Source organism: Podarcis raffonei, chromosome 5 (assembly GCF_027172205.1).
Source record: "Podarcis raffonei isolate rPodRaf1 chromosome 5, rPodRaf1.pri, whole genome shotgun sequence".
Classification (NCBI taxonomy): domain Eukaryota; kingdom Metazoa; phylum Chordata; class Lepidosauria; order Squamata; family Lacertidae; genus Podarcis; species Podarcis raffonei.
The window spans coordinates 79,891,755-80,168,209 of NC_070606.1; the positions used below are offsets into that span (position 1 = coordinate 79,891,755).

Genomic DNA, 276,455 nt, shown 5'->3' on the forward strand with positions numbered 1-276,455 from the left:
AAAAAAATGTATGCATATATGAACTAGACTGGATCTAGACACAAAAAAAGTTTCAGAAAAACGCATTGTAAACCTCATAAAGGGAAATCACATTGCCAAAAAATGGAACTCCACAACGCCATCTGGTGTCACAGTGTTATAACGTGTTTAAAACGCTTTTTCTTTACTAATGTAGCTGAGTCCCTAGATGTAAATGCCACCAACATATGGAAACTAAAGAACTATTCTGCTCTGAAGTGCAGATGCCAGGTTTATTGGATTTTCATGATTTGGTGAATTTTTGTGCAGATGAAAACAGTGATGCATCAAGACAGCAGGAAAAGCTGAGAAATCAACCTTGGGACCGAGGAACTGAGACCTCAGACAAAACTTAAGGATGTAAGATGTACTTGTAGTATCAGGCCAAGGGTCCATTGACTCCAGCACTCTGTTCTCACAGTAGCGGGAGGCGTGCTCTAGGGAGCATTTCCCACAGCAGCGGGGGGGGAGAGATCTAGTGGATCCCAGTTCAGCTACTGATTGATTGATTGATTGATTGATTGATTGTGTGACTGCGGAAATGGATAAAAGCCCCCCATCCAAACAATGACTATCATCAGTGCAGGTAAGAAATTCTTTTACATTTTTTTTTCACCTACAATACTGTTTTATTTATTTTATAATACAGTACATTGATTATTGCTTTCATTTTACGGATCAATGGTCTTGTAAGATAGTAAAATTCATGTTAAATTGCTGATTTAGGGGTTGTTTTTAAAAGTCTGGAACGGATTAATCCATTTTGCATTGCTTTCTATGGGAAAGCGTACCTTGGTTTAAGAACGCTTTGGTTTAAGAACAGATTAAGTTCGTAAACCAAGCTACCACTGTACATTGAATTACTTAACAGTCCGTGCCATGTTTAGAATTAGCTGAAGGAAAGGCTATGGCTGCAATGTTAATTTCAGTTCAGCAAATAAGCCTATCAAGAACAGCAGTTGTAGTCAAATCCAAAGTTTGTAACAGGGCAGTAGGTCCCAGAGGAGCCAGGTTGCCCCCAAAATTGGCGGGGACAGCGCATGTTGCGTGCTGGTGAGAGTATATGCACAACACGCAACATCACACACGTCTCCTGACAGTGCGCAGGCTGGCACAGCCTTCCACTAAGTTACACCGGTCCCAGCAGCATCGAGAGACGCTGTTCAGGTCGGTGCGACCTCGCACCAGGCCTTGCCAGTCCCCATGGTGTCTCCCATGGTGCCGCCTTCTGCAATGGGCCCCTCAACACAGGGGCCGGGATGTCTGGGCCCCCTTCAAATAAATACTGAGGGACTGAAGACACCTCCGCTTCCTAAAGTTGGCACACCTGGTAAGTACAAACATGGGAGACAAGTGACTGAATCCTGAGACAAGGCAATCATTGCCTCTCCAACCAATTCCCACTCCCCTTCTCCTTTTAAGCTTGCCCCCTGCTTGCTGTTCTGGACTACACTTTAATAATAATAATAATAATAATTTATTATTTATACCCCGCCCATCTGGCTGAGTTTCCCCAGCCACTCTGGGCGGCTCCCAATCGAGTGTTAAAAACAACACAGCATTAAATACTAAAAACTTCCCTAAACAGGGCTGCCTTCAGATGTCTTTTAAAAATAAGACAGCTGCTTATTTCCTTCACATCTGATGGGAGGGTGTTCCACAGGGCAGGCGCCACTACCGAGAAGGTCCTCTGCCTGGTTCCCTGTAACCTCACTTCTCGCAATGAGGGAACCGGCAGAAGGCCCTCGGAGCTGGACCTAAGTGTCCGGGCTGAAAGATGGGGGTGGAGATGCTCCGTCAGGTATACAGGACCGAGGCCGTTTAGGGCTTAAAAGGTCAGCACCAACACTTTGAATTGTGCTTGGAAACATACTGGGAGCCAATGCAGATCTCTCAGGACCGGTGTCCTCCTCACCGTAGTGGGAAGGCGTGGTGTGGACTAATGGTCTGTCAGGAGATACTACAGCTTCCTTGTCTCATGTTCAACAACACATTTAAAGGGATGGGTACCTTTGGTGCCCAAATAATGTACCCATGACTGGGCGGGGGGGGCGGGGAGGCAAACATTAATATGTTGCCACAGTTGGTACAGGCTACTCTATTTCTCATAAATAGAGATGGTCTGCATGTAGCAAATATGTCAATCGCAAATGCAGTTGTTACTGGACTTGGACTGCCTTTGATTTATTCCCCTAATTTGCAATTTAGTTTGCAATTCAACATTTGTAATTGGTATTTGGCTCACGCCCTTTGGAGCAAGCAAGGTCACTGCTAATTAATGTATTTTGTAGGCCAATGCATGGCAGGCTAATTGCTAGAAGCATCTCTTACAACAACAGGAAGCAGGGAGTGCAATTTTGTGCCCCAATGGAGAGGCACGCCACAGCGTGGGATGACCCCCAGATCTTCAGTGTTCTCCACACACATTTGCAAACACTTCCAGGAAATCGCAGCTGCTTCGGCTGATCAGTTACTGTATCAGGCTACACACTCAATTCTCAGTTTTGACATTTGATTCATGCCACCAGGGCTGCCCAAACAAGCCGAGACCTTTGGAAAGCAGCCAAAAGTCACAGACCAAATATATTTACACTGCGTCCCATTCAGGTCTATGAGACAGAGAAGGCCTAATGCTTTTCCCATGACAGGACCCGGTAATAAACACAGGGGAAACACAAACAATAGGCTGAACAAGGGACACATTTTATTAATAATAAGGGAAATGAGAAGTGCAGGAAGCTAATTTAAAACTCAACCTTGAATGAGCCAAACCCTGCCAGTTCTAAGGTATAGCCTCAAAGCCTGGGGTCCACTTTATGGTGAGTAGGGAGGCAGCCTTGCCCCATGCATTCCTGGAGCCCCACAACATGTGAGCCTCATGCCCTATATTCAGGTTAAAGGCCCCACAGCCCAGAGCAGCTGGCTTCAAAGGTGCCTAAGGGTGCAAACATTTCCCTTCATTAACCTTTCCCACACCTTTCGGCCAACAACGTGGCAAATAAACCTTGCAACCAAATTAACCTATTTAACTGCACCCACCCCTAAACCTCTATGCTCCCAGAATCAAATACAGAGTAGGCAAAGAAAGCTGCCCACCTCAGCCATTTTGAGGGCAGGCAAAAAATTCCTAGGTAAAGGTAATGGGAGCCCTGACCATTACATCTAGTCGTGACCGACTATGGGGTTGCGGCGCTCATCTCGCTTTATTGGCCAAGGGAGCCGGTGTGCAGCTTCCGGGTCATGTGGCCTGCATGATTAAGCCGCTTCTGGTGAACCAGAGCAGCTCACGGAAACGCCATTTACCTTCCCGCTGGAGCGGTACCTATTTATCTACTTGCACTTTGATGTGCTTTCGAACTGCTAGGTGGGCAGGAGCTGGGACCGAGCAATATTATTATTATTATTATTATTATTATTATTATTATTATTATTAACCTGCCCTTTATCCCAAGGTCCCAAGGCAGGTCACAACAATTTAGAACAACTTACAATCACGGAAGGAGCATGGGTTCTAAAAATATACATCTCAAGTGTCGAAAGCAAATGGCTTCCCCCCTCCCAAAGAATCCTGGGAACTGTACTCAGAGAGATACAATTCCCAGAAAGCTACAGCTCCCTTGATTCTTGGGGGAATCCCTGTGCTTTAAATTTATGGTGTGGATGTAGCCTTACATGATACAACTCCCAAACGAAAACTGCTTTCAGATCGCTCGGTGCAATAGCTATTATCCCATGGTGAGCTACAACTACTAGTAGCATGCAAAAAAGAAAAGTCCACAATTGCTGGTAGCCCTCATTGCATGGAACTATTTAAGCACCCTGTACGTGATGTCCGGGCATATAAATTTACACCTAGCCCAAAGCACAAGAGACAGGAGATCTAAAAGGATCAACAAGGGAAGCATCAACTGTTGAAATGCTCTTTGGAATGGAGCCAGGCTCTTCAACAGAATCTATAAATAGAGGCCACCTACAGCCCATCATCAGTTCCAAACATTCAAATGAGCCTCTTTAGCATAGTCTATAGATCACTCTAGCTTAATACTGAAATCCATTCTGTGGGGTGGTCACTCTTATTCCGTTGTCCTGCTCCCCAGATCTCCCCTCAATGTGCCTTGAGGAGACTTGTTCAAGGGGAGCTCCCCCTCCCTCTATTTCATTCACCTCGCAATTTCTTTGTGACAATGACAAATTGCCTGGGAAAACGCAGAGCAACAAAACGATTCTGATAGTAGATCATTTTTCAACATTAAGAGCAAGTTATTTAACATTTGCCTTATGTTAGAAAGTCTGGAAAGGAACCACAGAGAAGCCTTACAATGAGTCATCCATGCCCTCAGGACATGCCCTGAGTACCGTACTGGACTAACATGCTCATGAGTGCAGCATAGCACCATTTAATACATATTATGGGCCATCCTTGTGTTCATGTTATCTTATTTTGGCAACACTTCTCACCCTCCCCAGCAATAAAAGCACACCAGTGACAAATTAAATAACTAAAAAATTGCTGCCCTTTCATGAAGCCCAACATTGGTTGAATTATCCAGAAGCTGCCTCACTCTGCCTAATCGTAGAGGTGGCCCAATTTGGGATTTTCTAAGAGGAAAGACGGACTATAAATGAATATATAATGTGCAGGCCTGGCCCGAGACTTTTTGCTGTCTGAGACCATGGGCAAGTAGGGGTCACCTTTACAGGTGCAGAAGCTGACTGGGATGACAGTTGAATGCATCTTGGTGGCAGGGAATTGTCCCCCATCCTATCTGAGGGCAGCAGTTGTGGTGGATGACCCTTGCCCCAAAAAGCGTGGTCAAAATTGAAGGGTTCAGGAACTCAGACCAGACCAAGTTCCATAAAACCATACACAGACTTTACTAAAACAACGCTCTACAAGAGAGTAAAAACACCAAATGATTACACAAATTAAAATAGCTCAGAAGGGAAGAAAACAACAAACACTGACTTATCCAGTTAATTAACATAAACACTTACACTTAAACCTCAGTAGGCTGAGCAACGGGACAAGATGCTGTCAAAAGCCCAAATACTGTAGACACTTGACTTGCTGGCTGACAAGAGCTCCCACCAATCCAGGTTTTATGAGGACTAAGACCATGGGCGTTCACCTCTTCCACCTTGTGACACCGACCTTGAAGCCTTAACGGGAGACAGCTGTATGTAAGCTCATTATTTCTGAGGTTCTAGCCCATTCCCATAAACCAGTCTTAAAGGGGTGATATCACCCCAGCAGTCTAGCTTAAGGAGCAAGCAGCAAGCTAGGGAACACCTCATTGCCACCCCTCATCCTTCCAGCATCCACCACTCAAAATGGCCACCTCATTCTTCCTAATGTTAGGGCCAGCCCTGATTGTGGTCTGTCATTTGGGCTGCATACACAAGCTGACTATTTAGTACGGTGAACGATGAGTGCATTGTTATAATTCTAGATGGATTTTTAAAGAAATTACATTGTAAGTTACCTTAAATGCTTTGATGAACAGATCGATCCAACCTGCTTATACCAGGCTATGGGGTGTGTGTGGATTCCATCAGTGGTTGAACATGCAGGTGAGCAGGAATGTTCTTGGCGGTCTGCCAACAGATGCTAATCAGTGGAAGGCCCCCAAGTGGGATGTTCTGAGGCCAAGGATGAGATAGCCAAAGATCTGCTGGATCCCAAGCTGTTCTCATATCGTCACACAAAAGGATCAGGCTCAATCAGGCCCAGTTGTTTTCCCCACTACCATCCTAGCCCACCCTATTGTGGTGAGGCAAAGCAGGAATAGCCATAAACTCCTTGGAAGAGGATAATCTGTCAGTTCCCGTGCCGTTTCTTCACACAAGAAGAAGGAGGGAAAGATGGGCTGCTCACCTGTGCCAACTGGCCTCAAGATGTCAGAAAGATGCTTGCAGGGTTGTTTTTCCTGCTTAGAGAGGTCAAATCTTGAACATTAAAAAAAGAAGAAGTTTTGTTTACAATTGAGGGTGTTCAGCATCATGAATCACTTTTTGTCAGTTTTCAGGACGAAAGCAGGCAAGGCTCAGCTTTTGTTAAAATTGCCAGCCAAGTTCCTTTTGGGATTTGGTGGTGCAGAATCAGGATGCTGAATGAGAATTGCAACATAACTATGTCTTTGGTTATGGGCATTAGGCAGTCAACATGGCCTTGGAGGAGGCGGGTAGCAGGATTCATACACAGATGGAGGCTGGAAAGCTAGTGCCAGTGCAGACAGGGCAGGTGGGCAGAATAAAGGACTGTTAAAGCAAGGCCAGGCTTCTACAGACCTCAGAAGTGGAAGCACCATAAAGATCACAAGATGAGCCTGCTGGATCCTGGTATGCCCCGCGGAGGACCTTAAGGTCCACAAATAACAACACTTTGGAGGTCCCAAGCCTCAAGGCCATTAGATTGGTTTCATCTAGGGCCAGAGCCTTTTCAGCCCTGGCCCCGACGTGGTGGAACGCTCTGTCACAAGAGACTAGAGCCCTGTGGGACTTGACATATTTCCACAGGGCCTGCAAGACAGAGCTGTTCCGCATGGCCTTTGGTTTGGACTCGGTCTGACCCTTATGTTTCCCTTCCCCTATGGTCTTGATTTATCGGCTACTTTAAAATGAGACTGCATTTTAAATTGCATTTTAACTTGTATTTTAAATTGGGTCCCCCCATTATGATTTTACTGTGATTTTATTGGTGCTAGCTGCCCTGAGCCCAGCTCTGGCCAGGGAGGGCGGGGTATAAATAAAAATTATTATTATTATTATTATTATTATTATTATTATTATTATTATTAATATTCCAGCATTCTGTTCTCACCATGGCCAGCCTGACACTTGTGGGAAGCCTGCAATCTGGGCATGGGCACAGCAGCATTCTGCCCACTGCCTGTGATTCTCAACAACTGAGACATTCAGAGACATAACACTGTTGTTTTGCTATGAATAAGAAAACTTGTGTAGGCTTTTCTGAGAATGGAGCCGGCACAACAAGGACTGACTGTGAAAAAGTTGCTCAGCAGGCAGGTTAGTGGGCGGCAGAATAGGAAGGGCATGTGTTGTAGAAATAGCTATGGCCCCCACCTGATGCAAAGAAAATTGAAATGACTTTTTAAAAAAAGAAAAGCCACCAGTCTTCCATGCCATTTACTGGTAGGGCAGAAAGCAGGAGGACCATAATAGGTGAGGTTAGAACCAATGACAGGCAGAGACAACTCATCCTAGTTTGTCCTCATCTACCTCCCACAGAGCCTAGGACTTGCCGATCAGCAGGTCAGCGGTTCGAATCCCCGCGATGGGGTGAGCTCCCGTTGCTCGGTCCCTGCTCCTGCCCACCTAGCAGTTCAAAAGCACTTCAAAGTGCAAGTAGATAAATAGGTACCGCTCAGGCGGGAAGGTAAACGGCGTTTCCGTGCGCTGCTCTGGTTCACCAGAAGCGGCTTAGTCATGCTGGCCACATGACCCGGAAGCTGTATGCCGGCTCCCTCAGCCAATAAAACGAGATGAGCGCCACAACCCCAGAGTCGCCCACGACTGGACCTAATGGTCAGGGGTCCTTTTACCTTTACCTCCCTGCTGAATTCTTCACTCAGGTAACACTGAGATTAAGGAGGAGGAAGATGACACCCAGTTCCACCCCCTGGACGGGTTGTAAGGAAGATGACAGGAAAGTAGGTGCTGGCTGAGGCAGAGTGAAGTTGGTAGGGAAGTTCCCCATTTACCCAAAATGGACCAGCATCCAAGAGATTGCAGTATAAAGACAAGATCCTGCAAATCCAAGGGATATAAAATGTATAATGAGCAGTTGCAATGACATAAAACAAAATACTGACAGTGTGACCATTTACAAGGTGGTTTCGGTGATATACATTTTGGAAGTTCCAGGTGGGTGTGGAGACATATATAAATACATGGTAAGGGTTAACATACGTTTGAGAGTAGGGAGTTGCCTTTTGAACCTTGTTGTGGTTTTATTAGTGTGTGGTGTGTGTTTTCAAAATTTATCTGTGTTTCCCCTCCTGCGTTTAGCAGGGCATAAGTGAAAAGCAAAACATTTTCACATCAACAAAATATTTTCTCTCTTTTCCTCACACTTCAGTTTCAGTTTATGGGGTTTTAATTATAGCCTCCAGAGTCCATAAATAAAACAGAGGGAAATGAAACGCCTCCTTGCGTTTTGCTAATTGTTGCACAGCAGCCGTTGAGTGCAAAGGCAGCGCCATCTACTGGTTGTTATGCACCAGATACATTGCTCCAAAAAGTGATATTAGAAACACGCAGCCCCACCATGTGGCAGACAGTGGCCAATACGATTACTATACCAGTCATTCAAATGGGGATAAGGCTGCAATGTAGTGTCATGTTGATCTTGTCTTTCATGAAACACCATGCAAAATGGTTTGAGGTGTACAATTTCTTCTATAAATGCCTTATTTAGTCCATGAGTCAGAAATCATACTGTTCAAACTGATATCATAGAATGTGTAGGTAAAAGGTAAAGGTACCCCTGACCATTAGGTCCAATCACAGACGACTCTGGGGTTGTACACTCATCTCGCTCTATAGGCCGAGGGAGTCGGTCTTTGTCCACAGACAGCTTCCAGGTCATGTGGCCAGCATGACTAAGCCGCTTCTGGCGAACCAGAGCAGTGCACAGAAATGCCATTTACCGTCCCGCTGGAGTGGTACCTCTTTATCTACTTGCACTTTGACATGCTTTCGAACTGCTAAGTTGGCAGGAGCAGGCACCAAGCAACAGGCGCTCTCCCCGTCACGGGGATTCGAACCGCCAACCTTCTGATCGGCAAGCCCTAGGCTCTGTGGTTTAGACCACAGTGCCACCCGCGCCCCTAGAATGTGTAGGGATAGAAAAAGCAGATGGTGGTCACCATAGATTAATGGTAGACACCATGGAGGCAGTGATGGTTATGCTGGAAACTGCAGGAGGAGAGAATTTCTTGTACTTGCTTTTTACTTGAGGGTCTCCCACATTCATCTGGTTGACCGCTATGAGATGTTGGACTAGATGGGCCACTGTCTGGTCCAGCGGGCTGGTCAGGGGTGTCCAAACTTTTTTCAGAGAGGGCCAGATTTGATGAAGTGAAGATGTGTGAGGGCCAACCCAAGTTGTTGACCTTCTAGGATTGAAGTTGTTGAGCTTTTTTTTACAATTTTACCCCAGAAAATAAAATAAACTGCCACAGGGGCCGGATTAAACCGACGGATGGCCCTGATTAGGCCCCCAAAATGGACTTTGGACGTGCCTGTCTTATGTCCTTATGGTACCCTCCAAATGTTGTTGGACTTCAATGCCCATTTGCCTCAGCCAGCCATGGGCTATGGGTCATGGATGATGGGAGTTGTAGTCTAACAGCATCTGGAGGGCACCAAACTGGTTATCCTTGCCACAGTACAGGATCAGAAGGTCCAATTGTCTTAATTTAAGAAAGTTTGTTAAAGAAAGGGGCCATAATTCAGTGGTAAAATACATTACTGACCTGCAGAAAGTCCCAGGCTGAATTCCTGCTGTCTCTAGTTAATAGATCATACGCTTCAAGTGTCCTGATTTTCCTGGGATGGTCCCAGCATTACAGAAGCCCTTTCACCTTCCTCCTCCCTCAGCACAAGAGTGGGGAGGAAGAAACTATGATTCCCAGGAGCAGCCACAGTGGAAGCAGCCACCAACCCACCAGCACCTTGATGTGCAGTGGCTTCCAGGAACCAGAGTCCTAGGCGGGATTTGCTTCACTTCTCCTCCCCTGCCTTCGGCTTCCAGGGAAGGAATGTAATGGCTCGCATCAGGCACTGGCTCATGCAGCAGTGCAGCACCAAGAGATGTGCATCCTGATTTTCATCTGAAGAATGTTGGAGGGTGTGAAATAGCCATGCTACAGTCATGTCTTTATTGGAGCCAACTAAAATGTCTTGGATTTGATATCCCGCCTTTCACTCCCCTTCAGGAGTCTCAAAGCGGCTAACATTCTCCTTTCCCTTCCTCCCCCACAACAAACACTCTGTGAGGTGAGTGGGGCTGAGAGACTTCAAAGAAGTGTGACTGGCCCAAGGTCACCCAGCAGCTGCATGTGGAGGAGCGGAGACGCGAACCTGGTTCCCCAGATTACGAGACTACTGCTCTTAACCACTACACCACACTGGCTCTCACTGTCTTGGAACACTGAGCAAACGTTTGAGTCCTGCAGCACTCTTCTTCAGGCTGGCTGTTAAGTGAAATAGTCACAATGGAAGAATCTCAGCAAGCCTGCAATTTTCAACAATCTTAAGAAAGAGTGCAGGGCGTGTTTTGGAGTCTTAAACTGCAATTCAGTCCTGTGCCCAGAGAAAGTACATTGGAACTTACTACTGTTAATTAGGCTAGACTGTGCTAGGTGCATGTTATATACTAACCTTGGATCCTAGAACAATAGGCAAGTAGGATCCTAGAATGCAACAACAGATTGGCTTGCAGGAGAAGACCAATCAGGCTCCAGGAAGAAGTTAATCAGCCTATTAGGCTGGTAGGAGTGTAGAATGCAACTACCGATTGGCCTGCAGGAAAAGACCAATCAGGCTCCAGGAGGGAAGCAGAATCAGCCAATCAGACAGGACTCATTGTATAAATAATATATATAAAAGCCTGAGGTTTGGGGGGCAATTCAATCACTGTTTTACAAGCTGCAATAAAGAGCATGAAATCACTACAGGACTCCGACTTCAGATTGCATGTTACACAGAGAGCTATTGAAACAAAAGGAAAGAAAAACAAAGAGATGGAACAAGTGATTAGGCTGGCATGAAGAGCCTCTCTCCATGATTATTCCACTCCATGCACTGCAACACAGCAGGTGGGCAGCACTTCTCAAAAACACCAGATAGTCCTGTTGGGAGAAAAATAGTCTTCCTGGGCAATGAGCCTAAAGTTTAAGAGCAAGAGGTTTCTGCGGGGTGGAGTCATGACTACTGATTGGAAGTCTTGTCCTGTCCATGGCATTAGTGTGGGTGTGTTTAAGGATTTCCCAGTCTACACCATAGGAATATGGTAGAAGTTCAATCGAAACAAAGGGCACTGGGAATTAGCTCTCTTACCAATCTACCTAAAATTCATTATTCTGGTTAGCCTTTAATTCACAAAAACCAAATCTAGTTAAATGTATTCCAAATTATATTACCCTTCCCACCTAGTCATGCACACCTATGCCCCCAGAATCCTCTGTCATATTTTACAGATCAGGCTTCCACACTTTAAATAGCTCTGTTTCCTAGAATTATGTTTGAACAGAACTAAAGTGTCCAGAAACTTGTGGCCTTCCAGATATTGTTCGACTCGAGTTCCATCAACCTCAGCCAGGAAAGAAGAAGAAGAGGAGGAGGAGGAGGAGGAGTTTGGATTTGATATTCTGCTTTATCACTACCCTAAGGAGTCTCAAAGAGGCTAACATTCTCCTTTCCCTTCCTCCCCCACAACAAACACTCTGTGAGGTGAGTGAGGCTGAGAGACTTCAAAGAAGTGCGACTGGCCCAAGGTCACCCAGCAGCTGCATGTGGAGGAGCGGAGACGCAAACTCGGTTCCCCAGATTACGAATCTACCGCTCTTAACCACTACACCACAACGGCAAGGGCGTTGTAGCTGAGAAGCATCTGGAGGACCACAGGTTCCCCACCTGCACCAGAAGCAAATCTTAGGATACAGAATCAGAATCATAGAACAGCTGGAAGGGACCACAGGGGTCAACTAGTCCAACCTCGTGCAATTCAGGAATCTTTCATCCCATGTGGGGCTCAAACTCCCGATCCTGAGATTAAGAGCCCCATCCTCTACTGACTGGGTAAAGTTATACCTCAGTTGTGTAGAATAACTGGAAAAAAAATTATAATGATAGAGTGACGAGTTGTTCAGAGGTATAGAGCGCAAACACTTAACCCCATTTTTCCAACCATAACCAGGGCAAAGGAAGAATTTTTATATTGCCTTTGAATACACACATTGAAATGCTTATGTCCATGGACGAGAAAAATGAAGTTGGTATCAAGAGATGAACAAACAGCATTCTAACCCTAAACATCCAATTCAGTTTTAATACAAAAGTTTCTTAAAGGCTACAAAATTGCTTGGTTATTAGTTCTGCATTAAGCACTTTGCAGACAGAGAGTATATGTCATGTCTTCATTGTAACATACAATAGTTTGCACAGTATATTTAAACAAGAAATAGGCATTTCTTCCTCCAATTCCCGAAGTTCTTTTGCAAAGGCTTCTTTCCTGCAGAACAGAAACAGAAGTTAATAAATTATTGCGATGACATGAAAACACTTCTCTGCTACACGTGGGGGAGGACATACTTACCCTCTTTTAAGAGAAGACAAACCAAACCATTAATACACACCCTGCAAGCCATCCAAGCAAGAGTAGGGCAGGTACAACGTAAGTGGAATACGGGATTGTCTCTGGAGAAAGAAAATAAAGGTTTTATTCACATGGTGGTTGGAGACATAATGTATGAAGGTCTTTAAGAGGAATATTTTGATTCCAGAGACTGGGAACCCATCAAAGGTTTAGAAAAGGATACCTCTCCCAGCCAGCCAGCCCAGTCAGGCCTGCCACCAGCAGTCAGTCAGTTCAGGAACTATCCAAAGGTCCCAGAGTCACTGTGGCTCAACCCAACTGTGCCACCAATCACTGTTCTCTGCCTTAGCAGGCGGAAGTACCATGTTGGGAGCCAAGCATTCATCCCATCCACTGTGATGGTTAAGGCATCCGAACTGCAATGCCCTGCCATATAGATCCATGAAAGCTGTTGATTCCATTGACCTACAGTCCGTGGACTTTCGTTTGGGGTAAGTTAAGGCGCTGCCATTGCAAAAGGAAGCTAACCTTGGCTCACATTCAGAAGTGGTGTCATCACCTGCTCATTGCTAAAATGACTACCTTGGGGTCTGGCAGGGAGAAGTTTTTCAAGGAAACCATGGCAAGAGCAGGAGGGGCAGTGGAAGAATGCTGCACAACTTCATTGGGCGAGCATCAGTAGTCTGGCGCTGGCTCTGATCCATGTCCCCACAAACCCAAACACTTTATGATCCACTCAGTTTCCTAACATGGAGGAAGCACTTGCTTATATTTCTCCTACTGAAACCAAAGGATCTACTTACATATTGTTACAAATACTTATAACCTCTCCTTTGCTGTGTGGTCCCAGGGTGGGACATGCAAACACACACATACCAATATAACAAATTAAAACAGCACATAAACAGCATATATAGATATCTGGAATGGTGATGAATGTTGTTTTTGGTTTGCTGCTCATCTTAATCTTCTAAATGGTTGTTTTTAACCGTTTTCACCTATAATTTTACTTTTGTAAACCGCCTAGATGATTTTTTGTTGTTTTTTTTACAATCCAGCAGTGTATAAATTTTACAAAGTAAATATATGAACCTCAATTAAAGCCACACTTTTAAAACCACTTCGCAACTAACAATTAAAAACAATGAACTCGGGGACTATATAATCAGTTTTTGACGCCGTTTTTGTACTGAACATGTTGCTTGCTAATAGTGGGCAAAACGGAAGCTTAGTTTGGTTGAAAAAGAGCTGGGTGATATAAGCCATAGTCATTACTATGTATAGTGAAGAGATTTCAGTTTTTGCCCACTGAAAGGACTGCCAATTTATTTATTTTATATATATATATGAATGTAGGAACAAATACCCAACAATTATAGTTCTCCCCTGTTCCCCGCCCATAACAGCCCCAACTATGTCTAGCTGTATAAGCAATAATAAAATAAAACATCAATTCAATAGCTGCCGATTTAAAAAGTCTCATTCCACAGGTCTCCTTGTGTATTTATTAGTGTCTTACACATCTATCCCATCCACCCCTGTGAGTTCAAGGTGATGTACTTTTTTTCTTTTCTGCTTTATCCTCACGATAACCCTGTAGGTTAGGCTGAGAGACAGTGCTTTTCAGCACTGCAGCTGAAATTGATTTCCTCTGGCATGAGGTCACTGCAGACTTATTGGTACTGTGTTATTTGCCTGGAATTTTCACATATCCAGTCCAAATGGCGCTGCTGCCATGTCAGGTATCTCAGGTGGCTGCCCAACTCCTTTAGAAATCCTCCATCTCTGATTATTATTTTTTAATCAAACTTACACAGTTGAATGTCTGTGTGCCACAAAGCTGTTAAAGGTACAAGGGTCCCGTCAACCCTAAACCATGCAAAGAACTCAAGGTGAATGTTATTAGGTCTTGCCTCAGACTAAGCTTCATCTGGCAATACCACATTGTTTGAATCTAGAGAAAAAATAGAGTCACAGGTAGCAAGGAAAGCCCCAAATGAACTAGAAAATCCCTTTTCCATTATTTGGAGAAGGGAATTCCAGAGACAATCACAACTCTGGTTAAATACAACGAAAGAAGGGAACAGGCTAATATTGCAGAAAGCAATTGCTCTGAATGTTGCCTGAACATGTTGTTTCATAACTTTCATTCTACGAGGGCTTGATATTTATTTTAAAAAGAAAGAAAGAAAGAAAGAAAGAAAGAAAGAAAGAAAGAAAGAAAGAAAGAAAGAAAGAAAGAAAGAGCGAGCTCAGGGACTGGTGCAGCAGTACTCCCTCTTGTCAGTCTTGTGTTCTGTATTAAGCAAACAATTTCATCACAAGAATGCATGACACAGTATAATGGTACTATTTTGGACACTGTTGCAACACGGGCTAAACTTGGGTTACCTGTGCATCATTGGGAAGGATCCTGCTGCTTGAGGGTGCACAGAGCGGCCAGAAATGCAATGCACTTCGCAGACATTTTTGCAATATGCAAACCTTACATACACAGCTCATCACCGTAGCATTCATTTGCGCTCGCTTATATATATATATATCTCCTGCCAACCTAGCAGTTCGAAAGCACGTCAAAGTGCAAGTAGATAAATAGGTACCGCTCCGGCGGGAAGGTAAACGGTGTTTCCGTGTGCTGCTCTGGTTCGCCAGAAGTGGCTTAGTCATGCTGGCCACATGACCCAGAAGCTGTACGCCGGCTCCCTCGGCCAATAAAGCGAGATGAGCGCCGCAACCCCAGAGTCGGCCACGACTGGACCTAATGGTCAGGGGTCCCTTTACCTTTACATATATATATATATATATATATATATATATATATATATATATAACATAAAAAGAGTTATTAACTTAATATTCCTTAACAGGGTGGTGGAAAACTGCAGAATAATGATAATAAAAATAACAATAACAATAATTTATTATTTATACCCCGCCCATCTGGCCGGGCCTCCCCAGCCACACTGGGCGGCTTCCAACCAAATATTAAAATACAGTAATGCATCAGACATTAAAAGCTTCCCTAAACAGGGCTGCCTTCAGAAGAGTTCTAAGAGAGCAAAGCCGTAAAACATGCTCTTTAACCGAGATCCAATTTAGCTGAAAGAAGACAATGAAAGGGGAAGAGTCAGAGACATTGAAACACCCACCATATGTCATGAGGCAATGAGCAGATGGCTGGGAGAGATACTGTTTCAGGGGAATCATTAAAGGCATGAAGGCCTGCCAATGGCACACAAATAAATGGGGCAGACATCAGTGCAGGTTGCCAGAATAAATATCCCCAGAAGCCACTCCCTCTGGGGTAATACATAAAATGAGTTCATTGCTTTCTTCATTCCAGAGATGGCATTTGTGCATTCTCTCTCTCAGTTAACAAAACTTTAGTACGAAAACATAATAATTAAAACGGTCATAAAAACTACCAAGTTACAGTGCACGCCTATACATGCCCATTTGAAAGTAAACCCATTGAAACTGGTGGCACTTACTCCCAGGTAACAGGAGGTATGATTGCAACAAAACCTGAAGCTTTTAAGAATCATAGGTGCCGAAATCCCAAAGGGAGCAGAAAATAGTATTTATGTATGCAACTACAGCTGCGCGGATGTTATTGGCTCAGAGATGGAAGGAAGATAAAGTTCCTACCAGAGAAGAATGGCAGATAAATTTAATGGACTGTGCCAAAAGGGCTAAAATGACCGGAAGAGTCAGAAATCAGGAAAACCAAAATTTTAATAAGTAATGGGGAAAATTTATAACTTATCTTAAAGTTAAAATTGCTGGTACGATCAGAATATCACTTGTAGTTTAATAGTGAATTTTGGATACAATGTAGAGATAAAAGGTTTGGATTACAGTGGTACCTCGGGTTAAGTACTTAATTTGTTCTGGAGGTCCGTTCTTAACCTGAAACTGTTCTTAACCTGAAGCACCACTTTAGCTAATGGGGCCTCCCGCTGCCACCGTGCCACCGGAGCACGATTTCTGTTCTCATCCTGAACCAAAGTTCTTAACCCGAGGTAATATTTCTGGGTTAGTGGAGTCTGTAGCCTGAAGCGTATGTAACCTGAAGCGTATGTAACCTGAGGTACCACTGTATTATAAAAGATGCAGGAGGAAATGATTTACAATAGGACCCACAAAGGGGAAGAGGGAAGTCCAAGAGATTCCTTGGAATCTTGTTTTTCTGTTGCATGATGGAGATGTGACTGTAAAATGTTAATCTGAAAAGCCAAATACAGTGGTGCCTCGCAAGACGAACGCCTCGCAAAACGAAAAACTCGCAAGACGAAAGAGTTTTCCGTTTTTGAGTCGTTCCGCAAGACGAATTTCCCTATGGGCTTGCTTCGCAAGAAGAAAGCCCATAGGGAAATCTCCGGGGACCTCTTTTAAATGCTGGCGGTGGGGAGCAAAGCCTTTCGCCCCCCTCCGGCCTTCAGAAGAGGTCCAGGAAGGCCGGCGGGGGCCGAAAGGCTTTGCTCCCCACCGCCAGCATTTTAAAAGCGGTCCGGGATAGCAGGGAAGCACGCTGCGGTTTCCCGCTATCCCGGACCGCTTTTAAAATGCTGCCCATCGGGAACAAAGACTTTTGCCCACCGCCGGCCTTCAGAAGAGGTCCTGGACCTCTTCTGAAGGCCGGCGGGGGGCAAAAGTCTTTGCTCCCCCCCCGCCTGCCTTCCCGGGATAGCGGAGAAGCGCAGCGCGTTTCTCCGCTATCCCGACGGCTTTTGAAGGCAGGCAGGGGGGAGAGCAAAGACTTTGGCCCACCGCCGGCCTTCAGGAGAGGTCCTGGACCTCTTCTGAAGGCCGGCGGTGGGCTAAAGTCTTTGCTTTCCCCCCCCCCCGCCTGCCTTCCCGGGACAGTGGAGACTTCTCCGCTGTCCCGGGGTGATCTTAAAATGCTGGCGGGTGGCAGCGAAGGCTTCGCTGCCACCCGCCAGCATTTTAAGATCGCCCCGGGACAGCGGAGAAGTCTCCGCTGTCCTGGGGGCTTTTAAAATGCTGGCAGTCGGGAGGAAAGCCCTCCTGTCCCCGGAGCTTGCAGGGTGGGAGGTGGGGAGAAGGGCTTTTCTTCCCACCGCCAGCCTTCAGAACAGCCTTCTGAAGGCTGGTGGTGGGAAGAAAAGCCCTTGTCTCCCCCCCCCAGCCTTCAGAAGAGGTCAGGGGACAGACTGTCCCCGACCTGGTCTGAAGGCGGTTTCCCTAGGAACGCATTGATTGATTTTCAGTGCATTCCTATGGGTAACCGTGCTTCGCAAGACGAAAAACTCGCAAGAAGAAAAAACTTGCGGAACGAATTAATTTCGTCTTGCGAGGCACCACTGTAAATGATTTTTTTTAAGGAGGTATGATTGCAACAAGCAGGTCACGTATCCACAGCAGTAACCAGAGCAGGAATGACCACTGGGAGGAGCGCAGAGAAGAAATGCCATGGTACATCTGCAGCAGCACAACCGGACGCCTTCATTTGCCCCAGCTGCAACAAAACATGTCTCTCCCGCATCAGCCTCTAGAGCCACAGCAAGCGCTGTGGCTCTCCAATGGTTTGACTTCACCCCCAAAGGCACACTCCTCCATTGTCTCCCAAGACAAATGGATGCCAACCACAAAAATAAGCCTAGGTGTGGAGGGGATGGATGACTGCTTGTTGTAACAAAAATGATCCTGTCTTCTTGATGAACGTTTAGTGGCAGCAAGGACAGCAGTGGATGGCGTGGGAGGCTGCGTCACTCACTTCCATCCAACACAGTTGCTGCAGCATACCTGGATGGAGAGGGGGAGGGTTGGTGGTGGCAAGGTTGGCACATTTCAAATGCGGCAGCAGGAGCACTGCGTTTCCATTGCTGTGTTTGCGCTGCACCAACCTCACCGCCGCCACACCCCTCTCTATCCTGGTATGCTGCAGTGACAGCTGGATAGAGGCCAGGGGAACAGAAGAGCCCCAGCATGTCATCTGCTGCTGGGCAAGGGGCTCAAGTGAATGCTATAAAGACAAAGATACAACAGAGCATCATGTTTTAGTCTGCAACTTTCATCTAAGTTTATCTCCACTCGGGGAGGGGTACAAGAAACAGTACAGAAGGTGTCAGTAAATATTAAATGCCAAATTTCTGTCTTACTTGCTATTGAAACTAAAATTAAGAATAAGAATAAGAATAATTTATTATTTGTACCCCGCCCGTCTGGCTGGGTTTCCCCAGCCACTCTGGGCGGCTTCCAACTGAATATTAAAAACAATGCAGCACCAGACATTAAAAACCTCCCTAAACAGGGCCGCCTTCAGTTGTCTTTTAAAAGTAAAATAGTTGTTTATTGCTTTGACATCTGCTGGGAGGGCGTTCCACAGTGCAGGTGCCACTACCGAGAAGGCCCTCTGCCTGGTTCCCTGTAACCTCACTTCTCGCAGCAAGGGAACTGCCAGAGGGCCCTCGGTGCTGGACCTCAGTGTCCGGGCTGAATGATGGGGGTGGAGTTCCTCCTTCAGGTATACAGGACCAAAGCTGTTTAGGGCTTTAAAGGTCAGCACCAACACTTTGAATTGTGCTCGGAAATGTACTGGGAGCCCATGAAGATCTTTCAGGACTGGTGTTATATAGTCTCGGCAGCCACTCCCAGTCCCGTACCAGAAGGAGCTGGTAAACAGCTGCCCTGGACACAGAATTGGCCTGTGCCTTCATGGACAGCTGTGAGTCCAAAATGACTCCCAGGCTGCGCACCTGGTCCTTCAGGGGCACAGTTACACCATTCAGGATCAGGGAGTCCTCCACACCAGCCCGCCTCCTGGTCCCCAAGAACAGTACTTCTCTGTCTTGTCAGGATTCAACCTCAATTCGTTAGCTGCCATCCATTCTCCAACTGCCTCCAGACACTCACACAGGACCTTCACTGCCTTCACTGGTTCTGATTTAAAAGAGAGGTAGAGCTGGGTATCATCAGCATACTGATGAACACCCAGCCCAAACCCCTGATTATCTCTCCCAGCGGCTGCATGTAGATGTTAAAAAGCATGGGGGGAGGACGGAACCCTGAGGCACCCCACAAGTGAGAGCCCAGGGGTCTGAACACTCATCCCCCAACACCACTTTCTGGACATGGCCCAGGAGAAAGGAGCGGAACCACTCTGTACATAGTTTCAAGTTCTATTATTAATTGATAACCAAAAGCAATGTAAAACAGAATTTTGATGCTCAATTCTCCTGAAAGGTACATACTGTACTGTGCTTACATTGGCTACATTTTCAAACTTAATTTTTACAGCATGGTAGCTACGTTTAAATCACAGTACCATTTAAGATTAAAGCTAGTAACTTTAGCTTTCTGCTGAGAAAGAAAAAGCATTCAGCTTTTCACTCCTACTAAAGGATGCTTGCAGAATTACCAAACAATCAAAGTAATGCAGAAGAAAGAAAAAGCACCTTTTAAATAATCCAATGGAAAACAAGACTAGGTTGCTAATAAATGAGATTGCATTACCCTAAAAATAAAAGAGCCCAGCCACAAACTTAAAGAGGAAGGACTAAGCTCTTATCCATGACTTTTGCACACAGGTGATCAACAATTCTAAAATATTTTGGCTTTTCACCATACCTGATTTTTCCATTCCTCTCTTGTGTGTCTAAGCAGAACTGATTTAACGTTTGACTCTGCTGTTACATCTCTGAGGCTTCTGGAGCTTTAAATAGAGCAAAATCTGGAATGCATTGCACCTGCTTCTTTCACTAGCGTAAGCTGTACGTTATCTGCATTCAATGGTTGGAAAAGACAGGAATTTGGGCCCTTACACTTTACAGGTCATTCTGTCCATTATTAGCATAGAGCAGAGCTTTGAGAATTCTCAAGTGGTGTTTTTGCCAGTCAGTCAAGCAAATTGATACCTTTTTTTAATAATGACTCTAATAAAGCTAAGGCAGAGGTAGTCAAAACGGTGCCTTTCAGACGTTCTTGGATGACAACTCAGTCCCAGCCAGCATGGTCAAGCATGATGGGAGTTGTAGTTTGTTTGTTTTTCCCCAATATAATCTTTATTAGTTTTCCAAATTCCACACTTTAAATACATACTATATTACATTTTACATTTGTTATTTGCTCCTATGAGCTGACTTCCCTCCTTCCCTCTTCTGGCTTCTTTTTGTCACTTCTAAGTTTTTCGCAATGTCTTTTGTCCCATTGCATGGAAGTTGTAGTTCAACAACATCTAGCATTGACTATCCCTGAGCTACGGAACATGTCATGCTGCAATTCATCCCTGCACGGATATAACCACAAACTTGATGCTTTTTCTCACTGGGATTAGGCATTAAATGAAGCTTTGCTTAAAACTTTGCTCCAAAGTGGAGGACTTATATTTGACTCTTTCATCTTGTGTGTCATTTCACTTTTCTCACCAGGCCAAAACAGAATAAACTTTAGCTGGACCAAAAGGAGAATGGGGATTATGGAAACAAGGAATCACAAAACTCTGAATGCCGTAAGCTTCTGTTCCTATTTTAGGAGGTATTCTCTGTTCTGGTATAATTCTAATGACCACACCAGGTTCCCTTGAGATATTTTGGACTTCAGCTCCCATCATGCCCCAGCCAGCATGGCAATGGTCAGGGACGATGGGAGTTGTAATCCAAAATACCTGGATGGCATCAGGTTGGGAAAGGCTGACTTGAATTTATAAGATATAACCAAGTCTGATATGAATGCAATTTTCCACACATTAAATCACATAGGATTTAGATTATGGTGCAGAATTCAACATTCTTTGGTTTGAGCACTTATGTGGGCCAGCCCTACCCTTAGGCAAAGTGAGATGGCCGTTTCAGGCAGCTGAGTTTAGGTACCAGATTGTTAGTCATATAGTTTATTGTTACTGTATTGTATGTTCTACCACTTCCACTCTGAATAGCTCTGCATACCAATTGCTGGGGATCATAAATGGGGAGGATATTGCTGTATTGAGGTTCTGCTTTGCATGCTTCCCATGGGCATCTTGGTTGGTCACTGTGAGAAGAGGATGCTGGAATAGATGGACCACCAGCCTGACCCAGCAAGGCAATTCTTATGTTTTCCTTGCACATGAAGTGCTTATGGGATTTTCCACCTCAGATGCAAAAATAACTTGACTAGTCTTGGTTCCTATGTACCTAGGTTTGGGGGGGGCACTTCAGACAGAAAAACGAATAAAGCAGCAAATGAATAAATATGCATGTAGAGTTCTGCCTGGTCTTCGTTTAAAATTCACTGCATTCATTGCATTTTCTTTCCTGTCTCTCAGGCTTCCCAGCTTTACCTTCATTATGCCAGACAAAATCCACTCCCTCTCACACTTAAACCCTAATGAGCAATCTAATCCATGGTTTGACTTCCTTAGAACAGCTAAGCAGGATCCTGTATATAAATGAAGATTAGTGAGAGGGGCTGGCACATTTTGTTAGATGAAATACTATTTCTCATATATATATACATGTATTTTGACAGCACTTAAGCTCGGACAAGACATTGTGTGGTATCTGGAAAAATGGATCTGATACGCAATCCTATTTTATAGCTTTTGGGCACAAAGTGCAAAGAGAGACTTGCATGAGGACTGAAACACTTGGGGGAAATGGGGGGAAAGAGCTGTACATAAATCTCTATAAAAGACTCGTCTGATGACTGCTCGGGATATTTCAAAGTTTATACTGCAAATAATTCAAAAACTGTCCTGATAAAGACATCAGTGAAACGATCCATTTCTAGCAACAAATGAGAATTCTTGTGGCTGTAAATCTGTTTTAATTCTGAATTGTTGTCACTCTCCCTAGGACCTGCTGGTGAGCAATGGGTAATAAATTTATTAATTTAGGAGTAGGAGTAGTAAATAAGTAAAGGAGTATATAAGTAATATTTTGGCTGTTTCAGATGTGACAATCAGATAGAAGCAGGAACAGAAATCACAGCTGATTAAGACTTTCAGTCTCAAGCAAAATCATTTATACACATCTATCCCAGTGGAGAGATGCACAAATTGTATCCTTCCTCAACAGAGCTGGATTTAGGGCAGTACCACTGGTTCTACCGCCCTGGGCACCTAGCCTTGGGGGTGCCACAAGGTGTCATAACTATGATGTATTAAATTGAGGTGCGAGGCTTGGGGAGCCAAATTTTTGCCCCACTGAAATTTGAAAGACCAAGGTCTGCCCCTTGTTATTGTTGTTGTTGTTGTTGTTTTGTTTTGTTTTGTTTTTTCCTGCAAGAAAATTGTAATTCTGTTACAACTTATGACCTTAATAGTCAAAATTCTCTTTTGCCAAACACTTTCATGCTGTTAATGGTATTGACTTCTGTTTGACTGGTTCCCTCAGTAGACATCTATAAAGTTTTTAACTAGATAATATGCCTTGAGCTAAAAAATGTGGTTTTTTTCCAAGTAGTAAGCAGGCATATTATAAAATGTCCATCTCCTTGGCAAGCAAGGAATGTTGATATTCGGCATTAAGTACAGGGAAATACAAATTCTGTTCCTTACAAGGCAGAGAAGAATAGAGTATAGAAGAATAGAGTATAGGTGATTACTAGTCCCTTAAATTCTTTCTAAGAATTGGAAGTCAGTGCAATAAGGAAGTTCACAAGCCCAGAGGAGCAAAACTGAAAAAGCTCTAGACCTGGTAATGATGGGCAGAGCATTCCAAGCCCGGGTTGGAGGAGGCCTGGCTGAATTTTATTTCAACATGGGTGATAGGACAATATCCTTTAGCGCACCCATGGGTAGCATTGGAACATAGGCAGAACAGACCAGCCCAGATGGCACACATAGTTGTGCCCTTCAAAACCTTGCTGCTTCTTGTTATCACCAACAACCTAAAGCATCTGATGCATGAACCAACTTCCTCATGATGACAATCTACTTTAAACCCAAGGGCTACATTGCCTTGCGGAAAGTTTTCTGGGAACCACTAATCATAATCATAATCATTTATACTCTGCCCATCTGGCTGGACTTCCCCTAGTTTGTGTGGCCAGAGACACGCTTGGAGGGGAGAAACCCAGAAATATATAGATATACATATATATATATGGGACGCAGGTGACACTCTGGGTTAAACCACAGAGCCTAGGGCTTGCTGATCAGAAGGTCGGTGGTTTGAATCCCTGCGATGGGGTGAGATCCTGTTCCTTATCCCAGCTCCTGCCAACCTAACAGTTTGAAAGCACATCAAAGTGCAAGTAGATAAATAGGTACCACTCCAGCGGGAAGGTAAACAGCGTTTCCGTGCACTACTCTGGTTCTCCAGAAGCGGCTGGCCACATGACCCGGAAGCTGTACACCGGCTCCCTCGGCCAATAAATTGATATATATATATATATATATATATATATACACACACACACAGAGAGAGAGAGAGAGAGAGAGAGAGAGAGAGAGAGAGAGAGAGAGAGAGAGAGACCTTCACCCAGGCAGGCAAGAGGCACTACTACAGGTCAAGGACACATTTCAGTCAGGCAAAAGCAGTCAAAGAAGGTGTGGAGCAGGGCTGATGATCAGGGCGGCCTGGGATGAAGGTGTTCCTTAGGGAGGATCCTAAGGGCCAGATAGAGATGCCTGAAGGTCCACATTCCACCCCCAGGCCTGAAATTCTCAACCCCTGCTTTGACTAACGGTGGGAGTGGCCATGAAATGATTGCTTTCACCTCCACAGAAGGTGGCACAGAGGCAAATTAAATGATGGTCAAATGTGAATAAATTCAGGCAGTCTGTAAAACATATCACTGGCTGTTGTTCTGTCTTCTCACGCTAAACATATGCCAAGTGCTGCCTGGTGTATTGTGACATGCCAGGAGACAAAGATAAGCAGGTTAAATTTGACACTGGAGAACAGGATCCTGAGCCTTGTAGAAAGATATATAGTACTCTTCCCTTTATAACACAGAAATATTTATTTCAAAATTCACGGGTCAAAGGAACCTCTTTGGCCAGGGTGCTTGTGCCATGCCAACCCTATCTGTTGTGCTTCGGCTAATTATATACCACACACACCTGATCTAGTGGAAATAATTTCTACCGCGAACAATGTATTCCCAACAAGACGTGTTGACCTTTGCAGATTGGTTCCTTTCCAGTCCTCGTTGTTCTGAGCAAGGACATGGAGTCAACATTCCCAGCAGCAGTTTATTTAAGTATGTTCATTTAGTTAAAAGCTCGGCGGGGGGGGGGGGGATGCAGATCAGCAAAACCAGACCTGGAACGTGCAAAGTTTAAGGACATAATGCAAGCCATTTTTAGGAAAGTTATGAAAGTCAAGCAGAAACAACTTGCATAGCCTCCAATATTTATCTGATGAAAATAGGGACGTCCTATTCCATAATAATAAGAAAAAGAATTATACTATTTATACCCCACCCATCTGATTGGATTGCCATTCTGGGGGGCTTCCAACATACATAAAAACATAATTAAACATTAAACTTTTTTTTATATATTAAAAAAAACCTTCCCTATACAGGGCTGCCTTCAGATGGCTCAGGCTCTGATAACTCCATACCCTCCAACCTTCTCTGATGAAAATAGGGATGTTGTAAGGAAAAGTGGGACATTCTGGGATCAAATCAGAAGCTGGAACGGCTTCTGTAAATATGGGATGGTCTGGACTAAACAGAGGTACCATCTTCTTAGGACAATTGAGGGAGGCTGTGTGCAACGCCATGCGATGCCCTGATGTCACATGTGCGATGCTGCGAGGAGCCAGGGGGCGGAGCCAAACACCCCCAGAATATTGAGGGGGCTCAGCCCCCACAAAAAAATACCGTGGGGAGGCCAAAGCTGCCTTGTCCCCTAGGAGTTGGCATGCCTGGCAGTAAACACTTTTTCTGACGTCTATAAATAAAGAAGTAAAGGCCTGCTGTATATGAGCGTGCAATTTTTAGACAAGAAAAACAGTGCAGTCCTAAACTTAAAGCATAGATGTATTGTGCTGTTATGTACTGAGTTGAATAGGACGCAAAATGCAGCAGTCTGATTGGTCCTAGAACAATGCAGCAGTATGATTGGTCCGCAGCAGCCACCCAATCCAGCTACAAAGGGAAGTGAATCCACAACCTGATTGGCTTATAGGAGAATCCCGGAATTAGCCAATCACGTGCAGCCCATTGTATAAATAATGTATATAAAGCAGATACTTTGGGGGAACTTCCATTCCTCCTCACCCCTATGAGCTGAATAAAGAGCATGAAATCCACTCTCGACTCCGAGTATATTTCATGTGCCATGAATCATATCTTATCAGATACAATCAAAATGTAATAATAAAATACACTGGCCAAGTTTGGACATCAGGGTGAACCATTGTTTACTGCGCATGTGCTGATTAGAAGGATGGGGGATGAATTTGTTCTAGTTTGCATTTAAAGGCTGATCTACCCAATTTGTGCTTCCTGAAGCCATGTGTGAACCAAATCACAGCCATCCTTTAAAATTCACACTTCTTTGACGTTTGTGATGCTGTTTCCCAGGCAAATAATGTGTGCAAATATACATGCTAAATGCATAGATTTGAGGGAAAGGCTTGTTAAAAAGGGTATGCATTAGGCAAAAATGCATACAAAGGTTTTTATTTATGTTATGATATTATTGATTATCTATACCCAATGTATCAGTCGCCTGGGGGGGGGTTCACTGTTTGTGTTTTGGTTGTTGGTAAAAAATAAAAAATTCAAACATTAAAAAAACCCAAAGATTATTATTTATAAAATTTATATCTCACCCTTCCTCCCATAGGATCCCAGAATATGAGAAATAAGCACTAAAATGCAAACGATTTTTTTATGAGCACTTTAAAAAGAAACTGATGCAGAAATGCAGAGAGCTGAATTTAAGTTTGGAAAAAAAGAGAAACTGAAATTGGTAGAGCCTCCCATTGCTAGCCTATTGCAGCCACTTTGCTGCTCCCAAGTCATGTGGGGGAGAAAGAAACTATAATTTCCCACTTTACTTCCCAACCAGGGATCATGGTTTGTTTACTCTAAACCATAATTCTAAGCCAATCACATACCTTGACTTATCATGGTTTGTTTGAGTGAAACAAAGCATAATTCCTGGTTCAGATGTAATGCTGAGAAGCACAGGAAGAGGTCAGACCTTCACTTTATAGCACTGGGTTTTAGTGGGTTAAAAGGGTCATAGCTCAATGGATCATAGAATTGGAAGGGACCACAGGGGTCATGCCATCCACCCCCCTGCAATGTAGGAATATTTCACCCAATGTGAGGCTCAAACTCACAACCCTGAGATTAAAAGTCTCATGTTCTATCCTGACTGCCGGATGCTGGTGTCAACCCAGATGTGTCTAATACATATCTGTACCAGGTTGGCAAAGGTTGATGTAGACTTGCCCAGATGTCCAGAAAGGTACCATATTTGTCTTGGATAAGCTGCAAACTCAGAAATAGAAAATGTCTTCAGGTTCCCAGTGGTGGTCAGAGGGAGTAAACCTGCATTTCCTCTGCTGAAAGATTATTCTCTTTGCCACCAAGAATGATTGAGATACATTTTTAATAACATTTGCAATTTTCAATGTTCAGGAGATGTGGACATATATCTAAGAAACAGATACACAATTATTGATAAAACCTGGATTGAGTCTTTTAATGTGGCAGCTTGACAGTGCCCATAATAAAGGTGCCCCGGTATGTTTAAAAAAATGACAGGGATTAAATTTTGAGCCTGACAGGTGGAGTGATGCTTGACTTTTCCTGACATCTGTGGAATGAGACACTACAAAACCCCATTCACTTAAGCATAGCAATCTAGTCTGCCTTTTGCTAAATTGAAAAGCAATTCAGCAAAACTGTGCCAAAGACACCAAATTAATTGAGTTTTGGAGGTGTGCTTCCATTAAAACAATAATCAGCACTGCTACTTGCAGAAATAGCAAATTAAAAATTTACATATAATCCAGGTGTATTAAAAAGAGAAACCCAATGGACTGCTTAGCTTTTGACTTTAATTTCCTCCTACCCTATCCCTGCTTTTTGCTAAACAGATCTGTTTTTGGATTGACACTGGCAGAACTGATGTGCATAAATCTTCCTGACAGGCCATTTGTGAGCAGCCACATAATAAATTTCTTGGTAATAGGCTTGAGTTTACTGGAAGGCAAATGGCATCGTAAATTGATAGTGTGCTAGGCAAATATGGTCACTTGTGCTATCACAGCCACAGGCTAGCACACTGCAGCTTTGTGTGGCAAACAGCAAGCGATGTAAAGTGTGTGGTGATCTAGTTGTCTGCCCAGCACAGAGTCCTGGCAAAAGATTCTTGCAAATACAACTAGCGAAGATGTTCAATGTGTGGAAGCAAGGCTTAAGATTTGGGTTTCAAAGACACTGGACGGAGCTGGAATTCGCTGGTCTTGGTATGTGCAGATTTCATGCTGAGCTGTTCAGCAGCCACCCACCCTCTCCCTAACTCAAAACATCCCCACCCATCCCAAAATTAGAAGGCATCAGAGCGTCGTCATGTTTTGGAAGCCCTCATAAGTGAAAGGCGGGAAGCTGGGCAAGCACGCAGCTGTTTTTGGCATGCAGGCAAGGTAGTTGACGTCGCAGGAAGTGGGGTCCTGCTGGCTGCTGAAGAAAACACTGTCTGGAGAATCCATGGAAGGATCATCGTCAAAATAGTTGTAAGGCCTCAAAAAGAAGCCAATCACATTCCCAAGCGTTGGAGTGTTGGGAATGTCCTCAGCATGTGGAATATGCAGGAAGCCAGCGGTGATCCAGGCAACCAGGTCCTGCCAAAGGGAGACACAAAGGACCATGTTAAATGGCTATCTAAGGGAAAGGCCTGGTGAGAGAAAAGGATGGTGCAGGAGAAGCTTCAGATAAAATGAGCCACTGTTGATGCACTCCCATGATATCTGCTCATTCTGTATATTTTAAAATATATCCAAAGTCTCCAGTCGCTGTATGACTTCAGGGTGATGGATCTGTCAGTGTCCATAGGGATCACAACTCACCTCACTGATAATGCTCTCATTGTTTAGGAAGTCAGCAAAGGCCACTGAAGGTGACCATGGGTCCATCTGGTTATAGATACTGGTGCTAAATGGTTCCTCCTCTTTCCGTTTGGTGACAGCCAGCTTGTACCTGAAAATCAGAGCACTGCTGAGACTAGTGTGTGGAATCCCAACTACCCTAGGAAGGAGATCCAGCAGTAAGCTGCGCCCTCCAGGTGTTCTGCTCCAACTCCCATCAACCCCAGCCAACATGGTCAATGGCCAAAAACATCTAGAAGCCCACGGGTTCCCCACAGTTGCTGTAGTGCTTGACTTTGGTCATTCTCTCAAGATGGTGGATAGACTCCCAAATTTAGCTTCTCTAGAGCTGCCTGCCACTTTGGTGGTTTCTAGCTTGTTAGAATCCATATCCTCTTTTGACAAACAGAAACATCACCTCCAGTATGCTCTTCCCTGTCCTTCCTATTGAGTTGTATCCAGAGATAATAACCATGTCCCACCAGCTTTCTCCAAGCTGCCAGATTCCCATTATACCCACTTTATCTTATTATTATTATTATTATTATTATTATTATTATTATTATTAATTTGTACCCCCCCCCATCTGGCTGGGTTTCCCCAGCCACTCTAAGACCAAGCATCCCAGTTTGACTGTGAGGCTTCTAGCATAACCGTATCAAAACATATACACTGTGTGTCTCTCCACATATCTTTGGCACCTGTGTTTTGCCCTGCAGTGCTTTCAACTTCTATCATGTGCTCCTGTGCCTTCAATGTCTAGTTCTCCCCTGTACATTTTGGACAATCATTAACATTTTCACCCTAGGGAATGATTTGTCCCAAACTGGACCCTCCACAGCTTCTGTTGGCTTTCGGCCCATGATCAGAATTAATGTGGTTCTGCTACTTTATATCTATATATCTTTTTTATATATATATAAAAATTTATTGGTTTTTCAACATATAGTATAAGACAATACAAACAACAAACACTAACAAACAAACATATAAACATGTATAATTTCATAGATTTTTTCATATACCCAATTTCAGCGACTTCCCCATGCCTCCCTTTTCTGCATCCCTGTTTTAAACTTTTTTCAGCAACCCCTGGTCTAAATTACTTATAAATTCCTTTCTATAACCCTTTTCTTTTCCTCTTTTCCAATCATATCGCTGCAAATCTGCTATTCTTTACCCATGACATTTTAACACTCAATAATTTTACAAGAATTTTTAAGATAAAGTTTAAATTTCTTCCAATCTTCCTCCACCGTCTCTTTCCCTTGGTCACGGATTCTGCTCGTCATCTCTGCTAGTCCCATATATTCAATCACCTTCGTCTACCACTCTTCCAACGTGGGTAGTTCTTGTGTCTTCCAATACTTTGCTAGTAAAACTCTTGCTGCTGTTGTAGCATACATAAAGAACGTCCTATCTTTCTTTGACACCAATTGGCCTACTATGCCCAGGAGGAAAGCCTCTGGTTTTTTGTGAAAGGTACACTTAAGCACCTTCTTAATTTCATTATATATCGTTTCCCAGAAGGCCTTAATCCTTGGGCACGTCCACCAAAGGTGATAGAAAGTACCTTCAGTTTCTTTACATTTCCAGCATTTGTTGTTGGGCAAATGATAAATTTTTGCAAGCTTGACTGGGGTCATGTACCACCTATAAATCATTTTCATAATATTCTCTCTTAAGGCATTACATGCCGTAAATTTTATACCAGTGGTCCATAACTGTTCCCAGTCAGCAAACATAATGTCATGACCAATGTCCTGTGCCCATTTAATCATAGCTGATTTGACCATTTCATCCTGTGTATTCCATTTCAGCAGCAAATTGTACATTCTAGATAGATTCTTATATCTATATATCATCTAGCTATCATCTATCTATCGATATCTATATCTATCTACCATCTATATCTATCATCTATCTATCTATCTATCTATCTATCTATCTATCTATCTATCTAATCTATCTATCATCCCTCCCTCTCTCTCTCTCTCTCTCAGTATCAATCACGCACCAGCAGTCTGGTTCCTCTCCTTTGTACATTCCCCAGAGCATAACAAACCCCTTACCTTCCTCCTGACACCACATATTGAGACATCTGAGCTGTGCCTGTCTAGCTTGCCCTGTCTACATGGGACAGGTAGCATTTCTGAGAAAGCTACCTTGAAAGTCCTGGTTTTCAACTTCTTATGTAGTGGCCTAAATTTTGTTTCCAGGACCACATGACTACATATTCTGCTGAGCCCTGGCATTGGACATTTCCCCCCTGGCAAAGTTTCAGACATCATCAAAGCTTGTAACTGCAGGGACTCAGATGGAGCCGGAAGAGAGACAGAGTGATGGACACAAACCAAAGCACTCAAAATCTCAACACCCTTCGGGCTAAGGAGCCCCAATTTCATGGGGAAGGGCCATGGTATGTATAAAGCCCCTGTTTCAGTCCTCAGCATCTCCAGGTAGGGCTGGGAGAGAAGATGGTCTGACACCCAGAAGACATGCCAGTCAGTGTACAGTAGACAATACTGAGATAGGTGAAGCAAGGTCAGTATAAGGCAGCTACCTATGTCCCTGTATGTCTGATCTGGGTTTCCCATTTGGTTTCAGCATCTAAAAATTAGTCACTTACCTTCCCCAACTGATGGCTCGCTCCATTGGATCTGTTTCTGGCAGGTGGTCTCCAGAAAAGCTGACCATCTGGATCCGATAGCCTTGCTTATGGCCCCACTTGTTTGTGCTGTTGGCAGCAAAATATATGTGCCTTGGCATGTTGTCGTGAAGGCGGAAGGCGGCCTTGCTCTCAGTATCCAAGACTTTCCTTACTATCTTCATCCTGTGAATCTTATTCTCTGGACTCCAAGGGGCCTTGACTGTCTGAAAAGCCATGTCATTGGCTACCAGGGAATTTTTCACACCTAGCACAGAAAACAAATGAAGACAACTGTTGAGGCGTCATATTTTTCAGCTGCTTGGTCGTGTCCACACAAGCGCAGCTTTTGTTGACATAGAAAAGCAGCCACAAGTGCCAACTCCTAGGGCCCAAGGCACTTTGTGTCCCCCAAATATTTTTAATGATCCCCAATGTTCAGATGGCAAATGCAGAGCCGGGCGTGATGCAGCTTTAGTGACTGGTGGCTCCTTCTCCTCCCCCCGCATGGGGTGGGGCGGGGGAAGTAGCCAGTGGCACAGCAAGACAAGGAAGAGGAGGCTGATACTGGAGCCAAGTGTGGCATGGTGTGGCTTAGTGGTTGGCAGCTCCTGCTGCTGCTGCCACCACTGGGGTAGCTTCCCCCATCTTTCCTGGCCAAGGAAGGGAGAGGACAGGGGCTGCTGGCCACTGGGGCTGTGTTCAGTATTGTACATACTGACTGAGCTCTCCATTGCTCCTTCATTACCAACCCTACCTGGAGCTGCCTGGGCTTGAACCTGGGACCTTCTGCATGCAAAGCAGATTTTCTACCACTGAGCTACAGCCCTTCCCTTACTTCATGGCATCATGGTGGTATCATAGTTATGGGAGAGCTCATACACTCTGTGGCAATGGGAACTGCTTGGTTTATAAAACGAATCACAGCCAGGTCAACTGTGTGGGGGGGAAGTAGCCACTATGGTCCAGAAATATCTGCTGGCCAATTATAAATGCAGTTACCTGGGTGGTCGTTCTGGCTGGAAGCCACCCAAGTTGCATGCCAAATACCTTACACTTGGATCCTATCTGCTGGACCAAGGTCAGCAAGGACCATGCTATGGTCATAATCTCATCTATTTTCACACATCTAGAAGTGGGAGCTGATCACTGAAGAATTGATGCTTTTGAATTATGGTCTGGAGGAGACTCTTGAGAGTTCCATGGACTACAAGAAGATCAAACGTATCCATTCTTAAGGAAATCAGCCCTGAGTGCTCACTGGAAGGACAGATCGTGAAGCGGAGGCTCCAATACTTTGGCCCCCTCATGAGAAGAGAAGACTCCCTGGAAAAGACCCTGATGTTGGGAAAGATGGAGGGCACAAGGAGAAGGGGACGACAGAGGACGAGATGGTTGGACAGTGTTCTCGAAGCGACCAGCATGAGTTTGACCAAACTGCAGGAGGCAGTGGAAGACAGGAGTGCCTGGCGTGCTCTGGTCCATGGGGTCACGAAGAATCGGACACGACTAAACGACTAAACAACAACAACAGAAGTGGGAGTAGATCTCACAGGCTGCTGAGCTCACTCTTCCCTGTAGAAGAATGAGTCTTCAATGGTCTCAGCAAAATAAACAAATGCAAATAACTTGCAGAATCACCTTCAGCATGGCTGCAAATCAGGTTCCTTGACACCTGTGGAGACATGTAATGTGCTGATTCCAGATCTAGACAGCATTTGTCAGGCTCCAGACAGATGTGAAGAGATGATTAAATTTGGTGGCATTATGTTCCGCTGAGCTTTAACTCATTTTTATCTTGCTATTTTAAAACGTCTACTGTACTTTATTTGGCTTGAGTTTTCTTAGCTGTCTTGTGGCAAGCTATAAATATTTTAATAGAAACAAATCAAAGCTTAGATCCTAAGATAAAATAACCTCAGGAAGTTCACCAAAGGAAGGCTTCCCATCCCTTCCTCCACCTACACATAACTGTGGTGCCCCAAAAGAGCTTTGAGGGAGGGTTGGGACCCTCCTGAATAATTTCTGATAGGCTGAGAGGGAAGAGAGGGAGACTGCCAGAAGGTCAAACTACACATTACTCTAAATGCATAGTGTGCACACTGGTCCTTCCCCCCCCACCATTTAAATTACAGATATTAAGTCCATTGCGGCCATAGCACATGCAGAGGTGAGGTTAACCCCTTCCCTCCCCAGATGTGATTTGAATGAAAGTTAGTTTTTTGCACAGCTATGAGACTTAAGAAAGCAAGCAAGCAAGCAAGCAAGCATTCATTCGTGCCAAATCGTAGCTTCCCGTCTCCAAGCCTCATAACCATGTGAGGAGCCAGGCTTTATCAGGATCATGGCTAAAGCAGGAAGGCTTAATCTTTCCCTCACTAAGCACAATGGTCTCAATGAAAATCTGGGGAAGGAGGGTAATCCGTAATTGAATAAATAAAATCCACACAGACAGCAGCTTGCTGCACAATTAAAAGGAATGTCACATTAGGTTAACCTAGAGCCAGTTTTCAGATTTGGGATTCTTGATCCCTCAGTAGACCACTGTTCCCCATTCCACATTTTTCAACCCTTCAGAGAAGGGGTATCAGGCCCTGCAGGGGGGAAGGTGGGATGGGGAACGTTCTTGTTTTGGATGCAAGTTAAAGAGTGTTAGAGGAGACCTGACAAGTGAAGAGAATTGCATAGCAAGATGCAGCCTTCTAAACCACAGTCTGAAGGCGATTACTTGGTTTCCTAAAGGACACAAAGAGAATGAGCCCTGTTCATTTTAAGGTAATCCAATAAGAGAAGAAATTGTACTTACAGGAATATTTTTCCCCAGATTACTCCAATCCATAATTTATATTTCTGGTACATGCTTAATAAATATATCCCTGCCCCATTTCCCATGACATTAAGACAATGTTGTCGTGGCACACTGTTCAAACACATATTCATGTTTGCGCTGTCATCATACATCATCCATCAGCTCCAGCCTCTCCCACCTGGCCTTACACGGAAGGAGTGAGCCTGTTGCTGAAATCTCAAGAGAGATTGCATATTCTATAAACATACAAGTCACAAGAATAGCTACAGGCCAGAAGCTGGGCTTGGCTTCAGGACAGCCCAAAATCTATGTCTGTGGTAGCAAACTCCAAGTGTTGGAGATGAGCAGCAGCTCAGGTTTCCTGCAAACTGTTGTTCTTGTTAGTAAATCAGTCCACCGAGGCTGCATTTTGTGATTGGTATAATTCACATGACCTTCTGAGAGAGTGTGAGAACAGGAAGAAACAGTCTTATCTCTTCCTGCTGCATATGTTCTTTGTAACTGTACTTTCGCTTTTACAATGCATGTCTGTTCTCGAAGCTGAAGAGAACGCTAGCCATTATGCTTTCTCTGTATATAATCTGTGAATAAAACGTAGAATAGAACTGCAGAGTCTCTTGCTTATTGCTGTACAATGCCAGGAGATTAGTGTGCATAAATCATTATGATTTGTGTCACTGGGGCATCTGGAAAAGAAGGGAGTAGCTTTTCCAGAACCACGCTCACAGAAGGACGCCCGGAGAAATGGGGGGCTGCCAATACCCCAGGGCATTTTCCAACAGTTCCCTGAGCCTTGAATGCCTTTTTCCATTACTCTGGGCAGAGAGAGTGGCATGAAAAGGAAGTAACCTCTGGTAAGCTGTTCATGTAAACCGTAACAAGGAAAACATATTTTAAGAAGGGACAACAGTTTAAGGAGGATATTGACAACGGGAATGTGTTCAGAGCAGAGCAATGAAGATGATCAAGGGTCTGGAAACCAAGGCTTATGAGGAATGGTTGAGGGAGTTGGATATGTTTACCCTGGGAGAAAGAAGACATAGTGATGGGGGGCCACTAGGGGTGCATTGGAAGATGGCCGACAATACCATCTCTCCGACCCACATGGGGTAATTAAGAGGCTGTTATGGGAGTAGGCAGCCTCCCTTGTTGCCCCAAGGAAATGGGGAACACTGCCCTTGCCTGCTGTGCCCATAAATCACCCCCTAATTCGAAAGAAGGGGGTGAGGGCCCTAGGCAGAATGCCCCCGTGTGGACCTCGGCTCTCTTGGACGCTGTTTCTGATCGCGCACTAGCTGCAGCAATTTGGAATAATTAATTACAAAAGAAGCAAATGCACATATTTCAAGTGAAGAAGGGGAGTGAAGTCTGCTAATTTAAGCGACCTCTGCGAAAGAAGACAACGGGTTGGAGAAACAGGAATATTTTACTATGAAGATACACCAAAGGCTGGGTATGTTTGACAACAGGACTGAATGGGGGTGGGACCTTTATTACTTTCCTTCTATGTGATTTACAAGAACCCCTCCTCATTAGAATCGTTGGTTGAACTGACCCAAGCAGGATGATTAAGGTCTGTGTGGAGATAAACTTTAACCAAAAGTATGCTTTATGGAGATCGAGAAGCAATAAGAGCTTTTGGAATGGCGCAGCAATTAATTCGGAGTCGCCATCTTGCCAAAGGATTTATAGCCGGGAGGACAGAACGGACTAGTTTTCAGACTGCATTCCTGGTGAATCTCCTCAAAGGTTTTGAGAATGGAGGCAGATTGGTGAAGATTAATGACGCTAAGACTGTTTTGATGTATGGAAGTGATGTTATATGGAAAACGTCTGGATATGGCTACTGGATAAAAAAATAATATCCACGCAGGATTACAAACTGTTGTAACCAGCTTGTGGATACTATCAGAGGTCACAAAGAGAAAGGAAAAATATATGAAAATAACAACAAGAGATGTGGAAAAACAATAAGAAAGGACTGGATAGTACTGTGAACATCATAAGGTTAGATTTGTGGACATTAAAACAGCAGCAAGAAGCAAGAAGTTGATTGGATCCCCTTCGAAACTTGAAATATGGGTACCCCCAACAAAAACTTAAAATTTGGCTGTGTAATTTGGAATTTACCGTATTTTTCACTCTATAAGACGCACCAGACCATAAGACGAACCTAGTTCTTGGAGCAGGAAAATAAGAAAAAAATATTCTGAATCCCAGAAGCCAGAACAGTGAGAGGGATCACTGCGCAGCAAAAGCAGCAATCCCTCTCACTGTTCTGGCTTCTGGGATAGCTGTGCAGCCTGCATTCGCTCCATAAGACGCACACACATTTCCCATTACTTTTTAGGAGGGAAAAAGTGAGTCTTATAGAGCAAAAAATACAGTATGTACTTTGGTTTGATTTGATGTGATTGGTCGGTTAATAAAAAATTATTTAAAAAAAATAAAAAAAGAAAGAAGACATAGAGATGATAGCCTTCTCAAAAGTATCTGAAGGGCTGTCACATGGATAGTGCAGAAAGCCTGTTTTCTGGTGCTCCAGAGGATAGGACACAAACCAATGGATTCAAATTACAGGAAAAGAGATTCTGACTAAACATTGGGAAGAATTTTTTGAGAGTACTGTAGATGTTCAACAGTTCAATGCACTACCTTGAAAGCTGGTGAGCTATCCTTCCTTGAAGGTTTTAAACGGAAGTTGGAGGGCCACCTGTCAGGGATTAAATAGCTATGACTCCTGCAGTCCAGGGGATTGGACTAGAGGACCCTTGGAGTCACTTCCAAGTCTACCATTCTGTGATTCTTTCTGTATGGGCTACAAGCAGTCAGCAAGCAAGCCACAAACAGGCACAGAAAAGCCACAAAAGAGACATCCCCTTACCAGCACTAGAAATTACTTCAACCCATAAGTTACAAAAGAGGTGTACACTTACCACGAATGTCCATATCCACCTTGAAATTAATGTTGTGAGTGTGAATTGTTCCCAATGTCCACTCTTCAACTCTGTTTCCAAATTCCAAGGCATTGCCAAAGTAAAAAGCAGATTGAATGTATCCACTTGCATGGATCCTGATCCCGATAGCTCCATTTTGATGAAATATAAAATCCCAAATATAATCATAATTACCAACTGTAGATATGGACCTGAAGACAAGAGCAGAATCCACCAACCCTCCGTAAAACGGAGGCTCTGAGCGGTCATAATGGTGTCTCACAGGGACCTCAGCATTCTGCTCAAATATGCAGATAGAGCCTTTGCGAGTGACAGGCAACGAGGAATCAAGAAAATAGTGCCTGTCCAAATAGGTAGCCAGGTAAGGACAATCCACGCCCTGGGTGAGAGTGGAGCCAGTTAAACCAAGGCCAAAGCTTAGGTCCATGTATCTGGTCAGCATTGCCCCTGGAGTGTTGGAGCCATAGATGGCAGATGCATCTTGCAAGCTTAACTCATAGACTATCCTCTCACCCTTAAACCTAACATCAAAGATCTGTGGCCCCCTATTAGCATCTATGCCAAAGGCAAAACTCCAGGGCATGAAGAAAACTTGGTTATTCCAAATACGGTAGCGGGGACCACGAGGTTCATACTGCAAGGGGCCTAGTCTCTGGTGTGGAACCCTCTGCTTCAATGAGGAATATCCTCCGTCAGAAGGAGCCTTTTTCACCTTGGCTACTTTAACATGTCCCATAATGAACTGTCTCTCAATATCTTCCATGTCTTCAAAGTACTGTCCATTATAGAAGACTTTTAGCACTTTCCAATGAGAAATGTCTAGGCTGCTAAGATCTACCAGGATTTCAAATCCAACCGGATGCAGATAACTGCCAGGGACATTCTGAGAATGAACAACCCAGATTTTCCGGTCTCCTGATTTTTGTCCAGGTGGTAAGGCAGGGAAGTTTGTGAGATTGCTTCCATTGTAATATAGTACTTTCTGCATAAAGTTTGGAGCCTTGGGGTATTCTTTGTTCTTCAGGAAAGTAACGATTTCTTTGAACTCATTATTTAGGAGAAACCTTCTGTAGTAAGGCAACTTCCCTCCATACTTCTGCACTGTGACATCTTGGTGGTACATTGGATTTGGAAGCGGACCAACCACAAACTCTGTGACATTTGGGTCCTGCTGGTTTCCAAAATGGAGTATAGCCAGAGTTTGCCGTGCAGGCCTGCTCCCTTGGTGGTCCAGGAATTGGAGCACTTCAGCTTTGGGAGGAAGCTGAAGGCTGATAGAAAAAATGCAGTTGTCCGATGGCTTGGCTTGAGGAGGTTCTACCAATGGCACCCCCAGGTTGTACTGCAGGTAGATCTTCACTTGCATGATCTCTTCCGGAGTCAAATCAGCAAATACCTGGCTGTAGATTCTATGGCTTCTTTCCTCCCTTCCCATCTCTTGAAGATGGCTGTCACAAAGCATGGGCTTCCCTCCTCTGTTTTGGAAAGCCCAGACCAAGATGAATATGATGGCTGTGCACAGAGCTAAAAGAAGATAAGCCAATTTCATGTTCATGTTCAGCAACGCTGTAAGCAGGTTCCAGGGATTTCACAAAGCAAACTGTAGAATGCAGATTGAATCAGCAAACAGAGTATGTAGAATCCCAGGTGAGGGCAAAATCAAAGTTTTGGTGAGAGTCCTGTAGGCAACCACTGACCATATGATGCAGCTCAATTTTCCTGTAAAGAGGAAAGCAATGATGTATTCCGTCACACCTTGATAACCTGATTTGTCAAGTCTGAACACCTTTGTTCCTAAATGGGTTAGACGCAGCCTACAGAGCTACAACAAACCACTCTTAAGTAATCTTCTTTATGCAGTGGGTGCAAAAAAAAATGTTTGGAAGAGGAAGCTTTGCAGAAAGAAAGTGCCAGCAGAACTTCCTAGTGGCTGAGTCTTCCAACTGATGCAGCACTTAACTCCACTGAGGCCACACCCTCAGAATTACTGGCAGTGACTGGAGGTGGTTAGGAGGGAATGGAAGTGCCTGTCTATTAATGGAGCTTTGCCAATGAAAGAACACGTCTGCCACATACACCTCAGCTATGCCCGTGAATTGTTCCATGGATGTAGAGTGGTTCTTTCACCACCACCACGCACTGTTAGAGTTCCAAATTAGACATTCTGGAGGCTGGGAAGAATGGAGATAGCCTTGGATCCACTGGATTCAAGACCCATTCATTCACCAGAGAGGCCCACAATGGGGCTTTCTCTATATAACAGCTTGGAGCTGACATAAGTAATGACAGGTGGAGATTTGCCCTATGTGGAGATGCTCTACCACTGAGCTATGATCCATCCTAAACCAGTTCCAAGGGTTCTCTATAACCGTCCAAGTGGTATCATCGTGCTTAAAATGTCTGGTGTGGATCTCTCTTTGTTGTTTTGACTTACAAATCGGCTTCCATTTATTTACACTTGATTTTCATTTACAGTCCTATTCTTCTGTAGACTGGAGAAAACACTGAAGCTGAGCTGCGCACTGATCCTCTGCTTTCCATATATGCTGAATATCTGGGTCAGAGAGAATGTCATGTGTTGGGAGGGAAAGGCTGTTCATCGAAGATCATAGAGAGAGAGGCAGGAGACCGCAAGCAAGGAAGCATCAGGTGACACCAAACACTAGTCAGCAAGAGTCCTGCGTTTGTCAGTAAGCCTGCATAGCACTGGCTTTAAATTAATTAACCACTCAATTAGCCACACAATTTCCGAGAAAGGCACTGCAAGTTTGATGTTCTGGTAATTCGTGAATTGTTACTTGGCTGGTTTTGCTTGTGCCCTGCAGCTTAAAACAAGCTTTGCAAGGGACCGGTTGCCAGAATTCAGAGCTGAGAATTTAAAAGTAGCTGACTTATTTAATCCTGGCATATCACTGGGTGAGATTCGCCTAACGAGTCCCGTCAGTGGCAGGGTCGGCTCAAGACATTTTGCTGCCTGAGGTGAAGGACAAGATGGCACCCACCCCCAAGGCACATACAGAAGCCAGTTAGATTGGCAGTTGAATCTTACTCCAATACAGGGGAAATGAAAGTATCTTGTCATGTAGATCCCCCAGGGGGCAGAGGAAGATTGAGATGAGAAGAGCAAAGTGAAAGCAGCCTGGCATTGTCTTAACTTAGGCTGCATACACATGGTGCATTTAAAGCACATCTCTCCCAAAGAATCCTGAGAACTGTAGTTTATCCATCACAGCTACCATTTCCCAGCACCCACAACAAACCACAGCTCTCCAAATTCCTCAGGTGGAAGGAAATACTTTAAATGTGCTTTAAATGTACAGTGCATATAGGTAATGGTAAAGGTAAAAGGTAGAGGTAAAGGACCCCTGGATGATTTCAATGGAGACACCACTCTCATGCTTAAAGGTAAAATCAGTCATGACCGACTCTGGGGTTGCGGCGCTCATCTCGCTTTATTGGCCGAGGGAGCCGGTGTACAGCTTCTGGGTCATGTGGCCAGCAGGACTAAGCCGCTTCTGGCGAACCAGAGCAGCACACGGAAACACCGTTTACCTTTCCACTGGAGTGGTACCTATTTATCTATTTGCACTTTGACATGCTTTCAAACTGCTAGGTTGGCAGGAGCAGAGACCGAGCAACAGGAGCTCACCCCATCGTGGGGATACGAACTGCCAACCTTCTGATCGGCAAGTCCTAGGCTCTGTGGTTTAACCCACAGCGCCACCCACATCCCTAATCTCATGCTTAGATTACATTAAAGTCAAGAGCTTTCTTTGGATTGTGCCCTTAGCACGTTTGCAGCTTCTGAAAGGTCATGAAGAAATCTGCATAGTAGGCCTTTATGTAATTCAATGGCAATTCGGATCTCAAGTGGTTTTACCACCCTCTAGTGGGAAATAATCATCTTCATAAAAGGAAACTATTTTATGTGGAGAAGAGATTTATCCTTCTCTGTTGTCCTGGATCAGCAGGATTTCAGGGGGTCATAGCCAAAGAAGCAGTAGTATTTGAATTCTTTTTAAAACAGCAGCTACTCTAAAATTAAATGAGAAAGCCTAGTGGGGAGCAGAGTGGATGGATGGATTCCTCAAGACAGAACCTGAAGACACATAATTGTCAGGAACTGCTCAGTCTCGGTGCAATACCCAAATGTGGTGAACCATTGGATGGCAAGTCTGAGCTTCTCAGTGAAGTTCTTCAGACCATGGGCTGACTCCAAACTAGCCATTGGATTATCCTGGACAGGAAAGACTATTTCTTGCTAAGCTTTACTCAGATAACAAGATCTTCTGGTGTGCTCCAGTATTACTGGTTTACACCTTAGTCCCTTCTTTTGTTTAGTCCTTTGTTGTTGTCTTGGTCTTTGTCCCGGATGTCTAGCATGTCCTTAGTTCTACACTGAATATAACCCTTAGGCTTCAGCCCTGGCTACTGGCTGGTCCCATGGCTCCCAGGCCTCCCTGGATGGCTGCCCATGGCAACAAAGCAGCACTTACTGGAAAATGAGGGAGATCTTGGTCAAGTGGCCAGACGGAAGATTTTTGCAGAATGCCAAGTACACCATTTAGATTGAGTTTCTTTTTTTAAAAAAAGAAGATCTTTATTGCTTTTCATAACACAAAAGGAAAAACACAACAAAAATAAAACAAACCAAAAACACAATACAAAAAGATTTTTTTAAAAAAGATTTCAAAACACAACCTTTCTTTCTTTGACTTGTTTCCTCGACTTCCTCACACCTCCTTCCTTGTATTCCACTTCTATTAGATAAATTCAACAAATCCTTTCCATCTTTCTCTTAAATCTCAATTATGCATAACATAATTTTCATAACCTTGTTTTAACCTTAAAGCTAAAACTTATAAGTACTTAACTTCTGATAACATTTCTGCTAAATCCATGAAGTGTCAATCCTCCGTTTTTCTATCCCTCAAAAGAAATTTTTTGTTAGTTTCATATAAAGCTTAAGCTTAATATATACTTTAGTAAGAACTTTAAATTTCCAATCTTCTTCCCTCAGCTCCCCCCCTGGTTTCGGAAAACTGCCAGTCCTTTCCGTCAATTCCCTATAGTCCTTCAATCTGGAAATCTGATGTCCGAGGCTCTTAAGTCCCCTCCAGGCCCCTTCTGCAGGTTTTCTTCATGTTCCTTAATGCCAAGTAACAGATCCCAGGGAAATTCCATCCTAATATTACGGTCGTATCTTCTGAGCAATCCAGCCAAATTTCCATGGCTAAAGCTAGAGTCATATTTCAAAATGTCTCCAAGTCCAAGAGCCCCCAAACCTTCAGCTCCCTCCGAATGCCAACAGTCTGTAGGTCCCTGTGTAATAAAGTCTTTCCAACTTTCCATCTTCACTCCAGGCCAGGATCCGGTTTTCAGAATCCGAATTTCACCAAATTCAGTCATAGGCATCCTCCATTTGTAGTTCTCAGTTTGCTTCTGTGGGACTAAGGATCTCACTTGTGTTGTGTTTGATTCTAAAACAACAGCTGCTGCCAAAGTAGACTCCTGTACCAAACTAGCACTGGTGCTCATTTCTTGTCTGTAGTTAGGAATTTCCTGTTCCTGTTTGTCAAATTTTTTTGGAATCCTGTCATTCACCTCCTTATGAAGTTCTTCCAGCAAGTAGTTTATCTTAAACAGTGAGTTCACAATTTCTTCAGTGAACAACATTTTGAATGTTTCAAGGTCAGTCTCTGGTTTCTCAGGATCTTATCTTTCCAGCTGGCACTCACTCCTGCAATAGTATCAAAGATCTCCCACTAGAGGGACACAGTCTCCATTTGTATCCATTTAAGTTACTTTCCTCCATCTTAAAAGCAGAAGAGGACGGAAGAAACTTTGTATTTTAACTAACTGTCAAGTCCATTCTCTCAAAAATCTTTTAATGTAATTCTCCGAACGTCAAAGGCAGCCCGTTCCCAGGCTCAGAGCTGCGGTTTAATTTCCTAAAACTTATTAAATTCAAAGTTTCCCCCTACTTCTTCCAAAGAGGGGTTTGCGTTTTAAACAATGAATATTTAAACCTTTATCAAAAACTTTCAAGATTTTAGCTTGTAGGGTCTTTGTTTCGATCTATATACAAAAGCGGAAGGCGGACTTCCTATTTGAGCCTCCCCGCGTAGCTGCCAAATTGATTCTTTCCCTTTTTATGTCCTCCAATTAAAATTAAAGTTCCTTTTGACCCTTTTTCTTTTAAAGTCTTCCAATTTGTTCTACTCACAGGTAGTTGCTTTTGGGATCAAATTGTCCATAGGAAAAAGTCAGCGCTCTCCGGCAACGGCTGTGCGGCTTCACTCCGTGAAAGAAGCAGTCTGTTCGCAGCACCGCACCGCTCACCCTGTCTCGCTCCGGAGCCACGAAAAATTGGGTCTCCCCGCGAGTAGGGGAGGCGCAAATGGTGCCTGCCGAACCCCAAGTTCACAGGCTTCACCCGCCTGTGATTTTTGAGGGGTCCCCGCTTTCGCCGCAGCGCAGGACCCGATCTCACGGAGCTAGTTCCTCAGGAGGTCAGAGGAACTCCACCATTTGCCGATGGCGCCAACCCGGAAGTCCATTTAGATTGAGTTTCATAGAATCATAGAACTAGAAGGGTCCCCGAGGGTCATCTAGTGCAACCCCCTAATCTTGGAGGAAAGATGGGACCTTAATGTAACAAATTAAATAGGTAAATCATGTCTACAAATTGCCTATGGATGAGAAAAATTAGTTCATGTAAAAAAAGAGAGCAAGGTAGCGTTCAACGGTTGGTGTTCAACTAAGATTTCCTCAGAGAAGACCCCTTGAAATGAATGAACCTAACTTACATGGAGGCAATCTCCATCAATTATGTTTTAGCTCAGGATTTATTTCTGAGGAGCATGTACTTCTCTGATTAATATAAAGTAATCATAACAAAATGCTCTCGGAATGTACTATTGTGTTTTAAATTCACTCCTGAATCTATTCAATAGGACGCCTTTCAACCCTGCTGTGGATATTGCTCTGTTTCACTACCAAAAGTGAAGTGACCAGCCCCCGCCACTAGATGGACCTTGGTCTTAAAATAGGTTAAATAGAAATATATTGGGCTCAACCGGTGGCCCCAAAAGGCCCATATAATACTTTGACAACGATGTGCATTCATAATCCATTGAAATTAGAAGCAGACATGGATTTGCCTCCCCCAAGTCATGTTTTGAGGAGAGACTTCAGGAATGCCAGGCGCTTTTCCCAGGGTTCTGTTTTCATGGAATGAAGATCAGTGGAGACAGTGATGCCTACAGAATGTTTGGTTTTATTTACACATATATGGAACCTGAGCATAGGATGGATGGGAGCACAGCATTAACAGATTGTGCTTCTCCATCAGGCATCCAGGGAAACCCCCCTGATACAACTTGGGTTCAGCACATGTCTCTGTCTCCAGGTTCCAGAATCAGCCCAAACTTTCTCACACAACAATTCCCTCCTACACACACACACCACACACTTCGCCTACAATCTATAGCCTAGGATGATGCAACATCCTGCCAGGTGAGGGGGGGGAAACACCCACTCATGAATACTCCATGAAACATGAAAATGGGTCCATTTGCAGAATTGGGAAACAAAATAACATCAGAACCACTTAGAAAGCAGCTATTAGCTGGCAGCAAGTAAGCCACTACCAGCAATAGAAATTATGGCAATTCATAAAAGTTACAAAAGAGGTATGGGCTATAAGCAGTATGGGCTATAAGCAGTCAGCAAGCAAGCAAGCCATAAACAGGCACAGAAAAGCCACAAAAGAGACATCCACCTACCAGCAGAAGAAATTACAGCAATCCATAAGTTACAAAAGAGGTGTACACTTACCACCAATGTCCATGTCCACCTTGAAATTAATGTTGTGAGTGTGAATGTCTCCCAGTGCCCACTCTTCAACTCTGTTTCCAAATTCCAAGGCATCGCCAAAGTAAAAAGCAGATTGAATGTACCCACTTGCATGGATACTAACTTCAACAGCTCCATTTTGATGAAATTTAAAATCCCAAACATAATCATAATTAGCAACTGAAGATATGGACCTAAAGACCAGAACGGAATCCACCAACCCTCCATAAAATGGAGGCTCTGAGCGGTCATAATGTCTTCTCACAGGGACCTCAGCATTCTGCTCAAAGATGCAGATAGAGTTTTTGCGAGTGACAGGCAACGAGGAATCAAGAAAATAGTGCCTGTCCAAATAGGTAGCTAAGTAAGGACAATCCACACCTTGGGTGAGAGTGGAGCCACTTGAACCAATGCCAAAGCTTAGGTCCATGTATCTGGTCAGCATTGACGCTGGATTGTTGGAGCCATAGATGGAACCTCCCTCTTGCAAGCTTAACTCATAAACTATCCTTTCACCCTTAAACCTGACATCAAAGATCCGTGGCCCCCTATTAGCATCTATGCCAAAGGCAAAACTCCAGGACATGAAGAAAACTTGGTTATTCCAGATGCGGTAGCGGGGACCACGAGGTTCATACTGCAAGGGGCCTAGTCTCTGGTATGGAACCCTCTGCTTCAATGAGGAATATCCTCCGTCAGAAGGAGCCTTTTTGACCTTGGCTATTTTAACATGTCCAGTAATGAACTGCCTCTCAATATCGTCCATGTCTTCAAAGTACTGTCCATTATAGAAGACTTTTAACACCTTCCAGTGAGAAATGTTGAGGCTGCTAAGATCAACCTGGATGTCAAAGCCAAATGGATGCAGATAACTGCCAGGCACATTCTGGAAATGAGCAACCCAGATTCTCCGGTCTCCTGATTTTAATCCGGGTGGCAATCCATGGTAGTATGCGAAATTGCTTCCATTGTAATAAAGTACTTTCTGCATAAAGTTTGGAGCCTTGGGGTATTCCTTGTTCTTCAGGAAAGTACGGATTTCCTTGAACTCATTATTTAGGAGAAATCTTTTGGAGTAAGGCAACTTCCCTCCATACTTCTGCACTGTGACATCTTGGTGGTACATTGGATTTGGAAGAGGACCTACCACAAACTCTGTGACATTTGGGTCCTGCTGGTTTCCAAAATGGAGTATAGCCAGAGCTTGTCGTGCAGGCCTGCTCCCTTGGTGGTCCAGGAATTGCAGCACTTCAGCTTTGGGAGGAAGCTGAAGGGTGATAGAAAAAATGCAGCTGTCCGATGGCTTGGCTTGAGGAGGTTCTACCAATGGCACCCCCAGGTTGTACTGCAGGTAGATCTTCACTTGCATGATCTCTTCCAGAGTTAAATCAGCAAATACCTGGCTGTAGATTCCATGGCCTCCTTCCTCCAGTCCCATCTCCTGAAGATGGCTGTCACAAAGCATGGGCTTCCCTCCTCTGCTCTGGAAAGCCCAGACCAAGATGAATATGGTGGCTGTGCATAGGGCTAGGAGAAGGTAAGCCAATTTGAAGTTCATGTTCAGCAACACTGTAAGCAGGTTCCTGGAGTTGTTGTTTTTATAAATAAGTAAAAAAAAACCCTGAATTTCGAAGAAAGTCGGGGGAAAGACCAGCTCTGCCAGTGAGTTTCAAAACTGTGTGGTTTTCTTCATCTATGCAAACACCACCTAATGTGATGCATCTCCAAAGTCTTTCACAGAGCAAAGGAATGATGTACACATTCACACCTTAATTAGCTTATCTGTCAAGTCTGAACACCTTTCTCGTAATTGGATTAGACACAGCCTACACAAGCAGTTGAAACATAATCTGCCATTAAGCAATTGTCTTTGTTCAGAAGCAGCAAAAAAAAAAAATGTTTAGAGGAGGAAGATGTGGGGAATATATTTGAAAACAGGATCAAATGTGAGAGCCAACTGATCCGCATGTGCCTGATTCTTGAAGTTGACGCATCCCTGAATTCTACTGAATTTTCTACAGAAGGCTAATACTGAAGTCCAAATCTTCAGGACTGCTGACAAAGACTGGAGGTGGTTAGGATAAGGTTACCAGACGTCCCCGTTTCCCGGGGACAGTCCCTGGATTTACAAATCAGTCCCCTGACAAAATCCTATCATTCCAACTGAAGTTGAAAAGTGCCCCTGGATTCATTGGGGGGAAAAACTGGTAACCTTATGTTAGGAGGGAGTGGAGCTGCCTCTCCGATAATGAAGAGCTTTGCCAATAGAAGATGCTCATTAATGATCCATCCGCATAGAGCTCCAGTATCCAGTGTTAAGGTTGAAAGTTGACATTGTGCGAGCAAGGCAAGATGACGATGGCCTTGGATCTACTGGATTCAAGACCTCTCCATTCACCAGAGAGGCCCACAATTATGCATGCTCTCTACACCTGCCTTGTGCACTCTCAAAGCACTATTACACCACTTTAACAGTCATGGAGAATCCTGTAAATGTGCTGGGAATTGTAGCTCTGTGAGGTCAGCAGCCTTAACAAGCTACAGTTCCTATGATTCTCTATGACTGGTATTCTACATCTCAGTACTATTCCATAGGATCAAAACCACCGTTGATTCAATAGAAGAGTTATCCTGCTTATATATTCACTCAACCACTAAAGAGCATGGGAAGTGTACATTATAGCACCTGCCTCAACCTCCATATCATGCAAATGCGTTATGGCATTTCACGTTGTTGTATCGGCTTACAAATTAATTTCCATTGCACTTGGTTTTTCATCCCCAGTCCCATTCTTCTGTAGACTGGAGAAAACACTAAAGCTGACTCTCTGCTTTCCTTATATGCTGACTATTTGGATCAGAGAGAATGTCATGTGTTGGGAGAAAAAGGCTATGCCTAGTGGGGAATAGAAGATTGATAGATCGTAGAGAGAGAGGCAGGAGACTGCAAGCATCAGGTGACACAAAACCATAGTCATCAAGAGTCCCTCACTTGTGAGTAATCCTGCACAGCACTGGCCTTAAATTAATCAGCGACTGAATTTATCAGCATAATTTCTGAGAAAGGCAGAGCAAGTTTGATGTTTTGGTAATTCTTGAATAGTTACCTGGCTGGTTTTGCTTGTGCCCTGCAGCTTAAAACAAGCTTTGCAGGTTGCCAGAATTCAGAGCTGAGAATTGAAAAGTATCCAGCTTACTTAATCCTGACATATTACAGAGTGAGATTCACTTAACAAGCCCCATCAGAGTTATGGCCAGCTCAAGACATTTTGCTGCCTGAGGTGAAGGGCAAGATGGCAGCTTCCCCCAAGTTTGATTGGCAGTTGAATTTTACTCCAATATAGGGGAAAGGAACGTATCTTCCACTGCACTCAAGGGCATAGGGGGTATGTTGTTGTTTAGTCATTTAGTCGTGTCCGACTCTTTGTGACCCCATGGACCAGAGCACGCCAGGCACTCCTGTCTTCCACTGCCTCCCGCAGTTTGGACAGACTCACGTTTGTAGCTTCGAGAACACTGTCCAACCATCTCATCCTCTGTCGTCCCCTTCTCCTTGTGCCCTCCATCTTTTCCAGCATCAGGGTCTTTTCCAAGGGGTCTTCTCTTCTCATGAGGTGGCCAAAGTATTGGAGCCTCAGCTTCAGGATCTGTCCTTCCAGTGAGCATTCAGGCCTGATTTCCTTAAGAATGGATAGGGGGTATAGGTAAAGGTAAAGGGACCCCTGGCCATTAGGTACAGTCGTGACCGACTCTGGGGTTGCGGCGCTCATCTCACTTTATTGGCCGAGGGAGCCGACGTACAGCTTCCGGGTCATGTGACCGGCATGACTAAGCCACTTCTGGCGAACCAGAGCAGCGCACGGAAACGCTGTTTACTTTCTCGCCGGAGTGATACCTATTTATCTACTTACACTTGACATGCTTTCGAACTGCTAGGTTGGCAGGAGCAGGGACCGAGCAATGGGAGCTCACCCCATTGCGGTGATTCAAACCGCCGACCTTCTGATCGGCAGGTCCTAGGCTCTGTGGTTTAACCCACAGAGCCACCCACGTCCCTTATAGAGGGTATAGGGCAGACCAAATGTCACTCACAACTCTTTCCCTGCCTCTCAGCATCTACTGCCTGAAGCAGCTGTCTCACTCTGCCACATCATAGGGCCAGCCTTGGTCAGTGGAAGCCCTGTGTAAGGACTTGCATTTGCACAATAGGGCTTTCCTCTCCCATCTCCTACCACCATCCTGCAAAAGTGACAACGGGGAACCCCCAGAGCAGCACAATGGGGAAGGAGAAGAGGGGTTGTTCTGTCTGGCAACCTGAAAAGCTTGCACTGACTGAATATTCAAAATAGCATGACACTGATTTCCTCCTTCTGACTCTTAGTGTAGCATTACCTCCAGGGGGCAGAGGAAGACCGAGACAAGAAGAGCAAAGTATAAGTTGGCTTAACTTAGGCTGCATACACACTGTACATTTAAAGCACGTATCTCCCAAAGAATCCTGGGAACTGTAGTTTACCCACCATTACTTCAATTCCCAGCACCGGTATGCTTTAAATGTATGGTGCATATGCAACATTACAATTCCCATGCTTTTCAGTACATGAGAGAATTTGTAGATGCTTTAAGTGACAAGCACTATAGCACAGCTTAGAGGGCAATTCACAGAAAAGCTGCTTACATTCAGTTATTCCTATGGCGATCAGATCATCCTTAGTTCTCGTTTTAATGGAGACAGCGCTTTCATGCTCACATTTCATTGCATTCGATAGCTATCTTTGAACTGTGCCCTTGGTACATTCACAGCTTCTGGAAAGTCGTGTAGAAACGGCTTTGCATGGCGGGGAACATAAGATTGGGAGATCGTAGAGAGTGTGGCAGGAGATGGCAGGCATGCATCAGGTGACCCATAATGCAAGTCAGCAAGAAATCTGCATTTGTGAGTAAACCTGCACAACACTGGCCTTGACTGAATCACTTAATAAATCAATTAACTAATGCAAAGGTAACTGTTCGCTACACAATTAAAAGGAATTGTGGGTTCCCACTCCTCCAGCAGAAGCTTTTTGGAGGAGATGTCTGGCACTGCAGCAGAGAGGGTGAGATGGGAAACTTTGGATGCTAGAGAAAGGGGGCTAAAGGAGAAGGAGGAGTTTGGATTTGATATCCCGCTTTACCACTACCCGAAGGAGTCTCAAAGTGGCTAACATTCTCCTTTCCCTTCCTCCCCCACAACAAACACTCTGTGAGGTGAGTGAGGCTGAGAGACCCAGCAGTTGCATGTGGAGGAGAGGGAATCGAACCCGGTTCACCAGATTACGAGTCCACCGCTCTTAACCACTACACCACACTGACCTGACAACCAAGGAGAACTGCAAAGGTGGATTTTTCTCTTTTTTAGCCATTGCCACTTACAGCCTAACTACACATGGCACAAAATTCATAATACGCAGCATTATGTACAGGTTTGTTTTTTTTATAAAAATGAACTAATACCAAGTGGGAGGGCCCAGTTAGTATTAGGACTGCAGTCCACAGGTAAGGTATGTTTAATTCTGCTAAGCTGACATCCTATCCTGCATGAAATTACCCATGTAGGGTGGAAATCCTTGGCACCAATGGGATCTTCCCCACCCCACCCCCGGTGAATTTCTGAGCAGGGGTGATTTTCATGGGAACAAAACAGCATTGGGAGTGCTGCAGTACTGCCTAAAAATCAGGTTTGCTTGCCCCTGGAACCTGCTAAAGATGCAGCACACTTGGATTTAATTTTAATGTATGATGCTTTGATTCAGTGTTCCTCAAAGGGTGCCTCCAGACTGCCAGTATGAAAGATTCAAGCACATACTGGAACTTCAGGTTTGTGCAATTAAAGTGGATCAAAGGCAGCTGGTGCAACAAACCCACTGGTTTTTGGTTTTTTTTAGATGAGATTTTGTGGTTAGGAAAGGCATTGGATTGTGTGGGATGAATGAATGGGTAATGGGAAGTTGCACAAGGAACCCACAGGTAGGGTTGAATCCTGAAAAGACAGAAGTACTGTCCTTGGGGAACAGGGGGCAAGCTGGTGTGGGAGACTCCCTGGTCCTCAATGGGGTAACTATGCCTCTGAAGGACCAGGTGCACAGCCTGGGAGTCATTTTGGACTCACAGGTGTCCATGGAGGCGCAGGTCAATTCTGTGTCCAGGGCAGCTGTTTATCAGCTCCATCTGGTACGCAGGCTGAGACCCTACCTGCCCATGGACTGTCTTGCCAGAGTGGTGCATGCTCTGGTTATCTCCCACTTAGACTGCTGCAATGCACTGGTAGAAGAATGGGAGTGTGGAGGGAGCAGACTGCCCCTGGCACCACTATTCCAGTAGGGAGCCATTGCAGCGCCCCCCCCCCAGACACGCACCGTGGACCCCCCATGCAAGCCGGGTGCCATGACCCCACAGCAGGGCGTCACACCCCCAGAATGTGCGTCACGCCCTTGCGGGCGGCATACCACGCCCTGGGATGCACGTCACACCCCCCCTGTGGGCGCCAGCCACGCCCCTGCCTGCTCTCCACCCCCAGTAGTGGAGCATGCATCTTCGCCACTGCTGCAATGCACTCTACATGGAGCTGAAGGTGACCCAGAAACTACAACTAATCCAGAATGCTGCAGCTAAGACTGGTGACTGGGAGTGACCACTGAGACCACATAACACTGGTCCTGAAAGACCTACATTGACTCACAGTACGTTTCCGGGCACAATTCAAAGTGTTGGTGCTGACCTTTAAAGCCCTAAACGTCCTTGGTCCAGTACACCTGAAGGAACGTCTCCACCCCCATCATTCAGCCCGGACACTGAGGTCCAGTGCTGAGGGCCTTCTGGTGCTTCCCTCACTGCGAAAAGCGAAGTTACAGAGAACCAGGCAGAGGGCCTTCTCGGTAGTAGTGCCCACCTGTGGAATGCCCTCCCACCAGACGTCAAAGAAATAAACAACTATTTGACTTTTAGAAGACATCTGAAGGCAGCCCTATTTAGGGAAGTTTTTAATGTTTGATCTTTTACTGTGTTTTTAATATCCTGTTGGAAGCCGCCCAGAGTGGGTGGGGAAACCCAGCCAGATGGGTGGGGTATAAATAAATTATTATTATTATTATTATTATTATTATTATTATTATTATTATTAAGTCAGGATGGACTTTTGTTGCTGTATATATGCCCAGCAAACAAATGAAAATAATGCTCAATGAAGACCAGCTATAATCTAACCTCCAGCTAAACTTTATGCAGGCAAATTAGGATGAGTGTTCAATAAACAGGTCATCTGGAGCAGCCCAAAGTGGAGCCCAATGAGCTCACATGCACAAAAGACAATCAGCTATATTGTCCCTAGTATATATACATAATCTATACATTCCGCTCCCTTATGCTACTTGGTTACCTGGAAAAATATTAATGATGAGTTCCAGTATGGATGCCAAGAGAAATGTCAGGAACTTTTGTGGGATGTGGGGTTGCACAGCGAAAGCTGGCAGGTTTATGCAACATTAGGGTGCAAGCTGCAAGCTGGTCTTAGCCACAGGACAGCCCAAACTCTATGTCTGTGGTAGTGACTTTCAGGTGTTGGAGAGGAGGAACATCTCACATTTTCTGCAAACTGTCCATCACTGAGCCCTGAGCGATTGCTTATGTGTGTTTTCTGGTGCTTTTCATAGACAGAGTGGCATGGAAATAAAGAAACCTCTGGTAAGCCATTCATGAAAACTGTAACAAGGAGAACATGTAAGAGCTACAGACACAGAATCATGCCACTTCTAGCTCTCATAAAGCTAAAATAAAAGGCAGCCCTTTGTCAAATACTTAAAGGCGAATATAACAAAAAGCTCCATGAAATCTAACAAAATAATCACAGAAACAGGGGTCCCTGGGCAGAAACAGGGGTGCAAAATAACACCAGAACCTGAGTAAAAAGCAGCAATTAGCTGTTAGCAAGCGAGCACAGAAAATTCACAGAAGAGGCATCCACTTACCACCAATGTCCATATCCACCTTGAAATTAATGTTGTGAGTGTGAATAGCTCCCTGGGTCCACTCTTGCACCCTGTTACCAAATTCCAAGGCATCGCCAAAGTAAAAAGCAGATTGAATGTACCCACTGGCATGGACCCTGACACCGATAGCTCCATTTTGGTGAAAAATAAAATCAAAAACATAATCATAATTATTTACTGCAGTTACGGACCTAAAGACCAGAACGGAATCCACCAACCCTCCATAAAATACACCTTCTGAGTTGTCGTAATGTCGTCGCACAGGGACCTCAGCATTCTGCTCAAAGATGCAGATAGAGCCTTTGCGAGTGACAGGCAACGAGGAATCAAGAAAAAAGTTCCTGTCCAAATAGGTAGCCAGGTAAGGACAATCCACACCTTGGGTGAGAGTGTAGAGACACGTGCACCAATGCCAAAGCTAACATCCATGTATCTGGTTTGCATGGGTGCTGGATTGTTGGAGCCATAGATGGCAGATGCATCTTGCAAGCTTAACTCATAAACTATCCTCTCACCCTTAAACCTAACATCAAATATCTGTGGCCCCCTATTAGCATCTATGCCAAAGGCAAAACTCCAGGACATGAAGAAAACTTGGTTATTCCAGATGCGGTAGCGGGGACCACGAGGTTCATACTGCAAGGGGCCTAGTCTCTGGTGTGGAACCCTCTGCTTCAATGAGGAATATCCTCCGTCAGAAGGAGCCTTTTTGACCTTGGCTACTTTAACATGTCCCGTAATGAACTGTCTCTCAATATCTTCCATGTCCTCAAAGTACTGTCCATTATAGAAGACTTTTAGCACCTTCCAATGAGAAACATCTAGGCTACAAATATCCACATGGACTTCAAATCCTACTGGATGCAGATAACTACCAGGGACATTCTGGAAATGAGCAACCCAGATTTTCCGGTCTCCTGATTTTAGTCCAGGTGGTATTCCGTAGGAGTATCCGAAATTGCTTCCATTGTAATAAATCACTTTCTGCATAAAGCTTGGAGCCTTGGGGTATTCCCTATTCTTCAAGAAAGTATGGATCTCTCTCAGCTCATTCTCCAAAAAAAACCTTCTGTAGTAAGGCAACTTCCCTCCATACTTCTGCACTGTGACATCTTGGTGGTACATTGGATTTGGAAGAGGACCAACCACAAACTCTGTGACATTTGGATCCTGCTGGTTTCCAAAATGGAGCACAGCCAGAGCTTGCCGTGCAGGCCGGCTCCCTTGGTGGTCCAGGAATTGCAACACTTCGGCTTTGGGAGGAAGCTGAAGGGTGATAGAAAAAATGCAGTTGTCCGATGGCTTGGCTTGAGGAGGTTCTACCAATGGCACCCCCAGGTTGTACTGCAGGTAGATCTTCACTTGCATGATCTCTTCCGGAGTCAAATCAGCAAATACCTGGCTGTAGATTCCATGGCTTCGTTCCTCCTGTCCCATCTCCTGAAGATGGCTGTCACAAAGTATGGGCTTCCCTCCTCTGTTTTGGAAAGCCCAGACCAAGATGAATATGATGGCTGTGCATAGAGCTAGAAGAAGATAAGCCAATTTCAAGTTCATGTTCAGCAACGCTGTAAGCAGGTTCCAGGGATTTCACAAAGCAGCCTGTCGAATGTAGATTGAAATAGCAAACTGAAATAGCAGAATTCCACATGAGGGCAAAACCAAAGTTGAAAGAAACTCAGGGAAGGAACTTGTTATGCAAGGGAGTTTCAGAACTGAATGCTGATCTTGCTCTAAGCAAGCAAGCACCACCCATACCATGGATCTCAAAGGTCTTGTGTAGTAGAAAGCAAGACCTTAATACCTTGATAATCGCATTCATCAAGTCTGAATACTTTTCTCCTGATTTAATTAGTCACAGACAACAGAAAGAGTTAAAACATAAGCTGCTCTTACCCAATCATCTCCCTGCAGAGGCAGGAAAAAAATGTTTCACAGAGGAAGATGTGGGAAACCTCTTTGAAAATAGCATGTAGTGGAAGACCCAGTAAAACCTGCAAGTAAATAAACACTGCAATCCAAAATCCCAGAACCGGTGACAGTGACTGCAGGTCATTAAGGAGGAGTGAAGATGCATCTCCATAGATAAAGAGCTTTGCCAGTGAAGGAGGACATCTACCACAGAAACCTCTCCTAGGTCCTTGAATAGTTCTATGGGTGTAAAACTACCACTGGTGGTTCTTCCAACAGTGATAGCCAGTGCTAGGGTTGAAAATTAGAAATTTCGTGGGTGTGAGTAGTGGGGCAAGAAGGTGATGGCCTTGGAGCTACTGGGTTCAATATCTCACAACTGAGCATTCTCTAGGGCTGCCATATGTCCAGGTCTTCCCAGATACCGTATTTTTCGCCCTATAGGACGCACTTTTTCCCCTCCAAAAATGAAGGGGAAATGTGTGTGCGTCCTATGGGGCGAATGCAGGCTTTCGCTGAAGCCTGGAGAGTGAAAGGGGTCGGTGGGCACCGGCCCCTCTTGCTCTCCAGGCTTTGCGGACCTCTCTGCAAGCAGCGGGAGCGCTCCCGCTGCTTGCGGAGAGTTGCCTGCATGTCGAAGCCTGTGCGTGCTGAGCTCAGCGCGCCCAGGCTTCGCGGACCTCTCCGCAAGCAGCGGGAGTGCTCCCGCTGCTTGCGGAGAGTTGCCAGCATGCCGAAGCCTGCGCGCGCTGAGATCAGCACGCCCAGGCTTCGCGGGCCTCTCCGCAAGCAGCGGGAGCGCTCCCGCTGCTTGCAGAGAATTGCCAGCATGCCGAAGCCTGCGCGTGCTGAGATCAGCGCACCCAGGCTTCGCAGACCTCTCCGCAAGCAGCGGGAGCGCTCCCGCTGCTTGCAGAGAGTTGCCAGCATGCCGAAGCCTGCGCGCGCTGAGATCAGCGCGCCCAGGCTTCGCGGACCTCTCAGCAAGCAGCGGGAGCCAGCACTGGGCTCCCACGGCTTGCAGAGAGCTGCCTGTTTGGGGGCTGGGGTCGGGGGATGCTCGGGCCTCCCCCGCCCCAGCCCCGCGCCTGGGGGGGAAATAATTTTTTCCCCTTTATTTCCCCCCAAAAATCTAGGTGCGCCTTATGGGACGGTGCGTCCTATAGGGCGAAAAATACGGTATATCTTGGATTCGTCCATCGGAAACTACGTCTGGGCAGAATTCCCAATGTCAAAAAAATCCAGACATATTGATTTTTTGGCGAATTTCCTTAAAAGTAGCTCAAAAACAATTTTTTGTTGTTGAGATTCTGTGACTACTCAGGAGGGGTTGAAAAATCAAAAAAGTCCACAAAGCGAGACAGAAAGAGAGGTGGGATCCACACCATACATTTAAACCACTATTATAAACCACTTTAACTGTCATGGGTAATCCTGGGAAGATTAGTTTGTTAAGGGTTCTGGGAATTGTAGCTCTGTGAGGTCAGCATCCTCAATACAGTCCAGTTCCCAGGATTCTCTATGGCTGCTAGAGTGGTATAAGAGTGCTTTAAATATATGGTGAGGATACGACCCCCATACATCCTACCTTGGTTGTTGCAAGCCTGAAGGACTTAGTCGATAAATCTAGTACACAGCCCTTCACCCTCTTAGAATTGCACTCTCAGTTTTCATTTATTCCTCCTTTATCCATTGCATTTTCTTTTCACAGTACCATCATCCCACCCAGTGGAGCCATTTTGAGATCCTGGAGCAATTTATGAGGCAGCCGCAAGATCCATTGTCATGACATTATGCCATTATGCTTCCTTCTTGGCAGAGTGACCCACAGCAGCAATCCATTAGGGTTAAAGGTACATCTTTTTACCACTGTCTATAGGGACGCGGGTAGTGCTGTGGTCTAAACCACTGAGCTTCTTGGGCTTGCTGATTGGAAAGTCGGCAGTTCGAATCCCCACAACGAGGTGAGCTCCCATTGCTCTGTCCCAGCTTCTGTAAACCTAGCAGTTCGGAAGCACACCAGTGCAAGTTGATAAATAGGTACCACTGTGGCAGGAAGGTAAATGGTGTTTCCCTGCGCTCTGGCACTCGTCACGGTCCTCAGTGCACCAGTAGCGGTTTAGCCATGCTGGCCACATGACCTGGAAAAATGTCTGTGGACAAACGCCGGCTCCCTCGGCCTGAAAGCGAGATGAGCGCCGCAACCCCATAGTTGTCTTTGACTGGACTTAACCATCCAGGGGTCCTTTACCCTTTATCTCTGTCTGCAGAGAGAAAATGTTGATCCGCAAGTGTGATGTGAACCCAAACCACCTGCAAACGGACTTCAAAGGGGCCTGTTGTAACTGCCTATTAGCCCTCCCCACCTGTCAAAGTTGACACAGGGTGGGAATTAAGGATCCGGTCTACTGTCCTGATTCAGTTGCTCACCCCTGTTTTAGAGTGTAAGCCCCTCAGGGCTTGCCAGACATTTATATGAATAGTGATACATATCTATATAGCATCTGCATTTGAACTGTTCATTAGGTTTTAGTAATGCCATCTGTAAACACAGGAATGATTGGTGCTGTATTTTTAAACTGCTATTGCATGTCACCTACCCTGGGTGGATCCTTCTGATCACAGGAACCAAGTATGATTCTTTCAAAGGAAGGTTAGCTATCACTATTAGTTGAGACAGGAGTTTTATTAAAAGCATCAAGGCTGGTAGTACTTAATAAGAAATGAAACACATGACTTATTGGGCGAAGTGGCTCCAGTAAACAAGACTTGCAACTTCCGGGGTGAAGTGTATCGGAGAAAAAGGACTCCAAACTGTGACTTATTTCCCCACCCACACCTTTACAGCATATTCAGATTGAAAGATAATTTTGAAATTGCTACCAGCAGATGGCAATCAAGGACCTCATATTCGCTGCAAATGGTAAGTTGGGGAAAATGTCAGTGCTTTGCTGCTTAGGGTTCTCTTTATCAATCAGTATGTTGAACTAGACAGCTGAAATGCTGGGAGAAGGGGATTTAAAAAAAGGCACATTACGAAAATCACAGGAACACAGGAAGCTGATTTTATACTAAATCATTCCATTGGTCCATCTAGCTCCATATTATCTACACGGACTGGCAGCTGCTCTCCATGGTTTCAGGCAGGGTTCTATCCTAGCCTGGAGCCCGTGAAACACAGGAGCTAAGACCATAGAGAAGAAGAGGAGAATGTGTCAGCAAAAAAGGTGTCGATGCACATTTAGAAACAATGGCTGTGATATAAATAGTAATGCAATACATCTGAGCATGGTGGGAATGACTGAGCAGTTATCTTTAAACCAAATTTGAACTGGACAGCCCTTCAGATAAAGGAGCCCTTCGAAAAGAGGGTTTGCACTATACAGGAAGGCATATGGCCGCCATGATTGACAGAGAGACTGGCACTGTCTTTCATTTCTTTCTCGCAAGATGCTGTATTCCACTGAGTATTCCAAAGTTTACAGGACTGCAGTCAATACCATCTGCCTTGTTCTCATGTAGACGTTGGAGCAATTCAGGTGGGTTGTCAGCAAATGATTTTGGCAGTGTATGGCTATTCACTTTGGCAGCAAGAGGTGTAGGGCTACCCACCTCTGATCTCTCAACCACACATGCAGAGCAAATTTTTATATGTGATGCAGTGGTACCTCAGTTTTCAAACGCTTCCATTTTTGAACGTGCCTCAGAAGTTGAACAGCTTCTGCTGAGGTTTTTCAATTTTCTCTATTGAATTTGCAGACCGCCCTTTGCGCCTCGGTTTCCGAACGTTTTGGAACTCAAACAGTCTTCTGGATCGGATTGCGTTCAAAAACTGAGGTACCACTGTAACCATCTCTGGATCAGTGCTAGAGTGAATTTGACTTATAAAGCCTTAAACAGCTCAGGACCGCAATACTTCAAGGACCACCTCTTTCCATATGAACCTACCCAGACCCTGAGATCATCTTCTGAGGTCCTCCTTCATTTGCCTCCTCGAGAGAGAACATGAGAACATGCAGTGGCTCCCCATCTGTGGGATGCTCTCCCCAGGGAAATTCGCCTGGCACCTTCATTATACACCTTTAGATGCCAGGCAACAACGTTCCTTTTTAACCAGGCCTTTGGTTGATCTGTTTGACATCCTATGCCCTTTTAAAATGCGGCTCTTTTGGGGGGGTATTTGTTTGTGGTTTTTATTCTGATTATGTACGTTGTGGTCATTTCTGTGAACCGCCCTGAGACCTCCAGGTATAGGGTGGTATATGAACTCAATAAATCTTCAATAAATAATAATAATTTCAATGAGCAATATTATTAGGCGTTCCCCAAGTTGTTCAGAATGGCTTTTCCCCTTCTTAGCTGTTTTTAAACCCATAGCCCTCGAAGTTCAAATGCTACAAATGCCAAAGGATGTTTCCTTCCAGATGAATACTAATTGAATTAGTGATGCATGTGATTAAGCTGGCGGAGGGATTAATACTGAATACAGCATGTAAAATACAACTGAGAGGTAATGTCCATGTGATGTCAGATGCAACTTTTACATATATATATAACTGCTCTAAAATATTAATGCATTTCATTATTTAATGATTTATAAACCCGACCATTGTTGACATTTTCTATAGCACTTAACACATCTGCTTTGAAATTTCATGCTAAGAGAGTTTGTATCTTTTCAAGTCTTGGCCTAACAACACAATCCTAACCATGCCTACTCATAAGTAGGTCTTGTTGAGTTCAATGGGGCTTACTCCCAGAGGTCCTTTACCTTTACTCCCAGGTAAGTGCAGTCAGTATTGTGGCCTAAGATGCTGTTTGCATTTGAGTCGTCTGCCATCACAATAAATACTCAGAAGGAGAACAGGAAAGATACTGTCCTATAGGACTCAAATGGACTTAAAAATACTTAAACACATTACCAATCAAATACATGGTTTTAGGACAAGGATATTTTATTATTTGTCCCCACACCCAATCTAATGAAAGGATTTTCATATAGAAATTGTGCTCGGAAACGCACTGGGAGCTAATGCAGATCTTTCAGGACTGGTGTTATATGGTCTCAGCGACCACTCCCAGTCACCAGTCTAGCTGCCGCATTCTGGATTAGTTGTAGTTTCCACGTAGTCCCACGTAAAGCACACTGCAGTAGTCCAAGAGGGAGATAACCAGAGCAGGCAGCACTCTGGCGAGACAGTGCACAGGCAGGTTGGGTCTTAGCCGATGTACTCCTTGAGCCACAGCTGTTATTGGAGATATTGAGATATTGTGTGTGACATCAGTGGCAAAGGGTGTCTATTTACAGCACCAGCTGGTTTGCAAGTTGTGGCCATTCCTGGATCAGAATAGCCTGCTATCAGTTACCCAGGCCTTCAGGATCCCATGTTTGGATTGTTGCAATGTGCTTTTACATGGGGCTGCACTTGAAAACAATCTGAAAGCCACCCCTAGTGAAGATAGCGAGATGGGATCATGTATCACCTGTCCCACTGGACTTGATTCAAGGTGTTGGGTTGCTAAGCTGTATAGAGGCATGACCCACATATATCTGTAGGAGCAGCTTCTCTGATACCTGGCAACTTTATCCTTAAGATCTGCAGGGGAGGCAAAGTCTGATTTTGGTCCCCATCAGGATTCAGGTTAAGGGGATGCATAGAATGTTCATCTGCTTGGGTCAACTTTGGGATTTTATTTTTATTTATTTTATTTCAATATGTGTATAGCAAAGTTTCATAGAAATGCAGCAAGGCAGTACACAACATAGAAAATTACAGTAACGTTGATTAAAAACAACTATAAAGACATCAAAACCATAGGGAAAACAGTAGAAAAGCACCCATGAAAGCTGGATGGGAAGAAAGAGAAATATAGATTTCCAAGACCTGTCTGAATAATACAGTTTTCAACAGATGGCTGAAAGTAAGCAGGGGTGATTGCTGCCAAAGCTCTGCTAGCAGGGAGTTCCACAGGGCAGGTGGAACCCTTTGAAATTTGCACTTCTCTGAGTTTTGCAATACAGATCCCCCAACCAAGCAATATGAGCAAAAAAAATGCACATACTAGGGTAAAGTATGCATAAAAATACATATATTAGTGAAAATAACATACAAGAATCTGTTATGCTAGGCAAAATTGCTTTGCAGAAATTAAGCGAAATCTGCACTGAAGTGTAGATGGATTTTCAGGATTTTAAAAAATAATTCAGTAAGCCCACAACTTACTTGCATTTAACTTTTGTTCATTCAGCTTTATGTGGCTGGCAAAAAGAAAAAAAGAAAAAATTAAGAAGGGGTGGAAAGGGGGTGGGGTTCTGGGGAAATTACTTTGACACTCCCATCCACCATTGAATCTAATGTAGGGCTGCCATATGTCCAGATTTTTCCCGGATGTTACTGGGATTTCAAAAGCGGAATTGACATCCAGGGGGAATTTCCGAAAAGGGCCTTTTTATAACAATAACAACAACAACTACCATTATTATTATTATTATTATTATTATTATTATTATTATTATTTCTACCCTGCCCATCTGGCTGGGTTTCCCCAGCCACTCTGGGCAGCTTCCAACAAAAGATTAAAAATACATTAAAACATCAGACATTAAAAACTTCCCTAAACAGGGTTGCTTTCAGATGTCTTCTAGGAGTCAGATATTGTTTATTTCCTTGACATCAGGTGGGAGGGCATTCCACAGGGTGGGCGCCACTACCAAGAAGGCCCTCTGCCTGGTTTCCTGTAACCTCACTTCACACAGTGAGGGAACCGCCAGAAGGCCCTCGGCGCTGGACCTCAGGGTCCGGGCTGAATGATGGGGGTGGAGACGCTCCTTCAGGTACACTGGGCCGAGGCCATTTAGGGCTTTCAAGGTCAGCACCAACACTTTGAATTGTGCTTGGAAACGTACTGGGAGCCAATGTAGGTCTTTCAGGTGTTATATGGTCTCGGCAGCCGCTCCCAGGCACCAGTCTAGCTGCCGCATTCTGGATTAGTTGTAGTTTCTGGGTCACCTTCAAAGGTAGCCCCACATAGAGTGCATTGTCCAACAACTTTCAGGTTTTATCCTAAAAGAAGCTCAACAATTTCAGTGGTTTCCTTAAGAAAAAAAAGGTCAATGATTTTGGAGTGTTCCTACAAAAAGCTCAGGGTGTCCTGTTTTTACTTTTTGAAATATGGCAACCCTACCTAATGGATTTTGACTTTATGCAATTTTGGCTTTAGGAGCAGTCATCAGAACATAACCCTGCATAAGCTGCGAACTTACTATAGTCATATACTGATGTGGAAATGTGGAGACCCAAATTTAAGATTGGAAAAATGAGAAACTAAGAGAAACCACAATTAAGACCACACCTATCCCTAACTAGGATCCACCAAGGCTTAGTCTCCCACAACCTGCTTTCGGCGCCTGCAGCCAACAATGGAATGATAATAAAATGGGTTATGAGCATGTGCAGAGTTCCAGTATATACATGATTGGAAGTTAGGGCTTCCAAGTTCAGCTCTGACAATTTGACCAGGCAGGCTCGAGTCCTAGCAGAGCTCCATTTGAAAAATTAAGCACTTGGTTTAATAAGCACTATTATTAAACAAGCCACTGATAACAGGAAAATCATTCTGCCCATTAACAAGCAACAAAGTATAGAGAATGCTCATATAAGACATCTGCAAAGACACAGTTGTTGTTGTTGTTTTAAATCATGCTCATGCATTTATCCAAATTTAGCAAGACTAGATAATAGGAACAAATTTCTCGCACTGGACTTATCCCAATTTAAAAAGGCTTAAGGATATATTATATTCCCCCCTTCTCGTTGTATAAACCAATTCGAGTTATATAATGTACATAGATTCACTTACAACTGGATTCCAGATGGTAATAGGGTATTAAGCCAAAGCTATACAATTGCAATCGGGCAGAAAGGAGGTCAGGATTTTATTTTGGTTTGAATTATCCAGAACCTTGTAAGTGAAAAGCATGCAGAAAACAACTCCAGGACAGCTCTTAAAGGGAGAGCCGACTTTCCTGTGATTAGCCTTTTCCTCGTAAAAGCTTAGATAAGTGATACGCAATGAATACACATCAATAAAAGTAGGAAGCTATTTCTTTATTATACTTGTTCTATACAAGTCTCCTTTCCTGAATCCAACATGTACAGAATCAGGTAATACAGCTTTACAAGTTTGTGCGTAGGTAGGCTCATAGCTGTCAACTTACAGATTTGAAAATAAGGGACCAGCAGCCTCAAAAATAAGGGATCAGCAGCCAAAATAAGTAATCAACAATTACTTTGATAAAATAAATATTTTGTTGCGTGCAAATGGCTTTAGATACCTATTAGGTCCATAAATTACCATATAGCATATATTAAACACACAAAAAGCAACAATTTGTTGTTGACAAAGGACAGCTGGACATAGAAAGGGCCCCATTACCTTCAGTAGCTTATTTAAGGGACATCATCAATAAGGGACAGCAGCGGGACATGGCGCTGGGATAAGGGACTGTCCCGCCAAATAAGGGACGCTTGACAGCTATGGGTAGGCTATAAGCCTGAGCCCCTTTCTAATTGGTGGATCCAGCGCAGATTCAATTGCTGGAATAGCCAGGCTAGCTTCCTGGTGAGGTGATGGCCCTATAAGTATGTCATGTGACAAAGGTATTTTGAGAGCAGAAGCAGTAAAGTGTTGGAAAATGCTGAAAAGTGCAGATTCATTCTTCTAGCTGATTCACTCTGACTCATTCCTTATACAAATATTGTTTCAATTGCAGGAAGTCACATGGAGCCAGGAAGGATAAATATATGGGCTCAATGGGCTCCTTATTTATTTTTGTTTGTACAGATTGTGTGAAGAAGCCTGTTTGCCTCAGTAAAGTTTTATTTGTTTACTGTGAAGACTCTGCGTTTTGACTTCGCTGCACGAGAAAGTATGGGGCTTTAAGATAACAAAGGAAGTGGCTCTGTGCCAGATAGCAAATGGGTGGGTCCCCTCTGTCAGGAGTTCAGCCTACACTCGAGTAGGACCCTGGCAGAGACACATGCCCGACTGGCATGTTTTCTTCCCCCTGGTCGATCGTTCGGGAGCTTCAAAAGCTTTCTTCAGCCTGAACATCACAGCGACCGATGCCAACAGACACACTTAGGGATCCGCAGAGTGTTCGCAGTTTGCGTAACAGACCTCAGCAACTCAGCATTTTGGCTAATCGACTTTATTTACATATATACACATGGAGCACTGCAACATGGCTCCCTCTCTCTCTAGCATCAGACAGCAAAGAGAAAAAGAACAAAGGACAATAGTCCCATGGAACACAGTAACACAACTCACAAAGGCTAGAGTTGGGAGTTGCATGAGCGAGCTAGAAGCTGGGTAGCTGAGAGACAGAGCCATGCCTGATTGGTGCTGGAATCCACGGCTGTGGCTATGGAAGAAGCAAGACCCTCTTGGGGTCTTAATGCTGCATCGTAGGCTTAGGTTGTATATGTGTGTCAATAAACTATATACCATATTTCATAAAGACATCACAGTCTCGGCTGTCTCTCATTCCAAAGGAAACACGAAACCCTGGAATCCTGTGCCACTCAGAGATTGGGGTGGCATGCAACAATATATATTTCCTTTAGCTCTCCTTCTAATGCAAGCATGGGTGACATCCAGGATAGCTCTATGCATTCCAGGAGACTCGGCACTGCGCCATTTCGTAGCTAGCGGGCCATTTAATCAACATAAATTGCCTTGCGCTGGATACTTAAGTCTCAGGGACTATTCAGCACATCACCATATATCAAAACTGAATAGATAAAACACATAAAGTCAAAGTCATCTTGCTTTTTTCTTCCTTTCTCTGCATTTCTACAATCATCTTTTTCCCCTGCAGTTTTACCCAGAGCAACATCAGTCAATTTATTTCACCATTTTGTTTCCGTTTTGTTTTTGTTCTTAACCTCTCAATGAACATTTTCTACAGCTTGGAAGCTACCCATATCACTGAAAGCAAGCATTTTAGAGAATCACACACACACCCCTTTCTTGCTCACAAGGTCACGTGTTCTCCTTGCAAAAATTTGTACGCACTTTTGATTTTTGATGGGGGGGTTACATTTTTCCTGGACTGTTCTTCCAACAACTTATTAATTTCACATCTAGAGGTGTGAAGGCACAGCAGGAGGACAGCGCAACATTTCTTTGCCCTCCCCCGCCATAATATATTGGAAACAATTTGGAAAAACCAAGGGGGAAATCAACCTCCCTAATTTGTCGAATTTTTCATGGGTCTTCACATCTCTATTCATATTTTTTAGGATTCCTGTAAAGATTCTGTAGGAATAAAGAAGTCAACAGTTTGTTTGGCAATCAAACATAATGAATGTAAGGTAGAATTAAACCAATACAGTGGTACTTCAGGTTACATACGCTTCAGGTTACAGACTCCGCTAACCCAGAAATAGTACCTCGGGTTAAGAACTTTGCTTCAGGATGAGAACAGAAATCGTGCTTCAGCAGTGTGGCGGCAGCAGGAGGCCCCATTAGCTAAAGTGGTGCTTCAGGTTAAGAACAGTTTCAGGTTAAGAATGGACCTCCGGAACAAATTAAGTACTTAATCCGAGGTACTACTGTACTGCACTTCTTCCTCTGCCAGCCCAACAGAAGTCCCCAAATCCGTCTAGCTTGCTCCCTTCCATCTCTGTATGGACAACTGCTTTTTCATAGCTTTGTTCTTTCAAGTCCCACAGTGGTGGAGTATGGGCTTCCCAGGCAGTAGTAGGTCCCAGTTCCAATCTTCAACATCTCCAGATCAGGCCAGTCAACTCCCCCTGTCCGAAAACCTGGAGAACAGCTGTCTATCCAGTGCAAGGGTCAGCAGACTTTTTCAGCAGGGGGCCGGTCCACTGTCCCTCCGAGCTTGTGGGGGGCCGGACTATATTATTTGTGGGGGGGGGGGGGGATGAACGCATTCCTATGCCCCACAAATAACCCAGAGATGCATTTTAAATAAAGGGACACATTCTACTCATGTAAAAACACGCTGATTGCCGGACCGTCTGCGGGCCGGATTTAGAAGGCGGCTCGGCCGGATCTGGCCCCTGGGCCTTAGTTTGCCTATCCCTGATCCAGTGTATGCAATACTGTACTCCAGAAAAATGGTCTGACTTGCCATAAGGCATTCAGCTCTGCTACCTGTTTGGAGAAAATCCAAGTGCTCTCTGCTGCCGCTGCCTCCTTGAGCTTACTAGATGGTAGATAGGTGCTGATGTGCCTGGCTGTGCTATTCTTAAAAAAAAAAAAAAACCCAGTTGGGCCTAGCCCTGAGTCAGGAGTGACTTCCATACTCTCCTTTCCTCCAAGGGCCAACTGCCTCCAACCCCAATGTAGCATCCCTATGCAATGCAGTGCCAGGTACCACAGGTTCTTGAGGGGAAGGAGAGGTGTTGCAGCCTCCCAGCGGTGAGTTTCTCTATTCAGCACCAGGCCTCTCCATTTCCAGTTGGAAATGAAGTAGCACCAGTGTCATCCGCAGTGGCCCCAGGCCCTGGTTCTTATCCAACCATTCTGATACCAGGCCCAATGAGAAGGTCCTTTGTGTTCCTAACTAGGCTACTGACCTGAGGCTGACTTGACTTTTCAATCCATCTGGGGTAGAGAACTTGTTGTCATCTGATAGTTGTTGGAATAATACTCCCATCAGCGTGAGATAATGCAGCCAATGGTCAGAGGTGATGGGAGTTGTAGTCCAACAACATCTGGAAGTCCACCTTGCCTTACTGAAAAGTGAAAAATGGTCAAAACCTCCAAAAATTACAACCGCATACCACTCTGCGCCGTTCTCCAAACTCGGCGATGAGAAACTTAAAAACCCCTCTTTATAAAAACATATTTAGACATTCCTATCGCACGACCCCAATTCAATTTAAACTGTCAAATCTTTGTCTCAAAGCCACCTTTGTATATGTGCAAGACTGACTGATTTGCATGCAAAGGCTGTGTAGCTGAACAGATGGATTTGACAGCTAGAGCACATTATTTCACACCCAATGGCAGCATTGTTAAGTGGAAATCTTGTAAACCTGGCTACTGTTATCTTAGCCCCTTGTTTAGTAATATTGGCAGCTTGTCTAAGGCTCATTACGCACACGCGAGATTAGTTTTGCGAGGGAGACAGGAGGGTCTGGAGACAGAAGTGTCGAAACAGCACCTTTATTTGTTACGAAGGAGGGTTTATATCCAGGATATCAGCATTCTGAGGGAAATTTGTATCTTTCCTGAATTTTGCAGGCAGGAAACAAGGAACCCAAACAAGGGTTGCCCTCCAAACATTTCTGGTCACAGATAAAATTCTAAGGCCAATTCTCAAGGTGGGATTGGATATTCCATACTTGACACTTGCATTGCTAATGAAAATAGAATGGGTAAGAGACTGGTGCTAAAGCACATGGGAATCAGTAACTGGAAAGTGAACTCCTTTACATTACTGCTCTTCCATCTTCAGTTGAAGGGCGGTATATAAATTTAATAAATAATAATAATAACATTACTAGCTCTGATTGGTTCATTACTTACTCTGGAGAAAAGGGGATGTTGTGCGACAATTTGCAGAGCCAAAGATGGGATATCTAAGGGTAAGTGAGGGGTAGGTGAATTTGTCCATTTCAGTTCCTCATTTTTTCCCCACTCCAGTTTTCAACATTTCCACATCAGTTAGTGAGTTGTTGTTTTTATATAAAAAGTCCTCACGAAAATTCAGCAGCATTTCAGTGCTAATTCTCCTAATATACAGATCTTTGTATACTATTTGGCTTAATGTGCACATTTTTACAAACCAATTTCTCCTAAAATAATACATTTATGTAGGTTGTTTACAATAATATGTACACTTCACTCCAGTACATGCATTTTTTTAAACATTACTTGGCTGTTTCAGAAAGATTGAATAGGGTAGGTTCACCTTTAAATGTAAATGGAATCAATCCCCCCCCCATCCCTAACTAAGAGCAAGTTACTATCTACCTTCAGCAGCATCACACATTTCAATTGAAAGCACTGGCAATGATGGACCATGCCTGCAAAGCAACTGAGCAGTGGTGCCTGGATTTCCACTGACAAATAATCCAAGGCTATGAACCTTAGATTTCAGCTCCTCTTGGGAACAGCACAGCTCGACTGGCTGAAAACAAAACAGCACCCCAGCTTGCCATTTACAAAGCCTTTAGTGGATTTACACAACACACAAACCATCTTAGTTACACGTAATATTGAACTATTGGGTTCTGCTTTGCCTAGCATTTTTACAGCTGTCGTAACCTTTTACTTTCTGCAATAAACTGATGTGCTTCATAAACAGTGATGCCCCCAGAGCAAATCTTTGTCTCCTGGTGTTCTTGAGTGTTGGAAAATTAAGACAAGAGCTCTCAAGCTCCCGAGATCCTTCTCATTGAGAAGAATTTCCTGCAATCTGCAGATAGACGTGGAATAGCTCTACCGGATATGCATCCCTCCAGCGTCTTCCTTCCTGCAATCAGGGTAGCACACTGTGAAAGTATGATTTTAAAAAACCATAACTGTACAATCAGTCTAGAAATTCGCCCCGTTCATGCCTCTGCTTTCAACCTTTGAAGTCAACCAAGCCTGCGCAACCGGATTATCCTGAATAGCTAATCAATTGTTTGCGCTGCGCTACAATCCTGCGTCTGTTGTTCTTCTGGCCCTGGCTATTACGTGGGCTGAAAACTGTTGCTCACCTTGCATTTGCTTTATGGATGAAATTAGAATGCTTTCCTGATATTATATTATATCCTTCCCTCCCCCTCAAATCAAATCTCAAGACGAAAACCTATGGATGGGCCTATTTGCCTGCAATTTTCCGGCTTCTTTCCCAGGGACAGTTCTCTCAATTTTCAGAACAATTGCTCATAAAGCACTAGTACTGTGTACACTCATATCTATTTGTAGCACAGAAAATGTAGCTTTTCTCCATCTGGAATCTTTCAAGCTCATCCTCAACATGCTGCTTTCGATCTTGATTTACCCTAGATCCTGCCATCAGGATAGGTGCAGTTCTTTGATCCACGCTTGAAAGCCTTCCCTTTGATTTGAAAGCCTTCCTCCAAAGGAGAAAGTGGTGGCGGCAATCTTGGCATATGCCCACCCACAATGTTATTGGGCAGGTCAGCCCACACCCTATTGCCAGGACCTCGCCTATTTAGGTTTCCATCCATTTTCAAGTGGACGTACTGCAAGGCAACGGCAGAATCAATCTACAATGAACTCCTATCTTTAGAATTAAACCAGTTTCTCAAGAAGGGTTTCAGGGGCAAGAAAATATGCTGTAGATGGTGTGTATGTGAACTACATAGACAAAGCAAGTGATTCTAAAACAGCAGGTGAGAAGTTCGGCAATTCCTATTTTACCCACCTCTGTCATAATTGCCATGTTTACTATTTTCTGTCATGAACTGAACTGGCAGGATTACAAGGAGGAGGAGGAGCATCATGGCAAAGGGTGTAACCCGGACTGGGACACACCAGGGCAAGCTGAGGATGAGGAAAGAGGAAGTACTCACAGGCTGAGAGAGGATGACAAGGGGCTGGAGGTCAGTGTCACAGTCTGGTTCACGGGCGATCAAAGTCCTGGCAGGGGACATCAGGACCAGGGGCAAGATGGCGGGGTGGGAGCAGGAATGGGGGTCCAGAAGTCAGGAGTCCAAGGGTCACAAAGCAAGGAGTCACGAAGGCAAGGATCCGAGGATCAAGAAGCAAGGAGTCAAGAAGGCAAGGGTGCATGGATCAAGAAGCAAGGAGTCAAGAAGCCAAGGTTCAAGGATCAGGAAGCAAGAAGCCAAATGCAGCAAGGCAGGAAACATGTTGCTGTGGCAAAGAGCAGAAGGGTAATGCTGACCTTATATGCCTTCCCAGCTCTTGCCACCAGGTGCTGTGAGTTACCAACTGGTCTCACCTGTGAGGCCGCGCCTTGCCTCTTCAGAACAAACTTAGGAAGGCCCCAGTCCTATTGCTCACAGGGCCTGGCTCCTGCACACACACCTGACAGTCAGTGCACAGCAATCAGAAAAGCAGGAGCATCACCAGAGCCAGAGGGGCCCCTGTCTCCCCAAACACAGCAGGCTCTGAGGCGTAGGGAGCAGTGGGCTCTAGGAGGCTGTGGCAGGAAAGGGCTCACAGTGCAGCTCACTAGCCAGACAGGTGGGGCTCACTAGCTTTAAGAGGAGGGGTCCACTTCATGACCTGAAGTAGACTTGGGACAGGCGAGGGTCACCTGTCTCATCAAGCCCAGATGCTGCAATCAGCATGCAAAGGGGTACCAGAGCTGAGGTGCTGTCTCTGCTCAACTGCTCATGTTGATGGACCTCAGCTTGGATACTCCAGGGCTCCTGCAGGACTTTGGACACGTGGATTGACCCTGGACTGGGGACTTGACATACTGACTTGCCACCAGGTAGGTCAGGGGTTCAGGGCATTTTTTACAGTGGCAGAGCTCTCTGGAGGAAAAGGTGAGTTTATTGAGTTAGTGGATATTGTTGATGAAAAGCAAAGCAAGATTATGATGGCAGTGATGCAAGATCGTTGAACAGAAATGCAAATCAATACACTGTGTGTGTACAGCCTTTCTGTGCTAACTTAAAACTTGGTTCCTAGTACAGGACTGATAATTCTTAAGCCTAAAGGCTACTTACTTTGAAGGCAATTACAGTGGTACCTTGGGTTAAGTATTTAATTCGTTCCGGAGGTCCGTTCTTAACCTGAAACTGTTCTTAACCTGAAGCACCACTTTAGCTAATGGGGCCTCCTGCTGCTGCCGCGCCGCCGATTTCTGTTCTCATCCTGAAGCAAAGTTCTTAACCCAAGGTACTATTTCTGGGTTAGCAGAGTCTGTAACCTGAAGCGTATGTAACCCAAGGTACCACTGTATCTCCAAAGACATGGCTTTTTGCAGTCTCTTGTATTGTGTAAAAGGTACAGCAGCATGAACCAGAAGATAATACAAAAGTCCTTTGTGTGGTATTGTAAAGCTTAAGTCTAAGGTTAGAGTAGCAAGATCGATTGTGCAAGTAGGGCTGTTCAATGTAGTTTCTCCCCTCTTCCCAATATATTGTTGGGACTACAACTCCTGCTAGTCTCAGCACTGGCAGAGGAAGGGGCGGTGCGATGGGTGCCCCAGCCCCAGGTGCACATTATGTGCGCCACTCTGGGCACCAAAGCAGCTAGCTCCGCCTCTGAGTCTCAGCTGTGTCTGGCAAGGCCAGGCTTCAGGGATTTGGGGAGTTGTAGTGCAGCAACATGTTGAGGGTTTCACTACTACCTCTTGCAAAAAGAAAGTGACTTCCTGAAAAATCCATGCACAATCTAGACAACGGGACACAGCTCTAATTTAAGAACACTGTTTCATTTCTTCTGTGTTTACATTTGTGGTTTTTGTTTTGTTTTCCAATGTATTTTACTATGACATCAGAGAATATGAAGGATTTGCTGGTAGGAACCAAACCATTACTGCTAGAACTGTTGTCCAGACCATAGTCAATTCAGCCGAGACATTTCCAGCAAACAAGGAACAGAAAAGACTACAGGAAGTTGTGTTGCTGACTGTAAAGTCTTTGTCCTTTGGCTGAGCTAAGGCTAAAGAAGCAAAGCCTCTTCAATATAGGAGTTGCAAAAATATTACAAAATGATGTAGTCCAGAGGGATTTCTTGCATCTCCAAACATCCGGCAGATCGTAATCTTTTAATTCCCTTCAGTATAATGTGTGTGACACACATTATTATGTGTGTCAAGAAGAGTCATCATGCCACTATTTTCCAATACTTTTTGGTCTTAACCCAGGTACTCTGCTCAGAGGAAATGAAGAGCAAAGATTAGATTAGAGTTATTCTGAAACACTGAGGGGGAGGAAGCCTTCTTGTCCAATAAGTTACTGAGTCACAGACTTTTCTGATTTCTAATTTGTCTCTCCATCAGCAAAAGGACATTAAAGATAATCTGCCAAAGAAATTCAATTTATTGTTGCTTCCAGGTTTTGCACATTGAAACAGAATAGTAATCAGTAAAATCAGTCACTCTATTGTCTTATACATACATAATGAAGGCCAGGGAGTTTTTCCTACCACATCTGTTATATGCACATGCAATGCTTCGTGCACACTTTGCTCATGATATCAAGGGTACTTGGGGGGTTTTCCATATAATTTTTATTTATGTTTTAAAATTAGAAGGAAAAATGACAGAAGGATAAATAAGAAAAGGGAGAGAAGATGCCAGAAAACAAAAACAAAAAATGAAGCATGGTGCAGCATTAACGCAGACATGCCACATGAGTACAGCAGAATATTGTTGAGATTTAACAAATACCTCTATGTGTTGGAAAAGGTAAATAGCACAGTAATTGCCAATACGTTGAATTCAAACAAAAATATTAATCTTAATTCCCTTGCTTTCTTATAAATTGTGTGCCATGTGAATAGAAATAGAATAAGAGTAAAATAAGACAAAATAAAAAGCATGGATGACTTGTATCTTGTTTGTATTTTCAAGCAACCCAGGCTTTAGGATAGGTTGGAAGAACCATCCATCCACATGCCACATGCTATAAAACCAGACAGTGCTGCAAAAACTAGAGCAGTCTTTCTCAACCTTGGGTCCGCAGACATCATTGGACTACAACTCCCATCATTCCTTGCTAGCAGGACCAGAATGCAGGAGCTACATAACTCAACAAAGCTCCCTGCCATGTCCACATAACATCTTTGTGGGAGGAGCTGCTTTGGCTGCTGATTAGTTACCGGGCCAAGTTTGGTTTGGTTCTAAATAGTTCCAGGACCAGTTTAGCAACACCAAAGTGATTTCTCCAGGGCACAAGCCTGGGCTGTCCAGACAAGATCCCCCCCCCCTCAGCCTCACTGATGTGGTCCAAAGGAAAGCAGAGCAATCAATACATTTGGCACCAACTTGGCTGAAGGGGTTGCCAGTAGTAGGCATTCAAGGTGCCATCCAACCATCTTAGGGACTCCAGATTTGTGTAGGATTTGCTCCTTGGCCTTTTCTTCTTCTGAAGATAACCCACAAGGCAACAGAGCTTTGGCATCAGAGTTTTCCTTCTCCTACACAGGCTACCTTCTCAGGTTGATGAGCCCCATCTGCCTCTTTTTCCCCTGTAGCACACGTTCAGAAACAACCTTCTTGACAGTTGGACCCACTTTTGGCCTCGTCCGCTCAATCTGCAGTAGCCTGTCTTTGCATGCAGGGGAGGTCACTAACTTGCCAAGGGTTTAAGACCAATCACCTGGTTTAGCTGGCCATTCCTGGGTTCTGGCTGCTGTCTCATGCTGACAACTTCTAGGAGCCACAGGTGAGGGCTGAGTGCAGGGTGGGGACCAAAAGTGGACAAACCACTCCAGAAATACTATCCCCCCAACCCCCCAACTGTACCCCTTCAGAAATGCATCCGGTGGGAGGGGGAGCACCCTACGTCCACCCATTGTTGCACATACTAGGTGGGATGCACTCCCAGATAAGATTAGGAAGGCTCCATTGTTGGGGTCCTTACACCAGGAAGTGAAAACCTATCTGTTCACCCAGGTATTTCCTGACAGTGAGTACCAGTGCCTGACGTCCTGGTTACTATATTGTTGTTGCTGCTGTTGTTATTTCACTCATCAATTTTAATAGATTTTGTATTTATTATGCTGGAACGCCCCTTGCATTTTCTACTAAATGGAAAGTGGTATATTAATTTTAATAATATTGTTTTTAAAAAATAGGACATTCTAGAATTTGTTAACAATGCTGGTACACTCTCGTGCTGCTGGCATACTCTACCGATTTGTTAAGTAGATGGATAATACTGTGTTGAACAAATGCGCTCTTTCGGAGAGCGCAAACAAATTAATTTAGATTGCATCACATGGGGTGCAGACCACTATTTCCCATCAAATTGGAGTAATTGCCTATTCCAGACTTGGGTGTATGTGTGTTTTTTAGCCAGCAGAGCGCAAACCTCTCCATTAAACAAGAAACTGGACCAATACATCACTTGGCATTCTTTGCATACACTTCTTGCAAATATATTTTGCAGGGTATCCTAGAAAGTCAGAGGTCTTCCAGGAAGGCAGCCTAATCTATGTCAACTTACATACAGGAAGGAAAAGGACAGAGAAGGGGGCAGTAGTGGGGAGGTATATTTCTTTTCAGTTGCTGTTAGTGGTACATTCAGGCCATAATATGGTCTGTCTATGGGAAGCACTGGCAACACACTGATTTTCTTTCAGGACAGAAAGACCTTTAGGAAATCGCATCTTTGTCCGGCTTGGTTTACTTCAGCGGGGGATGCCTCAGATGCTGAAAGCTACAGACAGCAAAAACTGTGCAACAGGCATAGGATCTGCTTTATCACCTTCCGTCTGCTTTCTGGCTTCTCATTCTCGCAAAGGTCACCCATTCTTCTACAGTGATGGGTAAATATCACCACTTTTAAAAATAAGTTCCAGGGCTATGGAAGAGGGGTTCTTGTGTGGAGAGAGAATACTTTTTTTGTTTATTTTCATGTTCCTCACTACTACCTTAGATACAATCCAGTGACCATGATTTAAATATCACTGCAATGGGGAAGACTGTGACCAAGTGACCAAATGCCTGCTGCATGTCTGTCCAACTAAGTGTTGCTGGGCAACTTGAAGGCCTCTGGTCTCCCTTCTGAGGGTTCTTTATCTTTAGAAACTGGAAATGAACTGGAGGGTCCCTCAATCACTGGACTCCTTCAAATGGAGGACTGTCATTTGTAATGTGGGATACATGCCCACCCTAGAAGTCGCCCACATCTTATAAGTGTTTGTTTTTGCTGCTGCTGCTGCTACAATTTCTATGGAGTGTGTCAAATAAGATGGGAGGCTCCATTTGCAGCACTGGCACAAATGAACACCTTGGTCCCTTTTCACGTATAGAAGAGGCAGGGACGACTGCACTCATTTCTAAGAAAACCAGCTGAGTTTTGCAGTGGTGGCTGGCAGAGGCAGATTTAGGGGAGCGCGGCCGGTTCACCTGCACCAAGCTGAGAGGGCTCTTCAAGGGGTGCCACAACAACTTGGAACAGAAGGCAAGAGGTGGGTGGCACCAAATTCCTCCACATGCAACTGCTGGGTGACCTTGGGCCAGTCACACTTCTTTGAAGTCTCTCAGCCCCACTCACCTCACAGAGTGTTTGTGGGGGAGGAAGGGAAAGGAGAATGTTAGCCGCTTTGAGACTCCTGAAGGGGAGTGAAAGGCGGGATATCAAATCCAAACTTCTTCTTCTTCACTGTGGTTGGTGCCCATTGGGCGGAAGCCAAGGAGGCCAACAGTAGGTGGAGCCACATCCAACAAGAGGCAGAGATGACTAATTCTCCTTCCTGTTGGGCAACATTGAGACTTGGGGGAAGGAAGCGGACAGGCAGGGCTGTATCTTGGGCTGGTTTAAGGAGAGAGGGCCTGTGGCGATTTCTGACTATGTGCTATTTGATGCAGCTTCCCATAGAAGCAATTTAGGAGTTGGCTGAAGGCCAAGAAGACTGAGCAGAGGGAGTTATTCTGCCTAGAGATATGGAGCTTTGGATACAACTCTGCTATAGTTCAAGGTCTCCACATAGGCATGATGACTCAGGACCTTCCTTGCTGGTTAGCTGGTTGGTCAGTGTGTGTGTTCTGAGAGCCATTTGGAGTTTGTTCAAGATAGAGTCCAGAACCAGGTCAGTATCCTGTATATAGTAACTTGTGAGTCTGTTGTAAATAATAAACACCTATAAGTAATCAAGTTACTGGTAGCAGCGTCTTGTTCCTGCTTCATCCTACCTGCCTGCAACTGATTGCTTCTGGAAGTCTGCATATGCTCTGCTATATTCAATGATAGGTAAAAATTAGACCGAATACTTAATACTCACATCCCCTTCAATATAAACTCCTGCTTCTCAGCAGTCGCACTACTTCTTGGTTTCCATCGGTCAGACCAAATAATATAAATGCTTTCTGCATCGGTTTTGAAATCATTTTGTTCTTAAAACTGGTTTTCAGTTTCACATCCCAGTATCATTTTTGCAAAATGTATTACTTTCAAATTAGATTTAGATGGAGATTTTCTCATTTTTGTCATATTGTATTACAGCCAGATTTTATAAAAATCAGCAGAGGGAAGAAAGGCCCATTGTCCCTGACTGCCACAATAAAGAGGGAAGGCACTCATTTGGGTTTTTAAACAGGGATAACTTTATTAACTGCAACATTTTAAAAGAATGTGCAATGGCTTGAATATTAGGTACCCTTCCTACAGTCTGGGCCCCTATTAGTAAACAGTATTTGCTACCATCAATAGGTGCTAGAAGGAGGGGTGGATCGGTGTCACCACATATTTAAAATATGTAATTTGCTTTACAGAAACATCAAGAATGCTCTGGGTGTGTGTTTAAAGAAACACCACGTTTCCGGTTCTTAAGTCTGTGAAGTTATGGCTGAAAGTTTGGGAGAGACTGAACATGATTTCCAGTACTCAAGAGTGTTTGACTGCCAGGAAATGGATGGGAGAAGTGAGAAACTGTATCCCTCTTGAGCTCTTTGTCCTCCCTATAAACAGCAGAAGCAGCAGAATGAAGTGTGTAAAAAGAGAAAACCATGCCCATTTGGTCGTTATCCACACTACAGGCCAGACTTAAATATACTGTGTTGTCATGGAGCTGAACTTTTACAAACAATGGCTCCTGCCAACCTAGTAGTTCGAAAGCACACCGGTGCAAGTAGATAAATAGGTACCGCTGCAGCACGAAGGTAAACAGCATTTCCATGCGCTCTAGCTTCCGTCATGGTGTTCCGTTGTGCCAGAAGCCGTTTAAGTCATGCTGGCCACATGACCCGGAAAGCTGTCTGTGGACACACACTGGCTCCCTTGGCCTGAAAGTGAAATGAGCACTGCAACCCCATAGTCTCCTTTGACTGGACTTAACCGTCCAGGGGTCCTTTACTTTTTTTTTTTACCTATGGGGGAATGAGAGATCTTAATGTCATAGGTGCATATGGAACAAGTGCATTTACTTTTCACCTTTAAAACCATTTATTCGAACTAAAGAATAAATGTGTATTTGTGTGCACAGGATAAAGAGTGCCCTGGTTATTGTTAGGAATCAAAGTTTTCTCTACAGGTGTGTTTAAAGCTAAGCTAATTCTGTTGTTAGAAGTGTGTGCCAGGTCAAGAAAGATACAGCCTATGCAAGTTTTATTTCAAAGCCGGATACTTCCGCAGCTTCCACTGTGAAAAAGCGCAGTCCTTCAGGCTACATTGAGTTAGACAGAATGACTGTCCATCTTGTGAATTGAGAAGTGGTTTTCCCCTTGAAAAGAGTGAATGTGAATGACAAGACAGAACAACTGCTGTTACAAACTGCCACTCACTTGACAGCGTCTTTCAACTTGGTTTCTTTTTTCAAAAACATGCATTTTGGTGCTTAAGGATTTCTTTTAATGTTTCTCTTCCATGAATACAAATAATATCTTGTATTACAAAAGAAAAAGAGGTATTACTTTTACACTGAACCAGAAATTCAGCTTACAATGAGAACAAACCCTCTAGGATAACGTTGCATTCTTCTAGTCTATAGGAAATAGCTTGGACAAGTTTTTTTCTTTTTCTTTTACAATCACTCTTCCTGAAAAAGCCCTTGTCTCAAAAGCGCATGATGAACAGCCTAGTTTTTCCTATTATAAGTGTGGAATGAGTGTGGCATAATTGGCCATATTTGCACAAAATACTGAGCTTGTTGTGCAGGAGCTGAGCCCTCCTGCTGTGTTCTTTTTTCATGAGCGGGTAACTAAACCACAAAGCGGCAAGCTTAGTGTGATATCTGAACCCAGAAGCATGGTTTGTTTCACCCTAGCAAACCATAATTGCTACCCAGAGTTAAACCAAATTTAGTTGTTAGCTTGGTGATCATGGTTTACTAGGGTTTCTTTTGCCCCTCATATGAAAGGATAGTGCAAAAGATAGTGTTTCAGACCGTGTGTACCAGCCCATAACTTAAAAGCAAGCCTTTGTGGTTTGGCATTAGATCCTAATGTGGCTATTCTGCACCAATTTGCTGCTGTGTTTCATTGCCAAATATACGGAACAAAATACATGGAAAGGGCTGGGCAAACAGGCCATACATTTAAAGCACACAACTTCCACAAATAAACCAGGGAACTGCAGGTTCCCCCTCACAAAGCTACAGTTCCCATCACTCTTAAACAGTCCCCAGGATTCTTTGGGGGGAAGTCATGTGATTTAAATGAATGGTGAGTATGCAGCCCAAGGTTTGCATCATCTTCACCTTTATGACCATCAGAGATGGGTATCTAATAGATCCCAGAGAAATGTGAAAAAGCTTCTATTGGAAAAGAAAGAAAAGATATGATAGTCTTATAAATCTTAGGTAGGTTGTAATGGCAAACATTTTTGGCTTCTGTTTTTCCTTTCAACCCTTCCCCCCCCCGAAACCCCCGCAAAAAACTTTACATAGTTGAGTAAAGCAACATAATTGTTGCAATTGCATCAATTTAAACCATGGTTAACATGAGCTAGATTCCATTGAAACCTGAGTTTGGGAAACGCATCAACCCTGATTCCAAACACTGGTGACATGGGTAATCTTGATGTTAACCATGGCTACCTGTGATGCAATTGTAATATCATGCCATGGTCACAGGAAAACACAGAAGAGAAGGTGGGAAATCAGACAGAAAGGAAGAAAGTCTGTGACACACCATGATCAGAGGATCAGGAATGTCACATCTGCACTGGGCCTCTGTGCTTGGATCACCCGAGTTTTGCATGCAAGTTTCAAGGGATGTTTGAATGGGATGCAGCCGCTCCCCCTTTTCCTGATCATCCAGTGTTTGGTTTCTGTCACTAGATGCTGCTGCAGTACTGTTTAGTCACAAATACAAGCACGATATTTTGGAAATTGGCGATACCCTTAGAAAAACCCTAGTATTTAATTAACTATGTATGACTGGGCAGGATTAAAGCACTACACCAGTGTGGTGTAGTGGTTAAGAGTGGTAGTCTCGTAATCTGGGGAACTGGGTTCATGTCTCTGCTGCTCCACATGCAGCTGCTGGGCGACCTTGGGCCAGTCACACTTCTTTGAAGTCTCTCAGCCCCACTCACCTCACAGAGTGTTTGTTGTGGGGGAGGAAGGGAAAGGAGAATGTTAGCCGCTTTGAGACTCCTTCGGGTAGTGATAAAGCGGGATATCAAATCCAAACTCTCTAGTTCCATGAGATCAGATTCCACTTAGTTTACACAGTCAGGCAACCGATGTGGGAAGACTGAACCTATATAATACTTAAGAGGATATGCACTCAAAGGGTAAGGAAGATGTTTTATCAACTGTTGGTTTCAAAACAGGCAGATATCCAATACTGAGATATAGACACGTGAAGCAAATCAACATGATTGTCGGTTCATGTAAAACAAAGATGGACAACCAGTAGCCTTCCAGAGGTTGCTGAACTACCACTCCCATGAGTCTCAGCCAGTATGGTCAATTATCAGGGATGATGGGAGTTGTAGTTCAGCAACAACATATCTAGAAGTTAGCCACCCTAATGTAAAAAGTCACTCTTTAGAGCTACAACTCAGCAATGGCAGACAGATCTGAAGTGCAGATTGAAACAAAGATAGCAAACAGAACACATGATTCAAAAGACAAGTGGGAGTCCATAAACACTGCAGAACTTCTTGGGGACAATGCTTGCTCCATTCTCTTCAGAGTCAGAGGGGTATTATTTCTCATGTGCATCCTCAGTAGAGTCTCAGCACAAGAGAAGCAGGCCAGTGCTTTTGAAGCACAAATGGTAGTATGACTGAGGCCATTTCTCACCCCCCCCAATCGAATCCTGAAACCCAAACTTCACATCCTAATGCATATTTTAAGACATGCCACTGGCATTTAAGCTTTCTTTCCCTTCTGCCAATGAAGTGAGGCTTTAAGTTTGCTACCTTTACTCCCCCCCCAAAAAAATCTGAAATTTGTACTTGAAAATTCAAAACCTTTGTTTCAACATTTGTAATTCAAAATGTGTGTCCCTATCATCCCTTTCACTAGTGTAAAACAGCACTGCCTCGGCGTGCTTACTATTACATGATCACTCTCTAATAAATACAGGTGTATTTAATTTCTTTGATGAGAATGGTATCAATTAAAAAGCTGTGGGATTAGGTTCAAAGGAGGGAACATCGTGGAGATAATAAACCACTCTGAAATTCCTTAGAAGTAGCTAAATGATAGAGGCAAAAGAGGGAAGAAACATTGTATTGAGTGCAGCATTTTGTGGTAATCAATAGCCATACCAAATTCTATTGTACAAGCATTTCAAATACAGGACATCAGGACCTCTTGCATTTTATGTCATGCAAACAACTTTTTTTGTGTATAATTTCTTTTTAAAAAATGAGGAAAAAGACCAAGTACATAAAGTTTTACAACATCTATTTACATCAACTGTGATGGCAATGGATACATTAATTCATGACAAGGCTCAAACAGTAGCGAAAAGAATACATTTCTGAGTCATTTAAATGCTAATGGCTACGTTGCTTACGGATCATCCTTCATTCTGTGAGAAAGCTTGTAAACAATGGAGATGTACATTTATACAATTTACAGTCTCAGGAGAAAATAGATCTCTGGTTTATCGTCTTCGCTTGGCTTTGTCTCTAAAAGAGAATCATCGGTATAAAACCGGTCATGGTACCCATAGCGCAATGATGTGCATGCACCCTCCGGAACCCCTCGGTCCACCAGATTGTCCGTATTGAAGTTATCCAGATAGCTTGCTATATAAGAGCCAGTGGAATGTCTGTTGATGATGTGAGGAGGTACAAGAGGCTTATTTCTAAGGACTACCTCTGCTACATTACTGCTCGCGTTAGAAAGTTTCTGCTTATTGGCTTCCTGTCGCTCCCTGGCACGACTAGCAATGTTTCTTACTCTGCTCTGACTCCTGGATGACAGTTTTCTCACCAACATTTTAGGGCAATCGTCATCCTGCTTGTTACAAAATGACTGGCAGCCGTCCTCCTGATCAAAGGACACTAGCTTTCGTAACTGTTCCGTCAGGGAATCTGTAGCCTGTGGTTTCTTAGCCTTCAGAGCAGTCACCATCTTGTCTCTCATGCCAGATGTAATGAAACCTCTGCTGATATACTTGTACTTGCTTTCAAAATTGCACGAGATGTCTTCTGATGTTAAGTCTCCAAGGCTCTTGGATTTACAAGGACTTGGTTGTTTTTGAGCCGAGGGAGAAGGCAGAGAATTCTTAAGAGCAGAAGAGTTCTCCATGTGACCTGTTGGAGAGATGTTCAACAATTCATTTTGGGTGTCTGAAATGTGCAAATAATTATTGTACAAAAGATCAACACACTGATGTTCTGGATAAGGAAGATATTGATTCTTCTTGCTCCTGAACTTGAAGTCTTCAAGCAGGTTGCTGTTGGAGAGATGCTCGCTGGTTAGGTTTCTGCAGACTGAACTGTCATAGCACAGAGTGTCCTGATTATGCTTAAGTTTCAGAGGAGAAGCAACTTGGCTCATATCTTCTCTCTTATATTCATAGGCAGTTATCAAGAGGTCCTGCAGCTCTCCGTCAACTTCCATTAGGCTGCTGCCTGTAGAATTTACACAAGTGAAAGGGACAACTATTGTATGTTCCAAATCTGAGCTGTCAGAGATGCAAGAGTTGCTATTGCTAAGAGAGTTCCAGTTGGCTCCACATTTCCTTTTAGCGTTTGCACTTAGCCCAGGTGAAATGCAAGAAAACACTGGACAGGTATCTTCTGCAACATATTTTGCGTCCTTGCAAGGAGGTTTGCCAATTGATGCTTGGCGAGAGGCTGGGGAAAGAGAGGCCTCATGGATAATTGTGTAAAGCGAACACTCTGTTGTCTGAGGGGTTGATATCATAGTAATTTTTGGTGCTGTTCCGACTGGCATTGCACTAGGAGACTTGTGGTCAAAAGATGTATTCTGATCACTTGGAGACATATGTGGTACATGTGCAGGCTTCCTATTGTCAATCTTTTTGCTAATTCCAGGAGGGCTTGGAACAACGGTCAAATTAGTTTGGTCATTTGTGACCTCAAACTGTCCTATCAATGCTGAGACAGAACTGCCCACATCACTCTCATCTGCTAAAGAGACCTCACTGATCAGATGAGAAATGTCACTATCTTGTATGGCTGGTATGGAATGAAAGTCACGGACATCACTACATGTAGGTGAAGATACATCAGGTAGTGGGGAATTGGTTATGGTACTATTTACTACTGCATGAGATCTAACGCTATTTACTTCTTGATGTCCTGGAGAAAGAGAATTCCCAGCTACTGGTTCTCTCTCTTTGCAAAACAGAGCATCATTCAACATCTTTTGACCCATGCAACATATACCTTCATTCTTGTCCCTTTCAGGTTCCTCCTTTGGGTGAACAGACTCGCTGGAAAGATTACTTTTCCAATACTCCGTGGAAAAATAGGTTTCAGCTATCCCAATGGCAAAGTCTAGGCTTTCCGGCTTTTCATACACAGGTGAGCTCACATAAATGCCAGCTTCGATGGCATCTCTTTTAAACGGAGACGCAAACTTTGCAAAAGAGAAATCTTTCTCAGGAGAAGAGGTGACCGCTTCTTTCAGGTGTGGTTGGTCCTCTTTGGTAGCTTTTTTACTTTTTGCTATATCAATTTAAAAACAAAACACAAAAACAGTGGTTAGGAAGATACTCACCCACCTGTTTATGACTACATTTTGTCTTGGAATAGGTAAATGGAGAATGTAAAAATCGATCACAATTGTGAAAGGACTTAATTATGGGATTGTGCAAGTTTAGTACAAATTATTCATGTGATATGAGGAAATGAGAAAATATATAGCACTTCATTGAAGCTTTTCTTTAATGTTTCATTACATCACTGCGGGCGTGATGTAATATTTGTTGCAAAGAATGTCAATGAGGTACCATAACCATTACCTTCAGCTGGGTTCCTATTCAGATTTGTACTATACAGAAGCATGGCAAACAAAGACAGAACAAAACAGCTCTGTTAAAACACCATCTGCAAACAAGAGGCATGCTTATCAAAATTCTTGAATTACACGTCCAAATCCTGGACTCCCATGCACAGTGGCCTCAGACAAGCATCTGGCTTTCATGAAAAGAAAGTGAATTTTCCTTTTCAGTTCCACTGGTACATTTTGTTTCTCGCTATTTCTGCATATCTATAATTCTAGGAACTGAAGAGTGATGTCAGATTAAAATGCTTTCAAGACTGCCATGAAACAGGCTAATCTTCATCGCTGTTGCATATTGTCTTGATGACACAGTAGGATCACAGATATTGGAATCTATTCATATGCAGACCTGTTACCTTTAGAGTTAGTAAGGATATATAGGGACCTTTTCCAATTTCCTGTGTATGGATTTTTATTTTTATTTTTTAAAAGCACCTGGCTGTTGGATAAGCAAAAAGAAGAGGGTTTGAACACAAGTTTGACCATGCCAAGGTTTACAAGGGTCAAGGCCTCCCTTTATTTATTTATATTTAGAAAAACTTAAGCTGTTTAATAAATAAATAAAAAATCTGCAGCAATAAACATTAATATAAAATAATTATCAACAGTAAATGGATAAAATAAGCAAAATGTAAAAGCAAATAATAAATTATATAACCAAATAGGCTTGTTTCAATAAAATAAAAGGTTTTAGCAGGTGTCTAAAACAATATAGCAAAGTCACTGATGCCCCCATACTGAAATTTCAACACCTAGCAGATGCAGAATGGACATCATGTGGCACTTAGAATCATAGAATCTTAGAGCTGGAAGGGGCCCAAGGTCATCTAGTCTAACCCCCTGCAATGCAGGAATCTCAGCTAAAGCATCCTTGACAGATGGCCGTCCAACCTATGCTCAAAAACCTCCAAGGAGGTGCAAACTCCACAGATCAAAGTGGTTGAGTGGGCAAGACGATTTTTCGAGTATACTGGTCTCAAGCTATTAAGGACTTCATGTACTAATAGCAAAATCTTGAGCCTGTTCCATTAACCAATGGTCAGCCTGTGCACACCTTTGAACAGAGGTATAATATGCTGGAGGTATCTCGCTCCTGTCATGCAGCAGCGTTCTGAACCACCTGCAGCTTCCACTAAATACCACTAAAGCTGATAGAAATGCTGGGGTATTTCCAAGATATTCCTTACACTTGCGTTTGTTGTAACTTTAAATGAGTACGAAATAAGCAGAATCTAATCAATAAATGAAGTCCATTTGCTGTCCCACAGCTTGATACTGAATTTATTCTCGTATGGATAATTTAAAGTTCACCTATACCTATGCCTATGATATGTTGAAGATTTTCTCCCTTGACACCACAGGCAATAGGATTTAACACTTTTACATAAAAAATAAAATAAAAACATTCCACAAGATTTCCTAGAAACTAGGTAAAAGTGCAACTATTACAAAACAAAACAAAAATCAAGAGTCGGAATCCATGAAAGCTTGAATACATGTATATGTTTTTAAGAAGCATTTATGAGGCCTCTATAGAAGGAACTTACCAGAAGTATTTTCGGTTTTGGTGGTGTCAGCAACAGGAGGTGCCTCCTGATCTGGTGATGGCAAGCCCACCAGATGGTATTTGTCAACCGGCATGGAGATGGGACGTGCCTGCAAGCTTCTACTCGTACGCCTCAGGATCTCTTCCTTCTCTTTCAAATTGGTTGCCTCAGACACACTCTCCTTAAGCTCCGTCACTTCCTGAAACCCCATTTTGCTCTTCTTCCTGCCCTTTGCTGGCGCGCTGGCAGTGCGTCGGAGAATACGTTCCCCAATCGACCTTTTCCGAATGTAATTAGCGCTGTTTTCCACAGAATTATGCTTGGGGTTCTTGTGAAAGAGCCCTCGGAGCCCTATCAGTTGCTTGTTCTAAAAAAGAAGAATAGAGAACGGAAAGGAGGGAAATACTACCGTTTTTTTGAAAATGTGGCCTATTCCACACAAAAACACATTTCTAAACAGCTGCTTGTGTACATTATCTGGGCGATGAATGGAGAAGAATCCCAAGCAAGCAAGCAAACAAAGTGATCAAGCCAAGCAAGTCCACACCTGGTCAACTGAGGAGAAAGCAGGCATTGCTTGCCATGAGTTCATGCATGTATGAGGGGATTTCTCTCTGTCAGGAAGGCAGCCTGCCATGATAGCAGAGGAGTTTTATGAGAGGCCTCCTAATCACACATGACAAGCTTGCGAGAAATGTCCTGGGGTGAGAAGCTGCCCTAGGCCCAGGAGCATTTTATGACATGGGCCACTTCGAAGCAGCAACAGCAGGCCAAGGTTTCAAAAGCTTGATGGGAAATGAAGTGACACAGCAGTTAACAGATCATGCGGTTAGGGGTGTCTCCTTTAAAAAAAGGACGATCAGCGCCCAGCAAGTGCAGAAGTGGCATGCTAAATAAAAGCTACCTTTGTGGCTCCTAGAAAGTGCATTATAGTATAACTGGGGTTGAGGATTAAGGGACTCCACTGAAAGGCAAAGAAAGGCACAGAATGATGGGCTAAATTTCCATTAATTTGGTCACATTGAAAACAACAGGATACATCGTGTTTGTCACAGAATTATGGATGGCCAACATGGCTCTCTCGGATGCTGTTGGATTCCATCAGACCTGGACATCTGGCTATAACCCCTGATCTACACGTTTTAACTCCTCAGAACTAGAGACTGGTAAAGATCTTTGGCTTCTAAACACCCATTTATACAACACCTATTTAAAATAAGCCCTGAAACAATGTGCCAAAGTTCTATGTCCATGCAGCAACAATAAAGGAATCTCCACCAAGCAAGGATGCGCCAGGGAAAAGAGAGTTACTCAAAGCCACAAGACTTGGGTAACAAGGAACAAAAAGCAGCAGCCTCAAGCTCTAGGTAGACAGGGGAGAAACATAAAAGGGAAGGAAGGGTGTGCCAATCAACAGCAGCCATAAATTCACTGTACCAAACAAACACTGTTTTATTTGACAATAAACCACGACCAAGCGAGGTGGATAAATGGGTCTAAACTCAAAATTCCATTGTCTAAAATCTGGTTTAATGAGAATAGAGCAGAACTATCTTGCAGTCCTGAAGGGCATCAAGTAATAGCTGACAATTTTTATGGTTCCAATAGTAAACCTATAACAGTTACAGTAGGCCAGGCCCTCCAGATGTTGCTTGACCCCAGCTCCCATCCACCCAAGCCAGCTTGGGCAACAATCAGAGGTTGTGGGAGTTGTAGGCATCTATAATCATCAACAACATCTGGAGGGAAGTCTGCAGGAACTGCATGCCACAGTAAATCAAGTAATCTCTAGCTCTCCTTACCCACTGAGAGTGAAAGACAAATTGATGGTTTCATATTATGAAGCTGGGAAGGTCAGAGATCACTTGTGCCTGACTCATAGCAGGTATTTGGTTGTAACAATAAACCATGGTTATTGTTATAGGAATGAGCCTAGGTGAGCCTTGGGTTAACTCGTTTGCCCGCCTCTTCCTGTGATTCAACCACAGTTTGGAATCACATTCAAACCCTAAACTGTGCTTAACTTAGGATTCACTGAAATAAGCCAGAACCATAAAACCAAGGTTCAAAGGGGAGTTGTTTCAGTAAAACATAATTAAGATTATCCACAATTTGTGACGGTTTTGATAAAATGGGGGGGGGGGGAGAGAGAACTGTGGGAAAACAGAAGCAAAAGCTTCCAGTCTCCTCCTTGTGGTTCCACTCGAGAAGGCAGAGGTTGTTTATTGTTACATCTAAGTGCAGCTATTGGAAGAAAATCTATATAGGTGCTTGAGCAAAGATACTTGTCTGGAGCTATTGGAAAAAGAGGATTTTGTACTCTAATGTTGTAGCTAGATGACATGGTTTCCAGGCTTCTGTTACAGGCATGCCCCCTCCTGTAAGGCAGACTAAGACTCTTAGTTTGACCTACCAGCGCTCACTAAATTGCATCCAGTTATGAATGGTGTGGCCTTCATTAAAATATATGAGCTGAGCATAAAATATGCATTCAGCCTTCTGTCAAAAGAAACACTGGAACTTTTAAGGAATAAGATAATAGACATTGGTGGGTTTTACCAGACTGGTGCCTAGTACTGGGAGGAAAAAATCAAGTCCCCAAATCCCAACTTACTGATATAGTAATTGATATGGAAAATATTGATAGAAAAACTCCCTTTTCTGATTTGAAAAATCCTTTCTGTTAATTCACCACATTGCATTTCTCTGATTGTGTCATGATCTTATAAGGATTCTTGAATTGCTAGTAGCAAGCTGCCTTATATTCAATCATGCCACCTAGCTCAGTATGGCATGCACGGACTGGCAGCACCACTGCAGGCTTTGCCAGCCTAATCTAATTTGCCAGGGGTTGAACCTGGGACTTTCTGCATGAAAAGCGTTGGTTCTCCAGCTGAGCTACAGCCCCTCAGCTATAAAAAATATTCATCCACATGAAAAAAAGAAAAAACCACCCAAGGCAGAAATTATGAAAAATCTTGATTCATGAAGATGACTTTTTGCCATTTTAAAACTTGGAGCAAGTTTGTAAATCTCCCATCTTCTGGAACAAAATGGAATAGCGGCAGCTTTTAATTAAGATGCATCCAAACTCAACCTCAAAAGAAAACCAATTACCTTTAAAAACAAAAACAAAACCCCAATTAAGACTGCTGCAACATATAACTATATTCGGTACTTAGATGAGAAACAAATGCCATAGAACCCTCTTCTCTCAGAAAAAAAGTGAATTCCTGCTGAGGGTTGCTTCCCAGTCTTGCAAACCATTGAACTGGCTCCCCCAGTGATCGCAAACAGAGATAAGGAAAATTAATTAATTTATTAGAGAAGCTGGAACATTACAGTTGGGGCAAGGCATGGGCCGACTTCAGACCAATGACACACAGCAGTATCTAGGGGATAGGGCTAACTAGCAAATTTTAGGTAAGCCCCTTTATATATTAAAGCCCATGGATCCCCACAGCTGAAGAGGGGCTACAGACACTGACTTTTAAATAATAATGTATACTTTGGAAGCACGGTAGTGAACTAAGCAACTCATTCATGGACAGTCAAAACAGGATATTGGACCAGATGAACTTTGAGCCTGATCCAGAAATACTGTTCTTATGTTTGGGGTGGGGAGATATGGCAAACATTAGAGACAGGATCGCATACATTAAAAAAAGGTAACTTGATTTCTAATAATAAAAAAACCCTGACGTTCTGTTTACTGCTTGTTTTGTAATTTTACGCCATATTCTTTTAATATGCTACGCTTCTTCTACCACCTGCGTGGAATAATGTTGGAAGTTGCCCTGAGGGCTCCATTAGAGAAGAGGCATGGTATATTTCAGGGAAGTCCAACAGGTCGATCTACTGGTTGATCGGGGGCGAGGGGTCCGTAGTTGATCACAGTTGATCACTCAATCCAATGGGTAGATCACTGCCAGTTTTTTTATAGTGGGAGTAGATCGCAATGTCTTGAAAGTTGGACATGCCTGGTATATTTTATTTCCCAGATTCATCACCATTCATTATATGTTATGTTTCTCAACACAAGATTTTTTTAAATTATTTAAATTATTATTTATTAAATTAGTATACAGCCCTTCATCTGAAGATCACAGGGTGGTTCACGACATAAAAATACAAAACGGGAATGCAAAATACATAATGAAACAAAAACAAACCGATAACTACCGCTCCCATAAGCATATTTAAAGGGTTATAGAATGCTAATCAGACAAAGGCCTGGTTATAGAGAACCATTTTCACCTGGTGCCTAAACATATGTAATGAAGGTGCCAAGCCAGCTTCCCTGGGGAGAGCATTCCACAAATAGGGAGCCCGTGATCATGTTGCCACCCTCTGGACCTCTCATGGAGGAGACACATGAAGAAGGGCCTCAAATGATGATTGCAGGGTCTGAGTTGGTTCATATGGAGAAAGATGGCCCTTGGGGTCCTGAGAATAAAACCAACAAATCTGGAAGACCACACTGTAGGCTGCAAAATGGCAACAACTCCCCCTTACCTTTCCATAAATTTCATTGATTGTTACATGAACAAATATAGACGCTTCAGTCAGTCCCTCCAAATAAACATGGCGGTAGCCTGGTGGAAGTGGAAACCAGCAATTAGTATTTGATATGTCAAGATGCTACCACACCAAGCTATGCATGTTAATATAGGATATACAGGCCTGCTTTAGGTGGCTGAGGATAAGACAAGACAATGATGAGGCTTGGGCTTATTCTACCTTCCCCTTTGTACATGAGACATTAGGCAGAAAATGTGAAGTCTGTGCTTTTCAAGGTTGTAAAGGCACAAGCAATAATAGCTATGTCCACATCCCAGAGAAAAAGATTGCACTCCAGTCTAGGCACAACTAGTCTAGGCGCAAACCTCTGCAGCATAGCCTGAATGTCCAGGGACAGAAGGACTAGGGAAATGGCCGTCAAAGACATCAGTTGCAAGAATCCCCACTCAGTCCTGGTCACAAAGTCTGCCACACATAATGACTTGACTCTGCTTCCTACTCTGATGTAGACTGCTGTTTTGCCTTGTTTGCCTATGCATTTCCTTCTTTCCAACAAAACTCCACATCTCAAGCTTCATGAGCAGAAAAGAAACCTAGTTAGAGCCCCCTCCCTTCCAATCCCACAAATTTACCGCACCAGCACAGGCTGAGACATATTGTAATTTCACCCATACTGCCAGCCTATCAATGATAGGTAAGCAGAGGCACTAACCGGGCATAAGGCTGCTGAAGGCGACAGTCCTTTGTCCAACAAAGTCTCGGCCGATTGGATCGTGATCCCAGACAAGAAACCGAACCAATGCTATCTCAGGCATGTGGATGTTGAAAGTGAGTGTTTCCTCCCACACAGGATTAAACCCTGTAAGGAGCAGAGAATACAAAAAGTCAAGTGCGGGAAGAGAAACAAGTCATCTAAGTACTCACCCTGTTAACAAACCACCGAATGAGTCTACGCTGAAAGCCCAAGGGGTGTCTTACTTTGTGTTGGGTTATTCCAGCCCCTAGTCTAGTACCTGAAAATTAGGGCGTCCCCAAAGAATACAGAAATTGGCAATTCCTGTTATCCTGCCTTCTATTCAAAAATAGAGGTAATTTCACCTAAAGCCTCATGAACACTGTAATAAAATTTGTGCATTACAGTATATTCATCATCATCTTTTTTTAAGTTTATAAGCATGTTCCTTGACACTAGTGCATGGCCAAATTGAGGCAAGAAAAACCGATGCAACATGAGGCACTAAAGGTCAATTCACAAATTATACTATTTGTGAATTGAGTTCTCTTTTACGCTATGCAATTTTTTGAAATATGCTGTTACCCCGTAATTGCTGTCAGTACCTACCAAGATCAAACGTATCTATTCTTAAGGAAATCAGCCCTGAGTGCTCACTGGAAGGACAGATTGTGAAGCTGAGGCTCCAATACTTTGGCCACCTCATGAGAAGAGAAGACTCCCTGGAAAAGACCCTGATGTTGGGAAAGATGGAGGGCACAAGGAGAAGGGGACGACAGAGCACGAGATGGTTGGACAGTGTTCTCGAAGCTACCAGCATGAGTTTGACCAAACTGCGGGAGGCAGTGGAAGACAGGAGTGCCTGGCATGCTCTGGTCCATGGGGTCACGAAGAGTCGGACACGACTAAATGACTAAACAACAACACCTACCAAGTATTATCATGAAGCATCAGACACTGCTCTGGTGCTGTGCCTGAACAGGAGACCTCGTCACATGTCAAACATTTCCCACTCAACATGAGAAGGTTGTTGATATGAGTGGGTTTGACAATGTGCACTCATACATTAGGAGTGGCGCTTGTGTGCACAACCCATGGACATTTTGGAGAATTTCTGAGCTCGGGCAAAAGCCTGTGGTCTCAGGTCAATTCTAGCAACAGGAGCCAAGATGAAAGTTCAACTAGTCCATTCCCACAATGCTCAAAAACACTCCAGTAAGTACCCAACTAACATAAAGAGGTTAAGTGCACAGTGTCAGTCTGCATGGAATTAGAAGTTGCATCTCCTTTCCCCCACAAATACAAATACAAAGGGGACAGGATTGGAACCACAGTGGGACAGGGAGCAGACCAAATCTTGGGGCCAAATAATGCCTAAGGCTGGCCCAGCCACAGGATGCCCATTATTGACTATATGGAACTTGCCGAGCTGACTGGGAGACTCTGAGAGAGAAGAGATGGTGGAAGAAGATTGGAAGAAGTTTAAAGAATATTTGAAAAAATATGTTAATATTTAAATCTTATAATAGCTTTGGAAGTGGATATAGGCTGTAGGGTTAGAAGTAGAAGATAGCATATTTTAAAATAGTATTTGTAAGTGATAAAATGTGAAGATTTTTATGGTAAAAGTAAGCGTGATAAAAAAATGGTTAGAAATTATGATATATGTAAACTGCTAAAGATGAGGTAAAATGAAAATCAGATAGGGGGGACTTGGGGAAGCTCACCTAACAATGTTTAGAAAAAATAAGGATAGGAAAAGAATTTGTATTGTTTGTTTTTCTGTTTGTGTTGTTTAGTTGTGTTATAAAATAAATATTTGGGGGGGGGATGCCCAGTATTGATGCTATAGATGACTTCAACTCAAACAAACAAGAAATCCACTGACATGTTTCTTTCTCTCCTTTTTTTTAATATGTTCCCTGATAAAAATGAATGAAATGCAATGACCAAGAAAAGGAGAAGTGACCTCTTTAAGTTGCTATTCTAACAGGAAAGAGAAAGTTGAAAGTTCAGGGGTGAAAATAAGGCCATCTACCAAAAGGTAGCTCCAAAGCTTGATAGAGCAGGAGGACAAGCAATTATTTCTTACCCTGACACTGGCAGTGATGAGGAAATCAATAGCCATTCAACGAATAACCTGACATTTTTGTTAGCTCTTCTGAATGGCAGTTTCTGAGTATTGTGTTAGCTAACACAAATTTTCAGTGCTGTCGCTTCCTGTCCATTGTGACAGAAATTCAGTAATTGCTTAGCCCTGCCCTCTTCCATAACTCTCAATAAGGAGGATTTTTTTTAACCCATTCTCTAACTTTCTCATTATCTACAGAATTTGAACCTACTTTTTATAACAACTGTGGCTTGTCATTCATACTGATCATATCTGCTAAAACGAACATCAGATTCTGTCTGCATAACTTGCGCTTAGCGATAACCTTTGGGCAGTCCCTTTTGGAGGGCTCTGGTGAATCTTCATGAAGCAACACATTGAATTGTTTAATATTAATTAGTGGTAGCATGGGATATATATAAGACTCCAACTCATTCTGGAAAACTGTGCTTGATATTCTGATTTCAAAAGCACTCATTGTTGCTGGCAGAAAGAACAAGCCAAAATTCACAATAAAGAAGTGCAAACCACAGATTTGCAGATGGAGGCTTAGCCAAAATAGGGGGCAAAGAAGAACTGATACCAGAGGCAGAAGAATATAGGCAAAATGGCAAGTGTCTTGAATAATGGAAAAGTACTGAGATGATATAAAAATAATGCTAATCATATATGCCCATTAGAAATGGGGAACTGAAATTGGCAGGAGAGGAGAAATTGAATACCTGAAGGAACATTATTAAGGCCACACTCATAACATACATTTAAAACAATATGATATCGCTTTAAACAGTCATAGCTTTACCCAAAGAATTCTGGGAGCTGTGGTTTGTTAAGGTTGCTGAGAGCTCTTAGGAAACCCCCATTCTCCTCACAGAGCTACATTTTCCAGAGCAGTTTTACAATCAATCCCTCCTGACAACACTCAACAGCTTGCATATAACAAAGATACATACAGCTTGCAGCCTCTTACCATTGTCATCCACCACCCTGGTCTGGTCTTTGCAGCAGTCAACCGGTAACCCAATAATTTCCACCTCAACAAATGGATCGATTATCTGCTTGAGACATTTTTGGAAACAGAAAATACATATTTCAAATAATTATTTCATCTTTCCAAAGCGTGCCCGCAAGACAGCAATTTTATAGACCTACCAGAATAATATATTAGGTTACAATTTTTCCATTATATTAGATCACAACCAAGTAATTAAAAGCAAAAGTTGAGATTTGAATTTGTTCAGAAGCCAAAATGTGGATTCATCTGTTGCAGTCTTGATAATTCTTTTATAGCAAGGGCTGAGAGAGATCATTAGGATTCTGGAGACAAACATAGGATGTTTTCAGGCAATTTTGGGCTCAAGTCTAACACTCCCTTCACAATGAGAATATTGTGGCGCACAGCTCTGTGCTTGAGCACATTCTTAACATCACTAGCATTTGGGGTGGTCCTGATGTTGCTGGAACTACAACTCACACCATCCTTGACTGGCTGAGGTAGATGTGAGTTGGATCCAGATAGCATCTGAAGGGTCACAGGTTCCTTAAATAACCTGTTAAAGTATCCAAGGATAGACCTCCCTTCCTGAGATCTTGCAGAGCCATAATCCAAGCTCTTATTTTTACTATTGGAAATTTGTTTCACTTGTCTGTTCTAAATATCAGCGTGTTGCTTAAAATGTTTATTTATGTTTGTTTGTTTTTCAAATTTCCATCTTGCCCTTCCTCCCAAAGGAGTCTAGGAGACCAAGCAAGAAAGCAGTGCAATGAAACCTAAAATAAAAACATGTTTGGAACATCTAAAAACATCGAAAACACCTGAACACATCTCTGAAGACATAGGCTCACAGCTGAACAAGGTTTCAGGAACTGTTTCTTTCAGCCACCAAATGCCTGGATGAGCGGAAATGTTTTTAAACTCTTCCTGAATGTTAATGAGGGAGACAGATGCCCCCCAACAGGGAGGGCAGTCCACCAATTTTCTAACATGTACTTCACATTAAAGAGTTAAGTAGCTGCTTCATCGCACCACGCTGTCAAGAGGACAAATTTTATTAACGAACCTTTCCGTCCCTCCAGGGTGCAATCCAATGTGTCATGAAAGGTGAACAGAAAATGCAGTAATGAGGCCAAGTGTTGAGTAAACAGAAAAGACGACTATGTGAGCAGGGTGCCTTCTCTAGCTGCATTAACTCTATACAGAAGAGATATGCCTGTCCTCATAAGCCCCCACCCTTTGTATTTTGAACATTATGAAACCGTAAAGATACAAATTATTGCAAACTCCCAAGCCAGAAACTTGCAGGGAATATGTCCCTAAATCATTAAACAGAAATGCATGGTGAATTTCACAATTTAGCCTTCAGCGCAATGATAAATTAATAAGTTGTTTATCCCACACTAAGATAGCAGCTGCGGGTGAATAAAATTCAGGTGTGCACCACGCATATCCTTAAGAAGTCCTGTAGGCAATGTGCACATCCATACTCAGAGACTGGAAAACCACAAAAGCTATCATCAACGTTGTTTACCTCTCCTCTGTCTCCTAACACTGAGTCCGGAGGTTTCGGCAGCTGCTGCCCACTGATGATTTTGAGGAGAAGTTGCTTCTTAGGGAAAGCAGGCAGTGGATCTGTAGAATAGGGATTGAACGTCCCTAGAGGGTGCAAAGAGTACAGAAGGGTACAGTCCTTCAGATAAGGAGTTATGCGTGTCTTACGCACTTCTAAATAAAAGCAGGCAGTCAACAAGTAACATACAAATTCTACTACGCAATGATCCCCATACCCCGAATTTTCTTTGGGGGATTTGTTTGCCTGCCAATCTGGATGACAGCAGGTACTTCACATACACAATTCATTGGCCATGGCCAGGGCTGGATTTAGGTTTGATGAGGCCCTAAGCTACTGAAGGTAATGGGACCCTTTATATGTCCAGCTGTCCTTTGTCAACAACAAATTGTCACTGTTTTTTGTGTTGAATATAAGCTACAGTGGTACCTTGGGTTACATATGCTTCAGGTTACAGATGCTGCTAAACCAGAAATATTACCTCGGGTTAAGAACTTTGCTTCAGGATGAGAACAGAAATCGTGCAGCGGCAGCAGGAGGCCCCATTAGCTAAAGTGGTGCTTCAGGTTAAGAACAGTTTCAGGTTAAGAACAGACCTCCAGAACGAATTAAGTTCTTAACCCAAGGTACCACTGTATATGGTAATTTATGGACCTAATAGGTATCTAAAGCCATTTGCACATAACAAATAGGAGTCTACACAACACAAAACACTCCTGCTGTATGTAGGTTTTATTTTAATTGTTTTTTATCTTATATTTTGGAAATGTACATCCAGTTGTTGTTTCTTCCTTTAAATTTTTTGGGGGCCCTCAAGAGACTGGGGCCCTAAGCAATAGCTTGTTTAGCTTATACGTAAACCCGGCACTGACCGTGGGATAAAAGATCAGACCTGTGTTAATCAGTTAATGCAATGGTTCCGCCACCATTCTATTATTTAGTTCATTTATCCTCCTCTGCTTATTGGATTCTGTAAATTTAATGCTTATTTTAGGCACTTCTTCCCCACCCTTCAACAAATCAGCTCTTTTATTTCTATCAGCTTTGCCTGGAAATTTATCACTGTCAAAGGACTGTTGTTATTACCATTAATGAACATATTGCAGCCTGATTGTTGACAATAAAGATGGTGAGCCTGCGGCTCTCAAGATGTTGTTAGACTACATCTCCCAGCCAGTATGTTCAATGATCAAGTATAAAGGGAGTTGCAGTTCAACAATGTCTGATAGGCATGGCTTCCTCAATTTATAAAGCTCTAATAACACTAGAATATGGCAATCCATTGTACACAGAACGCCATGGGAAGTGGACCTAGATGTGGAAATACCAAATGAAAACTTGATGGCTTTGTGGTCTGAGAGACTGTTGAAATCTGCTTCTGCAAAAATAAGGGAAGCCTCATTAAAACGTCTGCGTAGGTGGCATTATACACCGGTGAGGTTATCCTGAATATGTTATCCTGAACATCTAAGGAAGTCAATCCCAATTGTTGCAGGGGATGCACAAGTAAAAGGTACATATGTACAAGTAAAAGGTACATATTTCCATATGTGGTGGTGTTGTGACATCATCAAACACTTCTGGAATGCTGTCTTCAAATAAATAAGCTTGATTGAAATGTCTGCTGCACTATCACTACTTGGGCTTAGGATTCCGTCTGCTCATGATTATCCTAAACATGACCTCTTATCCTTTCTATTAACTCCTGCTCGTTTGGAGATAGCCAGATGTTGGAAAATCGGTAATGGGCTGAATGAACATTGATTCTTGGTGTAACAGAGTATGGTCAATAGCATTGGCTGAGAAACTAACATGCCAGGTGAGAGCGGCAAAGGGCAAACACAATCCATATTCCTTTTATAACATATGTCAAATGTTTATTGAATACATAAACAAATCAGACTGTGGCAGGAATCCACCCAGCACTCATGGGAAAATGTGGTGTGGTCTCTTGGAGCAATCAAATGAAACTTTAACACATGACAAGTTACTTGTTGTTTACTGTTGTAACAATTGTTTTCTCAAAATTTATCTTCTGTACCATGAAATAAATAAAAAGTGTGTGTGTGTGTGTGTGTGTGTGTGTGTATATATCTCATATATATATATATATGAGAGAACAATATCTGGTAGGCCACAGGCCTCCCATCCTTATCATGCATGTATAATAGCATTGCAGGACTAAAATGCATTGAATGGTACTACCTTTGCACATCTGTTGGGGTTTCAGGACGTATCCACAGTTGCCATTCATCCTGAACTTGGCTTGGTTCAACTGCATCACACGCCCATCAGACTGATAGTTTAACGCCACTGTGAAATTAGTAACAGCTTGTGTTACTCATAAACTTCACATGCATCTAACAAAACCTTGTGTGGTTTCTGCTCATAAAGATAAACCCAGAGTTAAGTTAGTGGTGCTTCATCCCTACTGAAATCAAAGGGACCAAACGACTAACTTGGCTCGTTAATTTCAATGGAAACGAGATTCAACTTACAATTTAACCATGTCTACTCAAAGGTTAAGTCCTATTGAATTCAATGGGGCTTACTCTCGGGCAACTGGGGTTGAGACTGAGGCCTAAGTTAGGCTGGATCCTGCCCATAAAATAGTTTTGTACGCTTTCCCCCTCCCCATAATGCATTTGCCTTTGATTTTAAGCAGATAAATGGGATTTAATGAACAAAGTATATATTTTTCTTGAAGGCTGCATTCCCTCTGGGGCAATCTGTTAGGAGCTGCATGCTGGTAGCATGTAGTGTCAAAGTCAAAAGTTGGTGAGATCTGAACCAAAAGTGGACATACCCACCCACCACCATTATTTCTATCCAACACCTCTTTTCTCTCTTTCCAACAGCTCTCTTCTTCCTTCTGACATCCCTATTATTTTCTGACACCCCCCCTCCTTCTCTCTTGCCAGTTTTAAAAAATGCTTTACTGCAGTTTGGTAAAACATCAGTATGGTGTAATTTCCTAAGAATAGGGTTTTAAGCAACAGCGAATATCATTTCGTAGCTTTCTGACACTCTTCTCCCTTCCCCTCCTGCCCTCCCTTATCTTCCTCCCCATCCAGCAGGCAGCTGGGATAGGGACATCTGAAAAAATGGGATGAAAGTAGATCAACGGGCACCTGGGTATTGTGTGCATATACCTCGCATGTGTACACTGCAGCACTCACCTAGCTGGCAGCCAACGTTCCAATATGCCAAAGGGTTGAAGTTGCTGGAGTCAATCCGATATGCAGATGGGTAGATTCTAGTGAGCTGCTTCTGGTTATACAGCATAAACTGCTCTGCCTTCTGTTGCACCACCTGGTGTGCTCTCGACTCGCTGAAGGATAACACATTCCCCACAGACCCTACATGTTGAAAAGGAAAATAACCAAGGAAAAGAAGATATGGTCAAGTATGACACGAAATGTGTTGTGTACATACAAATACACACACACACACACACTAGTGTTGTGCCCGACATTTGCCTGAGGACAATTAGGAAATAAATGTGCTTTTGAGGAGTTATGCTCAAAGCCTCCCCTCCCCTCTAAATGTGCATTTTTAAACAGCTGTTATTTCCTCTGATCTGTTGCTTCAGGGCCACTTTTTACTTGAAACACTTTCTTTTGGTGAAACGGCTCGGGGGCCTGGAGGAAATCAAAGCTCTCCAGACTCACGAGAACAGCTTTGTCTACCGAGCTGCCTGGGCCTCAATGAGAAATATTTTCCTGACAATGAAGGTGAAAACTCAATTTCAGAAACAGGATAAGGACCGACACCTTCACCTTTCTTGACGACTTTAAATTCTGAGTGAGAGACCAGCCAAAACACACTTTATTGACTTGGCAAATGGCAGCATGTTTGACTTGACTATTTAAAGCTCTGCAAGTGGAAAGCATTCATTTGTAACAAATAGCTATTTTTTTTTAATGAATAACTAATTTAAAAAGGGGGGGAAAAAGAAGTCATCTCAGACAGTCAGGGTCATCCTGCAAATGTATTGGTGCCATGCTATGTTATGATTTCAGTGAGGGCAAATGAAGTCTACGGCATAGCTGGCAACTTTTTCCTTTTTTTAAAGGGAAATTCCCTTATTCCGAATAGGATTCCTCGCAAGAAAAGGGGAAAGTTGACAGCTATGGTCTATGGGTATGGGAAGACAACACAGCTGCCAGTTACCAAGGCAACATGATCTAATACTCCCCCTTTTGTTTCAAGGTGGCTGTTTGCTATAGCCTCACTCACCAAATATAATGGGCATTGAAATAAGTTTAGTTTCATATATATAACCATTCAAGTTGGCATTTTCGAACCATATCTACAACTGCATTATCAAACAGAACACATGTTCAGTGTCGTGACTAGTTCCTCCAAGATGTTCAAATACAAAACTATTTATCTAAATGGAGTGTGTCTAATATTCAGATGATGAACATATTGAGGTGGAGGGGAGGACCACAAGTGCTATTCTTTGCAAAGCACTGCATTCAAACAGGTTTTATTGAGTCGAATATATATTAAGCACGCTTGGAGAATTCAAAAAATGACAGGACCAAATTTTTCAAGGCATTTCTGGAAGAAAACGGTCTCAGTATCAAAGCTGCATGAAGCCTGCACTTCTAACAAAAAATATATGTTCATAATTTTGAATCAAGATAACAAGTTCTGCAACAGAAAAAAAAACCAGTCAATTTCATGGCCTGTTGAAATAATTATAAAATTAAACACATTTGTAATATTTGCTGAAGTGGCAGGGAAGGGGCCAGAATACTGAGTCTCAGACCTTGGTCCCTCCTCACACTTCTGAGGTTTACCAGGTGATGCAAACTCAACTTGAAGCCTAATTTTGCAATCATAAGGACTAGAAATATGGGCTATCATTTCAGCTGAAAAAGAACTAAGCATGGGTTTCCCAGTACGTTTCCGAGCACAATTCAAAGTGTTGGTGCTGACCTTTAAAGCCCTAAACGGCCTTGGTCCAGTATATCTGAAGGAGCGTCTCCACCTCCATCATTCTGCCCGGACGCTGAGGTCCAGTGCTAAGGGCCTTCTGGCGGTTCCCTCACTGCGAGAAGCCAAGTTACAGGGAACCAGGCAGAGGGCCTTCTCGGTAGTGGCGCCTTCCCTGTGGAACGCCCTCCCACCAGATGTCAAAGAGAACAACAACTACCAGACTTTCAGAAGACATCTGAAGGCAGCCCTGTTTAGGGAAGCTTTTAATGTTTGATGTATTATAGTATTTTAATATTTTTTTGGAAGCCGCCCAGAGTGGCTGGGGAAGCCCAGCAAGATGGGTGGGGTATAAATAAATAATAATAATAATAATAATTATTATTATTATTATTATTATTATTATTATTATTATTATTATTATTATTAAACTCTCTCACTGCAATCATGTTTTTCTAGGATTGGCTCACGTCTCTTTTTTTTGTAGGGGAGGGAAAGGATACCAAATTATTTATCCACTCTCAGATTTGATGTTTCTGTTTTGCTTGTACCAAACTTTTTTTAAAAAATGCAGGAGACACATAGCCCTGATTAGAGAATCAAGAAATTCCCGCTGTGTAATTCAGAAAACTCCAACTATTTTCACTAGATGGGATTGTTCCATGAAAGAGCTGTCAGCATGTTTCCAGCTGGATTTTGACTACTTCTCTGAAGATGCTCGTCAGGAATAGGCAATGATTTCACCCCAATCTGCATTTGACATGCCAACCTTGGCTGAAATGTGCTTGAATCAAGAAAGGTGTCTCTCTGCGTAACAAAAAGCACACTGAGCCCAAAAACTACCCCTGGAGCTTAAAACCTCTTCTTCCCCCACAAATAATGCTTATAAAGGGACAGGTCCTCTTAATTAAAGTCTATCCCCAAGCAGAAACTTGTCACTTGTCACACGCTGAAGGCTGCTTGCGGTGGAAAGAACATGTCACTTTTACATGTTGAAGGCGACACCACTTGTCACAGCTTTCGATTCTGAGGAAGGTGAGAAGAGCAATCCTGTTTTGTAATGCAGCTGTGCCAACTTCCAGTGGAGGAAGAGGGAAGCCATTGCAAGCAGGTGGGATAAGCCCATAAAACAGGAAGGGGCAGAAGAGGCAGGAGCCAAGCTGGAAAGGAAGGATGGGACTGAGAAACTCATACTACCAAAGCAGGGTGGGTTTTTGCACAAACCAGGTGTATGTTTGTGTCAGGGGGCTGCCATCGGAACAGGGGAGGGAGAGCCTCCCATGCTTCAGAAGAGCAGCTCCTCTCCAGCAGTGGAGAAAGCCATGCCTCCAGTGGAGAAGAGAGGGAAGGGGGCAGCCAAGCAAAGGGAGGACTCAAAGATGCTGCTGAGAGCCCAAGGGCCTCACCTAGCCCGGCTGGCCAGGAGGCACACATGCCGCTTCCGTTGCCAAGCTTATGCAGCGGGGTGAAACGTAAAGAGGGGAGGTGGAGATTCGGGGTGTCTAAGTTCTTATGTTGGGGGGGGACCCGGAAGGGGCCACTCCCGGAATCTGCAAGTGACTAAGACGGACATGAACTTTGTGGTTCGGCACTGTAAATAGTTTGCACCAATAAAACCTGTAAAACACAGGGCAGACTCACGAGCAACCACCACCAGCGCCTGACAGTTTGGGATGTCACTTGAGCATCACTTTTAAGCTCAAAAATAACAAGTGTGCGATTGCAATGCACAAAGCACCTAAACCCACACCACTCCCCCACTAAGATCCCATTGTTATAACCTCAAAGTCTACAGAAGGATCACAAATCAACAAGACTTGTGCAACAGCATAGTGGCAATATCAAGGGACTCTTATTTACCTCAACTTGCACAGGGGAAATTCCCACATGCTCATCTGCTATATCTTTGGGGAAGTAGTTTGCCTGCTTCCTTGCCTGTCTGTCCTTTATGGGTTTAGACGTATTGAGATATTACTGCCATACTCAGCACAAGGGTTCCTGAGGTGGGGGCGGTGGTCTTTGTCTACATTTGGACACCAGACATAATTTTGAATCAAGATGGCAGGCCCAAATGTGACTTGGGTGTAGTTCCGCCTAATTTGGCGTGGCAGTTAGGAACGAGGTTTTCCTAGGAGGAGGAGGTAGTTTTCACCAATTATTTATTTTTTTTGCAAACGCCTTGTCCGCACACCCCCAAACTCACAAATTACTCTATCCATTTAAAAATCTTTGCTTGTTTCTTTGAATTACTAGGCAGTGCCGGGCACCCCCTGCTACTTCCTTATACAGGAGCAAATAATATATTTGACAGCAGGAAAAGGATGTGCCCCAGTATTCACCCACAGCCTTACCATCATCAACTATGTCTTGAGCTGCTACCGAATTGGTGTACACCACTAAATCAGAAAGATCGCGACACAGCTTCATCGTTTTTCTCCGCCGACCCAACCTGCTGAATAATGGTAAAAGAGGGGGATTTTTTTTCTAAATGGCTAGATTTGTCAGTTTCTCTCTCTATCCTACTACTAAGCCCAGACGAACCCAATACCTTTTCTCAAACAACAACAAGTTATTACTTGACTAGAAGACATGCTACAAAATAAAAGACAACCAAGCAGAGGAAAGAAATAGGCTGGCCAGGAGGTGAAGCCTTTTCCAAAACTCCAATTCATTTTTTAACCCTGCCTCTGCCTCTCTGCCCCACAACCCACCCTTCATACAGATATGCCTTCCAGATACATCTCTCCAACATAAGCAACAGGTTCTGAATAGAAATAAGTTCTCTTATTAAATGAAGGCAAGATGCGCAGGACAATAGGAAGAGGGAGCTTGGATCTGCAGCAAATATATGCTTTGTTTATTACATTCAGTAGCATAATGAGTTTAGACAGGCAGTATTTTTGGTTCTGCCTGTTTACATCTAAAAATTGAATATGTCCTCACACACAAACACCCAGTATTGCTTTATTCATTCTAAAAAGCTAGTGCCGGCTACATTCCGGAGAAAATGTACATTTGCAGATTGCCTGATTTGGCAGTAAAACAGCTGGGGATAAGTGACAATTACTAACCTGTATAGCTGTCCAGGTTCCTTCCCAGAACAATTTTGTTGAGAATCCTCATCATCAGATGTGCTATGAGATTTGGGCCTTGGTTTTGCAGCCTTCTAATTGAGAAAACAATATCTTATTTAACTGTGTGGTGAACTATAAAAAGTTACTGTTCATTTCCAGTGTGGTCTGCTCAGGCTGCATTCGCACTGAAGTCCCCCCCCCCCCATACACACACACCATTTTTACCTCCCCATTTTCACAATGTTTCCCAAACTGTTAATTTTTGCATTCTGATTGAGATTTCACATGGCGTAAAAGCCACTTACAGAAATATAGTGGAATACAGAACAATTTTAGTGATCATTTTTCTGTGTTACAGTGGTGCCTCGCAAGACGAAATTAATTCGTTCCGCAAGTTTTTTCTTCTTGCGAGTTTTTTGTCTTGCGAAGCACGGTTTCCCATAGGAATGCATTGAAAATCAATTAATGCGTTCCTATGGAGACCGCCTTCAGACCAGGTCCGGGGACAGAGGAGAAGGCGCGCTGCGCTTCCCCGCTGCCCCCGGAGATTTCCCTATGAGCTTTCGTCTTGCGAAGGAAGCCCATAGGGAAATTCGTCTTGCGAAGCCGCTAAAAATCGGAAAACCCTTTCGTCTTGCGGGTTTTTCGTTTAGCGAGGCATTCGTCTTGCGGGGCACCACTGTATTTGCAAACAAGTTTGTGCTCCCCCCCGCCAGAAACAAGTACAGTGGTACCTCGGGTTACATACGCTTCAGGTTACAGACCCAGAAATATTACCTCGGGTTAAGAACTTTGCTTCAGGATGAGAACAGAAATCGTGCTCCAGCAGCGGGAGGCCCCATTAGCTAAAGTGGTGCTTCAGGTTAAGAACAGTTTCAGGTTAAGAACGAATTAAGTTCTTAACCCGAGGTATCACTGTACTCAACCTTTGCTAAATTCCACTATATTTCTGGGTGTGGTTTTTATGTTGTGTGAAAGCTCAAACAGAACGCAGAAATGAAGAGTTGGGGAAATGACGTGAAAATAGAATAAGCTGCCATGTGAATGCAGCCTCAGGCTAACAGGAGCTTCCCAGGGTCCCAAAAGGAGATTTCCCTCACTCTTTCCTCCCTTGAGCATTTTAAATGGAAGGATCAGGGATTGAACCTGGAACATTTGGCATGCAAATTCGTGCACTCTTGTCACTGAGCTACTGCCCTAAGCACTATTGCCAAGAGTTATGTTCGTTGGGAGTTGTTGGTTGGATTTAGTGGGTTGGTTGGTTGGGAAAGGCAGTTGGTAATAGAGAGACAGTTAGGGCCGTGGGTTCTTGAGTGTGGGGAGGTAGAAGAGATAGGGAGAGGAAAATAAGACTAAGAAAGTAAAGAGCAACAACGTTCGGAATGCTGTTCTTTATTAATTGAGAAGCTGACTGAGACTGAAGTGATTTTACCAGGGAGGACCTGGTTGGTGGCAGCGGATTAGTGGTGTACGGGTCAATAGTCCGTGAGACGGGACTTCCAGGTTGGCGCCATCGGCAAATGGCGGAGTTCCTCTGATCTCCTGAGGAACTAGCTCCGTGAGATCGGGTCCTGCGCTGCGGCGAAAGCGGGGACCCTTCAAAAATCACAGGCGGGTGAAGCCTGTGACCTTGGGATTTGGCGGGCACCATTTGCACCTCCCCTACTCGTGGGGAGACCCGATTTTTCGGGGCTCCGGAGCGAGACAGGGTGAGCGGCGCGGTGCTGCGAACAGACTGCTTCTTTCATGGAGTGAAGCCGCACAGCCGTTGCCGGAGAGCGCTGACTTTTTCCTATGGACAATTTGATCCTAAAAGCAACTACCCATGAGTAGAATAAATTGGAAGATTTTAAAAGAAAAAGGGTCAAAAAGAATTTTAATTTTAATTGGAGGACATAAAAAGGGAAAGAATCAATTTGGCAGTTACGCGGGGAGGCTCAAATAGGAAGTCCACCTTCCGCTTTTGTATATAGATTGAAACAAAGACCCTACAAGCTAAAATCTTGAAAGTTTTTGATAAAGGTTTAAATATTCATCGTTTAAAACGCAAACCCCCCTTTGGAAGAAGTAGGGGGAAACTTTGAATTCAGCAAGTTTTAGGAAATTAAAAAACTGCAGCTCTGAGCCTGGGAACGGGCTGCCTTTGACGTTCAGAGAATTACATTAAAAGATTTTTGAGAGAATGGACTTGACAGTCAGTTAAAATACAAAGTTTCTTCCGTCCTCTTCTGCTTTTAAGATGGAGGAAAGTAACTTAAATGGATACAAATGGAGACTGTGTCCCTCTAGTGGGAGATTTTTGATACTGTTGCAGGAGTGAGTGCCAGCTGGAAAGATAAGATCCTGAGAAACCAGAGACTGACCTTGAAACACTCAAAATGTTGCTTACTGAAGCAATTGTGAACTCACTGTTTAAGATAAACTACTTGCTGGAAGAACTCCATAAGAAGGTGAAAGACATGACTCCAAAAAAAATTGACAATTGGGAACAGGAAATTCCTAACTACAGACAAGAAATGAGCACCAATGCTAGTTTGTCACAGGAATCTACTTTGGCAGCAGCCGTTGTTTTAGAATCCAAAACAACACAAGTGAGATCCTTAGTCCCACAGAAGCAAACTGAGGTCTATAAATTGAGGATGCTTATGACTGAACTTGGCAAAAGTCGGATTCTGAAAACCGGATCCTGGCCTGGAGTGAAAATGGAAAGTTGGAAAGATTTTATTACACAGGGACCTACAGACTGTTGGTATTCGGAGGGAGTTGAAGGTTTGGGGGCTCTTGGACTTGGAGACATTTTGAAATATGACTCTAGCTTCAGCCATGGAAATTTGGCTGGATTGCTCAGAAGATACGACCGTAATATTAGGATGGAATTTCCTTGGGATCTGTTACTTGGCATTAAGGAACATGAAGAAAACCTGCAGAAGGGGCCTGGAGGGGACTTAAGAGCCTCGGACATCAGATTTCCAGATTGAAGGACTATAGGGAATTGACGGAAAGGACTGGCAGTTTTCCGAAACCAGGGGGGGAGCTGAGGGAAGAAGATTGGAAATTTAAAGTTCTTACTAAAGTATATATTAAGCTTAAGGTTTATATGAAACCAACAAAAATTTCTTTTGAGGGATAGAAAAACAGAGGATTGATACTTCATGGATTTAGCAGAAATGTTATCAGAAGTTAAGTATTTATAAGTTTTAGCTTTAAGGTTAAAATAAGGTTAAAAAAATTATGTTATGTATAATTGAGATTTTAAGAGAAAGATGGAAAGGATTTGTTGAAATTATTTAACAGAAGTGGAATACAAGGAGGGAGGTGTGAGGAAGTCGAGGAAACAAGTGAAAGAAAGATAGGTTGTGTTTTGAAATGCTTTTTCTTTTTTTTCTTTTTGTATTGTGTTTTTGGTTTGTCTTATTTTTGTTGTGTTTTTCTTGTTTTGTTCTTAAAAGCAATAAAGATCATTTTTAAAAAAAATAGTCCGTGAGACGACCGGGGGCTCCGTACGAATGCCACAGTAAGTCCTGTGGATTTGACTGGGAAATAATTTAATTGAAAAAGAATGAGCTCTTCTGCTGAATTTGATGGCAAACCATCTTACTACCTGCTTGGCACATACCAAAAGGTGAGAGAACTGAACAAAACTTCAGTTGTAACAGTGATCGTAAACTGCTTGCAAAAGAGCAGCCAGTTTACAGAGAACTAGGTTTCTATAAAATCCTCAGACTTGCATAATTTAATATTTTTTATGGGGGAGGGGTGGGGGAGTTATGCAGAGTGCTGAAACCCACTGTCACAATCATTTTATACCTACTTTCACAGACAGCAATATATTTTGAAGGAAAGAAAGAAAGAAGAAAACAACCCAGGCATTTTTCTCCCCATGCGTCTATTTCTCTGTCGACCCTGAAATGTCAGTATTTCAAGGATTTATTGAATGAATGGCATGGGAAGGTCAAAGAAAAAGTATGGGGCTCTGGTGAAGGACACTGGCAGGGACGTCCAGCAAAATGCAATGCCAACATCTGAAAGGGAATATATCAAAACCCTCCCACATATAGGGGTACAATTAAAGAAATACTTATGAGCTAAATGAATTTTTGTGAAATTCATTCACATCTGCAGACTTTTAAATTTTGTAATTCAAAGGGAGAACGCTTCCAGTACAGCATCACTAAATATCTCTTATTGCCAGAAGTGCACAAAGTCAATCAATTTCCACAATGGTCATTAAGGAGAATATTCATTCTGTTTTTCATGCAGACATGGAAAAAAATCAGGGCAAGCCTAATTAGGCTAATTAGCTGAAATCGTTGCATTATTGAAATATTTTGCGGTCTTCAAAGTAGTGAGTAATTGTAAGTTCTCCAGAGGCTGGTTTCTCTCACAAGCATTCTACTGTACAACATTTGTTCCCTTATCAGTGTGCTGGGAATGTCAATTGTCAATAGTCCCCATTAGCAAATATAAGCTGGAAGTTGTGGGACGCATCTGAAAATTGAATGAATAACAGCTCATTAATTGTCCTTTTTCAGTTTCTTGAAAGCCAAAGAACGTTGCATATAGGAGAGCGTGTGTGTGAGAGAGAGTAAAAGTATGTGCTGCCAGCTAAAGTTTAAAGAAATAAATTATGTTTTACACTGCCCTTACCATCTGCAGAAAGAACTGGTGAAACAAAGCTGGGAGTCATGAATGGGACAGGGATCCTGCACTTATGTCTTGCTTGCAGGCTTTGTATAAGCTGCCTGGTTGGCTACTGTGGAAACAGAATGCTGGACTAGATGTTTGGGTTGATCCATCAGGGCTCTTTTCTTGATTCTGTGCCATGCGAGGGCTCCAATTATATCATGGCTGACCTTGGACCAGTCACATTCCCTCAGCTTAACCTCAGCTCAAAAGGGGAAGAGCTCCTCGGAGGATACGTGGGACATAAATATAAAAATAAAAACTGCCTATTCTTGCCGACCAGTGCCTCCATTTTCCCCAGCTTCTTCTGCTGTTTCCCCACGACTGTTTCAGATTGCAAGCCCCTTGGAGGTTGGGACCTGTCATACCTGTTCTGTGTAAAGCAATATGTACACAGAAGCCGCTCTAGAAATAAAATAATAATTATTATTATAACCATGCAAAACATAGGTGGAAGTTTTAGCTCTGCTTACCTTATGTTTACCAAAATTGCTCATCAGTCTACTGTGGGATTTCTTGCCAGTATCTTTTACATCCGAGTTCTATGGAAGCAAAATAAGCAAATAACCCAATGACCAAGGAAATGGGGTTTTTTTATATAGTAAACACATGTATTGTATTTGCTCCCAGAAGAATGGGACTATATGTGAAAATCAGCCTTCCCCAAACTGAGGCTCCCCTCATGTTTCGGAGCAGAACTCTCATCGCAGAGTATAAGCTAAATATTATATATTTCAGCAAAGACTATAATATTTAGCTTGTGTCTGTACTCCCAATAATTAAGTTCTTTGAAGGGGTCGCAGGAATGCAAATGAAGCAGATATCTGGTGCCCAGATAAAGAGAGGAAAAAGAAGAGTCGACTTAAGAGGAATCAAAAATGAAAGTGTGATCCAAGTGAACAAACATATCAAACCTCACACTTCCAAAACCTGTAGATAAACAGGGAATAATAAAAAAAAAAGGCACACAACCCAAAGACACAGAGACAGAAGTGATGTTTGCTAGGCCACCTGAGGTTTGCTGTAAGAGAGTTCCCCTGGGTCATCAGTTTGATGATCTGTGGCAGGACCCAGTGTTGCTGTCAGAACATCACATCCCTTTATCTCTTTGAAGAGCTGAAAAGAGGCACTGAAATACATCGCCTCAACTATTCACTGCACAAATTCTTCCAGTTACATAAATGTGCGGCCTGTGGCAGAAATGTATTTTCCATTAGCTTTTTTTTTTTTTTTGCGAAGAACAAGTAATGGTTTCTCCTTTCTTTTCTTTTTTTGGCTAGTCAAGCTCGACAAACTCAAACCTACTTTTCCAAATATTTATTTCCAGTTCAGGATGCAGGATACACCCCGGGGTATTTCTTCAGCACATGCAGGGGTGGGAGCATAGTTCAGTCACAGCTCTTCCACCCCTTCCTCTTCATATGCACTAGCAAATGATGCCTATTTAACATTAAGCATCACTTTCAGTTTCCTCTTCCAGGGACATTACTCATCCCTGTGGGATGTAACATCACGGAAGCACTCAAATACAACATTTCCTGTTTGCCCAGAGTGGACACACAGAGGAATGTTGCTCTAGTCGGGAGGACTTCCTGTCACACCTGGTCTGGAGCATCCTCCTCCTGGGTGTGACCAGGTAGATGGGAGTGACCCTGGCAGACCCCATAAAGGGGCTAGTCACGTAGCCATCTTCCTCTTGACTCTCTTGATCCCTTCTCTCCATTTTGCCTTTTGCTGTCTGCTGGCTCTCGGCTGGCAGCACATGGGCTCATCCCTCACAGAGGATGAACCCACACTTTTCTCTGTAACTGTAACTACAAGATAGGGACTCGGGTGGCACTGTGGGTTATACCACAGAGCCTAGGACTTGCTGATCAGAAGGTCGGCGGTTCAAATCCCCGCGACAGGGTGAGCTCCCGTTGCTCGGTCCCTGCTCCTGCCAACCTAAGCAGTTTGAAAGCACGTCAAAGTGCAAGTAGATAAATAGGTAGCGCTCTGGCGGGAAGGTAAACGGCGTTTCCGTGTGCTGCTCTGGTTCGCCAGAAGCTGCTTAGTCATGCTGGCCACATGACCCGGGAGCTGTACGCCGGCTCCCTTGGCCAATAAAGCGAGATGAGTGCCACAACCCCAGAGTCGGTCACGACTGGACCTAATGGTCAGGGGTCCCTTTACCTTAACTACAAAATAAAGCCTGCCTTCAGGATCATACTGTGAACTGAATGTAAGTAAACCTTATTGTTACTTTTAAAAGAAGACTGTTGTGTCATTATTGTTTTTAACAGAGGACTAATGAGAATTTACCAGGAAGAATCCAATCTGGACAAGCCAGACTGGATTGCTTAACTGAAATGATTCTCACAAATCCATCAACTAGCTTCCTGCAATGTACAAGGGAATGTGCTCTGCTACTAGCTCACTAGCGTGAGTAAGGAAGGATAGTATTTAATCAATATATCCTCTCCTACTATCCACAACATTCCCACAATTCCTCGTTTGACCTAGGCTTGCTGGGCTCCATGTAGTGGTCTTCTGCCAAATGGCAGAATGCCCATTGATTTGGCTGTTTGTTTTCACTAACTGGTTTTATTGGATTGTTTTGCTCTCTGATTGGTTTTGATGTTTATGTCACTGCTGCAAAAGAAACAAGAAAACCCAGTGTGGTATAGCAATTCATGTGACAGAAAACGGTAGAGAAGGGTACAAATTGCAAATTCCCATTTAGCCATGGACCTGAGTGGGTGACCTTGGGCCACCCACAGCCTCTCAGACTAATCCAACCTCACAGGGATGTTGTGGCGATAAAGAGTTCCCTGCAAAGAGGGAAGGATTGTTAAATCACTCTGGAAATTGTAGCTCTGTGAGGAGACTAAGAAGAAGAAGAAGAGTTTGGATTTGATATCCTGCTTTATCACTACCCGAAGGAGTCTCAAAGCGGCTCACATTCTCCTTTCCCTTCCTCCCCCACAACAAACACTCTGTGAGGTGAGTGGGGCTGAGAGACTTCAGAAAAGTGTGACTAGCCCAAGGTCACCCAGCAGCTGCATGTGGAGGAGCGGGGATGCGAACCCTGTTCCCCAGATTACGAATCTACCGCTCTTAACTACTACACCAAACTGGCTAGGGATCTCCCAAGAACTCTCAGCGTCCTTAACAAACAACAGTTCCCAGGAAGCCATGACCATTAAAGTGGCTTGATACTGCTTTAAATGTAAAGTACAGAAAGGGCCTCAGTTGCTCAAAAGGTTTAAACCTCTCCATGTTAGCGGGCGTGGAATGAACAGAGGGAAAAGCTGGCACTTGGTGTCCAACTATATAATTCTTTATTTAAAAGTCGCTGACGAGAGTCTTTGAGCTGAACTCTTAGGGCTAAGAAAGGAATGTTAGCTGCTGGCAACAGAGAAGAGAAGACATATGGACTTTTTGACAGTCAAAGGAAATATTCCCCTTTGTATGTCCCTTAAAGGTCTGTGCCTCCAACAGAAAAAAATATTTTTAACATGACCCTGCAGGACACCTTTTAGAACTTTTAAAGGAATAAGAATCAAATATTTAGCACACATTTTCAAAGTTGCTTCGAAAAGACTAACTATAGGTTGCGAATGATTTCCCAAATGCTCTCCCAATCTCTTTTAATACATCTTCTGCCATTCATTGCTTTTTTTAATGCTATATTTATTTAGGTTCGTGATAAAATGTTTCTTGAGCTACTTCTTGAGACAATTTTATGGGGGGTGGTGTCACACAGTACCATTCCCATGGCGGATGATTATACAGTCTAAGATGGCAATACTATTAATTAATTAATCACCTTCCACATATATGTCTCAAGGCGATCTACACAATACAATAGAAACAGCTAAAAAAATCACAGAAAATAACAGCAAATAAATTTTAAAAAGGTAAGAGTAAAGACCAATGGCAGAGACCTATTAATCCAGCTAGGTCAAGCTTGTGAGAACAAAAGATGTCTTCAGATGTTTCTAAAAAGTGTAGATTGTGGGCACCTGTCATATTCTGACAGGGGTCTTCCACAGAATAGGGGCAGCCACACTGAAATCTCTGCTCCAAGACAGATCAAGTTTCTGATCTCTTTGGAACCAACTGGGGATACAAGGGATCAGACAGTCTCTCAATAACTTAGTCCTGAGCCGTATGATTGGGCAGGGAGAGTGGCGCTGTGGGGCAGATAAGATTCAAATTTGGTTTTAATCTGCCACATACAATCTTGTCATTATTATGTCTTTTGTCAGCATATTTTAATGTTATTCCATTGTGGAGGATATAAGCCACTGTATGGTGGATTGTGTGCTGCCTGGAAAGTGAAGCTGTGGATGTTTTCAAGCAGGCTTAGTGAACCAGTGTTGAGAGACACTTAAAGTCCTGTCAGCACTATAACAATAATAACAACAATTTATTATTTATACCCCGCCCATCTGGCTGGGTTCTATGGCAAGGCAAATTTCTGAGGCAAAACAATAGCCATTAACTATGGTTTCCTAATTCAGATATGGCAAATTAGTGCAGACAATGGTTTGCAAATCTGCTTCAAACCAATCATGGTTTGGCACAGCCATGGTTTGGCACAACTGCAAGTCACTCCACACAATACCATTAGCCATGAGTCACACTGAATACCTTCCTAAAGGAAAACACTTCTACTGTTTTTCCTAAACATCCTGGTAGGTCACATTGTAGGTGACTTGGATGCATTTTCTGCAGCTCATATTTTCCAGAAAAGAACCAAATGTGGAACTATCACTCTCACCCAGAACCCAGAACATCCACTGTAAATCTTTATTTGCAAATACATACATAAATACAAAGGTATGCTGCTTCCTTGTTTTATTTGGTTTTTGGAGGTGGGAAAGTAACTTCTTTTTAAAAGCAGCTCCTATACAATGCATTTTGCAAATTTCACTGACATTTCTTATATAGAATGAAGCATGACTATTTCTTTCTCACAGCAAATCTGAAATGAATGCTAACCTCATCTCAACAATGCTAGAAGAACTCAGTAGAAAGGGGGAGGGGAAGAAAGAGAAATCTTACCTGTTTGAAGTTTACATTTAAACCTTCGTGTGTTGCTTTTAAGAGTGCTCTCACCGTGAAGCTGTCGGGGTCTTCTTTGTCCCTGATCTGAGACTCTTTTAGCAAGGATTCAAGTTTCTTCCTTATAAAAGATTCCATCTGGTGCTCAGTGGTGCCATTACTCTGAAATAGATCAGTCAGACCAATGCAAAATGCTCAATGGATTTCATTTCTTTTCTTAAGCAAACAGAGCAGGGTAGTTGTTTCCATTCCCAAGTAAACTGATTCTCGCTACAGGTTATTTTGCAGTAGTAGTGAATTTGTGTAAAAAAGGAAAATAAAATCTCTTCAAGGTGGGTTTTCATTCTAATATTCTGCCTGTTAGAACTCCTGGGTGGCAATAAAAACCAGTGTCACTTTCCCTAAAGAGTCAATCCTCCCCCAGCATTTCCCTTACAAATTTGGGGACTGCCTCACTCAATAAGCTGTCAGCCTTCACTAACCTAAAGGTAAAGGTACCCCTGACCATTAGGTCCGGTCACGGACGACTCTGGGGTTGCGGCGCTCATCTAGCTCTATAGGCTGAGGGAGCCAGTGTTTGTCCGCAGACAGCTTCCGGGTCATGTGGCCAGGATGACCGCTCTGGCGAACCAGAGCAGCGCATGGAAACGCCGTTTACCTTTCCGCTGGAGTGGTACCTATTTATCTACTTGCACTTTGACGTACTTTCGAACTGCTAGTTTGGCAGGAGCTGGGACCGAACAACGGGAGCTCACTCTGTCGTGGAGATATGAACCGCTGACCTTCTGATAAGCGAGCCCTAGGCTCTGTGGTTTAGACCGCAGTGCCACCCGTGTCCCTTCACTAACCAAGGCCTCTCCATAAATTTTAGACTACAGACCCAGCTACTGGCCGAGGCTGATGAGAGTTGTTGTCCAATAGATCTTTGGGCCACCAGCTTTCCTACAGGTGGGGTACATTATCTTAGCAGTAAGATCTGTGACTTCTGTAGGACTGATTGCTGGAGTGTGAATTCGTATCTGTCTATATAGGATTTTATGGATGGATTTTATCTATTGCTGGCTTAGCTTCAGCAAGGGTTTGCATTGTAGCTTTTAATTCTATCTATTTTACTGTGTCACCTAGATAACATTTTTTAACGAGCTACATAAATTGGGAGTGGGGTGGGGAAAACTAACCACAGAGACAAAACAAATGAGCTCTTTTTTAGAACAACACAACCGAAAATAAATGGAAATAAACTGATGAACATGAGGATCCCTCAGAAATACTTAAGATATACCTAGAGCCAATGTGGCTTACAGGGCTTCTTATGGGGAAATGGTCATGTGATGGCTTCATGGACATATGCGTAGAGCAGGGAAGCACAAGAGGTGATCTGCAAGGCCTCTCCTTAGGCACCATTTCCCACTGGGAAGGGTAGGGCTCAACTAAACCGTTACAATGAATATGCAGATGTTTGAGTAGACGAATGAAATCAACAGAGTGCTGTATCCGATGCTACAGGAGATGCAAGGAACTTCCCTGTGTGCAACTCACAGTCAGCTCCAGAGGGTTAGGGGAGCCTCTACAGCAGATTCTGAGAGTGCAAGAGTGAGGAAATGGAAATGTGATGCTATCCATAATGTTAGCCTGAAATATTCAGTAGCTTTATACTTGACCCGGGTTCCTTTTTACAGCAAGACAAGAATATGGGATGTGGCAAACACACCCATGCTTCTGGCTGGGTGTTAATATTTTTATTATCATCACTATTGATTTATTAACTGCCTTCTAAACAACCATCTCAAGGAGAAAAACAAAGGCAGCAGATACATTTAAAACAAAATGAAAACCATACATAATAGATATTCATGGTAAAGACCCATTTATCTAGCTAAAATGCCTCCAACTGTTTACAGAAAGTGCGGGCAGTGGGCACCTGTCGTATTTTGACAGGAATGCTCTTTCATAGAACACCCACACTAAAAGCCCTCCTCTGAGTCATTGATCTTGTTCCCTAAGTAGCATTTCCTGGTCTCCACTGTGGCTTTGGAGCTGTTGCTACAGGAAAATACAATGTGTTCATGCAGAGGTGGCACTGAGGGGATATAACTTCTTGGGTCACTGCGTGCAGTTTCTCTGCCTTGTGCTTTGAGCACCCAAAGACAAATCATCTCTCTGCGGAAGACAATCTCACAGAGGGCACAAAAGGGATGATCCAGTGTTTTGCAGCGTTCTGCGCTTCACCATTTGAAACAACCATTTAGGAAACAGTTTTTCAAAATGGGAATGCTCTCAAGGTTCCCTCATGTCTGTTAAGTATTAATGTGTTCATCTGATTTCAATTTGGTCCCTTTTATGCATAAATGTAAGACAATGCTGCAGTGTCGGATAATCTTGAAGTACCCTGTGGTAAAAGTGCTTAAGAGAGGAACAGTATTATGAGCATCTGCCGCTCTCTCTCTGAACCAAATCTGATGGGGCCCTGTTATATCTAAAGCAGCAAAACAATTCCCAGCCTGCTTGCAAAATGTTTATGTCCCACTAGCTGATGCAAATTAGGAAAGAGCTCGTTTTGCAGGAATCTTGGTAAACATAAGAGCTCCACTGTGGGCAAGGTGGAGAATGAGAAACCAAAATCCACACCGTCACATGCTGACCTGCAAAATCACTGGAGTCACCTTGCCAGTTGCCTAGACGGACCAACTCTCTACCAGACCGGTAAAAGATTATAAATACATGTGAAATATTTTGAGCCAGTCAAGTATGAACTCCTCTGAGCTGGAACAAACCATCTGTTCATGACTGAGCAGGCTTGCTGCATTGCCACCGAGCAAAAGATTTTATTTTTTCAAAAATCCACTTCCAGACAAGACACAAGGAAAACAGCAAGAGGAAAGAAGAGCAAGTGCAGACAGAAGAAACAAACATTCAATGTACAACATGGTGGAGAAACAAGGGAGATACACAGACACACACACACACACACACACAAATGGACACAGGTGGCGCTGTGGTCTAAACCACTGAGCCTCTTGGGCTTGCCGATCAGAAGGTTGGCAGTTCGGATCTGTACGACAGGGTGAGCCTCCATTGCTCTGTCCCAGCTTCTGCCAAACTAGCAGTTCAAAAGCACGCCAGTGCAAGTAGATAAATGGGTACCACTGTGGCAGGAAGGGAAACGGCATTTCCTCCGTGCGCCAGAAGCGGTTTAGTCATGCTGGCCACATGACCTGGAAAGCTGTCCCCTGGCCTGAAGTGAGATGAGCGCCACACCCCATAGTTGCCTTTGACTAGACTTAACCATCCAGGGGTCCTTTACTGTGTGTGTGTGTGTGTATGTGTGTGTGTGTGTGGTGTCTCATATGTGGAACTCTTCTCATGAGAACTGTGGGTATATATACAGTCATACCTCGGGTTACAGACACTTTGGGTTGCGCGATTTTGGGTTGCACACCGTGCCAAACCCAGAAGTACTGGAATGGGTTACTTCTGGGTTTTGGTGCCTGCGCATGTGCAGAAGCACTGAATCGCAACTTGCGCATGCGCACACGCAGCGCTGCGGGTTGCAAACGTGCTTCTCACATGGATCACATTCGCAACCCGAGTGTCCACTGTATATATATATTACTATATAAATTACACACACACACACACACACACAGTATAATTGGGTTGGATCCACAATTCCCATGAGAAGAGTTCCACATATGGGACACCCGTACTGGAGAAAAGGGGAGTACAATTTTCATTGATTCCCTATTCTCTCAAAAGTCTAGAGAATTGAGGGAACCTGCATAACAGTGCAGAAGGTAGTATATGATGAACTGCAGTGGGAAGAGGTTTTTTTCCCTCTCCCCCAGAATGAGTCTCTGCTGGATCTAAGTCCCTTCCACCAACAGAAGGAGTCTTTTCTCTTCACCAGAGGGCAATTTGGATCCAAGCCATGATTAATCATCCTCGTTATCCCAGCAGCATCAACACACATCAAACTTTACAGAGTTTCATAAAAGATAGGCCCCTTGCCTTAAGGACCTTAAAATCTATGTTAGTGGGAATATCAATGTATGGCTAAGAAGTTCTTGTACCCAGAAGCACACCTCAGCAGCAAGGAGCCTCACCACAGGGAAACGCGGTACTCAGGCAAGTGAGAATAGGGCTATTAAAACATGGTTCAGATCCTTGAACGCGAAAACGTCACATGCAATTCACATTTCAACTTAAGCTGTGTGTGAAATGCAGCTCTACACAACTGCTAGAAAATTAGTTATAGGGAAGTAGCTAAGCACACTTACATAAGAAACCTTTAACTTGCAATCATCTTCAATTTCATCAGCGCTGTCTTCATCAGAAACCTCTCCTTCTTCAGCATCCGCTCCAAGACTATAGGGGAGCTTTTTACCCTGAAAAAATGAGCGTTACAGCACAAAATTGCTACAGTCATTTGAAATTCAAATCGAGTACATCTTTATTACGCAGCAGAAATATTTCCTTACAATAAAATATATTGAAGTCATCTAAAGACCTCCGTGAAGATTTTATAAAATATGCAGGCATCACATAATTCTGTCTGCTTCTGATGTTCAGACTGTGAAGGCCCTCGCTTACGTAGTCAAAATGGAACCACCCACACAGGGAAGGGAGCCCGTCCATTTCTATTAAACAAAGGCTGCAAAATATTCTTTAAAATCTTCCAGATTGTTTGCGGTCCCTCCAAGTTTCGAATGACCTGCACAGTTATTACGCATACACTCTGCTCCTTCATTCAATGAATTTCTGAAATATTTGGACACACTGCTGGATCCTGCAGTGATCCCTGCAGAATATAGCTGATATATCTTTCTGATCTGGTGTGCATTCAGGAAATTACTATGTTTTCAACATGAAGCGCTCTCTCTCCCTCTCTCCTTTTCTTTAAAAAAAAAAACCCTAGCCACTATTTCAATTTTAATTCTGAGCTATGCACTGTGTCACCCACAGAGAACCGAACTATGAGGATTTATTTCGAAGTTTACTGGGCAGCCCTAAATTAGAAGCTCAGCCTGGCTTCTGACAGATGTGCACTAAGGATTGCTGACATACTTGTAAATGAGTATCTTGAGCCTTTCAGACACTAATGGGTCAGAACAGGCCTGCAAGCTCCAGATGTGGAGAATGATGCTTGTTCCACTTAGCGTAGTGCGATATCACTTTATATAATACAGTACGCAAGTGTCAGTGTTTTGGTACAAGCTTGTCATTATTACATAACAATGACAAGGAAGATGCTCTCCCCGCTACATGTTTTGCATTACTTTGCTGTCCATATCTGAAATAGCCAATGGGGTGCCCCCCCGATGATGCTGCATCCCAGCTGCCATCAGCCCCAGCCAGAATGGCCAATGACCAACAGCGATGGAAGATGGAGTCTGATAGCATACTGAGAGCACCATGTTGGCTACCCTTGGTCTAAATTCTTTCAGTTCCACTGGCTAAGCTGGAAAAACACTCAGCTCTGCTATCTCCGGCACTAATGAAGACAAAACGCTGCACCGTTCATTTTCATTAAACCATTCATTTTCATTAAGCATTACATCAGAATATCTTAAGCGCCGTTAGGATTGGCTGAAAATAAGGATGTAAAACAAATGAAGCGGCTTGTGCTAAATCATGGGTTGCTCAGTACAGGCAAAGGCTACGATCCTAATCCCTGCGAGTAAGCCTCTTTGAATTCAGTAGGACTTACTTCCTAGTAAGCAAGGTTAGGATTGCATTGCAAACCGATACACATTTATCCAGTACTAAATGCAAAAGTTGCACCAAGCTTGGTTCTGTATGCAATTCCGTTGATGATTAGCACATATTTTACAAGGGAGCCATTGCTATTGTAAAAACGATTTCTTACATTGCTTTTCTTTTAAAAAATTACATTTCTATCCTACATTCTTCCAAGGAGCCCAAGGTGACTTCTTAGCCACATGGCAAGCCTTTGAGGTAGGTCATTTATGCCGAAATGGCTAAAATGACCAGAAGAATAAGAAATTAGGAAGACCAAAATTTTAATAAGGAATGGGGGAAATTTATAATTTATCTTAAAAACCATTGTAAACAGCTAAAATTGTTAGTACGATTGAAGTAACACACTTGTAGTTTAATGGTGAATTTTGGACATAATGGAGATGTAAAAGGTTTGGATTATCATAAGAGATGCAGAAGGAAATTATTAACAATAGGACCCACAAAGGGGAGAAGGGAAGTCCAGGAGATGGTTTGGAATCTTGTTTTTACGATGTATATTGGGTATGTCAGGGACGTCCAACTCCCAACAGACTGCGATCTACTCACAGTATAAAAAAAAAGTCAGTGATCTACCCATTGTCATTAGATGGACCAAAGTTGCTGAGCTTTCTTTAGGAAGCCACAGTTTTTCCCCTTTGGGGGGGGGAGATCACTGGGGGGGGGCAGAGATCTACCAGGAACACCCCACAGTCTATCAGTAGATCACAATCTACCTGTTGGACATGCCTGGGGTATGTGATTGTAAAGCTTTAATCTGAAAAACCAAATAAATAATTTTTTATATATTATAAAAAAGGTAAAGGGACCCCTGACCATTAGGTCCAGTCGTGACCAACTCTGGGGTTGCGGCGCTCATCTCGCTTTATTGGCCAAGGGAGCCGGCGTACAGCTTCCAGGTCATGTGGCCAGCATGACTAAGCCGCTTCTGGTGAACCAGAGCAGCACACAGAAATGCCGTTTACCTTCCCGCCAGAGCAGTACCTATTTATCTACTTGCACTTTGACGTGCTTTCAAACTGCTAGGTTGGCAGGAGCAGGGACCGAGCAACAGGAGCTCACCCCGTCACGGGGATTCGAACCGCCGACCTTCTAATTGGCAAGTCCTAGGCTCTGTGGTTTAACCCACAGCGCCACCCGCATCCCTAAAAAAGAGGTAGGTCAAACTAAACCAGGGGTGCCTGTGGGAAGTCTGCAAGCAGGAGGACCTGAGAGCAGCGGCAGCAGCAGGTCTCTCTCCTCCTGTGGCTTCCAGCAAATGGCAAAGGCAGAACAAAACCATCAGGACTGGTAACCATTGATAGCTTTATCCTTCATGGATTTCTCTAATCCTCTTTTAAAAGCACCACTGACCTAGAAGGTGACTTGTTCTCCGTTGCCCCAGAGGTTATGGCTACATTTGATGGGCTTACAGTAGACTTCAGTTGAGCAGAAAGAAAGAGAAAGTTTCTGGTGGTAAGAGCAGCTAGATCAGAGTTTCCCTAACTTGGGTCTCCAGCTGTTGCTGGACTATAACTCCCATCATCCCTAGCTAGCAGGACCAGTTGTCAGGTGTGATGGGTATTGTAGTCTGGAGACCCCAGTTACATGGAAACTCTTGAGTTAGATGGTGGAATTGATTTGGTGGTGTGGGCCTGGGATTTCCCGCATTGCAAGTCCTCAAGCAGAGGCAAAATCTAGCTCTGGATTTCCTGCCATCATTGGGTAGCGTGCTTAACTAGATGACCTGAAAGGTCTTTTCCAGCTCCATGTTTCTATGATTCTATCTCTGCATGAGTGTTTCTGAATGCCCAGTGACATACAATACAGACACTGAGCTAAACGACTCATCCCAAGTAAAGGACTATAGGAAGGTGACAAGAGAAAGGCCATCAAATTACTAGCCCACATACTCACCCATACCGATGAATAATTTGCATCCAAGTGGTTGTATTCAAAGCAGATCCGCTGAAAATAATGAGCATGGCTAACATAGGTCCATTAATTTCAATGGATCTACAGTGGTACCTCAGGTTAAGTACTTAATTCGTTCTGGAGGTCCGTTCTTAACCTGAAACTCTTCTTAACCTGAAGCACTATTTCTGGGTTAGTGGAGTCTGTAACCTGAAGCGTATGTAACCTGAGGTACCACTGTACTCTTAATAGAACTTAGTTGGAATATAACCCAATGTGTTTTTGATCAATCTCTCCAAGTGCGATACTCATCTGGAAGGAATTGTTACTTGTTCAGATTAAGTGGCTAATTGCAAGACTGCTACACAGAGTACCTACCAGTTTATTACTTTATATACCTGTTATCTTTTTACTTGCTTGGCGCAACAGTTAATGGCCACTGATCAGTGGTGTACAAGAGTGACTTACAGGATCAATAATATTATTCAAAGAGGCAAAATCTCCCTTGTAGGAGCAGATCAACTGTGGTATTCGAGAGAATGCTATTAAAATGAAAGGTCTGACTGAGACTGATGATCAGGAAATTAAATTCACATTTTGCAACATGTGTTTACCTCTCTCTGATTTTGATTAAAAGCAAAAAGTGATAAGAGAGGATGCTCTCCTCACATCAATTGAAATCACTTGATCACTACTGCAATGTTATTTATCCAAGTCAGAATCAGGAGGAAATAAAAATCCACCAGATCAAGCTAATGCCACACTCGGGAAGTAGAAAGTTGCCTTGAGACTGGCTAGAAAGAGGTGGCAACATTCCAGGAGTGCCTCTGCCCGGCTTAGACAGTTGAGCCATCCTTGGTACAATCAAACCTGTCCATGGTTGCATATCCACTAGTTACATTGCAATTGTGCTCTTTCTGGGGCTGCCTTTAAAAACCATTCAGAAACCATTAGGAAGCTATCGGGGGGGGGGGAGGCGCAACAACTTTCTTTCAAGAAGTCAAACACTTGCCCAAATCAGGCATAAAACTCCAGCGAAATATTTGTAAGCTGGCAAGGACAAGCAACCAAGACAATCGGAGGAATATTGTTGCTAAGAACATGGAGACAAATGATCCAAAGCTGGAAACACACAAGAAAAGCAACTGGACTATCAGACGATAAATGAATGAAAGGGTTAGGGAAAGAGGGCCAGAGAGTCTGCAGAGAAACTAAACTACTTCTTTCCATTAATGTTCATACAGAACATGTCTGGACAGAAATCTATGCCTGCACATCTTTTATTTTCTCTCTTCTTTTTTGGAGGGGGGAGTGTCTTGACAAAACTAGTCAAACAAATACAACAAAAGACGGCACTCTAGGGCTAAAAAGGCACCAGATCTCAGTGGTGCCCACCCTAGAGATCTTAAAGAACTCAGATGTCAAATTGCTGTTTCCCCAATGAAAATATGCAACAACAACAAAACTGAACTTGGCTGTATTCCCAAGGCGGAGCTCTCCAGCTGCAACTCTGCTCCATGAAAGGCAGAGTCAGAAACTGGAACGGTTCTCCTACTCAGAAAAGCCATCAAGTTTTCTGGCTCTGGTTTTCTGTCAGATGGTATTAAGCCTTTGCTGCCGACCAGCTGAATGGGGATCCTGCACAGAACCCCGCACACATGCCTAAGTAGAATTTTAACAAAATATTATTATCTCACCCTTTCTCCCAGAGAAACCCAGGGTGGCAAACAACAAGTGATACAGCAATAGAAACATCTCTAAAACAACTCCAGTGCCAAAGCAGACTGGGAATCTCAAAAGGCCTCTTCAAAGAGGAAGGTCTCCAGTAGGCACCAAAAGGACAACAGAGATGGTGTTTTTCTAATATTCAAGGGAAGGGGATTCCAAAGGATTCTCCAGCACTAAAGGCCTGCTTCCTACATTGCTCAGAATTGATATCCTGATAAGATGGTACATGCAAGATGCCCTAACCTGCAGGTTGCAGTGATTGGCTAGCTATATAAAGGGTTAGATGAACTTTCAGGTATCCTGGTCTCAAGCTCTATAGCCCTTTATGGACATGGAACAGTCAATAAGGGAAATCACTGCTGCTCTTGGTTTCATACCATACATACGCAAAGCAAATGAGATACAAGGGTACTCAGGGACAAACTACATAGAGGATTCACACAATTTCCAGTTCATCTCCCAGGAAGGTGTAGCTCCTGTTGTAGCCCAAATGGGGTGGGTGGGTTTTATTTTGTTTCCAATCAAACCAGGTACTTAAAAAACAACAACATTATGGTTGTGGGATGGGGGTGTTGCTTGCTTGCATTTGACTTATCTTTATTTTAATTTGACTGTTAGATGGGCCTCTCCTCTGCTGCCTTGTGGGACATCTTTGGGAGAAGAAAAGGTTAAGGAACAAACCTGTCAGGTGGCTGTTGCAGTTGCTCGAGAGTAACCAGGCAGGACTCCAACCTGTGTTTTACAGGCTTTAATTTGGTGCAAACTATTTACAGTGAAGAGCCCCAAAGCTCATGTCTGGCTCAATCACTAGCAGAATCCGGCAGTGGTCTTTTTTTGGACCTCCCCCAACATAAAAGTTTCGTTACCCCCAAATGTCTTCTCCCCTCTCTGCGCCTCAAACTACTGCACAGGATGGGCGATGGCAAGGGTGTGTTTCCCTCCTGTCCGGCTTGCCCAGAAGCAGTGTTAAGGCTCTTCCTAGCATCCTCTGGTCCTTGCACCTCTTCCCCACTGGAGGTGGGGCTGTCCTCCTCCCCGGAAGAGGAACTGCTTCGCAAGATTTTCGGAGGCTCCCTGTAACACAACTGCCCTTCTATTTCTCGCCTCTGAGCCAATGGCAGTTCCCTGACAAAACCCTACAAAAACCTGGAGTGGAGGCCCTAAGATGGTTGGGTGGCACCTTGGTGGCTTCCTTCTGGCAACACCTGCTGGTGCCAAACGTATTGTTCTGCTTTTCTTTGGGACGGATCAGTGAGGCCGAGAGGGGGGTCTTGTCGTCTGGGCAGCCCAGGACCTCCACACACCCTGTCCAGCCTTCTGCCCAAAGGAGGCCACTTGGGTGCTGCTAACACAGCAGCTTGACTTAACCCCCAGAGGCACACTCCATTGTCTCTCAAGACAGATGGATGGCAACAAGAGTTGTGCCTCTCATTTGATGTATCAATGTACTGCAATTTTATGCTTGACGCCTTTGATCCCTCTGGGAGCGTAAAACTCTCACAATGAAAAATATACAGAAAATTAACTTATATTTGTAATAGAAAGTCTCTGCCCTGCCCTGCTACATTCCTACAAGTTCCTTCATTTCCAGGCAGAGGCAAATAGAAATAAATTGATAGCTTTTTTGCATTACAGGAAAAGTGCAGGGCAAGTTGGGAGAGGAATTCGCTTCCCTGGCAATCCCACCTTAGTCTCTGGAACAAACATACATCTCGTCGTTCTGGCAAAGCATGCTAAGCCTCAGCACAACTACGGAGGGTGAAATATCACCTTTCAAAAGAAACACAGAAAGAGGAGAGGGTAGCAGGGGGCAACATTTCAGCAACTAACAAAACATCATTTTACCTTGACTAGGATTTTGCCTTTCAAACTCTGAGGACTTGGAAGCTGCTTGGAATCCCCCGTGCTCACCGAAGTCAAGTCCAGCTTGTCACTGAAAATCTCCTTGAGGTATTGGGCAATTTTCTTTTGCTGTTGAATACTGCAGTGGTTTTCAATAGACAATATAATTGGAAATCTAAAAGGCAGAAGGGAGAAGAGGTGGAGGGACCCCCAAGGTCTCAAAAATTTATCTCAGCAAACATCTAGCCCATCACAGCACAACGCAGAATGATTGCAGTGTGTTGGTTTTCATAACTTCAGCTTCTTCGGAGGACCCCAGGCTCTCGTATTATGAAGAGTGGGAGAAAAACTTATCTCTATCCACTTTCTCCACTCTGTACCTAATTTGAGAAACCTACATCATGTCTCCACCAACCTCAGTCTGCCTTCACCCGCCTGTCTTCTGACTTGCATCCGATCCAGGGAGCGACACTGCATATCAGTTTCCTTCCCGCCCCCCAACCCTTAGTCTCAGCGCTGCCTCTCATAAGGAAGAGGACGGAGGCAAAACTTGAATCATTGCAATTTATTCTCTGAATCGCCCAGAGATGTTGCGATGCAGGGCGGTATATAAATTTAATAAATAATATTAATAAAAATAGTAAGTAGTTGGCTGTTGGAGAGGTTGTGAATCTCGTAGCTCAGTCAGTAGAGCACAGAGACTCGTAATCTCGGAGTTGTGGGTTCGAGTTCCACGTAAAAGATCCCTGAATTGCAAGGCGTTGGACTAGATGACCCTCAGGATCCCTTCCAACTCTAGAATTCTGGAGTTTAAAAAGTTGTGTGTCAACACAAACACAACAACAGGGAGAGATTAACATTACACTGTGCACTTTTTTCTGTTTTACGATTTCAAATACACATTTTACATCCTTAAGATATCAATGACTTCCCTTCATCTCTTTCCATGGTTCATTTTACATATCTTAAATCCCTACATATAATAAAATACATACAATATTTTACAAAAACTATACTATTCACTATTCCATTATTGCATCCATCAAAACTTTATTTACACTGTTGAATTTATCTTAATGCTGCCAGTGTTTTCAGCTGTACACAAATATTTTCCACATATTCAATAAACGTTTTCCAATCTTCATTAAACATATGTTCTTCTTGTTCTCTTATTCTATATGTTAAGTCTGCAAGCTGTGCATATTCTGTCAACTTAAGTTGGCATTCTTCTTTGGCTGGGACCTCGCTCGTTTTCCATTTGGGGGCTAAGAAAACATGGGTCACAGTTGTTGCATACATAAGTAACCTTTTCTGACACCTGGGAATTTCAATCTGAATTATCCCCAACAGAAAGTACTTTGGGTTTTTTGGGAAAGAACTTTTAAACATTTTTTTTTCAATTCATTATAGATCATTTCCCAATACTCTTTTATCCTTTTACATGTCCACCACATATGAAAGAATGTTCCCTCCACCTTTTTACACTTCCAGCACTTATCTGATTCTGTCTTGTAAATCTTAGCAAGCCTACTCGGAGTTAAATAGCACCTGTGAATCATTTTCAAGTAGTTCTCCTTCAAAGAATAACATGCTGTAAATTTCAAGTCACTTTTCCAGAGTTTTTACCAGAGGTTAAAATCTATATTGTGTTCTACATCTATTACCCAACACAACAACAGGAAAATATTTATATTAATCACTGTGAGACTTTAGTAATAGGAGATTATGCCATTGAATGCATGTACAGTCATACCTTGGTTGATGAACGGCTTAGCAGTCAAACGTTTTGGCTCCCAAACACCACAAACCCAGAAGTGAGTGTTCCAGTTTGCAAACCTTCTTTTGGAAGCCAAACATCCTGGGCGGCTTCTGTGGCTTCTGATTGGCTGCAGGAAGCTCCTGCAGCCAATCAGAAGCCGTGCCTTGGAAGTCGAACATTTTAGAATTCGAACGTAATTCCAGAACGGATTCCATTCAGCTTCCAAGGTATGACTGTACTGCTATGAATTGTTCAAAGTCCCTGCTATACTTACTCATTCTTAACAAAGGCATTTTTGTTGATTGCTTCCACTACATCTTTAAAAAGTATTTTGGAAGTCAGGGTATAACCGTGATGCACAACTGGCTCCCCATCAGGACCATCCCAGCAGTCAACTGTTGAGACAAGAAAGTTGCACATTAAATAAATATTCTTCCAAAGAATAAACTTTCCCCCTTTTTCTTTCGCGATAATGGGAGAGGAAGAGGCTTTCCAAGCACGCACACAAAGATCTGGCATGTGGAAATCCTGCTCAACAAATGAACATTCTCTTATTACATGCACCAAGTCTCATCTTTTCCACAATCTCATGCTGGCAAAATGATTAAAGCTGACTGTTCTGCTGTCATTATCATCAAGCGTAATTAGCAAGGATACCTGCCAAGAAAACTACGGCAGAAGTCCGAGTAAGAGCTCTGACTATAGCCTTTTACTTGGCTAGAGTTGAATTGGGGGGAGGGGTATGCACAAAGAATTCATATCTTTGTAATGGAAGTTTGATCATTTGCCCACCATCTGGTAGTTAATTTGGTCCTGTATTTGATGAACATGTATGGCACAAAACTGGTTCTCTGGAACAGTCATATGTTGGGACAGTCGAAGGAGATCTGAATTATATAAAAAATACTCTAACACAAAAGGGACCTCCTAACCTTGATGCATGTACACTTAAGACTATCTTACCATGCAGTCAACCATTCCGAGCATGCCTCTCGAGTCCAAATTGGCTGTTGGTACTGTGAGATGTAAATCATTGGAGCAGTGAAATACAACATTCCTTGTTTCCCTAGAGTGGACACAGGCAGGGGGATGTTACTCCAGCCAGTATAACTTCCTGTTCCACTGGAATCCTCCCCCTGTGTGTGACCAGGGAGATGGGTGTGACCCTGGCTGACTTCATAAAAGAGCTGAGTCACACAGCCATCTCTCTCTCTCTCTCTCTCTCTCTCTCTCTCTCTCTCAATACCACGCTGCTCTTTTGTTGCCATTTTCTTCTCTTGATGCTGTTCTCTTAATGTATTTTGCTATCTGCTGGCTCTCACGGACTCACACTATGTTCTGTAACTACAAGCTAAAGTCTGCCTTCAGGGATCATACTGTGAACTGAGTGTGAGGAAACTTGTTGTTACTTTTAAGGAAAGACTCTTGTGTCTTTATTCTTTTAAGAGGGATCAAAGGGGGCACCAGGAATAATCCAGTCTGATCAAGCCAGACTGGATTTCTTAACTAAAGAGATTCAAATGAATCTGCAAACTAGCTTCCTGTTGTATTGAAAGGAATCTGCTCTACCACATGACTCACTAGCGTAAGTGAAGGGAGGATAATATTTAATCAATATATCTTCTCCTCTACTATCCTTAACATTCCCATAGGTATCCCCACGGCTACCTACCTGAATCTATTCCCATAGGTACTTAGTCCCAGCCCCATTCACTTCCATTGTGCTCAGTGCTCCAAGAAATGTTCCAGAGAATTCAACATATGCTCCCTAATTAAGCAATCACATCTTAAAGAATGCATTATGCACCCAGAGCTCCCGTGCCAACTTTACTTCCATGGAAGGTGCAGAGGGAAATTGAACCCAGAGAGGTCCATTCATTGATACTGAATTCAACAAGAGACTCCGAATCAGGCTGGAATAATATCTTATTAAGCTTACAATTACATGTCACTTCAATTGTTTGTGTTTTGACAACAAACACATTCTGGGCAGAATTACTGGCATATGCCATGATCAGTCCAATAAATGAGCTGGTGCACTTGTCTGAGACAACTGCAGAATTTTCTACAATGATAGAAATCAATATTTATGTGCCAAATTAAATCAGCGGGAACTTCCCTCCTAGGAGCTCATAGCAGGCATGGGCATAGCTGTCAATGCTTCCCTTTTTTTTAAGGGAAATTCCCTTATTCCGAATAGGATTCCTCACAAGAAAAGGGAAAAGTTGACAGCTATGGAAGTGAAAGGGTTAAAAAAAACCCCTCACTGTTTGCTGCAGCCCCAGTGAAAATCCCCACCACCACCACACCTGCTATTATTCCACCCCCACCCCAAAGTGGCTAAAAAATGATGTGGCTATTAATGTAATAATGTGGTTACTTATATTTATTTAAGCGGTTGCTCCTGACATATTTAGCATCACCTCTGCCTGGGGAATTCTTTTTTTAAGTAATCTTTTTCAATTGCTAACAGAGATAGTAACGCAGTACCTTATCTAAACAAAATGCTCATATGATTTTATTATTGGATTTTGATTTAAAGTGGTTAGTATTATTACTTTAAACTTGCCAAAGGGCTAATGGAGTTTCTCATACGCATATGAATGAACACCAAACTCAGTTTTAGCAGCGATGTTTTCAAACCATCTCTTACCTTTGCATATAAGTGAACCACTTACACTGTGCTTTGCAAATTCAATTTTCAGAAATCTAACTTTCTGAATGGCACCCTGCTGCTTACAAACAACTGCAAAGAATCATTTCAGCAGATTCAATATAGATTTCATTTTTGGAAAAAAGAAAAAAGGAGAAGCAGGAGTGTTGGAACAAGTCTACTGCAGCATCACATTACATTCTTATGAAAGAAGCAGCGTTTCAGATTGTATGTGGCCAGGGGGCTTTTCCTTCCTGTTGCTTTTCAAAAGTAAATCACCTAGTTTTGCTACAAATATAGTGATATGCCAGATCGAATGTTGATCTGTGTGCAGCATAGTTTCTCTGTCTGTCTGTCTCTCCACACACACCTCGTCTGAGGAATTAACCTTTAGACTTAGAGCAAACCCTACAGAAATATTTATTGACTTGATTTTTTTTAAAAAAAATTACATACCACTCAGATGTAAGCAAGCAGTTTACCAAAACCCAACATATTCCAACCTAATATAAAATAAAGAAAAAGAGAGCACCTTCAAGACATCGGCAGCCATCTTGAAGAACTCGGGCGTACATCTCAACTTTAGACTGAGACAGAAGCTGGTCACCAGTTAGGTATGTGTTGTGAGAAGAAGCAATGTAGTAATTGCAAAGGGGTTGATCCATATCCTGGTTCACCTCACTGTGAAGCGGGTTGAACACGTCACAGGCGGGACTGCGCATGAAGTTTGTGAAGCCTTTGAAGGAACAACAGACAGAGAGATAATAAACTTGCCCAAGTATCCAATGAATCATGCTTGGGCTTTGTGTTTGGAGGAAATAAATGAGGAGGTATAGGGGATAGGGAATTAAAAAAGAAAGGGTCAGGAAACAAGGGGGGGCACAATTTCAAAAAACAACACCAAACCCTCCCATGGGTTTCTCCACTAATTAAAGCCAAAGTCTAACCCAGGCATAGGCAAACTCCAGCCCTCCAGATGTTTGGGACTACAATTCCCATCATCCCTAGCTAACAGGACCGGTGGTCAGGGATGGTGGGAATTGTAGTCCCAAACATCTAGAGGGCCAGAGTTTGCCTATGCCTGGTCCAACCTCTCACATCAGTAATGTAATGAAAAATAGCTACTTTCCCAGTTGAAACCAAGGAGTAGAAAGAAGTAACACCAGACAAATAGAGTCTTCAGACCTTTTTAAAAAAAACCCAAAAAGTAACGATGAGAGAGAAAAAGAGATTCAAGTAGAGCTATATAAGAGAGCTTCAATAATAAATAAGCAGCAACAGAAGGCTATGAAGGTCCCCAAACACCCAACCCTGTTTATTAAGCTTGTTTTCAGACTGTCTGATTTCTTCAGGCTTTCAGGGGAGGAAAAGGAGGAAAAATTCTCTCAGACCCTAGAGAGCTCCACTGTGCCAATTTCAATGTACAGATTCAGGCAAGATTGCTCACATTGACTACTGCTGTTCCGTCAACAAAATCATTCCGCTAGCAAGCAAGTCATTGTCCTTGCTATCGGAATTTACTCAACAACCATCCCGGGGCAGGGGGGGGAAATCATCTTTAGTTTTTTGTGGGTATGAGAATTATTTCTCTTCCACTATGAACAATTTGGAATTCTGCATACAAGCTAAAATGGCATGCACCTATATAGGCCTTTTAAGGTTGAGGGAGCCCTGTTTATCAGCTGTTGAGGAAGAAGAAAAGGGAGAGCTGAAACGAAACAGCTCATGGGTAGAATTTCCACTTTCTGGCGCAAGGTTTTGAAGAAGAGTTTGGATTTGGTATCCCGCTTTATTACTACCCGAAGGAGTCTCAAAGCGGCTAACAATCTCCTTTCCCTTCCTCCCCCACAACAAACTCTCTGTGAGGTGAGTGGGGCTGAGAGACTTCAAAGAAATGTGACTAGCCCAAGGTCACCCAGCAGCTGCATGTGGAGGAGCGGGGAAGCGAACCCGGTTCACCAGATTACGAGTCTACCGCTCTTAACCACTACACCACACTGGGACTGGAAAGGCAAACTGCGTGTGCGGCCGCTGTCTATGTGAGCAATTTCCCATCCAGATGAGTGGTGCACTCAAGAAACCCTACTTCTGCCTAAGAGTGTAGACCTAACAGTATTTGGGGTGGGTGGTGGGAATGGAAAATTAGAAGAGCCATTGGAAGTATCACTGGGATTGAATTATAGAACAGTTTTGGGCTCAGCAACCTTTGGGGGCCAATGGGCACACTTTTATCTTTTATTGTTCTTTTCCTACGTCAAGCTAGAGAAACGCTTGTGGGTGCAGAGCATACACCACAATCATTTTTACTGGCAAAAACCGAATGCTTCTCTCAAGTCTAATTTAGAAAGGGGGAGAAGACCCTGAGTGCCTGAGGGAAGGCCACCTTGGCAATCCTTATAATAGTTGGTTGCTCTCACACATAAATCTCATACCAAACCTTTGCCACAGAGAAAATACTGCTGCATGAAAGCAATATAAGATGCCATTTAAGTAAACAGGGAAAATCTGAAAGATGTTACCTTCTATACCCAGAACATTTTTGGTCTTGTTTTCTTCTGAAACCTCAAATTTCCTTATGATGTCCAGACAATACTCGGTCGTCACATTGCTCATCTGCACCAAAGACAGCAATGATACATTTCTGATCCTGCGGAGTATGTGACCAACATGCCAAAACTGACTGCCAGACTCAGAATCTCGTTGGAAATCCCTTGGTCATACTCAGCACGCAGCCAACCATGAATGCAACTGTCAGTAAAAATATTCTTCAACGGCCTTTTAGAGAGCTGGGGATTCTTGTGGGTACATTAGCCCTTTTCCCCTCCCCCATAAGCATCCTGGCTATCTTTCTAAAGATGAACACTGTGGAGAATTGGTGATCACAACTAGGGCTGTGTCTGTCAGAGCAGAAGAGCTGTCTGGGACAGCTTTCAGTCCTGGTTCAATATTATATCTTAGGGGCCAAATCACTCCTCTTCCCACTGCTGAAGAAGTGGCTACATGTTGCTTTCTGGTGGTATATCAACAAAATTCACACTTGCAAAGTGGGGAGCTTCAAATCACTGCAGGGCAATAAAATACATGCTTCTAGATGCACGTGTGGTGGTGGGAAAAGCCTGGGCTGCTGATTCAGAAGGACAACCATTTTAACAGTTTGAACAGTTATCCCTCCCCCTGCCCTGTTCTACCATAACATGTGGGGTTGGAGAGAGAGAGAGAGAGAGAGAGAGAGAGAGAGAGAGAGAGAGAGAGAGAGACTGTCTTGTGCCAATTTAAGGACACTTTCTGGAAATCAAAGCATGTGAAACATCCCTTACTCTCACTCCCCACCCACCAGTCCTTTTAGTTCTTTAGTTGATAAGTTTATTGTTCTAGCCAAAGGCCATGACAAACTTGTAAGCAATAGTATTAATAAAGTAACACAGAACATGCATCCATAATATAACCAAACATCCATGATGTAAGAGAGAAATTACCAGAGACACCAACAAGCTTAAGTCTAGCTTGATTTCAGATTAAGCTTCCAAATCCCCAAAACAATTTGTAGAGATTTTATCTAACTTCCTTCCCCCCCCCCCGCCACTCTGTGTACTACGAAGCTATTGTCGTCACTCAAAAGAAACTGAGCCATTTCTGCTGGGGTGTACCTTCTGGCTTGTGTAAAAGTGATCCCTTGGGTCTCTATATAAGGGGCAGGCCAACAGATAATGAGTAATGTCTACCACCTGAGACTGACAACAAATACAACGTCTGTCTGTGTATGGGGCCTTGCTATACCAGCCGAGCAAGACTATGGCGGGTAGTCCTTTTAAAGCAGCAGTTCTAAGAATTTCCAGCCAAAAAAACAGGCAGGCAGATATGAAATTACAGGGGGACTGTAGTCAGCGATGACTGGAAGGCTAGGACCACACAATGGCCATATGTGATGTGCATGTGAACACACAAACCACCATTGGCTGTTCTGTCTTTATTAGAAATATAGCAGAGCAGCCAAGCACATACCAAACATGACCACCGCAAAGTAGCGATTGCACACTGTCCTGCTCTGACAGAGCATTCTTCAGCAGCTAAAGTCACATGCCCTCCCCTCCAGGCTCTACCATTTAATCCTCCCTCCTCAATTTCATCCTCAGCAATCTAAAAACATGGGTTTTCTCTTGAGAAACAAGGCCTTCTGGCTACCACATATGATCAACTTAATTTCCCTATATTAGCATTATTTATTGCCCAGCCTCTACCACCTGGCCCCAGGGAGGGTTACAGCAATTTAAAATTAAATATTAAAAGCAATTAGACCGAATTACAGTTGCAGGAATAAGCAAGCTCCATGAAAACACATATCTCGGGTGTCAAAGAGGTGCATCTTCTGTGTGCAGTGGGAACCGTATGAGGAAGGTGCAGAGGGTATTTTACAACATAGGCACTGCCACAGAGAATGCCTGATTCTGGGCCACCATCTTCAAACTTCTGAGGGCAGTAGAGCTACCAAGAGGCCCCCTCTGTTGATCTTAAACACCCAAGAGGGTCCGTGGAGAATAATAATAATAATGATGATAATGATAATGATGATAATAATAATAATAATAATAATAATAATAATAATAATAATAATTTATTATTTATACACCGCCCATTTGGCTGGGTTTCCCGAGCCACTCTGGGCAGCTTCCAACAAAATATTAAAATACAACGGTCCGTCAAACATTAAAAGCTTCCCTAAACAGGGCTGCCTTCAGATGTCTTCTAAAAGTCTGGTAGTTGTTTTTCTCTTTGGCATCTGGTGGGAGGGTGTTCCACAGGGCGGGCGCTACTACCGAGAAGGCCTTCTGCCTGGTTCCCTGTAACTTGGCTTCTTGCACTGAGGGAACCGTCAGAAGGCCCTCGGAGCTGGACCTCAGTGTCAGGGCAGAACGATGGGGGTGGAGATGCTCCTTCAGGTCTACTGGACCGAGGCTGTTTAGGGCTTTAAAGGTCAGCACCAACACTTTGAATTGTGCTTGGAAACATACCGTATTTTTCGCACCATAGGACGCACTTTTTCCCTCCTAAAAAGCAAGGGAAAATGTGTGTGCGTCCTATGGAGCGAATGCAGGCTTTCGCTGAAGCCTGGAAAGTGAGAGGGGTCGGTGCGCACCGACCCCTCTCGCTCTCCAGGCTTCAGGAAGCTATCCGCTAGCCGTGGGAGACCCAGCTCTCCCACGGCTAGCGGAGCGCTGCATTAATCCCGAAGCTTGGGGCGTGCGGAGCTCAGCGCGCCCCAAGCTTCTGGGTGCCGGCAAGGTCTCCGCTAGCCGTCTAGACCTTGCCGGCACCCAGAGGCTTGGGGCGCGCTGAGCTCCGCAGCCCCAAGCTTCGGGATTAGCGCTCCGCTAGCCGTGTCTAGGCTGCGGATAGCAGCCTGCTTCCCGGAGCGTCGGGCGCCCTGAAAGCAGAGCGCCCGGCGCTTCGGGAACACATCCGCAGCCTAGGCAACCCTGCGGGAGATCCCGCAGGGATGTCTAGGCTGCGGATAGCAGCCTGCTTCCCGGAGCGTCGGGCGCCCTGAAAGCAGAGCGCCGGGCGCTTCGGGAACACATCCGCAGCCTAGGCAACCCTGCGGGAGATCCCGCAGGGATGTTTAGGCTGCGGATAGCAGCCTGCTTCCCGAAGCGTCGGGCGCCCTGAAAGCAGAGCGCCCGGCGCTTCGGGAACACATCCGCAGCCTAGGCAAACCTGCGGGAGATCCCGCAGGGATGTCTAGGCTGCGGATAGCAGCCTGCTTCCCGGAGCGTCGGGCGCCCTGAAAGCAGAGCGCCGGGCGCTTCGGGAACACATCCGCAGCCTAGGCAACCCTGCGGGAGATCCCGCAGGGATGTTTAGGCTGCGGATAGCAGCCTGCTTCCCGAAGCGTCGGGCGCCCTGAAAGCAGAGCGCCCGGCGCTTCGGGAACACATCCGCAGCCTAGGCAACCCTGCGGGAGATCCCGCAGGGATGTTTAGGCTGCGGATAGCAGCCTGCTTCCCGAAGCGTTGGGCGCCCTGAAAGCAGAGCGCCCGGCGCTTCGGGAACACATCCGCAGCCTAGGCAACCCTGCGGGAGGTCCCGCAGGGATGTCTAGGCTGCGGATAGCAGCCTGCTTCCCTGAGCGTCGGGCGCCCTGAAAGCAGAGCGCCCGGCGCTTCGGGAACACATCCGCAGCCTAGGCAACCCTGCGGGAGATCCCGCAGGGATGTCTAGGCTGCGGATAGCAGCCTGCTTCCCGGAGCGTCGGGCGCCCTGAAAGCAGAGCGCCCGGCGCTCCGGGAACACATCCGCAGGGTGGGGAGCCCTGCAGGAGTTCCCCGCAAGGCTCCCCAAGCTGCGGATAGCAGCCTGCCGCCCGGTGGGCGGGGCACCCTGAATCAGAGCGCCCCTTGCGCCGGGCAGACATCCGCAGGGTGGGGAGCCCTGCAGGAGTTCCCCGCAAGGCTCCCCAAGCTGCGGATAGCAGCCTGCCGCCCGGCGGGCGGGGCGCCCTGAAGCAGAGCGCCCCGCGGGCCAGGCAGACATCAACCAGCCCCACAAGCTCGGGGGACAGCAGGGAGGCGCAGCGCCACTATCCCGCTGTTCCTCGACCTGGTTCGGTTTCCCTGACCTGCTTTTGGGGGGGAAATAAAGGGGAAAAAAGTTTCCTTTATTTCCCCCCCAAAAAACTAGGTGCGCCCTATGGTCCGGTGCGTCCAATCGTCCGAAAAATACGGTAGGTCTTTCAAGACTGGTGTTATGTGGTCTCGGTGGCCACTCCCAGTCACCAGTCTAGCTGCCGTATTCTGGATTAGTTGTAGATTCCAGGTCATCTTCAAAGGTAGCTCCACGTAGAGCGTGTTGCAGTAGTCCAAGCGAGAGATAACTAGAGCATGCACCACTGCGGGCAGGTAGGGTCTCAGCCTAACAGCTGCCCTGGACACAGAATTGACCTGCGTCTCAATAGACAGTTGTGAGTCCAAAATGACTCCCAGGCTGCGCACTAGACTCCCAGAAGAAACTATTCTTTCAGATAGTTAGGGCCTAAGTCATTTAAGGCTTTGCAACACTAGCACCTTGAACCGAGCCTGGAAACAAACTGGCAGTCAATGCAACGGCTTTAAAACAGGGGCTATTTGGAACCCAGCGAGTCTATAGAGTTGGTTGACTTGGCCAAACTTTTCCTGAAGGCCGTGAAAGCGCCAGTGTGTTGGAACACGTCCACAGAGGACTCCCTCATTCCATTCAACGGTGAAGGAAACTCCAAAGAACTCAAGTGAATGGGGAAATCTCGTTGTAAAGGAGATCTGTGTTTGCAGTGGAGGACACACAAAACATTGATCCAGGGGAAGATTTCAGGACATTCGCTGAAGCCTTGATTCTTCCAAGCGCTACACAGTTAAGGTGTTGTAGACAAGACAGGAGCAACAGTGAGAACCATTAAGAACATGTGTGATTTTACAGCATAATACACACTCTAGAGGGACCTATTATCCTAGCTGGATTTCAATGGCATTTTAATGCAGTGTATAATATTCATCACATAACCATGACGAAGAGGAGGGGGAGTTGTCAATGCTTCTCCAGATTCTTTTCATTCAAATTTTGTCTCACTAAACCTTGGCAATCCAAAATTGACCTCATTTATAATATTCATTATCTTTTTCTTTGTGCTTTGATTTCATTTGTTTCCTGCTGGAAAAGAAATTTCATGTTCTCATCTACATTTGAATTACTTAAAACAGATTCCCTAGAAATACCCTCTAGAATGGTTACTATTCATACTTGTATTAGCATATTTGTACACATAGCATATCAATGAAAAAGATAATTAACATTTTAAAATCAGATTGCCCAGGAGATATGTAGTAAAAATATCCACCATTAAAGGATAGAGTGGAGTTTCTTCTTTTTTAAGACTCTAAGATTAGTGGGTTTTTTAGCAATAGTTTCTCAAAGACACCGTCTTCTCCAATTCTGTGCCCAAACTTTGATGAACTGTTTTATCTTTGTGGTTTAGGTATTTGTTTGTCAAATTTGCATCCTGTTTCTCAGCAAAAACAATAAAGGGGGCGGGGTACAAATGACTCCATAAGGTGTGTGTTTATGGAACAACTTGGACAGCAATATTCTGGCTTAATCAACTGAGATATGAACAAGCCTTTTCACTCCTGTCAATAAATGTGCTTCAGCATTCTGTAGTAACTACAAGGGAAGGAATCCAATCTCAAGTCAACAGTGTCTAAACCACGGGTAGCCAACCTAAGGCCCGGGGGCCGGATGCAGCCCAACTGCCTTCTCAATCTGGCCTGTGGATAGTCTGGGAATCAGCGTGTTTTTACATGAGTAGAATATGTCCTTTTATTTAAAATGCATCTCTGGGTTATTTGTGGGGCCTGCATGGTGTTTTGACATGAGTAGAATGTGTGCTTTTATTTAAAATGCATCTCTGGCTTATTTGTGGGGAATAGGAATTCGTTCATTCCCCCCCCTCCAAAATATAGTCCGGCCCCCCACATGCTCTGAGGAACAGTGGACCGGCCCCCTGCTGAAAAAGGTTGCTGACCCCTGGTCTAAACTACTGTGGTCAAGCAATATGTGATCAACTCGGGAGAGTGCAATCCCTAACCAGGGCAGGCAATTGGCCAACTTATCAGACACAGGAACCACACAACACACAGTGCCTGTCTTGTCAGAATTCAAGATCAGCTTGATCTATGATAAGAGCTGCTAATTTTCAGATCTGCCCCTTAATGTCCTGCATTGTAATCCTTGATGAGTGGGGAACAGCTACAGTTTTTCAGTAGTGGGGAATATGCTTTCTGCCATTTGGTATGCAACAGCAGTGTACTGAGGTCAACGGTGAAGTAATGGATCAGGACTGCATAATTTACTTTAATTGGGCACAGTGGTTCTAAATTCAAGTACCTAGCAACACTGAAACATGATTCAGGTTCATAATATAAAATAATAAAATGGTTCATCACATCATTTAATACAGGGGTCAGCAAACTTTTTCAGGTCTGTCCATCACACCTTGTGGGGGGGTGGACTATATTTTTAATATATATGCATACTGTAATTAAAGGTAAAGGGGCCCCTGACCATTAGGTCCAGTCATGACCAACTCGGGTTTCGGCACTCATCTCGCTTTATTGGCCGAGGGAGCCGGCGTACAGCTTCCGGGTCATGTGGCCAGCATGATGAAGCCGCTTCTGGCGAACCAGAGCAGCGCACGGAAACGCCGTTTACCTTCCCGCCGGAGCGGTTCCTATTTATCTACTTGCACTTTGATGTGCTTTCGAACTGCTAGGTGGGCAGGAGCTGGGACCGAGCAACAGGAGCTCACCCTGTCGCGTGGATTCCAACCGCCGACCTTCTGATCGGCAAGTCCTAGGCTCTGTTGTTTAACCCACAGCGCCACCCACATCCCAATTACTGCAATTAAGAGGGTGCTAATTTAATAAATCAAAAATCTTACAAGGACTCAGCAAAATTTAGTCAAAATGAAACATATTTAAATTCTACTGATTTCTGTGGAAAGAGGAGTATAACACTTCCCATGGAAATCATTGGGGCTCAACAGCACTGCAGTGTAGCTGGATCAGAACCCAACGTTTTCGATATCTAGTCATTTCTACAGATTCAATTGTCCGAGCGAAGTCAAGCTGTACTTATCGCTTCCAGTTCAGCTCATGAGATTAGTATGGATGTCAAAGCCTATTGGTTTCCAGAGCATTACATATATACACTACAGACATAGTTAAATAATAAGCTCAGCATTTCGCAGGTGCTGAAGCTAATCTGAATTATCTTGGTTTAATCCACATGGTGATCAGAATGTGAGACCTACAGGAGTAAAATTATCCCCCAGAAAAAGCAATATTTGGTACAAGATGTCAGGAACTAGGGACTAAGAAACTAGAGTTTCTTAGTCTGTGCAGAGGGAATACGTATGAAGTACAGCAAGGTTAAACAGGGAAGACTAGAAGGAATATAATCTAAATCTGGGAATCCAACCAGCCGCCACATTCATTCATTCAGTGCATAAACTGCCTTTTAACAGTAGCTAGGCAGCATACAAGACAGAACAAATCCATCAGAGTTATAATAAAATGCAATTAGGATGCAGCAAAAACACAACTATGAAACCAAAGCAAATCACTTTAAAGCAAAGAGTGGAAAAACAAAACACTGCACAGACACAAAAAGTAAGGCAGAAGACAAAGTAGCAAAAAGAAATTCTCAGTTAAAGCAATGCAATGTATAATGAAAAGGGATGGGGAGTTTTGTAGCAATGAGTGGTTTTTGTCTAGTGCTGAAGAGACATCAAATTTGGTGCTGGGAGGGCAATCCACAACCATGGAGACACAGTGCCGGGTTGGAAAAAGAATTTCTCTCTTGTAGTTACCTAGCTAGATGTTGTTGTTGTTTATTTATACCCCGCCCATCTGGCTGGGCTTCCCCAGCCACTCTGAGCGGCTTCCAACAAAATATTAAAATACAGTAATGCATCAAACATTAAAAGCGTTCCTAAACAGGGCTGCCTTCAGATGCCTTCTAAAAGTTTGGTAGTTATTTTTCTCTTTGACATCTGGTGGGAGGGCATTCCACAGGGCGGGTGCCACTACCAAGAAGGCCCTCTGCCTGGTTCCCTGTAACTTGGCTTCCTGCAGTGAGGGAACCGCCAGAAGGCCCTCGGGACTGGACCTCAGTGTCCAGGCAGAATGATGGGGGTGGAGACACTCTTTCAGGTATATTGGACTGAGGCCTAGTTAGATTTGACTAAGTACCATGTAAACATCCTTGGGTCCTAAAAACTGACGGTCATCCAACAAAAATAGGACCAGACAGTGCCCTGGGCATTTCTGCATTCATCACAGGATTCAAAATGTGGCAATTTAAAGTTAGCTTGTTTCAAACAAACCAGAGTTAACTTTAACTACAGCTTGTTTGTTTAGACAAAAGGAAAAACTGAGGTTAAACAAAAATTAAACAAAAATGGAAGGGAAAGCTTTCCATTATACAGTGGTACCTCGGGTTAAGTACTTAATTCGTTCCGGAGGTCCGTTCTTAACCTGAAACTGTTCTTAACCTGAAGCACCACTTTAGCTAATGGGGCCTCCTGCTGCCGCCGCGCTGCTGGAGCACAATTTTTGTTCTCATCCTGAAGCAAAGTTCTTAACCTGAGGTAATATTTCTGGGTTAGCGGAGTCTGTAACTTGAAGTGTATGTAACCTGAAGTGTATGTAACCCAAGGTACCACATTATTATTATTATTATTATTATTATTATTATTATTATTATTCCAGCTTTTCCTGCCATTATCACAGTCCTTGGCTTTGCTGGTTGAAGCTGATGAGTTTTCTAGGCCAAAACATCAAGAAGGCACCAGGTTGGTTGGTGGAGGCTGGCTTAAGATTTTTTCCTCTTTAGGAAGTAATTTATGTATTCTTTTATGCGGTGCTGTGATCATCAAATAAAGTGTTCTAGAAATATTATACTGTGCTAAATATGGGTGATAAGAGAGTCCGTCCGTATTCTGTAGTAATGGTTAGTGTTGGATGGAGACCTTAGAGACCAGGGGTTCAAATCCCCACTCGGCCATTAAGCTCACTGGGTGACCTTGGGGCAGTCACTAACTCAGTAAACCTACCTCACAGGGTTTTTGTGAGGAGAAAAGTACAAAAGTACAAAAAAGAGGAGCCATGTATACAACCTTGAACTCCTTGAAGGAAAAGTGTGATAATGATTTTATCATGAACCAACCCAACTCCTAGAGTGGTCAAAGTTCCACAGGATACTTGCAAACAAAATAAATATACATATTACTTGTTTTTAAACAGAGAGGGAATCAGGGAAGGATGTTGGACTAGATGGGCCTTGGACCCGATCCAGCAGGGTTCTTCCTTACTTATTAATGCTGCTTCATGGCAGCAAACCTGGATAACTCAGCTAGTTAGAGCATGATGCTGATAATGCGAAGGTTGCAGGTTCAATCCCCGTATGGGACAGCTACATATTCCTGCATTGAAGGGTTGGACTAGATGATCCTCAAGGTCCCTTCCAACTATGATCCTATGAAATATGCAACAACTGTATACTGCAAAATAGACTGTTTTGTCAATTTGCATTTCTTAGTACAGAAAGTATTGATCTGATGTGGAGAGATTGTTCCTATTCTGATTAATACAAGAGTGTTCTGGAAAGTTTTCTTTCTATGTGAAGGAAACAGGCAGAGAGTTCTTGTTTGGATTATTCCTTCTGGGAAGCTGAGTACAGCTGGTTTAAACTGGTTATGTTATCTTTTTGTCAAGGTCGTGCTGACTATAATAGTAGGGCCAGAAGGAGCCTGGGTTTCACTCACTTTCTCCTTCTGTCTCTTTGTTCGGGATTCTATTCTGTATGCTATAGTCTTAAGGTTTAGACTTATTATAAGCATTCTAAGTTCTACTGTAAGTGCTGCAATAATAATAATAATAATAATAATAATAATAATAATAATAATATTTTATTTATATCCCGCCCTCCCCAGCCAAAGCCGGGCTCAGGGCAGCTAACAACAGTCAAATAATCCAACATTCTAAAAACATTTCATTATAAAAATTAATTAAAATCAAATTGATGGCAACCGTTAAGCAAAATTCTGTGCAGATTGCCAGAGGAGGGAGTCAGGCTGCGCCCTGACCAAAGGCCTGGTGGAACAGCTCTGTCTTGCAGGCCCTGCGGAAAGATGTCAGGTCTCGCAGGGCCCTAGTCTCTTGTGACAGAGCAACTGGATTTTTATGGACTGTGCCAATCCTGAACATTTTGGATTTGTGACCATTATGCTCATTTGCCTTCAGTAGCAGTAAAGCTCTGCTGGATGAAATACAGTGGAACCTCGGATTGCGAACGTGATCCGTGCAGGAGGCACATTCGCAACACGCAACGTTCGCAACCTGCAGTGGCGCATCTGCGCATGCACGGGTCACAATTCAGCACTTCTGCGCATGGGCAAAGCGCGATTTAGCACTTCTGTGTATGCGCCGAAACCTGGAAGTAACCCTTCCGGTACTTCTGGGTTCGGCGCAGTGCGCAACCCGAAAACGCGTAACCTAAAGCGTCTGTAATTAATACAGGTACCACTGTATTAATTTCCTCTGGTCTATTTTTTGGAAAATCTGCAACGTGTTTTAATTTCTTTCCTCCTCCGGAGATGGCGCGACATGTTTTCCCTGCCCTCAAGCCAAAAAGCTGTGGTGTTTCTGCATGGTTGGCCCCAGAGCTTGGGCAAAAAATAAATGCCTAAAATGGAGCCTGTGCACCCTGGCTGCATAGTCCTGTACTGGACTAACTTCAACTGGTCAGTGAGCAGCAGCCTTCTCATTACCCTCGCCTCCGTGTTTCTCACACATCTTCTGTTACTCATTGGCAGCAGGTCAAGGCTCAGTGAGCTGCCCATCCCACTGGAACCCCTCCTTGTCTCCAGAAGGGAGGTCATAATGCTGACAATGCACACAGTCCTTTGAATGGATGGCAGGTGTTTCTCAAAGCCACTGATCCAAGGTGAAGTAATGGAAACAATACGACTGCCTTGCATGAGTTCACTCCAAAAGCACCTACGGAATTGCGATGGGCAGAGGGCAGAGAGGCTGGGCGCCTGACAGCTGACAAATGTATTGGTAATGAACAACAGATGACAAGCAGAAGCCGGGAGCAGCAGTGAAACAAAAAACCAATTATTTACAACAGGTGTGGGCAGTGTCTACTGCCCGTGGCCCACAAACAGATTGATGAAGTCCACAGTCTGCCTTACTGGATCCCTCAAAAGTCCCAACCTTTTAAAAGTACCGTATTTTTCCACGTATAAGACAACCTCTTTTTTCTGAATATATTTTTTGTGATAAATTGAGGGTCGTCTTATACACGGGTTAATATGCTAAGTAAGCGAGGGCTGGTGCCATGGAGGTAGCAGGTAAATGTCGGGGAGGGGGCTGCTTACCCGCTCACCTGTATTTGGTGAGTGCCAGTATGCGGTGTATTACGGCACCAGTTCCGTCGGCCAGAGCGGGGGATCGTCGAAAAGCTGCTCAACAGCTCAGCGAACTTACAAAAGAAGCTCAACAACTGTTGAGGGCTCCCAAAAATAGGGGTTGTCTTATACATGGGGTTGTCTTATACACGGGAAAATACGGTATACCTCTCTCCGTGCTATAGAAACATGTTTGGTGCAAAAGTTATATTTCCAGCACAGGCGACTCCTTCACTCTGCCAAACTAAATTTGCTGACAGGTAAGAATTGCAAATCCTTACCTGGCAGCGCATGTTTTTGCCTGCTAGAGGACATTTAATTGCTCAAGATCCAGAAAAGGGCACTTGTGCCCATTTATTTAACAAATGTATAGGGCACAAGATTCCCAGGGCATCATATAACAAAAGCAGGACAATAAAGACCATATAGAATCAATAAACAATTTATAGACTGTCAATATCAATATCTGTCAAGGGGTCCAAACACAAGGGAAAATAATTGGTAAATATTTTCAAGACAAATGAATGCAAAATTATTTCTTCCTTGTACGGCTGACTTCACTTTCTCCATCTCAAAAGCCTTCGAGGCTGGACATTGAGACAGAAGCAGAAGACATTTTGATATGCGTGAATGGAAAGACGGAATCTACATTTATTTCTTGGTTTTCCTACCTTTTGTTCCACTTTCAGAAACTGAGCAAATTCCTCGACAGTGAGGTGGTCTTTCTTGTCGCTGTAGCTCAAAAGCAGTAAGTAGAGGTCACGCCTTAATGACATCATCTTGTAAAACACAGAAAATTCTTCAAAGGTCAAGGTTCCCTGGTTCTCATCGGTGTCGGCCTCCTGAGGAACAAGCATAACCAATTATGTGTGCTGGGTAGCATGGCAGGCTGTTCACAGTAGGAAAAGATAATTGTGAATACCCATGTGACTCAATTCAGACTTAATTTAGATCTGGGGCCCTCCATATGTTGCTATACAATTCCCATCACCCCTGACCATTGGCCACATGGGTTGGAGATGCAACCTGGAGTCTGATGAAATCTGGAGGGAGAAAGGTTCTCCATCCATTGTATAACCATCATTTAGAATTCCAAACCACAGTTTGAGCTTCCAAACACACCACAGGCAAACCATACTTAGAGCTGCTTATTTGCTTTTGTTTTCCACCCTCTTGGCACTCCATTTCATACCTTTCTTTGTGCTACAGCAGCCTCTGAATGCATAACAATGACCATAAGCGTGGCTTGAAATTCACACATCAGACAAAACTATAACAAACCTAGGGGTCTTATCTGAGGACTCAGCTACATTAGTCAAGAAACAGCATTTTGAATGTGTTCTAAACATGCAACACCAGATGGTGCCAGAGAGCAAAAGAAATTTCAAAGCGTTTTCCCATAGTGTTTTTTTCTTTTGCGATAACGATTTACATTCTGACTTATTGATATCATTTTTTCCCCTGTGTGTAGATCCACCTTGAGCCAATGAATCACTTCCCATGCCATGCAAAACCATAGTTTCTTTTTAAACAATGGTTTAATCATGAACACACCTTCCCACACTGTGGCACAAACAAGCCATGGCATGTTTGTTATGTTGCAAAACCTCAGTCATGGTTTGCTTCTTCTTCTTTTCCAAATAAACTACGAGCAGTAATCCAGAAATAGCCTCCTGACTTACAGTTTGTGACTTGTTTCAAGCAAAACACTGTACTAAGGCTTGGTTGTGTCATGCACAGAAGAGGAGAAGGAAGCCATTCATGGTTAAACCATGGTTTGGAACCAGCTATGGTTTGGTGTGATGGGCAAACCAGCCTGAGGCATCAACCAATCCCAAATCCCAGCCATTCCTGTTATTGTCATTCAGCAGCTGTTCCGTATGCCAACAGCACACCAAGCCAGGAGGGACATTCAAATGTCTCTGCTGCATGTGTCAACCTAAATGCATGCAGTGTTTACATAGCAGCAGCCTGAGTCACCAGAGCTAGGCAGCAGTGGAGGACAAATAGTGAGTCACAAGCTGGGAGAGATGCCAGAAGTGGGGTCCAGAGCCAGAGCCAGAAGGAAGGCCAAAGTAGCAGAAAATGGGCTGTGACAGACAAGTGATGGAGATCAAAAAAAGGATTAAAGGCTGAACTGGAAGGAATCCCGATCTCCCAGAAAACGGGATAGAGTTGACAGCATTCAAATATAATAGTAGTATAGTAGTAGTAGTAGTAGTAGTAGTAGTAGTAATTTATTATTTATACCCCACCCATCTGGCTGGGTTTCCCCAGCCACTCTGGGTGGCTCCCAACAGAATATTAAAAACATGATAATGTTAGCAATTTCGCTCCTCCGATGCTGCATTTGTGATTGGTGTAAATCACATGCCTGTCTGAGAAGAATGTGGGAAACGGAAGACAGTCTTATCTCCTACGCTGTATGTACTTTGTAATGTACTTTCATTTTTACTTGTGCCTGTTGTTCTCTTGGAACTGGAAAGAACGGACACTATTATGCTTTTGTCTGTACATACTGTGTAAATAAATAGTAGATTAAACATTAAAAACTTCCCTAAACAAAGCTGCCTTCAGATGTCTTCTAAAAGTCAGATAGTTGTTTATTTCCTTGATATCTGCTGGGAGGGCATTCCACAGGGCGGGCGCCACTACTGAGAAGGTCCTCTGCCTGGTTCCCTGTAACCTCACTTCTCACAGTGAGGGAACTGCCAGAAGGCCCTCGGCGCTGGACCTCAGTGTCTGGGCTGAACGATGAGGGTGGAGACGCTCCTTCAGGTATACTGGGTAGAGGCTATTTAGGGCTTTGAAGGTCAGCACCAACACTTTGAATTGTGCTTGGAAACATACTTGGGAGCCAATGTAGGTCTTTTAGGACTGGTGTTATATGGTCTCAGCGGCCACTCCCAGTCACCAGTCTAGCTGCCGCATTCTGGATTAGTTGTAGTTTCCGGGTCACCTTCAAAGGTAGTGCCATGTAGACCACGTTGCAGTAGTCTAAGCGAGAGATAACTACGAAAGCAACACTGATCAGCATTCAAAATGTCCCCTGCTAAATCCCACACGAAAGATTCAGCATGGTTAGAGCGTTGGACTATTTGGAGGGAGACCCGGGTTCAAACTCCAAATTAGCCACAAAGCTCACTGGGTGATCTTGGGCCAGTCACTATCTCTCAAGCCTAGCCGCCCTCACAGAGCTGCTGTGCAGAGAAAAGGGGGAAATCGCTGACACGACCTTGAGCTTCTTGAAAGGAAAGGTAACAAAATAAAATAATTTAACAAAGGTAATATCTTCAAATACATTGATCCCCAGCTCCACTGAGTTGAATGGGACTTATACCCAAGAAAATGTATAGCAGCCTTAAATATGAGGCTTAAATGTCAGGCTTTGAATGAAAATCAGCACAGTGCTGCCTCTGAATTTTACACCTAATTGTGGGAGGCTGGGGGGGGGGGTGAGTGGAATTCCACGGTCTCAAATTGTTTCATTTCTGCTGCCAAAATGCTATTCAAGAACATTAAAAGCCTGCAACAACAGAGGACTCAGGGGGAGAAATATCAAAACACTAACTCTACTTTTGATTGCTGTTTTTGAATCTGTCCTGAGGGAAGAAAGGTGCATAACCTGCTACATGCTATTATGGATTTTTTTATTTTTCAAAAAACCCAACAACTTTCAGCATCTGCTTAAGAGGATTTGCTTGGGATTTACAAAACATTTCACAGTAGTTCTTCCAAAGTACACTCTTCTTTTGTGTAGTTAAGTCCCCAGAGTAACAAGCTTTCAATGAAGGAAGTTTGGCTTTCCTTGCTAAGTTTCAGGCAGCTGGCTGAAAGCCATTCCAGAAGGGAGAGTGGAAAAAGGGTTCCTCATTATGTGTCGGGCATACATGTAATGTTGATGGAGTGGGAGCAGTGCAGGCACACTTTTAATGCTGCTCCCACCATCCAGGTCTAACAACCATTGAGTAGAGCACAGCTTTCTGCAGAGGAATTCAAACAGGCAAACATCTGATCACATGTACGGGTTCCATGCAATGGAGCACTTGTCCCAAACAGTCGAAGCCCCTAGGCATGAACTGGTGCTTGTGCGTTTGAGTTTATTTGAAGATGAACAGCACACAGTTCTTGCAGGAAATAAAGACCCAAGAGCAGTGTCAAAAAGCACAGTCCAAATCCACCATCATTACAGATTTCCCCTACACATCAAATTAAAGAGTGGGATGCATTTGGGTGTGGGCTGTTGAGCTCCTTTACCTCGGCATGCAGGGCATGCAAACAAAGAATTTGTTCACACGTTCTTTAAACTTCCTCAGAGTAAAAGGAGGGTGGTGCTGCTGCCACCAGAACAGCTATACCCCTGTCAGTCTTGGGACAAAGGCCCAGCCATGACCCAGCTCTCTGGAGGAGCCAACCTTCTTGTAAGACTCCAAGACTGATTAAAAAAACCTAATGAGTGAATGCTATAAAGACAGTATGGCCTTCCGTAACTGTTGGAGGGCTGCAAGTTGCCCCGCCACAGCCACACAAAGGGATAAAGGGAATGCAATTCACAATCACAGTACCTTTGGTCAATCTGCCTGCAAAACTTCCCACTTCCCTTGCCTATCTCCCCTGCTCCTGAGAAAGAGCAGCCATCTCAACACACAGTGGGAGTTTCAAAACATATGTAATAAATGCTGTTGCATCCCATTAAAGTTAGTATTTGCTTGTTTGCACATCCTCACATTTGTGCCCCACTTAAGGAGATACATGGTTCTTCTCCTCCTTGTCGTGAAAAGGTAAAAGGTAAAGGACCCCTGAACGGTTAAGTCCAGTCAAAGGTGACTAGGGAGTGCGGCACTCATCTTGTTTCAGGCCGAGGAGCCGGCGTTTGTCCACAGACAGCTTTCCAGGTCATGTGGCCAGCATAACTAAACCGCTACTGGCGCATGAAGGACTGTGATGAGTGCCAGAGCACACGTAAATGCTGTTTGCCTTCCCACCACAGTGGTACCTATTTATCTACTTGCACTGGTGTGCTTTTGAACTGCTAGGTTGGCAGGAGCTGGGACAGGGCAACGGGAGCTCACCCTGTCATGGGGATTTGAACCGCTGACCTTCTGATTGGCAAGCCAAAGAGGCTCAGTGGTTTAGACCACAATGCCACCCATATCCCATGCAGTTGTATCCTCAAAACAACCCTGGGAGGTAGCTTAGACTGAGAGATAAAGAGTAACTGGGCCAAGGTGAGATTCCTAGTTCAGGGGGGATTGGAATCTAGACCTCCCAAAGTCCAAGAGTAACCGCTACACTGCAATGGCTCTAATACTAGGGAGCTGTTAAGTTATGGGTGCAGAATGAGAAGGGAAATAGCACTGCTGTGTTCAAGGAAACTCACAGCACAATAGTGCAGCTAAATACAGAGGACACTCAAAGCAACTGGGTCTAAGAGCGATCAATCACTGGCCTCAACACAAAGCAGATTTCAGCATGCAGCCTGCAATTAATTAAATGTTATAATTCCTTGAGAGAGGCCTGATGCCAGATGTCAACAGTCCAGCAAGAGCCAGATGCTGACATGGCCACAATGATTAGCTTGTCCCCATCGTCTCTTCAATTAATGGCATCCCACAGCCTGCCCATTAATCTTCGTCGATACCCTCGGGATTCTCACCTTTCACGAGACTAACACTTAAGCTCCCGGGAGGGCAAGGAAAGATGCTCACCTGAAACATTTGTCTTACTTTCCTCCGGGGCAGGCTGACGTTCAGTTTATGCATCAACTGGTGAATCTCTTCAATATTCAGCAAGCCATCGCCATTCTTGTCTGCTTCCTGAAAGGTCTGCTTCACCCAAGTGCAGATGAATTAAGGAAAGGGTAAAAGGCTTGTACCAAAATGTTCCTAGCTTTGCTTTTGAATTATTGAAGAATGCAAAAGGAAAGAGGTGAGTTATATAAATCAGGCTCAGGCTGACAAACACACTATTTGGGGTGTGGCAAAGAGAAACAGTTCACACACGAAATTTTCCCCACAAGGGACAGCACACACACTGCAAATGTTTCCACCTCTCCATGCATGCATATACATGTACAGTGGTACCTCTGGTTACAAACTTAATTCGTTCTGGAGGTCCATTCTTAACCTGAAACTGTTCTTAACCTGAAGCACCTCTTTAGCTAATGGGGCCTCCTGCTGCTGCCGCGCCGCTGCACGATTTCTGTTCTCATCCTGAAGCAAAGTTCTTAACACGAGGTACTATTTCTGGGTTAGCGGAGTCTGTAACCTGAAGTGTATGTAACCTGAAGCATATGTAACCCGAGGTACCACTGTACACACACACACACACACACACATATATATATATATATATATATATATATATATATATTCAGTTTTCAGGGCAGTTGCTCTCACAAGGTTGTGTACATGGCAATATAAATCCACATTACACTCCTTAAAACAATTAAAATGTAACCAAGATGCAACAATGAAAAAAATGGATTGAAATAATAATGCATTTTGACTTCATTTTCAATTCACCTGCAACTAGGCCACACCTTCTTCCTGAGGGCAGACATCCCATAGATGTGGGGCTATGACTGAAAAGGCCCTACAGTTTAGCATTGCATACATGAGCCTCTGGCTTGTATGCCCCCCTGCTCAACACTTATGTGCATTTTTCCACTAACCACAGTTCTTTGTTCTCTTTAAGCCAAGAACTGTGGTTAGCCTTATACTGGATTTGCTGAAATGAGCCAAGGCCATAGCTTGAAGTGGGCTGGTTTCAATACATCCTAGTTAACACTCCCTACCATTGGTTCATCCTGATGGGAACGAGTGCAGTAAGCTTGTGCACAATGCCTCCTCTTCCTCCAGTATTCAGAAAGCACTGCCTCTAAACCAGAGAGATTCTGTTTCGCTGTAGCTAACATCCATAAATGTATTTTTTAAAAGCATTTGAACTAGTGGCTGCTCTCACATGTTGAGATAATCAATTACACAAACCAATTGTGTAGCGTGAGAGGAAACATACTTCCTTTTGCCACTTCCAAACCTACCCCAAAACAACTCAGCTGGATCGCCCCAAGTCCTAGCAATGTGTGAATGGGTGGCGTTGGAAAATTCCCCCTTTAATCCATTCTTGCACTCTTTTACCATATTCCCCCATGTGACATTGTCCTTTTTCCTGAACTTAAAACCTGCAAGCTCTTTAGATGTGCCTCACAGTGATGACAGGAACACAGAATGCTGCTGTATATCATTGGTATATCTTTATCTATATCTTTATCTATCTATCTATCTATATATATATATATATATATATATATATATATAAAAGGTAAAGGACCCCTGGACAGTTAAGTCCTGTCAAAGGCGACTATGGGGTTGTGACGCGCATCTCACTTTCAGACTGAGGGAGCCAGTGTCTGTCCACAGACAGCTTTCCGGGTCATGTGGCCAGCATGACTAAACCGCTTCTGGCACAACGGAACACCGTGATGGAAACCAGAGTGCACGGAAATGCCGTTTACCTTCCTGCCACAGCAGTACCTATTTATCTACTTGCACTGACGTGCTTTCGAACTGCTAGGTTGGCAGGAGCTGGGACAGAACAATGAGAGCTCACTCTGACACAGGGATTTGAACCACCAACCTTCTGATCGGCAAGCCCAAGAGGCTCAGTGGTTTTGACCACAGCGCCACCCGAATCCCTATCTAGTTCAGTCTACCTAGTATCTATCTAGTTCAGTGTTGTTTCCACTAATGGGCATCTTCTTTCCAGGGTCTCAGATGGAGATCTCCTCCAGCCCTACCTGCAGATGCTGAGAATTGAACCTGAGACCTTCTGCATGAAAAACAGAGGCACTACCACTGAGCTGAAGCCCTTCCCCATTTCCAGATACTTCCCTTGACCGCTGTGAGCCCTGCTATCTTCAATGGAGCTTCCTCCTTCGCAAGTATGTGGAGGATTGCAGTTTCAGTTGTTGTTTTGTCTACATTCCCCAGCTCTGCAATAGCCTCTTGGACAACCATCCAATTTCATGGAACCTTTCTCCTATTGGTTGCTTTCTCCCTCTGCCCTTCCCCCCCCCCAACTGATACACCCCCCTCAAATCCACATCCCCTGGTGGCTTCTGTTCTCTTCCCGCTCCAGCTGGAGCTGTTACAGGGGTCATTTCTCCCTGCCGCCTCCCCAGCTGCCAAGACCAATAACGCAAACAAGGCTTGAAGTCGCATTTCAGCACAACCAAACACACAGCAGCAACATGCAGGCCTCCAAAAGTCAGGGATAAATATAGAAAGTGCAGGAGTTTATGGAGCTTGTAATTTGCCACAAAAGGCTGGCAAGCGCTCCTCTGTCTTCCGACAGTCGGAGCTGAAATTTGGAGGTGGGGATTATCAGGTCTGAGAAAGCATCCCCTACTTTCGCAGTTCACTCGGGCAACCTGGGTCCAACAAAATGGGAGTCACAATCCCGTATCTTTGGTGGAGAATAATTTGTTTCATTTCCAACTAGTTTAATACTCTGGGGAAAAATAAATCTTCAAGTGAGTTTACCACCACCAACCACCCCTCCCTGAATTTACTCCAGCTTTGCAATGTCTTCTGTCCTTGTTTTGTCTTTAGCATATAGTGACATGAAAGACTGATTGAGTGATTGATTATCGGGAAATGCCTCCCACCTAGTTATTTTATTTTTCACCTTCCATTTTCCCTCTCTGCTTTGTCTCTGAGCAATCCTGGACCATCCGCAGTCCAGCTAACATAGTCCTAGCTTGAACTTTTACATTTCTTTTTTTCTAAAAGTGGTCACAGTCCAGGGATGCTTGCATGCAGGAAAAGCTAAAATGCAATACTGTACTAGTATAGTAACAAATTTTGCCTACCTGTAATGGTTATTTAATTCTGCCACCAAATGCAGATGCCTCACGCTACCTATAGATGGTGCAACTAAAATTCCAGGGCACTGCTGCCAAAGAGGATCTTGAGAAGGACTCAGCAGCTCACCAGGTTTTTTATTATTATTATTTAATCAGAATTAACAGAGACAAAGTTGTACAACCACAGTGGTTGTACAACTCTACATCTGTTAATCCTGATTACCTTCCAGAAAAAGGGAACGGGAGGAATATCACCCCACAGGGTGGTATCTAAGATATTAATAAAAAATAGCAAGCAAAAAAGCAAATCTTGGCAATCAAAAAACAAAGGCCTTTTTAAAAATATGACCAGAGGTGAAATCTAGGGCATACCTTGTACCTCAAAGCATGTCATGATGTGAGAGATGGAGAGACTGGCTCTCCAGGTGTTTCTGGATGACAACTCCCATCATCCTTGACCAAGCTGGTTGGGATGGAAGCTGCCATCCAATAATGTTTGGAGGCCCACAGGTTCTCCACCAACCAGAATCCCCAGACACGGAGCCAGAATCTAGCTTCCTGAAAGGATATTGATCGTGTGTTCTCTGTCGCTTGGCTAGAGAGTCCTCGTCGCTGATCCCAGCCATCAGGTACTTCAAGCCGGTGATCCAGGTGCGAGCTTCCTCTGGGTTGGAGGTGATCAGATCCAGCGACTCCATATGGTTGCCGTGGTAAATGGTGAAGCAGCAGCTCGGGTCAAAGTTGCCTTCAGCATGGCGATGGAATATTTCTGACTGCCGTCCTTCAGTCACTTTGTAGATGGAATCAATTATGACTGTAAAAGCAAGACAAGACTGTAAAAGCAAGACAAAACGGGGGGGGGGGGAGCCAAAAAGTGAAAGGGCTCAGATTCTTCAGGTTTCCATATTGTTCCTTGCAATTTAGCTAGCCTTGTACCTTGTACCTTGTACCATGAATGATTTTAGAGTGTTGTTTGTGTTGTACTTTTGTATTGTTTTATTGTTGTTAGCCGCCCTGAGCCCAGCTTCGGCTGGGGAGGGCGGGATATAAATAAAATTTATTATTATTATTATTATTAATGAGCTAGGCCGAAAATGATTAAAGAGAAGGTTTTTGGGTGGCTTTATAGAAGGCTCCTTGGTAGATATTGTGCAAAGTTGCATCCCTCTGAAGATGTAAATCACTCTTCCCTAACCTGATGCCCTCCAGATCCCTCACTATTGGTCATGTCAGCTGAGGCTGATGGGAGTTGGAGTCCAAAATGTCTGGAGAGTTAAGTGAGGGGGAGGAACAAAACAGGAACTTGTTAATTTTGGTTGCCCTTTTTTGAACATTTCCCAGCTCTACACCTATTATTATTATTATTTACAAAAGTGCGTCCATTGTCTCTTTTTTCAGGTTGTGTTTTCTACAGATCAGTTCTATTTGTTGTGAGACATTAGTGTTGTATGCAGTATAAGGAGGCGGGAAGAGAGGGGCAGAGAGGGGGTGGGTAGTAAAGCTTATATTCTTCTACTTAGAGTATGTTTGGGATTTTGTTTCAGAGTCACTTCGGTAGGTTCTCTTTCTGTTCGCTTGTTATATTTCCTTGGTAGTGAGACAGGTTGTGGGGGCAGCCTAGGGCTTGGCTGGCTGTCTTGGGTTGGCTGCAGTGAGGTTTGTTTCTGGTTGGGGGGGTGTTGTTGGGTCAAGTTAGCCACGCTGATTCGTATGCTGTCAGTACACTATCCTTTTTAAGGTGAGGCACCCAGAACTGTACCCAGTATTTGAACTACTAGGAGAGAGCTTTGGGATCAAATGCAATCCCACACTTCCCTACCCACATCTCTCCCCCTGCCAATCTTAAGCATAGTTAAGTTTTATATGGCGCTGGGGAGGCGGGTGGCGCTGTGGGTTAAACCACAGAGCCTAGGACTTGCCGATCAGAAGGTCAGTGGTTCGAATCCCCGTGACAGGGTGAGTTCCTGTTGCTCAGTCCCTGCTCCTGCCAACCTAGCAGTTCGAAAGCACATCAAAGTGCAAGTAGATAAATAGGTACCGCTCCTGCGGGAAGATAAACAGTGTTTCCGTGCGCAGCTCTGGTTCGCCAGAAGCGGTTTAGTCATGCTGGCCACATGACCCAGAAGCTGTATGCTGACTCCCTCGGCCGATAAAGCAAGATGAGTGCCGCAACCCCAGAGTCGGCCACGACTGGACCTACTGGTCAGGGGTTCCTTTACCCTTTACCTTAAACTTAACCATGGGGACAGGGTTTGAATGTGACAAGTAAGTAGACAGGGGATTTCGGCCACATGAAAGGGGCTAGGAGTGATGGATACGCACCTGCCCTTTCCAAATTAAAAAAAAGGATAGACCTAAAAGACGCACACACAAAAACACATCTTAGAAAGAACTTACTTTTTGCTTTTTCGCTTTTTCTGGATGGCCTCCATCGGATGCAAGTCCTGTGTTCATCAAGGTAAAAAAGGCGCACAAGTCCTTTGGCTCCACTCTTCAGTTTAACCATCTGAGTCCCAGACTGCATTACACTCATGCATCTTTCAACTGAGGGGAGGCGGGGGAAGAGAACACAACAAATATAGCTGAGAGAGTGATTTGATGCCTAAGTAATTACTGCAGTGCTTATCAACAGAATAAATACTGCATAATCCTTTTATTTTTCATCTGATATGAAGGAAAACTGGGGATTAATCGGCCTCTGAAAACATTTGTAACATTAGAATGAAGCCTATTTAAGAAATTATAACTAGCATTGAGCATTTGTCCTGCATTCATCCCGATTTGCTTACAGGGTGTGTGTCACACACACACACACACACACACACACACACACAATGTTCCTGTAATCATCTGTTCATTCCACACGTTTCAGGGCATTTAGTCTTCACTTGTCTAGCCACAAAAAGTTTGTGTTTTAAAACAGACTTGTACTACAGTATTGTACTTAGGGCTGCCATATTTCAGAAAGTAACCCAAAAGTTTTATGAACCCAATTTTTTACCAAAACGCCAAAAATTTCGATTGGCTTGCCTAAAATCCAATACAAAGTGCCACATTTCAGAAATTCCCCCCAGACGTCATTTCTGCCTTTGAAATCCCAGTAATGTCTAGGAAAATCCGGACCTATAGTGGACCTAGATGTACTCCAAACCTAAATTTCCAGTACGCTTTTGAAATCTTCCCACAAAATACTGACAGTCTGCAGATGACCCATCTCATAACTGTAAATCCAAGGGTTTCTGGTACTTTTCTACTTCTGCCGATACAAATCTTTTAAAGTGTCCCGTTTTAATCTCTATACAGTTTAGGCAACTTAAATTCCAATTTATAAAAACAGCACCTGTGATATGGCAAGTCAAAAAAATATTTTAGGGTGCTTCTCCCTCCACCCCATACACATGCAAATGCCAAACCTTTAACATACCCATTTCTCCCTAACAATATATGCTCTTGGTTCAAGTTTAAACATAAGTACATAAACTCTCTCCCATTTCTCTCTGCTTATGTGACCCTGTTCATGCAATTCAAACTCCAAGAGCAGAGAGTGACTCTTACACAAGCTAAGTGCAGAATCCGCTACGTGAAAGAGCTTTCTATAAATCAGAACAGATTCAGAGGAGGGCAATTAAGATGGTCAGTGGCATGGAAAACAAGTCCAATGAGAAAAGACTGGGACTGCCTATGCTCAGCCTGAAGAAGAGAAGACTCAGGGGGACATGTTAAGATTCTTCAAATACCTGAAGAACCGTCACATAGAAAAGGGCAAAAGACTTGTTCCCTGTTGTCCGCAAAGACAGGACTCCATCTGACAGGCTGAACTTACAGGAAGGAAGATACCTGAAATCTCACAACTGTGAGAGCTGTTTGACAATGGAACTGATGAGTCATTAGCCACTAGGGCTAAAAGCAGCTTTTATAAAGGGGAAGATGGTGTCAGTTGGGGAAACCAGGAAAGGAAAGGAATTAATCCAAACTTCCCTCAACACCACTGTTTCCCATTTATGGTGGTTTTGAAGAAAGGGGTATTAAGAGAGCAGACTTACGGATTTCCTGCATTACATGAAGTCTGGCCCTTGTTTTACAGCATTCTTCTATAGCATGTTGTATTATTTTACTGTTGTTAGCCACTCTGAGCCCAGCTTCATAGAGTTTCATAAAGTTTGACTCAGAACCTTCAAAAACATTATAATAACTTCCAGAGATGACCTGGTTACACTTATTCGTCAAACAATTGTACTTGCGTCATGCCACAGCAGAAAACCTACTTGTAGACAAGCCTGGCCGGTAACATTCCGAAAGGAAAATAAGACACAAATTTGTTCAAGAAAATTAATTTCCCCCTAACCATTAATGTATAAGAATGAATCACAACAGCCATCTTTCCTGAACTACTGGCTGGGACTGAAAAGGAATTATAGTTCAAAACGTCTGAAAGGCACCAAGCTGGGAAAGACTGCGCTAATATATGAGTTATGTTATCAAAAGACAATAACGGTACATGAAGAAAAAGTCTGTCCAGGAATGCAGTCTCTTTAGGAGGAGAAGGAGGGGTCACAAATGGGAATTCATCACAGAAAAAGATAAATACAAAATTCTTTGGCGCTAAACTGTATTACCAAATAACAAACCCATTAGGGCAGGGCAGGTTTTGTCTTGTTTGTTTTGATTATGCAATCCTAATTAGGAACAAGAAGTTTGAAAATCTGTATTATAAAGACAACTTGCTGCAGCACTTATTTGAGGGGGAGGGGAACTGAAAAGAACACATAATTTTGGATATACCGGCTTGTACAACTATCTAGCCTTAGATGATGGAATTAACATGCTAGCCATGAACAGGCAGTCTCTGTCGTTTCATATTTAAGTATTTCAGAACATTTGGTATATAATACACATGTATGTGCATCTGAAAATGATAGTCACTTATACAAAAACCAAATTGTGATATCGTTCATTTTTGTGTGTGAATGAAATCAACATGTGTGGAGCTTGTTATTTTTTTTTAGATTTTCAAGGGGGGGCAAAAATCGTGAGTACATACAGAAATGCGGTTGTTGCTTTTCTGTTCTGCAAATGACAGGAAACGACTGGTGACTCAAAAATTATATTTTCAACAAGGACTCAGCTAAGTAACACAGGGCTTTAATCTATAATCTGGCTGTGCCTGCAGACATATATGGAGGTTAGAGGTAAGCAAATCTTCTAACTTTTGAAAGCCTAACAAAAGCCTATTTTAGTCTGCACTTCTATTCTGGGAGTGCATTATCAAAAATTGCCTGACAATGGAACATCCTGCTACAAACAAAACCATGGCCATAGAAATCTGGTCCCATCCTCTGGGACCTTAGCATTAGAGTTAGTCAGAAGGGATTCTGGAGAGCACGTACCTCCGGTTACAAACTTAATTTGTTCCAGAGGTCCGTTCTTAACATGAAACCAGAGGTCCGTTCTTAACCTGAGGTGCGCTTTCCCTAATGGGGCCTCCCACTGTGTGCGTGCCTCCGGCGTGTGACTTCCGTTCACATCCCGGGGCAAAGTTCGCTTCTGGGCTAGTGGAGCTCATTACCTGAAGCATTCACAAGGAAGACGGTACATAACCAGATGTATAATAATAATAATAATAATAATAATAATAATAATAATAATTATTATTATTATTATTATTATTATTATTATTATTATTATTATTATTTTATTTATACTCTGCCCTCCCCAGCCAAGACCGGGCTCAGGGCAGCTGACAACCAATAATAAAAACAAGTTGATTAAAATACAATTTAAAAAACAAGATTAAAATACAACATTAAAACATTAGGATGCAGCCTCTTCACAGGAGGAGAAAGGAAAAAGAAAGAGGGGAGGGAATCAAACTGATTCTACTGTAGTCCAACTCCCTACTCAAAGCAGAATCCACAAGACAAGATTGAACTACAGCACTCAGTCTCTGCTTAGGGTCATGGAAGAATCACAGAATTGTAGAGTTGGAAGGAATCCCGAGGATCATCTAGTCCAACTGCCTGCAATGCAGGGATATGCAGTTGTCCCATATGGGAATCAAACCTGCAACCTTGGCACTATCAGCACCATGCCCCAACCAACTGACCTATCCCGGCAGTTTGTGGGTCATAGGAAGCTAACTTGTCCTGAGTCAGACCATTGGTACATCTAGCTGAGTACTGTCTACACTGACTGGAAGCAGCTTTCCAAGGTTTCCGCCAGGGATCTCTTCCAGTCCTACCTGGAGCTGTCATAAACATCCTGCATGGAAAACAGATGCTCTAACAGTGAGCAATGGGAGAAAAGCAATGACAAACCTAGATAGCATCTTAAAAAGCAGAGACATCACCTTGCCAACAAAGGTCCGTATAGTAAAAGCTATGGTTTTCCCAGTAGTGATGTATGGAAGTGAGAGCTGGACCATAAAGAAGGCTGATCGCCAAAGAATTGATGCTTTTGAATTATGGTGCTGGAGGAGACTCTTGAGAGTCCCATGGACTGCAAGAAGATCAAACCTCTCCATTCTTAAGGAAATCAGCCCCGAGTGCTCACTGGAAGGACAGATCCTGAAGCTGAAGCTCCAATACTTTGGCGACCTCATGAGAAGAGAAGACTCCCTGGAAAAGACCCTGATGTTGGGAAAGGTTGAGGGCACAAGGAGAAGGGGATGACAGAGGATGAGATGGTTGGACAGTGTTCTCAAAGCTACCAGCATGAGTTTGACCAAAGTGCGGGAGGCAGTGGAAGACAGGAGTGCCTGGCGTGCTCTGGTCCATGGGGTCACGAAGAGTCAGACACAACAACAACAACAAACAGTGAGCAACAACCCTTCCAGGGAAGGATAGCCCACCACTTCCCAAGGCAATTTAGGAAATTCAGCTGGTTGTTTAGACAAAATCTGCGTCCCTACAGTTTCCACCCTTTGGCTCTAGCCCCGGCCTCTTAAACAATGGAGAACAAATGTCCTTAAACTACTCCGTAACTGTGTGAACCCTAAAATCAAAGCTAAGCCATTCTCCTTTTTAAGCAAGAAAGTGGCAATTCTGTGATCTCTGTTTAGGAGGGACTTAGTTGCTAACAAGCACTACATAAAAGCGGACCACATAGCGACAATCCTTTATATTCTTACCTATAGTCCATTCCCTGGAACTCAGTGTGGCATACTTCCAAGCGAGCGTAAATTAAGGTTCAGCTGCCAGCCGTTTTATTTAGCAAATCGAAACAGCTGTTTTTGAACGACAGTCAAACTAAAAACAAAAGACGGATCTTGCTATTTAGGAAGGAATCACGCAAAAGCATGTGACACCAAACAATTAGTATTTGCTACTTAAATGGAATCAGCCCAACAGCACGCCCAAACTAATCACGCAAGCATTTCAAATAATCTTTTAAAAACAAAAACAGATCGGAGCGCCAGCAGCATCTGTCGAAATAAATAGCGTGGGAATCACACCTGACAGTGACATCCTGCTGCCGCCACCTGCCCTGCCTGTCTTCCGGTTCCCTGTTGCAAAGGGAGCACGTTGAATCTGAAACTCTGAAAGAGATACTAACCCATTTGAGCCAAGCGGCAAACTTGTGAAGTTCCCACGCTTCCCACCACATGGTAGACCTCTGAAGCCAGAGAAGACGCCATTGGAGAGCAAGGAGTCCAGATGTTGCTCAGAAGCTTCTCAAAACAGGCCGATGATATTTATTCCGCAGCCCCAAGCGACGCTTTGCGGCGCTGAGCAAATCAAAAGCTGCCGGACTGGGACAGCTAAGCTTCGAGTCTGAGTAGTAGCCCACACACGGCCTTATGTCCAAAGAGCCCTCTAATCTGTGTGGCAGCAGCAGCAGCAGCCAATACCACCTTCTGCTTGTTATTTATCCCTGTGTAAAATGAGGTCTTTTAACATCCTGAGATTGCCTTGGTACAGACCCTTGGTATTACTGAGTCGCTCGGATAACACGGCTGTGTGACACTGACCCCTCTGCAGCCTGTTTCCGAGCCAAAGGCCCGTTTCTAAGCAGTTTATGCCTCTCTTTGAATAATGCAAAGCCTGCAACCATAATAAAATTCAAGTGGGCCTGGTTTACAGCGTGCAAAGAGAGCACCAGAGGACGGCAGCAAACAATCCAAAAAGAGGAATTCCCTGGACTTTGGTGGTAGCTTCAAAACACACATATTCTCTGCAACCTTGAAAACACATTTGCACATCAAAGTGTGTGTGTGTGTGTGTGTGTGTGTGTGTGTGTGTGTGTGAACTGCTATACAGTGGTACCTTTGGTTAAGAACTTAATTCATTCTGGAGGTCCATTCTTAACCTGAAACTGTTCTTAACCTGAAGCACCACTTTAGCTAATGGGGCCTCCTGCTGCCGCTGCGCGATTTCTGTTCTCATCCTGAAGCAAAGTTCTTAACCTGAGATAATATTTCTGGGTTAGCGGAGTCTGTAACCTGAAGCGTCTGTAACCTGTAATCCAAAGATCTCAGGGTGGTTCACAGCATCAAAATACAATCTAAACACACAATGCATAATAAAAACAAGAAGAAAAACAAAGCAATCCAACAATCCCTCATCCAAACCTTCCCCTTTCTCCCCCTCCCCCCTTCTGCTCAAGGATGGAGCCAGAGCCTCCTCATCCTGTGAACCATTCATCTCATAGCATAAAATCCCTGGTTTGTGGGTCAAAACCCCCATTTGGTGGGGGAAACAAAGGGTTCCACCATTTAGTTAAATATGCATGTTGAATGCTTGGCATATAGCCTCCTTTCAGTATGTCTTGAAAAATGACAGCTCTCATTTTATTTATTTTCCACACCCAATTCTAGAACTTGCTCAGTCAGACAGGCCTCCTTCTTTGCGCCTGCCCGTCTTGGGAATTGGATCTAGAAACCCTTATAATTTCTTTTGATATAGATATAGATTTAGATATAGATATAGATATAGATATAGATGATATAGATACATTTTAAAAAATCATTTCTCATTTGGGGAGTGTTCTGTGGTACAGTGGTACCTCGGGTTACATACGCTTCAGGTTACAGACTCCGCTAACCCAGAAATAGTACCTCAGGTTAAGAACTTTGCTTCAGGATAAGAACAGAACAGAAATCGCACGGTGGCGGCACGGCAGCAGCAGGAGGCCCCATTAGCTAAAGTGGTGCTTCAGGTTAAGAACAGTTTCAGGTTAAGAATGAAACTCCAGAACGAATTAAGTACTTAACCCGAGGTACCACTGTACTCCCATCTCCCCAATCCCGCAAGACCCAAGAATGCAAAACGAAACACGGGAACTCTCCAAGGTCCTGCAAGTGCTCTGGGTACCATGAATTCATTCCCCCATAGTACTGACTCGGACCAGCAGTCACGTGCCTTTTTAGGCCTGTGAGTAGATTTGGATTTTTTTAAAGCAATTGCTGTGGACACCACCCACTCTGGTCATGCCCCCCACTACCACCCAAACCACCGAGACACACAAAGAGAGAGAATGCAGAAAAACTGAGCTTTTCCAAGGGATCTGGGTAGACATCAAATTCAGTAGAATTAATCTGACCCAAGAAAACGCAGCTGAAAGAGGAATTAGGAAAGAGCACTGCTCTTTTTTTTAAAAAAAAAAGATTGTTTCTGAGTTTTCAAAAGCAGCAGCATTCAAACAATAAAGAAACAAAGAGCAACGAGTGCATAGAGCACATTATCGCAGAGGGAATGAAATAAACAGAAGGATCAGTAGACCAGGGGTCAGCAAACTTTTTCAGCAGGGGGCCGGTCCACTGTTCCTCAGACCTTGTGGGGGGCCGGACTATATTTGGCGGGGGGGAATACCCCACAAATAACCCAGAGATGCATTTTAAATAAAAGCACACATTCTACTCATATAAAAACACGCTAATTCCTGAACCATCCACAGGCCAGATTTAGAAGGCAATTGGGCCGGATCCAACCCCCAGGCCTTAGTTTGCCTCCCCATGCAGTAGACTTTGTCAGGCATCACAATAAAATAGATTCATTTCCCCAAACCACAGTGGTACACAACCTGTGGTGCATGTGTCCATAGGTTTGTCCATCAATGACTATGGAGAACAGGTCTACCACTGGCAACATGGAACCTGCGTTTGCAATGGTGGAATTGCCATGGAATATTAGTGCTGGGGAGTAACTACAAGAGGAGACTATTGCCTCCAAGTTAACTTATAAAAACTTCATTTTCAACAGCAAAGTGAAGAAATTGCAGTTCATGATGCATTTCATTCTCACTTACAAAAGGTTCCGAAATAAATGCCCATCCACAAGGATAGTGGAAAGCCACTGACATGAGCCGAGTGGCAGCCACAACCTTGTGTTAAGAAGAAACAACTCTAGAGAACAAGAACATTTTATTAGAGTAGGCAGCATACATCAGCTTCTCTTTGAAAGAGATTGTATTCAGTTCCTGCTTCACCATGGTTCCCTGTTCACAGATAATGGGAAACTATGGTTCGCTATAACTTCATGGTTTGTTTTACTGTTTGATACAGGAAGGAGCAATGGGGTTGTGTGCAAGTGAACAAACCTCATGCACTTCCTAGTTAATTTAGCCAGGATTTGATCACCCAGATGCAGCCACTGTGTGCTGCTGCTCATAAGGGCAAGATCCAGCTAAGTCATACTCTGAGAGTGGTTGAAATAAATGATTGGCACAAATAAACACTGGCTGTCACCTTAGGAAGATATATGAGGTCTCCCAAGACTTCTCTTATCCCACAATTCTTCTTGCCGAAAGATTTCTTGAGCATCTCAAAAAAGAGCCTCTCCAAGTTGGGTGGATAGACAACAAAAGTGGCAAATGTGGTTCAATATACAGCAAGTTAAAGTGGGGGACACACACCTCTAATTTTGCACATACTGAGCTGTTAAAATTTGACCAGGGAAAACACCTTGGAGTTACGGTGGATATGCACGTAATCGCACTTACATAACCAGAGAGAAAAATAGTATAACAAGCTGCTATTTGCTGCAGAATTACAAATGGAAACAAACTTTGATTTTACAAGCCGAGGAAAATGCTCTTCCATTAGAGGCCTAATGCATTTTTTGTTTTCCTTTTTAAAACGCAACCCTTAAAAATTACAATCCCAGAGGGAAAAGCAGGTTTACAGTGACTGGCTTTTATAGAATTATTAATGTTACCATCATTCAAATGAAGGGAAGATTAGATCAGTCCTAAAGAGCACTGCCCAACAATGGAAGTGTAATTATTAAAAAAGGAAGCTAAACTGTACTTCTAAATTAAATACCTAAAGTGGTATGAACAACATGAAGGCCGGAGGCACAAATCCAACAAAATTCAGTAACAATGAAATGTCCAAACAATCAGAAAATTTAATTCACTGGCAAGCGGCACCACAAATCCCAGGTGGGTATTTACTGAACTATTATATATTTTCTTCCTTTCAGGTCCGCAGTAGACCTGCAGACCAGATCTGGAGAACGACAGAAATAAAAGCACAAAGCAGCATCAACAGCAAAGTTACAAAGCAGCCATAATAACAAAAATAAAAGCACAGCATTGGAAAGGATGCCTAAACAAGGCATATTTTACTGAGAGTGGGGAAGCAGCTGTCTTCCTGAATAAATGATGCCCCATAACTTTGGATACTAGCTATGACATGGCTCTTTCCCAAAAAAAAACCCATTTCATATTTTATCCAGACCAGAGGTGGGAAACTTGTTTCACATTCCCTTTGCTGGTCGAAATTAGCCAGGTGGCTTTCGACCACTTGTGACCAAGTGAAGATGCCTGGGTACCAGGATGGAGCCTGACATCTCCACCATCTGGAGATTCTTGGATCTGAACTGTTTTCACACACTAATACCCCCACCTTGTAGAATTCTATCCGTTATATTTTATTTTATATTTTATATTTTATCAGAAAATGAATTTCTGGAACCAAAATGCTTTTTCTGTACAGCCTTAGCAGGAGCAGTTGCCATTAAGAAAAAGAGGTTGGAACAGGCTAATAATAATAATAATAATAATAATAATAATAATAATTTATTATTTATACCCCGCCCATCTGGCTGAGTTTCCCCAGCCACTCTGGGCGGCTTCCAATCAAGTGTTAAAAACAATACAGCATTAAATATTAAAAACTTCCCTAAATAGGGCTGCCTTCAGGTGTCTTTTAAAGAGAAGATAGCTGCTTATTTCCTTCACATCTGAAGGAAGGGCGTTCCACAGGGCGGGCACCATTACCGAGAAGGCCCTCTGCCTGGTTCCCTGTAACCTCACTTCTCGCAATGAGGGAACCGCCAGAAGGCCCTTGGCGCTGGATCTCAGTGTCCGGGTTGAACGATGGGGGTGGAGACGCTCCTTCAGGTATACAGGACCGAGGCCGTTTAGGGCTTTAAAGGTCAGCACCAACACTTTGAATTGTGCTTGGAAACGTACTGGGAGCCAATGCAGCCAATCCACATATAACAATAGATATGTGGACTGTCCCTGGATCAAGTGACTATTCTTCCTTTCAGTTCTCAACATCCTTAACTTAGATCGCGGTTGTCACTGAACTAGCCATATGTTTAACTAAGAATCAATCAGTCCATCACTTGCAAAATAAAACTTTAGAGCTATCTTGCCCCAAAATGGCAACTAGACATTCCGTTTTGGCAACCGCAACCATGGTTTAAGGAGCTATTTGGCACCTAGCTTATACATCTGAGTTTCAAACACTGATTCCCTTCTGAGAGATCTTCTGGGGGCCATGTGCTAGCAGTACGCAGGGCCAGATGCGAAGGTGGATGGAGCAATTAATGTAGCTTCCAACTTTGTACAATAGTCTAAATTCCTACATACACACGTGGTTCTATTCTCCTTTTAGGCAAGCAGGAAGCATTATCAGAGTTCAAAGGCCAGGTAAAAGCACTCAAGGAGGATACCAAGCAGGGCAAGTGGGGGTGAGGATAGGGAAGGCACCTGCCTATTGAGGGCCCAGGGGGCCAGAGAGAGGGGCTGGAAGGGCCATATTTGGCCCCCAGGTCTGACGTTGCCCACCCCTTGACCCAAACATTAAGCAGTGAATTGTGGGATCCTGCCCAGGAAAGCGGGTGACATATTGCTTAGCATGTGCCAGTGAGGTCCATTACCGTATTTTTCGCCCCAAAAGACGCACCAGACCATAAAGCACACCTAATTTTGGAAGGAGGAAAACAAGAAAAAATTATTCTGAATCCCAGAAGCCAGAACAGCAAGAGGGATCTGGCTTCTGGGATAGCCTCTGGCTGTTCTGGCTTCTGGGATAACCACACCAAGCCTCTTCAGGGCAGCGGGATGAAGGCTCCCCCTGCCTAAAGAGGCTGTGCACGACTAAGGCAGAAGCCAGGACGGTGCATCGCTGAAGGGGCGCTGCACAGTTCTCCCTCTCTGAAAGGGAGAACTGTGCAGCGCCCTTTCAGCGAAGCTGGAGAAGGAACAGAAGGAGTCCCTTCTGTTCCTCCTCCGGCTTCCAGGACAGGCGCTGCGCAGAGAGGTAGAGCTGCCGCAGCACTCCTTCAGCAAAGCGGGAGGAGGAACAGAAGGGGCTCCGTTCCTCCTCCCACTTCGCTGAAGGGGCGCTGCGCAGCTCTACCTCTCTTTGCCGCGCCATTCGCTCCATAAGACGCACTCACATTTCCCCTTACTTTTTAGGAGGAAAAATGTGCGTCTTATAGAGCGAAAAATACGGTGGTTATGAGTACTGGATTTCACCCTGAAAGACTCGGGTTCAAATCCCTACCCACCCGTGAAGCCAGTCATCATCAGCCTAACCCTTCCTCACTGGGTTGTTGTGCAGATAAAAGACGTATTACACTGAATTCTTTGGGGCAGAGATGAGGAGCCTAAAGTCCTGTTGGACTTCAATTCCCATCAGCCCCTGATCAGTCTCTGCTAGCGAACTGTAACTTGCACTCTGAGCATCCACAGCTAATGCTATTTATTCTTTTCTTTTTTTCCTTCTGAGAGTGCACTTTATCTAAATCCCAAAGTGCAGTGCTAATATCTAGACTATAATTCAGCTAACCCCTAGCATCAGGAAGCTGTCGGTTGTTATTCTACTTTGGGGGCCTGTTATATAACAAAACATAGAAGGACATACGCTTGCGACTGTCTATCCATGGAATTATTTGTGCCTATGTACCTGAGCTTCTTTTCTCCCTGCCATCATTTCCATTTATTCTGTTACACTTTCCCCAGTCTTGAGACAGAACATTTTCCATAGAATCATAGAGTTGGACGGGTCCCTGGTGGTCATCTAGTCCAAACCCCTACCCAGAATTCCCCGGGCCAATTGCAACAAGGTGGAGATCTCTGGATGCCAGAATGATGACTATAATCTCCATAGTGCTGGTGATATACACAATTCATTTTCAGCTTCGTAATCTTGTAAATAATAAAAAATAGTGCTAGACATTCCATTGTGGCAACCGTAACCTAGGTTTAAGGTGCCATTTAGTGCATAGTCTATGCATCTTGAGTTTCTATGCAGGACATCTGTATGCAGATTTAACCAACCCTGCTTTGAAATCTCTGAAAGCAACGTGAACTTTTGTTTCTAAAGTTCATGGCTTCCCTGAATACAATTGTGAAATCTACCAATAAAGAGCCTTGTGGGTGTTACAATATTCTGTTCCACCTTAACAGATGTGTGGAGTTGTTGTATGTCACACGTCTGTTTACATTCCAGCACAGCTTGCTGGGAACTTCCATTGTGTGTATAGCTTTTGCTTAAGCTGTTTGCTTGGACACGAAGGGGAGAAGACATGTTTTTCCCTTTGTCCTGATGCTAAATAAAACGCCTGTAAATACGCTTTACGCAACCTCTATCTGCCCTTCTGTTGTGAAGAGTCTTTTTCTCTGCTGGCTTGAGTGCTCAGCTTCCAAAGGTTTCTGAAGCTCGGACATCGCCCGGCTGCCGGCCGGAGCCAGCTGGGGACCTGCCATTTGCCCCCGTTTCTTTGGATGCCTCCCAACTGTGGGATCAGGCCAAAGGCCCATCTAGTCCAGCATCCTGTTCTCACAGTGGCCAACCAGATGCCTGTGGGAAACCCGCAAGCAAGACCCGAACACAAGAGCCCTCTCCCCTCCTGCGATTTCCAGCAAGAGGCGTATTGTGTCTGACAGTGGCGGTATGCCATAACCATTGTAGCTGGTAGCCATTGATCGTTAATATCCTACCTTTCAGAATACAAAGCCTTCCAGGGGAGCTTACAGTTAATATCAGAATACCTTTTTAAATAGCAATATCATAAGACACAGGGCACTGGTGACAGGTGTGACTTTATGGGGGTTATAATAGTTCTCCAGAGTGTTCCACGTATGTTTTGAGCCACGTATGTTTTGAGCCATGTTTTCTGCATCGGTCAAAATCCAGTTCCTCACTTCCTAGGCCACAGAGTTTCCTTTTTGCACTGTAAGCCTGACAGACAGAGCTCTGTGGTTCAAGGGCATTCTCTAGGTGGCAGCGCCAGCCTGCCTGGGCACCGAAGTCAGCTGACAGCCAAGAGCCAAACCCTGTCCATGAGGTCCAAAACAGCCTCGGAGTGTGCTCAGACTGGGTTTGGGATGCTTGAGGAAATGTATGCTTTCTGAACGCTGATATGAACTGACTGGATCCACACCTCCTAGACAAATGTGCAGATCAAAACGTAAGCCGTCCGTCGGCTTTTGCACTTCCTAAATGCTCCGGTGAAGATTTTGCCTTCAAAAAAACAATAATGTTGAAATACAATTGATGATGATGATGATGATGATGATGATGATGATGATAAATTTTATTTATACCCCACCCTCCCTGGCCAGAGCCAGGCTCAGGGCAGCTAACACCAATAAAATCACAGTAAAAACATAATAGGGGGAAAAGAGGGGGCGGAGAAGAAAAAGAAAAACCAATTTAAAATACAGGTTAAAATGCAATTTAAAATGCAGCCTCATTTTAAAGTTGCTGATAAATCAAGAGCATAAGGGGAGGGAAACATAAGGGTCAGACCAAGTCCAAACTAAAGGCCAGGCGGAACAATGCATTTTAAAATATGTATTTAAATCCAAGACTTAGTGCAGATTTAAAATTAACAAATTAATGCAGAAAAAGGGGTGAACCCATACAAAAGGGTCACAGACTAGAAATAGACAGATTCCTCCATCCCTAGTCTGAGGACACTGAACAACTTGTCTCTTGTGCAAGGACACTGCCTGACTATGATTTCCTTATCCTAACGCCGGGTGTCAATGTAGCACATTTCAAACGGTGCAAAGCAGTTTGCCTGCCCTATGTCAAGACGCCTTCCAACAGCCATCCTGTAAGGTAGGTCAGCATCATTGCAAGTTTAGGGGCTGGAGCTGAAGGAATGGGAGCTTGCATGGGCCCACTAAGTCAGTTTAGAAACTGCAGGAGTGCAAAGTGCTGTTGCACCCAGTTCCTGCTTGCAGGTTCCCTATACAGTGGTACCTTGCTTCTCAAATGCCTTGATACTCAAACAACTTGGAACCCAAACACTGCAAACCCGGAAGTAAGCGTTCCGGTTTGCAAACTTTTTTCAGAAGACAAACGTGCTCTGTTTTGGGTGTTATGCTTCCGATTTGAGTATTATGCTTCCAATTTGAGTGCCACACTTCCTTTTTGAGTATTACACTGAGGTCTGTCTGTTTTTGCTATTAATTTTGCATTTTTGTTTTTGGGGCTCTTTTTGTTTTGTTTTTATGACTGTGTGGAACGCAGTTCAGCTACTGATTGATTGATTGTGTGACTGCAGTACATTGTTTATTGCTTTCATTTTATGGATCAATGGTCTCATTAGATAGTAAAACTCATGTTAAATTGCTGTTTTAGAGGTTGTTTTTAAAAGTTTGGAATGGATTAATACATTTTGCATTACACTCTATGGGAAAGCACGCCTTGGTTTTGGAACGCTTTGGTTTTGGAACGGATTTCCGGAACGGTAAACCAAGGTAAGCATCTGATTGGCCACTATGACAACAGGATAATAGACTAGCTGGCCTCATCCATAAGCTGGCATTTTAAACCACCACTACCCATGCTTTTGTTCCTTTTGCAGTGCCATTTTTGTGAACCACTAGACATTGCAACCATGACGGCTGTGATGAGACCATGAAGGCGAGGGAATTTTTTGATCCAAAGCCACACTGGTAGTAAGCCTTTCTTCTTTTTAATCAAGCATGGAAGAAAAAGAAGTAACCACTTAACTCTAAATTAGGCTAATTGCCAAAAACTGTTGCAAATATTCTGCCACTTCATTATACCACGCAGAACATAAGTTTTATTAATCAAACATGCCTAATGAGTTTACATAGCTTAATCATCACTACTATGAGGGGGAACAGCTTTTCGATAGAAAGCCTTTGTACCACTGAAAGAAAAGTGTGAAGAGTTAACGTCTCAATCTGGTCCAGGATTCTAAAAGCCTAAGCCAAGGGCAAACAATATGGCAGTTCTGCAGATGCCCTTCAGCTACAGATTCCACCATCCCTGACCCATCCACAGTGACCTTGCTGGCTGGAGCTAATTCATTTATGATTTTTTTATTTTCCATATTTGTAAGCTGCCTTTGAGGATTGTCCTTCCAAGGCAGATCTCAATCATAGAATCATAGAATTGTGGAATTAGAAAGGACCCCTAGAGTCATCCAGTCTAACCCTCTGCAATGTGGCAATCTCAGCTAAAGCATCCATGACAGATGGCCACATTAAAAATAGTTAACAACTGATAACATTACAAATCACAAAAAATATAAACATCTGAGACACTATATAACTCATATAAAAATCATCATAGCAGCAGGAAGAACCAGTAACAAGCTGACTAAAATAATACAAGTGTGAAAACAGAGAGCATAAAGAGCACATTTAAAAACCACCAGGAGAAAAGTACCAACACAAATATTGACACAAAAGCAGTTTTTAAGTCTTTAATTTTAAAAGTCATTATGGAGCCTTATGTATTGACCTAAGGGGGTCCTTCCACAGGATCACCACAAAATAGGCCCTGTCTTTTGTGTCTGCCATTCTAATACAATCTAATATGGACTAGAGTTGATTCAGCAACTTCCAGGCGGCTGTGCTGTCTGTGGATGATGGGAATTGTAGTCCGAAACATCTGGAGGTGTGACAAGTTAGGGAAGGCTGCTATGAGCATTTGCTTTTTCTGATAATATACTCTTTCGCTTTAGAGATAATGCTGGTCAGAAAATCTTTAAAACTGCAAAGAACAAAAGCCTCTTTTGCAAAGCAAAAACAGTCTATGGTGCAGATTAATTCACAAAATCCAGACCACAATGGTGCCATTGTAACAGATATGACATGCACCTGTGAAAGAGGCTTGCAATTAAATTCAGATGAATCCAGAAACCAGTATGTCGAAAGGGGTCTTACCTTTAATCATGTGCAGATATTGTTAGTCTAGAGGACTGCTATCGAACACCACATAGCTTCCTGCTACGGTTCTTCTCAATTAGGAACAAGCAATCGCTCTCCTTCTTCAATTACACTTCAGAGCAGCTAGACTAGAATGCTGGAAGGCAGGAGCAGACTTGCTTACCAAACCATTGGGCAGAACAGAGCCACACATTCTCCTTAATATCTCCAGAACAACAAAGACTCAAATTTTATGCTATTAAAAAAAACAACTCCTAAGAATTCCATCTACAAAAGTTTGCAATGATTTGGTTTTCACTCGATTTGAAAGAATGAAAAATGATGTGAAATAAACACAGAGGAAATGTGCTTATAACAAGAAGGACATAAGAGCATCTCCTTTGAATCACACCAGAAGTTCCCTATGGCCCATCATCCTGTTCTCCCAGTTACTAACTAGATGCCTAAGGGAAGCCGTACAGCAGGACTGGAGGCTCAATATTCATGGGGACAAGGCAGCCTCGTCTCAAAACCAAGGCCAAATACAGAGGGCCATTTTCCAAATGGTAAATTTAAATGGGAAGAAACTGCCTCTTATCAAGACAGATGTTGGGGGTGGGAAGGACGCAGGCAAGTGTGCACCAGGGGCCTGGAATCTGACTCAGGAGGGGGGGGTAAGGTAAAAGGTAAAGGACCCCTGGACAGTTAAGTCCAGTCAAAGGCAACTAGGGGGTTGCGGCGCACATCTCACTTTCAGGCCAAGGGAGCCAGTATTTGTCCACAGACAGCTTTCCGGGTCATGTGGCCAGCATGACTAAACTGCTACTGGTGCAATGGAACACCATGACAGAAGCCAGAGCGCACGGAAATGCCAGTTACCTTCCCGCCACAGTGGTACCTATTTATCTACTTGCACTGGTGTGCTTTCGAACTGCTAGGTTGGCAGAATCTGGGACAGAGGGATGGAAGCTCACTCCATGGCGGGGATTCGAACCACCAACCTTCCGATCAGCAAGCCCAAGAGGGCTTCACAAGCTGGATTCAGACATGGGGCTGGTTGCATTAGTTTTAGTAGTTCTAATGCCAACACATCGGTCCAGATTCCTAACGTTCCTTTTACTACACTGCAGTGCCTGTTGCGCTGTGGCTTTCTGATCGATAACAGCACCACGTTGCACTAAAATTTAAACAGCGGGAAAGAGCTGTATGCTGTGATACTGCCCCAAAATGTCAACACATGAAACTGCAACGCAGTGCTCCTGTGGTTTTCTGAGTTAACAGGGCTGCAAACAAATCTTTCCTGGAAATCAACGCTAAACTTCTGCCATGTTCCACTGGATTTCCAGAAGTGGTTGTTTACGTTGTGTGAAAGAGCACACAAAAACGCAAAAATTAACAAGTGAGGAAATGTCAGGAAAGCAGAATAAAGAGCCGTCGAGCAGCTTTTCTGCTGCGAGAGGCGGTGTTGCAAGGGAGCCTGCAAGAATGAAGCAAAAATTGAGTACAGGGCAAATTGCATGAGTGCTCCAAACCTAGTCACTGTCCTCCCTCATAGTGATGAATGAATAGGAAGGGAACACACAACAGACTCTGCCCATGTGGCTCCAGAAGTCATGCACCTACAGGATCACACCACAAGAAATACTCTCAGGGTCCTTCTCCGCATGCATGCAAACAAGTCAGGGTATCATCCTGCAATTTTGGAAGAATGTGTGGTAAAACAATCATCTTCAACCCCAGTGTGAAACCTTCTCTAGAGGTCAAGAAAAGGAGAGTAATTTGTTATTAAGCAATCAGTGTTATTAAGCAATCAAAAGATCCTCCTGCTGAGCCTTGCTAATAAAAAAATATACATTAATCACTCTCTACCTCTTCAGAGCAAATGCTCCTCCTACATAGCAGCAAGGGGCTATCGACCTCCAAGAAGGGTTAATTTGTGAGATAACTATCTCAGCCACCCGAGCAGATAAAAAGCACCTTCTGGTTTCATGTCTGATTATGCCCAGGGGTACACTATGAAAACACCGAGATCCATAGCATAAAATCAATTATTTTTTATTTTTTACATCTTGAATACATTCTCTTCTGCTCTGCCTCCCTCCCAAAATGATTTAGATCTAACGACAGCAGCAAAAGGCAGTGGATTTTCCTGCACCAACCTCTGTTCCCTCCAGGCTAACTCAAGAGCGCACAGGATTTTGAACTATAAAGGCAGCTCTCGATTTGTCAGGCACAGATTCCCGTGAAGGAACCCTGAAGGGCAAAATATAAAAAGAGGAGATATATCTACTTGCCTAATAGGTTCGGCGCTGGATACTGGCTCAGGTACTAAAAGTCTCTCTAGGTCTCTCTCAGAGCACACGGGATCTGTTCCACTTCCAGCTCATGCAGGGTCTGAGAGAGCCACTGTGTAAGCAGGAAAGCCAGCCAGAGTGATGCAAGTTACTAGGAAAAGCTGCAGATTTTTGCATATATTATGACGAACCCTTTCACAGTCTAGTAAGAAGGAAAGGCACAAATGTCTTGCGATCCCATCCATTCACTTGCATGGGAAGATGAATCAGCGTATAGGGAGGAGCTTCAAAAAGTCTCGACATGGTGCCTAGAAAACAACTTTCACCTAAATATCAGTAAGACAAAGGAGATGGTGTTGGACTTTTGGAGGAAGAGAGGGGAACTAGTCCCGTTGTATATCAGGGGGTGCTGTGTGGAGAGAGTCCTTTAAATTCCTGGGAGTCTACCTTAGTGAAGACCTAACTTGGAAAAACAATACAACCCAGGTGGTTAGGAAGGCCCAACAGAGACTCCATTTCTCAGGGTCTTGAGAAAGAACAACATCAAACAAAAATTGATGATCTCCTTCTACCGGTCCACAACACAAAGTGTCCTTTCATACTGTATTACAGTGTGGTACACTGGTTTGACAGCCACGGACAGGAAGTCCCTATAGAGGGTGGTGAATACAGCGCATGATATCATGGGCTGTCCCCTGAGTTCGCTATATGACATCGTGGAAGACCGTTGCCTCAGGAGAGCGAGGAAAATTCTTAGGGACGACTCACACCCCAGCCAGCACCTCTTTAATCTCCTACCTTCAGGCAGGAGATACAGAAGTATAGTCAGCCGCACCAACAGGTTAAAGAACAGTTTTTATCCGTGGGCTGTTGAGCTGCTGAATGGGAAGAAAAGTAGTGGTGCAAATGAATTCCAGCAAGCACACAGACTGCGTACAAGACTGAGTGTGGGGGGGGGGCTCATTTAATTTCACTGTGCACAGGTGGTGTAGTGACAATAAAGGTTTATTATTATTTGTTATTATTATTAAGATTCAAGTTCACTTTTATGTAAGATGCGGAGCCCCTGTCTTCAGCAAGTACATGCTTTAATTATACATCTACAATGGTACCTCGCAAGACGAATGCCTCGCAAGACGGAAAACTCGCAAGAAGAAAGAGTTTTCCGTTTTTCGAGGTGCTTCGCCAGACGAATATCCCTATGGGCTTGCTTCGCAAGAAGAAAGCCCATAGGGAAATCTCCGGGGACCTCTTTTAAAATGCTGGCGGTCGGGAGCAAAGACTTTCGCCCACTGCCTGCCTTCAGAAGAGGTCCTGGACCTCTTCTGAAGGCTGGCGGGGGGCAAAAGTATTTGCTCCCCCCGCCTGCCTTCCGGGGATAGCGGAGAAGCGCAGCGCGTTTCTCCGCTATCCCGACGGCCTTTGAAGGCAGGCGGGGGGGAGCAAAGACTTTCGCCCACCACCGGCCTTCAGAAGAGGTCCTGAACCTCTTCTGAAGGCCAGCGGGGGGCAAAAGTCTTTGCTCCCCCCCGCCTGCCTTCCGGGGACAGCAGAGACTTCTCCGCTGTCCCGGGGCGATCTTAAAATGCTGGCGGGCGGCAGCGAACCCTTCGCTGCCGCCCGCCAGCATTTCCCGGGGGCTTTTAAAATGCTGGGGGTCGGCAGCGAAGGCTTCGCTGCTGCCCGCCAGCATTTTAAAATCGCCCCGGGACAGCGGAGGCTTCGCTGCCGCCCGCCAGCATTTTAAAATCGCCCCGGGACAGCGGAGGCTTCGCTGCCGCCCGCCAGCATTTTAAAATTGCCCCGGGACAGCGGAGAAGTCTCCGCTGTCCCGGGGGCTTTCAAAATGCTGGCGGTCGGCAGCAAAGCCCTCCTGTCCCCGGAGCTTGCGGGGCAGGAGGTGGGGAGAAGGGCTTTTCTTCCCACCGCCAGCCTTCAGAACAGCCTTCTGAAGGCTGGCGGTGGGAAGAAAAGCCCTTGTCCCCCCCCCCCCAGCCTTCAGAAGAGGTCGGGGGACAGACTGTCCCCGGACCTGGTCTGAAGGCGGTTTCCATAGGAATGCATTGATTGATCTTCAATGCATTCCTATGGGAAACCGTGCTTCGCAAGACAAAAAGCTTGCAAGAAGAAAAAACTCGCGGAACGAATTAATTTCGTCTTGCGAGGCACCAGTGTATAGCCCACCCTGTATGATGGCCTGGGATTCGGACTCAGAGGCTGAACCTGAGGAATCCCAGCCTGCACAGGAGTCCCCGCCTCCAGAACCAGCTGAGCCGGGGCTGGGGCCTGAACCTGAAGGGTCCTCACCTGTGCTGGATCCTCAGGTGCAGGCACCAGCTGAGTCTGCTCTGGCTCCTGAGGTGATGGAGGACCCATTGCCTGCAGGTGCTCCACTCTCAGCCCCATCAGGTGAGAAGGAGGTTGCCTCTGGGTCCGTTAACCCTACAGCCTCTGCTGAGTTGCAGAGGCTCAGGGCAGAGAGGCGGAGGGAACTAAGTTCCCGCAGGAGGAGTGCTCACCTCCAGGCCTGGAGAGGCGAGACACCTGTGGACCGGGACCGCCCTATGCCTCGGGGCAGATAAAAGCCAGTCAGCCCCAGTCCCAAGTTGTGGGAGCAACATTGTTGGTAGCCTCTTCCTGCCAGCACCCTGTCCTGCTCTTCTGCCAGAGTTCCTGACCTCGCCCGACTCCTTGCCTTGGAACCCGCTTCAGCCTTGACAGACAGCCTACACACCACAACCTCGACCCTGGACTGGACACGGACCTCGCTGCACGGTAACCCCCAGGACCAGCACACCGTGTCCCAATAAAGTTACCCCTAAGCACTATGTGAATCAAGCTGCATTTCCCAGTAGTGACACAGTGGTGAATTCTCCTTCTCATGCTGTTTCGGTACCATGAGAATGGAGAATCATAAACAACAGCGGCAAGAGTATTTTTAGCCCAGAAATGGAAGCAAGAAGAAATTCCGACGAAAGAAGAATGGCAGATAAAATTAATGGACTATGCAGAATTGGATAAAATGACAGGAAGGATTCGAAACCTGCGGGACCAGAGATTCACAGAAGATTGGGAGAAGCATACGAATTATTTGAAGAGCAACTGTAATCTTTTTTTTTTTTTTTTACTAATCTTTTTATTGATATTTTGGAAACGACATCAAACAATACAAAAAAGAAAAAAGACTGAAAAGAAGAAAAGCAAACAAACAAACAAACAACAACAACAAACAACGCCTATAAACATAAAACAAACAAACCAACATAACATCACTCAATTGACTTCCTTCCATCTCAGTTTAGGCAAAATAAACTCATCGCTTATCTGCAGATTGTATTATATCAGCTCTTTACATCGCAGGTTTTAGATTCCGCCCACTGTGATTTTGGTAATACCTAGATTGATTTCAATGTAACTTACAAATTTACTCCAGTCGTTCGTAAACTTAACGATTTTTTGATGCCTAATTTTTTGTGACATTCTAGCTAATTCTATATACTCATATAATTTCATTTGCCATTCTCTAATGGTGGGGATATTGGAAGTTTTCCAGTTTTGCGCTAACAAAATCCTGGCGGCCACCATTGCATATTGAAAGAATGTTTGGTCTTCATTTTTGATCTCCTCTCCGATCATACCTAAAAGGAACGCTTCAGGTTTTTTGGGGAAGGTGTATTTCAGTATTCTTTTTAATTCATCGTAAATTTGTCCCCAAAATCTTTTCACTTCGTCACAGGTCCACCACATGTGAAAGAAATTACCCTCTTTAGTTTTACATTTCCAGCATATGCTGTCTCCGGTCTTATACATCTTCCCCAGTTTTGCCGGGGTGATGTACCAACGATACATCATTTTCTCCATGTTTTCTCGGAGAGCAGCACATGCTGTGAACTTCATACCTTTCTTCCAAAGTTTTACCCATCTGTCAAACTCCAGATTATATCCAAGGTCTCTGGCCCATTTGACCATGACTCCTTTCACCTCTTCATCTTTAGTATCCCAGTCTAACAGTTGGTTATACATTTTGGATAAAAGTTTAGTATTACTTTCTAAGATTTCCACCTGGTACCTGGACTTTTTTTCACTCATTCCTATTTTTTTATGATCGTACCATAACGCATTAATTTGGTGAAATTGTATCCATCCAGTTAATTTATCCTTTAGCTCTTCGTACGGTCTAATTTTCCACCCTCTTTCTGATTTAACTAGGAGATCTTCGTATGTCCATCTTTCACATTCCAGATTTAACTTTTTTGTTGTTAAGATATCAATTGGTGAAAGCCACCAAGGGGTGTCTCTTTCAATCAGCTTTTTGTTCCTGTTCCAAACTTCTAATAACGAGCCTCTAATGATATGATTAGAGAAGCCTCTGTGGATCTTTCCTTTATCATGCCACAAATAAGCATGCCAGCCGAATCTAATGTTAAATCCCTCTAGATCCAACAAATCCGTGTTTTTTAAAATGGCCCATTCTTTTATCCAACAAAGACAAGCGGCCTCATAATAAAGTTTTAAGTTCGGAACTGCAAAACCCCCTCTTTCTCTTAGATCCGTGAGGAGTTTGAATTTAATTCTTGCCCTTTTCCCTTGCCATATAAATTTAGCTAAAGTTCTTTGCCAATTCTTAAAACATGCCGTACCTCTAATTACCGGGATATTCTGGAATAAAAACAGTAGTCTCGGAAGAATGCTCATCTTAATCGCGGCCATCCTTCCTGTCCAGGACAATTTTAACCTATTCCAGGTATCTAAGTCTTTCTTAATTTCTCTCCAGACCTTAGTGTAGTTATCCTCCACTAAATTTATATTTTTCGGGGAGATCCATATTCCCAGGTATTTTACCCTTTTCACCACTTTAATACCTGTTTTTAGTTCTAGCTGGTTTTTTACATCTTCGGCCAAATTTTTTGTTAAGATCTTAGTTTTTATTTTATTTAACTTAAACCCAGACAATTTACCGAATTCCTCTAATAACTCCAGGGCATTACTGGCACTTTCTATTGGGTCCTCTAAAGACAATACCAAATCATCGGCGTAAGCCTTTAATTTATATTCTTTTTCTCCAATTCTTATACCTCTTATTTTTGGTGTTTTCCTTATTTTATTTGCGATTATTTCCAAAACCATAATAAATAAAAGGGGAGACAACGGGCACCCCTGTCTCGTGCCCTTTGCAATTGTAAAAGAATTAGTGAGATTATTGTTAATTATCAGTTTGGCCCTTTGGCTTGAGTATATTGCTTTAATACCTTCCAAAAATGGTCCTTCTATTCCTACTGTTTTCATACATTGTATTAAAAACCTCCAAGAAACATTATCGAAAGCCTTTTCGGCATCGATAAAAATCATCGCCGCAGGAATGTCGGTCCTAAGATCCAAGTACTCAATAATGTCCAGTATATGCCGAACGTTATCTTTTAATTGCCTGTTAGGGAGGAATCCCGCTTGATCTTTATGAATAGATTTTGTTAAGTATTTCCTGAGTCTGTTCGCCAAAATATCTGCGAAGATTTTGTAATCGCAGTTAAGTAACGATATCGGCCTGTAGTTACTTACGTCCATCTTTTCAGCATCCGCTTTTGGTATTAATGTGATGTGTGCCTCTCTCCATGAATCTGGAATCTTCCCTCCTTGTAGAACATCATTAATCACTTCACTAAGCACCGGAGCAAGATATTCCCTTAAAACCTTATAATACTTTGCTGACAGTCCATCCGGTCCGGGTGCTTTTCCGGGTTTCATCTTCTTAATAGCCTCATTAATCTCTTCCATTGTAATCTTCTTGTTTAGTTGAGCTCTTTCTTCATCAGTTAAATATTCCCCTCTATACTCTTCCAAGTATTTTCCTATTTCTACATTATCTTCCTCTCCTTTTTCATACAACTTTTCATAGAATTGGAGAAACTTTTTTTTTATTTCATCTGGATCTTCTATTATCATATCTCCCGATTTTATTCTATTAATCACATTTTGCTTTTTCCTTTTTCTTAATTGCCACGCCAGTAATCTCCCCGTTTTATTTGCTGATTCAAAATATTTTTGCTTCATGGATTTAATTCTCCATTCTACTTCTTGGTTTAGTAATGCTGAATATTGTGATTGTAACACTTTAACTATTTGTTTAGTCCTTTCATCTCCCGAGTTTATTGTTAATTTTTTCTCACAGTCTCTCAGTTGGGTAATAATTTCTTCTTTCTTTTGTTCTCTAAGTTTCCTTCTGTAATTGTTTTGTTGTATTAAAAAACCCCTTAACACTGCCTTACTCGCATCCCAAACTATATTAATTGGGGTTTCTTTATTCAGATTTAAGTCAAAATAATTTTTCAGAGTACTTTTAGCCTTTTCGTTCACCTCGTCAATTTCGAATAGATATTCATTCATTCTCCACCTGTACACTCCCGATATTTCACGTTTTATTTCCAAAACTATTGGACAATGATCAGAAAGGGTTCTAGGCTGGATCTCACATTTCGTTATTCTTGTCGATAATGCACGTGACACCCAAATCTGATCAATTCTACCCCAACTCTGGTGGGGTTCTGAAAAATGTGTGAACTGCTTCGTTATTGGGTTTTTATGCCTCCATATATCTATTAAATCTAAATTTTCCTCAAGATTACTAAATGATCTTGGGAGCTTCCCTTGATTCGATTTCCCCTTTTTTCCACTTCTGTCAAGTTCTGGTATTGGTACACCGTTCATGTCTCCAAGTAGAATTAATTTGTAATTTTCCAAATCTAGTAATATTTGTTCCAATTTTTCAAAAAACTCTGCTTTGTTTGTATTTGGGGCATAAACTGTTACCACATTGATTTTTTCCCCTTGATGATTAAGTTGTATTCCCAGTATTCTTCCCTCATCGTCTTTACAAGTTAATACGGGGTCCCATTTTTCCTTAACGTAAACAACTACTCCTCTTTTTTTATTTTCATCTGAGTTAATAAATTCCACCCCCAACCTTTTATTTATCAAAATATGTTTATGTTTTTTGGCTACATGTGTCTCTTGAAAACAGATCACATCATAGTTCTTGTTTTTCAAAGCCTTCTCAATTTTATTCCTTTTAAGTTTTTCATTTAGCCCATTCACATTCCAGGACAGAAATTTCAGCGATGCTGTTATGTTTAACTTTTATTTACTCTAACCGGGTTACCAATCTTATAGTCTGGAACCCCTGTTCCCTAAGAGTTCCTCCTCTTCTGCCACATCTTTTCCCACCGCGGCTTCTTCCTCATCAACTTCTTCTTCCTCTTCTTTCTCATCTTTCTCACTTCCCCTCTCCTTCTTTCTTCTTCTCTCATCTTTACTTTCCCCCCTGTCTCCTAACCAGAGCAACTGTAATCAACAAATTATGTTAGTAGGACTACAAGAAGTTTTGTAAGGAGAAATAGATGAAACATTGCAAAGTAGAAAAAGAAGAGAGATATTAGTTATGAGATTTAAATGTAATAGGGAAAGTAAGAAATGTATACTAAGTGATTGGAAAATTTTCGGATGTGATTGATGGAAGTAAAAAAATGTATAAGATGTAAAAGTATGTTTAATTACTGTTAAAAATGATACGTTAAAAAACTAATAAAAATTTATAGAGAGAGAGAGAATGGAGAATCGACGTGTGAAGGGTGGAATTACATGGAAAGATTTACAGAAGTGGCATCCCTCCATACCACTCTCTGAAGCTCCTTCCAAGTCATCCTGTCCCTACCATGAGGTTCCTTCCACTCCTGGGTTACTAGATTAAGTGGAAAGAAGCCACAAGGGGGCAGGGACAACTTCCCCTGCTGCTTCCAGTAAGTGTGAATGAAGCTGAACACATCAACGCCCCCAGCATGTATAGAAACAGAGATAAATTTGACACTAATGAAGCCATGCTGATGTGAATAGCTGGGGCGGGGTGCAAGCCATGAACCCTCCAATAGTGTTTGAAATTAGCCAGGTGCGTTTTGCAGGTGGCTTTCAGCCACTTGTGACCAAATGAAGATGCCTGGGTACCAGAATGGCACCTGACATCTCCACCCTCTAGAGATCCTTGGATCTGAACTGTTTTCACACACTAATACCTGTAGAATTCTATTAGTTACATTTTAGCTGCACAATCGGAAAATGAATTTCGGGAACCAAAGTGCTTTTTCTGTGCAGCCTGAGCAGGAGCAGTGGCCGTTAAGAAAAAGAGGTCAAAACAGGGCAATATATATGTGGACTGTCCCTGCATCTAGTGGCTTTTCTTCTTTAAGTTCTCAGAGCTCTTAATCTAGTTCAGGGGTCAGAAAACTTTTTCAGCAGGGGGCCGGTCCACTGTCCCTCAGACCTTGTCGGGGGCCGGACTACATTTCAAAGAAGAAAAAAGAACGAATTCCTATGCCCCACACACAACCCAGAGATGCGTTTTAAATAAAAGGACACATTTTACTCATGTAAAAACACAATTTAGAAGGTGATTGGGCCGGATCTGGCCCCCGGGCCTTAGTTTGCCTACCCATGATCTAGCTCAAGGTTGTCATCTGAACTAGCCAGATGTTTAACTGAGAATCAAGCAGTCCATCATTTGAAAAATAAGAGTTTAGAGCTGTCTTGCCCCCCCCCCAATGGCAACTAGACATTCAGTTTTGGCAACTGCAACCTTGATTTAAGAGCCATTTGGCCTCTAGTTTATGTATCTGAATTTCTAACACTGTTCACCACACATAAAAAAACTTTTTGCTATGCTCAAAGGCGGTAATTTAAACCTGCCTTGGTTGGATTCAGCCCGCAGTCTCCATCTCTCCCTGCAGATTCGCTCAGTGCCTGAAATTGAAGGCAACTATACCTGTGAGAGCTGGACCATAAAGAAGGCTGATAGCCGAAGAATTGATGCTTTTGAATTATGGTGCTGGAGGAGACTCTTGAGAGTCCCATGGACTGCAAGAAGATCAAACCTATCCATTCTGAAGGAAATCAGCCCTGAGTGCTCACTGGAAGGATAGATCCTGAAGCTGAGGCTCCAATACGTTGGCCACCTCATGAGAAGAGAAGACTCCCTGGAAAAGACCCTGATGTTGGGAAAGATGGAGGGCACAAGGAGAAGGGGACGACAGAGGACGAGATGGTTGGATAGTGTTCGCGAAGCTACCAACATGAGTTTGACTAAACTGCGGGAGGCAGTGGAAGACAGAAGTGCCTGGCGTGCTCTGGTCCATGGGGTCACGAAGAGTCGGACACGACTAAACGACTAAACAACAACATGCCTGAAAAGTTTGCGTGAATCATGAGAAAAGACAGAGCAGTGTGTTAAGTGCTGCCCATCATCCAGCTCCTTCTGAGTGGGTGATGCTGAGGTGGCGTCTCCCTCCTCCTAACAGATACTGGGGAGGCTATGGAAAAATCCTCTTGCTCCGATGGGAGAAGACACAGCAGCCTTTCAGATAAGCACATTCAAGAGGAGAACATGTAAAGGCAAGAGTATGTCCTCAAGCGGTCAATTAGTCTGTGACAAGCACAGAAAGCAGCTCTTAACAAAAACGATGTGGATTATGGTGGTATATGAATTCACCAAGCTCACTGTCACTGGAGAGGCAATTCCCAAAAATGCCCTAATCTAGTCTGCCAATTTCAAATCTCATCAGCCCCACCAAAATGTCCAGCAGTCAGGAATCATGGGAGCTAGAGTCTGACAACATCTGGAAGGCATCGCATTGGGGAAGGCTGGTATTAATGCATCACTTGCATTTAATCTCATTTTCATACGAAAATATTTCTTATGCGTACCTATAGGGTTTTTAAAATATTTCACGCTGCCAATGAAAGAAAGAGTGAATTAATGGTTGTTCCCTGGAAGTATGTGTTAGGCAGATTTCAATATCTCCTTAATGTCCTGGGACTCTGGAAATTTGCCTCTCAGCTCTTTTCCACCGTTGTTTTTCCAGAATCCCCAAGACGGCCAAAGCAGTAAAGGAAGAAATGACCGTGAGATAGAGAAAAACCCAACAGGAAGCTCCCATTTCTACCTATTACATTAGCAAAGCCAAAGTTGTTGTTCTTTATGTACCTCCATCCATGAACATGGACTTGAGCCAAGAAAGAGAAGGCCCCAATGAGTTTACAATACTAGCGACTGTTACAAGTGAGACAAAAGGAGAAGTGAGAGGGGCTAGAGCATTGGGGGCGGAGGGGAATGGGGACTAATTTAGGACTAATCCACACCTAACTTTTGGCCCACACTTTCCAGGCACAGGTCTGCGGTTTAATGCTCCATGTCTGAGCATTTGTTTTTGTTTTGCCCCGAGCTTTCCCCACGAAAACCCACTCTTTAAAGCTAAACGGCAGCAAATGTCAATTTGGGTTTTAAACGGTTTGATGTTTGCTCTGATTGAGCTTTAAAGAGCAGTTTTTTGCTGGGAATGCTCCGGAATTGGGGGGGGGGGGATGTGGTGCTTGGACACAAGGCAATAAATTGCAGGCCATGCCTGGAAAGAGCACAGGAAAGATAAGTGTTGATAAGCCTTTAGTAGAAGGATATGAGCACAACATCACCTTGCCAACAAAGGTCTGTATAGTTAAAGCTATGGTTTTCCCAGTAGCGATGTATGGAAGTGATTTGGCTGATCACCAAAGAATTGATGCTTTTGAATGATGGTGCTGGAGGAGACCCTTGAGAGTCCCATGGACTGCAAGAAGATCAAACCTATCCATTCTGAAGGAAATCAGCCCTGAGTGCTCACTGGAAGGACAGATCCTGAAGCTGAGGCTCCAACACTTTGGCCACCTCATGAGAAGAGAAGACTCCCTGGAAAAGACCCTGATGTTTGGAAAGATGGAGGGCACAAGGAGAAGGGGACGACAGAGGACGAGATGGTTGGACAGTGTTCTCGAAGCTACCAGCATGAGTTTGACCAAAGTGCGGGAGGCAGTGGAAGACAGGAGTGCCTGGCGTGCTCTGGTCCATGGGGTCACGAAGAGTCAGACACGACTAAACAACTAAACAACAACAACATGAACACAAGAGGGTGTAGAGCATAGGAAGTTGTGTTATTCTGAGTCAGACCACTGGTCCATTGAGCTCAGTAATGTCAACACTGATTGGCAGCGGCTCTTTGGGGTTTCAGATGGGGATCTATCCCAGCTCTTCCTGGATATGCCAGGAATTGGATTTGGGATTTTCTGTGTGCAAAGCAGATGCTCTTGCACTGAGTTATGGTCCTTCCCCGAGTACCAAAAGGCTCATAGAAAATTAAGTACTATTAAAGGGGATTGCTGAATTACAGGTCTGCTTTTTAAAGTCCGACCTTAAAGGCACAGAGGTGCTCAAAGTTGCAGATTCATTAAGCAGCATTAATAACAGCCTCCAAGACACCAGCCTAGATTTATTGCCAGCCAGAAGGAAAGGAACAGGAGGAGATTATTACATCAAGAGGTTTTTAAACTCAGGAGTTCTGCCAAACCAGAGGCAAAATGCAGACCATGGGTGAACTGGACTCCCCCCCCCCCACCGCCATGACCTCTTTACCACTTCTGTCACTGAATGGCCAACCACTACCCTCCAGTGGTGTTTTGGTGTAAAAGTAGTAAGACTTCAAAAACTTGTTTTTCAATGCACATAACTACATGGAAATTACAGCTTCTGACCTTGAAGTCCTGTCCCTTCATTGTAGACATGCATTTAACCTGTTTTGGCTTCTCGGGAACAAGAGTGAGGGCACTTTGCACACACTCTGAGGCATTTGTTACTTTCTCAGGCATTGACATGGTAACTTATTTGTCCTCAACAGATGTTTGTTTTAATTTTGTTTCGCTGTATGTTGCTTTAGAACAGGGGTCAGCAAACTTTTTCAGCAGGGGGCCGGTCCACTGTCCCTCAGACCTTGTGGGGGGCCGGACTATATTGGGAGAATGAACGAATTCCTATGCCCCACAAATAACCCAGAGATGCATTTTAAATAAAAGGACACATTCTACTCATGTAAAAACACGCTGATTCCTGGACCGTCCACAGGCCAGATTTAGAAGGCATTTGGGCTGGATCTGGCCCCCGGGCCTTAGTCTGCCTACCCATACTTTAGAAAAGTAACCAGTGCAATATAACCCATAAGGGTGCATCCAAAGTTCTCTGCCTGCTTGCACAAGGGCTCTTGCACTAGGGGATGGCTGGGTTTCAATGCTGCACAACAGAGGAATCCAACTGTGCTACCGGAAACTCGTTCAACAGATTGCGCAACCTATTGTGAAACAACGTTATCAGCAGCCTGCTTGCACATTTATTTTGTGCAACGACGTTTCACTGGTGAAAAACATTTCCCAGCCAACTAGTATGCCACTAAGTGGCTTTAACATATCGCCACACTGTATACAAACCAAAATAGATTGTTGAAGTTTGCATAGCTCATATGTGATGCATTACAAACACTGTTAATCAGCTGATCATTTGTGTAAGCAAGAACAAGTTACCTGGCATCATTGTGACATCAGGGGTGATTGACAGGTTGGCAGCCCCATGGTTCATGGGGGAGATAAGGATCAGTGTGGTACCAGCTCCCTCCCCCTGACATATATGTGTGAATCCATGCTGAATCCTGGCAGAAATTAAGCCCTGTAGCTTTAAATTGTAGGTGATACTGCTTCCAACATAGATGCATTACTGCGGTTTAAAAGAACCTTTTTTTTTCTGGGCAGTATCGGATGCGCATTCTTTGGGTCCCATGAGCAGTCGATACTTAAAGGGCCTCTTTATGCTAGCATTTGCAATGTTTGCACCGCTACACATGCAGTTAAGAGACAGCAGTGTCGTGTCTGCATGGTCCCCGCCAGTAAAATCACAGAATTTGCAGGCCAAGCATGCCAAAGCCTTCATTCATTGCCAAAAAAAGCATGAGAGACACAAGCATTTTGCAGTGATCAGAGGCAGCTTTCCTGGCACAAGCTGAGTTCATGTATGTCTCTGATGAGGGAGAGACCTGTGAGCACTCCCTTATTATCCTAAATGACAATAACTGTGCTGAAAAACAATCTTATGGCTTATTGGGCACTTTGGATCACATTCGGTGCAGCTGACTGCTCCATCAGGCAATTATCATCCCCTTTTAAACACTGACCTTTCCTTTGTTTATATCCTGACATTGAAAACCAACTATGTTATGACAGCCTGGGAGGGAAAGTTTGTTGCATTGACAAAGCAATAAGTGAATCCTTGCTTCATGAGCCATGTGCAGATGTTCTTCCCTACATCTCTCCCCCCGGTCTCTCTGTGTGTGCAACCATTCTGCTGACATTTCTACTGTCTACACACCTGATTTCTGCTTCTACAGTGACCTCGCCACATAAACAGGAATTGTATAACTGGCACATGCATTTTTCTGGTGCCCTATTCATGCATTGCTCATCTATGTGCCTGGTCCTCTATGCACACATTCAGCAAAACCTCTGGACATCAGGCCAAAGCAGAAAGAAGGGCCTGTCGCTTGCAGTCGCAATCTTCCCTCACCCAAGTCCCACAAAAAACCACACGTAAGGATGCTTTAAATCTCATAGGGGAGGAAATCACAGTGGGGGGGGAGCTAGCAATAAGCACATAGAACGAAAGTGACAAGATCAACAGAAACAGCTTCATTAACAAGCTTTCCATTGGTCCCATTGGAATGCCACATTAGATTGTACTACTTGGAATACAGAAATGCTGCTGTGTTGCTCGCTCACAAGGTATCAAAACACCCTCTGCCCAACACAGATGGCAACCACAGTACAAAATCAAGACAGAAGACAATCTGCAGCAATTTCTTCCCCTCCTTTAAAAAGTAAAGGACCCCTGGACAGCTAAGTCTGGTCATAGTCAAAGGCGACTATGGGGTTGTGACGCTCATCTCGCTTTCAGGCCCAGTTGTCCACAGACAGCTTTCTGGGTCATGTGGCCAGCATGACTAAACCACTTCCAGTGCAACAGAACACCGTGACGGAAACCAGAGTGCACGGAAACGCCATTTACCTTCCCACTGCAGCAGTACCTATTTATCTACTTGCACTGGCGTGCTTTTGAACTGCTAGGTTGGCAGGAGCTGGAACAGAGGAGTGGGAGCTCACCCCGCCACGGGGATTCGAACTGCCGACCTTCTGATCAGCAAGCTCAAGAGGCTCAGTGGTTTAGACCACAGCACCATCCGCGCCCAAACTTTAATTAGAGGCCACTCCTAAGTAGGCAAGTCTGAGCAATGCTCAGGCATGGGTTTTTGAGAGCCTGCGTGCTATTTCAGGTCCTTCTTGTGGGTCCCCACAGGCATCGAGAGGACCACTGTGAGAACAAGATGCTGGATTAGATCAGCCATTGGGCTGACCCAGCAGGCTCTCCCTTATAGGGATTTCCATAGCCAACTTGTCCAAAGTGCACCATTACTTGGGCTCCATCCAAAACCATCTACAGCAGCATTCAGATGTTTTTGACTACAATTCCCATTAGCCTCCTTTCCACACAGCTCTGGCAGGCGCTCCAGCCCTGTGACTTATGATGCGATCAAGACTCGTGCAGATTTCTAGGTTGTATATATATGCGGCTAAACAGGCATCGCCAAGGGGGGAACATCGCTTGTTCATCTCACTGCATTAAAAGTATAACATAAGTTACGTGAGTGGCATCAATGAAAAACACAAGGGGCAGGTCCGTGGTTGGGCAAATCACGAGGGACTGAGGGAACATGCCCTAGTCTTTGACAGGCAAACGGCTTCCAGTAGCGAGAAGACAGGCTATGTTAATCAGAGACACATAAATTATATTGAAGGTATGTCGATAGGCCCTTAGTTCACAGTTCTTCAAGAAAAAAGGTGGCTAAAAGATTACCTGTAAATCAACTGTGACATAAAATGTTTGTCTGAAGCATTTTTATCTGGAGGCACACATTTTTTTTAAGCCGCCAGAGTCTGGTACGTGTAAAAAAGTAACTGCTGAGGCCGAACCAATTAGGTCTCTCTCCCTCCCTCTGCTACTTTAAGGACTTTAGCAAAGCTGCCCTTTACAAAGCTAATCCTTGTCAATTATTAAACTCTTATTCACATATCCATTACTTTATAAAACACTGTGCATACGGCAGATGGGCTGGCACACCGCCCGTTTCTGCTCCAGCATATGCATGAAATTAATCTCCAAGCTCTGTATACAAAACACAGGAGATCTCCAAAAATATAAACACAGTTCCTGGAACTCTAGATAAACTAAACCCTCTGTGTATTTGGCCTCTGCTCTAAACAGCATGCCAGAAGTGTGACCCGCCAGGAAGTGCTACCTCAAATTACTTTCCAAAATCAAAAGGTATTTCCTAGGACAGCTGATTCCCAAACTTGATTTTCCCCCAGGGACGCACTGAAAATTGCTGAAGGTTTTGGCGGACCACTTAACATAGCTGTCAACTTTTCCCTTTTTTTAAGGGAAATGCCCTTATTGCGAATAGGATTCCTCGCAAGAAAAGGGGGAAGTTGACAGCTATGCCACTTAAGGATTCTTCTGCCTGTTGCAGCAATTGTAACGTGCTGTGCTAGAAGCTGTGCAACTTTTAATTGTACTTTTATTGCTCCTTTTATTTCTTGCATTGCATTTTATGTGGAGACCTGAAGGAGCGTCTCCACCCCCATCGTTCAGCCCGGACACTGAGATCCAGCGCCAAGGGCCTTCTGAAGGTTCCCTCATTGCAAGAAGTGAGGTTACAGGGAACCAGGCAGAGGGCCTTCTCAGCAGTGGCACCCACCCTGTGGAACGGCCTCCCGTCAGATGTCAAGGAAATAAGCAGCTATTTTATCTTCAAAAGATATCTGAAGGCAGCCGTGTTTAGGGAAGTTTTAAATATTTAATGCTGTATTGTTTTTAATACTTGATTGGAAGCTGTCCAGAGTGGTTGGGGAAACTCAGCCAGATGGGCAGAGTATAAATAATAAATTTATTATTATTATTATTATTATTATTATTATTATTATTATTATTATTATTATTATTATTATTTGTTGTTGTTGTTGTTGTTGTTGTTGTTGTTGTTGTTGTTGTTGTTGTTGTTGTTGTTATATTGCATTGCTCTTCACCGACATGCTATGGGTCACATTTTGGAACCACATCCTGTTTCTTATTTTAATACTTTTTTATTTCACTGCATTTATATCGCACCCTGAAGCTTTCTTCCTCCCCATTTTTATCTTCACAACAGTCCTATGAGGCTGGCTAGGCTAAGAGATTGCGACTGGATCAAGTCATCCAGCAAGCTTTATAGCTGAGCAGGGATTTGAACCCTGGTCTCCAGGTCCTAGTTCAGCACTCCAACCACTACACCACACTGTACTAGGGGAGAACTTGACCAGCCACTTTTCTCCTCCATGGGATCATCTTATAATAACATAAGACCAGGGCTGTTACAACCTGCAAAAAGAAAAAGAAAAACAAGCCGGCATTTCCTTTCCGGCTACATAGAAGGTAAAACCTCTCCTCTGCAGCTAGCACAGAAACACAGGTGACTTAAGACTCTTAGCAGGCTAGTGTAAAAGAAGATTTTGCATAATTATTCCTGCATTGCAGGGGGGCTGGGGACTAGAAGACCCTTGGGATCCCTTCCAACTCTACAATTCTATGATTCTTTGAATCTGTATATACACGTATTTAAATAAGAGGTGACATTACGTTTCAAGGCCCCTAAATATGATAGGCTCTGCACAAAAATTAAAATGTGCAAGCCCTGCCTTCAGCCTTGTAGCCTGTAAGATCAAGACAAGGTACATCAGGGTGCAAAGGAAAGGAAAACAGGAAGAGGTTCAACAAGGAAGCCGGGATATGGCTGGGGAAAGAGAGAGTGCTGGTTTTGACCTTTAACGCCCTATGTGGCCTCAGGCCCTCGTACTTACGGGACTGCCTCTCCTGGTATGTCCCGCAGAGGACCCTAAGGAAGCCAGACTATCCTCCATCAGGGCCAGGGCTTTTTCAGTGATGGTCCCCAACCTGGTGGAACGCTCTGTCCCATGAGACTCGGGCCCTGCAGGACTTGATCTCCTTCCGCAGGGCCTGTAAGATAGAGCTATTCCGCCTGGCCTTCAATTTGAATTAGCCGGATCCTCTATTCCCTTTTCCCCTTTCCTCTTCTATGAAGAAACCCTTTCTGGGACCCCACATTTAAATTCTTCCCTGGTCTCTTTGCTGGCCCTAGTAGGACCAACTTGGCCAGTTAGCCCTGGTAATCATTTGATGTCTACTGACTGGGGTTGTTTTTTTTCCTGACCCCTGATTTTTTTTAATTTTATTGATATTGATGCTGCATTTTATGTTGTATTTTATGCTGTTTTATGCTGTTTTTAAGTCACATTTTAATCAGTGTTTTATATTTGCTGTTAGCCGCCCTGAGCCTGGTTTTTAAACCGGGAAGGGCGGGGTATAAATAAAAAAAATATTATTATTATTAAACAGAGTCAGATTACTGGGCAGTTTAGCCTAGTGCTCCCTAATCCAATGGGCAGGACTTCTGAAGCAATCTTCTGCAGACCTGGTAGCCAATTGGATGTGCTTGAGATTGGACCTGGGATGAAATACCTGTGTTGCACCCACCGACATCCATCGGTCACATGTTGCTTAAAAGCTGCAGAATTTCCTCTAATGGTCAGTTAACAACAACGCATGACATTCTAGTACCGCAAGGAATCCGAACCACTTATCTCCCCACAAGCTGCGGCGAACAACACTACAAAGAAAACCCCTGAGGTGAATCACACACACACACACACCTGGCAGCAAGCTGCTTTTTCAAACCCTTCAACCCATCCTGTATATCTGGAGGAGCACTTGGTAAAAATTGGGCAGGTGGAAGTGCAGGGGAAGGTCAGAGCAGCAGGAAAGTTCTGTTTTCAAGAGGCATCAACAATCCCCCTTTGCCCCAAGAGAAGCCAGGCTTCCTGTGGGACCCAGAGTATAATTCGGTTCCCGTTACAATCTACTAAATTTAATGGAGAAATGTTGTCTCTTGACGCACTAAAGAAAAACTGTGTTTTTTATAGGTCGAGACTCAATACCTTCTCCCACTGCTAAGGAAGATCGTTTCATGTTGTCATGTACGGCAGATTATATTTATGTACGATGCCTTGTGTTTGACAGATTGACCCAATGGCTATAAATATGAAAGCAGCTTGTTTCAACTTTTAAGGCGAAATTAACCCACTTTTCACCATAAACAATGCCACCCCATGAAAAATGGTTGAACAATTCATTCAGAATACATTTGGACAACAAGAAATCAACCTTCATTCAAAGACGATGCACAACAGATGATATAATTTTAAAGTGCCAATAAGAAAGCATAGGTTTGGAGGGGGGGGAGAGAGAACTATCATTTTTTAAAGGTTTACAAATGGGCTGAGTCCAAAGATACTCTGTAATTAAAAAAAAAACACCTCAGCTGGAAGAGACACATTCTCCCTCCCTTGGGTTGCAGCCCCTACTCGTTACCAACCACAGTGACACTTTGCCCGGTACACTGGTCCTTTGATTCTCTGGAGAGGCTTTTCAGAGAAAGAATATTGGTGACTCCTCCATGCATGAACAGAAGTGACTTTTACCTGCACATGAAGATGTTCTGAATCAATCCTACATCAAATAAAAGGAAGTGGAGAAAAACAAGCTTAAAATATTCCATCATACTGACAGTCATCTCGCAACAACCAGCTGCCCATGCCCAAACACATAGAAATGGTAATTTAACAGCCACTGAGATGAAATGCACCTTAAAATCCGAAAGAGATTGCACATCATGCCTTTCTGCCAAAGACTTATAGGAATGTGAATGGTATCCTTACCTTTCTCTGGGCTTAAATTTTTATATACTTCGAGGTCTGCCATTAAATCTGTTATTGTTATACATTATTGGCAGGCAGAGCAGGAAGTCTCCTTGAAGCAAAAGCCCAAATTCATTCACATCTGCAGGGATAGAATATTTGCAACACAATTCTTAGAAGTATCCATGAACTTTGTCAATCCTGTCCGTTACGAAACAAGTTGAAGTCTATGTGGTCCGCGGCATGGATTTGGGAAGATTAGCAATCACAGAATCAGAGGACCGTAGAGTTGGAATCATTTTTTAAAAAATCCAAAAGGTGATCCTGAATAACTTTGCTCCAAACTGGAAGGTAGGGAGGGAAAGAAGAAGAAAAATCCCCCGGCAGAGAGGAAGACTGGAAAGCTCTGCTCTGTGCAGCTGCTGTTGTGGAAATGCAGGACCACTTTGGGTATGAGACATGCATGCACAGTGAAATGATTCAAATCCTCAAGGCACAAAATGTGCACAAAGCACTGTGAGAAGCAGGTCTCTCAAACGTCACAGAGGAAATCCTTTGCACCTCGGAAAAGAAAACCCATCCCCACTTTTGGGTTTTAAAATCAGAGGAGTGACGCAAGCTGAAAGCTGAAGAAAAGAAAGCAGAATACCACTAAAAAAAAAAATCTCTAGCTGAGAGAATTTGTGAAGTGGAAAAAAGCAGACAAAAGACAGCACAATGAGCTTTTCCAAGACTTTCTTTAACAAAGAAAGGGCTTGTAAATTATTGTTAATTGGGCGGTACTCCCACTTTGCTTTGAACTTAAATAAATCAAAACTGCAAGCATATAATTAGGTTCAGCATCCTTTTTTTGCCTAAATGAGTCTACGAACCCTGAACACAGCAGACTGAAATTCTACAGATATTCCTTTTTGTGTGGGCAACGGGGAGGTGTGTACCTGTTGAATTTCTGCCTGCCATTTATTTTATTATTTTTATACCCCACCTTTCCCCCCCAAGGAGCTCAAGGTGGCATACGTGAATTTCCCTCTCCCCATTTTATCCTGACAACAACCTGCGTAGGTTAGGCTGAGAGGCAGTGAGTGGCCCAAGGTCACCCTTCATGGCTGAGTGGGGGCTAGAACCCTGGTCTCCCAGCTCTTAGGCAAACACTCTTAACAACTGTACCGTCCTGGCTCTTCATCAGCCATGCAGTTGATAAAGGCATAGAACCTGGTGGAGAGTTCCTTGGTGTCTTGTGCATTGTTTGAGTGCTTATGATTTCCGAAACACACTGGTCTCCCTGCTAAGGGGCCAAGGCTTAGCCTCTGGCATCTTCAGTTAAATATATCTCTGATGCTAGGAGTCATTGCCAGAGGAGGCTGCAGTAGATGGTCCACTGGTTTGCCTCAGTGTAAAACTGCTCAAGAGAATCAAGTTCTTCCAAGAATATTACACAGCATTTATACCAAGTACAGTAGCAGATTCTGACTCTTCTTCAGCAAAGCCAGCTAGAATCCAACTCCCTGCAAGAAGCTCTCTCCGTCTTTCAATCGAGCGCCAGCAAACCTGAGGAGAAAAGCCTGGGGGGTATACTGCAAACACACTCTTCTCCAGCTGCCTGTCAGCAGTTGGTTGTCAACAAGGCCATCCACAGCCTGCCCTCACTGGAGACACCTGGCACCTAAGTGAGTTGCCAGCAGGAAAAAATCCTTGCTGTCCCTGTGGTATTTTTGGTCTGATGCAGAACAATGGGCTTGAGGAATGAAGGTGGCCAAAAAAACAAGGCTTACCTGCCAGTACCACCACTTGCCTTGAATGAATCTTATCAGAAGAGCTCCAGAAAGGATTTTATGTCCTTTATATTATTAAACAGCACTCTTAATGTTATTTGTATTTGTATGGTATTTGCTTTGGCCTCACCTCTAGCCCAGAATTAATCTCCCCACAGCATCCTTCTTAAGTGAAGGGGGACTAAGTCTGATAAATACTGACCTGGCCAATGTGTCACAGCTGATGCAGTCCAGGTCAAGATGCACAAGCTCAGCATCTAAAGCCTAGTGACAGATGACTTTGAATCATTCCAGCCCTAGTGGCTTCCAATGAGACCCTCAGAAAGCCCTGCTGAACCAAATCAAAGCTCCACTTAGTCTAGCCTTCTTCTTCTTCCTGTGCCAAATGCCTTCAGGAAGCCCACAAGCAATGCACAATAGTAAGAGCACTCACCTGTTGCTGTTTCCCAAGAACTAGTAACATTGCCTTTGGACTGAGATCCCACTGGGAAGAGCCATGGCTCAGAGGCAGAGCATCTGCTTTGCATGCAGAAGGTCCCAGGTTCAATCCCCAGCACCTCCAGGTAGGGCTGGGAGAGAACCCTATCTGAAATCCTGGGGTACCACAGCCAGTAAAAGTAGACAGTACATTTACTGGGTGGACCACTGGCCTAGTTCAGTATAAGGCAGCTTCCTAAGGTCCTGATGCAAAGGGGAGAGTTCAGCAGGGAGCACTCTTGAAGCCCAACCCCTTTAAAAGAGTAGTTTAAGACAACTGGAAGAGGTTGGGTTGGGTTGGCTTGTATTGGGTTGGGTTGGGGAACTCACCATGGACCTTCCATAGAAGCTCAGCCAGGTCTCACATGGTAAGGCTAAATTTGGTACAGAAGTTGGGGACGCGGGTGGCGCTGTGGGTTAAACCACAGAACCTAGGACTTGCTGATCAGAAGGTCGGAGGTTCGAATCCCCATGACGGGGTAAGCTCCCATTGCTTGGTCCCTGTTCCTGCCCACCTAGCAGTTCGAAAGCACGTCTAAGTGCAAGTAGATAAATAGGTACCACTCCGGCAGGAAGGTAAATGGCGATTCCGTGTGCTGCTCTGGTTCACCAGAAGCGGCTTAGTCATGCTGGCCACATGACCCGGAAGCTGTACACCGGCTCCCTCGGCCAATAAAGCGAGATGAGCGCCGCAACCCTAGAGTTGGCCACGACTGGACCTAATGGTCAAGGGTCCCTTTACCTTACAGAAGCAGCATTCACTGTGGCAGCCCCTAAGTGGTGGAATTCCCTCCCCAGAGAGATGTGTCCAGCACCTTCACTTTCAGCTAACGCTGAAGACCCTCCTCTTTATCCTGACCTTTGAAACACGAGGTGTGTTTTTCAGGACTCCACCCTATTTCTGTGACGATAATTCATTTTAGCTGGTTTTTTTACGCCTGAATTTTAAATTGTTGTAACCAACCCTACAGCCTGCTGTCGAAGGGCTGGAAACAATAATATTAATAATGCAAATCACTGCGCTGAACTCACTCTCTCCTTTACTCCCGAGATAATCAGATTCCTCTCAATTACACAGCATTAGACACCAATTATGTCACAGCCTTTTAACATTTAGCATCCCTAAGCAAATCTCAGTGAAGTTATTTTTCATTTTGCTACTTTATGATATAATGGGCTCCTGTGCAGTTCTCGTTTTTAACTGAAATTGCTTGCAAAGAAGAAATGCTGGCGTAAAGAGTCCTTTCCTGTTACTTTTACAGCCATAATTTTCCTGAGTGCAGAACATCACAATCTTCTCCTGAGCCAGGAACTCGCTTGAATTTGTAAATATATCCAGCAGATTAAACAGATCAACTTAAGTTTCCAGACAAATAATTGCAATACTCGTGAAGTTAGCACCTGCTTATGATAATGTTTTTTCTTCCTTCGTCAAGAGAACCTCTCTGCTGAAAGAGTCTTGCACAGCATGGTAACACAAAACAGCCAACTTTTAGGTGAGGCCATTCAGGCTTCTGTAACATGGGGGACTACAACCTGCTCCTCCAGATGAGCTTCTCAAGCAGTCCTTAAGGTACCCCAGGCAGGACCTAGGTTGTTCAAAGCTACATACAGTGGTACCTCGGGTTACATACGCTTCAGGTTACATAGGCTTCAGGTTACAGACTTCACTAACCCAGAAATAGTGCTTCAGGTTAACAACTTTGCTTCAGGATGAGAATAGAAATTGTGCTCCGGTGGCGCGGCAGCAGCAGGAGGCCCCATTAGCTAAAGTGGTGCTTCAGGTTAAGAACAGTTTCGGGTTAAGAACGGACCTCCGGAACAAATTAAGTACTTAACCTGAGGTACCACTGTATATCAATGCAATATCCTTGAACTTGACCCAGTAGCTTATGAGCAACCACAGCAAATGCTTTAGCAGAACTATCACATCCTGTCCGCTCCCATCAGCAGCCTAGACCACACTGCAAAACTTTGGTTTCAAGGATGCAACAAAGAGAATTTTACCATGTCTCCACAACCAATCAAAAGAAACAGACAAAGATTGCCCTGAGAAAGGAGTCTGGATACTACAGACAACCAATTCCCGATTTGGTTGCTTGCTAAGTTTACAAGTAGTCCTCCATGTGGAAAATGGGCATCTGAATCAACCCTCTATATCTCCGGTTGGCTCTTGATACTATGAGAAGCAGTAACAAGCAAAGCACGCTTTGGAGAGATGTGCATCTGAGATCTGTGCATCTTCCACATCTGCATATATGTTGCTGTTTGAGGAAGTACCCATTATTCATACATTGACTTGACTGTGCTAACACGCAAAGTTGCCCTGTTATTTGTAGCACAGACACAGCTCTCTTCCGCAGCCCAGTGCCATAATAAATACACATTGATGTAGCGATGACCATTAACTTGCATGGCTTTAAAGGAGAATTGGACTAATTCATGGAGGGCAAGGCTACCAGTGACTACTAAACATGGTGGCTATGTTCTGCTCGCACTGCAGGGGACACGTGGCGCTATGGTCTAAACTACTGAGCCTCTTTGGGGTTTGCCGATCGGAAGGTCAGTGGTTCAAATCCGTGTGACAGGGTGAGCTCCCGTTGCTCTGTCCCAGCTTCTACCAACCTAGAAGTTTGAAAGCACACCAGTGCAAGTAGATAAATAGGTACCACTGTGGCAGGAAGGTAAACGGCATTTCTGTGCGTTCTGGTTTCCGTCAGTGTTTTGTTGTGCCAGAAGTGGTTTAGTCATGGTGGCCAGAAAGCCGTCTGTGGACAAAGGCTTGGGCCTGAAGCGAGATGAGCGCCATACCCCAGAGTCAAATTTGAGTGGACTTTACCATCCAGGGGTCCTTTAACTCTGAATATTAGCTGCTGAGACTCAAAAGTAGGGAGAGTTGCTGTTGCCCTCGGGTCCTACTTGTGAATTTCCCACAGGCATCTGATTGGCCACTGTGAGAAAAGGATGCTGGACTAAGCAGGCCTTTGGTCTGATCCAGCAGGACCTTTTATGTTATTAAACTGGCATTATTGAGAGAGCGGCTGTTCTGAGGTTTATTGCTAGGGCTCCCACCCCCCCTTTTTCATCTATTCATTGCATCTAATTAACTTAAAAGGAGAATTTGGAGACCAGACCTAATGAAATTGTAAAACAAGCTTCCAGGAACAGTTTTGGAATAATCAACTGTTGGTGAATAGAGTACAGACTTGGATATACTTATGACAGACTTTTGTTCCAAAGCCTTCGTTGTGTGTCATTTGAGTTTTCTGCTGTATGTTTGAGGGATTTTCTTGGGGCCTAACAGGTCTTCACAGACCACAGCTTCCATCATGCTAGCTAGGGGTGATGGGCATTAGAGTCCTGCAACACCCAGAAGCAGTGGCGTACCGTGGGGGGTGCAGGGGGGGCCAGCCGCACCGGGCGCAACATCTGGGGGGGCGCGCTCGCCGCCTCCGGAGTCGCCGAAGAGCCTCGGGCGCAGGCTGTAGCAGAGCCCCATGCCTCGTGGAACCGACGAGCTGGCAGCGGCTCTCAGCGCTCACCGCGGTCCCCGCGTGTCAGGGCCGCGGAGGGCGCGCCAGGCAGCCCCTCCTCACCGACGGGCAGCGTTCGCCTGCGGGGCTCGGCCAGCGCGCTGGCCTGGCCGCGTGGAGTCGCCGAGGAGCGGCCGCCTGCCATGCCGCCCTGGCTGCTTCAGCTGCGTCAGACAGCCGGCTCGAGGCTCCTTCCGGCCGGGTCTCCCGACGGGGCGCTGCGGGCGGAGGCTCCGGCACCAAGCGCCACGCCGCCCAGGCTCGGGTCGCTGTCTGGACGCGCGCAGCCCGCCAAACGCGCCACCGGCGGCGAATGAAGCGCCCAGCCGGAGCCACCTGTGCTCTAGTGCCTGCGCGCCAAGATCGTCCACCTGCCCCGATGGGGCCCACCCACCCGCACCGGAGGCCGGCCGACGCACTGGCCCCAGAGCCGCCACCTCCCCGCGCCAGAAAGAAGCTGCGTCGGGGCTAGCCGGGCCGGGGAGGGAGGCCAAGAAGGCTGCGCCGCGACGCCTAAAGACGCGCGTCTTGGCGCAAAGGGGCCGCGACACCCAGACGCGGAAGGGACCCTCTCCCCCTGACCCGCCACTGAACTGCAATTCCCAGCTCCCTTGGCAAATCCCAGTCCCCAAGATGCTTTATTTGAGGCAGGGGTCCTTTAATTGCAAAAACAACACCACGGAGGGCAGTAGTCACCACGAAGTTTGCCCCAGAGTAGAGCCGTCAGTATTAATGACCATGGTTAGGGGTTAGGGGGTGCAAATTACTTGCCTTGCCCCGAGTTAGGGGGCGCAAATTACTTGCCTTGCCCCGGGTGCTGACAACCCACGCTACGCCGCTGCCCAGAAGGTTACAGGTCCCCCACTTCTGTTCAATGTCATCAGGCAATGCCATGATTCTGGAAAAGACACTGATGTTGCACAGAGCTTCCAGTTTAAATTCCAACTCAGTCCCGAAACCATTGGGTGGCTCCATGCAAGCCAGTATTAGGCTTAGAGAAGTTGGCCAGAAAAAGACCAATGTGTAGTTTCCTCATTTCTCTATGTATCTCTGCATGTCACTCTTAGTCTGCCTGTCCACCAACTTCCAGATCTTGTAACTATTTAGAGCCCTCAATTTCAGATTCACTTGCTCCTCCTCTGTTCCACCATCCTTCACACAGCACTTCAAGTTTGAGCCTTAGCTCATGGATTATGACTACACCACAGAGGCAATTTCCAAACACTGGTTGTTGTAAAACAGGGGTCAGCAACCTAAGGCCCATGGGCCACAAGCAGTCCATGGGGGTCGTTCTACCGGCCCACAAGCCACCCCCAAACCGAGCCGCCCACTCAGCGAGTCCATGCACACTGTGCTAAACTGGTGCAGCATGGCGACTCGCTTCCGCAGTTCTGCAAGTCTGCGCAGACACAGATGACAGAAATCACAGGCACGCGGACTCATGCGCACCCGTGATCTGGCCCATGGAGGGGGCTCTGCAGCAGTGAACCGGCCCAGGCAAGGTAAGCCTTGCAGACCCCTATGGTAAAACCCTGGGAGGGTGGAATGCTCTTGTGCTGACGTTCTGCTCCCTGGTTTCCAACAGACATCTGGTTGCCCACTGTAAGAACAGGGTGTTGGACTAGATGGGACACTGGCCTGACTCAGCGGAATCTCACGTTCTTCTCTACATACAACGTTTCCACTAAGGAGCTCATGGTGGTGTAAATGGTTCTCCCTTCCTCTCCATTTTATCCCCAAAACAACACTGTGAGGGAGGTTAGGCTCAAAGTCAATGAGGTCAACCAATGAGCTTCAAGGCTAAATGGGGACTTATCTGGTCTCCCAGGTCCTAGTCCACCCCACTGGCTCTGTCCACGAATAACTCTACCTCTCTGTTGACCTTGTTAGACAATGGTGATGGTGCCTCCTATGGAACTGGCTAGCATGCTCCATCATGACTGGTCCAAAATAATACAGAAACAGGAGGGAATGGACTTCTGGGGAAAAGAGGTGCAGATCAGAAATAAGACTGATTTGACCACCCCAAAGATGCTACTTTGCTTATCACATAAATGGATGTGTCGTGCCAAGTCATGTTGGTGACAGAGCTACAAATCTATGGTTTTCACTTTCAGATACAGAAGATGGTGAATTAATTAGCAGGAAAGTCACAGAAACTCAAGCTTGGGGATTGAAAAAATTAAAAGCTACATACACTGCCACACAAAAGGAGAAAGGGTGGCAGCATTTATTCATCCTGAACAGACGGGGGACGGGGACAGTAGCCTAGAGCTGAAATGTAAGATTTATGTCAGATCTCTAGGACTGTCAATCACAGTCAATATGAAGCAGCTGCACCCATGAAGAAAGCCGCTGAGATTATAATTAGTTTGTCTAGAAAGGAAAAGGGGAAACTAAAACGACAATCCTCTTTTTTTCTTTTTTTGCAACACCTGTCCAAACAGGCAGGTTTGGCTTAGACGTACCTTGAATCTGAGCCATCTCTGTCCTTCCAGGATTGCCTGCTTTCCGCTCAAATTGTTGCCAACATCAGCGCAGAGAGCCAATCTATTCAATGTGAAACTCTGCAGAGCATCCTAGAGCAGATATATTTGAAAGCCTTTCTTGACCATTCTGTAGGGTCAATCAATCATAAATTAAGGCAAGATGCTTCGGAGACAAACAGACGTCGGTCTGCATGAGATAATCGTAACTGGCTCTCTCTCAGCCTTGATCATTAGGAGAAATCAAATGCTAAATGAAATGGTTCCTTTGGACCACACTTTCTTAAGGTGCTGCGTCAACACTGACAAGGTTAGCATTTTCATCAAGAATTAAATCCCAGGGCGGCAAGAGTCTTAATAGCACAAGGATGGAAGAACGAAGAAATCCCGACAAAAGAACTGTGGCAAGGGAAACTAATGGAATATGTGGAACTGGCGAAACTAACGCAAAGGTTACGTGAAAAGGACAACTGTGACTTTAAAGAAGAATGGGAACCTTTTACAAAGTATTTAAAGAAAGAACAAAATGAACTGATCTCCTTGGCAGGTTTTGAATAAACAAACACAAATTTACTATTGGTAACATATAGATAGATAAATTAAGGATCACTACAATTTGATAATATGCAGAAAATAACATGTGTTTAGAAACCAGAGAGAGGAGCTATGGGAAGTCCGGGGGGGTCTTTTAGGGAGGGGGAGGGAAAATTAGGAAGAATAAAATCCCACCCACCAAAGCTGTAGTTTGGGAAACCAAAATGAGTGAGTGTGACCATTAATATGGTTAAGGTGACTGCCTCCTTGCCTACAAATCTTGTGTGATAAGATTGGCAGAGAGGGCCCTCTTGGTACCTCCACCACCCTCAGAAGTTCAGGACTGGCAGTCCAAAGGAGGGCATTCTCTGTGGCATCCCATAAACTGTGGCACTGGCTCCCCACAGAGAAGAGTTGGCATATTCATTGCACAGCTTTCATCCCACACTGAAGGCACACATTTTGGCTCTGTCTTTTGATATCCGAAGGACAACTGTGCACTTTTTAACCAATTCTAAAATGGTATTTTTATATTGTTTGTAAATTGCTTCATGGATTATTGCTTTATATTTGGGGAGCGCAAGCCATCCCTTGCTTTATAGGGAAAAGGAATGTAGCCGAGTGGTAAAGCATTTGTTTTGCATGCAGAATATCAATCTTCCAGGTACGGCTGGGAGAGACCCCTGTCTGAAATCCTGGAAAGCCGCTACTCATCCGTGTAAATACTTAGCTAGGTAGATGAATGGTCCGAGTTGCTATAAGACAGCTTCATATGTTCCTATGGTGGTAATCTGCTGGGACTTTATGGTGTGGTGCAGGTAAGAAATTCAATACTTAAGTATCAATTGACTGCAGGCCAATAGCAGATGGAGAGCGGCCCAATTTGATGAGAAAAAGATGTGGCTAAAATATCTCAGTATGCTACCTCTATAGACAGCACTAAAGCCCTTCAATCAGTCATGGGTAAATCAGTAAGATCCGACAGCAAATAAAATGCCAAGCCTAATATTGATAACACAGATGCAGAAACTATCACCAAAGTTGGAAGGGACCCCCAAAGTCACCTAGTCCAACCCCTGCAATTCAGGAAGGGCACGGTGAGGTAGCCAAGTGGCCTAAGCAAAACAGTCACAGTGAACCCTCTCCCATTACAGAATGTTCCTTACACACACACACACACACAAAAACACTGACAACATGGCTTGTTAAAGCTAAGAATTGCAGCCTCACAATAATTTTAATTTTCTGCTTCACCAACCTTTTTCTTTCACTATCCAAAGTCATTGAAAATTTGCTACTTTTTGCCAAAGAGAGCGATTAGTGGAGGGCAGAACTTTGCTTTCCTACAATAAATATGGAGGGGGAAAACAGTATTATATAAGCATTGTGTTGCAACCCAAATTACCCAATTCAGCTATTATAAAATGAGCCCATGAAAGGCCACGGAACACTAAACACAGCCCCAGAAGCTTTTCCCAAAATGCAATAATATAGGCAGAAGTCAACACACTAAAATCATGAGCGTCGCAGATGGGGTTTTTCCAGGTTGCAAGAGAGAAGATCATGAACATTTGGCTCCTACTCTAATCTTGCTTAGCATATCATCTGAAACTGGGCTTATGACAAGTCATGCCCTACACAACAAGAACAAACCTTGGTTACAGCACGTCTAGACAAGTGAAAGACTGGATGATATGCTAAGGCAAACCATGGTTTGATTGACAGCAGCACAGCAGCAGAAGGAGCAAGGAGAAACAAAGCTTCCGCAATCTCCTCTCCTGGAACCAACTCACCATTTTACGCTAAAGCATGTTTCCGCTTTGTGTTGGACATGAACAGGGTCATTCTTATTCTTATCATTTTATTTATACCTCACCCACCTGTCCAGGTTTCCCCAGCCACTCTGGGCAGCTTCCAGCAAAATAATAAAACATCAAACATTAAAAACTTCCCTATACTGGGCTGCCTTCAGATGCCTTCTAAAAGTTGTGCAGTTCTTTTTCTCCTTGACATCTGAAGGGAAGGCATTCCACAGGGTAGGCGCCACTGCCAACAAGGCCCTCTGCCTGGTTCCCTGTAACTTGGCTTCTTGCAGTGAGGGAACCACCAGAAGACCCTCAGCGCTGGACCTCAGTGTCCAGGTAGAACGATGGGCGTGGAGAAGCTCCTTCAGGTATACAGGACCGAGGCCATTTAGGGCTTTAAAGGTCAGCACCAATACTTTGAATTGTGCTCGGAAACGTAGTGGGATAAACTAAGACAGGATGTTAGCCTGCCATTCCCACCCCCACCCCCCGACCAAAGCATAGCGTGCACAGAGTTCTAAGAAATGAAGAGATGTAGGATTAGCAGTTCAGAGATCAATAGTTATGTGGAATATACAGCCGCAGGGTGGCTTTTCACTGACATGTATCCAGAGATCTACTGCTAAAAATAAGCTTGATGTATCCTTTTGAACGTGCACCTGTCTGCATGGTGTTCCCCAAACAAGAATAAGCCCAAGAACGTAGAGCAGGCAGAAGCACGTCTACAACGGAATGCAGATAGCTGACTGCAAAGAAGGACTATATATGTATAAAAGAACAGCCCTTGGCTATAGCTCACGGTTAGCAGGGACAGAGTTTAGCCACCAGCCCCAGTTCAGGGAACACGCTAAGCCCAATGCTGGCTTAGAGCAGCATGGCAATACAGTGGAACCTCGAGTTGTGGACATAATCCATCCTGGAGGCACGTCCGCAACTCTCAAAGCGTTCGCATCCAGAAGTGCCATGTCTGTCTGCACACATGCGCAGTGCAATTTAGTGCTTCTGCACATACGCGAGCGGTGAACCCAGAAGTAACCTGTTCTGGTACTTCCGGGTTGCCGCAGGACGCAACTTGAAAAGACGTAACCTGAAGTGGACGCAACATGAGGTATGACTGTAAAATGTGGAGAAAAGGCAGCTGTTGGTTCCTCTCTGGGAGCCCGCACATTCACACTGCCTCCATATGCCATAGTTTGGCTCTTCTAGACTGGACTGGAAGGCAAGCCATCGTTTGGCTTTCTGTGTCACGCAAGTCAGCTCAGTGAAGGTGGAACCAAGCAAGGGAAAAGCTGGCTTCTGCATATGGCGCAAGAGTGGAGACGAGCCACTACAGAAACCCCAATTGCCATTTGTTCCGATTCAGCACTAAACTGCAGGTTTCCCTGGAGGAAAGCGGCCTGGCAAAGGGAAATGTGGGTGAGCCCTAAATGTGTCAATGCTATGGTTCAGAAGACACCTGTGAACACAGGGACCTCAAGTCCACTACAGTCCAAGGAGAAGGGCCATCTCCTCACCACCAAACAGAATTGCACAGGCAACATGCAGGCACTCTAAAGCCCGCTTCAGATGTTCAAAAAGGACACATGAGATGCAAACAAGGAAGGGGGTGCACTGACATTCCTAATCAGCAGAACACACTCAGAAAACACCTTCAGAAGTGTGGGGTATCTACCTGAGTGAACAGACGTGTCTCTGAAATGCACCTAAAACTCACTAGGGTTGGTTCAAATCAAATATATATTCCTTGCATTATGCCAGTACTAAAATAGGAGCTTTAAATTTAGCGTTTCCATGCTTGCTTTTTGGGGTACATGAATGCATTTTAACTCCCCTTTTAAATACTCCCCTAGAATATTTTGTGCATGTCCAGAGACTCAATCCTGGAGTAGCCTATAAATTTGTCATTCCTCTGGCACATCGAATCCAAATGGCTATTTTCTTTCTTCCTTCCTCCATGCTACAAATTAAAGATTCCCACTAGAAAAGCACCAGCAAAAAATAATAACACTTGATCTAATCTGAGCTCTGATCTCTCCCTCCCCTTCTCTCTGGTTATATATGTATGACATTTTTAGCTTTGGGGCACTCAAGAGTCTCCCTGGAGTACCAGACATCAGCAGCAGCAGCCTGAATGTTTGTGACAAGGAATTTCTGACATAAGCAGATCAGAATATTAATATCATGCAAATAGAGCTATTAACAGTTTTTCCTAATAACATTAGAAAAGGACAAGGAACCCTCAGGCAAGTTTTGAGTCATGAAAGTGGTCGGGTTTAACATGCACAGAATGTTTATTCGCTGCTCAGGCAGTTTTTCCATGTAGCCGAAATGAGCTTCCTAAACCCATAGAGAGATGCCTGCTGGCCTCTACTGGCTGCACTCAGAAGTGTTCATTTCTTGGAATTTGGGAGGGTATCCTCAGTGAGAAGTGGATCCTCCGTGAGAAAGGGACGTGGGTGGCGCTGTGGGTTAAACCACAGAGCCTAGGACTTGCTGATCAAAAGATTGGCGGTTCGAATCCCCGTGACAGGATGAGCTCCCATTGCTCAGTCCCAGCTCCTGCCAACCTAGCAATTCGAAAGCATGTCAAAGTGCAAGTAGATAAATAGGTACCGCTCTGGCGGGAAGGTAAACGGCGTTTCCGTGCGCTGCTCTGGTTCACCAGAAGCGGCTTAGTCATGCTGGCCACATGACCCGGAAGCTATACACCGACTCCCTCGGCCAATAAAGCAAGATGAGTGCCACAACCCCAGAGTCGGTCACGACTGGACCTAATGGTCAGGGGTCCCTTTACCTTTACTTCAGTGAGAAGATTGCTGCCTCTTCAAATGACACCTTGTCCAACACTACCAATTATCCCGCTGCTATTCACAGACGCAGGAAAAGAGAGTAAGCCTTGCACAAGCTTTGCATGCAAAAAGAATTAAAAAAACCTCGTAAGTTCAATTCTGGGCGTTTCCAGTGAAATGGAATAAAGTGACAGGAGAAGGGGGAAACTGCTGCTTGAGGCCCTGGAGAGTCGGTCCAAGGGGTGGTTAGTGTCTCCCAGTGGGAGGATGGCTTTGAATTGAAAATAAAGCTGGTCATCTCATAATGCCTTTATACAAATCTATGGTGCGACTGCACTGGGAGGACTACGTGCCATTCTGGCCACCTCACCTCAAAAAAGGACATTGTGGAGTTGGAGAAGGTTCAGAAGAAGGCGACCGAGCTGGTCAAAGGGATGGAGCAACTCCCCTTTGAGGAAAGGAGAACACAGCAGAGAAATCCATCCATTCCTCATCTCCAGTCTCAGTCTGGTGCCAACATTCCACTTAGCAGTAATTATTGCAAAGCATCTTCCCACTCAACTCCCTTCTGCAGACCACACTAGGCAAGAGTCTCTTCTGCAGACACCTGTCTGTCCTGCAGACAACCCACCCCAGTTCTCACCTCCCAAATCTCTCCCACTGGAATCCTCACTATTCTTGATCTCCACTCAGGGCCTTCTGATTTCCTGGGGGTGACTTTCTGCCAGGTGGCTCATCACTCACTGATGAACACCTTTTACCTCCCTGCCCTGAAGATCAAAATGCAACTTTCCATATTTCTACAAGGATATGGGGCACATCAAGAGGAGAGGTCCAACAATAGGAGTCTCCTGATTATTATTTCTATAGCATTATCCATGCTCATGCCATTCCCAAGAACACCCCCTTCCCCCAAAACCCTCTGCAATGCGCAAGAGATCTGCTGCAGAGAAGTCACTGCAGAAAGGATTCCCAAAAGTAATCTCATACACGGAACTATGTGCCTGAAAATCCTATATAATCATGTCCAGACTTTCCAATCTTACATACTGAGCTTCAAAAACCATATGGCCAAGAGCTACAAGCTTTAACAACCAATCCCTCTTCCCAGGGAACTCTGGGAATTGTAGCTTTGTAAGAGGACCAGGTACCTCCTAACAACCCTCAGCACCCTTAATAAACTACGATCCCAGAATCCTTTGGGAGAAGTCATGGCTGTTTAAAGAGGCATCATTGTGTTTTAAATGTAATGTGTGACCATGGCATAGATAGGCTTTTGGTGTGATCCTGTAGAGATCTTTTTATGTTCAGAGACAGAAATATCATGCTGTTTTGCATGATTTGTACATTCAGCTGCTAGTTACTGTGTGAAATTGGCACGTAGGTGTTATTTTTACGACCACCACTCCGGGCCTAAGAACCATCATTAGTCATTGGGCATTGCTCTGTTATTCCTTTGCTGGGATTTAAAATGAATCAGTCCTCACATGTTTCATTTCCTGCTGAGGCTGCAAGGAGGTTCCCTATGCTACATGTCCAATTATGACTTTATCACAGTAAGCACAGTGGGAAAATTACGATCAGATACTCTTAACATAACCAAATTAACTGCACTAAGCAAGAAAGCAAGGGATAGATTTCTCTGTGAGCAAGGCTCATCTAACATGACAGGATTCTAACACCACTCAATTCATTCTTAAGACCAAGGTCTCCAAGGCAGAGAGAAAATGAACAGCTTTCATACGGCAAAGTGGATCCACTGCTATTAAATACAGTTTTAAACAAGGAGTTGTATGCTTCAGACAGGCATCAAAAGAGAGGGGGAAGAATAATCCCCCCCCCAAAAAAAAAACCAGGAATAATAACACTAAGAAAGGGAAGCAGCTCTTCTTGGAACTGATCAAAGAAAACAAGTTGTTCATTAAACATGTCGTGCCTGCTTTCCGCTTAGGCAATTGAATGACCCTAACATTCCTAAGACTGTAGAAATAAGCGAATCAAGCAAATATTATAAGGCTAATCTAAAAACAGAAAAAGGCTATAACTGACAAATTATAAGTCCTAAATAAATCAGAGATAGGCAAGATGTTTTCATTCGAGGGCCACATTCCCTTCTGAGTTAAGATGTAGGGGGCCACATGCCAGCAGTGGAAGGGGCAGAAACCAGCCGCCTCTGCGAGAGGTCCAGACTCAGGCATAGGCAAACTCGTCCCTCTAGATGTTTTGGGACTACAACTCCCATCATCCCTAGCTAACAGGACCTGTGGTCAGAGATGATTGGAGTTGTAGTCCCAAAACATCTGGAAGGCCGAGTTTGCCTATGCCTGGTCCAGAGCGTGGCAACACAAGAAAGGGCCTTTTCTGCAGTGGCTCCCCATTTGTGGATCGCTCTCCCCAGGGAGGCTTGCCTGGAGCCTTCATTACTTATCTTTAGATCCCCGGCAGAAACATTCATTTTCTCCCAGGTGTTTGACTAATTAAACAATCTATGGCCTTTTAAACCATGAAGGGGTATTGTTTTTTTGTTTGTTATTATGTTATGTTTCTTTGTGTTTTTATATATGAAAGGCAGTATAGAAATGCAATAAATAAAAAAATGAAATAATAAAAATAATAATCCAGAGATTAGTAGCAGCCTAGACCAGGAGGACTGACTTGGGTCCTAGGTTTCCAAGTCCTTACTTGCAGTCACACCTAGTAGCAGCTCCTACAGGCAAGAAGACAGGGCAAACACACACAAATGTTGCTATCTTTAATCAGATTATTCCTGGGGCGGGGACCTCAGCTCCTGAAACATAGATTAATTTTTGAACCAAACACAAAGCATAATGAAGAGGAAGGATAAAATCATTGCCTAGTGATACATTTCAAATTTTGTTCACAAAAATAAATATATGAGAGATGCTAATCAATATTATCTCCAGGATTCTCAACTTCACAACACCAACCTGGTGAATATTGTGTTTCCAGTATGATAAGAATTCAAATTAATTCATGCTAATTGTAATTCTAGCCTTAGAACAACAACAAAAAACACGAATATTGGCTTTTCAGTCCTTTTCACATTTGCATCAAAATTAGCATCAAAGCAGGTAACTTTTGTAGAACACACACAGAGTCAGGCAGGCAGAAATGAAAATTAATACAAATAACCTCTCCTCTCCTCAAGAATACTTCAGATGAACTAAAGATATACAGGCCATATTCACATATCACACTAAACCAGGGGTATCTATGTGGCGTCCTTCAGGTGTCGCTAATTCCAATTTATTTTAAAAGCAACTCTTTATATAGAGCGGGGTTTGAAGTTTAAGGGGGGGTGGAAATAGTAGATTATATTAAGAAACCTGATGAAGAGGATGAAACTCAGTATGAGGGTACTTTAAAATGCAATTATATGTAATTACAATTATAAACATCGAGTGTCGGTGAGCGGAAAGTCATTAGCACTGCAGAATAGGATTCTACTTATCAAATCTTAAAATGTAATTTTGAATCTTGAAACGAAATAAAATGCTAATATCAAGGAATTCCACCCTTTGGAATTTCCACATTTCCTACTGGAAAGAGACCTGGTCATAGCAAGAGGAGCAAAGCCCAGTTCTCTGGTGGTCTTTTGGGTTCTGCCAATTAAGACTGGATAATTCAACATTTCTGGCCAAAGGTTGATGGGCCCTTGGCTGATGAAGATCATGGGCGCGGAGCCTGAGAAGGTGTATAGAGTTAAGTCTAGGACCCGCCACCATTTCCTCTGGCTCATAGCAGGCAAGAAAGGGCAAAAGCAGTCAAATAAAACTGCAGCAGCAGCAGCAGCACTGAATCTGCATTCAGAGACACCCCTATATGCTGCAAGGGGCTTGGGCAGCTTCTACTGGGAAAGGGAGTCCAAAACTCGCCACCCATTGAAAAAGCAGTCATAAAAAGTGATTCTCATTTTAATATTAGACACTGAAATGCCATTTTATACCTCTTTTATTGAAAAACTGCTGCAAAATTGCAAGTCACTGTGATTAATAATATCTCCAGACAAGAGAAATCTAATTATATATAATTTCTTATGCTTTTACAAGGTGGTTTGAGAATACGTGAAGGAATGAAATTCTTTCATTTTAAGTCCAATACTGCCACCCAGTGTAGGATTTCGGTGGTTAAAGCTCAAGCAAATGGTTGCAAATCACACTTTATGTGGGGTGTGTGGAAGGGGATAATATAAGCCTTGGCTTTCCTCTCCCTCACAACCCCTTGAGGTAATTGGTTAGAAGGTGATTAACAAGTTAATAATAACAACAACAGCAACCAAAGCCATTCCTTCCTGCTTCTGTGTCAATCTGCATTAAAAAAAAAAGCAAGACAAAAATTGGTATTTCAATACATTTTTGTAATACATTTGCTCACAAAAGCCACATTTTTAAACAGTTCTTGGGGGGGGCTTTTTTTTTAAGCTTAGAACTGTGTTGCTAAATTCAGAAAAGTCCAAATCCAAAAGGATAACTACAGTGTGTTCTGATCCACACATTAGTCTGGGAAGTGCAGGATAGGTCAGTACAAACCGGAATCCACAAAATATCAGATTCCGGCTTCAAAGTGCAACTATCGGAATGACAGTGTGACAATGTCAACAAGGCACCTGACACTTACGCAGCCGATTTTGCTTTGCTCCCAAAGGTTTGTTCCCCTTCCGCTAAAAGCGTAGGAAAGTGTTAACAAACCAGCGAGTGAGAAAGCCCCACTTCTAAGAATAAATTTCAGCCTTTAGACTGCATCTCTGCAGGTAAATAAGGACCATCTGTTATGAAGGCCCCACTGTGTAATTTCAGCCACACTTAAAGGGAGGTAAGAAACAAGAGACGGCAGGAGCTAGAGGGGTAAGGTGCCACTTACCATGAAAAACTCCATTGTCCACCAAAAAATGCCGGCAGTACTGCAGACAAGTTCTCTTATCCAGGTTCCAGTAACTCATCCTTAGGAAGGTTTCTTCTCAGCATCAAAGACAATTCTCCTGCAAAATTAAGGAGGGGTAAGTGCCGGTAATGCGAAGGTAATTATTAAGTTGAAAGGAAGAACAATTCAGTGATATTAGTCCTGATAAAAGAATTCTTTGGGGATTATTTCTCATATATTAAAAAATAATAATAATTCCTGCTTTACTCAAAATGCTTCAGCGATTACTGGCTGGGGCTGGACAACTTCTAGTTATCTGCAATTAGCCCATCATCAAGGTGCTTAGGGTCACTTTCACACAATTACCGCCCACTCATAGAAAGCAGGAAGAGAAACAGTTTGCATGGCAAGGGATATGGGTTTGACAATGCAGGTATTCAAGTATTCATTGCTTTCTCACCCCATCTCAGTGGAGGGAGGGAGGGAAGGAGGAGGGTGGTAGCCAGTCTCTGTTGGCAGACTAGGAGGCAAGGTGTTTTGAGTACAGAACTGTGTGCATTATGTCACCCGCACCTCCTAAGCTAGCTTGCTGCCCTTTAGGTGTGGTGATGGATGCTCTCCAAACTTTTCCTATAAGGTAAAGGGACCCCTGACCATTAGGTCCAGTCATGGCCAACTCTGGGGTTGCGGCGCTCATCTCGCTTTATTGGCTGAGGGAGCCGGTGTACAGCTTCCAGGTCATGTGGCCAGCATGACTAAGCCGCTTCTGGTGAACCACAGCAGCGCATGGTAATGCCGTTTACCTTCCCGCTGGAGCGGTGCCTATTTATCTACTTGCACTTGACATGCTTTCAAACTGCTAGGTTGGCAGGAGCAGGGACCGAGCAACGGGAGCTCACCCCGTCGCGGGGATTCAAACCACCAACCTTCTGATCGGCAAGCCCTAGGCTCTGTGGTTTAACCCACAGCGCCACCCACGTCCCATAATCTTTCCCTATAGGTAAAGGTAAAGGTACCCCTGCCCGTTCGGGCCAGTCTTGCCAGACTCTAGGGTTGTGCGCTCATCTCACTCTATAGGCTGGGAGCCAGCGCTGTCCGCAGACACTTCCGGGTCACGTGGCCAGCATGACAAGCTGCATCTGGCGAGCCAGCACAGCACACGGAATGCCGTTTACCTTCCCACTGGTAAGCGGTCCCTATTTATCTACTTGCACCCGGAGGTGCTTTCGAACTGCTAGGTTGGCAGGCGCTGGGACCGAACGATGGGAGCGCACCCCGCCGCAGGGATTCGAACTGCCGACCATGCGATCGGCAAGTCCTAGGCGCTGAGGTTTTACCCACAGCGCCACCCGCGTCCCTCAAAATCTTTCCCTATAGATCAAAGCAAAAGGTACTTTTATGCTCTGGTAGCTTTCATGCACTATTTGCAGGATGAATAAAGCAGCTTCGTAAGTAAGCACACGTTAAAGTTACTAGCCTGCCCTTTCTTTATTTCTACTAGGCAGCCAAATGAGTATAATGTGGCATCTCCAAGCCCCCTTCTCTGCCAGCAGGAAAATGCAGTATTGGCAATTTATTAGCCTGCTTTCCACCAAGTGGGCAGCCCAAGGAGAGATGGAGGCCAAAGGATGGGTTCCTTTCCTCCACAGCAAGCAAAGAAACCAAGAGGACCTTTCTTGCAGAGATCCGCCCTTCTTCTTCTACAAGCCTGCTTATTTCTCTGCTTTAAATCCCCTGTTGTCTATGGCTTTTACAGGTGAGCTGTAAAATGCAAAGTTGCAACAGTCTCCACCTAGACTGAGATATTGTGTTACAGCAGGGCTGGGGAACCCATGGCCCTCTAAATGTTTTCAGATAGCAGCTCCCATCATCCCTGGGCCTTGCTGAGTGGGGCTGAAGAAAGCTGGAGCCCAACAGCAAATCAGGGCAGTCCCTCCAAGTGTCCCTATGTTCCAGGGACAGTCCCTGATTTAGAGAAGCCAACCCGGTTTCTGATTTGATCCCAGAATGCCCCACTTTTCCTTAGGACATCCCTATTTTCACTGGAGAAATGTTGGAGGGTATGGAGTTATCCGACCCCTGAGTTGTCTGAAGGCAGCCCTGTATAGGGATTTGTTTTTTTAAAAAAGTTTAATGTTTTCATATCTTTTTATAAATGTTGGAAGCCCAGTCAGATGGATGGGGGATAAATACAGTCATACCTGGGTTACAGACGCTTCGGGTTGTGCGATTTCGGGTTGCGCTCCGCGCCGAACCCAGAAGTACCAGAAAGGGTTACTTCTGTGTTTTGGCACTTGCGCATGCGCAGAAGACCAAATCACAACCTGTGTGTGTGCAGACGTGGTGCTGCGGGTTGCAAACGTGCTTCCCGTATGGATCACGTTTGCAACCCGAGCGTCCACTGTAGTAAAATTATTATTATGGAATGGGACGTCCCTATTTTCATCAAAGAAATGTTGGAGGATATGTCAGGGGCCACAGGTTCCCCACCCTTAAAATAATGGGTACACCATAGAATTGTAGAGTTGGAAGGGACCACAAGGGACATCTAGTCCAACCCCCTGAAATGCAGGAATCTTTTGTGTTCAATGTGGGGCTTGAACCGACAACCCTAAGGTTAAGAGTCTCACGCTCTATCAACTGACCTATCTTTTCAGTGTGCAAGATGGTTCTGTTCTGGTCTTGGATTTAACAACTTGCCTGCTTTATATTCTAGTGTGACCACAGAACTGAATCCAGGATGGAGCTATGCAAGCAAAAGCCACAATGGTTCTGTTAAGAACTTCAGCTTTGGAGAACCAAAGCTCGAGAGATACAAGGGGTAGATTTAGCCCCTTATCCAATGGTGTTCCCAAATGCATCCCTCTGCAGTTTCTCCCCTTTGCATGAAGTATGGAAAGAATAACTGCACATGGAGATGCTCTTATGGCTGCTCTGTCCCTGATGGTGTAAAGCCATATTCCACAAGGAAATGCAATGCATCCATTTTTTCCCCATACCGGCATATACACTATACAAGCCCTCCCTCCAGACATCCCATAGGGGCAGGTGTTTTGCTAGCTACTCGTGAGAGTTCCAATGAAAACGCATAATGAGCAAACTCATAAACAAGGCCAATGCAGTGAAATATCTGTGTGAAGCTGAAGATACTGGTACCAAAAGGGGAGGAAACCACCTCCATTAAAAAAAACAAAAACAATTACCCTCCATCAGCTTCTATGGTTTTGTCCATTGTTTGGAGCCAGGACCCCAAACAATGCAAACAATGGCTACTATTATTTTCAGGGACTAACATATAACTCATTAAGAAGTTGACCATTGGATTTCTCTCCACAAGGCTTCCTTTGTTCCCATAATCTCATTCAATTCATTTTTAAGAACTCTTTTCTTTAATCCTACAAATGATGCCTTGCAAAATGCAGTTTCCTCAATGCAGGGAGGTATTTTTAAGGCCAAACTTTCAAATATGTGAATAGAGGGGAAATTGAAGTAACTGCCACATCACTTCATAATAGACAAACCGTTGGTCCGTCTAGCTGAATGCTATCTACTCCAGCTATGATTGGCAGCAGCCCTCTGGGGTTTAAGGTCTTTCTCAGCCTGATCTGGCTTGAACCCGGGACTTCTTTGCATGCAAACCGTGCCATCCTGCAGCTCTTCCCTAGGACAGGAGTTGCAGACTAAAAGCATCCAAAGCCATTTGGGGGAAACAAGTCATCATCAACATCAACTTGATGAGCCTCTTGCATAAGTACCGTATTTTTTGCTCTATAAGACTATTTCCCTCCTAAAAAGTAAGGGGAAATGTGTGTGCGTCTTATGGAGCGAATGCAGGCTGCGCAGCTATCCCAGAAGCCAGAACAGCAAGAAGGATTGCTGCTTTCACTGCGCAGCAATCCCTCTTGCTGTTCTGGCTTCTGAGATTCAGAATATTATTTTTTTTCTTGTTTTCCTCCTCCAAAAACTAGGTGCGTCTTGTGGTCTGGTGCGTCTTATAGAGCGAAAAATACGGTAACTAAAAACCCTAGGTTTCACTGATAAATTGTAACAAGTATGGTCACACTGAAAGGAAGGAAACAGATACAGGCTCTCATTTTTTTAGTTCAAAGGATGAAGGGAATCAGGGAAAGAACTGGGTGTTTTAGCAGGGAGTGGAAAGTTGTTGCTTGGATTCCAGGTCTACCTACAGCCAGCAGCCCACTGAGAAAAAACAGAGAGATAGACCCAGCTTCTCAAGACGGGTCTAGTAAAACAGCTCGCCATTACTCACCCACCAATTCTGCCAGAAATGGAAACCTGTTCTCTGATGCTAGTTATTTTTTTGTTTGTCTGTTTATTTGTTTGTTGGTAACCATACATACTTTGCCTCCACATAAACATATGAACAAACAAAAAACCCTGCAGATGCCCTCAAGACCCATTATAAGATTGACTCTATGAGTACACCAAATATTAGTCAAATGCCCTCTGTTTCTATTCTCAGTTTAACCTTTAATGCATTTTACCTTGCGAAGCACCCTGAGATCGTCAGATGAAGGGCAGTATGTAAGTTTTATCAATGATAATAATAAAATAATTTAAGAGCAAACCTATGAAAATCGCTGGGCTTCTTCCAGTTTGGAAGAATCTTTTAGTGTGGTAAAGGTAAAAGTAAAGGGACCCCTGACCGTTAGGTCCAGTCACGGACGACTCTGGGGTTGTGGCGCTCATCTCACTTTACTGGCATGACTAAGCTGCTTCTGGTGAACCAGAGAAGCGCACAAAAATGCCGTTTACCTTCCCGCTGGAGCGGTACCTATTTATCTACTTGCACTTTGACGTGCTTTTGAACTGCTAGGTTGGCAGTGCGGTACTTAAGAACAATTCGCATTTCAGCCTGACCAGTTCCATCTAGCTTGGCTTGCTGAATCTACTGCCAAGATGGCTAGAGAGGCTGCAAGATGCTACGAACCAACTCTCATTCTGTTCTTACTTCCCAGAAATCAAAGAGGCAGGAGGCACTTTTAATTTAGACAATATTACTGCCAATCACAAAGCGCTCTCCCTGGAAGCCTTGTCCTGTTCCAAAGCAAAAGGAAGTTATCTAGGAACAATTTAAGTAACGTGTGCATGTTAAGCTGGGCTAGAGGATTAAGGGACGCTTCTTGCAGCCTTCCAGGGGATGCAGACATCAAAAGAACCTCCTAGACAAGCCTTAAAACAGCAAGAGAGGGAATGTACAATTTGTTGTCATCAAATTACAACAACAAAACATCCACAACAGCAAAAACAAGAGCCTTCTGGTCAAAGAATCAAGATGAAATCAACCAGATTTACACCAACTATAATAACTCAGTGTCTCCATAGAACCCTGTGATTAAATGCTGAAAGAATCTGAACTAGTCTAATTAGCTTTTGCCATCCAATAGATGGGATAAGATGTCTGTAACAGAATGCCAGTGACCCTGCTGTTGGGGGAAACACACAAAGAATCACAGTATAGGAAGAGAGAGGGATTGTTTTCTGAGAAATATTTAAGAAGACCACTTAGGCAAAGGGGTGGGAAACCTGTGGCCAGTTAGGAGGCTTTAGCTGCTAGTCTCCATCTTGTGTTCAAGAGTGAACCAAAGATGGATTTACCTAAGTCAAAGGACCCTGGGAAAAGATCCTTTTGTCTTGACCTCATTGACCTTCTTGCCAGTAAGGATCCAGACACTTCATTTGATTCACCAGAAAACCACTGGCAATAAGGCAAAATGATTTGTAAGCAAAAGGTCACCAGATACAGGTTTTGTATCAAAAAGCCCTTGCATCTGGAGACGAGCATCCTCAACAAACCAGGAATTCCATAGAAATGAAGATGCAAACCCCACAGAACAATAGAGTCTGCGGACAAGACAGCCGGACTCACCAAGAAGCCACCAGCCACAGTCATTGTTCTTCATAGGTCCATTCAGGAGGATCATCTGAAGATGAGTCATTCTTGTTACTTGAGGTGCCCCAATCTACCTCTTACCAGAACCTGCCCCATTACATATGGAAGTTTTCTTGCCTAAAGCTTCTCCCCAACAGCCAAGCGCACACACATACAGTACCTGGATTTTAACCCATCTGCTCCATCCCCTCATTTTGACCATGTCTCACTGGTCATCTTGCCAAGTCACCTAGACACACTTTTGGATCCCCAACAAACTGATTTAAGACCAGGGTTTTTAACCTTGCTGTGTATATGTCATCTCTGTGGACCCTATGTATAAGCTCTCTGCACACCCCAGGAACATCTTTTAACTCACCACTGGACTTCAGACCCAAGGCTTGATGAAGTGTCCGTGCCTGAGATAATGTTTACTAATAAGGATCTGAAATCATGTTGAGCACAGACTCGGGACCTCAAAACCTAGGTCTCAGCTTCTTTTAAATAAATACCTTCTTTTTTCTATAATCTTTCTGAGGCCGGAGCAGTACCTATTTATCTACTTGCACTTTGATGTGCTTTCGAACTGCTAGGTTGGCAGGAGCTGGGACCGAGCAACGGGAGCTCACCCCATTGCGGGGATTCAAACCACCAATCGGCAAGTCCTAGGCTCTGTGGTTTAACCCACAGCGCCACCTCTAGAGTTGGGGTTTTCAAGCAGTCCGCTTCTCTTTCCTTCCCCTATTAAGGTTACTTAAAACCCTCTCCTAATGTAACAAGGAGAAAACAAAGACAGATGGCCTGCCTGGCAGCGTTGGCTGGTGTCTTTGCCCCAGGGGCAAGCAATACAAAGGAAAAGGGAAGCCGCACTTGAAGGCCCCCCAAAGGAGGGACGTGGACCCCAGGGAGGCAAAGACATCCTCTGATTATCAGCTGAAAGGGAAGGACATGCAAATGACTCTATTGTGCCAGCAGGGAGGACATACCACCTGGCTCTGCCAGGATGTGCCAGAAGAAGCTTGCATCTCCCCAGTAACTGACTGGGCCCCCCTGTAAGGAAGGCAGTCTCATAAAACCCAATGCTAAATCATAGTCATTATGTCACAAACTAATCACCAGCCATCAGAATACATCCCCAGAGGCAAGTGGCAGATAACACAGAATGATGATTAGATATTCCTTTAAATTTTCTGCTAATCTGCAGAGTACAGACGAAGGGTTGTCTTCTGCAATGATTTAGCAAATACTCTCTTATCCGGTGCCCTGCATGGTGGAAATAATAATGATAATTATCATTATCATGGTGGCTCCCAACAGAATATTAAAAACACGATATAACATTAAACATTAAAAACTTCCCTAAACAGGGCTGCCTTCAGATGTTTTCTAAAAGTCAGGTAGTTGTTTGCTTCCTTGACATCTGAAGGGAGGGTGCCACTACCGAGAAGGCCCTTTGCCTGGTTCCCTGTAACCTCACTTCTCACAGTGAGGAAACCGCCAGAAGGCCCTCAGCACTGGACCTCACTTTCAGTCGACATGAGTGATTTCAGACAAATCACTCTGATATTTTCAAATCATGCATAGCGCGCAATAACAGACTATCACAGTTTTGTTAAGTGTAGTGCTCTCTGGTTCCCCCTTTGGTGGGGAGGGCTGTTGCTCAGCAGTAGAGCATCTGTTTTCACACATAAAGGTCTCAGGTTCAATCCTGGGCATCTCTAGGTAGGGCTGGGAAACCCTTTTGCCCGAAACCCTGGACAGCTGCTGCCAGCCAGTAAAGACTAGCCATCCCCAACCTGGTGCCTTCCAGATGCTGTGAACCACAACTCATATCAGCTGCTAGCGATATATATTTTCTTATCTTTTCTTTTGTGGAACTCTGTTACACTTTCCCGCCTGCTCTAAACCATACGTATTGTTCAAGGTGAGCAGCAGTTCCCAGCACAGCACCATGATCAAATGCGAGGCAACAAAGGTAAGCCCAGCAGATAAATTGCAGTCTTCAGAGAAAACCTTGCTTTCCTGTGAGGCTAAAAGCCCTCCTGATTTTATTTTATTTTTAAAATGATGGCTATGCTTGGCCTCCACAGCTGGAATGAATGAATGAATGAATGAATGAATGCATAAATAAATAAATAAATAAATAAATAAATAAATAAATTCTTATTCGTACCCCAGCCACTCTGGGCAGCTTCCAATAAAGATTAAAAATACATTAAAATGTCACACATTAAAAACTTCCCTGAACAGGGCTGCCTTCAGATGTCTTCTAAATGTCAGGTAGTTGTTTATCTCTTTGACATCTGATGGGAGGGCGTTCCACAGGGTGGGCGCCACTACCGAGAAGGCCCTCTGCCTGGTTCCCTGTAGCTTTGCTTCTCGCACTGAGGGAACCACCAGAAGGCCATCGGCGCTGGACCTCAGCATCCGGGCAGAACGATGGGGGTGGAGACGCTCCTTCAGGTATACTGGGCCGAGGCCGCTTAGGGCTTTAAAGGTGAGCACCAACACTTTGAATTGTGCCCAGAAATGTACTGGGAGCCAATGTAGGTCTTTCAAGACCAGTGTTATGTGGTCTCCTGCTTGCCGGTTGGCCACTGTGAGAACAGGATCCTGGACTAGATAGGCCATTTGCCTGATCCAGCAAAATCTTCTTTTGGTACTGTGTCTTTAAAGCTGGCAGAACACAAGCAGAGAGGGGCCCTCCAAGTTTCATGGAATAGAGTTCCATAATTTTGGTGCCACTACTGAAAGGACCCTGTCTCTAGTCTTGGCCAACCATGTTAGAGGAATGAGGAGTGGGGAGGCTGGTTGAGGAAAAACAGTTCTTTGGATATCTTAGACCCAAGCAGTTTAGGGATTTTTTAAAAAAACAACCATGCAGGCTCCAGGTGTTTAGCTGTTGTCTTTTCTTATAAGGGGTCTTTAATGTGTGTTTTCCCACCAAGTCTCTAGAGATCTGGACCTGCCACCTGACAACAAAGCCACCTCCCTGATTCAGCAGGAGATGTAAGCAGAGCTGTGTCCTTGCAGGCATTGCTGCCTGTCTGCCTTTTGATCTGTTGTGTGCCATACCTGGAGTCTGGCTCACACAGGTGTGGGGTGGGTGGGCAACAGGGACATGGAGGGAAGAGGTGCCTTGCTTCCTGCTGCCTCTTGAGGCCAAGGCTGCGAAGCTAACCCCACAGAGCCTTGGGCTTGCTGATCAGAAGGTCGGCGGTTCGAATCCCCGCGATGGGGTGAGCTCCTGTTGCTTGGTCCCTGCTCCTGCCAATCTAGCAGTTCGAAAGCACGTCAAAGTGCAAGTAGATAAATAGGTACCGCTCTGGCGGGAAGGTAAACGGCGTTTCTGTGTGCTGCTCTGGTTCGCCAGAAGCGGCTTAGTCATGCTGGCCACATGACCCGGAAGCTGTACGCCGGCTCCCTCGGCCAATAAAACAAGATGAGCGCCGCAACCCCAGAGTCGTCCGCGACTGGACCTAATGGTCAGGGGTCCCTGTGTCTTTACCTTTAAAAGTGCAATAGGGCTGAGTAGACATGGTTGGGGTCACTCTGCAAAACTAGATCCCAGGCAATATACTCCTAAGTAGGGGACTATCAGGCCTTGGAAGGGGCTAGCTATATGTTAGAGATGGACTAGACATAGGGCTTTGGCCTGATCCAACAAGGTTCCTCTTATGGCCTTATTTGTGGCATGCCTCCCATCGATTCTTGCTGGTGCCAGCTTTTCTTTAATTTCAAAGGATGGCAAGTACTGTTTCACTTGCCCTGACTTTGTAGTCATCTTGTGTGAGCAGAGGGCAAGCTATCGATCCTGCTGAGTTTTATGATTAGTCATTAGAATTATTGGCTATTTAGTTGCAAGCCTACTCACCCTATGTTCAATTCCTCCCCATCCCCTTTTTTACACTAAAGAGAGGCATAAGCCTGTCCAAAATAAATAAATAAAACTCATTTACTGAGCACAAACTTCACATGCAGAAAGTCCCACCATAATCTCTGGCTAAAGGACATCAAGAAGCAGAACTAGAGCAGGGAATTAAGTAGACCACTAAAACAGCACTCATGGGTTTTTTCTATAACAGTCTGCCCATGAAGGGTTAACATATTTCCATAGGAAGGTCATGCGGCCAAGCTATGCATTCAATATGTGACCCAGGGCTTAAGCCAAAATCCACAAACTAATCAGTGGTGCTTTCATGCACTTCTGTCCTTGCTGTACAGATGGTGCTCCGCAGGACTAGCCATTGCTCACTGACATGTGAAGAGGTCATTAATCTTCATTGACACTCAGAGCAGCATCAATTTACATTTCACTCTATACAGAATTATCTCCTACTCAACTTCCTCCCCCCTGTGTGTGTGTTTTGCCATAAGGTGTGTCAATTCACCTAAAAGGTTTGTTTCCACAGGATTGGTTTTTGCACTTCCCACATCTTGTAAATTGAATGAAACAACGTAAGCTAGCTAAAGCATACAGACATTCACTCTCCCCATTTTTATTCCACATCAACCATATTTAAAAAGTGGCATCAGCCAGACAACAGCCTGGTTCACACGTAACGCAAAGCCAAACCAGAGTTTAGTATGAACAAGCACACTCTCAGAAAGGAGATTATGGCCACCAGCAGTCATTCCACTGCTGCGCTGAGCTAAGCTAAGCCATAGTTTGGCTTTGCACGATCTTGAAACAAACCATGAGTTATAGTCAAGGCTCTTTCACACTAAGCCACGATTTGGTTCAGAGTTACGCTTGAATGAGGTTGACAGCAGTTCTCACTTGTGAAAGCATACTAGTCTTTTCTTTGTTGTCCTTTAAAATCTTAACAATTAAACATACCCATTTCACATGTATGGTGTAAGCTGATCTCAAGTCAGTTTGCCATATACTAGCAAAATATCTTCTCTGACTCTTCATTTCGTAAGAGCCAGGGTGGCAAAGCATATAGTATGTTGGACTAAGACTGGAGAGACCAAATTTCAAATCTCTGCTCAGCCAAGCGATTCTCACTTCGGGTCAGTTGCTAATCCTCCATCTATTTCACAGGACTGTTGTGGATTAATTAGGGGTGGGATAGAGTCATGAACACAATTATTTACTTGTGTTTTATTCTGTGAACCACCCTGATGAAGGGCAGTATATAAAATTAATTAACAGCAGCTATGGAGCCCCTGGGTACCACATTGGCGACTCCTGGAATAGTCAAACAAGCCTAAACCTCTTTCAGACTGAATGTGAGGACAGCCATCCATTCCTAGCCCAAGACTCAAGAATACTTTCCGTGTTACACTGGATGGAAGGCAGGAACCTGAAACCTAGTGGGTAGTTGTCAAAGACAAGAACCCTATCCATGTTATAATAAAATTATTATTGTTGTTGTTGTTGTTGTTATTTACACCCCACCCGTCTGGCTGGGTTTCCCCAGCCACTCTGGGCAGTTCGCAACAGAATATTATAAACACAATAAAACACCAAACATTAAAAACTTTCCTAAACAGGGCTGCCTTCAGATGTCTTCTAAAAGTCAGATACAGTGGTACCTCTGATTAAGAACTTAATTCGTTCTGGAGGTCCATTCTTAACCTGAAACTGTTCTTAACCTGAGGTACCACTTTAGCTAATGGGGCCTCCCACTGCCGCCGCTGCGCAATTTCTGTTCTCATCCTGAAGCAAAGTTCGTAACCTGAGGTACTATTTCTGGGTTAGCAGTGTCTGAAACCTGAAGAGTCTGTAACCTGAAGCGTCTGTAACCTGAGGTACCCCTGTAGTTGTTTATTTCCTTGACATCTGGTGGGAGGGCGTTCCACAGGGCAGGCGCCACTACCAAGGAGGCCCTCTGCCTGGTTTGCTATTTCCTCACTTCTTGCAGTGAGGGAACCGCCAGAAGGCCCTCGGAGCTGGACTTCAGTGTCCGGACTGAACGATGGGGGTGGAGACGCTCCTTCAGGTATATGCCCATGCATGATTACCATAGCATGAAGAGGGCTGTATTTGCTGGCCACACACACAGTTACATCCCCATCATGTGACCCTGCCATGCTCCATATGTTGGAGAGGAAGAGTGTACCAGATTTTTGGGGTGCAGGTGTGTGCTAGAACCTACTATTTAGGACTCTCCAAAGCTAATGACTGTATAAATGTAGCTAGGGTGAGTCTCCTTCCCTAGATACTGCTCAAACTGTTTGGATCCTATAGCTTTTTCGTAGAAACCCATTCATGCGAAATGCACCGTTCCATCATTACATGCTTGAAAGGCTTTCTGCCATTGAAGTATCCACGGTTAAACACACCACTATCCCCCCTCCACACACACTCCCAGTGCTGATGCTTTCAGTCATCCTGGAAAATAGGCCTCACAGGGTGAAAGGACTGAGGCATTTACTCCATTTCCTAGGCAACCTCACAAGTTGAGTCGGCATTGTTAAATCTTGCACAGCTAGACACAGAGCCACCAGTTGATGACTGCAGTCTACAAAAATAGGTGGAAGAAAGATAGGGGGGTGCTCTTGTAATGCATCACTTATATCCAGCTGAATAACCTCCATGTTCTTCTGCAATATATCCTATGCAAAGCCAGCAAGAGTTTTGCTGCAACAGAAGCATGGGAATTTGAACCTGGAAAACTCTGGGCGATTATTGCAGCTTTGAAATCAGAGGGGTCGTCGTCCCCCACCTCGAATTTCAGACCCTGAATCTGTTGCTGGGATAGAAACTAACAAGATTCCAAGCATAGTCCCACGGTTCTCACATTTTCCTGGCTCGCATGACTAAGTAAACTCCTGCCTATGAAAAACCTACAGGAAGAGAAACAGGAGTCTCAACTGAGATATTCTAAGTTTGAACCAGCTCAGGAAGAAAAGAAGCCTGAACTGTTTCATACTGCAATAATGGACACATCAGTTGCATAAAGAGAAATGCATCCCTTTATTATCATACAACCCAAAGATGCTGGTCCTGCCCCTTTAAACGGAGCCAGGATATCAGCTACCAACCAGCGGACTCTCCAAAATGCACACCAACTGTATTGGAGGAAACAATGATATTTATTTGGAAACTGGCGCAAGAAAAAAGGGGGAAGTGGGGAGGTCACCAACAAAAGTTATATTGCTGGATGAACATCATAGCACTTAAAAAAAAAACACAACCTGCAGTGGTTGGCAGCTTGAAAGAAGATGGAGGAACAAAGGCAAAAGCTCGTCTAAGTCCAAAGAATTGCAAAGACTGTTGACACAAGAGACCTAAGCATATTGACATGCACCAGATGTAATCCTGTTGGTAAACAGGCACAGAGACCAAGACTCTTGTTTTGAAAGGCAAGGAAATGGTGCTTTTCAACTGGTTCCCTGAGCCTTTAATGGCTCTCTTGGGTCAGCAATGACAGCTCACCAGCGCCTTAAAGGGGCAGAACAGTGCCACAGGAAGCCAACAGGAAAAACAATCAACCACTCATCAAAGGGTTCACCTTTTGCTCCGACTTTCCTGTAAATCAACTCATCTGTTTAATACATAGAGCATATACTGCAAGAGAGGGAAAATTGGAAACTGGGCATCCGTATTTCTTCTCAAAAACCTCTCCACCGTGGATAGGAAGAACACATTCCCCTCTTCACTTGAAGATCAATCATCAAACCGGTCACTGCTGGCTTTGTTTACATATAACTTCATCCAATATCAAAACAGAAACGCCCAAAGTGTTTGGCCTCATTTAGGCAGCCACTTCTCTAAAGTGCTGTCAGTGATAAGATAGAGACTTTCAAAAAGAAAAGAATTCTAGGACATTCCTACTAAATAATAATAATAATAATAAATCAATAGCCTATTGGTCCTGCAGCCCATTCTGTACATTTACTCATAAATTAATTCACTCACTTATAGGAAACTAAGACCCACTGAAATGCATGGAACTTACTTCTGAGTGGACAAGTATTAAACCGCATTGTTACTTCCAAAGCACATAACAGAATTGGGATGTAAAACTGCCATGCAAAAAACATCACTGATTTTTTTTTAAAAAAATAATATATTGAAATATGCAACTGAGGGCTTTAAAGGAGGATGTGTAAGGAACCAAATCCATTCTGAAAGGGTTACTTTGCTGATAGTTTCCAACACAGAAAAAGTGAATACACACCACATGGGATAAATGTACGCTTACCCATTTTGGTATACATACACTTGAAAAAACACAGCACAAGTTATGAATACATATGTATCTTTATTTTCACCTTCATGGAAGCAATATCAGTTGTAGGGAAGTAGAGCAGTGCAAAGTTTTCCTAGACACCCCCAAAGTTCTATGGAAGTTAATGGAACTTACACATGTACAAAGTGAACATTTTGGCTTTCCTTCTAAATCGCATTTGCCTTAAATAAATAGTAGCTAACAGTTTTACTACCACCACCAACAACAACAGCTCCACATTTATACAGCACTTTCAAGTGTTCACAGCTGTGGAGATAATAGCTAGTTATAACCATTTCCTTGGGAGTAATCCCCAATTGAAATAAACTGGGATTTACTTCCAAGTCTGGAATGACATAACTTCTCACTTACACAGCACTTCTTTTAATTTACAAAGTGCTTTACAATATTGATTATGCTTGCCCACAACAATTGCAAAATGCTTTGAGGTTGGGTGGCTGTTGTTGGGTTGTTGTTTTGTTACAATCAAGTGCCATATAAATTGGATGAAATACAATAATAATAAAAAAATTCAGGCCGCTTTTCTCCCCATTTTACAGATTGCAAACTGAAGCAGAGAGCTGTTGACTTTGCCAGTCACTTAGGATGATGCTGTGCCAGTGGCACAAAATCCAAGAGGGCTTTCTCTCTCACTCACTCACTCACTCACTCACAAACACCAAATTCAGCTGAAAGGCTTCTGGTCCATATTTTAACCTTAGAATCCTGGACCAGGCTGATCAACCACAGTCAATGCAGGACAATTTATCACAAAGATCAATGAGCGTTTGTGAGAATACACGCTGCCTGGAAGCTGATCCTGGCCATCAGCTTCTCCTTGACTTGTTATCTCTCTCTCTCTCTCTCCCTCCCTCCCTCCAAAACATGCAACAAAGGGAGCTCTCCAACCCCCAACCGCAGAGGGAGGGAGAGGAGAAAGGAGCTGCCAAGGAGGGTGATGGTTTTCTGGTGGGGAGAACCCTTTGGTGAGAGAAGCTCCAAGCAATGACCTTTTTCCTGGCAGGAACCAGGGACGATCTGGAAAACCAGATGGGAGACAATAAAGACACGCTCTTCCCATTTGGCTCCCAAACGACTTTTTACAAGAGGTAAACTGCAACCCGGGAAGATGGGATGGCAAAACTCTCCTATCCCCACCTTCCCCTTTCCATCCATCAGCTTCTACTGGTTCCAACCATAGCCGGTTAATCCTCTGCACGCTTTCTTGCAGTGGCGCAAGCGGCCCAGCAGTCCCGGTGGGACTTTACTGTACTTCCCAGCAAACATGCACAGGAGCGGAGGATTAAGATTGCGGTGTCCTCGCTTATTTGAAGATGCCGTTGCAGCTTGCCAAAGGCAGTTGCAAATTTACGTTCCAGCTTAAACTAACGCGCTTCGGCCGGGGTTGTTGTTGCAGGATCGGAGACACGATCTGCCGGGGTATTTCCCAGGAATTCAGGGGAGCTTCTCTTTTCGCCCCGATGGGGCGCAGGTGAATTTTGAGGCAACCAGTTTGAGGCAAAAAAAAAAAAAAGACCACCTTACATTTTCAGCAATGCAAAGAGGGACTCGGCGTAGATCACCCTACTTGGATCCAGTGGGGCGGGAGTGTTCACATTGCAGATTTAGCCCCCTACCCATGGGCGTAGCCAAGGGGGGGCAGGGGGGCAGCTGCGTCCCCCAATCAATAAAAAACATATTTAACTGAGGTTCTGCCCCCCCCAAAACAAAAATCCTGGCTACGCCCATGTGGTTGCACCTTCCTAATAGACAAAGTGGCTGCGAGGCTAGCCTCCCCAAAGCCCCCTTCCAACGGCTTATAGCTCCAGGAGGTCGCCCCCTTGCAAAGCCCCTCACTCTTCTGCAGGATTCGCACTCACCTCTCGGTTCCCAGCTTCGGGACTTTTGCTTCTTCTTCTTCTTATTACTCCGCCACCCAGAATCAGGCTTGGCTTTTTAGGGTTTCTACAGTACTTTCCGGAGATCCGCGCCGGCACCAGCTCGCTTCGGCTGCCGCCACAACCTGCTTTTCTCATTCAAACATACAACAAACCACCCCCGACCGCGCGGCGGAGGGCTGAGAAACCCGGCCTGGATTCTGCCGGATGGGGATTCCCAGCTCAGCGTGCAGGGACACTTGCCAGAAGTTAATTAACTTCTCTTACATTTCACTTAGCAGATGCCGGAGCTAAAATCGGATTGACTGCTACAGTACCTTATCTTACACGGTGTCATTACTCCGTGCAATTGTTGTAGACTGCAGGTAAAACATCTGGGTTCCCCCACCTCAGCTTTTTGATGAAGCAGCCTATAAATTTTGTTAAATAAACATATGGTGCACATGGCTCATCTTTTAAGGTGTTGTTCAAATTGTTGTTTATCAGAAGAATATAACAAAAATTCTATATTACAATATCCATGCACAACAGCAGCAAGAATATTATTGGCCCAAAAATGGAAGCAAGAAGAATTACCGACGATTGAAGAATGGAGGATGAAGTTAATGGACTATGCAGAACTAGATAAACTAACAGGAAGGATTTGAAACCGGCGGGACCAGAAATTCACGGAAGACTGGAGAAATTTACGGACTATTTAAAAAGTATTTGTGAAGACCAGACAACGTTTGTAGGGTTGCAAGAAGTTTTGTGAGGAGTATTATTGGAAGTATTGCAAAAATGGAGAAGGAGAAGGATGATTTGTTAAGAGATGTAAAGGCAATATAAAGTTAAGAAATGCATAAGAAGTGGTTAAAATGGTGGATCATCAGAGGTGCTGATGGAAGTCTAAAAAGATTGTATAAGTGATAAGTTTTGTGGTACATTTTATAATTTATATGTTAAAATCAATAAAAAATGTATGTGTGTGTGTGTGTGTATATATATATATAATATCCATGCACTGAGCTTTGCAGGCTACAAGAAAAAAGGAAGAGGCTCTGCCCTGAGGAGCTTGCAAATCAAATCCGACTTGGGGAGAAACAACAGAGGAAAGCGAGAGAATGCCTGGGCACAGGGGTAAACACTAAACAAAGAAGCGTTACGAGCTTGTTGCAGTTGCACAGTCACATCGACAATATTTATAGCACTTTAAGCGGTAACGGTTTGCACCAAAGAACAATGTGAAACTTTCGTTTACTTTGTCACAGACCTACAATCCCAGCACCTTTAAGAAACTACAGTTCCCATGATGCTTTGTTGTGGGGGAGCCTTCTGCTTCAATCCTATGATGCGGCTGTGATGCTGAGTTACAGATTTAGCTGTAGGAGGAGGTTGTGCCAAAGCTTTCATGGGAAAAGTAAGCTTTGAGAGGAGATCATTATTTATTGTTGTTGCTATTAATCACATTGTACACGTATGTCTCGAGGCAAACTGTAAACACATCTTTAAAGCAGCTATAAAATTTTTTAAAACAGTCCCAAAAAAAACCCAGCCTAAAGTAAGTTTCAAAAGAGCACGAAATGAACCCAGATAGCTCAGTTAGTTAGAGCATGGTGCGGGTTCAATCCCTGTACAGTGGTACCTCGGGTTAAGAACTTACTGTATTTTTCGCCCTATAGGACGCACTTTTTCCCCTCCAAAAATGGAGGGGAAATGTGTGTGCGTCCTATGGGGCGAATGCAGGCTTTTGCTGAAGCCTGGAGAGCGAGAGGGGTCAGCGCGCACCGACCCCTCTCGCTCTCCAGGCTTCAGGAAGCTATCCGCAAGCCTTGGGAGCCCAGCGGGAGTTCTTAACCCGAGGTAATATTTCTGGGTTAGCAGAGTCTGTAACCTGAAGCGTCTGTAACCCGAGATACCACTGTATAGGGCAGCTGCCTATTCCTGCATTGCAGGGGGTTGGATGAGACGGTCCTCTGGGTCCCTTCCAACTCTACAATTCTATGAGCACCTTTTCATCCAGCTGGGAAAGCTTGCTGAAATGAAAATATTCCCCATTGCTTCTTGAAAGTACAGCTAGTAGGAGCCTGCCAGTTTTCCCAGCAGGGATGCTGTTGCCGGAGAAGAGGGGCAGCCACGCTGAAAGCTCTGCTTCGAGCTGCTGTGGATCTGAAGGAAATACTGTAAGGAGAGGAAGCACCCCACAGGTTTCTCCCCCGAGAGGCAGTTCCAAGGAAAAGGGGTTGCAAGCAGTGCCAGATTTACATATAAGCTAAACAAGCTGTAGTTTAGGGCCCCACCCTCTTGGGGGCCCCCCAAAAAATTAAAGGGAAAACAATAGATGTACATTTACAAAATATAAGATAAAAAACAAAATAAAACCTACATACAGCAACAGTGTTTTCTGTTGTGTAGGCTCCTATGATGTAAGTCATGGACCCCGCCTGCTAGCCTGCTCCCTCAAATATCACTGGTTTGCTCCTTTCTATCTATAGGGTGCCTACATTCTGCATGGACTGGTTGCATGGTAACATGTGCAAATGGCTTTCGATACCTCTTAGGTCCATAAATTACCATATAGCATATATTCAACACAAAAAACAACAACAATTTGTTGTTGGCAAAGGACAGCTGGACATACAAAGAGCCCCATTACCTTCAGTAGCTTAGGGCCTTATCAAACCTAAATCCGGCTCTGGTTGCAAGGGAGAAAGAGCAGAGATCAATCAGTACAAAAAGAATACTTTAAAAAAGAGAGAGTTGAGTATGGAGGGTGAGGCGAGCATCAAGGCAGGCACCGCTTTTCTGCAAAGCAGGACCAATGTGGTGTAGTGGTCAGTGCCAGGTTAGTACTCAGGAAATCCAGATTCAAATCTCCACTCAGTAGTTTAGTTCATTGGGTGACCTTAGGCTAGCAACACACACTGTAAGCTTAACTTACCTTTACAAGGTGGTTTTTCTTGGGAGGATAGAATCAGGGGAAACCGTGGGCTTTGCCTTGAGCCCTTTGGAGGAAAGGTAGAATAAACGTACAAGAAAAATAAAAGAGACCATAGCAGGAAACACCATCTGCTTGGTGTTGCTGCAAGGCCCTTCTTCAACCAGGCCTCAGTCTCCTTTTTGTGCCACGTTATATACTGCCCCGACATGGGTGGTGATGTGGGTTAAACCACAGAGCCTAGGGCTTGCCAATCAGAAGGCTGGCGGTTCGAATCCCTGCGATGGGGTGAGCTCCCGTTGCTCGGTCCCAGCTCCTGCCAACCTAGCAGTTTGAAAGCACGTCAAAGTGCAAGTAGATAAATAGGTACCGCTCAAGTGGGAAGGTAAACGGCGTTTCTGTGCGCTGCTCTGGTTCGCCAGAAGCGGCTTAGTCATGCTGGCCGCATGACCTGGAAGCTGTACGCCGGCTCCCTCGGCCAATAAAGCAAGATGAGTGCCGCAACCCCAGAGTCGGTCACGACTGGACCTAATGGTCAGGGGTCCCTTTACCTATATACTGCCCCACCAGATCAGGGGAAATGTGTCCTAGAAAACACTCCCTGCTCACTACAAAATTCTCCAAAGCCATTAAGTATCTCCAGCCACCTCTAGAAATGTCAGTGCTTGATAGCAGACAATTCAAATAAAAAAGTCAACAACTTGACATGACACTATCACATTCCTACTACAAAAATGCAAGTTTTTTTTTAATAAAACAAGAACAACGCAGCAGAGTTCCAGCTTTGCACATGTTGCTGTTCATTTTGAGGACACTCCAGTGCTGCCTGGAGAAATCCAGTGCCAGGAATTCCGGCATATCCTCGCCTCCTTACCCAATTCAACCTGCCTCTATTGTTTGCTGGTTCAAAGTCTGCTTGGAGGAACTGAGCAGCTTTTCATTCACCTATTTCAAATTCTCCTCCAGTGAGAAAGCCAAGGAAGTTTGGGGCACATTGTTTAAGCAACTGCCAAATAAATCACAGTGAAATCTCAATACTGGAAAATGAAAGCTTATATGGAAAACTGCCCCAACCAAACACCCAGGTCCGCCCCCCCTTCCTTCTAGCGCAGAGCATAACAATATTGATTTGCATCACATTTTATGACAGGTTAATGAACAAATAATAGTATCTATTACCAAGCATTCTTAAATAGGGTGTTTCAAGCATTCGAGGTGCCTTTCCGTATTTTTGCTCGGTAATCCTTGCAACAGCATCTTAGACAGCATCCTAGACAGCATCTTAAAAAGCAGAGACATCACCTTGCCAACAAAGGTCCGTATACTTAAAGCTATGTTTTTCCCAGTAGTGATGTATGGAAGTGAGAGCTGGACCATAAAGAAGACTGATCGCCGAAGAATTGATGCTTTTGAATTATGGTGCTGGAGGAGACTCTTGAGAGTCCCATGGACTGCAAGAAGATCAAACCTCTCCATTCTGAAGGAAATCAGCCCTGAGTGCTCACTGGAAGGACAGATCCTGAAGCTGAGGCTCCAATACTTTGGCCACCTCATGAGAAGACTCCCTGGAAAAGACCCTGATGTTGGGAAAGATGGAGGGCACAAGGAGAAGGGGACGACAGAGGAAGAGATGGCTGGATAGTGTTCTTGAAGCTACCAACATGAGTTTGAGCAAGCTGCAGGAGGCAGTGGAAGACAGGAGTGCCTGGTGTGCTCTGGTCCATGGGGTCATGAAGAGTCGGACACAACTAAACGACTAAACAACAACAACAATCCTTGCAGCAACCCTGTGAGATGGATTTTAAAAACCATGTGCAGGCGGGCATGGTACAGGAAGGAGGTTCCAAGAGAGTGGTGGTTTGCTTGAGGATTTGCAAAGCCGTGGCCCTCCAGATGTCGGTGGACCACGACTCACCATCCCTGACCACTGGCTGGGACAGATGGGACTTGGGAATCCCAAAGGCACATGTAGTTCCTAAAGCCATGCACAGAGTAAGCCTAAACATACTTGCGCAGAATTAAGTCTCCATCCTTAATGTATGTACAAGGACTGCAGCTGTAGCCAGTTCACAGCTGTGGTGAGGTCTGAGCAAAGCCTTCTCTAGCCAGTTTGCTGCATCGACTCTTCTGTTTATTATGAGGAAGAATCTAAGAAACTGTGCAAGTTTCTTGGGGGCAGAGGCATCACTCTTCTACTTAACACTGGCTGCAAAAGAGAATTATTGTCAGTCTGATTTGCCAGCTTAGGAGACAGCTTTGAGGAGGGGAGGGTGGAGGGGGAGAACTGTGACCTCTAGGAGCAGCTAGCTTAAGTTTCACCTTTTCATCCCTGTCCAGCGAGGGACTGGCTGAAACCATAGAAACAGCCCATTGATGTCATTCCATTCAACTCAAGTGACTGCAGTTTCATAGCAAAAGCATCTCAGGAACCCCACCCCCAGTGAAGAAACTTTATCCAAAGGTAATTGGATGTGTCATGGTTGGGAAGTTGTGCGTCTCTATAATGCCAACAAAGCAAGTCCCCGCTGGAATTGGGTACCTTTTATCACCCCTGCTAAAATAGCAAGAGACTTGCCAGAGAAATAAGTCTACCTGCCCGCAAGGATTTCCTATCTCACACTGAAGTAATTTGACCAGATATTTCTGGTCCTTGGCAAACACTAGCTTAGTGGTCTATCCGAACGGAATAGGAACGTTCCTTTTGGGAACCAAAAGAGGGCGAAGCTACCTTTTCTTAAAAGATACGATAAAATCCTGAAGTTATTCAAATCAACAATGGAATGCCCCCAGATCAGGATTAAATTCCACTTTTAGCTTGCGAATCCTGCTCTAAAGCCATGCTTTAAACAGTTGAACAATTTAAAATAATTGTACAGAATAATTATCATTAATAATAAATTATAAATAATGGTAATAATAATTATTAATTAATAATAGGTTAATGATGTAGGCAATTTTAGTTCAAAGAATTGCGGAGGGGGGTAGGACAGGACCCTGCACTTTATATAGCAGTTCTCAACCTGTGGGTCCCCTGATGTTGTTGGACTACAACGCCCATCATCCCTAGCTAGCAAGGCCAGAGCTCAGGGATGATGGGAGCTGTAGTGCAACAACATCTGGGGACCCACAGGTTGTGAATCGCTGCTCGGACCATTTCTGTACCGCAATATAGCAAACTGAGGCAACAAATGTTACAAAAATACACAATAAAACCATTCGTACAAATTACTAAGAAATATATACGGTTATCAATTCCTTCTCCTCCTGACATTCCACCCCACTCAGCACCTTTGTCTCCTGGCTCTCACCAAGGGCCCAGCCCTACCAGCCAGCTCCCCAAATCTCACAGCAAAGAGGGTGCCTGAAGTCTGCTGACATCCGTCCCCTCTAGGCTTGCTTTTATGGGCAGACACCAAAGTTGATGGCGCTTCCTCAGTCATGTTCCCTTCAGCAGTGTCCCAATCCCCATCTAGAGACAAGGCTTATTTATGCATGAAGTTACCCTTGCCCACACCATTCAGATCACTGCCTATCACAGGTGTAAAGTGGGTTTATTTATTTTCAACTATGTGCTCTAAGCAAATTGGTACATACAATAAGCAGAGTAAGAGCCTCTTTCCCCGCCTAAAGAAAATCTATCAGGCATGCTACATCGCAAACAGAACGCTGCAAGCATTCTGAAGCACTGCCTCCCCCTTCCTTTTATTAATTAGTCATGTTTCCTTTCGCGGCTGTCCTTTTTCCCCCCTACTCTGACTGAAGTTCACCACTATAACCCCTTACATGGATTTTGGAATCATCAGCTGACAAGTTTCCAAGCATTACTCCCTCATCAGTAGGACTAGAAACTTGGGTTTTACAAAATGACTCGAGTCTCGACGATGGTTTCATTCGATATTCCACTTACCACGAAAGTAAAATGTCGACCAATTCTTGCAACTGAATAGCGGCAGAGGCAAACATGTTTCTAGCTAGAAGTTTGGAAGTATTATGTCCACCAGCCACTGAGGCCACCATGAAGGAATTTATCGCATTCCCAGACTTTTAACAGCAGGGTTGCTGCAGTCATGCTGTTTTTTCCAGGACTTTTTACTATCTTCACCCCAGCAATGAATCTTCACTTAATCACTGAAGATGCTGCTACACAGTAAAAATAGAAGTTGATGAACTCTCCAGAGTTCCCCAATTCAGTTTCCCCACCTGGCTGCCACAAAGTTACTTGTTTCTACCCTTGTTGTTTCCAAAACATACAGGGAAAGGCTGTGCAGGTTTCCAAGCACAGCACAAAGAAACTCTTCCCCCAACTGATATTTAATAAAAGCTTGACTAAAAGAGGGCAGCAATTGAACCATTGTAAAATACATCAAGGGATGCGGGTGGCGCTGTGGATTAAACCACAGAGCCTAGGACTTGCTGATCAGAAGGTCGGCGGTTCGGGGTGAGCTCCCATTGGTTGGTGCCTGCTCCTGCCAACCTAGCAGTTCGAAAGCACCTCAAAGTGCAAGTAGATAAATAGGTACCACTCCGGCGGGAAGGTAAATGGCATTTCCGTGTGCTCCTCTGGTTTGCCAGAAGCGGCTTAGTCATGGTGGCCACATGACCCGGAAACTGTACGCCGGTTCCCTCGGCCAATAAAGCGAGACGAGCGCCGCAACCCCAGAGTCAGTCATGACTGGACCTAATGGCCAGGGGTCCCTTTACCTTTAAAATACATTATTTCTAAAGTTTAGGCTAGTTTCATTTGCGCTCTTCCTCAAGTCCTGTAAACCGAATTGGTCAGGCCACACCTGGAATACCGTGTCCAGTTCTGGACACCACAATTTACAAGCTGGAGTGTGTGCAGAGGAGGGCAACCAAGATGGATCAAGGGTCTGGAAACTAAGCCTTGCGAGGAACGCTTGAAGGAGCTGTGTATGTTTAGCCTGGAAAGGAGGAGAATGAGAGGAGATATGATAGCCATCTTCAGATATCTTAAGGGCTGTCACATGGAGGAGGGAGCATGCTTGTTTTCTCCTGCTTTGGAGGGTAGGACTCAAACCAATGGCTTCAACTTACAATAAAGGAGATTTCAGCTAAACATCAGGAAGAACTTTCTGACAGTAGGAGCTGTTCGGCAGTGGAACAGACTCCCACGAGAGGTGGTGGACTCTCCTTCCTTGGAGGTTTTTAAACAGAGATTGGATCTGTCACGGATGCTTTAGCTGAGATTTCTGCATTGCAGGGGGTTGGACTAGATGGCCCTTGGCTCCCTTCCAACTCTACAATTCTATGATTCTTTAAGATGGTGCCAGAAGCTCCTGGCTCTCAGAACTCAAGAGAGGAGGCTGTTTTCCATGCTAGATCCTAGTCTAACCAGTCTGATACTCTCCCCAGCACACGCATGACACTACCACCATGTATGCAAGTCCTTAAACCAGAGCTGTAGCTTGGGGGGGGTGCTAGTCAGACTTTTGCCCCAGGTGACGCCTCCAGAGAGGTGCCATTGAGGCCCCCAGCCTTGTGTGTGCACGTGAGGGGATGCCAACTGGGTCTTCGACCCAAGTGAAATAAAGCCTAGTTTCACCCCTGCCTAAACACATTCACAGTTAATCTTCTGCAATAGTGCAGCTCTGCAAGAAGGGGGAATATGCTCTGCTATACAGTAAAGGTAAAGGTAAAGGGACCCCTGACCATTAGGTCCAGTCGTGGACGACTCTGGGGCTGCGTCGCTCGTCTCGCTTTATTGGCCGAGGGAGCCGGCGTACAGCTTCCGGGTCATGTGGCCAGCATGACTAAGTCGCTTCTGGCGAACCAGAGCAGCGCATGGAAACGGCTTTTACCTTCCCGCCGGAGCAGTACCTATTTATCTACTTGCACTGTGTGCTTTCGAACTGCTAGGTTGGCAGGAGCAGGGACCGAGCAACGGGAGCTCACCCCGTTGCGGGGATTCGAACCGCCAACCTTCTGATCGGCAAGTCCTAGGCTCTGTGTTTTAACCCACAGAGCCACCCGCATCCCTTTACAGTCCTAGCCAGCAAACCTGCTTCTCCGCTGTCTTTCAGCTGGTGGGAGAGCGCGGGGGTGGGGGCGATATGTGTGCTTTCCCAAATTAATTTTAGAACACAACTGCACTCTGAGAGACATTGGATAGATTGAGTTCAGCATCTCTTTCAATGCCAAGCTATTAATTCTAAAGTTTGCTTGACAAAAAATACACATGTACATACACAGTGTTTAAACAGTGGCGTCATTTTCAGAAAGGAGCCAAACCTGACGGGCAGCAACAGCCCAACCTTCCCCAAATTTCTGCTTTCAATATGGTTTTGGACTCCCGACTCTCATCAGACTCAGCCAGCATAGCGAACAGGGATGATGGGATTTGTAGTCCGGAACATCGAAAAGATGCCAGGTTAAGCAAGGATGGTCTACGGAGTGTGGGAACAGATGCTGGAAGTAGCCTACAAAGATGCAAACTGATACCATTGTTGGCCAACACAAGACTACCAGAAGCAAGGCTTGAACTCTCCATCTCCGCAATCACTGCTCATCAGTCAAAACTGCCTCATAGCATGAGGAGTGATCCTTGAGCTATTAGTAGAAATTGACTGAAGTGTTGCTAGCAAATATAACGGAAGTGGATGCTCATCTCACGTAGAGACAAGATGTTTGGTGCCAAAAGCAGCCAAGCCATTTAAAATTCATTTTCAAAAGTTACCTCTTGAAACATTCAAATGACGTATATGTTTTGTTGTCTAATACTGCTGGTAGGTAATGAAAGCAATGTACATGACATTTATTTTATTCTTCTTTAAATAACTCCTACAGGTGAAAACCTGTAGGTGAAAACCTACAGGTGAATCTCCTACAGGGATGCGGGTGGCGGTGTGGGTTAAACCACAGAGCCTAGGACTTGCTGATCAGAAGGTTGGCGGTTCGAATCCCTGCGATGGGGTGAGCTCCTGTTGCTTGGTCCCTGCTCCTGCCAACCTAGCAGTTCGAAAGCACCTCAAAGTGCAAGTAGATAAATAGGTACCGCTCTGGCGGGAAGGTAAACGGCATTTCTGTGCACTGCTCTGGTTCGGCAGAAGCGGCTTAGTCATGCTGGCCACATGACCCGGAAGCTGTATGCTGGCTCCCTCGGCCAATAAAGCGAGATGAGCGCCGCAACCCCAGAGTCAGCCACGACTGGACCTAATGGTCAGGGGTCCCTTGACCCTTTACTTTACAAGTGAAATGCTTGCAAAACAACAACACAAATACTTATAAGTTTATCCACATCTGCCTGAAATTCCATTAGTGTAATATAAAAGCACAACTTTATTCTATGCAAAAAAAGAAAAGAAAAAATGGGGCTGGGGAGGGGAACACAGAACAGAATATGGCATTATTTCTGACATAAGTAGCAAAAAACAGTGAGCCTTGGCTCTGATCCAATAATGCTACACAACAGAAGTACTCGGTGTTATCAGTTCTGATTGAATTTTGGGAGCAGAGTTGGAGGGGGGGGAGAAGAGGGGAAAGGAAACTCCCGGCTTTGAATACCCTGCCCCCAGCTGCACTCCTACCCCTTCCTTATTGGGAAAGCCCAGCTTCTGTTGAAAGACAGCTCAGGTCTTCATCAGGAGCTGAGGTGACACAAGAGAACTGCAGAGCCTTACAAAGTGTTGGTGCTGACCTTTAAAGCCATAAACAGCCTCAGTCCAGTATATCTGAAGGAGCGTCTCCACCCCCATCATTCTGCCTGGACACTGAGGTCCAGCGCAGAGGGCCTTCTGCCGGTTCCCTCATTGCGAGAAGTGAGGTTACAGGGAACCAGGCAGAGGGCCTTCTCGGTAGTGGCGCCCTCCCTGTGAAACGCCCTCCCACCAGATGTCAAAGAGAACAACAACTACCAGACTTTTAGTAGACATCTGAAGGCAGCCCTGTTTAGGGAAGCTTTTAATGTTTGATGTATTACAGTATTTTAATATTTTGTTGGAAGCCGCCCAGAGTGGCTGGGGAAGCCCAGTCAGATGGGCGGGGTATAAATAAATTATTATTCTTATTATTATTATTATTACATACTGCACGGATGCATATTTTCATTCGTTCTTTCATACTGCATGGGTGTTTTGCAATCGGCACAGCTGCTGCAATGAAAAACCTAGTTTTGGGTTTGCTGAGAGGCGTGGAGGGGTGGAGGAACAGCCTCTGCAGTGCCTTAAAAAAATATACTAAAAAGGCATTGTGGCAGAGCCAAGGACTGGAAGGACATGATTATTGTTCAGTGCAGTTAGCAAAGAGCCTCACCAAGCCCCCTCTTTCCAATTTAATGCCTCTTAGCTGAGAAAGGATCCAGCTCAATTCCTCAACTCTTTCTCCATGCTTCTGTTGATAAACCCATGGACATAGTACTAATTATTAGGAGTCATAAACAATAATGACAGTCTCAGGTAATATGGCACTGCCTATTGATTTATCCTTTCGACAAGACAAAAGGGACAGTCCTGAGATGCAGGCTCACAAAAAGGGCTTCCCTCACTGTTGGCAACCACAAAATTCGTGTGTGCAGCAAGTGCCATCTGTCATAGCCAGTAACAGATGCTCTGTGCACATACAAACCACATTTTTAGTTGTGATGCTTTCAGCTATACGGCTAAGGAACAAAATATTAGGGAACTTCCAAGAGAGGAAAAGGTCACTTCATTTGTTCAAGGTATAGAAATACGTAACTAAGTATGTTAAGCTTTTAATGGCTATATATATGACAAACTCCTTTTAAGGGAGCCATTTGCAAAAATTATACAGGACAACAGGAGAAATACTATGTTTAATCCTCCGTGTGCAATATTATCATATTCTAGATTGTTTAGCAAGATTATTAAAACAGTAGCCTTATCACCGGGCCGCCAAATTCTAGCTAAGCATATAAATTAAATGGTTCAGAACAAACAGGCATACATAATGTTCCACCAAAGTAAACACGAGTCAAGTGCTCAGATCTTATGATCATCAATCAGGTCAATTAATCTTGGCAGGAATACATAACGAAGGTCATACAGGGATGAATTTCCATTTCAATGGAACTTCCAAGCAAGGGAGTTCAATTGGCACTGCAACCTTAGAAAGCAGTTCAAACACCATGTAAGCAGTGTCCCTTTACTTTTAAACCTGTTCAGCTCCTATGGAACCAACCAAGGCCTAACTCACGCAAGCCACAACTATGTGCAGTGGTTTGTAACTCTGCCATGTAGGCCCTGCTCAGTAGAGGATGGGAAGCTGTTCATGAGGAGCTGTTTCCCCACACGGTTCGGTGGATTTCAGCCAATCACAACTCACATAGATAGCATAGAACATGGCGAAGTACCCCACTTATCAGTTGCATTAGAACCAAACCTCAGAATATAACCAGTCAAGTGAAAGCAACTTCTTCTAGACCAGTCCTGATATATTCCCAGGGACAAAAACCAAGAGCTGCGATTCCGATTTTTAAAGCTCGTGCATGGTATAATACCATACACTTGTAATATCCCTGGGAACAGAGACTACGGAGCCCACTGGTGGCAAATGCCCACGTTTTCAGTTGATGGCAGACAACCAGCACCAATGTCAAATTGCATCAGTTTACAGCAAAGGTGTTATGCTCATGCTGATGCCGTGAACTAAATTTACACCAAAAGAGCATTTAGGAATTCAAGTTACTGTTCAGTACATTACCACCTCATCACAGGCTGATGCAGCAGAAGAAATCAGCACTAGCTGGTTAAGAACGGTGGTTCCCAATCCTGGGAACTGAGCCTATATACCACTCACAACCTCACAGGAGAAAAAAGGCTTCTCCACTCTGTCTGCTGCCTAATTCAGGTGCTCCGTGATTAGGGAAGGACTGACAGCAGCCACATGCATGGATGAGACATACCCCAGTTAATTCAAGTATTTCCCTCTATGAAGCAAGCTTTCAGTTTTATTCTCTTGCTGGAATGTTACGTGGCCTATATTTGGGTCTCTGTTTTTATACTTTTGGATAACTTACATCTGAATTAAACTAATATCTGAATATGCTATGTGCATCTATCTCCTCCAGAAACATGTTCTGTGATGTTTTCGTTTTCTTCCCCTAAGGCAGAAGCCACGAACAGAAGGCCAGGCATTAGTTGTGATATTCTGACAGGAGGAAAATACAGTGTTGCATCCTTCTCCATCTGGTGTGTGTGTGTTTTCTTCCTCCTCGACAAACCCATCAATTTTAGAGGCGAATGCTTAGCCAGGTTGCAAACTGTTTCAACTTCTGCATGTATCTGTTGTTTCTTATACACTCTTTGAGCTTCTCAATTAAGGTTTCTTCTTTCCAGATTCCTTTATTTTTTCTCACGGCTTTCAATTCAGCTCGAAGGAGCCTCTTGTGGAGTTTCCAATATATCCGGGATTCGTGAGCTAGTCCGTCAATACGGACTGTCTTGCCAAGCCCTCGTCTCAGGATTTCTTCATTTAGGCAGACGCTGGAAAATCTACCCTGTTCGGAATAGACATCGATAGCGCTGTTGAGTGTCTTACACAAGAATTACAGAAAACAACAGCCACATTAAAGGTAAAGGGACCCCTGACCATTAGGTCCAGTCGTGACCGACTTTGGGGTTGCGGTGCTCATCTCGTTTTATTGGCCGAGGGAGCCGGCGTACAGCTTCCGGGTCATGTGGCCAGCATGACTAAGCCGCTTCTGGCAAACCAGAGCAGCGCATGGAAACGCCATTTACCTTCCTGCCAGAGTGGTACCTATTTATCTACTTGCACTTTGACATGCTTTCAAACTGCTAGGTTGGCAGGAGCAGGGACCGAGCAACGGGAGCTCACCCCATCGCGGGGATTCAAACCGCCAACCTTCTGATCGGCAAGTCCTAGGCTCTGTGGTTTAACCCACAGCACCACCCACCTTAAAAATATTAAATATGCAGTGATTAAGGCTGCAATTCTATGCATTTTTGCTTGGCAATAAGTCCCAGCGAACACAGAGGGACTTAAGTATAAATGCTTAGGATTAGGTTTCATGGATGCATATCCGTTCCCCCTGCCCCCATTTTTATTTACCTTACTTACTACCACAAGGCAATCAAGCGCTGAGTCCTTTCTTCCCAGAAGTTGGAACCACATCATCTGTGGGGGTTTTACCTCTTCTTTCAACCAGACCGTGCCATCTGGTGTTAGCTCCACACCAGCAAGTCTGATCAGCAATAAACCATCTGAATTCCCTAAGGATGCATGCACAATAACATTGTTTAATTACAACATTATCAGAGACACTTTGTTGGCTTAATAAATCTAAGCAGCTGGGGTTCTGATCTGCTAGGTTTACATGGAAAATTTCGCAGCTTGAGTGAATATTCTTGGTTTTACAGCTAAAACTGTGGGTTTTGGGGGCTTTTTTTTTTAACTTAACATTTGCCATGGGCTGATAGAGCCAAAGCAACTTCAGAAATCATTTGCCTTGTAATATTTCCAAGATTCTCCATTATTATGGGATTAATGTGGACTCCCTACCAAATTTTGCCTCTAACAGAGTCAAGCAACTCATCAAAGAAAAAATTTATTTGGACTCTAAACAGAGGGACCTTCATTCAATTTTCCAGATGGCATACGCATCCTGGTATCCAATATATAAAACATATTTTGGGCTGGAGCAAGACTTTATTAATCTCATGCTGGGACCACTTAGAAAATTATTTACAGCTTTGCGTTCTCAGTGCATGCCCTCTGCATATCTAAGGGGAAGATTTAATAACAAAGACTTTGCATCTGTGAGTTGGGAAACGTGGAGGACATTGAACCCTATTTGTTACGGTGTCCTTTATATACCGGTATATCCCCTAGACAAAAATTCCTTGACTACATCCTTTGCTCTCTTTCCAACCCACCTCCCCTTGAGCAAATCTCTATTTTGCTGGCAAAAATGTATTTATTACTGCACTGGTTGCAAAATTTGCCTTGGCTGCAAGTAAGTTGAGAGCTAGGCACCAAGACGAGTATCATAAGGGGAAGTGTGAGATGTGGAGTGCTTAACTTATGCAGGTGTGATTTTTGCATTTTTGTATGTTTGCTTTGCTGTTGTTGTTCAGTTTTAAATCAATTATTTGTATTCTATGCATTGTGACGGCTTATAGCTTTTAGCAATGAAGATTTCATTCATTCGTTCATATTTCCAATAATGTGGAATATAATAACCTTCCATCACCAGAGACCAACAGTACTGTACGGCTTTCTGTATCAAAAGTGGTCAGGATACAGACATGAAAAAGGAAAACATATTTTGACGTTGCTTATTTAAATGGTACAGGCTATACACCTGCGTTGTGCACCTGACAGAACAACACTTGAGGAACGTAAATAACATAGACAACCCCTGTAAATAATCTCCTGTAAGGAGTGACAGTTAACCTTAGTCCCACAGCATGTGTTTCCAAGGCGTGCAGAAGGCTTGAGAAAATAAGAAGTATGTGCTTCAAATTTTATACTATAAGTACAAGCTGCTCAAGCTGTAGCATGTGAAGTAGTCCTCGTTTAGAAAATGTTCACTCTACAGCTAGGATAGGATGGATTATACTTGAAAAATACTTAGGACCTCTGTCTTTGAAGTAGGAAAACAATCAACGGTGCAGTTATTTTCATCTGTGCGACACTGTTATGGAAATACAATGTTATCTCTACATCAAGCCTTGCAGAAGTAAGAAAGGAGCACATGGTAGGTACAATAGTTCTAGAATTCCAGAATCACTACGCTTAAGAACAACTTTTAGCCCAAGGGCTTAGTTATGCTCAGCTCAGGAAGATTTCTGCTACCTTTTCCTTGAACGGTAGACCCCAAGCAAATGGCTTTTGAAATTCTCCTCAGTTGTATCTCATGTAGCATGGGGGAAAAGCAACCCTGAATCGCCTTTGAGTTAAGTGGAACAAGTTGTGCAACTCTTTGAGTCCTTGCTGTTCTATTTTCACTTTGCTGGATTTCATTTCCCATGGATTTCTCAAGGCGATTAAGACAGCAATCCTAACCCCACTTCACTGAGAGCAAGCCTCATTGAATTAAATACATAGCTAGGATTGCAGTTAAAGCACTCAAATTCCTTTGCAATGTCTAAGCACACATTGTATTTGCTTTGCGTATGCATTTTCTGGGGATTCTATTCAATGATACCAGGCAGATTGGGATATTATTAAGCATCAAAACCAAAAAGGACTCTTGTGGCATAAGCTTTCCTGGAATACAGTGCATTTCATAAAATGCATGAAGTGTTATTCTGCGTTTGTACATACCTACCTACATGATTGGGGTGGTGGAATTGTGTGGAAGGGTGAGGTCAGGACAAAATGAGCAGAAAGGTACAGGCTGTGACAATCATGCTATTAACAGTATCAAGTTTGCAGATAGTTAAATAATGTTTAACTTGGCCGCTATGGGCTCACGCATGTCTTTCATCCTACTTACATCTTCTCTGCAAAGATGAAATGATTGGAACGGTAATGGGAACATGTTCAATTTCCAATCCTCGTTCACTTATTCGGTGCAACCGTCCCCGCAACTTAACGTTCTTCTCTATAAATTCCACTGGTATTTCCATAGCAGTTGTGAATTTGGTTGTCTTTTCATGAAAAAAGGAAAGAGACAGGGGAGGGGGAATAAATAAATGAAGAACTTGTAACGTCCGGATAGATCTCTATAATCATTTAATTCACATAACAAGATACCAGCAAATGTTTCCAAGCTATAACCCATTACAGATATCACTCAATGTCAAGTTGTCAATCTATAAACCTATTCTATGAAGCAGTTTAAGACTCTGTCATCCACATATCACAACTCACCTTCAAGCCCCTGACATAGAATGGGCTATACATTGAAACAACTGAAGAAAATCAGGCCTTACGAGAAAATATATGTGTATATCCTCTCCCCTTCTTCTTCTTCTTTTTACTTAAGAGCTGTTTCACACATTATGGGCTGCCGATGAGTGCACATTCAACAAAGGAGAGCAACCTCTCACAGTTCCCTTATTATCTGTGTGAGACATGGGCTTGCAAACATGCTTGTTGCATTTTACCATTTTAAAGTATATTCCTGGGACATTTCAAAATTGAACGTATGATGTTGCCCTATAGACGTCCTACTAGCAACTTCGGCACATTTCCCTCTCTAAATAATGGGATCAGGTCCTCAGCCTCAACTCATCTCAGAAGGAAAAGGAGCCAGGTTTTGGGGGGTGGAAGAGAAGTGTGGAGGGTGGATGCCCATCTCTGAAAAAGCAGTACAGATGTAGGAGAAGCTGGTAAATGGAGCAGGGCCCAGCAGAGTAACTAGAGTTTACCACCAGAATGGTCTTTTGCTATGTTGCTCATATCACATCTGGCTTCTATTACTGAGGAGGTCAAGCCACCAGGAATTAATTTATTACCCAATCCTTCTCTCCTGTTGTCCTGCAAGGTCTCTTCACAGCAACAGAAGACCTTGCAAACAACATCCGAAGGTTCTGTAAATAAACATAATGAAACAAGTCTGCTGATTGCACTTAGTCTGGCTTTCCAAAAGCAACTGACATGACATATTCTTAACATGGAAAATACTCCAGTGAAGCCATGTTTGGCCACAGAAACTGCACAGCGCTGATTGATTAATCTAAAATTAAAAACATAGCAAGACATGCTCACACACTGAAGCTGACTCCTAGGCTACATCTCAACTAGACAAGTTGCATATAAAAACAAAGGGACGCGGATGGCACTGTGGTCTAAACCACTGAGCCTCTTGGGCCTGCCGATTGGAAGGTCAGCTGTTCGAATCCCCACAACGGAGTGAGCTCCCGTTGCTCTGTCCCAGCTTCTGCCAACCTAGCAGTTCAAAAGCACACCAGTGCATGTTGATAAATAGGTACCACTGCGGAGGGATGGTAAACGACGTTTCTGTGTGCTCTGGTTTCTGTCACAGTGTTCTGTTGCACCAGAAGCGGTTCAGTCATGCTGGCTACAGGACCCGGAAAGCTGTCTGTGGAGAAAGGCCGGCTCCCTTGGCCCAAAGCGAGATGAGCGCAGCAACCCCAAAGTCAAATTTGAGTGGACTTAACCGTCCAGGGGTCCTTTACATTTACCTTTTAAAAACAATGTAAAAGCCCACCCTCGGGCTTGCAAGATACAAGATGAAATTCAAAGCAAGGGCAGAGGTGGGGAACAGTAAAGGTGGAAGACTCAGTTGGAGAAAGATGGTGAGCAGCCAAGTTTTGAAGGTGTTTAAATGCAACAACAGGAGCCAGGTGGATGGCAGGAGGAAAAGCGGTCCAATGGCAAAGAGGGAGGATAGTCAATGAAGTGGTAATGTGTCTCTCACATTGCCATTATCTGCTCTTTTACTCACTGCCAGCTACTACTCATGGTACTGCTGCTGCTATTAATATTGCTACTGCTTCACACATACCACTTTTCTGCACTGGCCCTCACACACAGCCACTCACTACAAGACCAGCCTGAGATGACAGCTCCTGAAAAGAAGAAATCAGGGGCCTGTCCATTTGGTCTTCAAAAATCCCAGTGGGCACATTGAGACATTTGAATCTTGATTGCTTATGGGCCCGTCACTAATTGAACGCATGAAACAAATTGCATACGCATACACACACACACACACACACACACACAGGTATCCCATTCTCCATCTGGGAAGGAGAGTGTGTACCAACAGTATAAGATACCTTTTCTAAAGCAATGTATCTCATCAGATAGTTCTGCGAATAAAACAAAAATCATGTGGAGCAGATTTTTTTTTTAAAAAATTACAGAGTGATGCTACTGTCCATCTCATCTGTAAATTATGAACCCCCATTTGAACAATATAGGTTTCCACACTGTCAAGAAAATGATTCATATACTCATAGGAGGAGATCGACATAGATCGCAAAGTGGAAAACTGCCCAGGAAAGTCAATATTTATTTGCCATGTGCCGGAAGACCCATACAGGTACTGAGAAAGGAAGTCAAACATAATTTAAGAGAAACATCCTGGGTGATTTGGGGAGACAGAAACAACGCAACATAAAATAGCAATGGAAAGTTAAGAACGCATATAAAAGCAGCTGTTTTTACACAGAACATAGTCCTGTACAAAGTAGCTAATATCCTAGTGATTTACATCCTTAAAGAAGTGAAGCTTAATTTGGGCCATCAAGCAACTGTTACAATGCCGCCTTCCACGTCAGTTTTCCTCATTTGCTTGCTTAACAAATAAGGATTTGGCTGGGAAATAGCCAAATATGTTTTGTCTGTGAAATACGTGACTAGCCTGGGACACAAACAGAACCTTGAAACACTAATGCCCAACTAGTCTATTGCGTTTCAAGGAAACACATGAGGCTGTTTTCCAGCCAATCTCTCACAAAGGTTTGTAGGGAAAAGTAATGCGTGAAAAAGCTGTCCCAAATTATGTGAAAAAATGAGAAATGTCTCCTAGATATTCCAGTTGAAATCTGATTATTTTATAATAATCTTTATTGCGGTCCAACAACCCATAACATGGATTCAGAATAAAATACAGACAAACCCCCAGGGAAGGGAGACCAAAGCGTTATTTGTTTAGTCATGGGTATGTTGATCTTTGATTCGTATGACTACTGAAAGAAACTTTGCTACAGCCACTGTGATATCATTGGACTTGTCGTCCAGAAGATATTTGATATGGTAGGCTTCAGATTGACCCGGCCGATTTGCCAATAGTGGTTTAATCAATAGTTCCCTAGCTTGATCATATTGTCCGCAATGCAATAAAATATGCCTCATGCAGTCAACAGATCCTATCTTGATAAGGGATACCTCTCAGTCCGCCGTTTAACACTTCTGATGGGAATACATTTAATCTGGCTTTGGTGAAAAGATGGTGATATGTTGGTACAGACAAATTTCTAAGATATGCAGGTGTCTGGAACTCGAACCCATAGTCAATTCCTACTGCTGATGGGCCACAGATAACATGAGATTGAGATCGGAGATCACTATGTGATATGTCCCAGAGCCTTTGCCTCAGAGATTCCAGGGCGGTATCAAAGCCCAGATGGTACAGGAGAGAAGGTGGAATACCAATCGAAGTAGCTTTTCTAACCATAATTTTTATCCATGAGCTGGTAAACTCATTGTTTAGGTATGGAAGTAACCCCTTCCCTAGGCCAAAGACTGAGATCTTGAGCCAGTATCTCAGGGCAGCCCACCATGCTTTAGTTGATAGAGGACATTCACCTGTTTCTGAAAATAGTATTGCATTTGGAACACAATTTGGAACTTGTAGGAGGGACCGGAGAAACTTTGCATGGAAGCCATCGAACCTGGAGAATGAGCCATTGAACCAGACATTTGAGGCATAGAGGAGTTGAGAGACAGACGTTGCATTAAATACCTTAATGGCTGATGGAACATAATGGCGTCTCCTTGTATAAAAGAATAGTATAGCCAGTTTGCTTACCTCTGCCTTTTGATAGGCGGTTTACCAATGATGTTTCCAGGACTTGGAATGATGAAATAGAAGCCCTAGGTTCGGGAGAGGATGGCTGCGTCATCCGCATACAACAAGAGAGGGGTATTTCTCATCCCTATTTTTAGAAGATGGCCATCAGGGTCCATTAAGCTTGCCTCTACGTCATTCAGAAACAAACTGACCAAAGTAGGGGCCAAAATACATCCCTGTATCACTCCGCTGTCCATCTCAATACAGTCTGAGAGCTGGCCCTGCAACCCACACCTAACCTGCTAATTGCTTCCACAGTACAGGGCTTTTATAAGATATAGGAGATGTTTATCCTTCAGTACTAAATGTAATTTGGACCATAGTTGGAATCTGGGGATGGAGTCAAAGGCAGATTTCAGGTCCATAAAGGCCACAAAGTTTTCCCTGTAGAGGTCTGGTGTACTTCTCGGCTAGGAGGGACAGCATTAGAAAGTGGTCTGATGTTGAGTGGTTCTCACGGAAAGCTGCCTGAGTTTCAGAAAGGATATTATAGTCATTTAGAAAAGTTGTCAGTTTGTTACAGAGAAAGCGGGCATACAGCTTTCCTATAGTTGAAAGCAGGCTGATTGGCTTATAATTAGAAGGCACGTTTGGCTGGCCTGTCTTAAAGATTGGGACTACTTGTCACTGAACAGACAGGGAACACCCTTGGGTCAAGGGAAGGGGGAGTATCAGAGCAGGGACGGTCAGAGGGGGAAACAGGGAAATGACAGACAAGCAGAGGAGGAGAAGGCGGAGAGTAGTCAAGTAGTGTCAGGGCTCTGTGATGCTGGAGAGCCCTGCCACCAACCAGGGAGTTCAGGAACAGAAGGGGAAGCGGTGCCTTTGGCACAGGCGAGCAGAGAGTTAAAATGCAGGGATCAAAGACATCTCGTGAGATTCCCACATCTGCTGTGCTGGAGAAGGAGCTGAAGGAAGCCACTCCCTGAATCTGACTCAGTGAATTCAGACACATGATTCGGAACTGTAGCTGTTTGTACATATGTAAATAAAGAACTGTACAGCCTTACCTCGGGTTACATACGCTTCAGGTTACAGATTCCACTAACCCAGAAATAGTACCTCGGGTTAAGAACTTTACCTCAGGATGAGAACAGAAATCGCACGGCGGCAGCAGGAGGCCCCATTAGCTAAAGTGGTACCTCAGGTTAAGAACAGTTTCAGGTTAAGAACAGACCTCCGGAAGGAATTAAGTACTTAACCCGAGGTACCACTTTAAATATCTCTCTGAGTGAGCAGATGGTGTTAATTGCAAAGAGCAGACACCACCTTGACACTACTATTGCATGTTGCCAGCTAGACTGTACTTTGCCCGAGTTATTTACTATCATAAAAAGTGCCGCCAGAAGAGGAGCCCACCAGTGCTGATTTGATATGATCAATTCAGCTGAGATAGTCATTTCCTTGGGCCTTACCTCTCTTCAGGTTCCCAATTAATGTATAGACTTCTTCCACTGTAACTGGGCTCCATTGTGGGAGCAGTGACAGTTCTGCCGAATCTTCATCATAAAAATTGGCGGGGAGATTTGAATTTTCTGTGAATATATTTCTAAAATGGTTCTCCCATACCTGAGCTGGAATGGCACAGATGGGGCTGGGGAGCTATTGCTCAGGAAACCGGAGACCAGTTTCCAGAAGGGTTTTGTTTCATTGTTTAGCAAGGCATTCAGTTAGAGAGACCAGGAGTTTTGTTCAGACTGCCTTTTTTTTTGAAGCCAAAATACTCTTTTCTAATTTTGAAATAGGTTTGGAGTAAATAGTTTAGGCCAGCGTTTCTATAGAGCTACAAGTGAGAGCAGGGTGGAGATCAAAGGTGGCGAACTACCCCAGAAGGAGCACGACGTATCTCTCGCCAGAGGTATGACCCCTACCCTAACAAAAAATAATTCCTAGCTTAAGGCAAACTGATATTTCATGCCTGTATTTATATATTCTAGGCCGTTTTTATTAACTGAGAAACTGGAGCAGCTGGATGTCGTCTTTTCACAACAAACTGAACAGCCAAAATGTGGTGCACCGTTAAGTATAATTAAATATGTTAAATGAGACCCCCAAAGTCTTGTTTCTAAGAACAAGTGATGATGGGCTTTGACAGGTCTTCTTGTAGAGGAGGGGCCATGAGTGACAAGCCCCTGTTCCATGCATCAGCCAAGCTTACCTAGTTGGCAATTACAACCCTCCCTGAAGGATCTCAATGATTATGTGGATTGATATATGGAGAGGTGCTGCTTAAGATATGATGGTCCCCAGGCATTTAAACCTTTTAAAGTCCTAAGAATGAAAAATCAACAAAGCTTGACAGTTCTGGGAAGGACTCTTAAGTCCTCTTCATTTCAATTGGCCCTGAGTAGATAAAACCACAATTTTAACAGGGCGTAATTTATTTTATATTCATTCTAGTTAGAAAACCGACTGCAGTGAATCTGCTTGTGTTTTCAAATTTCAGCTTACTCTAGGGATCAAGCAGGCTAGAGATGTAAATATTCTGCTAAAAGTACACTTCAGATTGAAAAGGCTCAATTACAATAATAGACTTTGGCTAAAAATTACAGATAAGCAAGCAATTACTGCTCATTATTGAACTTGTGCTATGTGTAGCACCTAACCGCTTCAGGCAACTCATAAACATTATTAAATTCAATACATAACTTACCAATTTTACACTCTTTGCAAGTAAAATTACTCCAGCTATCGCCATTCCAGTGCTGATGTTCTGCAGAAAACAACATAATAAATTATTTCATAAAATGTTTAAGTCTCCACTGCATTTAACTGAAGCCAGAGCATGCTATCGTTATAAAGAGGAAAGCAAAAAATACATATCCGAGAGCAGCCACAGTTATGTGTCAGAAAGGTTTTCTGACTTAGGTTTCAGTTAATCTAGACAACAACAACAAAGTTTACAAAGAGATCTCAGATTTAGTTTTCTCTAAGCAATCCATTATTTAAAGAAAAAGTTAAATAAATAAAAGTAAAGTAAATGATACAAAACTTATAATTATTTTTGGGCATCTGCTGAATTCATTATCTAGCAGCACAATCCTAACTGGGCCTATTCAGAAGTAAGTCTTATTTAATTCCACATGGCTTACTCCTAGGATTGTATTCCCCTCTCCATAAAATTTATATACCACTTGGTAGTAAAAAGCAAACAAACCTCAAAGCAGCTTTAGAGTAGAGCTTACTTTGGAGTAAATATGCATGGGATTGTGCTAAAATGCAAGTAACTGAAACCCTAAACCTCATTAAAATAACCGGAACTTCTAAAATGGAAGGGACTCCAAAGGTCATCTAGTTTAACCCCAGCAACTCAGGAATCACAGCTAAAGAACGCCTGGCAGATGGCCACTCAACCTCGGCTTAAAAACCTCCAATGAACGAGAGTCCACCACCTTCTAAGGAAATCCATTTCACTCTCAAAACAGTTCCGATCACCAGAAATTCCTTCCTAACATTTACCGTAGTTGGAATCTTTTTTCTTGTAATTTGAATCCATTGGTTCGAATCCTATCCTCTGGAACAGCAGAAAACAAGTTTGCTCCCTCTTCTATGTGATGACCTTTCAGATACTTGAAGATGGCTATCATATCATCGCTAAGCATACCCAATTTCAACCCTGACAGAACTCTGTGGCGCCCCACTTCTCACTTGTTCCCAGGATGGCAAGGAACCACTACTGAAACATCTTTGGGTTATTTGTAAATATGCTTAGGAACGTATCTTGAACACGGCCATCATAGCATTGTGCACACTAAACTACAGATGATTGACATATCGAATTTGCTCAGAGATGTTGCCATTCTGAAACTGTTGCCCATCACAAATGAGCCAATCTTAGAAAATATGACATATTGAAAATCTATTTTGTTGATTTTTGTTTACTGGTTTTGACCCAGGTTCTGCAGGTAGCACAGCAGAACCCAGAGGTCTCCCATCTGACTCCCAGAATAGCCTCTGGTAACAAGGAACACACACACACTCATTATTTTGAACCTCAACCACTTTCACTTCCAACTTCCTCTCTCTCCAGAGTGTGAATAGCAACAGATACTCTTCCACACCTCCTCTCCTTATGCAGCCAGCTTCATATGGGTCTATGCAAGCCTTTGCTGCTGTTCACGCCTTGCCCAAATCTCTGCTAGTGAGAGTGAGTCTAGGCAGGAAGAGCAGCAACTCAGTGAAATGAATTGCAATAGATTAAGCCTCTAAATTTTATTTACGGCATGTGCATAAATTTTCATATGAGTATTCTGGGAAGCATGGATAGTAGCAAGCTTCCATCTTTTTAATTTTATTTTTAACACACCTTTATGCTCGGACTTTTCCTGATCATTAGTGCTAGATCTACTGCCCTAGATTTCTTGATCTCCTGATATTTGCATACTTGCATACTTCAATCCATTCTAAACATGCCTGTTAGGGAGCAAACCTCATAAACCGACTTCCTTCGGTGTAGAGTGCAATTAGTCTGAGAATTCAGAAATAGCTACAGTGGTACCTCAGGTTAAGAACTTAATTCGTTCTAGAGGTCCGTTCTTAACCTGAAACTGTAGTTAACCTGAGATACCACATTAGCTAATGGGGCCTCCCGCTGCCACTGTGCTGCCGCCATGTGATTTCTGTTCTCATCCTGAGGTAAAATTCTTAACCCGAGGTACTATTTCTGGGTTAGCGGAGTCTGTAACCTGAAGCATCTGTAACCCGAGCTCCCACTGTATTGCTTTTGTTTCAACCAAGCAAAAAATATCTTTACTGCAATAGCTTTTAGAACTTCAGCCTTGAAGCTGAAAACATTTTTCAAAAAGGTTGTTATATATGTGCTGCCATAAACCTTAAAATGTGTTTTGTCTGAGGAAAAAAGACAACAAGTATTCAAGACCTTGCACCCCTGAAGAATTTCTCTCTTGAGACCCCTTGATTCCAGTTGATGTGGTGTAAACCTCCAGTTTAGACAATTAACCAATTAAAAATATTTTGAACAGTTAAAAAGTTGCCTTAATTAATTGAACAGCTTATTTTTTTAAAATTAAACCAAATAAAGCCTAAATCTCCTGTGGTCTTTTTAAAGTGTAATTGCAGCCACAGGAAAGGTCTTTTAAAAGTGTAAATGCAAGCACAATTTAGATCAGGGCTACAGACCTGGTAGGGACACGGGTGGCGCTGGGGTCTAAACCACTGACTCTAGGGCAGGCTTCCTCAGACTTGGCCCTCCAGATGTTTTGAGACTACAATTCCCATCATCCCTGACCACTGGTCCTGCTAGCTAGGGATCATGGGAGTTGTAGGCCAAAAACATCTGGAGGTCTGAGTTTGAGGAAGCCTGGTCTAGGGCTTACCGGCAGGCAGGCACGTTAAAGTGCAAGTAGATAAATAGGTACCACTCTGGCGGGAAGGTAAACGCATTCGCAACTGGACTTAACTGTCAGGGATCCTTTACCTTTTTTACAGACCTGGTGGCTATGGCATTCAGTCTTTTATCCAGAACTGTTTCCCAAGTCTGCATCACCCCTGTTCCCCAACTCCTCTTTGCCCCACATGACAAAACACACTTTATACTTTGAAGGAAGGAGAACACCTTTACAAGTTAGTATTTCCTAACGTCTTTGGACTGTGGAGGAACATCGTTTGACTCCACGAAATCAAACCCTTCCCTCACAAGGAGGACCAAATGCATCCCTTTGTCCCCTCAGCCAGTGAAGCAAATTGTGCATGTGAGCAAAGGCAGAACCAAAACAGGCCAAAGAGGGGACTCCCATGTTCCTCCCTCCATCCGCACCCGGGTCCCTGTTATAGCCTGGCGCAGCAGACCGACAAACCAGAACCTGTTCCCGTGCCTCCAGGGCACGCAATCAAGAAGGGAAAGAGTGCCTCTGAGCATATGCTTAGTGCCCATCCCCAACGATGGTGCGCGGCCACGACATATTTGGAGAAGCAGCAGGGATCCCGGGCTGCAGATATTCAACATGCCCATTTATTGTCTTGGTCGTCGCCGTTCTGACCTCTTTTCGTTTCAGCCTATCCCCAAAGACCTAAGGGCGAAGGCAAGCAAGCGCGCCTTGCCGAGGCGCCAACCGGCTCCCTCCCTCGCCACTGCTCCTACCCGGACGAGGGTGAGGTGCTCGTCCGCCCATGCCGAGAGGCGAGAGACGTAATTCGCCGGCTCCCCGCCTCGCTGCCCCGCCATGGCTGACCAGGCGCCGCCACTGCCTGCGCCTTCCTTTCCTCGGGCTTCCGAGCGCACCAGGGCGCAGCGCCGCTTGCCGGACACTTGCGGGAGTCGCGCCTTCATTGCTGCTGCTGCTGCAATAAAAATGCACGAAGAGATTCAGTCGACGCTGCTGTTCTTCCTTCCTTCTCCTAGCTTCCCCTTCGTGGTTTGCCGTAAACTGATTACAGCGCAGTCCTAACTAGGGTTGCCGCCTTTGTTCTGGCCAAATTTAGTGGGGGGGGGGAGCGATTTTTATTTTTGTATCCGATGCTGAAGTGTTGTTGTTTTTGTTTTTATTATGTATTTTGTGGTTTTATATCTTGATTGTATTCTGTGAACCGCCCTGAAACCCCCGTGTATAGGGCGGTATATAAATTCAAATAATAATAATAATAATAATAATAATAATAATAATGGGACTTCAGCAACCCATTACCAATCTGTTGCAGCCTATCGTCAACACACGCATGGATTTGTAACACGTGTATGAGCTTGGCTACCCAGAGCTTAAATATGACCTTTCACACCATGGGCGTGGGGAGTTGCCCTCCCCTAAATCAAGAGATATCAATAAAAATACTAAACTGAGGTTCTGCACCCCCTAACAAAAATCCTGGCTAAGCCCATGTTTCACACGCCCTTCCAAACACATGCATTTAAGAGAGGATCCTTTGGCAGAAACCTGCAATACAAAACTGTATCAATACAGAACGTAGCATTTTGCATTGGAATATGGAATATGCATTGGAATACACAGGAGAGGCGGGCAACCCTAGCTAACCATGTCTTCTCAGAACTACTGAATTTACCTGGTTGCTCCCAGGTAAGGCAGCTATACACCTATTTGCCAGAAGAGGGAAGGGCAATGGCACTTCACAGAACTTATTTCTTGGGGAGGCAGGGTTAGGGTTAATGGGAGGGGTGCTTAGGTGTTTGCAGGTATCAGTTGCAAAACTTGACAGACTCTCGGTTTGAAGCTGGCGCACACAACGCAACGCAACCCCTGCAGCCGCTCAAAAAAAGCACGCGGCTCTTCACTTCCGGCCTCCAAAAAGCCGTTCTACCCCTCTCGGATCTTTTCCCGCCTCTCTGCCCTGCCTTTAAGCACCTCCTTTGAGAACCGGAAGCGAAGCCGCCCTTCCATCGAGCCGGCTCTATAGTTCTTCCCTATCCCTTCTCTTCCCTTTGATAGGATGGCTTCCCGGTGACGTAGCTCGCCAGCTCCTCCAGTCAGATAGGACCACGGCTGCTCAGAGCTCTTCGGCTGCCTTGGCGGTACCTTTGCGAGCCGGGTTGTGTTTCCAGCCGGGGAACTTTGACGCGTCGGACCGTGCCGGGTAGAAAGTGGGGTTGGGGTGGGCCTGGGGGGTGGGCAGGATTTTTTTTCCCTTCCTTGTTTCCTAACGTACTTTTGGGGGCCGGGAGAAGGGAAATTGGTGTTTTGTCGACGAGGAAGAAGCTACTGCTTTGTTTTGGTGGGGAAGCTCCGCGAGGAGGCCCGTGACTTCCAGCTGACGAGCCTGAAGCGTCCTCGACTTCTCCGTCCTTCCAGCGGGTGTGAGGGGACCCCTCTGACCTGGAGCTGGTTAGGCCCAGGTGGGAGGCGGAGGAGGGAAGGCCGGGCCCCTGTTCCAGGCGGGGCGGAGCTGGAAGCCTCCCTTGAGCTGCCCTGCTGCCGCCGCGGCAGGGGAAAGGCTCCCCAGTCCCGAGGACGACGGCGCTGGACTACGTGTGCGACATGTCCCCCACCATCTCCTACAAAGACAGCAGCCGGCAGCGCCGGCCGGGCTCCTACCAGAACTCGGTGGATATGCTGAAGAGGGAGCTCCCTCCCCCGGACTTCTGCGGGGATGGCCGCGCCGAAGTGGCAGATGACCGAGAGGCGCTTCTCCAAGAGCCGAGCGTCACGCCTCTGGGGACACCCCGGGGCTACCGAGCGGAGCTGGGCAGCATCTTACTGCTCCTCTTCCTCTACGTGCTGCAGGGCATCCCGCTGGGGCTGGCGGGCAGCATCCCGCTCATCTTGCAAAGCAAGAACGTCAGCTACACGGACCAGGCTTTCTTCAGCTTCGTCTTCTGGCCTTTCAGCTTGAAGCTGCTGTGGGCCCCCCTGGTGGATGCCGTGTACTTCAAGAGCTTTGGCCGGCGCAAGTCGTGGCTTGTGCCCACTCAGTACACCTTGGGGCTTTTTATGATGTACCTTTCCAGGCAGGTGGACTCTTTGCTTGGGGAGGAGGATGGCAAAAGCCCAGATGTGGTGGCTCTTACAGTGACCTTCTTCTTGTTTGAGTTTCTGGCAGCCACTCAGGACATAGCTGTAGATGGCTGGGCATTGACTATGTTGTCTCGGGAGAATGTGGGCTATGCTTCCACTTGTAACTCTGTGGGACAGACAGCTGGCTACTTCTTGGGAAATGTCTTGTTCTTGGCTCTGGAATCAGCCTCCTTCTGCAACAAGTATTTGCGGTTTCAGCCTCAACCCAGAGGAATTGTAACGCTTTCAGGTATAAATTTTTGAAATGAATGTAATGATGCAGATCTATCCGAGAACCCCTTTTATCTCTCCCCCCCCCAAGCTTCTGTGTCCTCTTCAGGTTGACAATTGTTCATGTGTAGTGTGGTAAGAAGTGGTGATGGATTAGTCTATTATGGAACATTTCAAAATGCTCTTATAGAACTGCAAAAAGAATTACAGTACCTGTGTGGATTTTCTATTCCAGATTGCTGTATCAGCTGCCCAACTTTGAAGGTTCACATTTGTTTAGGAACTGTCTGATCTTAATACACTCTTTTATTAAAAAGCTGGTGGATGGGTGGGTGAAACCTCGAAGAACACATGCTGCTATATTAGCACACTTAGTGAAAATGCAGTGTTATCTTACAGAAGTTTTGGTATTTGCTGGTTCATGCTAGATAGCAATTCTGCATTTACACATTTTGCCCAGATTACTTTGCTTGAAAATGGAGCTGCCATGTCATCTTAATTAATTAATAAGCTAAACTAAGTTAGTTGTCCTCATCCATGTTGCTAACATTAATAATAATGAGAGGTAACATCCTTCAGATACCTATGGTGAAAAGACCCAAAGCAAAATGAACAATTATAGCAGGTGCACATCCAACTTCCAAGAGACTGTGATCTACTCACACTATAACAAACTGGCAGAGATATACCCATTGGATTGACCAGAGTTGTTGAACTTTTTTGGGGGAGGGTGAGCCAAAGTTGTTGAGCTTTTTCCCCCTTTGGGGGGGGTGTCAGGAGCTTGCAGTCGACAAGGGACGACCGTGGACATCCCGCGATCAACCAGTAGATCGTGATCAACCGGTTGGACAGGCCTGAGTTATAGTATAGGTTTACAACTAGAAGCAGAATTGGTAAAGTCCTGTCAAATCTAGTTTTTTCAGAACTCTCTTCAATAATGGGAAGAGACGTATTACTTTCACACATCTACTTTCCTGCCACCATAAGGTTCTGCATAAGGTTGAAAGCACACAATTGAAATGTAAGGTGTAATCATATGGTATTAAAAACAGTTTAGAAGCAATTGTAGTCACAGGAATAGGGTGGTTCCTGAAAACACAGGTCTCAATTGCCAGAGACCAGAGCAAAGACGTGTGTCTTTAGCATATGTTGGAAATGGTGTATGTTTCTGAAAAAAGTGATTAATACAATATATATAATATAATGAAGGTGCCAGATATACTTCTATGGGGAGGGAATTCCACAACCTAGGAACTACCACAAAGAATTCCCTCTCCCACAGCACCCTGCTTGAACTTTTGAGGGCAGTGAAACTACCAAAGAGGCCCCCTCTACTGATCTTGACAACAAGAGCATCTGTATGGAAGTTATGGGCTACTGTTATATCAGATAGACACAACTAAGAGGCAACAGAGGTCCCAGTGATTTCAGACTGGCTACTTTTATATCTTGCTTTGTGCATGCATGTTTTAATTTATCACAATGCTTCCAGTTTGTTAAGTAGGGTTCTTGAGGTTGGGGATAAGAGTATTTGCTTAAATGAGTTCTTAAATTTCATTATTCTTAACTTAATTTGCTTATTCACATTGTGGTCTCCAAATCCATTCCTGCAGGGATTAATCTGACATCTTTTCTTCTGGTAAAGATTAAGGCCACACTATGTAGACAGCTTGCTCCTGTGGAGCCCCTTATTTATTTGGATGAGCTAATAATCCAGCATAAATTACCAGTAATTGGTTTTGTAAAATCTATTTTTCTTATTGTATGGTATGTTAATTGTTTTATGAAGGTTGCAGCTAGTCTTAGTGTTGGTTTGAAATAGTATGTCATTAGCATCAAGAGTCTTCATAATGGAAAAGTTTTCATTTCCCCTTCAGATTTCCTATTTTACTGGGGTGCTGTTTTCTTAATCACTACCACCTTGGTCGCACTCTTGAAAAAAGAAGATAGGGAAAGACACCCATCAAAAGAAGAAACAAAAGGCATCATGGATACGTACAAGCTGCTCTTCTCAATAGTAAAAATGCCAGCAGTCCTTACATTTTGTGCCCTGATTTTAACAGCAAAAGTGAGTACATGATTTGCGATTATCGTTTGGGAATGTGCCTCATTTTTATAAGTTCCTGTTATTCATGGACCTATATGCCAGTCTTATGAGCTACTATGCCAGAAAACATATTAATTGAGAAGAGAGCTACTATTGCTATTTATTTATTTATTTATTTATTTATTTATTTATTTGATTTATATACCACCCTTTAACCGAAGATCCCAAGGTGGTGTACAACATAAAGAACATAATTTATGGAGCATAATAATAAAAGCATAATACTGAACATAATAATAGACAGCATAACAATAAAATAATCATAATAACAATCCATCCCCTCTGCCATATTTAACAGGCCATAGATTGTTTAATGGCCAAACACCCTGGTAAAGAGGAATGTTTTCACCTGGCACTTAAAGACATGTAATGCTGGCGCCAGGTGAGCCTCTCTGAGGAGAGTGTTTCACAGTTGAGGGAACCATCACAGAAAAGGCCCATTCTCATGTTGTAAGGCTCTGAACCTCTCAGGAGTGGGGACATAGAGAAGGACAAGCACAAGGTCTGGATCAGTTTATATGGGGAGAGGTGGTCTTTAAGGAATTGTGGTCCCGAACCATGTGAGTTATGAGATGGCATTGTAGCTGAGTTGATACAAATCAATATGTATGTCATCTCAGGTATGCACTTCTGTAGGAGCAATAGATTGGAAGCTCTATACAGACATTACTTTGTGTGCAGAGGGGGAAGCCAATGTGGTGTAATGGTTTAGAGTGTTGGACTAGGATCTGGGAGAATAGAGTTCAAATCCCCACTTGGCCATGAAGCTCACTGAGTGACCTTGTGGCAGTCACTGTCTCTCAGCCTAACCTACTTTACAGGGTTGATGTGGGAATAAATTGAGAAGGAATAAACCAGATTAAAATACATGTCAACCTTCTGCATGTCTGGATAAGCTTGCCTAAACAAAAATGCTTTCAGCTAGTGTCAAAACCATTGATGTCAATAGGCAGGGAGTTCCAGTGAAATGACAACAAGATTGCATTTCTCAGTGGTTGAGGTGTTTAAACTATTGGACTTTTCAGAATTGGCATTCCAGGGGATGGCAAGCTCCCACTTTTGTTTTCTTCCTGTCCCTAACAGAGAACATGAGCCTTGTTAGCTCTGTAATGCTGACTGTGCTGTTACTTTTTTGTATTTTTCTACACCATTCTCTGACATGGGAGGGGAAAGAGGGAGCCTCATGCTCAGTCTCCAGAGGGCTGCTCTTTCTTTGATTGAGAGCTCATTGAATGCAGTCAGTTGAGAGAGGAACAGAGCCGTTGTCATTGGCTCCCTGATGGCTGCAATTGAGCAGTCATATCTTAACCTAATCAGCAGGGATATAAAAGAGGATTATGACGATGGCCCCATAGTGTGCTGCAAGGGATCCTAGAAGTCCTCAATTAACCATAATTTCCTCTTACGTCTGAATCAGAAAAAAACGTGATTACTACAGTTTCAAGTTCTTTGTTCTGAACCTAGTCACCATAGCCCCTCCCCCCTTTCTGGTTCTGATTTAACTCTGGTTAATTTCTGGCATTGTGGCATATTGCAGGATGCCAGGGAGGGAATTGGTAGCACAGCAACAAAACTCACAGGCAGAAGGCTTGAGCATGTCTCAGCTTATTAAACTACAGCACGATCATTCAACTTTTCCTAGGGTTCTTTCTTTAAAACTTTTTGTAATTTGCAAGACCGCATAAACAATACACTACCGAAGCCTCTCTGCCAGGGAGCTGGATTAAAAAAACAGTTGTTGAACGAGTTTGTTCTAAAAACAAACTCGGCTCCTGAGAGCAAACAGGATTGTTTCTCAGTGACTATCATAGCTGAAAGAGGGAGGTTTTGGCATGCAAGGGGAAGCTCCATTAAATATCCCGGAAGAAGGTATTACTAGACCACTGGAACCCTGGACAAGAGTCGTCCACTTGTAACATTTTGTTGCAGTTCCTACTTGTTTAATGTAAACACTGCCTCTTTGGATTGTTACTTGAGCTATATTTATGAAGCCATGCTAGCGCTGCAAGATTATTGATCCAACACAGTGGTACCTCGGGTTACAAACGCTTTGGGTTACAAATTCTGCTAACCCAGAAGTAGTTGCTCCGGGTTGCGAACGTTGCCCCAGGAAGAGAATGGAAATCGCACAGCAGCAGCAGGAGGCCCCATTAGCGAAAGCGCGTCTCAGATTAAGAATGGTTTGTGGTTAAGAACGGGCCTATGGAACAAATTAAGTTTGTAACCCGAGGTACCACTGTAATTATTTTTGTATAGCCTTCCATATTTGCCCTGATATGGTTATCAGCTGTGTTGCTTCCTGTCAAATGTTGAAATGATTCCGATTGTTCAAGAAGCTGGCATCTGAATACAAGAGACTAAAACAGATTATATTATTATTATGGTTTGGGGAAATATGTTAATAGGATGGTCAAAGTTTCTTTGGCTAAGAGCCACTGTAGCTCATAGAATAGGATAGACCTGTAACTTAAAAAGCAATCTCAAATCAAGGTTTGATACCCTACTTTGATGGCCCCCCCCAAACCATGGTTTATAAAATGACACAGGCTCAGGCAAAAAAGCAAACCATGAATTTTGCATAATGTGTAAATGTCCATGGATTTTGCGTAATGTTCTATAAGCGGAGGGGCACGATTTAATTTATCTAAGCTAGTGATTCCCAAACTGTTCCATGAACCACCTGTGGTCTGCAAGCTTCATTAGGTAGTATGTGGCATGTAATATTGATTTTTAGCTGTATTTTGATTGTTTCTTTTTATTTCTTATATTGCATTCTATTTTATTACTATCTGCATTCAATAACTGAACAATATAAGAGAAAAAGAAGCAGTAAAAATACAATTAAAATCATACATCATCCAGTACAGTGCATTACAATTGCTGTAGTGAGCAGAAAAATCATTAAGTGGTTGCAAGACACTCAGCAGTTTTCAAGTGGTCCATGGGAAAAAAAAATGTTTGGTAACCACTGGTCTAAGCCAAAGGTGGGGTTGAGAAGCTGTGGAATAGTTGGGTGCCAACTCCCATTGTATGTGCGTAAGATTGTAAAAGTTTTTTATGTTGCAGATTGGATTCTCGGCAGCGGATGCAGTCACAGGCCTCAAACTGGTAGAAGAAGGAGTACCTAAAGAACACTTGGCTCTTCTTGCTGTTCCAATGGTTCCACTGCAGATCATATTGCCTCTGATTATCAGCAAATACACAGCAGGTCCACAGCCCCTGAACACATTTTACAAAGCTATGCCTTTTAGGTAAAAAGCCTCTTGATAGTTAAACCTGATAATACACAACTTTGTTAATGTGAAACTATAATTTTGTAACCCTTAAAAGCAATGAGATGTGCATGTTGGGCTTTTACTTGGAAAGCTTTGCAGTGGTTATTGGTTCGAAATCCCCCGCTCTTGTTCGCTACGCAATTTATAATGAAGTGCTGTAGCTTTGCTGAATTATCCTTTACAAGAGCTGTGCTTGGTTAAAATTTCACTTGTGTCAGAACAAGTGTTTTCTTTTCCATACTTAGCTTTCATTAGATGACTTTCCCCCTATGGACAAGGCTAAGTTCAAGGTATTGGTTCTGATGTATAAAACCCTGGGCAGCTTGGAATCAGGATACCTAAATCAGTCTTTAGATACCCAATGAGTTACTGTGCTTTGCAGGAGAAGGCATCCTGCAGATACCATCTTATAGGGAGGTCCGCATTCTGTGTGATGTTGAAACTGGGCCTTAAGTGTTGTGCCACATGCCATTTGGAATGCCCTCCTGCTAAATATTCAATAGGTGCCACCTCTGTAGACATTTTGACACCTGCTGAAGACCTTCCTCTTTCAACAAGTCTTTTAAGTTGAGATATTTCTGCATTTGTATGGGAATTGTTTTTAGATGTGTTTATTATCTTTTGTGGCATTTGGGGGCCTTTCATTTCCATGAAGACCACAGAATGTGTCTCATGGATCACTCATTTCCTTCCAGCTTATATGGATGGGAAACAATGGGTTATGTAGGAGTAGCCAACATAGTATTCTCCATATGCTTTGGATTGGAACCCCTCCATCGCCCCTCATCATTGGTTGGCTGAGGCTGATGGGCCTTGGAGTGCCCATCTAGAGGGGACCATGTTGACTACTCCAAGGTTAGGCAGCTTAACCATGATTTGGTAAGCAAAACCTTGATTTAGCTGCCATCTGCTGATGTTAAAAGGCCCAGGGAGGAGCAAAGTGTGTGCGAGCCAGCACATTTGCACAGTTGCTTATTGTCATGTGCAAAGCAGACCTTGTTTAAGGTGCTTTACTGAATCAACCCAAGGTTCACCTGGATCAGCATTCTTCAAAAACTGCATCTGTTAGGTAGCCCACCAGAAAGTGGCCAGTGAGTCACCACTGGCTCATAATCTGACTCTGCCATGCCTCAGGTCTACCCTTGTCAAAAAATTTGGGTTGCCTTCCTAGCTCGTATTGGTTTAATGCAGACATGATGAGGAGTTTGGGGTATTCAAGGTGTTTCCCTTATCTTTTCCCTACAGATTACTGTTTGGGTTGGAATTTGCTTTCTTGGTTTGGTGGACTCCCAAAGTAAAATACGAAGGAGGATTTCCCATCTATTACTATATTATATTGCTTCTGAGTTATGCTTTGCATCAGGTAATAAGTTGCTGTGTGTATGTGTATTTGAGTAATCTGTGTAGATACAAGGCTTTGATATATATATATATATGAACAATGTATTGAGCTTAGGCTTTGTTACCACTTAAGGTATATTCAGTTTCCTAAAACACATTTGTCTGCTATCTACAAGTCTTTACTGATACTGTTAGTACTATAGAAGGATGGACCAGTTTTTTCTTTTCCATGTTAAATATAGTGGGGGTAAGAGAGCTGAAAATAATGTCAGTATATTTTACATCTGTCAACAAATGTGCCCCTTTAGTTTCAGGTATTACATGGGTAGATGAGTTTATAAAGCCAGGGACTTTCGCGGCTCTCTGGCAGCTGTGGTGGCTCATTTACTAGAAGTAATGTGTTTAGCATTAACTCTGGAAGTGTAAACTGTATTCTGACCAAACCAAGCTTAGGAGTATACAGATTGCCAGATGTGAATTTTTCCTCAGCTCTTCCACCACACTATGTAAGTGTTTTCCTTACTGAAATCTTCTGTTAGAGAGTTATTTTGTTGCAAAAACACTGTTTTTGTTTCTTCCTACAAGATATGTAAAAGTGGGAATCTTTGGTCTTCCAAGAGCCAGCAGCTCTCAACAGCTGGCCCCTTTTGACTACATTTCATGTTAAAAGGCAGCTCCACAGTGTTCCATAAGACATTTCACTAAAATAGCAGTTGCTACTTGAAGCTGTTCTCTTGCGTAATTCTCTTTGTGTTCATCTGCCTTTCCCCCAGGTTACGCTGTACAGCATGTATGTTGCTATAATGGCTTTCAATGCCAAAGTTAGTGACCCACTCATAGGCGGAACGTACATGACGCTACTTAATACAGTGTCGAATTTGGGAGGAAACTGGCCGGCAACAGTAGCTCTTTGGCTTGTGGATCCACTTACAGTGAAGGAGTGTGTCGGAGCTCAAGGACATAACTGTGGGACTGCAGCTGCGGCAGAAGTAAGTTTCTTATAAGAGACGCTTTCATTCCAATACTAGTCTTGATGCACTGACACTAACTTTCTGCACTGATATTTCCTCCCCATTTAAAAAGCATCTTAGGAATAGCTTTTGCTCTTGCATATTATCAAGTGAGATAATTTGCACCTCCTGTGTTAGCTATGCAAGACCTTCGCTTTATTCACCTTATGGGGTTTGAACAGTGTGATTTTAGCCACATAGTAGTCTGATAGCAAAGTTGTAAGACTTTTCCAGAATGCTCGTATAAGATCATCTTGAAAGAATCATTGTTCCTTAAGCTTTGGCTACAACCCACATGATTCGATTGTCTTCCTCCAGTAGGCATCACTGATGGGGCATTATGAAGCTTAAGGCAGCTGCATACTCCCTACAAAAGTATAGACTTTTAATTTAAAAAAGGGTAGGCATCTGGGGGAAAAGTCTTTTTTCCCCTAAATGCCCACCCCCTTATTTTTTTTTTAAAAAAATGTTTTTTGCCAAGTATGTAAAGCCAAATCCGCACAATTTAAATGTACACAAGTTGCGAGTTACCTGTAATAGAAAATTATTATTAATGGGTGGTAACCAAAGTTAGTCATACTCTGAGCAGACCCATTGCAGTCAATGGACTTTGTAACATCCACTGATTTTAGTGGGGGTACCACTTAGTTAGATATCACCCAACATACTATATTTTTAAGGATAAAAGCAGTGTGTTCATCTGGAATGCTTCATCAATGCATTTTAACTTACTCTGTTTATACATATATCCATATAACATCTTTTGACGCCCTTCTCTCATTCTCTCTTGCAGCTTTGTACAAAAGAAGGTGGATCTTGTATTATTACCTTGGATGGTTATTATGTGGAATCCTTAATATGCGTGGCTTTGGGATTTGTTTGGTGGTTGTTTCTCGGTCCCAAATTCAAAAAGCTGCAGGACGAGAGGGCATCTTCATGGAAATGCAGGAGAACCAATTCATAGGAAAACACTGACAAAAGTTGTTATGGTTTTATCCCATAATGAGTACGCAAAAGAATAAATACATCTATGTAGGGAAAACATGGCCATTTTATGCCAAATGACTTTCCAAAAAACCAAGCCAGGAAAGTAGTATATGGATCAGTTTAAAAAGCACACACACCAACATTTCCTTAAGTTAAAAATGAATAATCATACTCGAAACAGCACTTTAAAATTACAGAGCTGTTGTGCTAACTTGCAGCGTCTGCCTTTTGTCTTCTGATTGATTTCTTTAACATTATCTCTAAATGAAACTTTTATGAAACCATAACATTTTGATTTAAATGTAAACGTTGAATGTATATGGTAAAATAAGCTGTAGAGAGAACAATCAATCTGATACATTTTCCACAACCCCTTTTAATTGCTGACCATAACTGCTTTATGGGAGAAAACAATGAGTATCAAAAGATTCTCTCAAATGTATTTTCCTGGCTTCTACAAGCTTTAAAGATTTATAAGAGGAATATTTTTATAATAGTGAAAATTTAGCTTTTTTCTTTTCTTTTAATGTGCACACTTGACTTCAAGGCACTTGATTTGCAAATAGAAGTGGTTTCTTCAGGACAGCATTTGTATGAGAGAAGCAGCTGGCTAGGCACTTAGGTTGATCACACCTGGTAGAGTGGTAGGTACTGAAGAACGGGCTTCCAAAAGATTAGGGGCACATAAAAGGCCAGTGAATTCAGCTTGCTTGAAAAAGCAAATACGCTGTTTCTCAAGAATTGCTGTTTTTTTCTTTTATGAGGCCCAAAGAGGACTAGGCAAAAGATGTGGTGCCTTTTGAAAAGAAATGGTGATGGATTGTCTGTACTTTCATTGTTTTAGGACATTCATATCTTTCTAATGTAAGTCATTCAATCATTCCTGGCTGCTGCCTGGAATCTCCTACTACTGGTAACGCGATTTTTGCAATTCTCATTATTAAGAGGGAATCTTCTCTTTAGTGCCTTAAGGATGTACAATACAATGTATATCACATAAGAAAGGGGCACTGTTATAGTATGTTGCTGGATGTATTTTGTACATCTCTCATGATATTAAAATACCTTCAAAAGGTGTGGCAGGCTAGTGTCATACTCTTGATGCTGTCTCAGTTTTACTGGTTATTTCAAGAGGTCAATTCTTTCTGAAATGGATATTAATTCTTGATTCCAAGTGAATCTGTGATTTACGGTGTACTGTTTTTCTTTTAAAGCTCTTTTCTGAGTGTAAATAAATATTAAGCCTGTTTGAGAAGGAAGTTTACACAGCTCTTAAGCACACTTACTTGGGAGTAAATGCCACTGAAATTAGTGGGACCTACTTCCAGGGAAACAGAGTTAGGATCATAGGGTTGGAAGAGGTTTTAAAATCAACAGCGAGAAAAACATTCTTAGTCTGCCCTTGATCTATATTCCTCTCCTTCTGAAGAACAAAGTGGCCCATTGTTAAGCAATGTATAACCGAAATTGCCAACACCTTAAGATCCCAGTACTTAGATTTATAGCTGTTTAAGTAGTTTGTGGATTTCAGGGATCCTTCTGCAACCTTAAAACTATATTTATAGCCAGCTGTTTGTTTTTACAATAATAGGGAGAACTCCTGGACTGCTCCCAATTGGATTTTAAGATTGCAGCCTATCAATGATATTCATAAACTAGTTAAATCAGCAATACTCTGATTGAATTCATGGACCTAAACTAGATAACATCCAGTTTAAACATATTTAACTAGTGACTTTGACAGGAAATTGGGTTACACATTGCTTCCCTGTGGCCACTTGTTTAATATGTTCTGCAGGTAGGCAGTATGTGCTGAGATTGCAGGTTGTTTGTGTGTTCTGTTGGTTGAGCTCCAGTAACTTCATTTAGATTTGGCTGGTAGAATATAGGGATGACATTTTTATTGGTCCCTCCTGCGCCTTTAAAAGCAGCTTGATTTGCAGGCATTTGTTAGGTGATAATGCTGATCTCTAACAGCAAAGAGTTGCACCTGTTGATTTCTATAGATCAAGCTGATGTTGAAGGCATGGTGTTGGCTGGGTTTTGGGTCTGTTAGTAAACTTCATAGGGTTTGAGACACTCTAGTCCCCACCCCCCGCCCTGGGCATATTCTAACATGGTGATATTGTTGTATTAATATCTTGTAGTTCAGTTCATATGAATAATCAGACCTGTTTACTTGAATGAAAAATCCTTGGCGCTCTCACTAAGTACTTTTAGTTTTCATTCATTGTTTACAATAAACTGATTTTGTTTGCCTTAATTTTGATCCATCCCTATTGGCTAGGTGGGACGAATAAAATGATGCTACTTTAATACTATATGTGTATGATAGTTAATGAGAGGATATTTAGTGGCTAAAACTTGTATTTATCATTTCCATTTATTTTTGGTTTGCCACCGCATAAATGAAAAGCCTGTTAACAGAGAACGTTTATTAACTGTCTCTAGACAATGTTAGGGAGGGGATACTTCTAGAAAAAAGGTGTCTGGCTTGCAGAACATGCACAGGAAATTAGCCAGTGAGGCTTTTTATGTTTTCCAGTTCTGTATTACTGTTTATACAGGGTGCCAAGAAAAATAAAGGCTATGCATTTAAACAAATGTCTGATGCTGTAGAGTAAATGTTGTGAATGGCTAATTAAACTAAAACCCAGAATCAATAGCAAAGCTTGAACTAAAACTTTCCTAAAAAATGAGAAACCTTAAAAGAAATTTCAGCATACTCCGAGAATGAAAGAAGTGCTCAGCATTACTTTTTTGAACTTAAACACATTTGTATTAAACTTGTTGTGTTGAATTCTTGGACACTCATCACCGATGTGATTTTGCAGAGGGAATTCCTATAGATTTGGAAGCATATCCTGAGTTGTGCCTGCACCCGAGATAGCAGAGTCTGTGCACCTTTCACTTATCTGAATTGTACTAAATGAGAACAAAATGAGACCTGTAGTTATTGAAGGCTATCTGCATTATTTGAGAGGTAAATTATGCTGCTTGATATAATTTCAGGTGCAGGCTACAAATGATGTAAATTGGGGAAAAGGTTTAATTAAAGTTCTATATGGTGTTCCCTTAATTGGAGTAAATAATAATGTGATGCTCTTGGCATAAAATTGCTTCCCATTTTCAGGATAATGAGTGATTCCCTGACAGCAATTTTGATCATTCATGGCAATCAAGTACAATTTTCTCACAAAAAGTGGAACACATCTTCTCACTTGTATATAAGGTTCACAAGAAAATGTTTTCTATAGCAATAATCACGTCATGTGAAAGGAGAAATTGTCAAGGGGGGAGATATGCTGAGTTGTGATAAAAGTATTATTTGATAACTACCACTTGAACTCTCATCTGCATTCTGTGGTGCTGTCTTCAGTTCTGATTAGATTTACAAAGCTTAAGCTGTTTTTTTCTGGGTTTTCTATTGGCTATAAAGTTCATAGTTTGGAGAATATTCTTTTTATATCTTCAAAGGTTCATCAGAGATGACTGTAGAAGTATTGAATAATAAAATATTGCCTTTTTTAAAAGAAGGCTAAAACTATTTGCTCGATACAAACGATATATAAAGCAAGTTAATCTACAAAGGATTTGTAGATGTACATACTTGTTGCATACTTGTTGATGAAAAAAACTAAAATATTACTCAAATGGATGACAAATTGATTTAAGTGTGAATCATATAAGTAATGGCCAGGAACTCTGTGAAACCAATTCCTTTGACTGTAATAGAGAGTGGAAACAGAAGTATAATGTATATGTTGGAATATTTCTTGACTGTTTGTTTTTTTTCCTTTATAATGTGCTGTAAATTGAGGCACTGGTACACACAAAATAGGTTTGCTTTTGAAACAGCTGTTAGTCATAATGAAGAACAGAACAAAACGGCTGGACCATTTCATGATTAAAAATAGCTGACTTGTAAAATGGAACAAACGTGTTTAATTTTTCTATTTTGCCCAAAGCGTTTCCTGGGTTTTCTCTTCATGTTTAAGCTTTAAAATAAATAAATAAATAAATAAGTTCTGTCAATTGATAAATATGAGACGACACAATTACCTTGCTGAAAGTGCTAAATTTACAGAACCATATCCCTTAGGAAGTCTCAGAAGCTCTATCTATTGTTTCAATAAAGTAATATTGCAATTTTATTTTTTGTTTCTGTATTGATCAGCCAAACTCGTGTTGGGAGCCCTGTTGAGAAGATTGGTTTAGAAATGTGTTCATTGCTGGCATTTGATACTAATAATCATTGCTGTGGCACTATTTTATTTTGTGCTCTCCTATTTTATGCCACTGTCTGAGATGAGGATGGAAGCCAAAAGGGATGTCAGAGCAGCTGGTAATTAAACCGAACACCTTAAAATGTTTATTGCATTAAGCAATAGAACAGCAGCAGCAGTTAAAACCCTATGTGTGATAAAACAAACTGCAGATAAGTTTTTTGCCTCCTGCTCAAAAGACAACAAAGTTGGCACCAGGAAAGCATCTCTGGGGAGGGATGTTCAAAGGCAGGAGCCACCACTAAAAAGACTCTATATTGAGTCCCTTGGTTGAATGTGGTGGTATAGAAAGAAGGGCCTCTGATGTGATCTCAGGTTTTGGGCTGGCTCCTGCAGGAACATTGAGAGCAGTGTTTGAATGTGAAAGGTGACAGCCTTGCAAAATGTTTTAGGAACATTTGTGATCCTTTCGACTGGAAATCCAGACCAAGGACTGAACTTGGTTGCCTCTCTATGCAACCAAGGTTGGTTTTGTATTCTCTGTTGTTTTTGGCTTCCTCCGAAGAATCCCAAGAACTGTAGTTGGTTAAGGGTGCTGGGAATTGCAGCTCTGTGATTCTTTGTGGGAAGCAATGTGCTTAAAATGTACAGTGTGGATCTGAACCAATAGTCTGGATCATGCCAGTATCGTATGCAATTGTTTCCTTGAATGCTAGTGGCATAATTCCAAGACTGCTCCGGAGTAAGTGATTCATAGCTTTTTGCATCAAGCTTGATGTCCATGGATTAAAATCAGAGCAGAATACCAAAGTCAGGCACAGGGAGAGTAAAGTCATCACTCAATTCCCCAAGCAATTGCTCTCTTCTTGAATCACTCAGTTCCTTGCTGTGTGGGCAGCACTCAGGGGCCCTGGTTGAAAAAGAAATAAATGTTCTAGAGGTGCCCAGTGGTGTTTTAAATACAGTAGTACCTCGGGTTACATATGCTTCAGGTTACATACACTTCAGGTTACAGACTCCGCTAACCCAGAAATAGTACCTCGGGTTAAGAACTTTGCTTCAGGATGAGAACAGAAATCGTGCTCCAGCGGCAGCAGGAGGCCCCATTAGCTAAAGTGGTGCTTCAGGTTAAGAACAGTTTCAGGTTAAGAATGGACCTCCGGATCGAATTAAGTACTTAACCCGAGGTACCACTGTACTGGTTAGAACATGGGTAGGCAAACTAAGGCCCAGGGGCTGGATCCTGCCCAATCACCTTCTAAATCTGGCCCACAGACAGTCCAGGAATCAGCATGTTTTTACATGAGTAGAACGTGCCCTTTTATTTAAAATACATCTCTGGGTTATTTGTGGGGCATAGGAATTAGTTCATTTCCCCCAAAAAAATATAGTCTGGCCCCCCAAAAGGGACAGTGGACTGGCCCCCTGCTGAAAAAGTTTGCTGACTCCTGGGTTAGAACTACAACCTACACAGCTGGAAAAAAAGATATTTGCATGGCCCTTTCAGCACTGTGGGTGTTACCTTTTGTGCTTGCCTTTGGCCTCCCTGCTGCCTTTGCTTTGTCCACTCTCCTTTGTTGTTTATTCATTTAGTCGTGTCCGACTCTTCGTGACCCCATGGACCAGAGCACGCCAGGCACTTCTGTCTTCCACTGCCTCCCGCAGTTTGGTCAAACTCATGCTGGTAGCTTCGAGAACACTGTCCAACCATCTTGTCCTCTGTCGTCCCCTTCTCCTTGTGCCCCCCATCTTTCCCAACATCAGGGTCTTTTCCAGGGAGTCTTCTCATGAGGTGGCCAAAGTATTGGAGTCTCAGCTTTAGGATCTGTCCTTCCAGTGAGCACTCAGGGCTGATTTCCTTAAGAATGGATAGGTTTGATCTTCTTGCAGTCCATGGGACTGAGTCTTCTCCAGCAGTCCACTCTCCAGGCAGATCTTAATCCCCTGCCTCTACTTAGAAGCTGTAAAATGAATGTTTTATCTGTGATCAGAAAGTGTCTGTAACCTAGTAAGGTCAAGCGTAAGTGCACCGTTCAGGGGACAAGATGGAAAAGAGGGCAAGGCTCCTGACACTAAGGTAGCCCTGTTGTCAGAGCATGAGACCCTTAATCTCAGGGTTGTGGGTTTGAGCCCCATGTTGGGCCAAAGATTCCTGCATTGCAGGGAGGGGGGTGGACTAGATGACCCTTGTGGTCCCTTTCAATTCTATGACTTAGTTGACTATTACTTCTGACACGTGTGCGGAAGAGGGGTTTGGGCAGCAGCAACTTGTCACTTGATGGTAAGAGCACAAACCTCAACGCCTGTGTGATGCTTAAAGGGATTGAGCCCTGGCCCTCCTTTCTACCTGACCACCCTACCCAACTTGCAAATGTATGTCAGCTTATTATTGGCTCTGAACCTGTAGGACACTCTGCTCTTACCAGATTGGAATAGAAAACTCCTATAAAACTGTGTGTTTAACAATAGTGGAGCCCATTCCTGCTATCAAATTGTGCTAGAGGCTTATCAGATAGTTTATGTTACAAACTAGATTGAGCTCTGCATAAACCAGCTAAGAATATGATTCTACAAAGAAAGCTGTTCTAATCTAAACTGAGCAGAAAGGGTGTGATTTCTGAAGTGGAACAAAGTCATGGTAAAGAGAGTTCTGAGATAACTCTCCTACATATTCCCCCCCCCCATTTCATTTTGTTAGATAGAGAATGTGTGCCTGTGTGTTTTCAGTGAATCACGCAGCGTACACTAGATATCTCCAGACTATTTGCACGGCTTCTATTTGCAGAAAATATTAATGTGAAGGAATGGGATCTGCTACTGTGACAAACGTCGTGTCCCTGACCAAATGTTAAGTTCCAGGTGAGTAATCCTGTACATATCTACCCAGAAGTAAGATCCACTGTGTACGGTGGGACTTACTCCCAAGTAAGCCTGTGTAGGACAGGATTGCAGCCTTAAATACGATTCCAGAGCTGTTGCTGCTTTTTCTTGATGGACTTTTTATTTATATTCACATCTAGAAAAAAAAATCAATTGGTATACCAATTTTGTTATAAATGTGCTTTCATCTGTTTGAAAAAAGAACAACCGCTAGCAACCTCTAGTGAACAGAACATGAAACTATAAGGAGAGTTTACACAGCACAGGATAAAAAACCTTTAATCCCCCCAAACATTTACTATTTACTATAAAGGGCCCTCTAGACATCTTTTTTTACAGTATTGTGGATTCATGATGGTTTGTGCTCATCATGGTATGGGGTGGTTATACAGGATCCCGCTTTCAATTTTGCTGGCAAGTGGGTAAGTTTTGGGGAAGTCATATTGTTTTGTTTCCCATCAGGCTGGGAAGGATAAGAAGAGTTTGGATTTGATATCCTGCTTTATCACTACCCGAAGGAGTCTCAAAGCGGCAAACATTCTCCTTTCCCTTCCTCCCCCACAACAAACACTCTGTGAGGTGAGTGGGTCTGAGAGACTTCAGAGAAGTGTGACTAGCCCAAAGTCACCCAGCAGCTGCATGTGGAGGAGCGGAGACGCGAACCCGGTTCACCAGATTACGAGTCTACCACTCTTAACCACTACACCACACTGGCTCTCAAACTGGGATAAACTGGGAAAGTGCCATGGCGCTCATGTCATGTGTGCTTCTCATAGATGGACCTGATTCAACAGCCTCTTATGGTTTTGGGGTTTTTTTATGTTCATTTCCTCCCCTCCCTAAGCCCAGATCCCAGGGCTTTGTTTTCTTTTGGGAGCTGGAGATGTTATAATGTTGGCAACATCATCTCCCCTTCGCCTGAACCTTCATCAGCTATTATTGCCCTGACAGTATAGTACAAGAAAAGCAGCTGGATTTATGCTGGAGCTTGACGAAGAGGAAGAATGCTGCAAAATGACAATTCTAATTAAATTTACCTTTGTAAAACTACACGAAATGGATCTTAGTCAATGAATCAAGATAACTTGGATAACGACCCATCTCCTGCAGATGACAGGGGATTAATTACAGAGCACTTTGTAAAAGAAGGGAATTATTCAAATTTCTCGGGGTAAAATCACCACATTTGTCTTTCTAAATGTGTTATGACTGGGTACTAAGTCTCTCAGTTCATATAATATGCATAATAGCGTTTTGGAGGGGATGTTTTGGTGTGTGTGGGTTAATGCAAGTATAAAGCAGTTGCCAGCTTCATTCTTTTCATTTTTCTTTTGCTAACCTCTCTGTCTTTAGTCTCTCTAGTTTGTAGCATTAGAAAGAACAGACATGCCACTTATGAGAGATCATTCTGCTATACAGCTGTCCTTCCCATAAGACACTTTAGACATATCTGCATGCATAATATGAAAAAAAACAAAATTAGCAGACATTTCACTTCAAGGAAAAGAAGAAATATTTTTCTTCCTCTGACCATTTCCTGGCCGGGGGGCGGGGGGAATGCAACAGCCTCATTTGACAGACGTTCAGCTTGGATATGAGTCTCAGGTTTGAACAAAACTTTGCAGGATTGCTCCTTTCTCTCCTACTGACACATTCAGTACCATATGAATGATGGTTGTATAGCCATCTGCCATGGATGCTTTAGTCGAGATTCCTGCATTGCAGGGGGTTGGACTAGATGACCCTCGGAGTCCCTTCCAACTGTACAATTCTACGACGCTGCTTTGTTTTGGGTCAGATTGGCGCTGCATTTAGGACAAGACTCCGACAGTAGGTGTGCAGGGTTTCAGATGTGCCTGTTTGCGTAAGAGAGAATGGGTATACGTAAATGGAATGGGCACATGGCCTTGTCTCAGCGCTTTTGGATTCACCAGCTGATACTGTGGAGAAATGCTGTATTCCGTGACGGTCAAAGTTCGAGGCCTTGTATGGTTGCGATGTCGCAAGCGTGGTTGGCAGTAGTTCTGAGCGGAGAGAAGGGTGAGAATTTATTAAGCAGGTAAATTCATTCGAGATTGGTCTGGGCGACTGCCAGCTCTGATGGGCTGGACGTTCTAGTCTGTTGGGAATTAACAGAGTAAATTGAGGATAGGCAGTTGGGGATTTGGAGGGGTGAGGGAGGTGCAGTGGGGTGGGGGGGAGGGCAGAAACCAGAGAAACCAGAAACCTGAATATTAATACCCAGTATGTTGTTAATACTTGTCTGGTGAAGATCAGAGGAAGGGAGCCAGTTTCCACAAGCGAAACTATCCAAGCAGCCAGAATACTACCAGAGGACATTTCTGGGTTCAGAGACAGATTGACCCCAATTGCTGGGCTGGATTGTGGATGTATTTGGCTGGGATTAATTTGGCAAGTCACTTCAGAAACTGTGTTTTGGGTCATAGAATCATAGAATTGTGGCGTTGGAAGGGACCCTCAGAGTCATCTAGTCCAACCCCCTGCAATTCAGGAATCCTGATCATAGCTGTCCCTGGCTGGACTCGAACCACCAACCTTCTGGTTAACAGCCAGATGCCATTGTCCCATTTAATAAAATTGCTTGACTGTTAAAAACCCTCAAAGCAAAAAAATTCATAACCGTACTTTAAGGCACACAAAAGTTAAAATGCTGAAACGGATTAAAAATACCACAACTTTCTAAGCATCTGCGTAGGCTTGCCTAACCAAGGATGTTTATAGCAGGTGCTGGAAAGAGTACAGCAAAGGCGCCTGCTTGATCTCAACAGGCAGGAGGTTCCAAAGTGCAGACGCTGCCACACTAAACGACCGAGTTCTTGCAAATGCGGAATGGGTGTTATGTAGGCCAATTCTGCTGATCTAAGTGGTTGAGCAGGCACATGTGGAGCAAGGCGATCTCAGGTAATTGGTCCCAAGTTGTTACAGTCATACCTCGGGTTACAGCCACTTCAAGTTGCATTTTTTCAGGTTGCAGACCGCCAAAACCCAGAAGTACTGGAACGGGTTACTTCCGGGTTTCGGCGGTCGTGCATGCGCAGAAACGCTAAATCGCGCTTTGCGCAGAAGCGCCAAATCGCAACCCGCGAGAGCACAGGCGCAGGTTGCGAACACTGCGCGTTGCGAACATGCATCCCACACGGATCACATTCGCAACCCGAGCATCCACTGTACTAATAAAAACACTTTGATCCTGGCCCGGTAGCAAATCAGCAACGAGTGCAGATCTCTGAGCATATGCGTTATATGATGACAAGGCCTCACTCCTGTCAGCAATGGTGCTGCAGCATCCTGCATTAACCGCAGCTTCTGGATCATGCATAAGGAAAGCCCCACACAGGGCACAGGACAGCCATCCAGTATTGAAGTAACGAATGCATAAAGTACCATGGCAAGGCTTTCCCCATCCAAGAATGGTCATAGCTGTTAAACAAGCTGCAGCTGGCAAAAGGCACTACTAGCCATTGAAGCTACCTGAGTCTCCAGTGACAGAGCTGGATTCAGAAGCAGCACCCCAGACTGCAAAAATCTGGGAGTACAACCCCGTCCTGACCATTTTCTCAGACACAGGAGCAGCTTACTCATAGTAAGTACACAGTATTCCTTTAATAAATCAACAATCTCAGTTTAAGGTTTATCCTGTTTCTAGTGTTGGTGTCCATCTCTCACACTTAAGCCTTCTGTACCAGGTGCTAGGAGGTTTTTGAAAGCATTCAGAGTGAATTGGTGGCAGTGGAAAACGAATGAAGCATGGATAAGCAAAATGGTGTTTATCCAAGAGAGGCTGAGGGAACCAGCATCCCTGATATATGGCGTGGCATTGCATGTTCGTCCACCTTCAAAACACATCTCCAAGCACATATGCAGACTGTTTATTCTTCTTCAGGGAATAATGAATGAAGATGAATCACATCTAAAGAGACCATTTCGCACCATGACCCTTGCTCTGCTCTGCCAGAGGACAGGCTGTTATCTGGCTGGTTGAGCAGATCCGGGAACCAAAACACTGGCATAACACAAAAGGAGTCAAATGTGAGTAACTCTGGATTGTTTAGACTAGACAGCAGAGCGCCCAAGCAATGTATTCAGGAAAGCAATGGAGATGAAATCAGAGCTTTTCTACAAATGTGGGTTTATTGGAAGAATATATTAAAAGAAGCAATTAACTGATGGACAGTTGAAGCCTTTCAAGGAACAGAGAGAGAAAGCAGGGTTGTGGTACGGCTGTGCAGTTCAGCTTCAGAGGAGGTGGAGGGGAATGGGGGAAAATGCAATTTGAAAGGGAGAATTAAAGAGGGAGAGAAATTGTACCTATCTTTCCTTTAGGTTGCATTCAAAAACCAAGGGCTTAGAAATACATACACAGCTGGGAGCTTAGGGCAAATCAGTAGTGGCCAGTAGGACTGGGCAGAATCATTCAGCCACCCTCTTAACACTGGTGACACTGCAGCTTACCTGGGCAGGGCAGAGTAGATCAGCAACAAGGTTGGGGCTGTAGCATCACATTGCATGAAACATCAGATTGGCAGCAGTGTGCACCAGTGCACCCCAGACCTCACCATCCCCTTGCCACACCCCAGCCCCATCCAGGTAAGCTGCAGTAGTATCACTGTTAGGGGGGGGGGGATAGAGGATTTTGTCAGGAAACTTTCAAACTGAATTTGACCTGGTTAGCTAGGTTTCTGCTTCTTCACCTTTTCAGGCGAAAGCACCCGTAAAGGGCCACCTTAAATGGGCAGGAGAGATCCCTTTGTGCCAAGTCACTTAAAACCATTTTTAATACAGTGGACAATCGGGTTGTGAACGTTATCCGTGTGGGATGCATGTCCGCAACCCGTAGCGGTGCGTCTGCGCACACACGGGTTGCAATTCGGTGTGTCTGTGCATGCGCAAAGCACGACCGCCGAAACCCAGAAGTAACCCATTCCAGTACTTCTGGGTTTCGGCGGTCTGCAGCCCGAAAAAAACGCAACCTGAAGCATCTGTAACCCAAGGTATGACTGTACTGCATTGCAATAGAGCCGGCGCTACCATGAGGCTTTCTGAGTCAGCCGCCTCAAGTGGCACTTGTCATGGACTGGCTGGCTGAAGAGGGGTGGTGGGAGGCACCAGCTGGGGAACCCCCAAGGGAGCTCCCAGAGGAAGAAGGCTCAGAGCCAGGGGATTGGTAGTGGGGTGGCAATGTGTGCTTGGAGGGAGAAGAAGGAGCAGACTGGGTAGAGGTAGTGTTAGCTGAAGAGGCAACAGGCTTGAGTGCAGGCACAGGCAAACTCTGCCCTCCAGATGTTTTGGGACTACAACTCCCATCATCCCTGACCACTGGTCCTGTTAGCTAGGGATGATGGGAGTTGTAGTCCCAAAACATCTGGAGGGCTGAGTTTGCCTATGCCTGCTTTAGTGAGCAGGAAGAGGTTGTGGCAGAGAGCAGCCCAGAATTAAAGGCAGAAGTGGAAACTGAAGAGGAGGTGGGCCAAGGGGCAGAGGTGAGTCAGGCTGGTGAAGAAGCCAGGGGGTCTCCCCCTCCTGCTGCAACCAGCTCCCCTCCCCACTGGTCTCCCAGAACCTTCGGAGGTATGAAGAGGGCAGAGCAAAGACAGGCAAGAAGGAGGAGCCTCAGGTTACTCGGGAAAGACCTAGGGTGGGGGGAGACCTAGAGAGCTGTGGGAAGGCAGGGACCTTCAGTCCTCGCAACTGTCTCATTGGGGCAAGACCTACTGGGAAGAGTTGCTATGCTCCCTAGGCCTAAGCTGTATTGTTTCTTTAAACAGAGAGTTAACTTCACTGGCTCCTTGTGAGTTATTGCTGACCTACTCCCAATTCCTGCCTCGACACACTCTGGGTGGGGCAGCAAATTTGCATCTGGGTACTGTGCCACCCTGCTGCCTGCTTGCTTGTTTGCAGCAGCAATGCCTCCTCCCTCTCCCTGGAGCAGTTTTGGCAGGAAAGTATCCTCCTTTTTCCTTCTCCTTTTTGTTCCCCTGGCTTTCCGGCTTTCTCTCACCCTGCCACTCTCGTCCCCCATCTTGTCCCTGTGGCTTTCCTACTTTCCCCCTCCTCTCCCCGCTGCATTTTCATTCTCCATTTCACCCCCCTGGCTCCCCCGTTTTCCTTCCCCATTTTGCAACCCTGGCTTTCCTGCTTTCAGTCATCATCATCATCATTTTTAATTTGTATACCGTCTTTCTATCTTACAATACTCAAGGCGGTTTACAAGCTGAAGAAACAAAAAATGTACATCTTATAACAATCTAATGCAATACAAAAATGTGATAATAAAACATAACTTTAAAATAGGCAACCTTCATCAAAAAGTAACATTCAACAATCATTAGAATAGTATTAAATAATAATGACATATAAAATCCACTCAACAGTTACAATAAATAATTTCTAAACTTTAATCAATAGAACAACGGCAAACCACAGTACATAAAATAATACAATACAAATTGGGAAGCAGAGACTAGAGGGTGGGGCAAGGCAGGTGGAAGGAGGCCTTGCCTGATAGAGTCTCTCCCCTCACAGTTCTTCCTTCAGGAACAGCTCCCTTATGAGGACTCCTAGGGCCGGAGGGTGGGGCAAGGCAGGTGGAAGGAGCCTTGCCTGATGAAGTCTCTCCCCTCCCCTCAAAGTCACTCAAGGAGGGTGCAAAGCAGGACTGGAGAGAGGGTGGCCTGAGTCCCAACAGAGCAGCTTAGAGGTCTGTGTTGGTCTCTGAGCCTGATATTCTCTGTCCATGCTCTAAAGCAGGCTTCCTCAGATGGCAGAAATGACTGGCAGAATCCGAGACCTGGGAGAAGAGTTGATGGAAGAGGATTGGAAAAAGTTCAAGGATTATTTACAGAAATATTGTAAAATGTTTGAATGTTAAAATGATGTGGGAGGTGAAGGTAACATGGCATTTGGGATATGGTTAAAAGAGGTATGAAAAAAGAATCTTAAAAAAGAGAAGGGGGTAATGACTAGAATAATATTATGTCAAAGTATATAAGGTGGAGTAAAGGACCAAGATAAGGGAAATTAGAGACATAATAAGTGGGAATATATAATTATAAATGAGGTTTGAAAGAGGGTTAGAATTTGCTGAATTTGACGGAATAAAGAGGAATACAAAAAAGGGAGATGTGAGGAGGTCAGGAAAAGAGGGATATAGAACCTTGAAACTTAAAAGTGGATTCTTTTTATTTTTTTTTCTTTATTAAGTGTGTAATTTCTATTTTTGTTTTGTATTATGTGTTTGTTAGATTTCTATGTTTTGTAAAATTCCAATAAATATTTACTTAAAAAAAATTAAAATAAAGCAGGCTTCCTCAACCTCGACCCTCCAGATGTTTTTGGCCTACAACTCCCATGATCCCTAGCTAGCAGGACCAGTGGTCAGGGATGATGGGAACTGTAGTTTCAAAACATCTGGAGGGCCGAGGTTGAGGAAGCCTGCTCTAAAGCAGCACCTTTAGCAAACTACAATTCCTGTGGGCTGTGCCATTTTCTGTTTTGCCTCAGG

At 43.9% G+C, this 276,455-nt stretch overlaps 6 protein-coding genes and 1 pseudogene across 16 annotated transcripts; 1 reads left to right on the forward strand and 6 right to left on the reverse strand.

The window, feature by feature from the left end:
- Positions 1–12,071: 12,071 nt before the first annotated feature.
- Positions 12,072–20,016, reverse strand: STRIT1 (small transmembrane regulator of ion transport 1). Its single transcript, XM_053390326.1, has 3 exons — positions 19,949–20,016; positions 12,359–12,459; positions 12,072–12,274 (listed from the first exon to the last, which is right to left on the reverse strand). Exons 1-2 carry the CDS (start codon positions 19,959–19,961, stop codon positions 12,365–12,367), a joined length of 108 nt encoding a protein of 35 aa, XP_053246301.1. The 5' UTR covers positions 19,962–20,016; the 3' UTR covers positions 12,072–12,274; positions 12,359–12,364.
- Positions 20,017–27,828: 7,812 nt separating this feature from the next.
- On the reverse strand, positions 27,829–38,380 carry LOC128413452 (membrane primary amine oxidase-like). The gene is made up of 4 exons (XM_053387458.1): positions 36,749–38,380; positions 30,986–31,271; positions 28,339–28,468; positions 27,829–28,113 (listed from the first exon to the last, which is right to left on the reverse strand). The coding sequence occupies exons 1-4, from the start codon at positions 38,322–38,324 to the stop codon at positions 27,829–27,831; spliced, it is 2,277 nt and encodes a 758-aa protein (XP_053243433.1). The 5' UTR covers positions 38,325–38,380.
- A 6,205-nt stretch (positions 38,381–44,585) lies between these two features.
- Positions 44,586–46,184, reverse strand: LOC128413467 (membrane primary amine oxidase-like). The gene has a single exon (XM_053387470.1). The coding sequence runs from the start codon at positions 46,182–46,184 to the stop codon at positions 44,586–44,588; it is 1,599 nt and encodes a 532-aa protein (XP_053243445.1).
- Positions 46,185–52,606: 6,422 nt separating this feature from the next.
- On the reverse strand, positions 52,607–54,171 carry LOC128413468 (primary amine oxidase, lung isozyme-like; annotated as a pseudogene).
- A 25,691-nt stretch (positions 54,172–79,862) lies between these two features.
- On the reverse strand, positions 79,863–224,170 carry PLCH1 (phospholipase C eta 1). Of its 8 annotated transcripts, XM_053390334.1 has the most exons (25): positions 223,998–224,169; positions 208,042–208,159; positions 152,752–152,898; positions 150,925–151,168; positions 147,197–147,326; positions 142,160–142,330; positions 130,012–130,105; positions 128,025–128,228; positions 125,114–125,234; positions 123,084–123,255; positions 116,138–116,245; positions 111,861–112,022; positions 107,285–107,353; positions 102,126–102,220; positions 101,406–101,506; positions 97,290–97,469; positions 96,316–96,423; positions 94,072–94,196; positions 92,514–92,598; positions 89,413–89,559; positions 88,695–88,774; positions 85,084–85,143; positions 84,180–84,546; positions 82,014–82,295; positions 79,863–80,912 (listed from the first exon to the last, which is right to left on the reverse strand). In XM_053390334.1, the coding sequence occupies exons 2-25, from the start codon at positions 208,118–208,120 to the stop codon at positions 80,227–80,229; spliced, it is 4,017 nt and encodes a 1,338-aa protein (XP_053246309.1). In that variant the 5' UTR covers positions 208,121–208,159; positions 223,998–224,169; the 3' UTR covers positions 79,863–80,226. The 8 variants fall into 8 exon arrangements, with proteins under 8 accessions (XP_053246309.1, XP_053246304.1, XP_053246303.1 ...); XM_053390329.1 differs by having other exon boundaries at positions 79,863–82,295; positions 102,126–102,217; XM_053390328.1 differs by having other exon boundaries at positions 79,863–82,295.
- Positions 224,171–235,623: 11,453 nt separating this feature from the next.
- C5H3orf33 (chromosome 5 C3orf33 homolog) lies at positions 235,624–250,686 on the reverse strand. Of its 4 annotated transcripts, none has more exons than XM_053390344.1 (6): positions 250,515–250,686; positions 247,068–247,127; positions 242,616–242,648; positions 240,365–240,518; positions 237,985–238,136; positions 235,624–237,403 (listed from the first exon to the last, which is right to left on the reverse strand). In XM_053390344.1, the coding sequence occupies exons 1-6, from the start codon at positions 250,596–250,598 to the stop codon at positions 237,137–237,139; spliced, it is 750 nt and encodes a 249-aa protein (XP_053246319.1). In that variant the 5' UTR covers positions 250,599–250,686; the 3' UTR covers positions 235,624–237,136. The 4 variants fall into 4 exon arrangements, with proteins under 4 accessions (XP_053246319.1, XP_053246318.1, XP_053246321.1 ...); XM_053390343.1 differs by having other exon boundaries at positions 237,976–238,136; positions 250,515–250,682; XM_053390346.1 differs by lacking the exon at positions 250,515–250,686 and adding an exon at positions 250,414–250,505 and having other exon boundaries at positions 237,976–238,136.
- A 1,156-nt stretch (positions 250,687–251,842) lies between these two features.
- On the forward strand, positions 251,843–262,470 carry SLC33A1 (solute carrier family 33 member 1). The gene is made up of 6 exons (XM_053390341.1): positions 251,843–253,126; positions 254,985–255,175; positions 258,281–258,465; positions 259,735–259,852; positions 260,604–260,819; positions 261,634–262,470. Exons 1-6 carry the CDS (start codon positions 252,361–252,363, stop codon positions 261,802–261,804), a joined length of 1,647 nt encoding a protein of 548 aa, XP_053246316.1. The 5' UTR covers positions 251,843–252,360; the 3' UTR covers positions 261,805–262,470.
- The last annotated feature ends 13,985 nt before the right edge of the window (positions 262,471–276,455 follow it).

Coding starts and splice junctions, on each gene's coding strand:
- SLC33A1 (XM_053390341.1), top strand. CDS start 252,361: ATGTCCCCCACCATCTCCTACAAAGACAGCAGCCGGCAGCGCCGGCCG. Junction 255,176..258,280: donor CCCTGATTTTAACAGCAAAA/GTGAGTACATGA, acceptor TTTATGTTGCAG/ATTGGATTCTCGGCAGCGGA. Junction 259,853..260,603: donor TGAGTTATGCTTTGCATCAG/GTAATAAGTTGC, acceptor CCTTTCCCCCAG/GTTACGCTGTACAGCATGTA.
- LOC128413467 (XM_053387470.1), bottom strand. CDS start 46,184: ATGAACTTCAAATTGGCTTACCTTCTCCTAGCCCTATGCACAGCCACC.
- PLCH1 (XM_053390328.1), bottom strand. CDS start 208,120: ATGAGTTACTGGAACCTGGATAAGAGAACTTGTCTGCAGTACTGCCGG. Junction 130,106..142,159: donor TTCTGAAAGTGGAACAAAAG/GTAGGAAAACCA, acceptor TCTTTGGTGCAG/ATGAGCAATGTGACGACCGA. Junction 123,256..125,113: donor AATGCCTTTGTTAAGAATGA/GTAAGTATAGCA, acceptor TCTGCCTTTTAG/ATTTCCAATTATATTGTCTA.
- LOC128413452 (XM_053387458.1), bottom strand. CDS start 38,324: ATGAACATGAAATTGGCTTATCTTCTTTTAGCTCTGTGCACAGCCATC. Junction 31,272..36,748: donor GGTGGATATGGACATTCGTG/GTAAGTGTACAC, acceptor TTTCTGTGCTAG/GTGTGAAAAATTCCCTGGTA. Junction 28,469..30,985: donor CGAGCCATCAGTTGGGGAAG/GTAAGTGACTAA, acceptor TCTGATTTTCAG/GTACAAGCTGGCTGTCACCA.
- C5H3orf33 (XM_053390343.1), bottom strand. CDS start 250,598: ATGGCGGGGCAGCGAGGCGGGGAGCCGGCGAATTACGTCTCTCGCCTC. Junction 247,128..250,514: donor AGCACCTCACCCTCGTCCGG/GTAGGAGCAGTG, acceptor TGTTTTCTGCAG/AACATCAGCACTGGAATGGC. Junction 240,519..242,615: donor GATACATTGCTTTAGAAAAG/GTATCTTATACT, acceptor TTTCATGAAAAG/ACAACCAAATTCACAACTGC.